This window comes from Hippopotamus amphibius, chromosome 15 (genome assembly GCF_030028045.1).
Source record: "Hippopotamus amphibius kiboko isolate mHipAmp2 chromosome 15, mHipAmp2.hap2, whole genome shotgun sequence".
Classification (NCBI taxonomy): Eukaryota; Metazoa; Chordata; class Mammalia; order Artiodactyla; family Hippopotamidae; genus Hippopotamus; species Hippopotamus amphibius.
The window spans coordinates 36,839,658-37,128,015 of record NC_080200.1 but is presented as its reverse complement, the minus strand read 5'-3'; the positions used below and the strand labels follow the sequence as shown (position 1 = coordinate 37,128,015).

The following is a 288,358-nucleotide window of genomic DNA, read 5'->3' as shown; positions in this document are numbered from 1 at the left end:
AAGTCTTGAGGCTTTAGGATACAGCAAGAGACCTTGTCTAGGTAGGTCAGTGTATAGGTAAGAATCAAAAGTCTAGTGGTAACTGTGCTCTGTAGTTTGCTGGTGACAGCAAGTGCTGTAGTGTACAGCCAGTAGCAGGCAGCAGCTCCAAAGAAAAGAGAGGAGGATTCCTGAGACAGAGATGCAACTCTGGAAACTGGTGCTGGGATCTTATGGTGACTCTGTATTTAGTGTTTGGAAGATTCCTGAGGGGCAGAATTCTCCTTATGGTCTTCCATTCTGACTTCCTATCCAATTGCCTTCCTTTCAGGAACCCTCTTTAATCTTTGTGTACCAGCCAGCCCATGGTTTCATCTGTCTCAATAAGCTCCGACACTGTAGAAGAAAGGAAGTCAGATGGCTGCTGAATTTCTCCTCCTCTACTGTTTTCAGTAAGGAATAGCTTAGATTTGCACAGCTGTCTGTTAACGGCATGAACAAAGTAATAAAGCAGTCAGTGGAAAGTAAACCAATAGCTGTGACCTCAGGTCTGGTCTTTTCCACATCTTTGTTTGGAGAAACATCACTATGACCTTCCTCAGCAGTTGGATATCATCTAAAACTCAGTGACATATAGTTAGAGATCAGCTCAGGCAGCTTCTTAAAGTCAGACAAGTTTTAGAACTATGTGGATAATGAAATGAATCTAATTTCTTCTGAATGAGGATTTCTCAGGCTGTGTTTCCTGATGTAACTTGCCATGCTTGGGTGACAGAGTCATATGGGTGGATCCAGCCTTTTGCTGGTAAATGTTTAACAACCAACTCTCTGAGAGGGGGGAAGAACTGATTTACTACAGCATTTGCCTTTTCTCTTGGTGTATATATTCCTACTATAGCTGATTTCAAGCTACCTATGTGATACCCCTGAACTCAAACTTGGGAAGAGATGCACAGTAGCAAATTATTAGTACTTTTTTGGTGGAAAAAATAATGGTTTATAATGTTTAGCAAGGACTGCCAGTAGGCTTTGATAGTTAAGTGTTGTGTCCTACAAATTTTTACACAGTATTTTTGAGATACAATAGATGTAAGTAACCTCAAGAGCATAGATAATAGTCAAATGTGGCAAAATAATTGAGAAGTGATACATTTTGAGTAATTATCATCTGTGCTTTTAATATCATTAATCATAAGGTTATATATTTAATATTTAATTATGGCTATATTTAATAATCAGCTTGCAAAAATCCTGAAAATTTAACAGTGGGTTTTTGCAAGCTGGAAGAGCTGGCTCTAGCACACCATTGGTGAACTTCACAGGTGATACCTTTTAAATGATAGTTTATGAAATGTACTCAGATCTGGCACTCATGGCAGAGTTGTTAATATTTTTCTTGATGTTTCTATCAAGGTCTCATTAGGCACAGGCCACACTGGACTAGGAGCCAGGAGCCAGGAGTTCTAATTCCTCTGTGTCATTTACTTGGTGCATCACTCTGAGAAAGTTTCTAACTTCAGTGATCTTAAACCTTCTATTAGTAAGACGAACATAAAATAAATTTCTCTTTCTGGGAAGGTTGTTATGGCTCTTGAGTAAAACAACATATGCAAGTACTTCAAAAACTCTAGGTATCACATAAGTATAAAGTGCTATCTAAGCCCGTATTTGCTCTGATGTGCTGAGCTTAACATTTGTTACTTGTAAAACTGTGTAGAAGGGATGCTTGCTGAGAATATAGGCAGTAGGGTTTTTTTTGAAAACTATTTTATTTTGAAAGTAAGCTTATGGATTGGTTGTTTAGGAGCTAGAAAGCATCCTGCAGCATATCAATATTATATGTAAATGTTTGGGTTTTTAGCTCCGTCTACAAAGCCTACCCAATACATCTTAAGAATAGAATACATCTTCCATCATTGACAGAATTTTCGATGTTACTTTTTGCTTTGGAAAAATGTCTCTTGCGAGTTCCTATTCAGCATACCAGCAAGAACTTTTCTACCGTCCTTGGTGGTGGTGGACTCTCTGGGGTTAGCATCTTCTGGATGTGTGGGGAGACAGTGAGGATTTTCTTTACCTGGTCAGTCACTTGTTACTCTCGTTACATCTACCTCCAGGCAGAGATGGGGCTCCGCAGGGTAAGTCTCCCCAAAAGTGTTTGGATTTGGCAGTTGGAACCCAAGGACATTTCCCTACACCCATTAATGTATATTAGATGGTTTTTAAATTGAGTTGGTCAAATTGGAAAATGCCTGTATTTATATGAATATAAAAGTTTTTTTTTTTAAAGAAAGGATTAAATGACTTTTTCTGAATGCATACCATCTGTAATGTGGTCTTCTAAGGCCACTTCGTTCGATTTTCTGAAATTCTCTCTAATATGTCAAATTTGTGTATGCATGAATGTAAACATTAAAGTCATGTCTTTCCTGTTTTTCTTATCATAAATTAAAAGAAACAAATTGTTTACTTTAGGGCAGCAAGTATGGAGTACTTATCACGTGTAAGGTACTGGGCTAGATTCTGAGAATATATAGTACGCTGCTCCTTACCACTTAGGAAAACAAACCGAAAACCAAACCATCTAAGAAAATGGGATGGAAGGTAGCAGAACTACCCCCATTATATTTAAATTCGTCTTAATTCTTTTTTTTTTTTTTGTTTTACAAGCCAGGCACTCTTTTATGTCTAAAATCTGTGGTTACCCAAGAGAACTAACTATGGTAGAAGAAAATGCTGAATAAACCAAGTCATTTATCTGAGTGGGGACGTGTTATAGCTATGTGTTCACGGGAGAAAGCATGGACTCTGGAATTTGGAAAAGATGTGCTTAAATCTCCAATCCACGGCTTACTAGCTGTTTACCTTTGAGCAGATTGACTTCCCTTATTTTCCATCTGTAAATTGATGATAATAAGTGACCTCACTGGGTTGTGGAAGGATTAGTAGGTGATTAAACGTGTTCATTACCTTTTTATTCTGTCCCTTCCTTCATGACTATTTTTTCATTGGGAACTTAGCTTATAAGCACCGTTGGCGTTTGGAGCACCTCCATGATAGACTGTCGTACCTCGAAGTTGACATTTTCTAGATTGGCAGGAAAACGGTATGGATTACTTGCTCTGCTGCTTTTGACAGTTTTACATATTCCTCCAGTGAAAGAGTTATCAAGGACTTCTCCTCTGGGCTCTCCTGCCAGAAAATGAAACCTACAAACAAAGTAATTTTTAAGAATTCAATAGATGTAGAGCAATCTTTAAAATTTACTGTATTTATATGAAAGAAATTCTTCTCTTAGACATTTTTGGCTTATGACAAATGGCTTGAAGGAAAGCCCCTTTTTTCTAATTTATGGTGAGGTTTCCAAAAAGGGCTGGAAGCCAAAACTCATCCCCTCTGGCTCTGTTAGGTTCTCCCTAGTCTACTTATTTAATTGTTCCAGGCTTTCATCATGAAATAAAATTTGGGTTTATAATTATTTCATGACTTACAAAACTAGTACAAACTTTGGAAACAGATTATGAAATAAATTATTACATAATTAATGACATTCTGGGTCCACTTCCTTCAGTATGATACAGTAAAAGAATTCTTTAGAGAGCTAATAATGAAATAGTAATAGCAATATTTTATTAGAATTATAATCATTATTGTTTTTGTTAATAACTATAATGATATTTAAAATTTGTTTAACAAATGTTTACATAATATTTACTGTGTCTAGTACTGTTTGATCTGTATTTAATATTAATATTATATTTACTTAATGTTTATGATAACCATGTGATAAAGATATAATTATCATACCCATTTTACAAATGAGGAAATTGAAGCACAGATAGATTAAATAGCTTAGTACAAATCAAGTATTTAAGAAATAGTTTTGTGGTAGATGAAAACTTCTCCAGAATGCTAATTGTTTTTCAAGTTCTTATAGATATTAATATGTATTCTGTGAAAAAAAGTTTTGTGTCAGAATTTGATAATACTGGATTGCATATGATGAGAATAGAAAATATATATACTGGTCTCTGCTCCCCATTTCCTGTCACAGAGCTCTCAAAACCCCTGTAATTTCCTGAATGATAAGAATACTAAGAGCACCTTTTGTGCTAATATTTTTTGACACAGGGCTTCTCAATTCCTTGGAATTTCTTGGGTGATAGCAGTTTCTTTTGTTCCAATGAGGTGACTCTTGGTAGCTTCCTGGATGGGGGCTGGTCACCAGAAAGATCATGCCATGATTCAATGCTTGGAAATTTTTGCCCTACCCTCCTTTCTCCAGAGAGGGGAAAGAGGCTAGAAACAGAGGTAATGATCAATCACACCTATGTAATGAAGCCTCCATAAAAATCCCAAAAGTATGGGGTTCAGAGAGCTTCCAGCTTGGTGAGCACATGGAGGTGCAAGAGAGTGGTACCTAACAAGGGCATGGAAGCTCATTCCCCTTCCCACATCCTTGTTCTACACATCTCTCCCAATAGGCTGTTCATCTGTATCTTTATCATATCCTTTTATAGTGCACTGGTAAATGTAAATAAATTATTTTACTGCATTCTGTGAGCAGCTCTTGCAAATTAATCAAACCCAAAACGGAGTTCGTGGGAATCTTCAACGTGTCAGAAGCACAGGTGGGAATCTGAACTTGCAATTGGCATCTGGCATTGTGGGGGGGATGGGGGCAGTCTTGCAGGACTCAGCTCTTAAGCTATGGGATCTGACACTATCTCCAGGGAGATCAGGTCAAAATTCACTTAAATTGTAGGGCTCCTGGCTGGTGTCATAGAGAACTGCTTGGTGGGGGGAACCCATCCCACATCCAGCATCAGAAGTGTCGTGAGTGTGGCAGTATTGTGAGAATGAATGAGGTACGCAGAAGGAGGATCCATATGTGAATCAGATCTCAATAAAGCTGTTTAAAAAAAAAAAGAGTGATTCCTGTGGGTTCTATAAGATGTATCTCATAGTCAAATTCTCAACCATATTTGAATTTGTATCAATGGGTATTTGAGGAAGGAAGTAAGAGGAGCAGGTCTAGAAAAAACTTTCCAAAGTACTTAAGTTAGCATGACATACACAGGTACTTAAGACTCTTTCATCTTCTGAGTTAAGAGGGGTCAATGAGGAAAAAAGAACGGTTGACTTTACACTGCCTTATATAACGTGCTTATAAGTGCATCACAAAGGGCTTGAGAAAAATGGTTCCCAGGTCATGAGGGATCTGTGAAGGTAGCAGCTGCTAGCAGAGAGCCTGAAGACAGGATTTTTGTGGAGGTGGCTGTCAGGGCACACCTGAGGAAACTTTTAGGAGTAAAGCCAACTAGGCAGCAATTTTCAGCTCTATTCTTTCTCTTCCTCTTTTGGTATTGAAGTGGACTTTAAATATTTTGGTGTTTCAAATACATCATGGCTTTTAATATTTAATATTTCTAAAGTGTTTCATTTAATTTGGCTGTAATGTTTTATTTTGTAACTTTTTGAATTTAATTAACACTTTTGTATATATACATACATAAATATGCATGTGTGTTCATGTATTTATACGTGTGTGTGTGTGTGCACGTGTGTGTGTTTGCATTTGTACCTTGGCTGAGCCTGAGAAAAAACAAACAGCAAACTGTTAGTGCCTGATTCTTGCTTCAGATTTCAGACCTGTGACTGATGTTGACAAAATGTCAATGTTGATATGTCTTATTAAATTCTTCCTTGGAGAGATGCCACATAAAAAGAGAGACAAGCCACCCAGGAAGCTTCTTTTTTTTGCAGTAGGAATGTGTTGGAGGGCGGCAGAGATTCTAAGGCCAGCAGATTAGAGAGATTCCAGTAAGCAGCTCTCAAAACTCTCAATCCCTGGGGAGGCGAGGAGAGGACTGGCTGTCCCCGCGCCAGCAGGTTTTGCTCATTTCTGAGAATCCTTGGGATCACAGCTCTGGTTGGCAGAGGCCCATACGGTCCTTCTGCCAAAGTACACATAACATGTGGTCCTCCCCATCTGTAACTGGAGAGTCTAGACCAACTGGACAAGAGGTGAGTTTGTAATGTCACCCCTAATCAATCAGAACATTAGAAAATGTGATTATCAGTGGGAGTTTTTGGCTGAGTTTTTCTTCCAAAGAAAGGAAAAAAAGAAACCATTTCTGTGCCTTGATAAGAAGATGCTGTTGAAACAGTCTCATTGAAATCAACTCTAATTAGGAGTTCTCAGGACAGAACCTCAAATCAGCTTGTAGTCATCCAACACACAGATGAGGAAACTATAGCCCAGAGATGTTCAATTACTTGGTCACGAGCGAATGAGTTAATGCAGAAGTAGGTCTAGAACATGGCTCCCCTTATTTCCAGACTAATGGCTGTTCCATTGTACTGCTGTCCTTGAGTTTAGTTCAATAGCTTCTAGTTTTTATTCTAATCAATGAGGTTGTGTTTGCAATTGCTGCTATTTGTCTTTGGTGCCTCAAGGTATCATTTTATGCAGGTCTGGCAGTACAAGTAAAGACTTAAAAGAAGCCCACTACAAAGCAACAAAAGTTTATAGAAAACTATTTACTTTCTGGCCAAAAATTGATGGAAGAATTCTTTACCATGAGAACAGGAGAGTACCAAGGGATTACTGGTTTTCCTTATGCTTCCAACTAAGGTTTAGCTCTTGTTTTCAATTTCTTTTCTGTTTCCTCAAGTTTTCTGAGACATTGTCTCAGTCTAATGAATTTAGTATCCCTCGCCAAACCTCCAATATCCTCATGACCTAAAAATAGGGACATTAGAATTTCTGAGCACTATTCAAAGATTGGGAGGAGGGTTGCATGGTCTACCAAGGTTTCTTCCACGATGTTCCCATCTCTGAGGCGGAATATTATCCCAAATCAGAATGAAATGGCAGAAATAACCCCGGTTTTGGAGTCTGGATTTGAATCCTGTTCCTCCTTAAACTTGGACAGGTTATTTAATCTTGCTGAGGGCTCATTTTCCTGGTTTGCAAGTTGGGCAAGTAGAACCAGATAGTAATGCAGGTCTGACCTTCTGCCTTTAAATGGTATTGACCTATCCATGCATCACATAATCCATGTAAAAGGAAGTTGTGGACCCCCTAGCCACGTTCACAACATCTCCCCTGCTTTTTCACACCGTTGTTTATCACCTTCTTTTTTCTTTGTTTGCCTGCCTCCTTTCCTTCTGGCTTTGTTTCCACCGTTGGCTCAAGGCTTGCCTCTCGTGCTTGAAGACTGGTTTTGCTTCTTCAGTGTTTTCACTTTCGATACACTCACAAGCATATACTGTTTGATACCCCTTTCCCCAGTGTCAGTATGAGTTTTTGGCTGAGGTTTTCTTCCAGGGAAGGGAAAAGAAGGAAACCATTTCTGTACATTGATAAGATAATGTTGAAGCACGCTCATTGAAATCAACTCTAAGTAGGACATTTTAAGGTGGAACCTCACATCAGTTTGTAGTTATCCAACATAGATGTGGAGGCTGCTCATTTCTGAGTGGGTCCTCACCCTTTCAAGACCTGGTCCCAGGAATCCACCCTGGTACCTCCCAGCTTAGCTGGCCTCCCACCAGTTTGCCCTGATCCCCTCCAGAGCTGTCAGAAGGCTATAAAAGAATTAAAACAAACTATGTTTATCAAGTACTCATAGCATTGTCTGCTACAAACCAAATATGAAAATGCTACATTCTTTTATTCCCTAGGAATGAGGATTATGGCCACGTGCGGCTTGAGCGTGGTAGCCGAGTGTCAGGGACAGGGCTGGTGGGAGGAGTAAGAGGTTAATGAAGAATGTGGATGATGGTGGGTCTCATTGCTTCATTGCTGCTTCCGACTCATCAGTTCTGAGGTGGTTCTACTTCCCAAATGACAAAAAGATGCTACATACCCAGTGCCCATCAGCTGCACACTAGGGATGGGATTATAGTTCCGTGAGCACACTGATTTCTTTCTCCCACAATTCCTTTCATCTGAATTGTCTCCACAATCATTTTCTCCATTGCATTCCAACTTGCTGGCAATGCAGCGACCTAGACAAGAAACAGCAACATTGACAACAAATGGTCATTTAAGAAAATATTTGTTGATTTGAAGCATGAGTACTTTAAATTTCAAGGGAAGGTTGAGGGGAAGTTTTCATTATCTTTGATAATTTAGGAAATATGGAAATGGAATGAAAAACTGATATTTGCCCTTATTTTTTCGGATTACAAGAGTCAGGGTAGGATTATTTAGTCAACTCTTGAGCTCATGGTCTTAAATAAGAGCGATAATTCTGGAAGCTCATTCCCATTGCAGTGAACTCGCTCAGAAATCATTGTTCTTTTGGAGAAAATTAACAACAGGCTCAGAATTTTCTTTTGATTCAGGATAACAGACTCAAGGTCACTGTTATTATTCAAAAAATCTATAATTTCACACACACACATCTATAGGTACACACAACAACTTGGCTGAATGTCTAACATTTTATGTTGAGTGAAATAAGCCTGAAACAGAAGAGTCATGCATGTGAGTTCTTTATCTGATGTTCAAGATCAAGGAGAGGGATTAACTGGAAAGAGGAAAGAAGGAACTTTCTGTGTTCACAAAAATTTTCTGTACCTTGATTGGGGGTTGTTTGCATGGGTGTACATGCACATTAAAATCAAATTGCACACTTACTACCTGTGTATTTTACTATATATAATTATTTTACCATATATAATTACTACGTATTTTATTGTAGATATTCACTGTTTATGATTACTGTTAATAATTGTTTCACTGCATATAATTTACTATAGCTAATTCTTGTTTGGACAAATTAAATGCCTAGGTACTACAGTATTAGGTAGCAGTTTGAATACATTTAGAAAATAGTACCAATTCCAAGTTCTCAGACAATTCCCCTCCTTTTTAAACTTGATGAATTTCACAAGGATTCTAGGAATCAGTGTGTGCCTGTATATTACCGAAGTTGAAATGCTTTATGTAAAATGAGAGATAGCCCTTGCCCTGATCCCTCAGCCTCTTGCTTACAATCAGGGATGCTGGCATCTGTACCACTGTGTACTACTCAGGATTATCTGGTTATATATTTTAAATTGTGATCAACTTCTCACTACAGCTATGCATGACTAATGTTTGGGGAAATTAGGTATTCTATTGAATTAAATTTTTTTTACTAATAGAGAGTTTCCCAGAAAGCGCTTAGTTTCAACTTTTTTGATGAATAATCTTCAGTAAGAAGGTAGAATGTAATAAGAGTAATTAAGTCCTCCTTTGATTATTCAGCATCTTGTACCGAGAGCGTTATGACAGCTACGAGCATCATCATACAAGACTGAAAATACAGAGGGAATTGAATTCCTGCCAATCCCAAGATATAAGCTGAAAGATGCTCTGTTTTTAAAACAGCACATCTCTAGTTTTTGCTTTTCTTAGGGCAGAGCAGAATGGGTAATTTAGCTCACAATAGAGATGCTTTCCCTAAAGAAAAAAAGGACAAATATTACAGTTTTTAAAAATTTTGAACCTAGCATTCACAAAAGCTAACTTTCGATGTGGTTACACTCAGAAATATCCCATTTTATCAGGTGGAGGTAGGGATACACACGTAAGGTAAGTTCTCATTAACCCAGATTGGTGAGTGGGGTACCAGATATGTTAGGAATTCTATTCATGTTGTACTTTCAAGGATATTAGAGAGGCTCTAGTAGCAAGGGTAGGGATGAAAGTAGGAGGACATCTTTTGAGTGATGTTTAGGAGTGAGTGGCAGGAGTGATATAGGTCTGATGGGACGCAGTTGAGAATGGTTCCAGGTCACGGAAATGCAATGCAATAGGAAGCACAAGGGAGAGAGATTGTAAGCCATAAATATAGCCTGTATACCAAAGAAGGAATGGGAAAGATGAAGGGAAGTTTGGATAGCACGGGATTTATAGAAGTCAGCATGCTTACGTAGCTTATACCTGGAGCTATGTAATCATTTTGAAATTGTACATGTTTTTCCAATTTACTTGAACTGTTTTGTGTTATTACAGTGGCAAATTATTTGTATAACCAGTTGCAAATTCTCATCTTTATGCTCAAAGTTAGGACTTTGAGAGAGGAGTTGGTGTAGTGTATAAGGATTAGCCTCATGAATACTTCTCAAAGATTCATGTATACATTAAAGTAATATATTCAGTCCTGGGGGAATCTGAACAGCAATTATGAGAGAAGAAAGGAATGATAGACATGTTTTTTTGTTAATTGAGCCAAACATTATCTTGAGTCAGACAAATAAGGGTCCATCCAACCTTTTATTCCTTTTGAGAGTGGCATTAGTGGATGTTTCTAGGAGAGTACAGGGATATATCACCTTCAGTGGACTATTTAACAACCTACAGACCACGGCATCACCCAATCAGCATGGATGCCAACCATATTTGTGCCAGGGATTAGCTAGTTAGTGGTTGAATGCTAGGAAGATCTAGGGATCCTGGGGAAGGGATCTGGACAGTGGGGCAGAGGTCTCTAAGAGAGCTCAGGGCAGCAGCTGCACACCAGCCGTTACAGATGCGTTTCAACAATTCAGTTTATATCACTAGCTATGGACACATTACTGATGAACGAGACATCAGCTGTGCCTGTACCAGTAGCTTTACTGAAATTGCTCATTATGAATTGGTAGCCCATGGATGTGTCTAAAGCCTTCTCGAACTTGTGGTTATTTTTGGCCTAGACAAAGCTCTTTTGTAATAAATTTCGTAGATTTATCACCCACTGAATAAAAGAGTCCTTTCTGGTAATCTATTCTAAAAACTACCCTTCAAGCGTCAAGTAGTTGTGCTTCAATTCTAAATTTTTTATCTTAATATTCTGGATATAGTGCTTAGGTCTGTATCCGCCTCAGCCATTGCTATCAAGGTTTTTCTCATACTCCCTCTTTTGTCAATATGTCACATTACCTTATTTATGTAGGCATACTGTCGATCTCCCTACCCATGTCCCACCCTCACATCTCAGGTTTGGGGGATGAGGCACAGAGGGAAAACCCTGGCACCAACGTTCCGGTCTGACGTTCAGAAAAGATTGGCAAAGCTGAAGGCAGGAAGCAAGGAGTAAGAGGAGAGAAACATGAGACCCAAATCTGGGGTCAATTTTCTATAGGAATTTGAAGTCTACTATTTAGTTCTAAATACTTCTCAGTGTATTCCAGAGTACATAAAAATGATGTGAATTTTATTCATCTGAACTCTAATTTTATTTTAGCTTTAAATTTGACTATATAAGAAATCAGTGAACTATGGCCCATGAATGAAAACTGACCTGCCACTTGCTCTTGTAAATAAAATTCTACTGGAACACAGCCAGCTCATTTGTTTATATACTGTCTACAGCAGCTTTGATGTTAAGATGCCAGAGTCGAATAGTTGCTACATAGACCGTATGGCCTGCAAAGCCTAAAATATTTACCATCTGGACCTTCCCTGAAAAAGTGTGCAGAAATCTCATCTAGATGGTTCAAAATACTGAGCTTTTGAGAGTTATTAATTAGCAAGAGAATACATAGATTAAGTAGTATATTCAAAATTTGATTACAATCTAATGATACTTAAGTATCAAAATTTATAAATCTGAATGAGAATTGGACTTGAAGGGAATGTTGCCATCATTTAAATCATTTTCTGTCTCCTCTTTTGCAGTTACCTTTGGAGTCATTCAACGGACCACACGAGAAAATTTGTCACATCATCTCTAGTCATCCCTTTGACAATATCTTGGCATTAATATACTTATTTTAATAAATTCTATTACAATTTTTAAATCTGTCACTCCTTTTCAATTGCTTATTCGGATTCTAGATTTGTGCTTATTAATAGCCGATTTTTAAAAGTATCTGTCTCCTCCTCCGTCTCCTCCTCCTGCCTGTTCTCTTCCTCCTGCTGTATAACAGCGTAGGAACCTGGGAACCGTACTTGATGAGGAAATGAATCAGGTAAGTGGTCAAGATGATTATAGCTTGAAAGCTATAATTTTACACATGAATAGCATGTAATTGGTAGCATAACACCCCTTTCTCCCCAGGCTTAAAATATGGTGGGACTTCTTTATCATGACTTTCACTGGGAGTCAACTGGAATAAATTTATTTAGTCATTTTTTAGTGAAGACTGAACATTTTCCATAAGTACATTACCACTGTCACAGCGGAATTTATTCTTGCAGTCAACCTCTTCAATTTTGCAAAGCTTAGTTGGGATGCATGGTTGAAAGGTTGTGAGGGGCTCAGTACACGGTTGTCCTCCAAACTGACTGGGGCGCAAGATGGACCTGACCTTAAACTGAAAGAAAAGGAGAGAAAGGCGAATAACTCTGAGGCTGGATCACAGCCAAAAAGTATCTAAAGAAACTGGGCTTCTTAATCACAGTAGTGATTTTTCCTATAGTGGCATTTCCTAAATTAAAGAATGACTTTTTCCAGTTCTGTGTGTCCTTAGAGAAGTCAATACTTTTCAGCTCTCATTTTTCCAGCCCGTAAAAATGAGGAACTGGGACAAAAGGTTTCTTGAGATTTCTAACTCTGAAATGATATGATTCTAAACTGAATAGAAATCAAATGCACAAATATTTACTGAGCATGTCCTGAGTGCAATAAATCTTCCAGGTAATAACAGTGGCCCTTTTATTCTTCAAAGATAGTGTGAAGTGATAAATGTGAAGGATTCGGGGGCTCTTTTGCCGAGGAAGTCACCATGGAGACCAGGACTGACACATTCTCCACACTTTAAAAGATTTTAAATGGGCAGTGGTAAAACAAAGAGTCAGGGGAGGATAGAAATAGGACAGAATTAACAAGTACTTGACTTTGAACTCAGAAAAATCCAGATTCAAAATGTAGCTTCTATTCATTGGTAGTGTATTCTTGGGCAAATTACTTAACCTCTAATGAGCTGTAACTTCCTCATCTGTAAAATGGGTAGAAATACAGTGTGACCTGAAGTTTGAATAAGGTGATATATGTAAAGGGCCTAGAACGGTTTCTCTCATAGAGTAGGTGCTCCAGCAATGAGTTCCTTTTCTCCCCCCTCAGATCTTTATTGGAGTACAATTGTTTTACAATGTTGTGCAGTTTCCACTGTGCAGCAAAGTGAGTCGGCTGTATTTACATATATATCCCCATATCCCCTCCCTCTTGAGCCTCCGTCCCCTCCTCCCTATCCCACCCCTTTAGGTCATTACCAGGCATCCAACTGATCTCCTTATGTTATGCAGCTGATTCCCACTAGCTAGCTATTTTACATTTGGTAGTGTATCTCTATCAATGCGACTCTCTCACTTCATCCTGGCTTCCCTTTCCTGCCCATGTCCTCAAGACCATTCTCTGTGTCTGCATCTTTATTCTTGCATGGGCCAGTGCCCTTACAGGAATGAGCTAGAGCTGGGTAAATACTGCAGCTGGGAACAGTAAACAAATTGAGGGACTTTCCCATGGGGAGTGGGAAATTAGAAGACAGGCAAGAAGTCATTTTAATTAATGCCCTCATTTCTGTCTGATTTTAAACCTTGAACTGAAATCCCCATTTGTCAGCACCTGTTTTTGCTTTGTGAGCTCTCAGAGCACACAGGCAGTGGAGCTTGTTGTGAGCTCTCAGAGCTGGGTGAGTCCAATACCAGTCCTGGGGGGCAGAACTTTTGTTTGGTGTTCCCATGACAATAAACCATGCAAAATGAAATCCCCTCCTCCTCCCCCCTCCCCCCCCCCCCCGTATTGCTAAATGGAATTTTCCCTCAATGGAAGTTGGGACAGTTTATTTCAGAAATTGAAGAATTTCAGCATTTCTGTGATTGTTGAATCTGTCAGGGAATTCAAGAATTTTACTGTGATTCCTATTTCCTGAATATACCCAGGTGTCACCTACCTGTTTTTCAACACAAGGGTCACAGTCTGACCACGGTCCATAATCTCCCAGGAGGCAATTGATAGGACAAGTTTGCCAGTTGCATTCTCTGGTCTCCTGCTTGGTGCAAAGCCGGTCACAAAAGTTTTCCAGATAGTACTGATTTACAACGATTTGTCTGTAATAGTGAGGAACAAGCTGCTTAGCATGAGCCTATTCACTGTGGCTCCAGCCCCGTAAGAAAAAGATCATGGACTCAATTACAGTGAATAAAAGGAAAGAAGGTTTTCACGGAAAATCGGGCAGTGTGACATAGGCGCGGTTCTCACCACTTAATGGAACTCAGGACTGGGTCTGTAATTTGTGGGCCCCTGTGCAGAATGAAAATGGGGGCCCTCACGTTCAAAAATTATTAAGAATTTCAAGAAAATGATGGCAGAGCACTAAGCCAAGCCACAGCCCTTCTCAGTGTGGGGTCCATGAAGCCGGCTCTGATGGAATTCCTGGAAGGGACTGAAAGGGAAAGAAATGAAAGAAGAGGTTCTGCAAATTGCTTAAAAGATGACAACACAGTGTGATAAATGCAATGATTGAGATAGAGCCAGAGCACCATGAGGCCAAAAATTAAAGGAGAAAGTGACGTGAAAGATACATTTTAAAAACTTCATGTGAGTTTTCCAAGCAACAAGTGGAAGGGTATTCAGAGGGAACAGCATGTGCAAAGATTAGAGGTTGAGGAGGCTGACATGGCCATGGAGGAGCTTGTGGGATGGATCTGAAAAGTGCAGAATTGAAGGGATGGGATATATTGTGGTCCTTTATTTGGTAGGCAGTAGAGAGCTACTGAGGGACCTCTCGAGTAGAGAAGTATTATAAACAAATCTGTTCTTACATCCTTAGTGGGTGGTTTATTGGGACAGTCAGTTGGTGATTTTAATGGGACTCACACTACATATGTAAAAATAGTTTTCTAAAATAGATCTCTAAAAAGTGCTACAACAGTTAAAACATGTTAAATATATGCCTTTCTCCTCCAAGTCATGTGAGCATCTTCATGGAACAGAAATATTTAACAGATTTAAAGAGATTGCGGGGGAGGAGCAGTCTGAATTGATGAAAAGACTGAATTATTAAATGTTATCAAGTAAACACAGTTTTCTTGCCTTCTTGTCCATGCCAACAATCGAGCTAATAGCTAGCAGTGCTGCTCAATTGAGGTCCTGTTAGACTCAGTTTAATGAGTAGAAAATTCCTTATAATTAACTCACCAACTGTAGGCAAGCCAAGTTATGTGCTGATTGAAAAAAAGCCTGAGTAGTGATTCTAAGTTAAATAGTCAACTGAAAATACTGCACAGATTCTTAATCAAATTTCCTTGAAAAGCCTCAATTTTATGGAGAGAACAAAAGTAGACTCCATTTTAACCTTAAGAGGAAAAGACCTCAAATTCCATCCAAATTCATGAATTCTTTTTAAAATATATTTTTTTAAATTTGCAGATTATACTCCGTGAAAATTATACTTTTAGACATACTTCTTTTCCCCATTGCTTAGTGTGCCACTTTTGATTTTGCTAACTCTATCCTTGAGGTTTCGCAGGGCACGAAGAAGAGCTACAAAGTCCACACCCACCTCTGTCTGGTCTGGGTTCCAGAATTGCAGGTTTTTGAGCAGCTGGACCATTGAGTCCATGGGTAATGGTCACAGACACAGGCTTGGCTCTTGTCAATCAGAGCACTCAGCAGGATGAAGTACAAGACAGAGTGTCTGGCCATGCCTGGAGAGCCTCCAGACCCTGAAAAGAAAGGATAAAATACATATCAAACATTCATGGGGTAAAACTTCACAAGTCATTCTCAGTTACAGCCTCAGATATGATCTTAGGAAACATCTTGCTTTCCTTAAGGCAAGTTAACACCTATAAATTCACATGCTTATGAGTATAAATCCTATTTCTAAAGAATTTTAGGGTGGACATTCCCACAGTACTAGTAAGTTTCTCTGAACTGTTAGTGATAGCCTACAAGACAAATATGTAGTATATATCTATATCTCATTTCATTCCAAATGGAAATTTTTATAAAATCTTATACTTTTCAAAGTAACTGCTTATTTTGTGTGGGCAGTGCCCTCAAGTACTACCTAGTACAACCTTTCCGTTTTTCAGCTTTTCTGGGGCTGGGGAAGGACTTTATAACCTTTCTTTTTGAAGCTCTGTTTAGTTTCCTGGCATCTTGGAAGTTTGCTAAAGAGAAGTTTCCCTGTCCAACTATCTCTACTTTTAGAGTCATAGAAGTTACAGCTGGAATGGATCTTTGAAACCTTCTGGTTAAACTCCCTCATCTCACGCATGATGAGACTGAGGCTTAAGCAGAGACTATAAAGTTGAGGCTACATGACAAATAACAGCCTAAGACTCTTCATTCTTGGATGAGATGTGTCCCTTCACTGAATTTCTAATAACACTAATTAGTGTTACCGGAGCATCTAAATGCTTGGAACTCCATCACCCAGAACACAAGGGGGTTTACTGAGACGTGGCTGAATGCCAGAGAAACTTGGACCAGTGGCTCCCCATGTGCTATGGAGCCTGGAGGATCTGCGAGTGATTGGATGGAATCTGCAAAACCATATCTGCCCTCCAATATTGCCATTTTGATTTTTGTATCTTTAACAAAACATGCAGTGTGATTAAACATATACAGAATATGCTGCTGTAATTAATATAGTAACTTCCATTTAAAGAAGTAGAATGCCATTCACCTAATTCCTCTGTATCTTAGTTTTATTATCCATAAATTAGGAATAATACTTTTACCTTGTTCATAAGACTTGTGTTAGGATTCAGTAAGAAGAAAATTCATGTGAAGTGCTTAGAACAATCCTTGGTATAGAATAATTACTCAATAAATATTAACTTTTCAAAATAGTAGTAACACTTGAGTGTTTAAAATTTAATAGCTGTTGGTCATGAATTTTTCAAACTTTGGGCACCTTAAATTACAGCAAGAATTATGTGAAAATTGAAAATATGTTTTTTTTTTAATTTACTTATTTATTTTTATTTTATTTATTGGCTGCTTTGGGTCTTTGTTGCTGTGCGCAGGCTTTCTCTCTAGTTGTGGCGAGCGGGGGCTACTCTTCGTTGCGGTCAGTAGCCTTCTCATTGCGGTGGCTTCTCTTGTTGAGGAGCACGGGCTCTGGGCATTCAGGCTTCAGGAGTTGTGGTACGTGGGCTCAGTAGTTGTGGCTCTCAGGCTCCAGAGCACAGGCTCAGTAGTTGTGGTGCATGAGCTTAGTTGCTCCATGGCATGTGGGATCTTCCTGGCATAGGGATTGAACCCATGTCCCCTGCATTGGCAGGTGGATTCTTAACCACTGCGCCACCAGGGAAGTCCCAAAATTATGTTTTGATGTTAAATAAGACTATTCATGTTCAAAATGATTTAGAGATACAGCTGCAGTTACTTTTCATCTTACAAGTAAAATCAGATCCCTGACCATCTTTTTTGAAACTGTGATTTTCCACTAGTGTTTCCTCTCCCCCTTCACTGCTTTATTTTTCTCTGTTACACATACCTTCCTAATATATAAACTACTATGCAATTTAAATAAATATCTCTTCCTCCCTTTCTCCACTAGAATATCAACACCATGGTTGATCTTTTTTGTCTGTTTTGTTTATTTCAGCATTTAGAAGAATGAAAGCAAGCATAGCATGTAATGAATAAATGTAGACCTGAGTCTAGGAAACAGTTTAGAAGTGGGTTTTGATGAAATCTGAATAATGTAATTTAAGTCCATAATTACAGACACTTCTTTAATATTATTCTCAAATTTTCTGCCAGATTAAGGATATTTTATAGACTAGAAATGAACTTGTCTGTTCAATTGTCATCCATTGTTTCAGCAAGAGTGATCGTTTGTAGCATAACTGGTTTATTTCTAGTTTGTTGTAATAGTTGATTGAAATAAAAAACCAGATCTCTTGAGATTCAAATTTATTTTTAGAACACTTGTAATATATTAAGTTAGCCTGCCTCATTCAGTTGGTGACATTTATTATATTATAAAATATATAGAAATGTATGAAGAAGAAAATTGTTTCATTATATAACCAATCAGAAAACTTCTGCTGACATTTACAAAATACAAATAATACATGCCTATATTTGAAAATTTTAAACATAACAAAAAGAAAAGTGTAAGGCCTGAGGTCTCTTCTACCTGGAGCCAGAACCTCTCCCTATACTTAATCAGTTTTTTCTTTTTATAGGTAGCAAATGGAGGGAAAATTCTTCCATACATCACCTTACACATATACATGTATGTATGTTCTTTAAATAGACACACAAAAAAGAGGATTATGATGTATATTACTCTGTACTTTTTTTTTCACCTTACAGTATACTTTAAAGATATTTCCATGTCAATAGATGTATATCTACGTCATTCTTTTTAATGACTGCATAGTTTTATACCATATGGATGTATTATACTGAATTTAACCATTATTCTAACTGTGGCCATTTAGTATACATACATATCACAATAAAGATCTTTATATTATATCTCAGCATACTTTTGTAGTATATCCATAAGGCCAACACATGTATTCCTAGCAGTAGAATGGCTCAAATGATATGAATTTTAAAATATTGATAGGTTTTGCCAAATTGCCCTATTGAAATATGGCTCCCTCAAATATCTCAGAGGGTGTTTTAAAATTATATTTTAACGTGGTTACTTTTTGTTTTTTATTTGGATGAAGGGATGCTTCAGTTAAAAAAATGAAGTTCATCATTTTATAAATCTTCATTCAAGGCAAAAGTTTGAGACCAGATATAAGAATTGTTTCTCCAATATGCTCAGAAATTAGAGCATTTCTTCATAATAAATCAGTAAGCATTTAAATTTAAAAAATTTTTTAATTGAAATATAGTTGAATTACAATGTTGTGTTAATTTCTGGTATACAGCAAAGTGATTCAGTTATGTATATATAACTGAATATATATATGTGTATGTATATGTACATATATATATTTATTCTTTTCAGATTCTTTTCCATTATGGTTTATTACAGGATATTGAGTATAGTTCATTGTGCTATACAGTAGGACCTTGTTTTTTATACATTCTATATATACCAGTTTGCAACTGCTAATCCCAAACTCCCAATCCACCCCTTCCCCAGCCACACCCCCCCACCTTGGCAACCACAAGTCTGTTCTTTATGTCTGTGAGTTTGTTTCTGTTTTGTAGATAAGTTCATTTGCGTCATATTTTAGATTCTACATATAAGTGATATCATAGGGTATTTGTCTTTCTCTTTCTGACTTACTTCACTTAGTATGTATGTCAGTAAGCATTTTTAAACTGTCCTACAAGCTCAGAGAAAAATGCTAGAATAAAAGCAACCAAATCCGCTGACATTTGGCTAAATATGTCCTTCGATTTAAAATGGAACCGACACACATTTGAGTATCCATTGAGCGAGATAAAAAGAAATAGAACCCATTATCACTGTCTGGGGAGGGTAGACAGAAACTGAAGATACTCCCCGTGACTTTCAACCGAGCTTTTTTATCCAACTCATAGATAAGCTGCTACAGCCCTGTGCTATCTCAATCATAAAAATGAGAATCTCCTTTAAAGACCACTGTACTTGTCTGCCAATTTTAGTTCACTGGTACATAACTGGTTTCCTTCAGCATCACAGACATTGACTTTGGGACAAGAGTGTCCAGAAATTAGGCTGTGATCAGATCAAATACATAGTATGAGTCCTATATGTCAGACCCAAGCTGAGACTGAGTGGTTTTTCCACTGGCTTCAGGGGCCTTGGGAGCTCCTGCTTAGGGAGGCTCCAAACAATGTGAAGTTTTCTTGTTAATCACTAGACAGCCCACCACCCCATCCCCCCACCCCCAAATTGGGATCTTCTCATACCAGAACCAATTCAGCAAGGAAACCTAAACAGGGGGCCTTTGTCGTTGTTTATTTATTTGTTTACTTCCTATGAAATTTTGAAGAGAGAGATATCTTCCAGAATAATTCAATTGTAAAGAAAACAAGTTCTTAAAGTATTTTGTGGCATCAGCATGTAAATGATCAGGAGAAGCTGAATTACAAGAGATTACTAGTTCTCAATTCTCAGCAGACACTATCTATTTTAACTTCCAAAAGCTTGAAAAGTATAGGTGGATTTTATTCCCCTTATTATCAAAAACTGCGAGAACAGAACCCATGTAAAATATTCTGATCTCTTCTTTGGCTATACTATTTTGAGACAATTTGGAAAATGCTACAAATGAAGATGGTAATACCAAAACTTCTTATTTGAGGAGATGCTAATAAAAGAGCTAATTGGTAGCTTCTCTTTTTATAACATTTATTGTTATAAGGAAAATTGTTTTATGTTAAACTGACAATTTTCATTCAAATAAAGATAATTATTTCTCTTATATGTTTATTATCATAGCCCAGCATCTAATATCAAATGGTTCCTTATTTATTAATTTTCCATGTCTCTAGACATTTTGGTGATATCTAAAATTTCATATGGGCATCATACCCATTATCATACAATTTTTGTACTAACGTGGAACACAGACTATTCAATGAATAGAGGAAGATAGTTATGAAGAACCGCCCATTGCAGTAACATAGTAGAAGAGCAGCAATGCTGCAGTTTTCTTATAACTGCCATCCCCTCTTGAACTCTAAAAATTAGTGATCCCAGTGAACCACTGAAGTCAGCTTTGTGAGATTTGGAGAATTCAAGCATAGAGTGAAATCCATTTTATTCTGACCTGTCACCTACCCCCGTCCTTGACTTGTATGAATGATTTGTCCCTAAGGTGGTTCAGCATATCTTACCTGACAGGTTCACAGGATGCTCTAGTGTGACCCCAGCTGCAGGTTCTTCCTTTTCATCTTCTTGTAAATGTCTTGAATCTCTTATTTTTTATTTTTTCCTTCTGCGCATGCCCCAGAAGCTCAAGAAATTATGTTTACAATTGCTAGGGCAGGCTGGGGAGCCCTGGCACACTGGCTAAAGGGTATGTTTGCTTTACTTGTAACTGTAGTTTAGCGCACATAAAAACTTGATTTCACCAAGGCAGCTCTCTGGAAGGACGCTTCTTTAAGAAACATAAACCTTTTGGTTCTTTTGAGGCTTAAGCAAAATAGTTATATCTTATTTTAAAAGAAAGACAAATGCCTGTGTTCTGTTATGTATTTTCATGCATGAAAGGGTAAGTTTGTTGGAAACATGATCCATGATTTTGAAATATTAAGGTTACAAAGGAAATTATTATGCTACTCACCTTAAACAAAGTTTGTGGTATCCAGTTTGTGGTATCCAGGGAACTAATCTGCAAATGGCTAAGGAAACAATAGGTACTCACAGTGAAAAGGATTTATAAGATAATCCAAACAAGTCTTTTTTCCCCATTGCTAGCTAACACAAGGTCGTGTCCCGGAGATCTAACACCACCTAGAGTGCTGTCAAAATAAACATTCCCTGGAAACTCTGGACTTTGCAAATGATTACTTCAATCAGCAGTAGCCTTGATGTAACGTGGGTGATATAACGCGGGTGATATAATGCGGGTTATATATTGAGAGTGAGATATTGCTTAGGGTCCTGATTTTTCAATGATTTTCCCATTCAAGGAATATTGTAATGGGTATCACTACTGAAAAGAAGTTTCTGACTCCATTTTGATAATCTTTTAGAGTAGATTGCTTAAAATTGCCTTCCCCTTAGGAATTTGCCCATTTAATTAAAAAATATATAGATTTTTTCTGATTATATAATATTTGTTGAGAAAGACTTAGAAAATGTGGAAAAGTATGAAGAGGAAAAATAAAATCATTTTTTATAAACAAACAAAACCACTATTAATATTTGGAGTAAATACTTCCAGTCATATAATATGTGTGTGTCTCTCTGTGTAAGCACACTCATACAAAGGAATGTGCATATATATATATATATATATATATAACATACATATATAATTTTGGGAGTGACAGCATGTATTTTAAACAGATTTAAATGCACGGAATTTATCACATTCCACAGTTTATAGAACCATATCGTCATTGGTCTGTGCAAGATCTTCTATTTTATTTCACTATCTTCCCCCATGATCTTGTTTCATTTCTTTCTCCAGATTAGTTGTGTGTTAGTGTATTTCATGTTTGTCCTTACATATGATTATTTAGATATATGTGTTTATACCCTAAAAATGCAAGGTCTCATTTTCCATGTGTATTTTTGTAATTTACACAAAAGGCATTTTGCTAAAAGTTTTATTTGATTTCTTACTTTCTTCATTCAACATTATGCATCTGAGCCTTATTCAGTGTAAATCTACTGGAGCGTAGACATTCATTGTATCAACTACATTTTTTTTATCCACTCTCTTAGCAGGCATTTTTGCTGCCTTCAACTCCCTGCAATTATAAACACAATGTTCTCTCTCCTTGTGAACCTGTAAGAAAATTCCTAAAGACTTATAGGTTGCTCTTCAGAAAAGCTATACACGTTTACATTCTTACCAGCAGCCTATGAGGACTTCTTACTAGCATTTTTTTGTTAGCCAACCTACTGATATTACCTCTGATGCGTGTAAAATGGTATCTCAGGGTTGTTTAAGTAGCATGTCTCTGATCAATAGTGAACTTCAGCATCCCATTCTCACCAGGCATTCTGGCTTTCTATCTGTGAATTAACAATTCACATTCTCTGATTATTTTCCTATTGTGCCTGTTTACTTCTGTTGCCTGATTTTCAGATATGCTCCATATGTTCTGGATATTAGTGTCTTGTAAGATTTTGGTTTTACAGATCTCTTTTCTCAGCCTGTCACCTATGTTTTAGTTTTATCTATAGTATCTTTGATTGATGAGAGAATCTTAATTTTAATGTAATCTAACTTGTCTATTTTCCCCTGGTAATTTTTGCTTTAGATAGTTTTTCTTTTGCTTAAGAAATCATTTTGAAGTCACAGATAGTCCTAAATTTTCTTCAGTTAATCCTATAGTTTATTTCAGAAATCCTCTTTGGTTCTCTACAGTTACACTGTATTTTTATAAATGGTATGAGGTAGAATAAAGTACATGAAACAAAACCCAAAAGACTTGTAGCTAATATCATAGTTAATGGAAAAATATTGAACCTTTTCTTCCTAAGGCCAGAAAAGAGACAAGATGCCCATTATCACCACTTTTATTCAATACTGTACTGAAGATCTTATCCAGTGCAATAAGGAAAGAAAAAAAAAGGCATTACACTGAAAAGAAATAAAGAAAATGGTATTACTTATAGACAGAATGATTGTGTATGTAGAAAATCCAAAAGGATGTACAGGTTACATGTTAGAATTAATAAATGAATTTAGTTAGTTTACTGCATAAAAGTTTATTATAGAAAAAATTATTTCTGTATCCCAGCAAAACCAAATAAAATATTTAATCTGGAAAGATTTAAAATAGCAATGGTCAAGTGGGCTCTTTCCATCTAATGACAATTATGATTCTATGAAATGTTTACAATAGAGCTTGAGATTGGCTAATATGGATATTATGCTAAGCTGAAGTGAAACACGAAAGTGCAATAGAAAGAAAAAAGGAAAAAAGAAAACTAGGGATTGAGAATGTGAAGACATATTTTACTCTTGATTCTGCAATAACCAACTAGTGACTTTCAACACGTCACTTTACTTCACTGAAACTGTTTCATCATTTGTAAAATAAATGTTTTTCAAACTTTTTTTTGGAAACAGTAGAAAGCTCCTTTAAAAATACTAATTATATCCTCAGTATGGAAAATGGCTAAAACAAATATTCTTCAGAAAACTTAATCTTTCACCAAGTGGTGGGGAGTGATAACCTCACTGGCTCTAAAGATTCTTAGAAGCACAGCAGGAAGCCAGTACTCCAAGAGCACCTGCTTTAATGCACCTGGTAGTAACCTATCCAGAACCAAAGCAAGTCAGACCCAGAATACAGGTCTGTTTTCTTTCTCCTGTACTATATTGAAAGATTGAAAGTTTAAGCTAAGAAGGAAAGAAGAGTGGTATCCTGCAGACCAGTGTTGAGGACACTTGGGGCTGGTGTAGCAATTTCACCCATGATTATCTGAGACAGTAAAAAAGAGAGGAAATATTTTATGACTGGGTAAGAAAATATATCCTTTAAGTGTGTGTACTTATTTTTCTAGTTGGTTCCTTAAGGCCTAAAATTAAATACATTTTCCATAAGGTCATGGTGTTTGGAACTAATAGTCAGACCTTGGAGAGGTCAGAGTCAGGAGTCAAGAGGATGAGGCTAAACAGGGTTGTTAATTAATGTGGGCTATGAGAAAGACAGAGAAGTGAAAAGGTTTTGTGTCATGGCACAGGAAAAACACAGGTGGAAAGAGTTGAAGGCAGTACAGAGGAATTCCTGAGAAAGAGTGAAAATGTCTGTGAACCAGAACTGACCTGGCATCAAAAGAGAATCTAGCATCTTTTCAATGATGTATTTGGATTCTCCATCTTGGGTCCTCATGAATGGTTAAATGACATACCCCACACAGGGTCCTTTCCTAGAGCAGGGATTGTCAAACTACAGCCAGTGAGGCACTTCTAGCCTGATGCCTGTTTTGGAAATAAAGCTTTATTGGAATAAAGTCACACAATTAGTCATTGTCTATGGCTGCTTTTGCACTACAACAGTAGCGTTGAGTAGTTCCAACAGAGACTATATGGCATGCAAAACCAAAAATATTTTCTATCTGGCCCTTTACAGAAAAGATTTTCTGAATCCTGCAACCCCAAAGGGAGCGATTTCTGGTCTGATCAGTACAATCACAGTGTCCAGTTGGCTTTGGGAAGTGGAAATAGTCTTACTTGGCTCTGACGAATGGATGATTGTTCCAGAGCTAGGAACTGAAGGCCTGTGTGCAATTATGTTCAGATCTGCCCCTTAGTGAGAATATGAGTGCTCTCTAAACCGTATTTAGATGCACGCTGTTGAGAAACAAAATATGCTCTGAAGTTTGCCAGAGCTGTTTAAGCAACTGCAGACTTTCTAAAGTGTTAGCTGGTGACATAGAATACCTTTTAGCACAAAATGCTCCATATGTTCTTAATGTAGAAATTTGCTAGCGAGCTTAAATGTAGACTGACCAGTAGAAAAGGCTTTAACTGTAAAGGAACAGAAGGGTGTGGGAAGAAATTAGAGCCAGGACGTGGAAAGTTAAGATGGAGCAATTATTATTTTTCCAGAAGGAGAATATGTATTCTGTTAAAAATCTTTATTCCTCTCCCAATGATGATAGATTCATAGCCAAATTGTATTTTCTGCCAAGAAAATAACCCCAAACGTAAGATAGTGAACAGTGGAAGCTGCTGACTCTCTGAAGGCTTTTTCATATGCTAAATAGTCACATGCCAACTTATCATTACAGCAAAAATACTATAATTTCTCATTAGAGCCAAGATGAATGACCTCGTCTATTTCACAAGCCCTTTAGAGTGTACTTTGTCAGTCAACGCGTGAGTCGATAAAGTGAAATTGCCAATTAAATTATTTCGCTTGGAGAATCAAAGATCAAAAATCTCAAATGGAGAAAATAGAGGTTCACTTTGGACCTCAGGCTACCATGATCTTTTTCTCTTTTCCTTTGCTCCCAAAATTATTAAAATATTCTAAATTCACTACATTTAATTTCTTACCATCTACTCCTTATTAACTTCACTATATTTGCAATCTGGGTTATAAATACAACCAGCCTCCAAGAATTATTCTCTTAATGACCATCAGTAACCTCCTAACTGAGAAACTGAATGACCACTTTTCAATCCTCTATTGGCTCCTAGACAGGGTACTATACATCTTTTTTTCCCAGGAAAGTCCTCTCTTTATGATTCTCTTCCTACTGCCATCTGGAATTCTATCCTCAACCCCTTTCCTTTTGTAAGGTGTTTTATCTATTTCCATGGTGTTACCTATCACTTTTGTGTTGATTGCTTCCTCATCCACCAATCTCTGTATCCAATTAATGGTATCCAAATAGAACATCCTTTCACAATAATGACATGCTCTCTTCCCCACTTCCTCTATTCTACTAGGTGCTAAATCCTGTAACTCTTACCTCTGAAGTGTCTCTTGTCTATGCACTTCTCATCTTTTCCACGTCTACACCATGTCTACATCTCCACTTTGAGCCACAACGAACTCACACCTTGAAGATTGCAGCATTGGCTTAACTGGTCTCTGAGCCTTCGGAGTCTTCCTGTAATTCCTTCTGAACTTCTCTGCCAGGTTAGTCATTCTACAGCTCACCTTCCAGGGGTACAACACTACTCAAAAATCTTAATGTTGCTCTGTTGAGTTAGGAGCAGAGTTCTAATACCTAATTTTTAATTAAAGCCCTGAACAATCTGATCCTACATTACCTCTGTAAACTTACTTTCTCTCCTTCCGTTCATATACTCCATCATCCAGCTATAGTGGATATTGCTGTTCCTCAAAATGGGCTACAATTTCTCCTGCCATTGTATTTCTTTCTTGAACACTTTTTCCCTCAGTTCAAAATTCGGAAATATTAGTGTGTTATGCATCAGTTCTTCTAAGGCCATTCCAAATATGTTTCCTTCTTAAACTTTTCTATATTTTATAGGCACTGTCTCCCTTAAGATCAGATACTACATGATTCCTTCATCCTTTTTTTTTTTTTTTACCTTTTATATGGAACTCATCTGATATTGCCAGGTATTATGATTATTTGCATATTGTATTATCTCCTAGTCTCTCTTACTCCATACAATTTATTCAAAGCTCTTTAATGACAGGGCCTGAATAATATACATCTTTATAACTGATTAACATAGAAGTTAATTGTTAATTCAATTAAGTTGTCTATACACAATGAGTTTGCAAGAAAATTGCTGAAGTTTACATTATGCCTTTACATACATGCCCTTAGCTAAAATTCATTGTGCGTGTTCTCACTCTTTTGGCATAAGAAGCAACAATCTTTCCTGCAGCAAAGTGCTCCAAGTGTTGTTTTTATTTACATGCTGAATTAGTGAGTGATGCCTAATGATGATATTAAATTGAATAAACCCTTTGGTGATTCTTTGGAATGCCAAAAAAAAAAAAAAAAAAAAAAAAGAAAGATGAAATGCTAGTTAGGCTCCTACTCTAAAATTGGTTTAACAGACTTGTGGTTGCCAAGGGAATGGGGGTTGGGGGTGGGTTGAGTTAGGAGTTTGGGATTACCAGATGCAAAGTATTATATATATACAATGGATAAACAACAAGGTCCTCTTGTATAATGCAGGGAACTATATTCTATACCCTGTAGTAAACTGTAATGGAAAAGAATATGAAAAAGAATAAAAAAAAACTGGTTTAACATGTAGACATCTATGTAATAGATATCTATTTTAAGATAAAAACTCAAACCTCTGCCAGTTTTTGCCCCTTCTAGGGTTATAGAGAAACCTGGATTAGATTTCAATACAGGGCCTCCTGGAAAGGGCAACAACAAAAAAGCTGATTGAGATCAAGCAGGTCTTGACAAAGCTCTTGGGTCAGCATCCTAGTTTTCTTCTTGACCTCTAGTTGCCCTGTGCATCTTCACCACTGTTACCAAGGTAATTTTCTGCCTTGTTCAGTTTGGGCTGCTGAAACAGAAATACCGTAGGTTGGGTGACTTATCAACAACAGAAATTTACTCCTCACAGTCCTGGCGGCTGGGAAGTCCAAATTCAAGGTGCCGGCAGATTGAGTGTCTGATGAGAGCCCACTTCCTGGTTCACAGGTCGCTGTCTTCACTCTATCACCTCACATAGTGGAAGGGGCAAGAGAACTCTCTGAGGTCTCTCATGAAGGCACTAGTCCCACTCATAAGGGCTCCATTCTAATGGCCTAGTCCCCTCCCAAAGGCTCCACCTCCAAATACCAGCACATTGGGGATTAGGTTTCAACATACAAATTTTGTGGGGACACAAATATTCAATCTATAGCATTTTCCTAAAGCTCCACCATGAGGAAGATAACAATCTAATATTTGAGTACCATTTTATGGCTTGCAAGATACTTTTCAAAGTACCATAAGAGTAATATTTTCTATTCACTTATTCTAGTCAACCTGTAAATATTCACTGGGCACCTGTTATACACCAGACCATACGCTGAGACTTAAAAAGATGAATAAGTTTGGTTAGTTCTTTCAAGAACTTTAGTTGAGGACTTCCCTGGTGGCGCAATGGTTAAGAATCCACCTGCCCATGTAAGGGACATGAGTTCAATCCCTGGTCCAGGAAGATCTCACATGCCGCTGAGCAACTAAGCCTGTGTGCCACAACTACTGACCCTGAGCTCTAGAGCCCGAGAGCCACAACTACTGAGCCCATGCACCACAACTACTGAAACCTGTGCGCCTAGGGCCCATGCTTCGCAACAACTCACCGCAATGAGAAGCCTGTGCACTGCAATAAAGAGCAGCCCTCGCTCACCACAACGAGAGAAAGCACATGCGCAGCAACAAAGACCCAATGCAGCCAAAAATAAATAAAAACTAAAAAAAACAAAACCAAAAAACTTTAGTTGAAAGAAAATGATAGTTATTTAGAAAAAAGGAATATGAGGAGTACTGAAGATTATAAGGAATCTGTCATGGAAATCATAAGCTCCCTTCTACATGCATTCATTTCTTCTCCTGTCTTTAGGTCATATATTTACCACTGTTAGTATTATCCAAAGCCTTTTATTCACTCGTTCAGCAAAAATTTACTGCAAAGCATTGTTCTACTCACTTGAACAGTGAACAAATCAGAAAAAAATATCCTGCCTTCACGAAATTTGCAATCTATTGCACAGAGGATAGAGAAAAAGCCAAAATATATATGCAAATTATATAGCTTTTTAGAAGCATTTATTTAACATTTATTACAATATTGTATCTTCAAAAAATGCAGATCATTCTCTCTGCCACTATTTTCTCCTGTGCCTGTGCTTACTTGGAGAAAATCTGTCCATTCTTATCCCAGAATATCACATCCTATGGGGCCTACTGAGTGGTATGTCTCAGGATTCTGCCTCTTGGACATGGCCGAGGGGCCAGCATTGGGCATGAGCCAATTGCATTTTATGTGCCAAGGCTGGGGATTGGGACTCAGAGACTCCAGTTAGGTATAATGGGAAGCTGACTTAAATCACATACGAAGAGAAGTAAGAATGCCTTTCTGCAGAGAGAAAGAAGAATGAAATGGGAACTTGAAGAAATGTGCCTGGGGAGTGTAAATGTTGTCCATCACGAAGCCCAGCTGCCCTTCCTTCCCTTGGATTCCGTAAAAGACTCTTCTTCCTTTCAATAAATTATGTATATTTTTGCTTATGAGACTTTGAATATATTTTTGTTACTTATGAACGAGTGATCCTTAACTAAGATAAATTTTGGGATTTTCAAACAATCGTAATTTCCAGCAATTTCAAAAAAGATATTTGAACAACTATATGACATGGCACTGCACACAAGCAGAATGAACCCTGTCCAGTTTATCCAAACCATGTATCGCACCTGATGTCAGCCCTGAGCCCTGTCCACAACTAAGTCAACGGTGCATGTTGCCTACTTTCTATGAGTTATGTACAACCACCAGCATTGTAGAAATTAATAAATCCGTTAAATATTTACTAAAAATGATTTACACTGTTTCCTAGGGTAGCATGGAAAGAAGAAGCTGGAAATTGGATACCTTTCCTCAGGTAGAGCCATCTAGGCTCAACTTATTAGATGGAAGGGAAGAAGCTAAGAGAGAAAGGGCATCCAATATTCATGTACGGCTGTTGGGAGAGCTAAGTGGGCTGTACTGAACGTTGTTTATCTTCTGGGTTGTGAGTAGCTAATGAGTGAGGCGCTAAGAGCAACGAAGAAAGATGTGAGGTCCCTGAGATAGTTCTGACAAAGCCCTTTCAGGGGATATTTTTATTCTGAATACTGATGCTGTGGAAAACTACCGAAAAGCTAATGGTAGCATCGATATGCTCCTCTGGGCATAGGGCAATAGTTGAAGCATGGAACAAAGAAAGAAATAAGTCCAAGTAAGAAATCATTGGGATCTTGGCTAGCTCTGAGGCTGCGAGGCAAAGGAAGAAATGTTGTATTGGGGCATGTAATCAGTTCCGATTTTTAACAACTGGCTAAGATAAAAGGCCATGAGAGATACAGCACATCCTCTCTCTGCGAATTGGATCACACAAATAAATATCAATTTTCTTCAACATCTTTAAGGAAGGAGTTGTTTTAGTCAAATGCTTGGAAGTCTAACAAGGCCATTCACAGGATATATTCAACGTTTTCACCCCAGCAGTGGAAGACAGCAGTTCCTGATTGCCCTTCTACGTATCACTAGGTCAGTGGCCAAAGTAGAGAAGAAAGGAAAGAAATGGAATGAACTGAAGTGGTTAGGGAGGCCTTGTGTGTCAGTCTGAGTCCATCAATTACCAATGCTGTAGCCGCAGCAGACTTCTGGTTCTTATTATGCTTGCAAGATGCCCTTCAGCAATAACCATCAGGAAACTTTGAAAAAATAAAGGTCTATTACTTACAGAAACTGGAAATTTCGCAGCACCACACCTGCAGTCGCACAGTGAGGTCTCGGGTAGGGAGGGAGCACGAGCACCTGGGGTTGGTTCTCCTTTTATTGGGGTCAAGGGTAGGGGCCTGAGGTTTCCCGGGCTCACTCTTTATTGGTGAGTTTAAAACAAGCACAGAAATTTAAAGCTCGGGGAGAGAAAAAATAGCGGCCCCAAACAAAGGTGCCTCAGAGGGGAAGGTGGCCTGGCTCTTTATCTAGTCATGTGACTGGCAGTGTGTTTATTTGAGATAGCTGCCTTTGAAGTGGGTGACTCTTTGCAGTGGGTGCCTGGGCAATCAAAGCTTAAGTCAGGCACCTGCATTACAAAACAAGCAAACAAAAAAAAACGAACATAAAACCCCCCACAACTGTCAGGGTTTGCACTACAGGAGGTCACTTTTTAAAATAACTAAACGTTTTTAAAAAAACTAAACTTTATTTTATAAATAATGACAAAAGTCAGTCTTACAGTGACCAGAAAAAACTCAACTTCTGTTGACATGGGGTAGTGTATGATACAAAGACAAAGAAGTTTCTTAAACACTTGAGAAAGTGAAACTGATTGTTTAGCTGTGTTTATTCTTTCTATGACTTGGTAAAAAGCCACTTTTTCTTGCCAATCTATCAAAATTTGATTTTAAGAGCGTTGATAATGAATTCAAGTTATTTCTAAAGCCCTCAATTTGGAAGTATTTAGTTTTCAGATTCATTTTGGAAATATTCCAGGAGTGCCTCCTATATATATTGGGGAATGGGTTCAACCCTGAATGTAATTGTGACTAAAACAGGTATTTCTCCCATGGGCTTACTTATATCAATAGTATACTAGGCAAAACTGATATTAAAAAAAAATAAACACACACACAAAGTATATAATAACAAAGTATATAATTTTTTAAAAGTATATAATAAAATATGAAAAGTGCCATAAAAATAATAGAAAGCTATGAGAAAGTTTAAAGGATGTGGAATTTAGATTTGGAGGTCAGAAAAGAATGAAAGATGAACATTTGAGCTAAGAAGTACCAGATGAATAAGGGTTTAGTAAGAAGAATGGAGGGAGACAGATAAAGAGTGAGAATTTCTTCAAGCCAGAAAGGATGTTGAAAGTTTCACTGTGACAGCCCTCTTTTTTTTCTCCAGCTTTATTTAAGTATAACTGACAAGTAAAACTGTAAGATATTTTAAGTGTACATCATGGGGATTTGATGATATAAGCACATATTGTAAAAGGATTCCCACCATACATGAACCCCAATGTTCATAGCAGCCCTATTTACAATAGCCAAGACATGAAAGCAACTCAAGTGCCCATCAACAGATAACTGGTTTAAGAAGATGTGAGATATATATCACATATATATATGATGGAATATTACTCAGCCATAAAAAAGAATAAAATATTGCCATTTACAGCAACATAGATAGACCTAGAGAATATCATACTACGTGAAGTAAGTCAGAGAAAGACAAGTATTATATGATATCACTTTTATGTGGAATCTAAAAAATAATACAAATGAACCTATACACAAAACAGAAACAGACTCGCAGACATAGAAAATAAACTCAGTTATCAAAGGGGAAAAGGGGGGAAGGATAAATTAGAAATATGGGATTAGCAGATACAAACTAATATACATAAAATAGATAAGCAACAAGGATTTACTATTTACATAACACAGGGAACTATATTCAACACCTTATACTAACCTATAATGGAAAAGAATCTGAAAACATATACATAGCTGAATCACTTTGCTGTACACCTGAAACTAACACAGTATTGTAAATCTACTATATTGCAATTAAAAAAAGAAAAGAGTCCAAAGGCCATTGCATTGGCTTCACTATCTCTGTGAATGGTCAACACTGACCTTAAACGATAAGGTAAAGTAATGATTTTCACCATTAACACATCCACCACCTCATGTATTTCTTTCTTTCTTTTTTGATAAGAGCATGTAAGTTCTACTCTCTTAGGAAATTTCAATTATAGTTATATAATACAGTGTCATCAATTATAGTCACCATGTTTTATACCACATTCTCAGACCTTATTCATCTTATAGCTGAACATTTGTACCCTTTTACTGACCTCTCCCTAATTCCACCCTACCCCGCCAGCTCCTAGCAACCAATTTTCTACTCTCTGTTTCTAAGAGTTTGACATTTTCTTTTCTGTTTTAATAGTCCATATATAAGGGTTACTATGCAGTATCTGTCTTTCTTTGTCTAGCTTATTTCATTTGCATAATGCCCTCCTTGAAGGCTCATCCATGTGTACAAATGACAAGATTTCTTTCTTTCTCATGGCTAAATAATATCCCATTATATACATAAACACCACGTCATCTTTGTCCATTCATCCATTGGTGGATACAGGTTGTTTCCATATCTTGGCTATTGCGAATAATGTGCGGTGAACCTGGGACTATAGGTATCTTCTCGATATCCTGTACTCATTTCCTTTGGATATAAACCCAGACATGGGATTGCTGGATTGGATAAGAAGTTCTATTTTTAATTTTTTGAGGAACCTCTATACTGTTTTCTGTGATGGCTGCACCAATTTACATTCCCACCAGCTGTGCACGAGGATTCTTTTTCTCCACATACTTGCCAACACATCTTTTTGATGATAAGTCATTCTGATCGGTGTGAGGTGATATCTCATTGTGGTTTTGATTTGTATTTTCCTTATGATTAGTGATGTTGAGCACTAGTTCATGTACATGTGAGCCATTTACACAGCCCTCATCTTTATGCAGGTAAAGTATTATTAATAAAGGAGAATCTAAGGCCCTGGGTGCTTTAGCAATTAGCCAAGTTAATGCAACAAATATATGGTGAAAAAGGAATTAGGAGTTGCCTGCTCTTTAGTGCAACTTGTCTTACTTTGTCCATTATTATCTTACAGTATTCCCATGGCCACACCAAATCATTCTGTTACGCTTCTTTTCTTTGAACAGACTTACTAATGTTTTGAGTGTAATTAGAACACAGTTCGTTTTATAAACTAGATTTTTTTAAAAAAAGACCAATGATCTAATAAGCATTCTTGAAAGTCCAGTTTTAACATTTTATTAAAATATCTTCTTTACTAAAGTGATCTATTTATATAGTTAAAAAAATAGAAAAGATTTAAGACAGCAAACCAAAGCCAGTACATCACCATTTCCCACTTTTTCAGTCTTCTCTCCAGTACCAGTTACTTTCAAATTAGAACTTGTAGGGCAGCAAAATTTGCCACCCCAAAATCTGTCTCTTTGGTATGAGAATTAATTTAGGTTGATTATTCTTAAGAAACCGAGGATTCAGGAATTTTTTTTTCTGTTACCTTCCTTTCACCACCTAAAAGAATCTAGATAGAGAAACTAGAAAGGTAGAGGAAGAGTTCTTCCTCTCTGACAGTTGGCATAGCTGGCAGGATTCAACTTTAGTGGCGGGACAAGACTCACCCTTAGGCTGCTGCAGTTAACTGATCCTGGGACAACTGAGAAAAGTTAGCAGAAGGTAAGAATTCTTACCATGTCAGGTCAGTCTTCTGGATCTCTGCCTTCAGGGTCTTTTGGAAATGAGCTTTTTCTCTTTTCTAAAATTAGATTAGCAGGAGAAAATATTTGGGGAATTAGTTCCTTGGACTTAGCGACTTTTGGTGATCCTTTTCTTCGCTTTGTCTCTCTTTATCCTGTGTCTACATACCTTGAACTCTCTTGTGGGGATGCCTCCTGCATCCATGGTTAAGTCATAAAAGACTAATTTTAGTCGATATTGAGATCCTACCCATCAATGGCCAGATGATGGGTCTTTTGAATTGGAAATATTTCTAAATTTGTAAATTTTTAGAGAGCTCTTATTTTAAATAGCTGTTTTATTGGTACCTATGGAAATACCAAGTTAAAATGTGGATACAAGGAAATATAATGGTAACCTTAAGAACTCCCTTAAAAAATGGTTTGAGAAGCCTTATCAAATTTGGTGTTTCAGCTTCCCTTCATGGGTCTTACAGACACGAATAAAAACACTAGGGTTATTAACAATGGAATGGGAAGAAGCCACGAGGAAAGTCAAGGGACTCTTCCCAACAAGGTAGAAAATTTTAAAGCCTTATTAAGAAATGAGGTAAATAAAGCAGATATTGAAAGAGGAACGAAGAGGAATCAGAAAGGTAAGAGTCATGGGACTTGTCCCAGCTGGGTGGAAATCTTCAGATGGTTATTAAGAAGTGGGATAAATAGGACAGACATGGATGGGGTTAAAACAAAGTTTTAGATTCAGCACTAACTAAGGTTGAGTGGGCCAAAGGACCCCCTCCTGTTCCCCCAGTATTAAAGGGCCCCCAACAAGTCCACTCTATTTCAGTTTGGAGAAATTTAAAAAGCCAGAAGGCAAAAATTACAATGAGAAATGTGATTGGTGATCACGTGGGGCAACAGTTAAGCCAATTAATCACATTAAAAACTGACAAAGAGACCAGGGTGCCTTGGCTCGACCCCTCACTGGGGACCCAAAGCATATTACATAGGAATGGACAAGATGACTGGGAGATGGAGAGAAGTTTCTGGGACTCCTTGATGTAAGAGCCCCATAAGCTGTGGTACCAAAACCCATTGGTAGAACCCTCACTTGGGCTACAGTTAGATTGAAAAAATGTAAAAGTGCAAGGGTTGACCGGAGTGTAGAAGTTGGAAAGTTTGAGCAATGTTATGTGAAGAGGTTATGTCAAAGTTGCCTAAGTGTTTTATGGGAATGGATGTTATATCCAGCCAGAAATGCTTCCCCTACCCAGAACTGTAAGACCAAGACTTGTTGATGGGGTCCTAGTGGAGGCTATGGTCAGAGGTATAAGAGTTGATGAAACAGAGGTAAAAGTTTGTAGGAAAATTGGTATATTTGAATGGGCTTTATGTAAAGTGGTTACGTTTTTTTTTGCCAGATTGTATTATGGGATAGACATTGTGTCTCACTGGGGAAACTTTCCTCTGTCTAGTGTTGTAAAATTTGGCATGTAAACCTGTTCTTTGGGCAATGGTAATTGAACATGCTAACAGGAGCCAATAGCCTGAGCCCACACAATGTGTAATGGAAGCTGTAGGCCAACATTCAAGGACTAGCAGAAACAATGTTTGTCTTACAAATCTCTACAAAATCAGAAATGTAAGCATAGCCCACAATCATCTGAGACCGAGCCCAGTTAATTGAATTGGTAGAAACTGAAAGCAAAGGAAAAAAATAAAAAAAGGAAAAGAGGCTTTTTAAAAGTACACACTTCTGGGAAGTCTCCCTCACCCAAAGTCTAATTCACAGACTCTTTAATTAAGATCGTTTGTCAAGGGCAAATACGAATCTTAGAAGTCTTCTCCACAAAGACATTGTAGATATGGTTTTTTTTCTTTCTTTTTTTCACTTTTGGATAGTATCATCAAAATTATTTGATAAAAAGAGCTCTATTTAATTGGCTAAAGCAGACAAGTTCTTATCTAAAAATTTTCAAAAATACAGTAGAAACTAATCCAAATATTTTTCAAGTTCAACTGATTTAGGATTAGTCTTAGTAAATAACTGCAAGTTTAAAGGTATTGGTTTAATTAAAACAGGCATGTCTTTAGAGTTGTCAGCACTAAATATAAAATTTTATTTTAAAAAAAGTCAAATAAGCTCATGTTATCTGTTACAAAATTTGTCAGCAAGAAAAATAGTTTGGGATGATGGCTGACTTTAATGTTTCATGAAGTTTTCATGAGTAATTTAAACATAATTGTTGAGAATAAGTGATTTAGATAGAGGTAAGTGAGATAAGACTTACAATCTTCTAATATCTTTTGGTAATTTAAAACTTTAGAGTTTTGCTAAATTAAGTTAAATGCTGGGAATTCATGAATGTCTAGATTATTTCCAAATAAGGTAATTATAGCTGAATAATAATTCTGAAATATTTATTGCTAAACCAATCTATATTTACCTACTTTTGTCTTCTTACAGAAAAACTAAAGATATTTGGGCCTTTTAGTAAATATGTTTTACCACATTGAAAAAAAATTGTGCTGTGAGGACATGTGTTTCTATAAATTATGAAGTCTAGTCATAAATTTGTCAATCAAAAAGTGCTTGTATAACAGTCACAATTGCTTACTTCTTAGTTTTCACTAGATATTAAGGTTTCTAAAGGTTAAGAATTATAATTATCATATGTAATTAAAACTACTAAAATTAGTAAGGAAAACATCTTTGTAGGCAAGAAAATTGTTTTTTAAGTATAAAGAATGAAACTGCATTTTGTTCAGGAAGAAGAATAATTTTTTCCTAAAGAGATGTTAGAGAGATAGAAAGGGGGGGAGAGAGAGAGAGAGAGAGAAAGCATAGAAGGAAATTTGAATGTGAAAAAGAAGGTTTATAGAAAAGGAATCCAGAGAAAAGAGTTTTGTGAGTGGTCAAGACTGTCTAAGATTAGATTGAATTTAATTGAGTAAATAAATTTTATTTATTTATTTATTAAGTGAATGAATTTTAATATCAAAAGTAAACTAGTATAAAACCAGAATTTGGTTTTCTCTGTCTGGTAAGAGGATGATTTTCTTGAACAATTTATCTGCTTTTGAGAATAGTTTGTAAAAGTTTCTTCATCTTTTAAGAAATTTGTTATAACTTTCTGTATTTGCTTTTGAAATCTTTTATTGTCACTTTAACTGGGTAACTAAGCATTGTCTCACAGTGACCTATGATCCTATTTAACTGTTTAAAAGCTTTTGATATCTTTGACAAACTTCTTCCAACAAATTCTAAGTGAAGTCCTTTTGACCTCTAGCTAACTTTGGGATTCTTCAGAGGGCCCCTGAAAAATCTCAGAGAGATATTAAACTAATTACACTTATTTGGCATGTAGAATTACATGGGAAGCACTGTCAAATAAATGATGATAAGCCTTCTTAAGTTATATTGTATGGGTAAATGCTATTAATATTAGTGCTCTAAAAATTATAGGAAATTCCTAAAAATTTTATGTGTCCTGGTAAAATTTTATCTGTTGTAATTTTAGTTATTGCCTTAAATGCTGTCACAGAAATAACCAAATTTCTTTGTTAGTTGCAATATAATGAACCAGATATTTAATCATACCATTTTAAGTCTTTTGTCATTTAAAGACAGTTATTGTTTTACTCTGATGCTTTTGTAAAAATATTTCATTTTCAAGAAGATTCACAGAAAGGTTTCTGATAATTTTCAGATCATACCACTAACCTGAGTAATAAATTATAAAAACCTAGTGGAAAATCTGATGGCTTCATAAAACTGCTAACAAAAGGTCAAAATTAACAAGAATTAATTACATAGGACTGAATGAACTGAGGAATATGATTATGATTTTTATGACTTTTTGTCTGAAATATTACTGGCATTTTAATATTTGTTCCACATATAAATAAACTTTTTCTCTCAAGCTAACCAAGATTTACAGCAATTTTGTAAATTATACCTTTGTAAGCAGAATGGAAGCATTTATCTTTTTACACCCATCTGATCCCACCAGAATTTGGAGACTCTTAGTAAGTATTCTTATTTTCATGGCAATATAGTTATTTATATAGGATCACTAAAAAATCTGTTCTCCTTGAAACACAGTTGGAAACATAAGTTATAGTACCAAGACTTTGACTGGAATGTCATTTTTGAGAATGTGCTTAGAATCAAACATAACCAGACACCTTTAGGGACTGAGAATGACTTTATGAAGCCATGAAACCCCTTAGAAAAGCAGCCTGGTCCTTTCTTACAGGGTTCCCGGAAGCCTCACCAGGTGAGTATGAAGGTCCCTTCCTGTCAGGCACAAGAACCTCAGGATATTTGGGAGCTCTTAAGCAGAGAAGAATTTGTAGGTATTACAGACTAAGACTGATAGCAAGTATTTGGCTTGGCCTCTTAGCCTTAAGAGGCTATTAAACATTCATTCTGGAGATTCCTTATAAAAAGTTCCAGAAAAACATATTAAAGAGAGCCTATATGGTCAATTGCTATTATTTATGGACTTAATATAAATAATAATGCCAAGTTTAATGAAACTAAACTTGTTTTTCAAACAAATCAGTCTTATTTTGGCTATTTTTGATAGAAATGTGGTGATTTTGGAGAGAAAAAAATGTGTTTCAATATAAACTATAACACACTCTTGTGGACCTTAGATTCTAGTTCTGTTACTTCTTTTTGAGGGTTTTTTTTTTCTTTCCCCACCTGTAAACTGGACTGGATCCTGAATTCTAGTTTCCTCAAATATTTGGCTACAACTCTCCAAACGTACATTTTCAATTGTTTTTTTTCCCCCTGATTTTGACTTTGAATCATTGAGAACTAAAGCTGCACTTTTCCTGAAGCCCTGCAGATGGAAGTTGAACAACTTGATACAACTTAAGAGGGCCCATCACAGTAGCCCATGTTTAGACAATCTTTGTACCTGCTGTATAAGCCACTCAGAAAATCTAGCTCAACAGTCAATGACATCCTCAGAGGCATTTCAAATGGCAAGAGATACTTCGACACTGATGTCTAGAAATGTTCTTGATTGCCTGCCCCCTATGCTAAGAAACTAGCTTATAATTTTCTCCAACCATTAACCTTTGTGGGTTTTTGTTGTTGTTTGTTTGTTTTTTTGGTCTCCATGTAAATGTCTCATTAAGTACCCGGTTGGGTTGCTTGCACCTTGTAGGCCTAACTGTGAGAGCCCACCTGCATCACTTCCTCCTGAAATGAATTTAACTGCACTAACCTATTGTCAGGACTAAGAAACTGATTCAATGAGAACGAGCAATCTACCAACTCAGCATCTGGACTGTGAAACATCTCTAAGAAGTCAGGACTGTAGGGGAGTAAAATTTGCCATCCAAAAATGTGTCTCTTGGCAAGATTAATTTAGGCTGATTATTTTTAAGAAAGAGAAGATTCAGGAAGTTTTCCTTGTTACCTTCCCTTTAATTGCCTAAAATACTTTAGATAAAGGACCTGCTCCCCAAATAGAGCTATCACTAAAGCTACCTGGAAAGAATACAGGTTATGTGTAGTGGACAGACTCCACAGGGCCTAGAGGTCAGGGTCTACTCAATGTGCCATTGTCTCTTTGTGACCCAGCAAACATTTTTTTAAGCAAACATTCACTTTTCCTTCTCCATGTAAATTGCTTTCCTCCCCTTTGAAGTCTCAAACCACTACTTCTAATATCCTCTTTTGTCTTTAGCTGAGGATGTGATTGAAAGTGAAGGTTTTGGTCATTTTGGTGAGTTACTCAGTTTTCCTGCAGCTCTCTTGTGTATACATGTCATTGAGTCTTTTTTTTAATTTCCTTCTATTAATATTTTGCATTGTCATTTTAACTCTTAGACCAGCCAGAATAACCTAGACGGATAGAGAAAAGTTTTGTTCTTCTCCAACAATCTGTTTTGTCTTTTTTATTTTGTTTTTTTAATTTCCATATTTCTTAAGACTAGTACCCATTTCTCCCAATACTAGTACTGCATTTATCCCAATCCCAGGCGTTTGTACTATAGTCTTCATGTAAACTCCTTAATACATTGCTAGAATTTTTGCTTTAAACTATGCATTCACTGCAGGGATGATACTTCCTCAAGAGGAAAGAAGCTGGTTGTTGATGAAAGTGGTGAAAAATTCTTGGCTATTACAATAGTCTATGGCACTTTAAAAATTTACCCAACTGAACCTTATTCCTAAGAAGTTAATTTCTCCTGTTGGGTTTCTTGGGTAGCATACCAGCAGTGCTAACATTGAGTTCAAGGAAGATACACAAAATGTTTACAAGATCAGCGCTAAGATACTGCGGTGAGTAGATGGTTTCTTTTCTTCAACTGCTTGCTTTATCTCAAGGCATATTGCAAGAAGTGATCTTCTTGTATCTATTGGCTGCCATTGGATAATTATTTGATCCCCAGTGCTTTTGTGTGTGACTTGGGCTCTGAGAATTAAATAAAAACTGTTTTATTTTATTTTATTCAATTCTATAAAAGCTATTTAACCCATCATGTCAAGGGCTATAAAGAAAAAAAAATCAACAATATTCAAATAAATATTTATCAGCTCTTTACTCTCATATTAAGTAAAAATTAAAAGTTGAGTTCACTAAAAATAATTTTGAAGAAATGTAATGTTTAAGTTATATTGCCTTTTTCAAAAACTCACAATTTCAAAAGCTCTTATTCATATGTATTATATGTTACTAATTTGCTAATATTTTATACATTACAACTTATAGAACTAAATAAATTACGTTAACATTTATTTAGTAATAATCATGCAGCTATAAAGTTAGGTTACATGCTAGTAGCTTTTTAATTTTTTAATGTAACTTTTAACTTAAAATTTAGTCATTCTGAACACTGCATTAAACAAAAAGAATAAACTTTAGATTTTCTTTTTATACATAAAACGCAGATATATATATATACACACATATATATACACACAGCATATACACAGGTATAAAATATATCTTAGGTATTAAAATTTTGTTGCAGGAGTCAGGGGGAATGATGAGGGGAAAAAAATGTCTAAATAGGCTCCTAAGAGGCAATAAGTAAAAAAGGTTGGAAAACTGATTTAAACTACCATATATATTTTAAAGAAATTAAGAGGAAAAAATATTTTATTTTTATGTATTTTTGATGTTCTTCATTCCATGTGTAAGATCTGTTTTTCCAAGCCTATTGTCTGCTGCTGGGGAGATGGGGAGGTGGCTTCTTATCTTGAGTGAGGTAACCTGGTGCCTTCAAGTCCTTTGCCTCCATAGGGTTCTGCAGAAAACTCTCTTCTCTTTAGTATTCCTCTCTGTGTGCCTTGTAGCATACAGCTTCTTCTGCTCTAAGTCAGGTACTATTCTTCCATCTGCCCTCTGTTTTCCAAAAGATGTTGAAATATTATGTCTACTGAGATCTCCTCTATTCTCCCTGTCCTTTTGGATTTACAACATTTTATTTCTTTTCTGTTATAAAGGGAAATTGATGAAGTAAGTCTATATGGCCAATTGCTATGTTCAGTAGAAATTCATGTAGCCTTTTAAATGGGAATACATTCAATCTCTTAACCATATTCATTTAATCCTTATCCTTTTCCCCCATCTTAAGAAACTTTAACATGCGTAAATCCTTTTGAATTTCTATTGAAAATTAAGCTTTTCAGTCTGTTTTGAACACACATATAAAGAATACAATTTATGAGAATGTAAGGGAAAGATTTGCATTCAGCCTGAAGCTGAACTTGCCTCGGGTACTATTGTAATAAGTAAATGCTTTGGGTTTTATGGTTTCTTCTATAGCTGACATTTAGGAATTAACAGGTATCGTTACTCCACTAGGTACCGGGGAGATATATGTCAGATGAGGCAGGAAAACAAAGAGAGCAGCAGAGAATTAGTTACAAAACTGTGATGATTTTATTATTTTATGATGACTAGATGGTCGAATGAAACTGTGCTTGAATAAAAGTGCTTTTCCTGCTCTTCTCTCCAGTGATATTAAAGGAAATCAGAGGGGGACAAAATCACACAACAGGCTGGGTGGTTGAACAATCGCAGGTGCCAGGTCACTAAGCAAAGCTTTCAAGATGACATGGACATGATACTCTCATAACCCTACCCTTCAGAAGAAGAGACCTCAAAATACCTTTTCTTGACACCATGGAATGCCTAATTGACTTTTTGTGTGATTGCATTTGCTCAGTCTTTTCTAATACGTAAACTGAAGTAGTCTATTTGAATAAAAACAGTGTTCTTCTAGGCTTAGATGTATAGAAGACAACAAAGATAAGTCCCATTGTAGGAACTTTACAATTTACTTAACCAGTTTACTCATTTTTTAAACCACTTTATTGAAGTGTGACTGACATACAAAAAGGTGTATGTATTTAATGTATACAACTTGATGTGTTTGGAGATAAATATACACCATTACCACAGTCTGGGCCATAAATATATCCATCATTTGCAAAAGTTTCTTTCCACCCTCTTTATTAATTATTATTAATAAAGATAAGAACAAAACATAAGATCTACCTACTTAACAAAATTTTAAATGTACTATACAGTATTGTTAACTACAAGCCCTATGCTATAGAGTAGATCTCTAGGGTTTATTCACCTGGCACACCTGGAACTTTGTACCCTTCGGCCAATAGCTCCCTATTACCCTTTTCCCTTAAACCCTGGCAACTGCCACTCTAGTCTCTGCTTCTATGAGTTCATATCCAGTCTACTGTTGATCTAAGTACATTTATCAAATTTAGAAAAGCTAGTAACTGATACACTACTTCTATCTAATATTGTTGATATTGTTTATGACATGAACAGTTTCCATTGTTCATATTTCAATATTGTTAATCGTTTCAATATTATCCTTTATTACTTTTTTTTCTCCAGTACAGAATTCAAACCAAAATCTCTTTTCATTTAGTTATCATTGTTTCTTTCAATACAAGAACAGATGCCTAAATTTTCATTGTCATTTTGTGGCATTAACAAATTTGAGGAATAAAGACCAGCTAATTTTAGAATATTCCTCACTTTGGATTTGTCTAAGAGTATAACATCTGGAGATAACATCAGTTGATTTCTGAATCTCAAGTCACCATTGCATTTTGAGACTAAGCATATTTTGGAAATATCTGAATTTGACTTGCTAATATATATTTAGGATTTTTGTCTCTATGTTCATGAGAAAGACTGGCCTATAATTTTTCTTTCTTGCAATGTATTTGTCAAATGTTAGTATTAAGATTATGTTGACTATATTAAAGTTTTTTTTATATTGTGAAAGAGTTTAAGATTGATGTTATTTAAAAGTATTTGCCAGTAAATACAATATGGACCTAAGTTTTTGAGAGGTAAATAATTTAATAAAATATAAAGTCTATTTAATCAAAATAGGACTACAGTATACAGATTACCTATTTCCTTCTATTTTGATGTTTTTGTTTTTCTAGGAATTTGTCTATTTCTCTCTTTTTTGTCTATTTTTTGGCATAAAGTTGTTCAAAATATGCTTGTATGATAATTTTAAATTCTGTAGGCTTTCTAATCATGTATTTCATTATTCTTAATATTAACATCTTTGTTATTAATAATTATTCTCTATCTCAGTATTGATTAAGTTTTCCCAATTGTATTAGTCTTTTCAAAGCTCTAATTTTTGGTCATTACTTTTCTCTTTGGCATGTTTGTTTTCTGTTTTATCAACTTCTGCTCTTTATCATTTTCTTTTCATTTTATTTGGGTTTAATTTTTTTAAGTTTTAATAAGCTTATATCATGTTTTCAGTCTTTTTCCCCTCAAGACATATATTTAAGGTTTTAAATTTACCTTTAAACATTGACTTAGCTTTATTCTACAAGATTTGATATATTGCATTTGTTTTTCAAATTAAAATATTTTTAATTTCCATTTTATTACATCTTTGATCCATAGATAATTTAGAAGTGTATCACTGAGTTTCCAAACATTTTAGAATACACATATATAAGTCCCACTGTTGTTTGAGAATATTTTTATATATTTCCATCGCTTTGTACTGTTGAGACTTGTGTTTTGACCCAATAAATGATTATTTACAAACATATGGTAAATGTTTTGCATATACTTGAAAAATGTATATGAAAAATTTTTGTAGTCTTTTATCTATTTTAATTAGGTCAAATTTATTAATGGTATCTTTCAAATCTTCTACATCTTTATTGAATTTTGGTTGCTTGTTTTATAAGTTCCTATTGAGCAGTGTATTAAAACCTTCTAACATTATCTCCTATCCCTTGAGTTCTGGCTATCTTAGAAGTCCTACTAGCTTTTGGCTTTCTAGGACTATGAGAGAGCAGAAAGCTCTGACCTTCTTTTTGTTAGGACTTTGGCCCATGTCATATATCAGACAATTCCTTAAACAGAAAAGTGACAGAGAATTTGTCCTACAACAATGGATTTTTCTTTTCTCAGGCTTCTTGATTGCTAAAGTAGTTTTTGCTTTGGTTATTCTCCCTCTTTTTAATTTTAGCTTTTAGAGTTGTTTTTTAAAGGGGTTTGGTTTGATGGGAAGTACTCTGCCAGAGAGACAATTAAAAGTCACACATGCATAGTTCCTAATTGGTAAAGTAACCCTCATGTTTTGTAGAAATTTAGAAAGTCAGAGAAGTTAAAAAGAAAGATTTAAAAATCATCCAACATTTTAACCTGGTTAATTTGTAGTCGCCTTTCTGCTTACAACATCAGTTAACTTCTTCAGAGTCTGATCAGCCCTTATGTATATTAAATTTGATACCATTCATAGCACTTTGTTTTTTTGTTAACACTTTTCACAATGTGTTTTTGTATTTATTTGATTATCATTTGTCTGTTTCATTAAATTATTAGTTCCATTGTGGTAAGGACCATGTCTGCTCCTCTCTGTAAACATAGTAGCTATCACAGCCTAGAATGTAGCACGTATTTGATATTTATAAAATGTGCTTTCCTATTGCATTATTTCTTTGTATGTATGTATTTTAAATTGATATTCTGTTATGCATACCATTTTATCTACATTTTTCTATTTTTTGTATTTTTAAAATTTATTTAACAATGTCATAAACATTTATCTATACAAAGATTTTCTTCTAGTGCCAACTTAGTCACCAATTATTTGACCTTGGAAATGTAAATTAGCATTTTTGGACTTAGTTTCCTCATCTTAAATAAGGAAATCATAATTGCTCTAACTACTCATTCTGATCGTTGTCAAAAGTAAATGAAACCACTGATCAGCAAGAAAATTGGGGCATAAAAGGTATTGGATAGGGAACAGTTAAACAATGACGCCTTAAACTGTTGCTACCATTGTTTCTTGATGAATAGTCCACAAAGAGTGTAACTGAGCTACCTGATGTGAGAGATCCACGCTCACCTCAGGTCTCTAAAGAAGATGTTAACTCTTTCTACTGACATCATAGATGAAGAAGCTCTTCACACAGAGAATATTCACATCATGGCAGAGGGATGAGTGTCATACAGCAATAATGTAAGAAAAGAGCATAGAACTAAAACAAGATGCAGCTATTCCTGTTACAGAAAAGCAGATGATTAACTTTTTGTAGTGCACTTTAGAGGGAGGCAAACACATCTGCAGAAATGTGATAAATCCTCAGTTGCTTCTAAGTAAGTGTGTGAGCAAAAATAGATCATTGCATTTATTAATAAAGCACGAGATGGGAAAAGATCTCTCCCATCTTAGAAGGTTTGAAAGAACATTGTGAAAAAAACAGCAATACCCAGGTGAGACCAGATCATTGTTTTCTAGCTCTGCTGAATTACCATCATCAGGTGATATGAGAACCTTACCTGTGTATACATTTACAGTTTAGTTAGTTTTTTCACTAAATTAATTTGTTGTTTTCTTTTGGTTATCGTATGTGTATGGTAGTAGTATCACTATTAAATATTGCTTCAGTAATTGCCACAAGTATTTCTGTTTTCTTGAGAAATCCCTGAGACTAAATTAAACCTTCAAGTATAGCTACGTATAATACTTGGATGGGTAGATTTTGCTTAACCATTAGAGTTAAGGTTTTGGTAGCCAGAATTTACAAAACTAGGTGAAGAGTGTGGGATGCTGTTCCATCCACAAGGATGATCCTTCCTGGGTGAGCTTCACATTATTATTATTATTTTTTTGGAGCACCTGATTGGTACCAAATAAATTAGACCAGACACAGTTATAAAAGTTTTCTTATAGGAATAAATGTTTAAATATAAAAAACACAGTACAAAGAATCAATTTGTTATACGGCAGAAAGTAACACAACATTGTAAATCAACTATACTTCAATTTTTTAAAAAAAGAAGAAAATACAGTAAATAATTTTTGACTCAAATTTTAGTCCAGAATGTTCTGAGTACGAGAAAAATTGCTTATGCATAGCAGTCATGCTAACTGGTTTTTAATGAACATTAATATTTACTGTCATTGGGGTATTATTGATTCTGACCTCTTTTTTAAATTTTTTTTTTTAGCTTTTTTGGGTTAGGATTAGGTTTTTAAAGGATAAAGTAGAAAGTGCTATATAATTGCAAGGTACTGATATTGCTATTCTCCAAAGTAACTAGATTCCTCACAGAGTCTCATTAACAGAAATTCCACTTTCCCATTGTGTTCAGGGAAAAATTCTAGCATTTTCCCATGAATGAAACTTTGTTATTCTGTTTCTTTGGCTTAGAAAATGTTGCATAACTCAGGGAACTGGGATCATTTCATCAGATAATTTGGCAATAAATATATTTCCCCAAAGCTTGTTCTTTTACATTCTCTCTGCCAAAGTGGCTATTTAATCAACAGAGTGAGAAAATAGAGATTCAGTAGAGAGCTTAATTGGACTAAGACTGAGTGTAGGAGCTGGAAGACTCTGAAACATTCATTAGTCTGTGGTTTCTCCAATTTTACAAATAATTATTAGTCACTAATGAAGCTATCTCATACCTTCTCCATTCTATTTCTGGAAACAGAGACACAGAAAAAAAAGATGCCAAGGGAACACAATGACTCATGTTCACGAATTGCTAGTTAAATCCAATCAGCTTGCTTAACGTAGGAAACTAAGAAAGTTATGGGGAACCAAGAATGCCAAGGTGGTAAAATGCAGAGGCACATTTGCAATTGTGAATTATTCAGAACTCAGATAGACAGTTTATTGCTACTTGTTGCTGTAATAAATCTTTCCTAATGGAACTCTATTAATTTGGAGTTTGGAATGATTTGGAGTCTTGGCTGAGATTTGTCCTTTTATTCATTATGAAGGTAGGGTTTGCAGAGCAAGTAGTCACGCAATGAAGATAATATGTTTGAAAGTCCAGGTCCTCTGCTGCTCTTCTTTTAAAATAATAATAAATGTCGTTATCGTATATTTTAACCCAGAAAAAGAGGAGAATACGAAGGCAGGCCTTTCACACATGGAGCAGAAGTAATAAAACCCTAAGCCCACTGGAAAGAAGAGGAGAAGAGATGAAGAATTCGAGGACGTAACGGGCAAGAGATGAGTCACTAATGGTGGTGTGTTGGTAAATGTTTACATAGCATTTACTAATTTCTATTGTGTAAATACTCACATTATGGACAATTTCAAGCTACCAATCTGATGTCATTGAATGGGGAGGTGGAAAGATACATTACACATAAATAACCTTAAGGACATGGACATTAGTGAAGTCTATTTTATTAGAAAAATACTAATAAAATTAGAAAAAATATATTAAAATTATTAGGACATGATGTGTTGGAGTATTTATTACTTGTCTTCTTAATATAATTAATTTAAATGTAAGTTCATATAATTTAATTAAAAATGATGTCTGTGTTTAACAGCTGGCTGGCAACATCCCTGAAAATATAACAGCTTTCATGAGCTCGTATAAGCTGACTCCAGTACACCACTGGAACTTGACTACACTCTCTCTCCCAAAATTGAGACCCTGGGGGACAGCAAAACATATCCAAATAAATCTTAGGGAATCCAAAAATATCGAATCTTGAACTCTGATTTCCTGGATTCTGAAGAGATTATACAAATCTTTCAGGGAAGCCCCGAGTTCAGAATGGTGTCATAAAAGCTGCGATGTTCTTGGAGGAAGTGAACCGGCTGGGGATAATTTTCTCAATTGTGTGAAGTCTATTTGTGGATAAGCTCTTGTGTGACCAGATAGTGTGACAAGAAAATATTGAGAAAAGTGATAGAACAGAAGAAGCCTTGACTAGATGCTATGACAGGAACATGTATTTCATAATGGTTTTTAATATAAAGCCTCAAAAGACCAGATGGAAAGACTGGTTCAAGATGAATACCTGTTGAGGATGCTTAGTAACTCGCTAGGACAAAGCGTATCACAGTGGCAGCCAGAATGATGGGAAATGGCAGTTCTGCATAAGTGGTACCACCCCCGGCCCCAACCTCTATGAGAATTTGGATGAATCTTGAAATGGAGAAGGTAGAATAGAAGCCCTATGGCAGAGCAAAAACAGTCTTGATAGCGCGTTTACATTTTGAGCTACTGCATATTTACCTCAAACAATAATATTAATAGGAAAGTTCAAGATATTTTTCTTTAGTCATTGAATTAGGGCAGAAAGGCAAGAAGAACTCACATAAAATAAAGTTACGTTTTTGAGGTATATCAGAGTTCTAGCAGGTAAATTTCAATTCCTCTAGAGTAAGTACCTGCTGGTAAGGAGAATGTTTCCATACTTAAGTCATTTCTCAAAAATCTCTATACAAATTATGTATTTAAAATAATAACCTGTAAGTTTTGTTTTATTCCCAAATAAATCTCTGGCCAAGATTTCCACTATGTTTCTGTCTCATGTTTATAAGAGCCTTAAAAATCCCACGTTTGTGCTTTCTGTCACTTCCACAGCAGCGTGTCTAAATCTGAACTTCTTGGCCACACCGTCCTCGGGCTGACCGTGGTATACGTTTTGAGGGCAACCGAGCCGCAGCCTGTGCACAGTGCACCGCCGCCTGTGGACGCTTGAGCCAGCTGTGTAGCTTTCTCCTTTTGTCTCAGAACTATGTCCACCAATGAGAATGCTAATTCACCAGCTGCCCGCCTTAACAGATTCAAGAACAAGGGGAAGGACAGCACAGAAATGAGGCGGTGCCGAATAGAAGTTAATGTGGAGCTGAGGAAAGCTAAGAAGGATGACCAGATGCTGAAAAGGAGAGATGTCAGCTCTTTTCCCGATGACAATGCTTCTCCACTGCAGGAAAACCGCAACAACCAGGGCACTGTAAATTGGTCTGTTGCTGACATTGTCAAAGGCATAAATAGCAACAGCTTGGAAAGCCTACTCAAGCTGCTAGGAAACTGCTTTCTAGGGAAAAACAGGCCCCCGTAGACAACATAATCCGGGCTGGTTTGATTCCAAAATTTGTGTCCTTCTTAGGCAGAACTGATTATAGTCCCATTCAGTTTGAATCTGCTTGGGCCCTCACTAACATTGCTTCTGGGACATCAGAACAGACCAAGGCTGTGGTAGATGGAGGTGCTGTCCCAGCATTCATTTCTCTGTTGGCATCTCCCCATGCTCACATCAGTGAACAAGCTGTATGGGCTCTAGGAAACATTGCAGGTGATGGTTCAGTTTTCCGAGACTTGGTTATCAAGTATGGTGCAGCTGACCCGCTGTTGGCACTTTTGGCGGTTCCTGATATGTCATCTTTAGCATGTGGTTACTTACGTAACCTTACATGCACACTTTCAAATCTTTGTCTCAATAAGAATCCTGCACCCCCCTTAGATGCTGTTGAGCAAATTCTTCCTACTTTAGTTCGTCTCCTGCATCACGATGATCTGGGAGTATTAGCTGATACCTGCTGGGCTATTTCCTACCTTACTGATGGTCCAAATGAACGGATTGAAATGGTTGTGAAAACTGGGGTTGTACCCCAACTTGTGAAGCTTTTAGGAGCTACTGAACTGCCAATCGTGACTCCTGCGCTAAGAGCCATGGGGAATATTGTCACTGGGACAGATGAACAGACTCAGGTTGTAATAGATGCAGGAGCACTTGCTGTCTTTCCCAGCCTGCTAACGAACTCCAAAACTAATATCCAGAAGGAAGCTACGTGGACAATGTCAAACATCACGGCTGGCCACCAGGACCAGACACAGCAAGTTGTGAATCATGGATTGGTCCCATTCCTTGTTGGCATTCTCTCTCAGGCAGACTTTAAGACACAAAAGGAAGCTGTATGGGCTGTGACCAACTATACAAGTGGCGGAACAGTTGAGCAGATCGTATACCTTGTTCATTGTGGCATAATAGAACAGTTGATGAACCTCCTAACTGCGAAAGATACCAAAATTATTCTGGTTATTTTGGATGCCATTTCAAATATCTTTCAGGTTGCTGAGAAACTAGGTGAAACTGAGAAACTTAGTATAATGATTGAAGAATGTGGAGGTTTGGACAAAATTGAAGCTCTACAAAACCATGAAAATGAGTCTGTGTACAAAGCTTCATTAAACTTGATTGAGAAATATTTCTCTGTGGAAGAAGAGGAAGATCAAAATGTTGTGCCAGAAACTACCTCTGAAGGCTATACATTCCAAGTTCAGGATGGCACTGCTGGGACCTTCAACTTTTAGATTATACATCTGAGGCATAAAGTTGTTTGTTGTGGACTATGTTTGATATGTTTGTCTTATTGTTTCTCTACTAAGAACTCTTTTTAAATGTGGTTTGTTACTGTAGCACTTTTTACAACTGAAACTGTACTTGAACAGTTCCAAACTGTACATACTATATGAAGCTTCTCCTCTCCATGGGTTTCTTATTTCTGTGTGGAATTTCATATCTTGCAGTGTCCTGTAAATAAAGATTAAATTCCACCCTTTTCTTCAAAAAAAAAAATCTGAACTTCTTGTTCTCCTTTTTCCCCACCATATAATTTCACAACTAATTCTTCCCTGTCTAACAGGGTGCCACAATCATTCTGGTTCTCCTGACTTACAGCTTTGATGTAACCATTTATTTCTTCCTTTGCCTAAATCCATATGTCCAGTCAGTCAACAGGCCCTTTCAATTCTGCCCTCACAATGACTCATATCTCTTTATTCCTTCAGATTCCTGCTCTCTTAACTGTAATGCAGGTCCCTTTCACCTCATGTTTAAATAACTACGGTAGCGTCCTAGCTGCTCTCTCTGCCTTCAGCCTGTTGCGTTCCTTCATCTTGCTAAAAATAACATTGGTGTTGTATTCCTAGTGACCTTTGTTCCTCACCCTGCTCTTAATGTGCAATAGCTCTAGATTAGCTCTTACATTAGCCTAAATGCTCAGCATGGCAGTCACCGTTTTCCACCAGCCAGTTTGTTGTTTTTAACAGAGCATTGTAATTCTTTCTTTTTTTTTTTTCATATTTCATCTTTTTTTTTAAGCTCTTTATTGGAATATAATTGCTTTACACTCTTGTACCAGTTTTTGCTGTACAACAAAGTGAATCAGCTGTGTTTATACGTATATCTCTGTATCCCCTCCCTCCCGCAACTCCTTCCCACCTTCCCTATCCCAGCCCTCTAAGTTATCACCCATCCTTGAGCTGATCTTCCTGTGCTATGCAGCAGCTTCCCACTAGCCATCTATTTTACATTTGGTAGTGTATATATGTCAGTGCTACTCTCTCACTTCATCCCAGCTTTCCCTTTGCTCCCACTCCATGGCCTCAAGTCCGTTCTCTACATCTGCATCTTTATTCTTGCCCTGTCACTGGGTTCTTCAGTACCATTTTTTTAGATTCCATACATATGAGTTAGCATACAGTATTTGTTTTTCTCTTTCTGACTTACTTCACTCTGTATGATGGACTCTAGGTCCATCCACCTCACTACAAATAACCCAATTTCATTCCTTTTTATGGCTGAGTAATATTCCATTGTATATATGTGTCACATCTTTTTTATCCATTCATCTGTTGATGGGCATTTAGGTTGCTTCCATGTCCTGGCTATGTAATTCTTTCTTATCACAAGCTGTTTTTATGGCAAGCAACTTGCCTTTCTGTTCTATTCATCAACTTCCTACCTGTCACTCATTTCTCTAGCCTTCCCTGTCCTTCTCCTAAAATTCCCTCATCTCTACTCATGAAAAGCCTATGTTCTCTCAGCTACAGTCACCTCCTCCTCTAAACTTTCCTGGCTTCTCCAGGCCTCAGAAAGAAGTTCCACTTGAAATATCTATAACATTATAATATGCATCATGCAAAATGTCACTTGATTAGAGATTTTCTTTTCTGTCCATTATTTGTCACATATGTCAAACTAAATTGTAAAGTACTTAAGAACAAAGTTTAGATCTTCTTATTTTATATTCTCCATAACACTCAGCATAATCTTGGGCATATGTATTGATATTTTCAAAATTATTGGAAAATCAAATTAGAATTAATTTATTAATAAACCAATAAATAAATATCCATTAAGCAAATCTTATTGACTTGGTTTATTGCAATATACATTTAAGTAATAAATTTTTATTTCTTTAAGGATATTCCAATTAATTTAACCTGTCCTTTAACCAATCTAAATTGAGATATTTACATGCAAATGAAAAATTTTACAAAGAAAATTCTAAAAACTTTATGTACTATAAATTACTACTGGTTGTGTGTGTGTGTGTGTGTGTGTGGTTCCATTTTGGTCAATATGCTTGATTTTTATCATAGGAAAATAAAACTCCTGACCCATCACCCATCTATTGACTATCCCTTGTGTTGTTTTACAACACAGGATTAGATATTGACTGCTTTGTTTATTCATTTATTCAGCAAATATAAATTAGACACCTGTTTGTGTCAAGCAAGGGTTTAGGACTTACCTATGTGGCAATGTAGATAAGATACCTTCTTTCACAAAGCTTAGAATCTTTCAAGAAGATAAATAGTAAACAATAATGGAAAAAAATACAAAATACTATGGAGGCAGAGGAGTATAGGTAGAAGAGCAAGTTCTGGAGCAATGCTACTTGGGTTTGATACTGGACTACTTCAAGGCTTTCTAACTGTGTGACACTGCAAGTTTTTAACCTTAGTGAACCTTACTTTCTTCATTTGAAAACTTGGAATAAATTTAGTCATCATGAAAATCAAACTTAAAAATTGTAAATTGCTAGAACTTAGAGGGCCATCTAAAGTACTGACAGTTAATTTGTGTAGATACAGTTGACATTTTAATAATAATCACTAACAGTGTAATGAAGGAGAATTACAGGGCGACAGTGCAGGGGCAGAGAGAACTAGGGCGGTTTTCCTTAGGAGGGGAGAAAAGGAGTGACTTAAAAATTAAGTGATGGGATTGGATGTTGAATTAATCCACAGAAGAAGATAGAATTTTACAAGAAGAACAAGAATTATGATCTGGAAGAAGAAGGGAGGGAGTCAAGAATTCAGGAGAGGGAGAAGAACAGTAACTTCTATTTCCTGACCTTCTGGGAAACTTGGTGAGTAGCAGCTACGGCCAGGGAAAGGTCAGGAGAGAGCCTGGTTTTTTTAAGGGCAGCATATAATGAAAGTGTTAAGGCTACAAGAGGGCTTGTTTAAAGTGGGACATGTGGGCTTCCTAGGTGGCGCAGTGGTTAAGAATCCGCCTGCCAATGCAGGGGACACAAGTTCGATCCCTGCTCCAGGAAGATCCCACATGCCACGGAGCAACTAAGCCCATGTGCCCAAAAAACAAACAAACAAACAAAATAAAGTGGGACATGTTTTACCTACAACATATGAAGGACTCATCTTTGAGTACAATGTGTCAGTGAGTGATGGAATAGGGAGTTACTCAGGCTTCAGGCAAACACTAGACTAGATGTCATTTTAAAAAAATATATGGCTGGAATGGCTTTTGATACATCTTACCATTTATGGGTACACCATTTATTCCTCCTGTTTTGTAGCATTACAGGCATTACAAATAACTGCTTACTTGGTGATCCATTATGTTAAAAAAAATTCTTGTCCTTGGCCCTTTTAAGCTTGTATAGTGCTTCATAATAATGCATTAGGCTTTTAAAGTAGAATTTCTTGAATTTACTTTCTTTATATATTTTTTAAAACTTCTTTGTGATTTATAAAGCTCTTTTGGGAACAACAGGACTGGTTACCATTAGGCCATTGTTATTAGACCATTATTATTTAGAATTAGGCCATTATTATTTAGTATATTTTCTATCTGGAGTGTGGGTGTAGCAATAGCTATGTGGCGGGGGGGAGGGCTGCCATACCCCCTTCGCTCAGCTCTGCGCACCAAATCCTGGTTCATGAAGTCTTTGCTACTTTCTGCCTGAGGGCTCTTTACTGACCCTGGGAAAACTCTTAGCCTACGCAGAAGGCAAGTCAGAGATGCCAGAAAGTTCATGCTGCTGGAGTAGCCTTCCACCTTGGACAGTTGGGGAGTTGGTGGATAGATAGTCTCACTTTCTTTGCTTTCAGCTGGAATAATTCTGAGATGTGTTCCACATTGTCTCCTAGAGATCCAAGGTGGAATTAAGTCACTTTTGTCCTCACTGCTAACCAGGGTGATAATCCACATGACATGGGCTTGATTCCTTTCCCCGTCTCATTCCCTGCCGCCTTACCGATGCTTCTTGGGATCACCCTCCAAGTAAATTACATGTGCTCAAGTCCTTGTCTCTGGATCTGCTTCTGAGAGAACACAATCTAAAATGGCGGGCAAGTAAAACCTGTAGAAAAGATACTTTTGAACTCAACATAGAAAAAATAAACAGAGTTTTATAATAAAGATGCAAAAACAAGGTTGTAAATATGAAAGTTCTAAACCAAAGAACTTGGTTTCAGGTCCTCTCCGTATTTTCCCTCTATTTTCTTTCTCTCAAAATAACAGCAGTAACAGCTAAAACTAAAATTTGGAGAATTGTTTAAATTATAAAATTATAAAGTTAGTACAATATATGTCAGGCCATTTTCTAAACATTTTATACATAAAATTTCCTTAATTCTCATAACATTCTTGTAGTGTACCATTAAGTAGATGTATCATAATGGTTGGTATACCAGCACTCTAATTTTAAAGAAGTAAAGTGAGAAGTTGAATTTCTTGCCCAGGGTCATAGTGCTAAAGAGTAGGTATAATTCCAACAGTGAGATCCCAAAGCGAGTGCTCATAAACACTATACTGTGAAGCCTCTGTGCAACTGTATCTGTAATTATCACTTTAATAACCTTCTGCCAGTCATGACTCCTACGTTAGCATTCTATTCATACCCATCTATAACCTCCATAACTATCAACCAACTGTCCCCTTGGAATCTCTTCTCAGATGTCCCCTAAATCAGAGCACTTCAAAGCAGATGCATTCAAAATCAAACAAATGATTTTTCCCTCCAAAGTTGATCCTCTTCTATATATTAAATTTTAGTTAGTATTGCCAACATTCGGCAAGTGCAAACACAAAAAGATTGAGGATATTAACTTCTATTCTTATTTTTCTAAGAGTTTTTATCATGAATTAATGTTGACTTGTTTTTAGATGCTTTTTCTGCATCTAATGCAATGATCGCGTGGTTCTCTTCTTTGTTCTGTTAAAATGGTGAATCACATTGACTGTTTTTTTTTTAATGCAGTATAGTTGATGTACAATGTAGTGTTAGTTTCAGGTGTACTACATAGTGATTTGATATTTGCGTACATTATGAAGTGTTCACCACAATGTCTAGCAACCATCCGTCCCCATGCAAGCTTATTACTATATTATTGACCATATTCCTTCTGCTGTATATTACATTCCCGTGGCTTATTTATTTATAACTGGAGGTTTGTACCTCTTAATCTCCTTAATCTATTTCAACTCATCTCCCACCCCTCTCCCTTCTGGCAACCACCTATTTGTTCTTTTTATTTACGATTCTCTTTTCATTTTGTTTTCTTTGTTTGTGTTGTTTGTGTTGCTTTTTAGATTCAACATATAAGTGATATCATACAATATTTGTCTTTCCCTGTCCGATTTATTTCACTTAGCATAATACCCTCTAGGTTTATTCATGGTGTTTCAAATGGCAAAATTTCTTTTTTTTTATGAGTGAATACTATTTCATATATATACATATCTATATATAGATATATGCACCGCATCTTCTTTATCCCTTCATCTATTGATGGACATTTAGGTTGCTTCCATGTCTTGGCTATTATAAATAGTACTGCTATGAACATGGGGTGCATATTTTTTCAAACGGTGTTTTTATTTTTTTGATCTGCACTTATTCAGCTACATGTGCAGAGCTGGTCTCTTTTTCATCTTGTGGCCAATGGCTTTTAACCAGGGGCTAAATATCCTTAGTTAATGGAAAACAGGGCCATTTAATACATGAATCTGGCTTTTTCAGCATTCTGCCCTATTTAACAGTACATTTCAGAATGGAAGATTTCCACTTCTGCTCACACCCCAGGCTTGGGGTGGAGAGGTGATCTGAAGTTATGCTCCCTGATAGAAAAACCTCCAGCAAAGGCATTAGGCTAGCTGAGAACTTGCATATATCACGTAACCTCATGGATCTCAGCTTTCCATTCCTTAAAATTAACTGGAAGGATTGGGTGACTTCTAAGAACTATTTTAGAACTGTTGTCTATCCATTAATGGCCCTGGGATTCATGGCTCCACTCAGCAAACAATCTTGAATCATTTAATTTGTGCCAATTTATATCCTAGACTCTGAGATAAATTAAAGATATTGTCTCTACCTGTTGGTAGCTGTGGTAGATTATATCACTATTCAGCAAATATCCACTTTCCTCTTCAACTACTTTGTGTAAGGAGGATACTTCCTCATCCATTCACGTTGGGCCTGGTCAGTTGTTAGAGGAGCTCATTGAGAGGGTGTGATCACTAGTTAACCCGTGAGCAGGATTCAGGCAATCAGAGGCTCCTGAACCCCCTCTTTTGTCCCTGGAATGTGTATTCTGCCCACCGTTCTCACAGTGGGAACCATTTTCAGGGATGCAGCTTTGAGAGAGTAATGTGTTGTTGAGACCACCTGGATGGTGTATGTGACTGAATGCAGTGAGAGACTTTATATAAACTCTTCAGATTTTGGTGGGCAGATGTGGAGATTGGCTCATCTTGCAGTCACCTATGACAAGCCTCCTATGTGAGTCCCCTTGCTTATTAAACCTGCCACTACTAATCTGGCGTGGCCTGCCTCTTTCTTTGGTTTCTCCTGTTCTCCAGGTACAGGGGCCAGTTTGTGTACCATCAGTGGAATGTGAACTGACCTCAAGTACACAGGCTTTAAATATCATTCGTTATTCAAAGAGAACCACTGCCCTCTAGCTGGACCCCAGAACAAGAGCACATGGAGCATTTCTGACCTTGAGCCAGATGACCCTGGTGAACCCAACCAAGCCATAGTCAATGCTCAGACCTAAAAGACAGCAATAAATATTTTCTTTGTAAGCCATGAGATTTTTGTGTTTGTTTCCAGCTGCAGCGGAAGCTGCCTAATACAGTAGTTTTATAACTAGCAGGGAGAAATATCATCTTCCCATAAATAATTTTAATGTAATGTGGAAACATTTCTCATATTTGAATCCTTTAAAGATCTTAATCTGGACTGGTTTACTGGTAGATTATTTTATTTAACTCCCTCAATCATACTATCATGCTTTACTTCTACTTTATATCCGAAGAACTTGAGACTCAAAGAAGATGCATTACTTGCCTCAGATTACCCAATTAGAGTGGGTAGAGCTTTGATTCAAATCTAGGACCTCTGAGTTTTGAATTTTAACTCTGGATTCATGTTATATATCATTCTCCTGTGTCTGGCATAAGTATTTTAGTTGTTATATCTTCAATCAAGTTTATACATGCAAGCTCTTAGAGTAACTAACAGTGGCTGATTTGGGTCAAAAGGAATTTATTTAAAAAAAAAGCTTGAGTAACTCAAATAAGCAATGAACAGCCTGAACAATCAGGCCCAGAGCAGCCTGGATCAGTACTCTGAATCACCCCCAGAACCATGTTTTTTCTATCAAGCACCAGATGCAGTAGGTTGGGCCAGTGGTGCCACTGGCACCAGACACAATGCTACAGCTGCTACTAGCTCTGCAGGCACGCTGCCCTTGAAAACTTGACCTTTCTGCAAACAGCCCTGCAGCCACAACCAACCAGAATTTTCCAGGATGTCTTTTTCTTTGTGGTCTTTGCTCCAGAAGCAAAATCTGGGACAGTGTTCAACTTTAGCTTGAGGACCTAGGTCCCAGGATTTTCAGCTTTATGGATACAATAGGAAATTTCTCCTGAGTAAGTAAGTATTTCTGATTATAGAGATCTAAAATAGTGACAGATAAATGCTAAGGTGAATACAAAGTAGAAGTATTTTTGCAAATGTTCTTATTGAAGCTGCAATGCAGCACAGACTACCCTGTGTGTGCCTTCCTTCCCTTCTAGGATATTAGGTGGCTTAAGGCTCTTACCTGGGCTGGAGTCGCTGGAGCAAGGCTGGATATGGGAGATGTAAGTTTTACCTGTGCTTACAAATACGGAGCAAAGGGTAAGTCTGTTCTAAGAGAGGAGAGCTTGGGAAACAAAGAGACTGTCTAAAAGCATCAGATTGAGGCAGAGAGGCTGGATGTTTAATCCCTACCCTAAATAAACCTTAAGACAAAACATGTTATAGTGTGCCAGCTTTTTCTAGATGTCTGGGCCACCCATGTGTGTGCAAAGACATTTGTGAAGGTGATATATAAATACAGTTACCTAAGATCATTTAAAGGTGGTTTTAAAATACCCTGTGTTGACTTTCAAACTCGGTCTTCTTTTCTCTGTTATAAATGGGCATCCTAAAGTATCGGAAAGCAAGAATATAAGATATTTAAAGAAGTGTGTTAACTTGCTTTGGCTGGCAGGGATTTTGGAATGGCAGAAAGGCACGGACATGGATAGAAATACAATTATATGCAGAGAATTAGATGTAATAATTTTAAGCAGGTGATTTTTTTTTTTAATTTAAATTTTTTTTTAATTTTTGATTTTTTACAATAAACTGCATATATATATATATTTTTTTTGGGGGGGTACATCAGGTTCAATCATCTGTTTTTATACACATATCCCCGTATTCCCTCCCTTCCTTGACTCCTCCCACCCTCGAGTCCCCCCCACCCTCCCTGCCCCAGTCCTCTAAGGCATCTTCAATCCTCAAGTTGGACTCCCTTTGTTATACAACAACTTCCCACTGACTATTTTACAGTTGGTAGTATATATATGTCTGTGCTACTCTCTCGCAGGTGATTTTAACACGCCTTGGTGTAGGGTTTTTTTCGTTATCTTGTGCTTGGGATTTTCGTCTCTGGTTCGTAGGAAAACACACACACCCAGCCTGTGCAAGGTCTGTGTGTTGTCCCTTCTAATCCTCTTAGTGGTTCTTTGCTTGGCCTCTGACAGTTCCCCAACACACGAGCCGATCGGTACTCAGCCGCAGACTAGAGGAGGGCCCTCTGCTGGTCACCCTTTCAGAGTTCGCGCCCTCTGTGCTGGGCTCTCCTCATCGATACAGGGCCCGGTGAACCCCAGCTGGCTGGCTTGACATCTCTGGACTCCTGACTCTGTTTCCTCAGTCCTGGGAGACTGCCACGCTTCACTTGAGTTTTCCTCTCCGTCCCAAGGCCAGAAATCTTTATGCTGGTTGTAAACTGGGCCCACCTCATTTATTTTCCCTCTCTCAGTAATCACTGTCCTACCCTGCCTGGGATCCAGTGTCTGAAGGGCTATTGTTTTATTTAGTTTGTCTGTTTTTTTTTTCAGTTGTTTCGCATAATCCCTGTTACTCCTTCTTGGCTCCAAACAGAATGTAATTGTAATTGTACAAATAATCTGTGTTATTATCTTTAACAACAGCAATGAAAAGTGTGAGTTTAAAAGATACATTACTGCTGTTCCTCCAAAGCTGTAATTACAGTGATGTGCTTCTTGATGGCGTTTTAGACTTGTGAAAGTACATTGCATGCAGCCATGGAAAAATATAATTGATGATTATGCCCAAAGGCAATGTGTGATTAAGGATTTTATAACATTTTTAGTTATCTAAGTATAGACCCCCACCCCCCAACATCACCACCCTTAAAGGTTGCAATATGGGCAAATTTCACACAGTTGGCTTTATTTAGCAAATGTTTCTACGGATGTTTGGTGTATGCAAGTAAGTCTCTGTGTATATTACATAAAATAGAAAGAATGGCCTTATGATTTTTGTCTTTCTCACAGCCAGTGAAATAGTTTCTGAAAAAGTACTTAAATTTACAGCCTCAATCTCTGTTTTTAAAATTTTTATTGAAACGTAGTTGATTTACAATGTTGTGTTAGTTTCAGGTGTACAGCAAAGTGATTCAGGTATTATATATATACATATACATACATATATATATTCTTTTTTATATTCTTTTCCATTATAGGTTATTACAAGATATTGAGTGGGGTTCTCTATGCTATATAGTAGGTCCTTGTTGATTATCTATTTTATATATAGTAGTGTGTATATTTTATTCTGGAACTCCTAATTTATCCCTCCCTCTTCTTCCCCTTTGGTAATCATAAGTTTGTTTTCTGTGTCTGTGAACCTATTTCTGCTTTTTAAATAAGTTCATTTTTATCTTTGTTTTTTAGATTCCACATATAAGCTATACCATGTGATATCATATGTCTGGCTTACTTAGTATGAGAATCTCTAGGTCCATCCGCGTTGCTGCAAAAGACCTTATTTCATTCTTTCTTATTAGCCTCAGTTTCTTAAGTTTAATTAAGATACTACTTATAGATTATATCTTCAGCCTCACTGTATCTACCAAGGGCAGACAACCTTGATTACTCCATTCACAGCACCTTTTGAATTATTTTGATCATTGTCTGATGGATCTGAGATTATCACTGCATATTTTAGCTCAGTATGAAGGTTAAGAACTTCCCTTTAGCAAGACAGTCATAACATAGTATTGGAATAGACTTTATTCAATTTAATGACGTTAAATTTTTAAGAATTTTTAACTGAATAACAGCTGCAGTAAAGAAAGTTATGTAGGGAGCAAACAGTGAGAAGTCCTGTCATGGGCTTATGTAATTTCTGCTACTCCAGGTCTCAGTGACAGCATCTTAGTCTCCTAGAACAATTACAACAGAGTCGATAGGTATAGAAAGATTGGGTCACTTAAAATTTTACAGAAAATTGGGGAACACCTAAAATTTCAATACACAGATGTTTGTCTTCTGGTTATCTATATCATTTTCCCAGAGAAGGGATGCCTTGAGGGGCTGATCAGAAATTACCCTTAACAAGGAATCAATGTCTTGAGATGGTAGCAAAGGATACACTTTCATTATTTCACACTCTTAGAAGAAGGGAAGTTGGACTCTTTGGGCTACAAGTAACAGAAACAATGGCTACTTAAAGGAAATTGTATATAATGGGACGAGACAATTGATTCTCATGGAATCAATGGCAGCCATGAGCCCAGGGCACATTTCCACTTCTCTTTGCCTACCACGTGCATTCTCATACCTCCACTGACTGGCTTCTCCTGCGTGTAGTCCATGAAGGAAAAGACAGCATTCCACCACTGAATTCATTCGCTACAAGTCACTCAAAGGGAAGGACGGATTGGCAGGCCCACTTCTTAATTCCCAGAGGAGAGAATGTGAGCAGCCAGCTTGGCCAGGAGTTCACTTCTGGTCCAGCGGGGGGATTACATCACTGTAAAGTGCCCATCCTTACCAATTATTATCTGCAGAGGGAGCAGTTCCCAGAGAAGGAAAAATCATTGAGAAAAAAAATGTCTAGGAGTGTAGGAATTGAAATGTGTTAATGGAAAGGGAGGAAGAGGGGTTAGATTATCAATTTGAAAAGTTCGTATCATGAGGATGCTGTGCAGTAAAAATAAACAATCTGTTAAACATGATCTGGGGCTAAGCATCTGAGAATTCTTCAAAGTCTTTCGACTGGACTGTATTATCCAGACTGCTGAGCTCCTCTCAACTCTCACCCCTTCAGTGACTGGAATCAGAGGGCCTCTCTGCTGAGGAAATGCTGTGGTTTGGCAGCAGCTAATCTGTGTATCATAGGCTGGGGTTTCTCAATCTTGGATTCAAATTGTCTGGCATTAAGCTTGTCTGGTTTTATGCTAAGATATCATGCCTCTAGTGACATTGCTAATCTTACCAACTGTAGCATACTCTGAACCAATCTTCTTTTTCCTTGAACTTCTGCACCTATGAGCTGTTATTAGAGCAGCTGCAGGCCAATCAATTCCTTAATAAAGTAGAACAGATTTGAGAAGTGGGTAAAGGAAGAGTTATCTCATGATGTAGTATCAGTGGGAGTTTCCTATACCCCTTCCCTCCCAGGCCGTCTTCACTTTTTTTTGGTTGTCTGAATGAGCTAGGCTTTCTGCAATTTAAATGAAAGCTTTCAGCCTTGTTACCCAACAAATACTACAGCAGGTAATACTTCAAACTTTTAGCGATATTTACACTCTCTTATAAAGTGTCTGAACTTCTTTAAGTGTAAGGCAGAGTAACCACTAAGAAAATATGTCACCAGCATTGAATGTCCACAAACAGCTACCACCTCCTCTACCTACCTATCTGCATCTGTGCACACACTCAGCCCTCCCTGCTTTGATGGTTTTAACAGTCTATTCTCCCAATTTAGGGCAACATATGTACCAGATTTCAACTGCTTTTGCTTAATCAGAAAAGTTCCTCTGATGTATCTCCTTTCTTTTTTGTTAATCATCAAATTCTCTCTCCCTGTTGGATGGTTCCTATCAACGCATAGGCATGCTCTCATTTTTCTCATCTTAAAACCAAAACAAAATAAAACAATCACTCTCATTTTAACCTCCAGCTACCCTCCTATTTCTCTGCTTAAGTTTTCATCAAGATTTGAAGTCACCTATTTTTATGTCAATTTTTCTCTTTTCATCGCTTAATCTCCTCTTTTTCTGTGACAGATACAACAACAAAAAACAAAACAAAAGAAGTTAATACTGTTAGCATAAAAACTTTTTAATCAAATTCAAAACTTCACATAGAAAAACTTTTCACATGAACACTAGCATTTTTTCTATAAAACACTGTTTCCACCAAATTATAAAACTTGAAAAGATTTTTTAAAAAATGAAGAAAAACACCAGAGAGATGGTGCTCAGAGGCAAAAATTTAAATTGCTTTAATTCCCCTAATCACTCTATGACATATTTATGGTATCATCCAAATCTTGATTAAAGTTCTTACTAATGCGTTATGATAAAAGCAAAGATAAAACAAATTTGAAAACCATTATTTTTTTGTATTGCCTTACAAAGCTTAAGTATCCAAAGGAGATTTGTAAAGTTGAATTTTATAAATTTGTTTGTTCCATGTGGAACAGAGAAGGATTTTGTCCCTTAATCAAATTTTTTAGGTTCAGGTCTCTGCATTGTAGCAGTTTCATAATTTTTTAATGCCTTTATTAGCTAAAATATGAAGCAATCACATTTAAATGAAAGTGGGAAGGTTATATACTATTACAAGAAGAGCTTCAAACTGGAAGGCAGATCTGTCCCTTTCCAAATGTTAGATCTTGGGACCCAGTCATTCAAGAGCTCCAGTGCTGTAGTTTGGAAATGATACCACTGACCTAGATGGTTGTTGGGGGGATTAAGATAATGCCAAAGAGTTTTCTGACACAAAACTAAAGCATATTTCAACTAACTGTAATGTAATAGCCAAAACGCGGTTTAAAGCCAAATAATTATTTTACTTTGCAGCATAACTCAAAAAATTGAGAACAGAGAAATATACAATGAAACCCAACCTCACCATAAAGGATTTACAAAAATATTTTCGAAAGTTCACAGGGATCTATTTATATTAAACAATTTTAGAAACGGTTGGATGGAAGTAGCAATATCTCAATATAAACAATGAGATTAACCAAAATGTTCATGAGTTTTAGTTCAGTAATAAAAAGCGGGATTCTGGGTCACTATCACAGATGAAAAATTACATCTTAAAAACTTAAAAAAAAGAATGTAATAAATTGATGCTGCCTTTAGGGGATTCTGCTCTAATGGACTTGAAGAGGTTAGTTACTTACTTGACTTGAAGAATCATTAAATCAAACATTTGATGAAATTTAAAAGATGTGAATCCAACCTTAGTTCTTCTTAATGGAGGAAACAAACAATAAAAATGTTTTTTTGGCCAAGACTGAACCAAATACGTGGTTTATTTTACCCTCTGTTCCTTGGTATATGTACAGAATTTTAGTCTCATGTTTATTCCATCATCAATGTAAACAATGATGTTTGGGCTCTTAATAGAGCGAATTTTAATTTTAAATCCAATTTTTCAGGTTCAACACTATTAAACCTCCACAGTTGCCCCAACTTTGAGCACTAGGAATCACGGAAAATCTTTGTTTACTGAGATATTTTCACAATTTTCCTATAATAAGATGAGCAGTTTCCAGCGCATTGCCACCTTACATAGAACCAGCAAACCCCTGGACACAACCCTTGAGAACTGAAACTACAATTGCTTACAGTGGGTGTTAACTATAATTTTAGGAAGAGACAGTTTCTGAAGTTTGTTTCCTAATTAGTTCATTTTATCTGCCTGAGGCTGCACTGCAAAAAAAAAAAAAAAAAAGTTATGCATTCTAATATCTAATATCTCCCATATGTGATATCTATGAAGAAGAGGGACACCATTGGCTCTCCACAGAGGTGCTGTTGGCTTTGTGAAGTGACAGTTCTTCATTAAGCCAGAATGCCTTGAGTGCATTGAGGATTATTCGGCATCTCTGGCCTGTACTCGCTAAATGCCTGGGGCTGTCCCCAGGCTTTATGACAATCAAAAACCTCCTCCACACATTTCCAAGTGTCCTCTAGGGAGCAAACCACCCCCAGATGGAAACTTAAACCTCAGAGGAACAAAAACTAATTTTTTAAATGTATGTTTATTATCCGCTTATGAATAATGATTTCTAGGTTATTCACAAGTTACAGCCAAAGTTTCCTGCAGTTTAATATGTTTTTTCAAAAGTAGCTCAGGCCAACAACTTGTTTTTATTCTCCTATGAGCTTAATATAAACTCTAAACTCAAGGTGGCTATCTTTTATCTTCTCAGTCTGGGCAGCTGCAGTGGTTACCAAGTAGTAAGCGGATCCAGCGCACACAAAACCCAGCTTTGTGCTCAGTTACATAACACTTCTCAAATGCTATGTTTCTGACAGGCTTTTGGAGTACACAAAAATTGAATTAAAAACATCCCATTGAATGAAATATGCTAAATGCTGGAAGAAGCAAGACATCTTCTTTTGGGAAAAGAAAAACTGCTACCAAAAAAAAAGTTCTGTCGGTATTTGCTAAGTGAGCAAGTAAATTCTTTCTCTTTTTTTCTTCCTCCTTTCCTCCTTCCCTCCCTCCTTCCTCCCTCCCTCCTTCTTTATTTCCTTCCTCCCTTCCTTCCTTCCCTCCTTCCTTCTCTCCCTCTTTTCTTTCTTCTTTTGTCCTTCCTTCCTTTCAAAATCTACTTTTCCTAAGGTATGTTTCACACAACTGGAATTGAAGAACTAAGGTGGGCAGGGAGGAGGAGGAAAGTACAATCAGAAAATAAAGAGGGGGCTTCCTAGGTGGCGCAGTGGTTAAGAATCCACCTGCCAATGCAGGGGACACGGGTTCGAGCCCTGCTCTAGGAAGATTCCACATTCCACGGAGCAACTAAGGCCGTGCACCACAGCTATTGAGCCTGTGCTATAGAGCCCGTGAGCCACAACTACTGAGCCTGTATGCCGCAACTACTGAAGCCCAAACGCCTAGAGCCTGTGCTCCGCAACAAGAGAAGCCACTACGAGGAGCCTGCGCACCACAACGAAGAGTAGACCCCACTCGCATCAACTAGAGAAAGTCCGTGTGCAGCAAAGAAGACCCAACGCAGCCAATAAATAAATAAATTTATATATAAAAAAAAGATGAATATGGAAGTTTCAAAAAAAAAATAAAGAGGGATAAAATTGTAGCAAACAAGACAATTTCTAAAGGCTAAAGTCATACTCAAGGTGGAAGAAGCTGCCTGAAGTAATTTAAACTGGAGCAGAAGCTCAGGTTTGTACTGTGGGTTATGAAGACCAGGGAGGAACCCACCCCCTGAAACCAGGTTGCCTTCTTATTTCACCTCTTGCTTCCTGCTGCGTCCTCCACAGGAGGGGCCTCTGTTCTCCTGCTTCACTCTCTTGGAGCACTTCCAGGCACTCACAGAGAGCAGGAAGTTTTCTGGGATAATTTAAAAGACCAATTTTAAGATGGTGTGTCTGTGGATAGTGCCTATATAACTTATTTTCCAATTTTGGGATGAAATTCAATCATTTTTTATGTTTCCTTTCTTAGTAATCACCAAAAACTTGGAAGGCATTCTTTGATTTAGGAAAATTGAGATTCTCAGAAATTTTACTCTTCTGTGTACTGCCACCCATTTCATGACTGAACTTCATATGTTACTACAATTTGGAGTCACTCTGAACCCAGGTATTAGGATATTATGAAGAGATTTAATTAAGTAGAAATATCAATATGCCTGAACGTCCAAGAGAAGGTATAAACACAAAACAAATTAGTTTTATCCACTCTTTGAAAAGCATTCCTTCAAACAGGGGCATTTTTCTAATGTACTTGATTCTTTATCCATGGATCAGGAGGTAAAATAACCAGTTTTATTTTGCAAAGGATTTTGGCCAAGATGTTGTCATCTTGGTCACAACCTTAGGAAGAAAGTTATTGCAATAAGAAATGCCGGAGTGTAAAGGTCAGGGTTGCTTTTGTTTTTGTTTTTGTGATTGGGGTTGGATTGAAGCATGAAGTCATTAACAGCTGTGTGAAGTGACCAATATAGAAAATTAGCAGTGGAGCAGAAGGCTATTTCGTGGAGGTGGTTCCCTAACACTGACCACGGGAAGCACTGATAGTTCTGGCCATGACCAATAGAACAAGTGACCATATACTGGTAATTTATAGGCCAATAGTCCTACTCACTGTTCCATTTGAAAAGGATGAATCCAAACTTCAGGTCAGTTGGCTGCAAGATGTTTGTTGTTTTAAGTTTATTTGACTTTTTTAAAAGTCGACATACAAATTTCAAGTAATATATCTGAACAAGATTTACTCTTCTTAAGGTCATTTGAATTCCTCAAAGTTTACACTCAAATCACAGGTGAGTTTCACTCAAGATTTGCCGGTGGCACTATTTTACTTTACCTGTCATCACTGTCATCTCTCCCAACTGTCTCTGTGGTTTCCCTCCTCCTGCACTTCTAGTTGTTTCTCTCTAAACTTCACCTAGGCACTTAGACCTTCAGTGACAGCCCCTGAAGTTATAGTGTCCGTACTTTACAACCTACAAGGATCTAACTTCTAACAAATCTTTTCTCTTTTATCAAAATATCTTGATGGCTCTCTCTTTATGGCTTTGGATGCAAGCTACCTAATCTTAACCAAACCTAATAAATTGCTCATTGGGGGTCAGTGGGTCAGGGTGTCTCCCTTCCAGGTAACATCCCTACGTTTTTGTTTTTTGTTTGTTTGTTTGTTTGCTTGCTGTTGGTTTTTAGATTTAATTTTATTTTTTACAGTAGTTATTAAATTCACAGCGTTCAAAAATAAAAATGGTATGAAAAGATATGCTCTGAGAAGGCTTCTTCCACACTTGTACCTATTCACCTGCTCCCCACTTCACCTGCCTCAATGAGTAACCAATATTATCAGTTTCTTGCAAATCCTTCAGGTGTTTCTTTAGGCAAATGTAAGTATATTCTTTTCTGCATATCATCTTTTTAATGCAAAAGATAGCTTAAGATTCACACTGTTCTGTGTCCCCCCTTTTTTTTTTAATTTTATTTATTTATTGATTATTTTTGGGGGGTACACCAAGTTCAATCATCTGTTTTCATCCCTACGTTTTAATAGAGGTCACTTAGAGCCGTAACACATAAACTCAAATAGAGATGGGACTTCCCTCCCTCAATATCACAGCACACATGCATACCATTGGTCACAACAAGGACCAACAGAGCGAATATACATGGTTCTATTATCCATCTCCATCACTGGAAAACAGGATGGAACACCTGCATTTTCTGTTGTATGGCCGTGAAGTCATGGGGAGGAGCTCAACAAATATATTCATACCCAAGAAAGGCAGACCATTCATTTTCCTTTCATAACATGAACCAGAATCAAGTCTTTGTAAGCCAATTTTGAATTTGAGGCAGATAATGTTTCCTGTATCCTGCTATTATTTTTCTCCCCAGCATGTGCTCAATGAAGATAAGTCTTGTGAATAATCATCTGACTGCATAAAACCATTAGGCCAGGTTCCAATGAGGTACCACAGCTGTGCTAGGGACCAGATAATAGAGAAAAAACAACACAGAGCTTTTCATATCAATTGTGGAGAGAAGACAGCACCCAAAGTGGAGTGTTCCCAGCTTCCCAGGGTAGGCTCTCAGACACCAGGGGCATGGGAACGAGCAAGTGAAGAGAGCCAAGAGACTGTTCTAGGCTATGTATCTCCCCAACCTGGAGCCTGGGATAGTTCTGTCTTTCAGTCTCTCCTAATGCAGAAGGGATGCAACCAAGCTGTTACAGTGAACCTCTCTCCTGTTAACATCTCTACAGTTGACTAGGTGGCACAGTGGTTAAGAATCTGCCTGCCAATGCAGGGGACACGGGTTTGATCCCTGCCCCAGGAAGATACCACATGCCGTGGAGCAACTAAGCCCGTGTGCCACAACTGTTGAGCCTGTGCTGTAGAGCCCGTGAGCCACAACTACTGAAGCCCATGAACCACAACTACTGAGCCCATGTGCTGCAACTACTGAAGCCCATGCACCTAAAGCCCAGGCTCCGCAGCAAGAGAAGTCACGGCAATGAGAAACCCACACACCACAATGAAGAATAGCCCCCCACTTGCTGCAACTAGAGAAAGCCCGTGTGCAGCAACAAAGACTCAACACAGCCAATTAAATAAATTAATTAATTAAAAAGATAACAAAAAACGAAAAACATCTCCACAGTTAACAGCCTCTAAGGTAAAGCCCAAATGCAGGATAAGCTTAATGATTCAGAAGCATATACTCTGAAGTTCTTTCTTTAGAAGTGATTGTGGAGGGTGAAACCAAACCAGGTCCTTGGAATATGTGTAATTCCTTCCTAGAAAAAGCTAGGAGTTGGCTAACTCTGCCTATATTGCCTCCTCCAATCAAACTGTGATGTTTTGTTTATTCAATTAATGGCTTTCTTTCTCATTAGGCTTGCTGCCACAACCAAATGGAGATTTCTCAGTCTGCTAAAAAGATGAGTCTGACTTCTGTTTGCCTATGTCCTTGAGCCTAGCTTTTTGCTTTCTCTGATGTTTTTTAAAGCTGTCTTAAATACGTGACTTCAGGCTACATTAGAACCAAAGGAAAATATCAGCAAATCCCATTGAGAAGAGTAAAGTGAATAGCCTCTAGGGTTTGCATCCCAAAGGTCAGATTGAATCCAATAGCATTTCTGTCTGGGAGTCAGAATCAGGATATTTTTGAAAGATCTAGGTATTTTCTTCATAATTAGATCAGAAGAGATGAACCTACTCACTGGGAGCCTATTCTTAAACTAAATTCTCCCAGCTCAGAATACAGGTAGAGTCAGGAGAGGTCTATATAACATCAATACATAGAGAATGAAAGTGAACTATTGATTTTTTTTCTCTCAGATGATTTTTTTTTTGCATATTTCATCTGTATATTTTTTAAGCTCTTTATTGGAATCAGCTGTATTTATACATATATCCCCATATCCCCTCCCTCCCGTGACTCCTTCCCACCCTCCCTATCCTGGCCCTCTAAGCCATCATCCACCATCAAGTTTATCTCCCTGTGTTATGCAGCAACTTTCCACTAACTATCTATTTTACATTTGGTAGTGTGTATATATCAACGCTACTGTCTCACTTTGTCCCAGCTTCCCCTTCGCCCCACCCCCAACCCTGTCCCAATTTCCCCTTCACCCACCCCAACCCCGTGAGTGTAAAGCAATTATATTCTGCATCTTTATTCTTGCCCTGTCACTGGGTTCATCAGTACCATTTTTTTAGATTCCATATATATGTTAGCATATGCTATTTGTTTTTCGCTTTCTGGCTTACTTTGCTCTGTATGACAGACTCTAGGTCCATCCACCTCACTACAAATAACAATTTCATCCCTTTTCATGGCTGACTAATATTCCATTGTCTATATGTGCCATGTCTTCTTCATCTATTCATCAGATGATTGGTTTACGTGATACAAACACTTGTGGTGCCCGAACGTTGTCCTGTCTTAGATTTATGCTGATACCTGAAAAAAGGAAAACGTGAGAAAGATCACAGTAAGATAAGGAGTATAAGTTTAGTTGGAAGAGTGAACAGGAGTTAAAGGAAACTTACATGGGAAGATTTGGTGGTCTTTGGGGGCTAAATGAAGAGAAAAAGCGAAGAGCCCAATATGCCACCACTAGGCACGAATGTTCTCACCACTGTGGTGAGGCCTGGCTGTCTCCTGATAGTTTCTGCTCAGGTTTATAGTGTGTCCACACTCATCTTGGCTGAAGCTGAAGGAAGACCTAATTTGCATAAATATTTATCTTTATAATGTCAACAATTTCTTAATTGGGAAAAATTTGAGGAACCCATCTGTTGGCAGAAAACAATGGCTCAAGGAATTTCCATAGCAAAACATTTTGGTATCAACAAAACATTATTGAGGCAAATGTGAAAGTCTCTTCCCTTTTGTCTTGCTTGCATTGAGACAAATTGATGTTTACCTATCACCCAAGGCATATCTATATAGACCGACTGAACCACTTGAGAAGAAAATGTCCTTGTAAATGAGAGGGCAGGAGACGTTTCAAAAGCTTTTCTCTGTTGTATAGCAAGCATTAGCATTTCTTTTCAGAGGAGAATAGCTTTACTTGCATTTTTTGCTTTCATCCAAAATTACGATATAATTTTCTGATGATACATCAGTAAAGTTCCTTCATTTAGACACAGGCACTGCTTGGGAATCAGAAAGCTGGACTCTAAACTCTGATGACTCTATGGGACCTAGAAAAGGCTGCAAAGCCCTGGTCTCAGCTTTTATATCTGGAAAACGTGGAGATTAACTTAGAGGTATTCTAAGATTGAGTCTAGTGCCACAGTAGTCTGAAAATCTATGTTTCTCCCTGACAGCTCAGAGAAAGAGGCCCAGAAAAGCCGTGTCTCTGGTATATGTCTTATTGATTATGAGTGATAAAAAAGTAATCTAATACTATGGTTTGGGTAATGAAGGAAAATTTTCACTTTCGTGAACAGCTGTATTTTCTAAGCTCATCCCAGTTAGGAATTACAGTGCAAGTGAAAGTAGAATTGGAAACCATACGTCTTAGCGTGTACATAGTTGGGGACCTCTCCCATGGCCAAAGAAGTGTCAACATATCACCATAAGAATTCCAAAAGTTGTGACATTGAGAGATTCTCTTCATCCAAACAGTACAAGAATTCTGGAGAAGGTAAACAAGATGCAATGAAACTGGCAGGGCTCTGGAATTCAGCATCTCAGTGAGCAAAGAGATAATGGACTAAAATGTCTTTAAAGGCAAGCAGGTTTGTGAAGCACAGGACACATTGGCCTGGCCTCTTTTGCCAGTAACAAGCCATGTGATGTACGACAAGTTCCTTAACCTCTCTGTATCTCAGTTTTTTTTGTCTCTAGAAGAAGAGTTTGGAGTGAATGCATTCCCAACCACTTTCAGTTCTAGAGTCTTATGACTCTGTAAGAAGAGATTAAAATGCAGTCAATTACAAATTAATAATGTAAACAAATTGTACAGATGCATATTTTAAATCCTTAAGAGAATAATTTCTTCAAAGATACTCATTTACATGTAAATTATGTATAAGTTGATTAAAACTCATAGAGTCACACGACTTTAAACATGAAAGAGACCTTAGCAATCAGTACTAACTGTCGTAAAGCTGCGCATTATACTCACATAGGAATGTGCCCCTTTCCTTGTGAGCTCTTTGAGGCATAAATATTTCTATGTTTCTTTGTATCATTAGCACTTAGACCAGAACAGATATAGAGTAGATACTAAGACTAGCTAAATAAATGTTGCAGTTAAAGAAACAGAAACTCTGAAAAGTTCTGCGAAGTTGCCCCAAATCACACAGGTAGCTAGAATGAGACTTTGCCTCTTCTGAGACTCAACCCAGAGAGGGCTTGGTTGTTTTCAAGGCCAAATTGAGATGGTTTTTCCAAAAAGCATCATCAGCAGTAAACACCTATTTCATGAAAAGAGGCCTCCAAAGGGCTTTAAGGCAGGCCAAATAAAACTGAGCAGACAGTAAGGCCCACAATACATATTCAATAATTATTCATTGACTGATTTAAACCTGAATCTAGTTACCTATCTTCTTGAAGGAAATAAAGTTTTACTTCTGTGGTTAGCTGTCCCCAGGATGGCCACCTTTATTTCTTCTCTGCCTGTATCACAAGGTACTCCTCCAAAAGATGAAGTCTATTTCTTCACGCCCTTGAGTTTAGCCCAGCCTGTCACCACTTTGACCAATAGAGTTGAGTCAGAGTGACCCTACATAAGTTCTTGTCCTCATCTTTAGGAGGATAGCAGCTTTTGCCTTGGCCTCTTGGAGGCTGGAGCTGTCATTTATAAAGTTCAGCTTCACTGCTGAAGAGGTCCTGAGACTACATGGAGACGAGGAGGAGCCCAGCTGAGTCCAATCTCCCAGCCACAACCCCTCACCCAGGCACCAGGCATGTGAGAAAGCCATCTTGAACTGTCTACCACAGCTCCGTTTGTAGCTAAATATCACAAAGTGACCACAGCGGATGACTCATGGAGCAGAGGATGCAGTTGAATCCTAGTTGATTTCGTGGCAGACAAAATAAAAGATGGTTGTTTCAGGTCATTTAGTTTGGGGATAGCTTATTTGCAGCCATAAATGACTGAAACAATTCCTTCTTTTAAAAATGTATAATTCTACATTTTCCATAAATGGAACTATTTTCTTATCCACTATTCTTATCATGGATTAACACATTAGAAAGATTTAACAGTGCTGACCAATTTCAAGTTTTGCTATGTTAAAAATTTGCCCAGAATGTCAACATTAAAAAAAGCTACTATTTATTTTATAGAAAGGGAGTTTATTTTAATAGTATTCATGGTAGATAAGCTATAATATCAATTTCTGGCCCCCCTAAATGTAGCCTTACCTTTCATAAAGAAGTCTATTGATGCAGTAAAAATTTGCCTTGCACACGTGTGTTTGGCAAAAAATATTTTGAGAGGATGACTGTCATTTATAGACTGAGTACTATCATTTATTTTTCTTCCTCTTTTACTAATCCCTGATTTACTATTTCTGTTTCCACTTTAAATACTTCATTCACTTATACAGGGATTCTTTCAGAAAACCTTTATTGCCTCCCAACTGCATTCCTGACATAGTCCCAAGCACTGGTTAAGAAGCCGTGATGACTGAGAGATAGACGTGTCCCTCCAGGGGCTCGCATTCTATTAGGGGAGACAAGTTAATAAACAGGGTCTACGGGGTATAGTAACTACTAAAATGTACTAAAATGGAATGGATACAAAGGAGAATGGGAACTTAGAGATTACAACGGTGCCTACAAAAGTAGGGAAGTTATTCCAGGAAAGGTACATTTGGAGCTTAAAAGATAAATTTTGCAGACTAAGAAATGATAGAGGACATTTTAAGCAGAGAGACTGACATTTGCAAAAGCTTGAAAAAGTAAGGCAAAAATGGCAAAACTTCCACTGCGGATGTAGCAAAATGGGGGCGGGCAGGGGAATGACAAGAGATACACAGTGGATTATGGTAGAGATGGGCTGGGGGCACAGAGTGAAGAACTCCTGTGCCATAAACTTACAGTCAGCTGGCCTTTGCCCAGTGCTCCCTACAGGGCTCACTGAATGGGTAGCACGCTTGCCACCATCACAGTTGATTCGACCAGAATGTATACCTGGCTCAAAGTCAGTACATCCTTTGGCTTGGTTGTGACCAAGCAGATTCGCTATCTCAGACAATTGCCTTAAGAGATACGGCTGATGACACTGCCTGACCATACAGTATTATACACTGGACCAAATGGTCATGGAGACATGGGGTCAGCTCTGATCTCATGGCAAACCAAAGCCTCAAGTAAGTTAATCCTACAGGGTGGCAGAAATGCTGCAGACCTTGCAAAGTCTGTGGATAAGAAAATGGAGCTGTGATGCTAAGAGGGAGAAATGAAGGAGCATACAGTCAGAGTGAAAGTGAGAATGAGAGAGACATTGATGGAGACCCACAAAGAGAACCATGGAGAAGATCATTTCTGACAGGAGGGTGTGGGATTGGACAATTAGGTCAAATCTAGTACAAACATCAGCCAAACGGGGACTTGGTTTCATTCATTGGCTTTGACAATTATTACTGACCTCAGAAAGAAGGCAGTTTCAGGGGACATGTGGCCAGAATTCCAAACTCTACTGTTAGGAGCTCTGAGTCTACATGGAGGGTCTGTGAAATAGGGCAGAAGCAGCATGATGGGTGCCGATGACTTATTCTATCAACTGGTGAGGCCGTGGGAAATGGCTGCAAGGATGAGCGGATTCCAAACACGCTCAGAAAGGCCACCCCTCTCTGACTCTATGACCGTGGCATGATCTTCCCTTTCCTCCACTCAATGTCGCCCAACTCGAGGAGGACTAGAGCTCCGCATTCTCCTGAGATCTGTTGCCTTCTCTTTTGTTCACGGTCACAATGAAGGCGGGTAAGTTTCCATCAACTTCATCTATGTAAAACTCAGCAAGTGCCCCCTTTAGTCTGACTACTCTTCATATTTTGAAAGATTAGATGCAGGACCTCAGAAAACTTCATCTTTCAAAGACACGTGTGTAGCCTGGGGCTGCGGAGAGATGGCGTGATGTGAGCTAGGTTCTGCATCGTGATGTTTCTACCGCTGGGATCCTTAGAGTGTGGCTACGTTCCCTCTGGGCTGAGGCCACATATCTACTAGAACAAATGCCAAAAACATAAGGAAACTTATTTTCTTGCTGCTGCCATAGCTGTTGATGCCGCATCCGCAGCAGCTCTTGGTTCCTCTTTCCTCTGGTGATATTCTTCCCCAACAAAAGCAGGAGAAGTGGGTGTGACAAGTAATCTGTAGGAGTGCCAGTTATCTTGAAGAGGGTCCATGAGCCATTTGAGAACTGCTGTTTGTTATAATATCACATTCCCATTAGTTCCCATCAAAGAATCTAGGAGCTAAACTCTTTCCAGAAAACAGCTCTTGCTTTTACCACAACAGTAGAAATCTTCCTGTCTTCCACCTCAGTTTTGAAGGAGAAATGAGAAAAGAAACAAAAACAAAAACAAAAAACAAGCAAGGAGTGGTGATCAAAGGAATGGAAAACAGCAACAACAAAAGAATGTCCTCCGAGGAAGCTTGGAGTTGAGTTTTATTTGTTTGTTTACTACCGGCTGAGATATAAAGGAAGTTAAAGGAATACAGCTGCCTTCTTTGGTTAATATATTAACCAAATATAGCAAATATGACCATCCTTTGCTAACCACCAGGGTGCACCAATGCACACACTATTCCAAACTTCTAACAAGATCAGCGGTGGTCAGCCCTTAATAATTGGGCTCAAGTCACTTCTGAGAAGGATATGGGGCAGGGGTTGGAGCTTTGAGGCACCGGTTATCACAGTACAATGCTCAACTCCTTTGGATTTTTTAAATCACATCTACATTCTGTTCTGCTGCAGCACATATTTTAAAATGCAAATCAACTCATGTACAACTGGTAATTAGAGGAATGATGTCAGCATAACAAAGAAAACAAATTGAACCAAACATGAGTTTTCCTAGTGTGCTCATCATTGGAAATGATCAAGTTTCAGCTTTTTCACAGTTCAATAAAATACAAACTTTAATGGTATTTGAAGTGATTTGAAAAAGAAAAAGCTGAACATCTCCAAATGTTTTCCTTTAGTGCAAGCAGTGTCTGGTTCAATGGCATGAAGACCTGCTTTACTGTCCATGACAGAAAACTGTAAACGTGGATTAAGAACCTATGCACTTTCCTGTGTTAAAATGGAAATAACAACAAAAAAGAACAACCTTCTGAATCATATTTTTATTTTGGATGTAACTTTAACTTTTTATAAAGGGGCCGTTCTTTTTTAAAGACCTTCTCCAAAGGGAAACTTGAGCTCCAGGGTTTGAGACATCAAAGGGTGGACTGACTCAGTTTGTGGGGGCAAAGGCCAGTGGAGATTTAACTCTGCTACTATCTTCCGGAATCTTAATGTCTTTGTTAGTGTCCTGGTTAAAAAGTGCCAGGTTTTGCGGTATCTGTTCCTGACCCTATTTTTCCCATGAAAAATACGTTATGTTTAGTGTGTGATTTTGCAAAAAGTGAAGAATGGATACATATGGTGGTATGGCGGAAACACCTGTGCCTAGTATGTTTCTTGAACAACATTTATATAAGACTTACAAAATGCCAGACATTTTCCTAAAGATTTTACATACATTATCTCATTTAATTCTCATAACTGATGGTTCTATTACTATCCCATATTTACAAATGAGGAAACTGAAATCCAGAGAGAATAAATGGAAAGCAGAAGAATGAGTGTTTTAAATGGACATGCACCTGGATGGGGTGGGAAGGGGAGGCCCTATTCTTGAAGTTATAAAGAATTGGAGTGGGAGGGCTGTCTTAAAAGGTGAGTTTGCTGGGGAATAAGATTCTATTAGAATGAGGTTATCATGTAAAAGGTAGCATATAACCTTGCTTGATGAAAACTGGCTTTCAAGTTTTGCCACATGTTTATATGCATAATCAATTTCCCTTTTAACTCAGCTTTTCAAGCTTTCATTCAAGTTGTCAGTAGATATTCCATATGAAACAATGCTGTATGTAATGACAATAGCTGTTGTACAGGCTTGTGTCACTAAAATTGGTTATTCTGGTCCACCAGAGTTGCTCAACTGCAATCTCTCATTTCTTCCTTCCTCCTCTCCTCTCTCCCTCCCTCCCTCCCCCGCTTCTGTCCTCCATTCTTTCCTTTTTCCAAATTAGTTGGATTAGCTACTGAGATTACCTCAGCACAGAATCAGGCCAGGCATGGAACATGGAGTCCCCATATACCTCTTGCATACAAGCTTCTGAAAAGCTCAGTTGCTTACTTTTCCACATATGAAATTGCTGCCAATACAGAAGTTCTTTGAGGAATCGATTTAATGGCAATAAATGAAATTTTAATGTTAAACAGGCATTGTGCGAGCTACTTAAGGCACAGGCTTCAAGCACTAGCAGAATGTAGTATGTGATATTATCTTCCACTGCCTTTCTGTGAGTCTGAAGATTGAACACATTATTAAAACCATTCTTGTATTCTGGGGCTCCTAAAGGAGACAGTGTCATCATTGAATTCACATTTTATTTGAATTTCACAATGAGGAGAGAATGTATAAAAATGGAGTAAATAATGCCTATAAATTTATAAGGAAAGAAAAATGTGACATTGCTTTTTCTAATTCCCCCTTTCATTGCTTTATAGCAAATATTCTTTTCTGATTTTTTTTTTTTTAATTTTGTTTCTGGTGCCAACTACTCAAGCTTAGTTATTTGAGAACAAATTTGGATTTTGAAACATTCCAGTAGATGCAGATCAGTGTTTAGCAAAGTGTGGGCTGAGGACCACGCCTATCAGAATCACCTGAAGCACTTGTCAAAAAAAACATGAATTCTTGGACCCCAGACCTATTTTCTGAATTAGAATATTTGGATGTGGGGTTTTGGGCCTTTACATTTTGAACTTGGTCTTCATGGCTTTTACACACACTAAGTTTTACTGTGTGTAAAATTTAGGTTTAAATCACTGATTTAACAAATTCAAAGAATTCACAGTAGGTGTAATTATTTCAACCACGCAAAACAGCCATTGATTGATTGATTGATTGATTGATTAATTACTATAGATCCCAAGTTTTTCTCCAACACGTTGAACAGGCTTTGTTTTTTCATCCAAATTGAGTCAGAGTTAAATAATCTACTTGGTCGGTGAAAATTGAGGACCAAGTCAATAAATCAAAAACCAATCATGTAACCAATCTCAGAAGTCTTATTTGACTGAAAAATGACATTGAAAACATCCCCCACACAAAGTTTGTCAAAACAATCAAATTGTTTTACGAGTGCAGAAACAACCTCAAAGCGAGGTCCTCAATACATTTAGGTTTATTCTAAAATCCTCAGTTGCAAATACTGATACAAGCAGGTCACTCAGGACCTATTTGTTGCTAAATATGAGAGTCTCTTTCAAATATTTGTTTTATTTTATTTTACTTTTTTTTCTGTAGTTTCTGTTTTTTTTTTTAAGAACTTTTATTGAGATATAATTCACATACAATAAGCTGCATCTATTTGATATTTTTTCTTATTAGTAATGTATATATGGCAATCCCAATCTCCCAGTTCATTCCACCCCAACCCCCCCCCCCCCCAGCTTTCTCCCCTTGGTGTCAATATGTTTGTTCTCTACATCTGTATCTCTATTTCTGCCTTGCAAACCAGTTGATCTGTACCATTTTTCTATATTCCACATATATGTGTTAATATATGATATTTGTTTTTCTCTTTCTGACTTACTTCACTCTGTATGACAGCCTCTAGGTCCATCCATGCCTCTACAAATGTCCCAATTTTATTCGTTTTTTTAATGGCTGAATAATATTCCATTGTATATATGTACCATATCTTCTTTATCCATTCATCTGTTGATGGACATTTAGATTGTTTCCATGACCTTTCCAGTATTTAACTTGCTTGATTTCTCAGCAGTCAGTTGACATTGTTGAATGCGCCCTCCTTTTTGAAATAACCTCTTCCCTTGGCTTTTATGATTCCACACTGTGGGAGTGAAGGCAGTGCTTCCGCTGCAGTAGGTACAACCTTAAATCTTGGTGCCTTAACAGAAAAGAAGTTTATTTCTCACTCTGTAAAGTCCAGCAGTGTTTTCCCTCAGGGGACGAGGAGGGTTTTGGCTCCTCTGGGTGGTAACATTGAGGCGCTGGAAGGAGAAGAGAGAGGTTGTTATGGGAGAGTTTTATGCATCAGTCTTGGAAGTGGCCTTCAACACTTTTTCTCCCATTCCATTTATTACAGCGTAATCATATGGCAAGACGGAACTTCCCGGGAGGCTGGGAAAAACAGTCTAGAAAGAAGAGCAAGCAGATTGGGGCTCGAATGACAATCTCTCCCAAACTCTTCTTGTTTTCTTCCTAGACTTTGCATGCTCTTTTCTTAGATGCATTTGTGACTTTGTTCGCTGCCCAGTCTTTGAACATTGATTTTCCTCCTGGCTCTGTTCTAAGTCTGCTACCCTTTTTGGACTCCAAACTTTCCCTGGTCAATATCATTCTGTCTCATGGCTTTAATGTACATGTCTAGCCCAGGGAGGCCCCAAAGCAAAGTCAAATTGCTACTGAAACTCTGCTCCTTGGTATCTCAAAGGGACCTCAACCTCAAATGTGCCAAAGTGAATTTGTCAGCTCCATTCTGAATCTTCTCTTCTCCGGCCTTACCTGACATAGTAAATAGCACTATCCTCCACCAAACTGTCCACATCAGAGACTTGGAGGTGCTCCCTGATTCCCCCACTCTTTCCCTGCCACCTGTCAGTCATTAAGTGCTCCTGATTCTAGTTGCCAAATATCTCTTACATCTAATCATGTCTCTCCAGCTCCAGCTTCAGTATCAGAGTAAAATCCACCATCCTCATTTTTCTCCTTCTTGGTTTCTGCCCCTAGTTCTGCTCTTTCCAATCTACTCTCCCCACCGCCACCAAAACCATTTTTATAAAATTATCTTCTGTTCATATCTTTTCTGCTTTAAATCTTTTACTGGCTTCCCTATGCTGTCACGATAAAGTCCAAGCTGGTTAACGTGGCCTATAGTGTCCTTCATTATTTAGTCCCTCTCTCCCCCTTGACCTGTGACTCCTCCTCTTTATTTCCTTAGAACATACACTGTTCCTTTGGTTATTTCCTAAAGTATACCATTCTCTCTTTTTCCTCCGAACCTTTTCATACACTGTTCCCTTTCCTCAGAACACTTTCCTTAACCTCTTTGAGAGTCTAAATCCAACTTATTTTTCAGGTCTCAGGTTAAAAGTCACTTCCTTTTGGAGAAGTAAGGGGATGCTTTAGTTTAGATTAGAAGCTCTGTTTATGCTATTGTGACACCTGGAACTTCATTGCATTTTCTAGCTGAAAACATTTACTTACCCCACTATTCTGCAGGCTCCATGAGGGAAAAAGCTGTATCCTCTATACTCACTACTGTACCTCCAAGGTTCTTCGTGGGCCCTCAGAAATGTGTTGGTGAATGAATACGTGGAGAAACTCAACCAGCTAATATCACATTTCTGCATAGCCTAGAATACAAATGGTTGCTTGTGTATCATAATTAAATGCTCTATGAAACAATCCTCCAAAACTTCTGATGGCTATGCTACTCTCTCACTTGGTCTCAGCTTCCCCTTCACCCCCCACCCCCCCAAACCTCGAGTTCTCCAGTCCATTCTCTGCATCTGCGTCCTTGTTCTTGTCTTGTCACTGAGTTCATCAGTACCATTTTTGGATTCCGTGTATATGAGTTAGCATATAATATTTGTCTTTCTCTTTCTGATTTACTTCGCTCTGTATGACAGACTCTAGGTCTATCCACCTCATTACATATAGCTCCATCTCATTCCTTTTTATAGCTGAGTAATATACTACCAACGGTAAAATAGATAGCCAGTGGGAAGTTGCTGTATAACAAAGGGAGTTCAACTCGAGGATGGATGATGCCTTGGAGGACTGGGACGGGGAGGGTGGGGTGGAGTCGAGGGAGGGAGGGAATACGGGGATATGTGTATAAATACAGATGATTGAACTTGGTGTACCTCAAAAAAAATAATAAATAAATTTAAAAAATGAAAAAAAAAAAAAAACCTGATGGCATCCTGACTTAGCACCTCCGATCTCCTCCTCTGGTGGGAAGAACAGAACTGCTCTTTGTCCTTGTGGGCTTGTTCATTTCCATTATGATCAACCCCTCAACGAACTCTGGCAAAGCCAAGGAGTGATTTCCATAACACCTCCCGGAGGAACACAATAAAGGAAATCAGAGAGACATCTGGGCATTGTTTATACCTCCATTAGCCTTTCTTGAGTTGTAAATTACTTAGCAACAGCTGGGCAAGGGAGAAGGGCAAGCTATTCTATTTGAAAAAGGAGGTATGAACATAGCAACCAATTCAGTGCTTCAAGTTTTATTATCCACAAAGTTATTTTTATTACTTAGGATTGGTAATTATAATACTACTCAGGAGACATCAGTATATTGTGTACATGCACCAAGCAAGTAAAGAAAACTCTAAAAATATCAGTCGACTTTTTGGAAAACTTAAATGGAGGAAATGTGTACCCTTGTGTGGATGCTGGTTTGTGTCCCTCTGATCCCCCTCCAGGATGAAAGATGTATTCCCCAGCTGGGCAGAGCTGTCTGGCTCTTTGGGGATTGTCAAACTGAAGAGAGCCAACCTTGCCCAAGGTCACAACCTTTTCCCAGGGCAGTTTGCTTCACTGATCGGTTGACTTGGGGAAGTAACAGCCTGGGCCCATTGACACAACTTGAAACAACTCTTAAGGACTTCCAGCTAAATTTGGAGCTTCCAGTGGGGTTGGCTGAGGCCTTGATTTGAATGCAGCAAAGCCCCAGTGTTCCCTCTATCCAATACTGATTCCTTTTCTCTCCCCACCGTTAATCCCAGGAATACTCCCTAACAAACTTCCTACCTGTTAATCTTCCTTTCAGATTCTGCAACACAAGTGTTCTATTATTAGGCTGGAAATTTAGTCTTAGATACGAATTTGTTTCATTCTTATCCAGTGAGTTCTGGAAGGTATACTTGGGAGATTAAATATGATTTGTTTTATGAGATTGGCAAGGGGGTAAGATTGGTTTGAGGATGGGGTGGGAACTGGAGCACGAGGCAGCAGACATACTGACTCCAATAAACGTTTAGCTTCCTAAGTGGCCTGTAGGTTTGCTATTAGAAGAAACCATCTCCTATAAGATCCCCTGACCTATGAGAAGCTTCATGGCAATTCCTATAACTTCCCTTTATGTTTTATCTATACTTTGTATACTGACATGTCTGAGCATAACAATCCCCATTTAATGTAAAACTGATCCCAGTTTTGAGAATTTTTTATGTTCCAGGTCTCGGCAAAATGATCTATGTGTAATCTTGGCATACTTTCTGGATCTTGAAAAAAATATTTGCACAATGTGTTTTTTCTATTTATTATATTTTGTTGTATTTAAATTCTTTGGAAATTGTCTGTCCATTTAAGGACTAATTAGACTATTCTTTCTTCATTAGAATAATTGATTAATAACAAAACTCATGCCTTACACTCGTCACATAACAGGATGTCAAGTGCATCGTGGAGTCAGTGTTTAGGCTCAAGTGCTCAGTGATGAGACCAGGTCTCATGGAAGCGAGCCATCTATGCCAGTCTGCTGAATCTTCTTTGACATTCTAATTAGCATGCCCTAGTGTCACTGCAGTTGCAACTACTTCTGGTTTATCAATAGAGGAGAGAGTTTGTTCCCCACTCATAAAGGGAGGGGAGAAGTCAAAAGACCAAGAACCACATCAAGCTACGAAAGAATAACGTAATTAAACAAACACGAATGGCTTGGAGAAGAGAATGTAGAGGGGATTGCACATCTTCAAATAAAAGAACAGATTCAGTGTGGGTATGAGCAGATCTCTCTGTAAAGACCAGGGAATTGGCAAGAGGGACTTAAATTACAAGGCACTTTGGCATTTGTCGAGTCACCACTGTATGGATTCTGGCACCGTGCTTTCATCCCTGTCCTAGAAGAGTCGACAGTGGGGACTAATGGATACAGACACAGCATCACTATCCTAAGGCAAGTATTGACTGAGGGGTGAATAGAGGGGGTCGATACAGTTCTGGAAAGTAGAACCTATGTCCAGGAGCAGTTAAGCCAATTCTCTCTCTGGGCTTTTAAAAGATTATTCCAGGATATTTCTTAGAGGAAAATATACCCTTACATTGATCTATTGAGTTATGGTTTCCAAATAATTTGCTTAGGAAAATCTTTGTATTTAAGTAGGAGATTGCTGGGAGGAAACATAACGTTCTTCTCCTGTTGACAGCAGGTTTACCAAAATCATCTACTGCAAGCACAACTTTATCAACCACAAAAGAGATTCCAGTCAGAACTATGTCCCAATAAAAATAAGGCTTCTATTTTCTGCACTTATTTAGATAATGTGGTGAAAGTCACCTCACACGTCTCTCCATTGTATTTTACCTGTAGCAAGTCCCTGAGATCTGAGAAGTTTCCATCACATCTTGGCCAAAGCAGGAGAACAGGCAGGAGGTGTGTTGACATAAAGTCACTGATTTCAAGATGCCCGCACCTCAGAGAGGAAGCAAAGGTGCAACCGTGGGATTTGTGTAGCCTTATTTTCTGTTGTCTGTTCTTCTAACTAAAAAAAAAAAAAATCGTTGGAGAGGGGAAGAGATGATGGCTTTTAGCAGATAAGCATTTTTTTGAGACTGTGGCTCATAAAGAATAATTTTCCACAGGTAGGAGTCAGTATTGACAGAGAGCAGAGGCCTGAGATGCACACAGGTTTAGGTCCTGTCTCTGCCACTTACCAGCTGTTACCATAAAACTTCACACCCAACACCAATTAATTTAGTACCTGTAAGCAGCCCTGTGTTGGGTTCCCGAGTTCTATGTGTGCAAAGGAAGCAATGGCTAAAGAACTATATTAATTTATCATCTGAATTATTTTTGTGAATATATATTTAGTAAATATATAGAGAGAGACACAGAGAGACTGCTGCACAGCACAGAGAGATCAGCTCAGTGCTTCGTGATGACCTAGGGGGTGGGATGGGGAGGGTGAGAAGGAGGCACAAGAGGGAGGGCATATAGGTATGCAAACGGCTGATTCACTTTGTTGTAGAGCACTCCAATAAAGATGTAAAAAAATAAAAAAAATAATTTTTATTTGGCTTTGATTTGTTTCAGTTAAGAAAGACTAAGTAGTTTTAGGATTTAAATATCAATGATTTAAGTCACATTTGCCCTTTCCCATATTACTCCTTTTTAAAATCCATTGTCACCTAATCAGCAGACTATACTAAATCCTGTGACTATGGTTTTTTGTTTGTTTGTTTTTTGTTTTTGAAGATGGTGGAGCCAGGAGCAGAGGCCAGTTCCTTTATTTTATATTTTTTAATAGACTTTATTATTTATTTTTATTTTTGGCTGCTTTGGGTCTTCGTTGCTGTGCACAGGCTTTCTCTCGTTGCAGTGAGAGAGCGCTGCTTTTCGGTGTGGTGCATGGGCTTCACATTGCGGTGGCTTCTCTTGTTGTGGAGCATGGGCTCTAGGCACAGGGGCTTCGGTAGTTGTGGCTCACAGGCTCTAGAGTGCAGGCTCAGTAGCTGTGGCCCACGGGCTTAGTTGCTCTGCAGCATGTGGGATCTTCCCAGACCAGGGATCGAACCTGTGTTCCCTGCATTGGCAGGCAGATTCTTAACCACTGCACCACCAGGGAAGTCCCTATGACTATGTTTTTTTAAAAACACTTCTCAAGAAGTTTGTAGAGATATGCAACTGGACTATTTGAATGGAGGTAAACTACCAGAGATGTGGGAATGAGTCAGGCTAGGGGTGGAGGGGAAGGATGGCAATCATTATACCAGCAGCCTAGGGCTATGGTCATTACTGCAAACAACCACTAAATCCATCTCTGCTTATCGTGGTAGACCAGGCCAAAAAAAGCAAAGGCAGTGAGATAGGAAGTAAACCTGTTAGGGAAGAAGTAGTCTTTCTTGGCAATAACACTACAAGAAACGTGTAATACATATCCTTATAAAAGAGGCAGGTGGTTAGATTTGCTGCACAAAACAGGAAAAACTCAAATAAAAATGATTTAAACAAATTAGCATCTATTTCTCTCTTATGTAAAGTAAGATTAGACATAGTGAATCCCAAGCTTCTTTGGAGAATCCTCATGGTGTCACCAAGGACTCAGCCTCCTTTTTTTCTGATCCATCATCCTCAAGGTGTGTGGTTTCCATCTTTTGGTCCAAGATGGCTGCTGGAGCACCAACCATCACATCTGAGTTTCAGGATGTCAGCAAGAAGGAGTAAGCCGCCAAAGTCCTTCATCCCTTTCCATTTACAAAAGCTTTCTGGAAGTCACATGCCACATCACATGGGAAGGAAGGGTTAGCTGGGAAATGTAGTCTTCTTCTGGGTAATAATGAATGCCACTAAAAACATCTCATAAGTAACTGGTCATCTCTGCCACAGACAGGGAATAACAAAATGCACAATGTCCTCGATGACCATGTCACAGACAATTCAATTAAGGGTTTTATAGAAATGTGTCATCAGATACAAGGGAACAAAGTCCTTTTACTACAAAATATTGATGCATGTACACCCCCTTAGCCCAGGTCTCTGGGAGTTCAGGAGAAATGAATGCTGAAGCTCCAGAGGAATAATTACATTTATAACATGTTGCTCTAGTTCAAGTGATCAGTTCTCTAGGGACCAACCTACTTTAAAAAAAGTGAAGTTCTTATAGGGAAAACAGAAATCTAGTTTTTATTCAGGAGATGTAATCAGTCCATAGCCTTATAACAGGCAATAGACACACAGAATTTTGCCTGTGATCTCTGGAATAACTTAATTATAGGGAAAGTGCTTTGTTCAAAGCAAATATTTATGTAGTCTGTGTATCTGGAGTTCTTCCTATCCTTTCCAATCTAAAGAGGATTGATTTGAGCCCCATTCCCTGGACTGTGGGTGACCAGAGCCCTTTCTAAGATTGCCATGCACTCCAGAGGGACTTTGTGTTCTCATGGTCACCTCTGGCTTTGGGTACGTGCTTCCGCCCATTGGCTCTGATCTCATGAATCAGCTTGCTCTTTTGCTCACGTTGTTCCTCTCCCACTGTGTCGACTATGAGGTAGGACATGCGTGTTTTCCTTATTTTCCACATACACAGAAAATGCACCCCTCCTTCACAAAATGAACTAACAAAAATAAGCGGACTCCCATACAAGGTAATTTTGTATAGAAGACTTTCCTGAATTATATCAGAGTATACATCACATACAACGAATAAGTTCAAATTAAACTGTAGACATCTTTGGGATGAAAGTCCTTAAGCCGCCACACCACTGGGGACAGTTTCTTGGCAGCCTTATTCTCATTTCTACTTCATCTAATCCCTTCTCAGCCCCATACAACTTTGCTGGCTTCTCAGCTCTCAAATACAGAGAGATGAGGCTCTCTTTGGTCCTTATTCCCAAAGTTATCCTTGCATATTCAAGGTCAACTTGCATATTCAAGTTTCATTGAAAGGCACAGCTGGATGGCTGTTGTGATTGTATGTAGCCGGTTTTATAGGCATCATACCTGCATTGGGCTGCCTTTGGTCTGTGGCCTGTTTTTTGGGCCATAGAAGTGAAAATGAGATGATGAATGTGAAAGGCGAATCACAACATCTATAAGTGAATACATGGTAGTCATTTAATAAGGGTTAGGTGTTATTATTATTGGAGTAAGTGTTTTCGACTGATACTGATTTTCTCATTGAGAAAAATGGTGTCTTTCTATTCTTCTCATGCAAAACAGTTTTAATTCGAACTAGAAGCCTCCAGAATCTGGATTTGGGGAAGGAGGCTGTCAGGGGTCATGGCCAGCTAGTTCTCCGGATAGGTTGATTCTTGGGGTGATTTCATAGGAACGCCGGCTGTGTTTCTCTGTTACCATATTTCAGTGGTGGAATGCAGCAGCTAACCATGCGACAGTCAAGCACGTGAGCACTGAACAGCAGTCAGAGAACTAATTCATCACTAAGGAAATGTAATAACTCTCATTTAAAGTGTCAAGTAGCTGGGCTTCCTAGGTGGCGCAGTGGTTAAGAGTCCGCCTGCCAATGCAGAGGTCACGGGTTCGATCCTAGCTCTAGGAAGATCCCACATGCCGTGGAGCAACTAAGCCCGTGTGCCAAAAATAAATAAATAAATAAATAAAGTATCAAAATCTGTAACTTAAAAAAAAAAAAAAAAAAATAGTGTCAAGTAGCTGACCAAGCTGATTAATAATAACTTACTCTGAGCTTCGCAACCCAAATAAACAATAAAAATGTACAACCGGCCAATATCTTGGAGATCACCCCTCTGAATCTTCACTCTGTCCTGCACATTTTTGCCTCTTACTCCCTTCATTGCTTTCCTCCCTTAATCTGTCCTGCTCTTTTCCCCCTTATTTCTCCTTTTTAAAAAAATTCTTCTGCCTCCTTAGATCCCTTGCTTTAATTGATTATGAGTTGAGAACTACAGTAGTTTACTTTTCCTTTGAACAAATTACACATATTTAATAAATAACCATTTCCACTTTTCAAAGCAGAGAGAATATTTTCCTCTGTAAATAAAGCAAAAAAAAAAAAAAACTTCTTAAGTTATTTTTTACAGTCAATTGATTTTCCTTTTGAGGATACTAATCCTTAAGAAGATGGTTTATTCATACTGGCCCAAATGTTTCTCCTCCAGGCTATATCTTGCTCCCTCCCATGATTTCTTGACTCTAGTTTCTCAAGTTATTTATTATTCAATCATTTCTTGAAGACTTGTTATCTGTCAGACACTGAGACGAATGGTGTGGATTAAATAAGATTTGGCTCCCTTTCTGAAGAAGCATGTAGCATATTTGGAGAGACAAGATATAAAAATGCACAGTACATATTTTAAGTAAGAGTCCAAGACATTCTGTATAAACATCCTACGGTATGTCTTGTTAAGAGGTTTAACAGTTAAATACACCAGACACAGTTTAGTGATACAATTATATTGTCCTTAATTTCCTAGCAACAGACTAAATTCTAACAAAAGACACCAACCAATCTCTTTTCAAGGGAAGCATCAAGTATATTGGTTATCTTCTAGAATGAGATCTGAAAAGGTGACACAGTCATGAGTTCTATAAGTTGCACTATTTTCTCTTTTTTTGATGATTATTATAACAGACTTACTCCATATTCTAGATTTGCTATCTCTGGCACTCACTCAAAATAGAGTATCCCTTAAAAGAAAGGCACTTCTTGAAATATATGACTAATATTTCATTTAAAATGTCATTTTAGATGTAATAGTTAAGTGCTTGCCCTCAATCAGACAAAGATAGCAGTATTCTCTACAAAAGGAACTTCAGGAAGAAAACAGTAGGTACTTTTTTTTTTAATGTAGGAAGGAAAAAATACTTTCTTAGATTACTCACTGGTTGTTGGAAATGGGGAATGCATTAGGTGGCCTCAAAAAGTCCTTAACCAGGAAGAACAGAGCATTTTTCCTTCCTAAAATCTTAGGGATGAGTGAGCGAGGCTGACCTCGCTTCTCAAGACAATGTATGTTTCTATATCACCTTTGCACCTGGAAGGCTCACAGATCTGTGACCTCCCTGAGATCACAGGTCATTGTGGAGAGAGTCAGACAAGAACTGACAAAGTTTCATATATTTTTCATATATCTACCTGAATTTTGACTTATTTTGTAAGGAAAATATATTTCTAGATGGAGAGCAGGGGCAGGAATACAGGGTAGGAGAAATCAGTGTTCGTATATCCTCCGCAGGTCCTCAGAAATATTGTTCCCCTGACTTAGTTAACAAAGGCACCTTCCCAGAGACTTTGAACTACCTTGGGCATGAGGAGAGAAGGGGTAGAGGTAGAGGTGGGTGGCAAATGGAAAGCTGAAAGCTGTAGGCATTTAAGATGCTGAAATAGATGATGCAGAAAAGGAAAAGGGAATGAGAAACAGAATGCTGGCTTGACCGGGGAAAGGAAATCACAGAATTTCAGGACCTCTGGCTTAGAGAAGAGCTAGATCAATGAAGGGTCTTGAAACTAAGTGAGAATATTCTGTTTAGTGGGCCTGAGAAGTTCCTAATCTCTAGCATTTCTGCATGTGTGTTGTGTATGTGTGTTTAAATATGTAATACATGCACATTTCAAATGTGTGAAAGGTTCACAAGACAACAGTGAAAATGTTCCTACAATCACTGCCTCTGAGCCATCCAGGTCCCAATCCTGAGGCAATTGATGTTACCAGTTTCTCGTGTATATTTCTAGAGGTGTTTGATGTATATATAGTATGACTATATTTATTCTCTTCCGTTGCGAATATGGAGGAAAGGTTTTTGAGTCTACGATTTTGGTTATCAGTTAAGCCATCTGAAAGTTACGTGCTCCCTCTGCAGTAAAAAGCAAGCTCAGGATGATTAGAATTGACTAGAATCCCAACTTGTTTTCCTGAGAGATAAAACAGAAAATGGAGAATTAATTTGCTGAGAATGGAGCAATACGTGCAATTATTTTTTCATGAGGGTCACTGTTAGGAATCTATTTGTCTGTATTATGGAAAATATAAGGGCACTGTGCCTTGTCTCATGTTATAGGGAAGGCATCATTGAATACAAGGATAAAAGTGGAAAGGTAATGTGAGCTAAGCAAAGAGAAAATATCCTCCAGAGCTATGTTAGATTATAGTTTAGGTAAATTATTCAAGAATTATTGTATAACATTCATTTTCAGAAATTCAGGAATTTAATTGCAAAGTCATGTCCAGAAAGAAGAAATGAGTGCCTTGGACCTACTGAGCTCTTGCTGTCAATGACTATGGTGTAGCCTATTTCCATCTTAAATTCCACTCTTCAAAGCTAAAAATTGTGTTTTATTTATCCTTGTATTTCTTACCTAGCCTAGTGCTTATAACCTGGTAGCTACTCTCTAAATATGTGTTGAATGAATGGACAAGTAAATTTATAAATAAATCAATCACCCATCAAACAATCTATGGTTTAATTTCTGCACTTTTCAACAATGAGTATTTCTGTTTAAGCTTTGATGAAAATAGAAAAAAAAGGCGTAACAGTTCAGTTTTTAATACTTCTTTATAACAACATTCCATGAAGTATAAGGTACAATTCTTATGTCGGTTTTCCTAAATTAAGATGTTAATGAAGAAAAATTCATGAGCCTTGAAATTCTTTTTTTAGCTGCCCTACCTTCACTTTCCAAAAGGACAAATGAACATCTGTGTGTCTGGAACAAGAGACAAATTAAAAATAAGAGATTAATTAAGGATTGAATCGACATTTTTAACACAAATTTTAGTCCCATAGAAGTGGGGGAAATCAATCATTTCAAATGTGTTGAATTGAGGGGGTTTGGATTTAATGATTAGTTTACTTAAAACCAACTCCGTCTGAACAATTAGAATATCAGGCAATGAACACAGGCTTTTACATATGAAACAAGCTTTGGAAGGATTGCCCATTAAATACTATGATTGCTGCAAAAAAAAATAATAGCGTGCTTTGCACAGCTTTGTTATCAGGAATCTTTACATTTGACATTTTGGAAGCAAGGAAAGTGAATGACTTGAAAAGTCGAAAAGCCAATTCATCATGATGCCTGACATTTGGGAGCTGATATTATCGTCTGCAATTTGAAATTCAGAATTTATCAAGTGCCGTCATAGAATACAGCTCAGCAAACAAAGGGTCTTGCTGAAATGTCTGTACTTACCTGGGAAAGCAAAAACAAATCACAAAAAGTTGATGGTTTTGAATTTAAATATTTATTCTTCCCCTCTTTACCCCCCAACTTTAGAAAATAATGAGCTTCTACCTTCTGCAACCAACAAAATTCTATGTACAAGAAACTGATTTTATATAGGGAAATTTAAACATCTACTCCAGGGTCTCTGTTATTCTGGTTAAGAGACTTTTCTTGAATATGCATCATGTGTTGTTTGTTGATCACTGTTTGCCTTATTTCTGCTCAAAATATGAAAGCACATGAAACTATGTTCAAAGCTACTCTGGGAATTCTGCTTAGAATACCAATGGCAGTCGTGCTGCTGCTGTGTGCTTTTATGTAAGGTTTCCTAGTCCAGAGATTACTGTCTGGTAACATCAGAAGGTATTTTCAGTAATGTCTGCATCAGAGCACATCCAGTTGGATGTATTCAGATCAGCTTTGGGAACCATAGTCTCAAAGTCACAGAAGGTGCCCCTCAGAGTTCTTGGTCCTGAACCTGATCATCAATTTTCCTTTTCATCAAGGGAAACAGCATTAGGATCACAAGAAGGACTTGAACCATTTTATGCTCACTCCTTTCCTTGTCTGGCATTGACAGTTGCTGCTCTCTCTCCCAAAGATGGGTTTGCTCTGTGTACTGTGTTCAGCTTTCTTGTAGTTACTCTTACATCAACAGAGCAAAAATATTCCCCTTCTTCTTTTCTTACAAGAAAGAAGAAGCACCCGGTGATTTGTACAATTGACAACTGCAACCATTGCTCCAGGGCAGATTGAGAAAAACTCATGTTCTCTCTAACATAACCCAGAAGTGCCTGTTCATCTACCTTACAGCAGAGGCATGTGTTTCATTACTGCTCTGTGATCTAATTCAGAGGAGAGATAGCTGCTGCATTTTCAATTGATGTATAAAAATAGCTGGTTGCACTAGACATCATCTGACGTCAGTGGAATCATTAAAGAGCAGTGACCAGTCTGCAGAACATCTCCGAGGAAGCCATTGCAGCTCTATCTGCAGATACTTAAGCCACATCATTTTTTTTTTCGACAGTCATCTTCTATTGTAAGGTAATTTTCATCAATCACTTAGCTAAACATGTGGTCAAAGCTCAAGTTCTTTCCACTACACCATGGCACGTAATCCTGTGTTAAAGTTCAGCCACATTTGAGAAGAGTTCATATCCTGTGGAGATTGTGAGAAGGGATAGTGAGAACCTCAGGAAATTTCTTTGTAGACTCCTAAATAAACTTGAGTCCTCAGCTTAGCTCTTTTTGTATTGGTTTCCAACCACAGGCTTTTGTGCTAAAACTTAAAGGTGACTGATGCAGGAGGCCACTAGACAATAGCCAATATGGTGCTGAAGCCCATTTGCAAATTCTTTCCAAGAGCTGGAGCTCATAGCAGGGACCAGATATGAATATCAAAATGCCAGATGGGGTCAGGCTTGGGAGTCTGCCAAATCTGCTTTTCTGGAAAAAGTTCTGCTGCCTTTCCCTCCAACATGGAGTCCCTTCCCCATTCTTCACTATCAGGCTAGATTCTACTCATCCTGCAAGTGATCTTGAAGTCTGAGCAACCACCCTGGCATCATGTTATCTTCTTCCTGATCAAACTCCTCCAGCTCGTGGCCATGGCCCTAGCTCAGACCTTCATCGAACTCTCTCTCTTTCATTGTCGCAAAAGAATATTTTGCTGACCCCTGTTTACTATATCTCTACTCCATCTTTCATCATACTGCTGTGCAAGCCTTCTAAAATACCTTCTGATTATGCTAGCCCCTTGCTCAACAACCCTCCATGTCTCCCTATGTGAGAGCTCCTCCATTGAGATTCCTTTTAACCAAGCCAACTCATCCATGTCCTAGCCAGAGGCCAATTAAATGAATCATTGGTTCTCCAGGCCTTGGGACCCTTGATTTTACCCTAACCTTGCTTTTTGTTATTCACCTGTTTCTGCGACCACTTGACTTACGACACTCTTGACTTCATTTAGAGTACTTACCCCTTACACTTGACAGATTTGCCTTTGTTAATATTGAGCAGTTATGTTCTCTTTTGAACATAATTTGTTATCGTCCTGTGACTACTCAGGTAACGTTCTGTTCAACCAGTATCCAGACCTAGGTCTCCTGATGGAATACGGCTCACCTTCCTCTTGAGACAAGGTCATATTCTTCCTCTTTACCTGCAGGATAAACCCCATGGCACAGTACACAAAACTGCCATCCATCATCCCAGATCCTTCTTCTACCAATTTCCACCATATACCTGTATATCAGTCACTGAACCCACCACAGTCTCTCATTCTTCTATTCCTCCATTCTTTTGTCATGCTATGTCAAACCCTTCTACCATTTTCCATTTGGCACATTCATCTTTTAATACCAACCTCAAACAATATCGCTTCACCCACCAATTTAATTGCTTCTATCTGCATGTTCCCAGGGTAATGCATATTTATCATGCTTGTAATTATTTGATGTTCATCTCTTTCCCCCCAAATTTGACTTTCCATAATGAAATTAATGTTTTTTCATCTTTGTATCCTCAGATACAGATACGATACAGTGTCTGGTTCCTCAGCAAGTGTTTGCTGATTGAACAAATAGTCTGCACCATATTTTTGAGCATATGTTGAGTTTTTAATTTGTACCATTTGATACTTAAATATTTTTCACTTATGTATCATTACCTTTGATTAATCATAAATATGATATACAGCAAGCATTTTAAAAATACCCTACATATTGCTAGGTCGGTGTTGAAAATTTATACTTGATGAACTATGTTCTCTTTCTTGATATTAGTCTCTGATTTCTGTTTAATCTATATTGTGAAATTTTCATCTACGAATATACTTTTTCATACTTAAAATTTTAACCTTTACCCTTTCTTAGGGGAATAAAATTCTTGACAATGTTGCTTTCACTTCTTCACTCCCATTTGTTGATGGCTCAGATCCTATCCCAATAGAACAGAAACCCAAGGAAGCCACTTACATGATGGTGGATTAAGGTTAGTTAGGAAAGTTAGCTTGTGGTCCCAACCAGGAAGAGAATATTTGTCACAAAGGATATCCATTAATGATATCTCCTTTGCTCATGTCAGTATGCTGCTGTCATCACAGCCTTAGTAATTGAGAGGGAGCCTTGTTTCAATCCTGTTTCTGTTCCTAAATACATTTAGAGAAGTTCACCTTGTTCTTCAATTTGTGTCTTCAGCCAGTGCACCCAGCTGCCTACTCAAGAATTACCCACCCTGGACTTCCCTGGTGGTGCAGTGGTTAAGAATCTGCCTGCCAATGCAGGGGACATGGGTTCCATGCCTGGGCCAGGAAGATCCCACATGCTGCGGAGCAGCTAAGCCCATGAGCCACAACTACTGAGCCTGCACCCTAGAGCTGAAAGCCACAACTATTGAGCCTGCAAGCCACAACTATTGAGCCCGCGTGCTGCAACTACTGAAGCCTGCGTGCCTAGAGCCCGTGTTCCACAAGAGAAGCCACTGCACTGAGAAGCCCATGCACCGCAATGAAGAGTAGCCCCTGCTAATCATAACTAGAGAAAGCCTGTGGGCAGCAACGAAGACTCAACACAGCCAACAAATAAATAAATAAATAAATTTGTTAAAAAAAAACATTACCCACTATATCACACAGTATCTTAAATTCATTATGCCCAAAGTTTGAATCAATAATCCATCTTTCCAAATGTGTGCATCTTGGAATCTCTTCCATTTTCATAATTAGCACAATGATTTCTTGATTTTCTCAAGTTAGAGACATGGGAGTTATCTTAGACCCTTTCTTCTTGACTCTCATATTGAGTGAAAGATTAAATTCTGTGTTTCAAACCCACCTCCTTTTCTCCACCTCCACTGCCTTTATTCTAGTCCAAACCATCATCATCTGTTTCCTGAATTCTTGCAAAATATTTTTATTTGGTTCTTCCAACCACTTCTCCATACAACATCCAGGGAACTCTTTTAACAAACAAGTATTATTACTTGCCTCTCATGCTTAAAATCCTTTAATGGCATGAAACTGCCTTTAAAATACAGTCTGATATGCTTCTCACAGTCCACAAGACCTTGTATAACCTCTTTAGCTCCATCTCAACCTCCTCCCTCCTCAGTCTCCATGAACCTCACTGGAATTCTTTCTGATACCCAAGCATTCCATGCTTCCACTTAATGCTGCTCCCCAATGCTGCTCTCTCTCTCTGAACCTTCCTCCCTCTTTACCTAGCCAGCATCTACTTACCCTTTAGAACTCAATTAAAGCATCACTTCTTCTAGGAGCCTGCTATGATGCCCAGATTAAGTCAGGTAATTCTTTTGCATGTACATTCACTTAAAATCATGACTTTCATTTCATATATTGTATCACATTTGTGATTATGTAACTATTTGTGTGATAAGCAGTTTTAGTTTTCCTTGTTATAATGTGTTTTGTTTTCTGGGAGGACAAGCATGTTTATATCTGGTTCACCTCTATATCTATAGGTTATAGGGGAGTACCTGGAAAAGAGCGGTGTTCAATTAAAAGATTAATTCAATGAATGCATGACTGCCTCTTCTCTTTGAGAGTCTGGCTATTTATTGAGATTCTGAATTTTTAATTTAGGCTTCGGTGTATAATTGACATCTCTATGGCTAAACTGATGAAAACAGGTGAAACATTGGACTACACGTTATTCTTTTTGGCAAAATTGCCTTCCTTTTAACTGCCTTGGTGAGAAGCTCTTCACACTTGAAAACAGCATGTATGGGAAGACAGCAGGCTCTACTGGGAGTTTCTCAAGACAAGAAGAGGTCTTGTGATTCTGAACTTGTGTTCATTAATTGTGTAGGTTGGCACATCCCTGGTGAGGCAGATCTTGTCCTTTTGTTTGAGTGCTTCACTAAATATGTGTTTATAACTTGTTGAGCAGACACAGGTTGTAGCTAATCACAGAGCCAACACTAAGATTCTGCCAATGGAAAATGTATGGCAATCAAATCAATTCAATAAGGATGGCTAAGAGTAATTGCATGAAGAAGGGACATAGTTAGACTTCATATTGTCTGGCCTGTTTCAGGGCATGTGGAATGTGTTTTTTAACACATACGTTCATTGAAACCATGTTGTTATTAGTAAGTATTTCAGGGCTCTTGGGAATAGAATAAACGTCTTTCTCTCTTACACCTTCTATTTTAGAGCAAAGAACATCAACTTTGGTGTCAGGCAGTTCCGGGTTGAAATCCTGTCCACAAATCTTGCAATGCTTTGAACATCACTTTCCTTTGAAAGGTCCTGATTCTCCAATTTCACAGCTTCCAAGGTTGAAATAAATAACAGGTATAAAAAGCCTGGCAGATAATAGAAGCTGGATAAATGTTAATTTTCTCTTTCCACACACCATCCCTGTTTCTCCCTTTCTTTTTCTTTACTTCAGTTCCTTTGTCTTGGTCTTCTTGGTCTGTTAGGCTCTGGGTGACTGTGTTTAATTCCCAGGATGTTGGCTGCTGGCTAGAATATTGACTTGCAGTTTCTCCAGAATTATATACCTTAGGAAAATTTAAGCCTTCCTTAAGCATGTTAGTAACTAGTGAAAAATTCTCCTTCTCTTTTTTTTTTACTGATGAAGGGTCTATTTCCATTGACTGAAGAGTTTGGGATCTTTCTTCTGTATGCTACATGTTTGCAGTGAAACAATTTAAAATTTCCTGGGGCATAAACATTCTAATTCATACTTCTCTGGTAGATGTCCTGGAGGGAAGAAAGAAAACTTAGGATTCATCTTGCATCATCAAAATATCCAGAATCCTCTGAATGTCTGCCAGAGAAAGATCGGCTCATCTTTTTCTCAGACAGACATTTCAAGCAAGGAGAAAAGGTCTGCCAGACCCCTAACCCACAGAACTGTTCTGATGTCTATTGGTCCACTGGAATTGGACATGAAGATGGACAAATTGTTGCTAAAGACATTTCAAGCGATAGAAACAGAACCCACTCTTAGCCCCATCCCAGTGGCCCATAAAAAATAGAGGAATTGATTGGGCAGAGCTGTTTACCTCACCAGGTTCTGCTCTCTTTGATACCCCTCCCTGAATTCTTCTCCTCTGGTTTATTCTGGTTACCATTCAGCATTGATGACTGGGGTAGGTGAGGTGGGACACTGTCTTAGAATAAAAGCAATCTAGACATTTAAACAGAAAGGATGATCATTGATTATTTCATGCCCTCTCCTTTCTCTTTACCTTCAACACCTCCCCACTCATCCTTACTCTAAGCTGATGATTTGCTTTCAGATTCAGTGAGTATACTGTGGCAATCATAGAAGGTCCACAAGTTCCCACACTGCATCTATCCGCTGACCAGCACCTGTACCCTTATTATAGTCTGTCTTTCCTCTTGCTATTATAGATGAACCTCTTCAATTGTCCATCAGATTCCATTCTCCTCACATTCTCAGGGATATTGCCTCAGGAATACCCTCTCCTACATCATCAATTTTCCTAATTTTCCTTCCCAGCAGATTATTCCCATTATCTACTTATAAGCTATTATTTTATAATCTTAAATAAACTTTCTTTATCTCACTTTTCTCTCTAGTAATCCCTCCACTTTTTTGCTCTCCTTTACAGAAACCACCCCCCTACACCCTGCCAAAGTGTGGTCTGTACTCACTACCTCTAGTTCCTCTTCTCCTATTCTCTCCTTTATTTTTTTAAATTAATTAATTTATTTATTGGCTGTTTTGTGTCTTCGTTGCTGCACAGGGGCTTTCTCTAGTTGCGACAAGCCGGTGCTACTTTTCTTTGTGGTGACTTCTCTTGTTGCGGAGCACGGGCTCTAGGCACACAGGCTTCAGTAGTTGTGGCACACAGGCTCAATAGTTGTGGCTCACGGGCTTAGTTGCTCTGTGGCATGTGGGATCTTCCTGGAGCAGGATCGAACTCATGTCCCCTGCATTGGCAGGTAGATTCTTAACCACTGCACCACCAGGGAAGTCCCTCCCATTCTCTCATAAACCCACTCAAGTCATGCTTTTGTCTCGATTATTCTAATAAAAGTATTGTTTTCTGCAGTAAGCTCCAGTTCCTAAATCCAAAGTTCAATTCTAAGTACTCCTCCTACTTGTCCTTTCAGCATTTATGGCACATACATCAAATGCTTCTTCTCTTTCATTTTATTGTCTTTTCCTTTTGAAGTGCTTTCTTTACTGGATTTCCGGGATACCATTCTCTCTCGGTTGCCATCATCCTTACCAACCACATCTCAGGCTTTGTTGCTGATTCCTCTGTCTCCTTCACTTTAATGGTGAAGTGCCCTGAGTCTCAGTACTGCACCTCTTCTTTTCTCCAGTTACACTTATTTCTTTGATAATCTCATTCAGTCTCATAGATTTAAATCCTAACAACACTTCAATGAGTACCATCCTGGAACTTTCCCTAGAAATCCGGACACAGATATGCCGCTGCTTCCTTGACATCTGCACTGGGAGTTTATGGGTTTATTGAAATAATTGTGTCCAAAAATGAATCCTTGAACTTCCCCCCCATACCTACTCTTTCCTTGGTTTCCTCCCTTCAACTCATATCAAATCAAATTTTCCTTGGAGTCATCCTTGTTTCTTCTTTGCTTCTTACTCCATAAAGTCCTGATCTATATATCATCAAAATATAATCAGAATCCCACACGTCTCTTTCATCTCTGCTGCTACTGGCCAAAACCATCATCATCTCTTACCAGAATTGTGACAGAAAACTCCTAACTGGGTTTCCACTTTCACCTTCACTCCTCTTCAGTCTCCTGTTAACAGTGTGCCCACAGGAGTCTTGTTAAATCATAAGTCAGCATGTCAATGACTTCCTAGCTCAATCGGAACAGAAGCCTAAGTCCATCTGTGCATAAGGCCTTACGTGCTTGAAACTTCATTACCACTCTGACTTAATTTCCTTTTATTCTTCCCATTGTTCCATCTGGTCTTACCCCAATGGCCTTCTCGCTGTTTCTCATCTTGCCAACTGGATTTCTATCTCAGGCTTTTGTACTTCTTTTCCCATTTGGGTCTTAGTTTCAGCTATGCAGAAATAGAGGCATAGAATTTGTGTGATAATCAGGGAGTCCAGTTCCAGGGACAAGAAGAGACATGGGGAAAAGTGGGGAGAACCAAAGCAAGGACACATTGAGCTGGCTTCCACTTAGTGCTATTAATTGTTCAGTTTGCAGGACTACACTTTGAACAGCCATGTTCCTGGGGAACCTAAAGAGAGAAGAGCTTATCCACAGAATTCTCGTTCGCATTTGTTGAAGTTTATCCCCTTGAGTATCAATACCCCAGCACTTCCAACGGGCACATGAGAGGGTTTAGGTGCCCCCGGGTCTGCAGCAGTAAAAACAGGAAGCCATGGGGTGGAAGGAAAGAAACGAAATCAGTCAGAGTCCCCACAGAACTGGAACAAGATACAAATGGGGCCAAGAGCATCTCAGGGATACATAAGAGATGTCTGATAAACTGCCTGGAGTGTTCTCTTCTCCAGATGTTGGCCTGGCTTGCCCTACCTTTGAGGAAAAGTGGTCTTTGCTCAAACACCGTCTTCTCAGTGAGACTTTTCTCAATTTCCCATTTAAAATGACAACCACCTACATATTCCAAATCCTCCTTCCTTGATTTATTTGTGTATTTATCTGTTATTTTCATGAATATACCATAACTTTATTTTGTTTATTGTCAGTCTCCTTACTAGACTTTAAGCTCTAGGACAGCTGTGCTTTTTGTCTGTTTTGTTTACTGTTGCATTGCCAGCCTGGAACACAGTACATATTCAATAAGTATTTGGTGAATTAATTATTTATAAAAATTCTTGGAATTGGATTTGTGAGCTTTCATGATACACTTGAATGAAATATATACAACATTCTAATCAAAGCATAGGTCATGTGTTTATGTTGTCAAATAATCAAATAGTCTAAGCATTAAAAGATAGAAAGGGGTCCCAAAGTGGGTCCTGAAGTCAATTACTGAATTACAGACAAGAGTCATTACTGTCCACTGATCAACAGGATATTTATTTGCACAGCTTCTTTATTCCTCCAAGTTGCCTTTTAATAATTTCCTTTATTGATCTGCTCCATTAAATCTCTATGGAAATAATGTCAAGGATTAGCGACAAGCTCATTAATTGTTCTGCCCTCTCCCGCATGTTAACAGGATCCCTGTGAGTCAAACAGTGATAGGAGAAGAAGACTTACGAACACCAGGTTCTGAACAAAACAGAGTGTGGAAACAGGAAGGTGAAGTGGAAAAAATAGTGGAGTGATAGATAATCTATGCCAGTTAGTCCTATAAGCATACATGATAGACATTGTAAGTTATGGTGTATGCCATTAAACAATAACAATCATTGATCTACTTTCTCTAGTCTAACTCTGCAAGAAGCACTAATGTTCTCTGCCATTACTGTTGTAGGGGAGCTAAATAGTCAGTAGCAATGGCACAACTATTACACACACACACACGCACACCATTTTTTGACATGATCTCTTTGGTTTTCAATACACTTTATCCATTTGTCAACAAGCTTTCATATTCCCTCATTAAAAAATGCTTTAGAAAGGAAAGTAAGCAGTGTTTTATATCTATAGTTTTATATCTATAGTAGTGTTTTATATCTATTTAGAGAAAGACTGCTAATAGGTATGGGGCTTCTTTTGGGGGTGATGAAAATGTTCTGGAATAAGATAGTGGTAATAGTTGAACAATTTTGTGAACATATTAAAAATCACTGACTTGCATACTTAAAAAAAATGTTTTAGGCTGAGCTGGGAGCCACGAATGTACTGCTATCTTCACTTCATCAAAAGTGAATCTTCATCTTTATAGGGCTGTTTTCAGGGGACAAAACAGGTGAAAGCCCAATGGAGCAAGATCAGGACTATAGGGAGGATGCTTTAACACCTCAAAATGAAGTTTTTGCAGAGTGTGGACAGTGTGGGCAGAAGTGTGCGGACATGCATTATCATGCAAGATCACAATGCCCTTGGATAGCAGTCCTCTGTGTTTAATCCGAAGTTAGGCTTCAGCTCTTCAATAAGCATCTCACTGTAACAAGCACTGTTGATTTTTGAACATTTTTCCTGATAACATTCCAATACTGGCCCTTGAAAATCCCAGAAAACTGTAAGCATCAATTTTCTAGTTGATGGTTGACTTTTGAACTTTTACTTGGTCAGCGATTGAGGATGTTTCCATTCCATACTCTGCTATTTACTCTCAGGCTCGTAGTGATGAGTCCATGTCTCATCACCAGTAATGATTCTCTTTAAGAAACTTTCACCTTCCTTGGAGTATTAGTCCAAATTTTGTTTGTAGGTATCCAAAGGCTTCTGTTTATGCTCTTCCATGAGTTTTTCGGTACCCATCTTGTACAAAATTTTTGAAACCTAAATCTGTCTTGGATTACTTCATTTTTAGGTGTTAAAGCATGCTCCCTATAGTCCTGATCTTGCTCCATTGGACTTTCACCTGTTTGGACCCCTGAAAGCAGCCCTATGAGGAGAAGTTTCAGTTTTGATGAAGAAGTGAAGACAGCAGTGCATTTGTGGCTCCCAGCTCAGCCTAAAACATTTTTTAATGAGGGAATACAAAAGCTTGTTAACAGATGGACAAAGTGTATTGAAAAGCAAGGAGATTATGTCGAAAAATGATGTATTTGTCTTTTCTAAAAGTTAATTAAAACAAATTCTACAGCTAGAGTGAAGATAATTTTTGACTCACCCTCATATATATATAAACTTTTTATTTTACATTGGAGTATAGTTGATTAGCAATGTTGTGTTAGTTTCAGGTGTAAAGCAAAGTGATTCAGTTATACATATACATGCATCTATTCTTTTTCAAATTCTTTTCCCATTTAGGTTGTAACATAATATTGAGCCAAGTTCCCTGTGCTATGCAGTAGGTCCTTGTTGGTTATCCATTTTGACTATAGCAATGTGTATGTGTCAATACCAAACTCCCTAACTGTCTGTACCCCCCACTCTTCCCCCTGGTAACCATAAGTGTGTTCTCTAAGTCTTTGTGTCTGTTTCTGTTTTGTAAATAAGTTCATTTGTATCACTTTTTTTTTAGATCCTGCGTATAAGCGGGATCATACAATATTTGTCTTTGACTTACTTCACTCAGTAGGACAATCTCTAGGTCCATCCACGTTGTGCTGCAAATGACATTCTTTCATTCTTTTTAATGGCTGTATATGTACCATGTTGTATATGTACCACGTCTTCTTTATCCATTCCTCTGTCGATGGACATGTAGGTTGTTTCTATGTCTTGGCCATTGTAAACAGTACTGCAAAGAACATTGTGGTGCGTGTATCTTTTTAGACCACGTTTTTCTCCAGATATATGCCCAGGAGTGGGATTACAGGACCACAGGGCAGCTTTATTTTTAGGTTTTTAAGGAATGTCCATACTGTTCTCCATAGTGGCTACACCAGTTTATATTGAGTATGATGGTTGTTGAGTATGATGTTAGCTGTAGATTTGTCCTATATGGCCTTTATTCTGTTGAGGTATATATTTTTATCATTAGTATTATCTTCCTCAGGGGGCTTTATGGGGGCCCGATGAATCATTGATCCAGAAATGCCTGCATCTGCATTCTGTTCCAACCATCTATTAGCTTATGTGAACCTGGGCAAGTTATTATACTTGAAGTCTTGGTTTCTTTAAATAAAGAAAATAGAGACAATCATACTTAAACTCCAAGGTAGATATCTGACAATTACATAAGATGATAAAAAGAAAGTATGAGTACATAAATTTTTTTTAATATGGGCTAGATCCTGCTAGTGTTAATATTTATCAAGAAACAAGAATGTAGTCATAAAGATCAAAAGAAGCATGAGGTGAGAAAAAATAAAGTAGATATAATGCCAATTAGACACTTCAATTAAAAATAATAATTTTATATATTGATGATTTCAATTTTACTCATATGAAAAATAAAAGGTATTACAATAGCCTAAGCACTGCAGTTCAGTATGTTGAAGTGTTACACAAATAACACACAATAGACAAGAACTTTTTGGTGTCCGGTGTTATGGGGTCCCCTTAGCACTTGTATAGTTTAGGGAATCCTTCTCTTCTCTCTGAAGGTTAGTTTGCAGCTAGAATATCTCATTAAGAAATGAGAGTCTGATAAAACTTGTTAGTCTAGAACATTTCATTAAGCAATAGAGAGATTCCGTTTGCAAGGTAAGAAATTGATGTCCAGCTGTGCCAGTTATCAATTTGCAGTTCCAATTCCATATTTCATTGCCTGTCTTGTGGAAATATAGCTGGGCTTTTTAAATAGATTTTCTTCATCAGCTGGCAGGATGTGAAGCTTTAGGAGTGAAGAACATGGGGGTGGGGACAGGACTGGAGCAAGAAAGTGTTATTTTCTTCCTGGGTCCTGTTTGTTCTTCTTGCCAGGCTCCTGCAGCATGGTTGCTCTAGTGCTGGGTCCCTGCAGTACCCTTCTTCTTCAGTGCGTGGTGCCCCAAAACACCCATGGATCAGTAGCTTCCCCTAGGAACCCCTGGGATTGCTATACAACAGAGATTTTCTGGAGGAGCACACCCCTGCCCATGGTTTCCCCCACACCCACTTGTGTGACATGTGATGAGTTCTGAGGCTTGACACCTCCCTCTGGCTGGCTTTCTCCAGAGGGCAGACTGTCATCAAATTCCAGTGGCACTGCACCTCAGCAACTCCCCAGGGAGATATAGACCTCACCCGGGGAGGACCTCTTTTTTGTATGTTCTATCTCAGCTGTCGATTAAAAAAATGCACAATGTGAGAGTTGCGAGTCAAGTTTTGTTTGGGGCAAAATGAGGACAGCAGCCCAGGAGACAGCATCCCAGATAGCTCTGAGAAATGGTTCCAAAGAGGTAGGGGGGAAGGTCAGTATGTAGGTGATGTTGGTGAAGGGGGAGTCCATGCAATCGAGCACATATATTTTTGCAGAAGGTTTCTGCTAGTCACAAAGAACAGTCGTTACCGTGAAGGATTTTAGTGTTTTTCTAGATATGAGAAGATACAAGAATTGGGCTCATAAAATCGGCTCCTGAAAATATCTATCTGAAGACCTGTTCTGCCAGTTTTTTCCAGAGCACAGAGGGCCACATGTCAGCTCTACACACTGAACTCCTTTAGGGGCTGGGGGGAGGGGAGGCTGTTGAACCTCAGCAGCTGCAGCGGCACATGATTAAATCCTGTAGAGGTAGATGGCACGTGCCAATGGTGGCTGCCAGTCTGTAGCTGACACAGCCTTAGGGGTAGAGACTGCTCTTGACTTCTGCTCTTCCTATATTCTTTAGAGTTCTAGTTCTCCTTACCTCATGCTAGCCAGTACTCCATTACTTCAGTCCCCTGTCTTAGTTAACTATTTACATTAACCTTTCCCTGTTCAAATTATTGTGTGGTTTCTGTCCCCTTGTTTGATTCTGATAGATACACCAGAGCTTATTATTATCTATAAGGGACCATGATACAGTAAACCTGTTCTATTTGGATGTCATTTTATAAATATTTTAATACAGGGCTCATTCTTTTATATTTCTTGAAGTGAAACATTTCAAAAAATGGCAGATAAAAAAGGATAACAGGATTATTGATCATGTAATCATTCTACTTGAGACGAAGTCTACAGAGAAATGTAATGGGGGAGTTCTAGGAAAAAGACACACTAGTTGAGCACAGTATACTAGGACATTTTTCTAATTACATAACAATGTAAAAAAGATCATTTTTGGTGTCCAGGTCTTATAGTTCTTTGTTATATTGTCAGTATATAAGAAAAAAGATGTTCAAAATGGGTTTTTACATATTAGTAATTTGAATTTTATTTTACACGGATTTGATATAAATTATATTCACTGAACAACTAAGCCACTGAATTATAGGGGAATCTTTTAAAAGACGGATGATATGCTGATGTTATTTTTTAAACACACAGTGGCTATTCAGCATTGCTTTAAGATATGTACTGATTGGTGGTGGGTTGAATAGTGTCTGCTAGAATCTCAGAACGTGAGCTAGTTTGGAAATATGGTCTTTGCTCTTGTAATTAGTTAAGATGAAGTCATACTAGATTAAGGTGGGCCCTATATCCAATGATTGGTGCCCTTACAGGTAAGAAGAGGAGAGGACACAGAGATAAACATAGAGAAGGCAATGTGAACTAGGAAGCAGAAATTGGAATGATTTGCCCATTAGCCAAGGAATGACAGAGAATTTACTACAGCTACCAGGATCTAGGAGAGAAGCATGAAAGGTTTTTTCCTCTGAGCCTCCACGAATTAACCAACTCTGCCGACACCTTCATTTCAGACTTATAGCCTCTGGCAGAACTGTGAGAGAATAAACTTCTGTTGTTTTAAGCCATTCTGTTTCTAACAGCAGATGTTGGTAATTCACTGGTAAATAAGACAAAAATCACTTTTGTCCCCATGGGCTGCTAATTATTTTTGATATTTTCAGTGTTAGCTTAAAAACTTATTTTTACATGATATTGTCAACTCGGAAGGTCTTTTTCTTCTTATAGCATCAGAAGAAATTGCACCTGCTGAAATGGCAGCTAAAATTTGGAAATTATGGCCTTATTATGAATGATCTTATTACATGTGGGCATCTAATAAATTTTCTACTCAATTATTAATAAAAGTTTTTAGGATGATATTCTGCAGAAAATCCTATGGAACTCCTAAACATTAACACACACACACACACACACACACCCCACTTTACTTTATCTACTTCCTTAATTCAGAAATGCTTTATCTCAAGAATCAGGTAGATTTGGTTTAGCCAGTGGTTTTACCTATGACCCCTGAAGACTGGGTTAATGACTTCTGGATCTCCTGTGATTAGCATTGATTAGGGAGAAATGATTCGGTACTACCAAGGCTACACATTTCCCCCAATATTGAATTAATTTGATTATGTTGCCACCTTCTTCTGGAAATAGTCTCTTTCAAAAGAATTGCCTGTCACTTACCCCACAGTAAGAATTCCTCATCTTAGCTAGACTAAACAGCATACCTAACATCCTCCCATATATTATACACCTTAGAGATGTACAATTTATACATTTTTACATTTTTCCTTTCTCCTCCTTTTATATGAGCCATTAGCTTTATTTTTATATTCTCTGTGGTGCTTTGGAATACTGTGCATTTTGAGTGAAGACCTAGTTTATTATGTGAATGTCTTCAAGGATAGAGAGTCTTAAAGTTTTCAGTTATGACGTCTTAACTGCTTCTAGAATATGAATAATACTGCAAAACACTGTTTCATAGAACACTGAAAAATATTAATCAATAAATGACTCCAAGGAAAGTATCCATGGAAGTTTTCCCCAGTATTTTTGCAACTTTTCTGTAAGTTTGAAATTATTTACAATAAAAGTTTTTTTAAAAAGACCTGAAAACAGACTCCCTCTTACAAGAGCACTGGAATTACAACTAACTGCTTAACAATCATCGACAGAAAGACACTGGAACTCACCAAAAAAGACACCTCACATCCAGAGACAAAGGAGAAGCTGCAATGAGATGGTAGGAGGGACGCAATCGTGTTACAGTCAAATCCCATAAATGCTGGGTGGGTGACTCACAAGCTGGAGAACAGTTATATTGCAGAAGTCCACCCACTAAAGTGAGGGTTCTAAGCCCCACATGAGGCTTCCCAACCTGGGAGTCCAACAACGGGAGGAGAAATCCCCAGAGAATCAGACTTGGAAAGCCAGCGGGATTTGATTGCAGGACCTCCACAGGACTGGGGGAAACAGAGACTCCACTCTTGGAGGGCACACAAAAAAATGTGCTCAGCAGGACCCAGGGGGAAGGAGCAGTGACCCCATAGGAGACAGAACCAGACCTACTTGCTGTTGTTGGGGGGTTGCCTGCAGAGGTGGGGGGCAGCTGTGGCTCACCGAGGAGACGGGGCACTGGCAGCAAGGGTTCTGGGATGTGCTCATTGGTGTGAGCCCTCCCAGAGTCTGCCATTAGCCCCACCAAAGAGCCTGTAGGCTCCAGCACTAGGTAGCCTCAGGTCAAACAACCAACAAGGTGTGAACACAGCCCCACCCATTAGCAGACAAGCCAATTAAAGTTTTACTGAGATCCACCCACCAATTAGGATTAAAGTCTTACTGAGCTCCGCCCACCCAGCCCTACCCACCATCAGTCCCTCCCATCAGGAAGCATGCATGAGCCTCCTAGATAGCTTCCTCCACAAGAGGGCAGACAGCAGTATCAAGCAGGATCAGCAGTATTTCGTCTTGTGGAACTGAAAACCACAGCCACAGAAAGAGAGAGAAAATGAAAAAGCAGAGCACTTTGTACCAGAGGAAGGGACAGGACAAAACCCCAGAAAAACAACTAAATGAAGAGGAGATAGGCACCCTTCCAGAAAAAGAATTCAGAATATTGACGGTGAAGATGATCCAGGACTTTGAAAAAAGACTGGATACAAAGATCGAAAAGTTTACCAAAGACCTAGAAGAATTAAAGAGCAAACAAACAGAGGTATGCAACACAATAACTGAAATGAAAAAATACACTAGAAGGAACCAACAGCAGATTAACTGAGGCAGAAGGGCGAATAAGTGACCTGGAAGACAGAATGGTAATAATCACTGTTGCGGAAAAGAATAGGGAAAAAAGAATGAAAAGAACTGAAGACAGCCTAGGATACCTCTGGGACAATGTTAAATGTGCCAACATTCACATTATAGGGGTCCCAGAAGGAGAAGAGAGAGAGAAAGGACTCAAGAAAATATTGGAAGAGATTATAGTTGAAAAGTTCCCTACCATGGGAAAGGAAATAGCTACCCAAGTCCAGGAAGCACAGAGAGTCCCAGGAAGGATAAACCCAAGGAGAAATATGCCAAGACATATAGTAGTCAAATGGACAAAAATTAAAGACAGAGAAATGTTATTAAAAGCAACAAGGGAAAAACGACACATAACATACAAGGGAACTCCCATTAGGGTAACAGCTGATTTCTCAGCAGAAACTCTGCAAGCCAGAAGGGAGTGGCATGATATATTTCAAGTGATGAAAGGGAAGAACCTACAACCAAGAATACTCTACCCAGCAAGGATCTCATTCAGATTCGATGGAGAAATCAAAAGCTTTACAGACAGCAACAGCCAAGAGAATTCAGCACCACCAAAGCAGCCCTACAACAAATGCTAAAGGAACTTCTCTAAGCAGGAAACATAAGAGAAGAAAAGGACCTACAAAACCAAAAACAAAACAATTAAGAAAATGGTAATAGGAACATACATATTGATAATTACCTTGAATATAAATGGATTAAATGCACCAACCAAAAGACACAGACTAGCTGAATGGATACAAAAACAAGACCCATATATATGCTGTCTACAAGAGACCCACTTCAGACCTAGGCACACATACAGACTGAAAGTGAGGGGATGGAAAAAGATATTCCATGCAAATGGAAATCAAAAGAAAGCTGGAGTAGCCATACTCATATCAGATAAAATAGACTTTAAAATAAAAAATGTTACAAGAGAAAAGAAAGGACATTACATAAAGATTGAGGGATCAATCCAAGAAGAGGAGATAACAATTACAAATATATATGCACCCCATATAGGAGCACCTCAATACATAAGGCAAATGCTAACAACTATGAAAGAGGAAATGCAAGGCAGAAATAGAGACACAGATGTGGAGAACAAATATATGGACACCAAGTGAGGAAACTGGGGAGGGCTGGGGGGGAATGAATTGGGTGATTGGGATACCAAATTGTACACTCTAAATATATGCTGTTTATTGTCTGTTAACTGTATCTCAATAAAAGATCTTAAAAAAAAAAAAAAAAAACACCCGAAAACATAAAAGTTAAAAATCTACTTAGCATTAATTTTTACTTTCTCATCTCTGGAATTCAGAACTGAAGTCAAAGCAATCAAGGCCAACCTTTGGAGTAAAAGAAAGCAGTGCCCCCTACAGGACATGATTTCAGGGTGTTTGGAAAGTCTATGAAGGACATCTGTATTTGTACTCAGTTTTTCTTGTAAGCCACCATTTCCCAATTTTCCATCCATTCTCATGACTGGGAAATTGACTTCAGGCCCAACTCAGACTAATGAGACAAATTTGTTGTTGTTTTTGAAGTTATTGGGGAAAAGAAATACTCTTTGGTCATCTTGCTTGTGTGAAAAAACCCTACTTAAATATAGTCAATGCAAAGGCAAGTAAAACTGAGAGACGGAGAAAAATCAAGCCCTAATAATATTGTGTGAGAGCACAGAGCTAGTTTCCCCAAAGCTACTTCTTTTCCAGTTTCAATTAGCCTGAAAAGTACACTCCTCTTTTTGTTTTCTTTTCTTTTTTCTTTTTTTGACTTAAATTGATTTGAGTTGGATTTCTATCACTTACAAAATGAGAAAGTAAAAAAATAGCTTTGACTAAGAAAGTAAAATCTATCTGGCCATTCATCAGGCTGGAATAACAGGCATAGACAAAGTCAGCTCTGCAAAGTTAACAAGAAATACTTCTCCCAAAGACACACTGGAGCTCTAAAGTGTCATCATAACCCCCTTCTTGAGCGACAATGGCTATTTGAAATTCTATCAGTAAGAATGAAACATCCCACTCTTGCATGCAGGATCTAAGTCACTTTGACACAGGAAAGCAGCCTCAATTCACAACCTGGGAGCAGAAATTCAGATCCAGGGTTTCTGCACCCAACCTTCCTCAGCTATCTTAACTTTGAAGGACCAAAGGAAATAAGACATTGGGCTCATTTTGCAGCCCAGACACTTTACACAGCCTGACCATGCTTTGAGCCTATCACAACAGGCTTAAATTTGTGTTCAAATCTCATCTAAACTCCACCCCTGCACAGAACTCTGTAACAACTCTGTTTTCCTTAGTTTGGTGAGATAATCCATGTTTCATGTTCCACGTGGCCTCTCTCATTGCGATGGGTAAATAAACCTGACTTCATCAGACCACAAGTAGTTACTGGTGGCTTTAGGTTGACTAGCCTTGGTTTTCTTCTTTCCTATAATAATTCCTCCACCCAAACTGTTTCTTTTATAACTAAAGATTTGGTCATTTACTCTTGCCCCCAAGTAAATCTCATGGAAAAGTCAAGACTTAGCAGTTGTTTTAAAGTTGGGCTCCAGAGCCCAGCTGCTCAAAGTGGGATGCCTGCCACTCCAGAATCAGCATCATTTGGGAGCTTGCTGGAAAGTCAGAATCTGGGGCCCCATCCTTGTCTTCCTGAATCAGAATCCGCATTTTATTAAGATTCTGGTAGTTGTGTGCACAATAAAGTGTGAGAAGTGCAGCTCAGGGGAGTCCTCAGAATTCCTGTCGGAATCCCCAGGAGAACTCATAGAAGGGGGACACAGAGCCATCGGCCTTTCCCTTGTGAAAGCCACCTGTCATATACTGTCCTGTGAGTTTCGCTTTTCTGTAAATGCGTCTTTAAAGTAAAAAAAGTTTGCCAACCACTATTTTAAGCCCTATTAATACTTCATTGTGAATAAGTTCATCAATTGTTTGTGAGGAAATAAGTTTTCTTTGAGGTGTACAGGTGAAGGGAGGATCCCAGTAAGGAGAAGCTAGATACCTGTATACAAAGTCCCCTGCCCAGGTTGCTCATTTGCCCATCTTATGGAGATGGCTACGGGCAGGAGCTGCTGGTCCTTTCAGGCCACACGCATCTGGCATCCTAGAATGAATCTGAATAACAGAATTGGGAGGGTGGGTCTATCAGAGGCATATTTGTATAAGAACTAAGGAAATCCCTTGGATAACTTCTTGAGAGAAGGAAAAATCAGGAAGATAAATTTGACCAGGAAAAAAGCCTTGGTCCTCAGAGGGGAGTCGTGATTTTGAGAACGGCATGGTGGCTGTCCCTGGAATTAACTTCTGTCCAAAGCCCATTGCGGGGGGAGGGGAGAGAGTTGAATAAGCTCTTTGCCTCTGATCTTGGGTAACTAATTATTGGGACATGAGAATATAACATAAAGAGAGAAGCATTTCCTCACCTCTCTTCACCTGGCAGCAGACAACTCACCCCTTTGGCACCTGAGGCCTTTACCTCTGTGGTCATGCTCAGCTGGGGGTGAGCAGTGCCAACTGGGCAGGTTGCTGGTTCTGGCAGAGAAAGGGCGATGATTGGAGATGGCAGGGGACATTGAGATGAGAGTGTAGCAGCAGTCGGTAGCCAGGGGCCATGGCGTTTTAGTGAGCACACAGGAAACATTTTCTGGGGATGCAGGAAAGTGTGGGGAAGGGGAGAGTCTTCCCAAAGGGTGTGTGAGCAGAGCTCTCGTGTGGAAACAGGAGCCTGTGGAATTTTAGTTAATGTATTCATGCAACCCCACTTGTATCTGCAAGCACATGAGGGATGGGAAAGTTTAACAAGAGATTTGTTGAAGCTCAAAATGTAATCCCCTCTTGTACCCTTTCTCAGCTCCTGTTAAATAGATGCATCATAACACCAGTTCCCCTGGGTGCGTATTCGTCACAAAGATTTAGAGTTTACTTTGCAGCTAAGAGAAGAGGTCTTAGTGTTTGAAGAGAATGCCACGCAGTGTATTTCCCCCGAATACTTGCGATATTGTCAATATTTTTCCAAGGAACACACGAGGTGGAGGATACTGCCTGGTAGTTTTGAAACCTCCTCACCATCTGACAGTGCTGCACACGGGCACCGCCTTGTTCAAGCACTTGTCTACTGCTCCATTGGGTCACAACCCGTCACAATTTCATTTCATTGCTTCCAAACATGTTTTAATAACTGCCATGCCCTGGGAATACAAAGACAGCGAAGATGTGCCTCTTACTTTCTAAGCTTAAATCAAAGATTCATAACCTTTTAGTCCAATGAGAAAAGAATTATTAGTTCGAAATTGATATTTTCTGCCTTTTCCCCACGCCAAAATAAAAACCAGTCTGCAGGCACAATTTTGTTTTTCCGTAATGAAAGGGTACACTTTAATAATAACCGAGCAGCTGTGTTGAGGCAAGAGATCTTTTTTTTCTTCCTTATTTCTCAGTAACACCCCAGGGGGTCAAGCGTACACGTTCCTCTGAGGAGAAAGTGTGAGTGGAGGATAAGTGTTTTGCCAAGGAAAGCTTGGAGCTGCTGGCTCTGGGGTTCTCCACTGCCCTTCTCTGCTTCTCACTCAGGGCACTAAATCCCACTTTCTAGATGGGTTTAATGTGGTTTTTAATGTGGTTTACCGTTGCCTAAAGCTCCACATGCGTCAGGAAAATTTCTATCTACAGGACTGAAAGATGAACATGGTAGAAGATGCCTGGCTACATTTAGGTTCACATCTTGACACTTAATTCCAGCCCGGCCATAATTACAGCTTATTATGACGGACAAATACTGAATCACATGTTGAGAGCCAGTGTTGAAAAGTTCCATCCTGCCATGATAGTACTTTCCACTAAGACAGAAATATTTCTTCAATGCCAGATGACCCGTGTACTCCTTTGATCTAGGAAGTATCACCATCTTTACCCTGTGGGAGAGAGACACGTCTTTACTTTATGGGGTCTACTTTACTTTAGGAGGTCAGCCTCTGCCGTCCAGAAAAAGCAGTTTCACCTGAAGCTCTGGAAGTGAGGGGAGCAAAGAGAAGGGATGGAGCCTCTGTGTTTGCTGTTTTGGAGCCAGGGACAGAATACGGCACCCACACTGGTATACAGCGTCCTATGCACAGTGACCAGGATGGTGGCAGGGGGACGGGGAATCCACTCTTGGGATATGACCAACCTCTCTCCCTTTATACTTACTGTAGAAATGGTTGCTTTCTTCTCAGGCTTTCAGGAAAAACTGTGTTCAAACAGTTTTGCTCTCTGGGGACATGACTTTGAAAAGGTCATTGAGAATGAATTTATGTTTGTTTGTTTAGAGGACAAAATGATGCCACCTGTTATTTCTGATGATAAACTACCTGAGATGTACTCCTCCGTTGTCCTGAAGAACGCTTGACAAATACTTCGTAGTGCTTAGCAGGGGGCCTGCTGTACAGGAGGCATTTGCCAAATATTTGCTGAATGACTGAATAAATAAATAATCGCTGTGATAAAACGATAGAACTGTTATGTTAAGATCAAAGATATACTTACATGGAGTGTTATTTGCAGATATATATTATTTCATAAATGTAGACGTCATTACAGCATTATAAATAGACATCTTCTAATGTCACGGACCTGCTAGTATATATAGCAACAAACAGAGCCTTTTGAGGGATTTATGTCCAAGTTCAACCTCAAAAATAATCTTGGACCACATTTTTTTGCTGGATTTTTTATAATACTATTACAATGCTTAAGTTTTGTTTTAAGACTGACTTGAACCCAGCATGTAGGGTTTATTTGGTGAAATACAGTTTCACTTCTGACATGATGCTTCATGTAGTGGACATAATGGAGGTTCAACAAAAGTAGATTTCAGCTTAAGCTTTTAACCTCAAGATGGATTTTTATAGTATTAATATACTGTATTAACATAGTATTGCTATACTGATATTGGCCTTTGGGGCAATATCAGAAGCTGAAAGCATCAGACTTCAGAGATGCTTAACTTTGATGTAATGGAAGCACTCGTGGCATTGCCTTTATTGGTGGAGAATACTATATTCTTTCACAGAGGAAATCCTAATATGGTGAATTATGTTTTTAAAAAAGAATGATATTTTCTGTTGCTCTGAGTCATGTCCTATTTAAGAGATCCACTTTGAGGCTATAATGAAGCACTGATGAATATGAAATAAAAAAATTAAGACAACCGGTATCAGGACTTTATTAAGCTTTTCACTGGATACAAAGAAACTTTTTTTTTAACATTAAGAACACAATCTTATCAAAAAAATTTTTACATTTGCTAAACAGAACTGTAGGCATGTATTTTCTTTATACCACATTTGTTAAAGTATTAATGACCAGATCCTAAAGAGAGAAGGCACCGATCTGTCTCCCTCTGGTGAATTTCTGGTGTCTAATGAAGGATATGTCACCAGCTCTGCAAATTCCCATCCTATAGACATGAAGCAAATCAACACAAATGTGCGAAACCAGGGGCCATGAGATGGAAATATTACATTCAGGGATTTGGATTTTCCTATCACTTATGCAAATTTCAAGAGAGGAAGTAGCTACCCAAATGTTCTGAAACTCCATCCACATTCAGACTCTGCCAAGGATTCACCGCTGGATACAACAGTAGTTGAAAACTCTATTTTAGGAATTCCAACATGTTCTAGAAACTGGCCTTAGATCTCACTGTTCTAATTCTGGGATGTGTTGGGCTTCCTCAGAAAAAGTGCTGGTTGTTATAATCTGCTTTGGCAAGTCTCTCCGTCAGGTGCTGGCTTCATCGTCAGGAACTATATTCTGTCTCCCACCTGCTGCCAACTTCCACCCAATCTCCCGAGCAGGCACAGACAGAGCTGTGTCCATACCTTAGACTCTCTTCTCTTCCTCTGGCAGTCAGAGAGTTCCTTTCTATGTCAAATTTTCTACAATCCCATAGATGACCAGTTCTAATCTGATAAAAATAATTTGTGGTAAGGTGTTAACGAGAAGAATAACAGATTAGTTTGTAACCTCTCTAAAAGAAAAAGATAATAAATTTTAAAAGAGGTCTTTGTGTGAGTTAGAAGATGTAACTACTTACTGGGGCATTTTTAATGTATGAGTGTGTTTCTGGTTGTCCCAGTTACTGGGGAATGTTACTTAAGGGCTTAATTGTGGGGGAAAGAGACTTGGATCTCACAGCAGGCAAGTCAATATGGCATTCACCTTATAAAAGTTCTTGTCTGATTTTTCATCCTATATTTGAGTCGGCTCTTCATGATGCATTTCTGGGACTTGGCATGGGCCAATATTTTCCTTCATGGAGGGTATTAGGACTATAGATTTTCATGAGGTATCTTAACACAGGAGTGTGGAAAGAGGTAGGATTTTACCCCCTACTGAAAAAGGTAGAGAGTAAGAATGGATAGGAATGACAGATTAGAAAAAAAAATAGACACACCCAGTTAAATGTGAATTTCAGATAAACAATGAATAATTTTTCAGTATAAGTACATGTCATGAACTATTGGGAAAATACTTATGCTAAAAATATTCATATGTATCTGAAATTTGAATTTCACTGGGTGTCCTGTATTCTATCTAGCGATCTTAAATATGGGACAAAAATAATTGAGGATGGAGAAAGAGAGGAAAGAAGATTGATTAACATTCCAGACCAAGATCCCAGACCTAAAGATTACAGAGTTTTGCTTTGAACATGACCACCTGTGCAGATCCTCAAATTAGTACTTCATTTTTTATTGCTAGACTGGGCATGGGCAGATAGCAAAAATTTAGTTTTGCATCCTGTTTTTTTGCAAAGGGAACCATATTGGTACCATCCAATGTTGATGGAGCTTTAATGACTCTCGCAGAGACAAGGCAGTTCATCTTACTTGAGAAGATGCATTTTTTTTTAAGTAATGATTTGGGGAAACAATTTTTTATGGAAAACTTATCCTTAGCAAAATGAGCTCCATGTTTGGAAGAACAGCTTTAGAAAAGCTCTGATTCTATCATTGATGGAAATGAATCTGAATTGAGCTTCTTTGCATATTCATGAAGTTAATAAGTTAATCGATGTTTGAAACTTAAAGAGCATTGGATGTTCCACAAGTTGGACTATCTGCTTATGGGAACTCAAATAAGTACTAAAGCGCATTCCTCACATGATTTTAAGAGGGCCATTTTTAACAAAAACAAAATTTCTTTTTAAATTTTAATCCCAAATTGCAACAATAACAAAAATGTCAATGAATTAAGGCTGGTCAAAATGTGCCCTTTTTCTTTAGGATAAATTTGATTTTGTATAAGATACAGTATACTTACACACACCACATACAAGTACATACTTCTGACTCATACAGATACATATTTAGATCTAATACCTACAAAAGAGTATCACAAATGAAATAAAAATTGCACAATTTTCAACAGACAACACGTTTTACAAATTCTACAGAACATTTTATCACTGTCATTGGGAAAACAAACAATTTAGAGCATTATTTAAAACTGTATGTAACACAGGAGCCACCAATAAGTTATGGCAAATACAGCATTTACACCATTGTGTCACTGAAATCTAGTTGAAAAGGTGAAAGTGCTATAAAATAAAATGCTTTTAAAACCCTTGTTTAGCATATCCTGAGGGACACTATGCGTTGTTTTCTATTAGCAATTCAAAAAGCAAGCACTCTACCTGTGGAGCTCTCATTTGGACGAGCAACCAAAGGTCAGAAGATTGTGTCATTGGATCATTAAAATTGTAGAACTGAAAAACTCACGAAAACATACGTTTCCTGAGACTTCCAACTTCCCACTTTGGAATCCTAACAGGGGAGATTCTGAATGGGTAACCTTGGCTAAAACATATTAGAACCTCAAATAACTTAAAACAACATTAAGCAAAGATGCGTGTTTGTTTGTTTGTGATTTATGTTTAAGTTCATCTTTGATTCTCCAGCTTGAGCTGTAATTGACAATGTAGTTAGACTATTACTGCTAGGCATTTCTTATTTATGACAGTCTCATTTTTCATTGGTTTTCTAGTGATTTTTCTTCCCTTAAATATTTAAATATTTGAATTATGTCTGTGCCTACTTACGTAGGAGATATTGATTTTAAGAGTCAAAATGGCAATAGAATCGGGTTGAGTGATTGGAGAGCAGTTTCAGCGAGCATAATGTGTGAGATGTGCATGCTGTGCGTGTGTGTGTTTACGTGTATACACACACAGGTGCATATGTACCAAACACTTTAATACATTCACTGTTAGGTGGCCCTCCATGAAAAGTGAGTTTTCCCAGTATGGCTGAAAGTGAATATTGAGGTCATCATATAGAATATCCTAAGGCTTTTAAAAGATGTTTCCTCATTCTCTGCATTCATATGATTGTGTAGAAATAAGGGAGACATAAAGGATGATGGCAGGAGTACTCACTGTATTGGTCCTTCCAAATTACAGACAGGAAAGCAAACCAAAAAATGATGGTCTTTGCATATTTTCCCTCATCTCACACACTCACTCCTTTGATTTCCTGCTATAGATTGAATAAAAGTTGGATTTTGTTTCTAGGTTTTTTGTTTGTTTGTTTTTGTTTTGTTTTGTTTTGTTTTGCCTTGCAGGACTTGTGATGAAAAAGTTTTAAGAAATAAGCAAAACAAAAAGTGCACCAAGATGTATCTCCTATCATTTGGGGGTCTGTTTGTAGGCCTTGTGCTCTAACAATCTGGAAACACGATGCCCAGCTAATAAGACAAAGGAGCTTAGGCTGATGGTAAGTTCTGATTGCATACCACTAGTCCTCATCCCCACCTCTCTATTTCAGGCCTACAGCCTGCCCCCTAAGTGTGTTCCAGAGCAGGGCCAGTGGAGAGAAGACAGCCAAAGGGATCTTCTCTCCATTCCCCTTGCAAAGGAATCCCTCCTAGTGAACTCTTCCCCTAGCGGGAGGACCCACAGTTCACTTATACCTGTTCCCTCCTTTAGAAATTAAGGCAAGTCTATTTACTCCTAGTGCCTGCTACATAGATACGGTGTATCCACATGGAAACCAAACATTGGTTTGGAAGTATCTTTTGTCAAACAAAGTCTCTATGTGCATATCATTAATAGCAATTAAAAGCTTTCTCCAACTGAGAAACTACACGATTAGTCTAATGCTTCAGCATGTTTGTTTTTTTCCGCACCTAAATGACAAATACGACAAAGCTGATTCTAGGCGAACATTATAAGAAAGCATTTAAGTTCAAGAAAATACAACATAGTTACCTCTATATTTATTCAGTTTTCATTAATATCGAATATATTGAAAGATCTGTTTTCTCATACATTTATAAGTTAAATCCTTGTGTCATTGCAAGTGTGCTTGGCTAAAGAGCCTCCTGAGGGATGAATAATGAATAGTGGAGAAAACCTGCCCCAAAAAACAACTTCAGAGGACACAAATTTCAATAAGCTATAGTTCTTTTAAAAAGGATTCATATTGAATTGCACATGAAGAGCAGGTGAAAAAGATAGAAAGACAATAAAACTGCAAGGGATAGGAAAGCAGAAAGAAAACTATATTTGTAGATAATTAATGGTATCTATTTTTACAAAAATATTTGAAGATGATCAGCTACTCTACTTTCAAAGATCTCATCAACTCTTCTTCATACATTGTTAAGGGTTTTGGTCTTAACATTAAATTATTTAATATTATCAAAGTTTTCACTTAAAAGGAGAACTGTCACTGTGTCTGTCCGTCACTGTGTGTGTTTGTGTGTATTTGTATCTGTCTGCCTGCACAGGAGTGGGTATATATTGGTGTATTTTGCCTATTGAGACATATACACACAATTGGAATGGAGATCATATCTGCTGTGTGTAATGCATGCTACTTGGTCAACCACACACACCTGCGCACTTTTCATAAACATTCTCTTCAGTATAAACAATTTCCTTCCCTACAGTTGCTAATAGACACTATTTTCTGATAGTAAGTATTTATAATCTCTTAATCAACTCTTATTATTTATAATTTTGACGTACATAACCTTGGAAGCAAATACCTTACCCAAGACTCAGAGATTAAACCACATGTCATACATCTAAGTGAACTGAGAGCAAACTTTTATTTCTCTATGGCCTCACTTTACATGGGCTGTGTTTTCCCAAGAAACTATTGAGGTGTGATTACTTCTAACCATGAAGATAAAATAATTCAGAATTGTACGAATTTCAGCATATTTTATAGATTTTTATAAATGCCTTATGGTACTCCTGTGAGGCATATAGGTAAGGGTTGTAGTGCTCTTTTTAAGATTATTTAAAGCTGTCAAATATCCCAAAGACACCAAGGAGGAAGTCGTGCTCAAAGGTGCATTACCATTTTTCTTCCTCATACACCTGGACTATCAAATGGTGGATGGCAGAAATTTTCTGTGAAACTTTGACCTCTGCCTCAAACTTGACCCTGGGGTGGGACACAGAAGTGATTTTCAATAAGTCTTCCCAAATCACATGCATTTAAGAATCCCCTAAAAAGGTTTCACGGATCCTTGAGAGTTCATGGTCATAGTTTCGAAAACATTGCTTTAATTCATTCTGCCACCCTTCCTTTTTCCTCAACTTCAAGTAAAAAAATTCAGATTGAAGACTCTCAGAATTTATTTCTCAAAATCTGGGATTTCGAATGACATATTTGGAAATCCCAATTTGTTAGGAAAGCTTGCTCAATCTTTCATTTCCTCTTTTTATTTTTTCAGTCAAGATAATTGTTAGAAGAACCTTTGTAAGAGTTCTTTGCAGAGTTTTTTGATTTTTAACCCACTTGTCATAATTTTTCATTTACTGGGCATTTGTGGGACAATATTATTTAAGAGATTTCTGAATTAAAATGACATCCGTCTCTTCCCCCATCCCACTTTTCACTATGGAGTTGGCACTCATAGTTCTTACACAAAAGTTTTTACTCTATATTTATAGCTGCCTTAAATAGAAATACTGTGAAACACTATTGTTTTTATATGACACAGAAATTACTGATTATGGCTGACAATATTACTGATGCAGGGAAACTGATTCAATGCTTATTGTCTATGACCAAAAGTTAGCAAGATTGCAGACTACAGAATATTATACCAAGTCCCACAAAACAAGTAAGTTTCAGTACAACAATGTATCGATAATACACTTATGTTGGGCATTCAATTATTTTTAAGTCCCACACAGCATCTGATTAAAAAGAGCAAGCAAGAGAGGGAGCAGGAAGGTTCATTTAGAGGATACAGACAGTGTAGGAGCCCTAGGTTGAAATCAGAAACACAATCAAGTAAACACTCATAAATTACAAAGACTAATTCTGGAAAACGAAATTTACTAGTCTTTTTTTATTCCTAACACTAGAAGAAGGTTTTGCTCATCAAATGGGAGATGAAATATTTATAGTAATGAAGAGTATAACAATCACTGAAGAAATGGTTTCCCCCTTTTCCCACCCACTTTCAGCCCTTATCCCCTCAGAGACTCAGTGGAATAGGAAGGTCAGAGTGTTAGATAATATGCCTAATACAGTGAGTCTTCTCTATCTTATTCACTGACACGCCCAATGGTGCTATCAAGTGTTGGCTTCTCCTTCATCAAAGACATAGTTGAGCTTTATGACAGTGCTGATGAAATCACCAAGTTCTACAAAATCGGCAGTGACAATATTGATGCCACTCTCTCCTGGCTTCTGCGTGCGGACCCATTGCATCATGGCAGGAAGAGCTCTGAGAAAGGAAAGAAAAAAGAGAAGTCACAGAAGGAAAGACACTATTTTTCAAGCTCACGCTTCAATTCCTAGGACTTCTTTTAGTTTCCTCACTTAATAAAATAAATGCCCCAAATACAGATACAGAAGGGAGAAAAAAGCCAATGGACAATGGTAAATCCCTAACCTCTGAAGTGACTCTGCGGGAGAAATACAGCCGTCCCTGGCATCCATGAGAGATTAGTTCCAGGAACCCCTACAGATACCAAAGTCTGCAGGTGCTTAAGTGTCTTATAGAAGATGAAGTAGTAATGTCAGCCCTTCTCATCTGCAGTTTCTGCATCCGTGAATTCAACCAACCTGGGATCGATCTTATGGATACGGAATCTGAGAGTATGGAGGGAGGACTGCACTCAGTACATTGGTCCATATTGGACCCCCATCTTTGGAGATCTCAGAAGCCATGAGAATTTGTAGAGAAGCTTCTTCACTAAAAAACAATATTCTTGCACTCATATTCTAATTTAGTATGGTGTGGTTGCAAACCCTGCAAAGCTATGGGGTAGTGATGTGGGAGATGAATACGTGCGCTTAGCAAACATTTATTATGAATCCACTGTTTTCAGGAAATGTGCTGGATACTATAAATAGACAAAAGCAAAACTCTCTGCATTTTTAAAGAGTGCATGGTTTGGTGGTGGGCAGGTACACAAGGAAGAAAATTTTAATACTGTGTAGTACAATCAAGGCTCATCCTTTAAACATATGTACTGATCACCTCTTCTATTCCAGACACCGTCGAAGACTCTTGAAAAACTTGTGTGAACAAAGCAGATAAAAATATCCACCTGTGTGGCGCTTACAGTCTAATAAGGAAAGAAGATGAATAATAGTCATAAGTTAATTATATCGTTTTAGAGGAGGGAATAAGCACTCTTAAATTGTAGCAAAAAGGGAGGATTTGGAGTGTAGATAGAGGGGTGTGGGGCAGATTGCAACTTAAAATAGGGTGCTTACGCAGGCCCATTGACAAACGGACATTTTTGCAAGGGTTTGAAGGATACAAGGGAGTTAGTCAGGTAGATACCTAGGGAAAGCATTTCAATTCCTGTCATGGCCCTGAAGGGGTAGTATGCCTCAATTTGGCAAAAGAAAGAAGACAGTATTAAAAGATGGAGTTAGAGGAATAATAAGGAAAGGGGGGCAGATGCTGTAGGGCACTGTGGGCTATTATATGGGGTTTCAGGTTTACTCTGAGTGAAATGGGGAGTCTTTGGAAGATCTTGAGCAGAAAAGTGTTGTGATCTGACTTAATTATAAAAGATGATTCATTACCACGACAGCATAGTGGAGAGCCACCTAGCCTCGCTTGCAAAGCCAGGAAAAACTTTTCAGAGGAGTGCTCCGTGAATGTTGAGGGATTTGGAAGATTTAGCCTTGTAAAGGTGGGAATGGGGCAATGCAGTGTATTTTCAGACAGAGGAAATAGCATTTCTTCATTCATTGATGGGAGTAGGGCATGCAGACAGACAGATCCAGATGTTAATAAAGATGCAATATCCTACAGCAGCACATTGAGGAGAAACCACTGTGACTTAGGGGGCAGGAAGGGAGGCTGACATGAGAAAGGGATAGATGAACTGAGGTCTCAGAGATGATAGCGCAATAACAATGGAAGAGTGAGGAAATACATGTGGACATTAAATTCCTGGATGAGATGGAGGGAGAGAGAGAAAAGAGTGAGTGGAGAGGGAATGATGAAATTAAGAATCTCAAAGAAGTTACACAATATAAGGAAGTCTTAAAAAGGTTGGAGAAATAAGAAGGAACCAGATGATGGAGGGCTTTCAGAAATGCAGACCAACTGAAAGCTGTTAACCAGGGAAATAATAGGCTTAGACTTGTGATTCAGAGAGAGTGGTTTGCCTTCCATGCGAACAAATGAATGGAAGAAAGCAAGACTAGGATCAGGGCTAACAGCTAGGGAGCTGTGGAAGGAATCCAGATCAGAGATAGTGGTAGCTTACACTGCAGTGGCCACAGTGCATATACTTGAAAGGAACTGAGGAGATAAAATGACAATATTTGACTGGTGTGGATTGAATGTGGATGGAGAGGGAGGAAGAGGCCATGAATGATGCCAAGATTTTTAGCTGTATTCTGGCAGGTGAGCATCATTCATTAATCTTGGGAAGATAGGACTGAAGGCCTTCCAGTGGATGTGCTAAGATCAGTCTGAGACATGTTGACTTTGAGGTGACTTTGGAACACGTGACTTGAGATCTCAAATGATAGTTAAGTACAGGTCTGATATTCAGGACATAGAGCTGGTCAAGAGCCATCACATAGAAAGAATAGCTAGAGCTACAAGAGTGGATAACATTACCTGGGAAGATTGTATAGAGGAGGATGAGGAGAGAAAATCTGAATATCAACAACATGGGCAAAAAAGGTGATTCAATTAAAAAAAGAGAGAAGTAGGCAGAAGTAGGATGAAAATCAGGAGCATATAGTGTCATGAAAATCAAGGAGAAAAGAAAGCCTTGCTCTTTTCGGTTTGTGAAGTTGAAGCACAGAATGTAATATTTGTGTCTTTCTCCAGATCTCAGAAAGTGTATCTAGTCAAACTTGACCCATCTTGGCAAAACTGAATCAACTGCCTTGGACTACATTAATCCTGTGGGTAATGCCTTAAAAAATCGGATCCACATTTTTCAGCATATATATTTGTTTGTTAGATACAGATTGAGGAGCACCCAGTTGCTTCTAAAAGAGCATAATGTGGATCTAAAAGGCCCATTGCCTTCAGAAAATAGACTGGCAGGTGGAGAAATTTGGTCTTCACAGAAACAGTTTCAGAAGAGAATTCTATCCTGATACGAAAAATCTGGATCCCTAGAGCACAGATACAAGTGTATTCAAGTTCATTAGAAAGACAGATGTCTTGGCAGTGTGTGTGCAGCCACTTGGGTTTGAATTCCATCACTCTCTCTTCTGGACTTGCTAGGGCAGATGGTGTATCTCTGTTGTGAATACAGTATCACCTTGGAATTTTAGAAAAAGCAGACACTCTTTGGAAAAAGTATCAGAATCAGTGCATTTCCTGGGAAGAATTATTGTTTAGCAGATATACCACCTTGAGAGGTGAGAGGTGGGGTGAAGAAGAGCGATGCTGAGGCTGCAGTTGATTCTGTATTAAGTTTAACCAAGCAGCTGGTTTACCAGATCCCTAGGATACTAGGTTTGAGGAGGCTCCCAAGAGACAGAATTCTCATCTTAGAACCATGACCATCATGGAAAGAGCCACTCAGGTGCCTCTGAGACTGAAATTCCTGGGCGTGAATTTAGAACAACTAACTAACTGTTATCCCCGTGGAGAGATGTTAGGAGAATATAAGAGTGCTCTTCTCTTTCTCTATAAAAGAGATTGCTTTGAGGATTGATGAAATATCATTTTGAAATAGCTTGTAGTCCTTGGGTGAAATATGAGTTTTTACATTTAAAATGCCACTTCTCTGAGTCATGGGACTATTTCTCTTTTTCTGTTCAGATATACTTTTGTAAAGTCAATGTGATACCGAAGACAAAACAAGCAATAACGCCAAGTTGAATCTCAAATGCTCAGACAGACTTAAGTAGAATTATGTTAAACGAAACTAGCAAATGCTACTGAAATTACAATAATTATTTAGAGTGGCATTTCTTAAACTTTTATTTTCCCCCACGGAGCCCTTTACAATATTTTTCCCTCCTCACCTTCCTTCTCAATAAAATTTTAATACCACAAATAAACTCTAAATATGTTTATATATTGTTTGTATATACCTGTGCTTTTTACATAAAAAGAGTAAATGTTTTATCTGCCCTCCTGAGAATCAATTTTTATATTAGGTGGTTACAGTAAGTTGAAAAGCCTACTCTGGTGGTAATAAAATATTGTCTTGATGTAATAATTTTCATGGTATAAGACAAACTGGTTAACAAAGACCTGTATAGCACAGGGAGCTCTATTGAATACTCTGTAATGACCTATATGTGAAAACAATCTAAAAAAGAGTGGATATATGTGTATGTATGACTGAATCACTTTGCTGTACAGCAGAAACTAACGCAACATTGTTAATCACCTATACTCCAATATAAAATTGTTTTAAAGTTTTTTTTAATTAAAAAAAAGACGATGGTAAAACTTTAATTTTTAAAAATCACCCATTCATTCATTCATTCATTCATTTAACAAAGATATACTGTACCTGTGGAAGACAGAGATCTAGGTGTAGCTCCCTAGAGCCATTTTGGGGTTCAGACCTTCCTCACTTCTCTCCGAGAAATGCTGCCACAGCCCTGCCCCTACACGGTTTTTCGTGCCTTTTCTACACTACAGTCACAGCAATCTTTCTCTCAACCGAGTGCACTATTCTTCTATATGAACACCACAAAGTCTTCTCTCACCTGCAAGATACACCCAGCTCTGGATCAGTATATGTAAGTTCCTCCATCCTCCCTCACACATCCACCACACACACCTCTCTTCAGCCTCATTTGTTGCTACTTCCTACATGCTAATTTGTTCTCCAGCAATACTGAAATGCTTGTGCGTTCTCCCAAACACACCCTGTGGTTTCATGCCTCAATTTTTTTTTTCAAGGACTTCTCTCTATATAAAATACCATTCCTTCTTTCAGTACCCTTCTTGGTCTAATTTTTGCTTGCCATTCAAGACATGGCCCAGGCAGTATCTCTATCCCTCCAGTCCAAATCTGGGTGAAGAGCTCTTTTCTTGATGCGTTCTTCTCCTTAAGAACAATTTTGTAACTACACATCGCACACGGCATTCAGAGTTTCCACTTCTGTGCCTATTTCTATCAGTGCCTGAACACTTTTCAAAAAACAAAAATTATATTATAATCATCAAAATATCCCCTGTACCTACCACCATCCTTGGAACGCAAAAGGAAAATAGCACATTTATTGAACTCAGATGTTGACTGGAAAAGCTGGTCTCAGCTGTCTCAAAGTCTAACAAGCAAAATGGATGTGAACCAACCATGACAATACAATATGGTGCAATGGACATGGGCATAGGATTCTATGGGAGTATGTAGGTAAAATAATTTATTTCACTTGGGAGAAATTATGGAGAAATTTAAGGAGCACATCACAAAATATGTGACATATGAGCTTGGTCAGGACTTTTTAGATAAAGAAGGAGAAAGCATTTCAGGAAAAGGGAACAGCACATCCAGTAGAATATGGGCTGTATAGTAGATCTCCAGAACTTAGCTTGCATAACTGAAACTTTGTACACTTTAATCATCACCTCCTCATTTCTCCCTCTCTCCAGCCCCTGTGAACAGCATTCTATTCTCTGATTCTATGAGTTAGACTATTTTTGATTCCACATGTAACTGAGATCATATAGTATTTGTCTTTCTGTGTCTGGCTTATTTCATTTAGCAAAATGCCCTTTTAACAAAACTGTACTGTATACTAAGATTTGCTAAGAGGGTAGATCCTATGTTAAGTGCTTTTACCACACACACACACATAAAAAAATAATAAAAATATTAAAGGGGGCAGGAGGAAACTTTGGGAGGTGATAGCTATGTTTATAGCCTTGATAGTGATGGTTTCGTTGGGAATATCCTTATCTCCAAACTCATCGAGTTGTATATTTTAAATATGTACAGCATTTTATATGTCAATCAGACCTCAATAAAGTGGTTTTTTTCAAAAAAAAAAAAATAGCATATGGGCATGAACGAGAGGACATGATTAGGAAGGAAAAGGTGACCAGAGAGTAGGCGCCATGGAGGTGTGGGGACACTAGGGGGACTGACTGGAGTAGGGGAGGAACAGGAAGGTGTTTGGGCCAGATTGTTAAGGGCCTCCTTTGACAATCTGTGCAGTCAGAGCTTCCCTTTATATGCACTTAGGTTTTGCTCTTGATTTCGTCCGAAGAAGAGTTCTTTGATTTTCCCAAGCAATGAAGAATCTAGTATTGATTCCATACAAAGTCTACCATCTAATGACACTGAAACTTGTATTCTTTTCACATATAAATAAAGAACTTAGGAAGTTCCCTTTGGAAGTTCTCAGATTGCTATGAGATCCTAAAAAGCCCTCATTCATTCATTCATTTTTTCATATTAGTTCCACTTTTATAACCGAAAAGTTGCTAGCAGAAATTTGAATAGTGTTCACTAATATTATGAAGGTAATATTTATTACTGAAATTATGTAGTCTGAAGAGATTACCAAATTCTCTTTGAATTTGTATATTAATATTTTAGTACCTATTTATGGAGTAGTCTCCTTTAGTCTCCAATATTCACATAGAAAGGTATGACTACAGAGATACTGCAATGTTACCTTTTAAATGCCCTTCTTTTTCTTAATCTCTCATTTTCATTAGGTGCTGGATTTACAGTATGGATTTAGACTGTTTACTCACAAGACCTCACTGACTACCAGGAGAATCATTTCAAGATAAATAAAAATTTAAATACAATCATAACACTAGTGTCAATCTGGAGGCAGACTGTTTCTGCACAAGCCTCAGCACCAGCATTAATTATGAGCAAGTTAGTTAACACTCTAAGCCTCAATTTTACCATCTATCACATGGGCATATTAATGAGGATTAAAGTCATTAGTGCCTGTAAAGTGCGTAGATGAGTGCCTACCTCTCTGTATTGAATATCCACTGAGTGGCAGCCCAGGCAATGGCTCCAGAGTCTCAAAGAAGGAAGGCAGCAGGGAATTCTGAGGGCAACACCCATCCGTAATACAGTTGTGATGTAAAAATGAGTCTGCGGGATTTCTTTCCAACTTTCACAATTTCCAATCAATGATAGAAAGTGGGTGGGGAGATGTCCTGACGTATAAGGGCAAGCCTGGTAATGAGGCTTTAGAGAAGTATCCTTGGAAGGGCTTTCTTTGGGGGCACATAATTGTGGCAAACGAAAAATATGCTTTTCCCATCATAGGTTCTAACTTAAGTGAGCAAAAGAGCAGGTCCAGAACCAAAATTTGGTACATGAAACCTCAAAGCCCTTCTCCAGAATATGGAGCGCTCCTGAGGAAAGGCATCTTCAGATTGCAGGCTTCTTAGAGGTGAAACAGACAAGTCTACAGGAATCAGAAAACCTTCCTCTGAGGAAGCAACAGGAGGGCAGCGATGTGGGAGCCAGAGGTCTTCTGATGTGCTAGTTTTGAGAACTGATTTTGAAAAGTTTTAAAGGAAAAGATTTAGGAATTGGAAGTGCTGAGTTCAGTAACCCTCAATGTGCTGACCTTGACTTATTAATTCCTGTCAGCCTCCTGCTTAGGATGCTTCAATCACCCCTCACTGCTTTTAGCATGAAGATAAAAATTCTTAACTGGCTTACAGGCTCTGAACCAACAGCCCCTAGCTGCTCCTCCAGTTTCATCTCCGGTCACTCTCCCATTCACTGAAGTCTAGCCACGTCCCCAGTCTTGCTTATCTTGACCAGACTAATTTTCCTCAGGGAACACCGTGAGTGCTCTTTATTTGTTGTTTGTTTGCTGGTGTGTTTTTTTTTTTTCTCACCAAGAATACCTCATCTTCCCTGATCCTTCACTCCTTGACCAACTCACTCACTTCTCTTTCAGAGGATAGTTTAAATGCCACTTCTTCAAAACACTAGTCAGAATTGTATGAGTAATTATATTTATATATTTGATCAGTACCTGTTTCCCCAACTAGACAGCAGTGGCTTTGAGGACAAAGACTGCCTGTTTTCTCACTGTTGTAGCCCAAGGGCTCAGCACAGCATGGACATAGACTAAGTACTCAATAAATATGTATTGAATAAATAGGTTTTATTTTTAGAAACAAAAGGTTGGTTTTTTAGAATAAAAGTATGTGCAGTAACATAATTCATGACAAGACTGCTCAGTTTTCCTCACTGTGGCTATTGCCACAGGTTTCAGTCTGTGAATTCACTGCTCTTTTGCTTAACAAAGGTGTTTTTAAAATTAACTTGAAGGATTTTAACTTTTCTGTACTTGGCAGGTCTTACCTGCAAATTTCCAAACTGACCAACCAATGTGCAAGATAACTTTTCCTGCATTAAATGTAAAGTTCCCTGAGGGTCTGGGTTAATAAGGACAGTAGTAATCATTATCTGTCTAAGAATAAAGTCTGTTAGAAGTAAACTTAATCAGATTTCTTTATTTACTATCAATTTATTATTAAATTATTAATTATAATTACTTTAGAGTTAAATTTATTAGGAATCTATGTCAAATTCATATTTGTGTGTGTGTGTCCATAATGCTTTCACAACAAATCCACTTTCTATATGCTACTTCTCTAAATTCTCTAAACCATTGTATTTTGTGGTTATGAATGGACAATTGTGAATAATAAAACACTTGCATCTTTCAGTGAATGTTATTTGAATATATTTAATTCTCAATGAAATGTTTCTTTTGTTGAATGAGATAGACTCTCTAAATCAAATTCATTAATTTTTACAGAGCCCTCTGATGCCCTTGGAAATAAAGATTACAGTGAAAATGTCAGAGCCTTGTTACTGCTTGTCCCAAACTCAGCCTCTCCTGAGAAATGGAGGCTTAGCTGATCTGCAAAATTTAAAATAATGATCACGGGTCTTTCTTCCCCTGGGCAACGGAGTCACCCAGGACCAACTAATTAAAATCAAGTCTGACATATTTTAAAATGTGATTTCCTGTCAATCTGGCCATTTCTGAAAGCTTAGAAATTTCACTTGAAAATGTAAAGGAGAGAAAGATGAAACAAAAAGAAACTCTTTCCCAAAAGGTTGGCATTTTGTGCACTAAATCATACAGTGATAAAAGGCAGGGCCTTTGCATCTGCAGGTTTAAACCCCGTAAAGGGCTTCAAAATAACCTCAGGTAGACAGATGGGTGTATCTCAGAGACCGTAACTTGTGTGAAGACAAGGCTTATCATTTTTTGCTAAACCTGTTTCTTTTTCTTAGAAAAGAGCGTATGTGATTTATGCCTGATAAAAGTAGCTCACTTTTTGAAACAAAACAAAACAAAACAAAAAAACAACAACAAAAAACTTTTCCCCCTAAAATTGCACTCAGTGAAAGAATGAAATCATATGAATTATCTGTAAAACAGATGCCCTAAAAAGCAACTCTAGGGATTTTAGAGGACTTGGGCTTTCTTGAATAAGAGATTAAAGTCCTCCCAAGTCTTCCTATGACCTGCACTATGTACTTTCAGAACTAAACTGCCGCAACTCTTTAGGTGTAAAACAAAAAATAATGAAAGTTACAACTGAATATATAGCTGATCTGAATTTTTCCCTCTGTGGTCACAAAAGGAAGAAATCCCTCTCTCCTTAACCTTCCCGGCTTCTCTGTTCAAATCAAGTTAAAATCCATCCGTAGCTCTATAAAGACATCTGTTCAATGCATATTTATAAAGCACCTCTTATGTGCTACTTATTTTTCTTTGTGCTGAGGACACCAGAGTGCTCAGAAACAGACCCAGCCCTTGCTCTCCTGGTCCATACCTTCTAGTTGGGGAGAGAGAGATTAATTAAAGGCAAACCGCAAACAAAAAAAAACTATCCCATCAACTGCATTGGTGCTGAGAGAAATTTCAGTTCTGATTCTGGCTATAGCCATGTCTTTTATTGTGTTTTATAATCCTACATAAATTACATTAACTCTGTGAGTCCCAGTTTTTCCTAACTGGAAAATTAGGTGTGACAACACTTGGGGTAGACACTCCCACACAAGGCGATGATCTTTATGAGGGTACTATTCAGATGTAAGGTCAGGGTTGTTCATAACAACTGGGCCACAGCCGTGAGGGCTGACACGTTCCGGGGGCCGCAGGATAAGGACACAAGAGCCACTGTCACGCCAGGAATATCGGGGGACTGACTGACCCTTGCCTTCACCCTAACTATCCAAGCCGCCTTCAGTTTTCCAAGGGACAGATGCCAAGTCCCCAAGAAGACAAGGGAACAATCTCACCTCCCTCTCATGCCTGGAAGTTTGTTAGCTTAGTTTAGCTTTGTGTTTGTTTAACGAAAAGTAATGCAGTCAAATCAAAGAAAAAGACGCCATCCGTTTCCTTTGATGACGGCAACAGTAGCCCTTTTTATTGTGTCAAGGAAGAAAACCATCAAAAATTCATTTTCCGTTAAAATAAGATCATATAAACTGCAAGAAGAATGGTGTTTAGAGTTCGTGAAATGTGCTGTGTCCTCAGGCGCATCATTTGCTCCGGCCCCTGTTTCAGAATAAGCCATAAACCCTGCAGGAGACAGAACGTGAGCTTGGTCAGCCCTGAATGGGGCCTCCTGCTGCGTGGGGACTGTTCTGTCTGATCTTCTAAGCGGGAGAAGGAAGAAAGAAAGCTTTGTGCATTCTAAACAAAGAGACCCTTCAGTGTATTAATAAGATTTAGATTGCCAGGAGGCAGACAGTGGGTTTTCTTTCAAGGGTAGAGTCTCAATATAATGAACACGTCTGTGCAGGATCAAGTGTTCTCACCCCACAGTCTCTTCCTTGGTACCAAAGACCCCCTCACTCAGCACAAATGCTGGGAGAATATGGGGACTCAAAGCTCAGAAGCAATTTACTTTACTCAAAGCTACAGTTTCTATCTGCTGGCACCTGCCTGTCCTTTCTCCTCTTTGGAAAGATTTCCATTTGCAAAGAAAGAGCTGTTGCTGAACCTGTGCAGAAGGGGAGTTTAAACATTTCTGGTTTTGCCTGGAACAAGCATGTCAAGGGTGATCTAGGTTTATCCCTTTACTCTCAATGGTTTCCGACTTGGGGGTCCCGGATCTTGGGCTAGCAGAGGTAGTAGCGTTGAAAGTCACAAAAGAAATCAGTCACCTGTGAACTGTGGTCACACAAGTTAACTGAAATGTGGCTCTTATTTACCCTGGGCAGAATCATTTTATTGGTTCAGGGTTAGTATTGACTCTCTGTTGCTTCTCGGAAGTTCTAGTGGAATTCTGTATGCTTTTCATTTTAACAATGGAGAGAGAAGTTATTACTTATAAAATATACATGTATTAAGAGAAGATGGTCTCTGTGAGGGAAAATGGTGTAAGAGACTCTTTTTTAAAGCTGAAGTATAGATTCTGTAGGATAGTATATAAGCTACAGGTGTACAATATAGTGATTCACAGTTTTTAAAGGTTATACTATATTTATGGTTATTATAAAATATTGGCTACATTCCCTGTGCTGTACTATATATCCGTGCAGCTTATTTCATCCATAGTAGTTTGTACCTCTTATTCCCCTACTCCTATAGTTCCCCTCTCCCCTTACCTCTCCCCACTGGTAACCAATAGTTGTTCTCTTTATCTGTGAGTATGTTCCTCTATTGTTATATTTACTAGTTTGTTTTATTTTTTTAGGTTCCACATATAAGTGAAATCATACAGTATTTGTCTTTCTCTGTCTGACTTATCTCACTTAGCACAAGTCCATCCATATTGTTGCAAATGGCAAAAATTTCATTCTTTTTTATGGCTTAGTAGTATTCCATTGTATATATGCCACATCTTCTTTATCCATCCATCGGTAGAGATTCTTGATGGTGAAATCCTGGGAACTATTGGTCCCCATCATGTTCATATATTCCCTCTCACTTTCAACATATTTTATTGAGTACCGATCATGTGGCAATTGTCGGGGTGGGTACAGGGTTGAATCAGACATGGTTTTTGCTTTAATTATGGGACTAATTCCGGAAATACCTGATTTGTTACAAATAGAAATTGCTTAATGGCTCTGAATAGAGCTGCATGAAAACACTGGACAATGATGCCTATGAAGCCTCTTTTGGCCTCATGAACTAGCTGCTGGCCTCTTTCTTGGCACACATTCCAATTCCAAATGGAAATATTCCATGGACTCTTATAAATTTATGAGGCTAAATAAAGACTCATAAGTTAAGTATTTATTGAGTTTTAATGGACTGCCTACAATTGATACAGGGGCAGTAGAAAGAACAACAGCTTTAGAATTAGACAGAGTCCTATGTGAGTTACTAATGACGTGTAACTTTGGGGAAGGTTGTTCTTCACTGTAAAATGGGGATAATAATGGTATGTAAATCCTAGGGGTTTTGCAAGAATAAAATAAAACAATACAAGATGGATAAATGGTATAACATAGAGGTTAAAAAAGAGGTCTTTGCAACAGACTGAGTTCAAATCCTGGCACTGTGACTTATACTTGTGTAACTTTAGGCAAGTCACTTAAATTTTTTTAGCTTCAGTTTCCTCACTTGTGAGAGAGAATAAAAAGAGTGAAGTAATGTAGAAATTAAATGGAATAAAGCATAAAAATTTAATGTAATACTTGAGGGGTGAGAGCTCAGTAAATGATAGCTGCTACTCCCTTCTTAGTGTTCATATTTGAAGTGCCTAGTACATAGTAAACAGTAAATAAATGTTAGTTACCTTCCATTTTCCTACTTTTAGGTTACTTGAAGGTAAGTGACTCTATGAAAAATTTATTCTCTATATTGCTGTGTGGTGCCTGCTGTGAAGAGCCGCCCAGATTTTCCCTTCCAGATTGAGAGCACTCAACTCAATGAGTGCTAGGAATGTTGTTGGCTGTCAGCTCTCAGCTGAGTTTCTGCCTGAGAATTGACCTCAGCTAGAGTTAGTCTCACCACTCAAGGTCACACATCCTCTCTGGGGACAACCTGTATCCAATGACTGACTTTTGGGAAGGAGTGTATAAGATACAGGCACTTGCCTCAAGGTGGCAATTGGAAGGCTCATCCCAGCTCCAGAGCTTCCTGTAGGCTTGGCTAAGACCTTTGTTGTGACTGCATCACAGCTAACTCCTCCCTCTACTCAATCCTGTTCCCATCACTCGCCCATAGGCGTGGATTCTAAGGGAACTCTGGAATAAAACTGCACACAAATCTCAGAGTCTTAGAGTCTATTTCTTGGGAAACCCAACCTACTAGTCTTCAATTTAGATGGCAAGAAATTCTGTGATCAGTAGACTTTCACCCAAGTAGGAATCAAGGGTAGCCTTTGGTAAACTTAATGAGACAGAGAAATTAAAACTACATTTCCATTTCTTAAATGCAAACAGGGTAGTTTCTAGGGTGGTTCGAGGGGGTTTGTTAGAGGGAGAGTGGGAGACGATTACCTGAGAAAAACTTCCTTTATGCTTAGTGCCGTGCACTATGCAGAATCATGTGGGTACCTCCAGGTACTCTGGCAAAGCAGAAAGGCCATCAAGTCTAGACTACTTAGAAATAGTGATCACGTAGTCTTACATTAGTCATCTGTTAGGATTTCCCTCTGGATACCATTATGCTATGAATAATGTATCAGAAGCTCAGAAAACCTAAACCTACTTCTAAAGAAAACAACTGTCATGGTCACTCTATTGGGAGATTTTTCCAGGCCAAATTGCCCAGCGGAACCTGGGGGTGGGGTGGTGGCAGCAAGGCAGTATTTACTACATCATCACAGCCTTTTGCGTATATTAGTTTGTGCAACTCCATGTCCCTGACGTGTTCTTTCAAAGATAAATGTTGTTATAGCATCCAAATCAGATGTTCAATTTTTTTTGAAAAAGTCAAACTGAGAAATTTCTCATTCCTTAGAGAAAATGCTAACATGCAGAATGAACACAAACCGAATTTAATTTGATGATAATATCCCAGGAGCTAACATGTCTGTGTGCCTGCGTAATCATGCGTAATTATCAGGGGGTGGTTTCTTTGGCCTTTTCCCCTTTAATCAGCAACAACTGCAAGTGCAAAGGGTAGAGGAATATGTCATTTGTTCTGCAAGAGAATAAGATCCATTGTGCCGTTAATTCTATAATTTCCTCCTGACAGCAGTCTTACAAAGTCAGAGTCTTTTAATAGTACCAAAAGAGTGCAAAATTTTAAGTCAAGTAGTGTGAGAAGAGTGTTTTTCATTGTGTTATCTGTTGGTTATATGTTTGGGAAATCGTGTTACCTGACACTTTAAAAATATTCCACTTTAGCATTCTTTGACAACACGGAAAATTCCTAGGAACTTAATAACATACAATAAATATTGCCAAACCATATTGGTGCCATGTGCTGTCTTACTTGTTAATGCATCCTCCCTCTTCATTGTATATTTCCTCCTTGCCACATTTAGAAAAGCACCAGAGGATATCAGATTTGAAAATGTCTCTAAGATGTCTCTGAGTTCCATGGTACAATGGTTCATAAACTATTGAAAGATATTCCTAAAACAAATAAATATTCCTTTGGTTGAATAAATTTAGGTACTATTGAAGCCTCTTGGATGTTTACAATACACATAATATCATATGAAGCAATATCATCATGTTAAGGACATTGAGATAAGTCAAGAACTTATCCCCCCGTTCTCAAACTGAGGTTTTCCAAACTTATTCGACCCAAGAATAGTGCCAATACTATTAACACACAGGCATGCACACATAAATACACCTTTTAAATTTCTTCCTACAACAACAAACAGCCATCTAGTGGACCTAATATTCTACAGAACACTGTTCTGGAATTATGATCGGAAAGCATCCTTTTCAAAGACTCAACTTTGCCATACATTTCAAGGACTGAAAATCTCAGTCCTTGGAGAGCCTCCCGAGTCAGACCCTCCCATCTTTGGACTGCTCCCACTATTAGAGGGTTCTTAGGTTCACCCAGAACATGTTTACTCCTCTTCGACTTGATATTCCTTTAAATATTTGAAAATGACTGGGTTCTCCTACCCCACCATCTGTATCTGCCCTTCTTCGTCTTAAACATCCCATTTTCTTTCCTTGTCACTCCTTTCCGATCACTCCACTTTGTGTATATTCCCTACAAAAGAGGTACCTCTGGAAAATCATGCAATCTTCTAACTTGGGTGTAGAGTATAACAGAGTTTCTCCACCCTCATTCTGGGTACTATGGTTCTCTTATCATGGCCAAAGATTCTTTTGACTCTTTCTCTAGTCATGTTTCCCAGTCATTCCATCATCATCTTTTCCCTGGAATTCTTTAACAGCTTCTTCTGAAGGAAGCAGGAAGGTATTAAGTGGTACCAGTGGAGGGGAAGCAGCTCTACTTCTAGAAGAGTCAACACTAGCTTGCTACCTTACACATTCTTCTTCTTCTTGAGTTCAGGGAATCTCCTCTCTGTCACCAAAAAAGATATCAAGCGTGCAGGAGGCAAAGTCCCACCAGAAATTTAAGAAAAGGCTTCAAGAGTGATCTGAGGCTGGGCAGTTGCTAGAGACTAAGGAGCAGCAGCAGATGAGAAATATGGAAGTTTGGATCCTCTAGGAGGCAGCCCCAGCTGGCAGTAGCAACAGTATTGTCAGGGGGTGTTAGACATCCAGGTGAGTTTCCTCTGGGTTGTTTTAGAGTAAAGATAGCAAGAAATACAGAGAAATCTAATCTTTTTTAAATCTTGGAATCATACACGCATGTGAACAGCTGGCCATGTAAATTCTCTGCCTGCCTGCTTCTGTACTCAGTGACTACAGAAGCAGAGTTTGGCAAAGTGACATGATGACAGCCATGCTGCCCTTCCTCAGGGCTGGTGCTCACTGTAGTTTTAATTAAGTCATTAATTAACTAGCTATTGATTCTAAGAGTCATTGAGCATAGAATGTGCCGTATGAAGGGGGAGTATTATTTGCAACTGTGTCTGGTTACGTTTTAGGGCAGAGTTTGAAAGTGTGGTCCTAAAAGGACACTTGCTACCTTTTTCTTTCTTAATTAAAATCTCCCTCACCTTCATCCAGAATGCGATAAAAATGATTCCTAGAAAGTTGAAATAAAATGCTCCCTCGTGGCAGACTACATCTAGGATTATCTCAGGGGAGGCTAACAAGGGTAGGTCTTTAAAAGCTGTTATAGGATTGATTCTGATTGGAATAGAAGAAAAACCACTGGCCATAAAGAAGTCCAGAGGAGCCTTCAGGTGGGCACATGAAGACCTGTTGAAAATTCAGAAAAGAGGCTCTGTGGGGGGGGGAGGCTGTCTGTGTGTGTGTGTGTTTTCTGGAATCTCAATTAACTTCCAAAATTCTATACAGTCACACCTACAATTGCATTAACTGCATGTTTTTATATAGATGCTGCTCTCCTTAGTCCTTCTGTCAGCAGTGCCTCTGAGATACTGAGAAGCAGTCTCATTCAGGAACTGCGATGGCCAGCACGCACCACAGTCAGCCTTACATCAGGGTATTTGCCTACAACCGAGTTTTGAAATGGACTGCACACAGTGTCCTGAAAACAGATAGCACGATCTTATAAAATAACTTAATTAAATAACTAATATACTGAAATATCAAAATTACCCTTGAAGCAACAGAACATATGATATATAATTGACATTACATATCAATTACCTGAAAGTTGTAAAATAATGTGAATGCTAAGTGTTCTCAGTTTCTCTGTTCTAGACTGAAAGTACAATGATATAAGAAATCCCATGTATTCTTTTTCACTCTAGACTGGAAACTTCTCTTTCAAACAACTCGAGTCCAAATTTGAAAAGGAACCCACAAAGGGAAGTTGGTGGGGAATAGATGGCAGCCTCTGGGATGGGCACTGTCTCTGATGGCTGTGGGGGTCACCTTCTCTTCAGCTCCACGAGCTCAGCCCCTGGGGAGAGGCAAGGACAGAGTAGAATCTTCTCCCAAGATGTAAAAGTCCCTCTGATAAGGAGTTGTTTCAGAGGGCCAGAGCTATTTTCAAGAGAAAAAAAATAATGACTACTTTTCAACTAAAAGTTGAAATCAACAGGAAAGAACCTAAAGCATGTTGCTTCTAATTTTATTAGGAACTCATGTCCCACTGGAAGTTATTAAGTAGAAATCGGTTGAAAATATCTTTCAATGTGTGGCTTTCGTAACTACTAATAATAGAATATATTTTATAACAGGTTTTATTCCTGGTATTAAGTTGCACTTTAGGGGATGAAAAGGGTTTGATATTTAAAAACAAACAGAAATGTTTGATAATATCCTATCGAAGTAAGGCATTTCACATAAACGTAAAAGATGCTGCTGCTAAAATAGTTTCCATTTTTGAATGACACTCATTGCTATTTCCATAATGGTCCATAATGATGATTTACTTTTCTCAGCTACATTATACTATTACATCTAGTAGAATTGAATGGGAAAGAAAATCAGTAAGCTTGACTTGAGAATTGTGAATCTTTGATGCTAAACCTGGCTCTACTGCTAAAGGCTACCCATGGAAGACAACAGCATCAACTTCACATCTCTAGACGGCTACATAGATGTTCAGATGGACATCATTCTTCCTGACTATGAAAAAGTCATTCTTGAAACCAAGACTACAACCCTACTTAAACTATGTGTGCAAGTCACTGACCCTCTTCTGTGCCATATGCAGAGTGGAAATATATCACTCCACCTCAGGGTTATTGGGAAGCTCGGATATAATCGTGACTGGGAACCCCCTTGAAAATTGCAAAGTGCCCTACAAATTTAAGTTGTTCCAATTAAATGAATGATTTGGAATTATGTAAAATGGAAATCCTCCTGCCCTCAGCTGAACTTTTCACTTGTAAATGGGTTGGATTGCCATTGGGTTTTCCATGTCTATTCACCCAACCTGCCTTGGCTAGGCATCATTCTTTTTACCTTATTAAAGGCCATTAAGAGGGGTGGAAAATAGTCAAAGTCATGGCAGAAATGTCAGTTTCTATTACTCAATATGTTTATGTTTCTTGGAGTCTTCCCCTTGGTGCTAATCTTAAGTGACTTGAATCTAAAATGAAGTTGGAGTCATCTAGTACTATGTACTTATAGGTTATAAACTGAAATTCCAACTTGCTGCTTTGGGACCAAGCAACTCAACTGCGTGGCAAAGGAGCACATTTCTTAGTCATGTTTTCTTGCTCAAGATAGTCCGCAGTCCCTCTCAGTTGAAGTTTCTAAGTAGAAGAGTTTCCTCCAATTGTAATAAATGAGACTTGATTATGGGGCTGAGGTCCCCCGTTTTCTCATCTATCTACTCAAGAGTAACTCTAGGTAGCCTGGAAGGGATCTGTACAGTTTGGAAATGAGCACAGCAGCATGCAGATGTGATTTTGAGAGCACCACCCCTTACACGGTAATCCATACATCCTCCAGTTGATCAAGCCATGGTCACACCAGCTCAAGCAGAGTATTCACTTTGGGATCATTCTGGCTAATGATGCCATAGTTTTCATTTGCTCGTGTTAAACGAAATGCTACTGCATGTCAGGCACTGTGCTAGGCAATGGAGGCACTGCTCCAAGTATTGAAGAGCGAGCTCAGAAGAGTATGTGAAGATGAGACCTTAAAGTTTCTAGTCTAAACCAAATATTGAAACATAAACTTAGGAAATGGCCCTAGTTTCACCATCTGTGCAGTAGTTAGATGTTATTACCTCTGTCCACCAAACTTTCTAATGATGGTACAAATGTTTTGTACCAAAGAGCTTGAGCCAAGAGGCAGCTTAATAATTTAAGATAAAGGTTCACAAACTATGTTTTATTGAACATACAAAATAAGATGTCCAGAATGCTTTGTAAATTTAATGTTAATATTCTATTATCAGCTTCAGCATCTCATTCTTTTCTCTGTTTAATATATCAATAATCACCAGCAACTGTGGTAGGAAAAATTTCAAAACCGAAGCAAAACACCCTAGTGCAGCAAAAATGTAAATCAATAGGAAAGAAGGAGCTGATTCATTCCAAAATTCACATATATAAGATTTTGTAATGTACTTAGTTATTTCAGTAAGCTGATATCCTTGTTTCACATATAGAAAAACATGAGCAATGGTGTTCCCCATTTTTGTTTTTTGGGTTTTTTTTTTTTTTGCATTGTATCTAAGAAGGATAGCATCTGGAGAAAACTAAGAATTGTGGTGGATGACTGGGTGGGTCCTAGAAGTCTTCACGTCCTTAGAACTGGAAATTTGACAGCTTCAAAGATCTCTACTTACCTGAATGTGAGTATAGGGTGAAAATGGATAGTCTTTTCATTAGCAGCATGTAAAAGTTTAATGATAATGCCTTACCATCAACACACCTGTGCTATCAAAGCTACTTCAACGTCACACAAGCTGTAGGATCCTTAGAGTTAAACCCAGGTAGCTCTTTTTCTTCCCTGGGTCCTTCACTTACTGAGCTTCTAAGGATATGGTATGTGGAGACTACTTAATACATCACAGTGATGCGGGGAAATTGGACTAAAGATGATATTAAAAACATGCTTTTTTCCCTTTGAACAGAGGGACTATCTTTTACTATGCAATCTGAAGATTTTATGTTTATTTGAAATCTATTGTTTGGCTTCAGAAATCTTTTATATAAACAGAAAAAATCCAAAGCCAAAACAAAATATCTCCAAGTATCCAATGAATATTTTGAAAATGAATTATCGTTAGGCAAAAGAAAACTAACTTTGTTTATATACAAAGTGCCTTCCTTTTGGCTGAAATAAATGGTCAATTCAGTTCCAATGTCAAAATTTCTAACCCCAGTAGGTGGTTCTATGTCAGACTACCACAAAAATCACTAAATTCAGTGTGTATCTACAGCCTGAGCATTGGATTGAAATAATTTAAAACCACAACACATGTCTAGACTGAGTATATTTTTAGTCACAGTGAAAATCCAATACACTTAAACCTGGAGAAGATAAAAAACGGCATCAGTTAATAGCGTATTCTGACATTTTTCTGATCTTAATGAAAATGTTTTTCAATGTCAAGTCACAGTCATATTAAAACATTTTCCCCTGAAGCGCAAGCTCATATTTGCTGGACACAAGGCAAACATTTTCATGAATTGTGTTATTTACTTGCTTAAGCTGAACTGGAGGATACGTTTGTTTGAAAAAATTCTTCTTTACATCTCAGGCATCTATTTGAATTTCAGATAAGTAACAAAAAACTGTATTGCTTTTTAACTATCTTGTATTTGTTCTAAGCTTTAAATAGCACCTATGGCTCTCCATTTGCCATAGAACATTATCTTGGAGTGAAGAAATAATCTTTCTAAATTGATATTTTGAATTAATGGGTATGTTGAAAAGGAATGATTTCAGATGGCCTTCTAAAACATGAATAATAAATTGGTCATAAAGGCAAGGATTAAACTGGCATTTAGAATCATCTCCATGAACACAGGATAGAAGAAGGCAAAAGGTAGTCTGTCCAATAGTTTATTGACATATTTGATCAAAAGAATAAGTGCCAAGTCAACCATCCAGAAGTGCAACTTATTTTTAGGAAGGGTAGACGAAGTAATTAAAAATCTAAGATTTTTGATTTCTTCAGCTCTTATTCAAGTAAAAGTAGGACTTTTTATATTTCTCCATTTCTTTTTCCACAGCAAAATGAAAATATAAACTCCAAAATGACCAAATCATCAATTGAAAAAATATTTGAATCTAAAATGAAAAATCTATTTTCATTTTGTTGCTCAAGAAAATAGTTATTTTTGTTTTAAGTTTTATACTCAGCAATACCCTCATTAATTTTCTCTTATGACTTAATTTTAATTCATCAGTTTGCCTAGAAATTTTTTTAGATGAAAAAATACAAATATAACTGATGCCTGTGACTCACATCGATTAACAGCCGATCATTAATGTAAAAGAAGTTACTATTGATTCCTAAAAATTAAAATTCCTAAGTTCCTCTTGGAAAATTTTCAGCTCAAGATTGCAACCTATGTTAGAAACCATTTAGGAAAAGCTTCGTAATTCGTGTGTTAAAAATCATAATTTTTTTTTACTTCACATCCCTGAAAATATTTGTGTCGCATTAAACTAATATATTCATTCATTCATTCATGTACTTCCATATGTATTGCCCACCTACTCTGGGCTCCAGGGGCTGGGGGATTAATAGTGAATAAAATAAGTCCATTCCTTACTCTCACATAGCTCACAGTTTAGTGGTGGGTGTGTGTGTAGGTATCAACAAGGTGACCATGAAAATAAGGATGTAATTACAAACTGTGGTAAGAGATATATAAGGAAGTTAAATGGTTCTATAAGAGCATATAACAGGGCGACTTTGACCCAGTCAGGGTAGTCAGGATACTGACTTGGGTATTTTCTTTTTCAAAGTTCAAATAGTAATTGATGAAGTAAGTCAACATTTGATTTGTCTCAAAATGAAATTATCTCAGCAGATACGGCTTTTCTATGAGATTTTCCAAATTATGTCTTGGCTAAATTTAACCACACAAGACAAAGAACTTGACAGCAAAAATGGAGTTCAGAGAGCATGTGGTCCAGCCCTCTTATTGGATATATGTGGAAACTATGCCTGAGGAAGAGTGAGTAGCTTCCTCGCATTGTTTCCACTCAGTGGTAGAGATGAAATTAAAACCCCATTATGCTAAAATCCTGTCCAGAGTGCATCCCTCTCATTCACACCACTCTGTGTCTGGTTTATCTAATGTTATCTGATGCACTAAGGCAATAACTGGAATAGCAATGTGGTAAGGAAGCCTAGAAAGTGAGAATATTCATGAAGGAGCAATTGCTTTCTGAACACAACCTGTCACTCAGCCCAAACCACTGCTGAAAGAAAAGTATAGCTCTGCATGCAAACAGATATCTTGTAAGTTTCCAATTACTTATCATGTTTAATCCTTTTCCATAAATTGTGTGTGTGTGTGTGTGTGTATGTGTGTGTGTGTGTTCATGCATGTATATTTTCAGGTTTAAAGCCACTAACTTTTATAGATTTTTTACTCTGTTGCTCAAATCAAAACTGAAAGTAACTCATGGCCAATCTTATATTTCATTTTTCCTGTACACTTATTTGACTTTATCCAAATAGACTTTTTTAAATTTATTTATTTATTTTATTTATTTATTGGCTGCGTTGGGTCTTTGTTGCTGCACACGGGCTTTCTCTAGTTGCTGTGAGCAGGGGCTACTCTTCATTGTGGTGCGCAGGCTCCTCATTGTAGTGGCTTCTCTTGTGGAGCGCGGGCCCTAGGTGCGTGGGCTTCAATAGTTGTGGCACATGGGCTCAGTAGTTGTGGCTCACGGGCTGTAGAGCACAGGCTCAATAGTTGTGGCGCACGGGCTTAGTTGCTCCGTGGCATGTGGAATCTTCCCAGGGCAGGGCTCGAACCCGTGTCTCCTGCATTGGCAGGCGGATTGTTTACCACTGCACCACCTAGGAAGTCCAAAATAGATATTTTTAATAGACCTTAGTTTTTATAAATTTATTTATTTATTTTTTTGGCTGTGTTGGGTCTTTTTTGCTGTGCACGGGCTTTCTTTTAGTTGCGGTGAGTGGGGGCTACTCTTCATTGTGGTGCGCAGGCTCATCATTGCTGTAGTTTGTCTTGTTGTGGAGCACGGGCTCTAGGCACATGGGCTTCAGTAGCTGCAGCACATAGGCTCAATAGTTGTGGCTCATGGGCTCTAAAGAGCAGGCTCAATAGTTGTGGCACACGGGCTTTGTTGCTCCGCGGCATGTGGGATCTTCCTGGAGCAGGGCTCGAACCCGTGTCCCCTGCACTGGCAGGTGGATCCTTAACCACTGCGCCACCTAGGAAGCCCTAGACCCTAGTTTTTAGAGAAGTTTTAAATTTACAGAAAATACTGACAGTTTCCATATGTACCCTCTCTCCACATACATACGTACACAGTTTCTCCTATTATTAACATTTTCCATGAGTATGGTACATTTGTTACAATCAATGAACCAATACTGATACTATTAACTGAAATCCATAGTTTACATTAAAATTCATTCTTTATGCTGTCAGTTCTACAGGTTTTGGCAAATGGATAATGTCCTAAAGCCACCATTCCAGTGTCATACAGAATAGTTTCACTGCCCTAAAAATTCTCTGTGGTCCACCTCTTCAACCTATCCTCTAGTCTCCTGAACCCTTGACAACCACTGATCTTTTACTGTCCATTCAGTTGTGTGTGTGTGTGAGGTAAAATATTTATCACATAAGTTTACAGTTTTAACTATTTTTTAGTGTACAGTTCAGAGGGCATTAAGTACATTCACATTGTGCAACCATCACCACTATCCAACTCTCTCTATAGGTTTTTCCTTTCCCAAAATGTCATGTGGTTAGAATTGGACAACATGTAGCCTTTCCAGACTGGCTTCTTTCACTTATCAATATGCATTTAAGCTTCCTCCATGCCTTTTGTGGCTCCTTTCCTTTCATATTGAATATTATTCCCTTGTATGCATGTATCACAGTTTGTTTATTCATTCAGCTATTGTAGGACATCTTGGTTGCTGCCAAGTTTTAGCAATCATGAATAAAGCTTCTGTAAACACCCATGTGCAGGTTTTGGTGCAGACATATTTTCAACTCATTTTGATAGATACTAGGAATGAGATTGCTGGATCATACAATAAGACTGGGTTCAGCTTTGTAAGAAACTGCCAACTGTCTTCCAAGAGAGCTGTTCCATTTTGTATTCCCACCTGGAAAAAATGAGAGTTCCTGTTGCTCCACATTTGGTGAAGCATTTGGTGTTGTCAGCATTTTGGATCTTAGCCATTCTAATAGATATGTAGTGATATCTCACTGTTTTAATAAATGGACATTTTAGAACTTTCCAAATTACAATGCTAAAGATAGTCCTCAGCACAGTAAAAGAAAATGCTTCACCTATTTAAATGATCTCTGGTCCATTATTGGCAAAGTTTGCCATTGTAGAGTTGGTCTGCTCCAGATATTTACTAGATTAGTTTCTAGGTCTTTAGCAACCTTTCACTCCAAGACAAATGATTGATCTCTTTTCTCAGCTCTTACAGCACATCGTTCATACTTCTATTACTTGCTTATCACACTGCACTGTAACAGTCTGCTGCAATGCCAGACGTTCTCACTGGACTCTGACGTACTAAAGGCAGAAAGCTTGGTGTATATAAGACTGCAGCCCTGTGCTGAGCTCAAAGTTTATATGTGATGGTCATCAGCTTAGAGTTGTTTCCGACTATGACAGATATTAGTAGAGGACACATGAGCCCAACTCCAATTCATCCTGGCCTCAGTCTCACTAACTTCTAACAATTTTGCCCTGAGTTGCAGTTTTGGCTTTTTTCTGTTCTAAAACTAGATCAAGTCGAGGCACTGTTACTCAAAAAATCAACAAGAAGGTGCAAGAAAGAAAAGACTGAGAGAGAAAAAACAAAATAGTCTCCAAAGGGGTAACTAGTCTATTAACAATGAAAGTTGATGGCTTTATCACTCTTTCCCTTTGCTTCCCCACCTCTCCAAGTGCAATGTCAGTATCTACTACTCTAGCTTAAATCGTTAATTAACAAGACAAAATATCTTTTGCAAATGTAATGACAAAAGGTCTTCCAACTTTGAAACACATTTTTTTTTGCAGAAATGTCGTAACCATCATATAAAATGATGACTGGCAAATAGAGTAAATTACTGGGTTTCGGTTTGGTTTGGTTAGATCCCAAAGCCATTGGGCCAGAGATGATGTTGACTACAGTAGGTGAAGGGCAGTCTCTACAACACAAGCTGAGTAAGTAGAAAGGCAGCGGGATTAAGACCTGCAATTGATCCATGAGTACTTGGTAAGGAAGAAGAGAGATATTTTTTTAGTGTTCTTGTTGAAATCTTTACTCAAAATTACACTTACAAAATGACAAATTACAAGATTCTTTCAGAGTTTTGTGTGATTCTTTTGTAATTATAAATTGTGTAACAAATTATTAATTTGCTGTTTGACCACATGATTCCCAAGCACTTTTGGACTCCTTTCTCCAAGGATCTGAGTGGTTCTTTTTTAAACATTTTTTTTTTATTGGAGTATAGTTGATTTACAATGTTGTGTTAGTTTCAAATGTACAGCAAAGTGAATCACTTATACATATACATATATTCACTCGTTTTTAAGATTATTTTCCCATATAGGTCATTATAGAGTATTGAGTAGAGTTCCCTGTGCTCTACAGTGGGTCCTTATTAGTTATCTATTTTATATATAGTAGTGTGTATTTGTCAATCCCAAGCTCCCAATTTATCCCTCCATCTCTTTCCCTCTGGTAACCATAAGCTTGTTTCTTACATCTGTAATTCTATTTCTGTTTTGTAAATAAGTTCATTTGTACCATTTTTTTAGGGTTACAAAAATGGTACAGAAGAGACACTTTAAACTTCCTGAGATAGAGAAGAAGCCTTCACTTTTAGAGAAAATGTAAAAACACTGAGCTCTGAAAAGTCTGCCAAGGGTAGTGAAAAATGGTAGGATTTAACAAGGTCAAATAGTAACCACACATCCATGTACTTGCTCCAATTATCCAGTAACTGGATCTAAAACATATAATTCAAAATCCCTAGATGACTGTAATGTGATTTGCTAATCTTTCCTATGATTTATTGATAATATTCATCAACAGATAGTGACTATTAATTCAAATGTATTAGACAAATTCTAGATACTTATATTTTACCAGGTCTGCATCTGTAAGAAGACTTCTAATTCTATCCACTAGTTGTTTAAGTGGCCAGTGTTTCCCAAGCAAGCTTTATTTTTCAAAAGGACAGCTGGCCTCATTAGAGGCTGTTAGAACACTAAATATGACTTTAGGGAAAAAAGGAGCAATCAGGAGTTCAAAGTGTTATGTCTAGATGAAAAAATGTCATTTTGAGAGTCAGCTCCTAAGGAGGGCTGTCATTCTCAGGGAAATAACTTTTCCCACATTCCCACATGTCCTCTTGTTAGGAAAAGTGTATGGCATTCCTCACCATTTTGTTGTACCAAATTCTGCCACACAGTGTGATAAAAGGACATTATCCTGGAGAAATCAATATCCCTTAAGCAGCAGCAACCAGGGCACATCCCACTCCATGGCAGGTGTGGAGTTGGAGGTGAAGGGTTGTCGAAAACATCCCACACTTTTCTTACAAGAAATGGTCCAAGGGTTTAAAACAATAGTTATTGTGCTTTGGAGATTTAGATGACATTTTAAAATGCTAGAATTTTTTTTGCTGCACACTGAAGAGATTAAAAGACTCAAAAAAGCAATACGCAGGTGAGTAATTACTACAACACAATCACATGTATCATAGTGCCTGTAAGTCACCTAGGTTTACGCAGCACTCGTCCCTTGGTGGTCCTTTAGTACTGTTCTTATTCTTGTTACTGCCCTGACTGTACCCATGAACTCCCAAAGCAAAGTTGGAGAGTCATTGTGAACACACAGGTTTTATTTTTTTCTTACTGCCCTGCACCATCTTGTTGCAGAGAACTGTATGCAGCTCTGCCCTGTAGAGCTGCCCAAGCTGTGCAGCTGAGCTAATACCTGTCTTCAGATGACTCCACAATGGTTGAGGTTGATGAAGACCCCACTCGCCTCCCATGCCAGGAGTGTCCACTGTCCCCTGTGTCACAAGGTACCATAATCCTCGCACATTTCCTGTTTGCTTGAGTTTTTAAGTAATTCTGTATAGAACATTTTTAACTTCAAGGTACCGAGGAGCTTGGAAAGCCACATCGTTCTCCTCTGTGTTAAGTACCTGTTAAATCTTTTCTTCTTCATGTGCTAAACATCAGGAGCCATCTGTGGTCTGTTTTATTTTCACAACAAAGTCTAAATAAATTCTACACATTCATCAAAATTTGACAGCTCAGCGTGCAGTTTTGCAACATGCTGCTTGAGTACCCTTGCTCTAAAATACTCAAGGTCATTTCCACAGTAAGAATCCTAGAAATGACTGAGTTTGAAACACCTTACGTCTGGCTTCGCCTCTCCTCTCCTCTCCTCTCCTCTCCTCTCCTCTCCTCTCCTCTCCTCTCCTCTCCTCTCCTCTCTTTAAGAGCCCAATTCTCTTATTCTTGTTTCTCCTCTCTGTTTACTCCTTGAAGATGAATGAGACATATTTGATTTCAGACAATGCTACAGCAGACTCCATAATGCGGGACCTGGGAGAGCTCTGTTTGCTGCAGTTCTCACCACCTGATGCCACATCTAATGTACACCCCAGCTCTTTTTAAGACTTTCCTCATGTGCTCTTTTCCTCCATTTTTTTCCTTTATCTCCACCTGAAGCTTAAGTAGGGGAATTAGGATAATAGGTCCTATCTCCATTATGCAGAGAACACTATGAATTCTCATGGGATTCTGTCTTTTTTCTTAGGGTTTAGATACATTCTATTAGAAAGACTGTTGAGGTAATGGAGACTTGGGTAACTAAATACAAACTTTATCTTTCTTGAATCATGCTTAAAGGAACACAATAAGAGTGATCTGAGCATATAACATTGTATCAGAAAAATCAGGTGCAATCCTGTCCAAAGAGGAAGTCAATAAAATTTTTCTGAGTAGCCATTCTAGAAAACTCAGTATGGAAAAGTCCCAGAGATCTGTGAAGCAGGGCAATTATAGACAATATTATTTTTCCCAGAAAATTGCCTCTTAGTGTATGATAAAAAAAAAACATTACACAAACAAATAAAAATCTCTTGCAATTTGAAATCCTTTTTAGATCTTGTCTTTTTTTTAATTTTGGAATTTGGGACTAGTATCTAGTTTTGACAACTTTATTTACGCCTTTACCACCATCTTGAAATGAAAAGCTCTGTAAAGAACTGATTCCTTCTCTTACAGTGGGCAAAATTCACCAAACCATACTTGATAATATTGTTTGTGGCAAGGATTGGAAAAACTTTCAATTAGGTGATGTATGTTTCATAAATTATCAAAGAAATCCCAAGAAATCAGAGCAGATACATTTCTTGAAGCAAACTTGTTCTAACCTTTGGATTGCTTGGATTTCTAAGAAAACGACAACAAAAACAACAAAATCAGGGTCAATAATCTGACTCACTAGGTCTCTCTGACAAGTGCTTTCATTGGGCCATACATCTTTCCACGTAGCACCGCCACATAGCACCCCTTGCTGATTGCCATTTCACATCAATGTGACTTCATTAGTACCACACTAATATCTATTCCTGTTGAAGGTTAGTAGGGACCCTGTTTTCTTTTTGCAGCATTGTATCCCCAGACCCTGGCAGGAGGTCTGAGCACAAGTAGGCTTCAATGAGTACAAGGCAAGTGGGGAACACCCCCCACTTCCTAGTTGCACTTCTTGCAGAACAGAGGCAGTTCAAACATTATCTCAGGGATGAGAGGAGACATATGGTGGAAAGAAGCCATTGGACCAGGAGTCCAAAGCTCTGAATTTTAGGACCCCTTCTGCTGAATTTCTCTTTAATTTGTGGTCATCAGTTTTCATATATTTAAAATGAAGTTGCTATAAGGAGAACGGTTAAGATGCCTTCCAGTTTTCAAATTCCAGGGTTCTTTCTGCTCCCAGTGTAGTAAGTTGTTTCTTCATTCATTCAATGAATAAGCAATGTTAATGACATTACCACTGCCCAGCACACTCTAAGGACCAAACACATCTTGGTCTCAAGATGTTGAGTCTATATTATTTTTCAGTTAAATCGTATCACTCAACTTCCATGCATCGTTTGGCTGCTTTGAAACATGTGAGAAATATGCCATTTATTGATTTATTTATTTTTGAGGAGACATTTGGGAAAAAGAGCCAAATAATTGCAGTGTTCTGGCATGGTGAATATTAAATTTCATGGTGACGATTAGATTTCAGAACTAGGGCATTTTTACCTCATTTATTTTCTGCAACATTAAGTTATATGGGCTTAATGAGGCCAGAAATGGCCTGTTCCCCAAAATGGCCAGATACTGAGAATTTTAATCCATGGACTTGACCGATGAGCAAACTGGTCACAGTATGGACTACTGTAGCCACAGATACATTCCCCCTATGCATTTATGTATTTAAATTATAAAATACAGAACCGTGTCTTCTCCTCAATTAAAAGGCTCGGCACACAAGGGAACCACCCCATCGTCTGACCTCTTTTAAACTTCTGGTTACTTCATCTGGCCCCTCCCACATGAACTTAGGTTCAAGACACATTAAATACCTGTGTGTCTTGAATATGAACCTTCCTGCATATTTCACACCTCCTACAATTTGTGTGGAGTAGTCCTTCTGCCTTAAAAGTTCTTTTTCCTGAGATTAAAAGTTCTTTTTCCTGAGATTCACGTGGGAAGTTCTCAGATCAAGAATCACTTTCTCTATGAAGTTTTCCTGAAAACCTCTGGGTTCATGAAGGCAGAGACAGTGTCTTATTTAACTTTAAATGGACAACATCGAGCAAATTCTGGAAAAGCAGGTGCTTGAGATATGAATGAATGGTAATTAGCCCAGTTTTAAATATCTGCCCATTTTTCTTAATTTTCTTAATGTACTTGATTGGAATAAAGATGTTAATCCATTATACACGGCACCTTTTTTTTATTCAGAATTCTGTACTAGTAAGTCTGAAATTGTTAAGACCCAGCTGTCTTTGAGTTATACAAGCAAATACCAAACATACACCTGAACAATTCCTGACAGCTGAAAACATGGTTTGTTTAGAGAGCTTAAAATGAGACAATTTTTTGTAACAAGTCACCCTTTTGGAGCTGTGGAACTTTTTTTTTTTAAGTTTCAGGTAATTTTCTAGGAGAGTTCTACATGAGTGGAATTAATTTGAAAAAAGACCTGTAGCATCATCACTGGCTACCAAATACTTGCCAGAGTTGGACCCATCTGAATGAGAATCTTCTTCATGAAATTGTTAAAGAGCCAGATAATATGAAGATTTTCCCATGTGATTTAAAGACACTGCACATCATGCTAAGAAGTTTTACTAGAAGCACTGACTAATCCTCCTGACACAGTGAACTCTTGCTTAACTAAAGTCAGTGTACCGGAAACTTCAGTCAAAACCAATATTTTGAGTATTCAGTTTTCAAGAGAAGAAACCAAACACAAGGAAATGAACTCATCTTAGAAGTTTTATATAAGCAGGCTTTCCTGGATATAGTCCAAGGTCAGTACACAACCTGTCCAGATGTATGACTGACATTTTATTCATTCGACAAAAGTTTTTGGAGCATCTGCTATATGCCAGGCACCATGCTGGGCACTGGGGACACAAATGTGATCAAAAGAGGCAAAAATCCATACCTTTGTGGAGTTTCCATTTTATCAAAGGGAGACAGATAATATACAAACTATCAGGTAAAATACAGAGCTATGCTGTGCTACGAAACCACTCCTTAAGTAAGCAATTGCTCAGGATTCTTCTACCCCTGAGTTTTAGTTGGAAACTTAGGAGTAGAGGGGTTGCTAGAGGCACTTTTCCTCTGGGCTCCAGCAATACTTTACTTCTCTACTGTGAGTGTTGGTGGCTCCGTGCTATCCACTTGTCTCCCATCTCATCAGAACTTGAACTTCTCCATGGATGAACCACGTTTCTTTTACCTTTATATCTTCAGTGCAAAACATATAGACCCCTTCAAGAAATCTTCTCCTTTGCCTTCTAGGAAGCCATACTCCTTGAGGTAATTTCTTTGGCCCTTTCTTTGTTTTTCTGTAACCACTTTTCTTCTGCCCCAAACTAGAATGTTGGTGATTGTCAGAGTTCTGTCTACTTCTTTCGGATTTTCATTCTCTCTCTCAACAATCTCATGGTTCCCACAGTTTAATTCCCATCTGCATGATGGTAACCTTTCCAGATACTTTTGCAGCCCAGACCTCTCTCCAGAGCTCTAGACCTTTCTATTCAGGTTGCCTTATGCTCCTCAAGATATGGATGTCCTACAAACCATTCAACATCCACATAGCTGAAGCAAAGTATCATCTTCACTCCCTCAACCTGCTCTACATCCAATGTTTCCGACCTCAGTGAATGGCATCATGAGTGATCCAAGCCAGAAAACTGTTCTAATTTTGACTCCACCAAATCTCCCCCTCTTCCTATAACAAGTCAGTTGTTCAACTCCTATAGATTCTGCCTCATAACATCTTTAGAATCTCTGTCCACCTCCCTTCTTTCAGTCCCTACTGCCATCACATTAGCTTAGTCCATTGTCATATGATATCTAAATTACTATCACAGACTCATTCAACAACGAATATTTATTGACTAGCTATTATATACCTAGATCCTGAAGAGCAAAAACAGACAAAGTTTCTGCTTCATTGGGGATTTTGGTCTGGTAATTTCTTCTTATCTCCAGGGCTATAGTATAGTCCCACTCAAATTCATTCCCTCCACTAAATTCAAATCTGATAATATTTCTTCCCTGCATAAAACACTTCAATTAGTTCTCAGAAGAACCCTCAAATTTCTTAGCATGAAATAAAAGGAAAGCCCTTCATAAGGTGCACTTATCTCTTACTTTAATCCCAAATGCTATAATACAGCACACAGAACCCCTTGAGATTTCCTTAATGCACTGTGTGCTTTCTCTTACCTCCAGATACATTGCAGGGCTATTTATCTAAACAAAAAACTCCCAGCAAAATACAGACAGATACACACCAAGCTTCTGATACTGCAGCAGTTTCCATGCTTACTCCAAGACAGACCTGACTGTACCACCATCTCGTCCCTCCCCTAACACTGGCCTGACTCCAGGATCAGTCTACTAAGAGTATAGAAGCAGGCAGTCTCTTAGACCTATGACAGACAGAAAATACCCTTGGAGTTCTAGATATCATAACTCCTAACCCAACATTTGATTATTTGATGTAAATGATTCTTCTGTCTTTGGAGATTGTATTTTAAAATACACAGAGACATGGATGGACCTAGAGACTGTCATATAGAGTGAAGTGAGTCAGAAAGAGAAAAACAAATATCATATATTAACATGTACATGAGGAATATAGAAAAATGATACAAATCAACTGGTTTGCAAGGCAGAAATAGAGACACAGATGTAGACAACAAACATATGGACACCAAGTGGGGAAAGTGGGGAGGATTGAGGGGGGGGGAATGAACTGGGAGATTGGGATACCAAATTGTACACTCTAAATATATGCAGTTTATTGTATGTTAACTGTATCTCAATAAAAGTTCTTTAAAAAATAATAAAATAAAATAAACTAAAATAAAATAAAATACACAGAGCTACAAAGAGCCACACAGCACCTGGAGCAACATCTTTCCAACCAGAACAGGGATAGTGTACTCGAGAACACTTTCCAGCTTGCATAAGTATCTTTCTAGGCAATGAGACACTTATCTGAAATAATAACATCACAACCCAATCTACTGCAACCTCCATGCTCCCGCTTCAGCCTGAAGCTCCAACTTTTTTTGAACTCTTAAGAGAATCATGCCATGGACTGTCAGTGTTCATCGTCCAAACTCTCCTTGCCATGCCTGGAGAGGCTGTCAGAGTCAGCTAGGGGAGCTGGAAGACTGCCTAGGGATTTTTCTTGAATTCCTTTGACACACTGAAAGGAAATGAGTATCTTTGCATTGTTTTTATTCACCAAATGATGTCTTTCTTCCCATCTATGCTGCCCTACTCACAAGAGCGGGCTGCATCTAAGACATGGAGAGTGGACATGGGAGAGTGTTGGTCAGGCTTAAGCTTGGGTTGGGACAGGTGAGGATATCAGGAGAAGAAGATAACTTCTGCTCACCCTACCTCAGGGCTTATGTATTTTCCAGCTAATGTATCTTTCTCCTTTGGACATAAAATGCTTTCCTTTGGCTTCAATTTTTAACTTATATGAAATGATTGTTAGCAAAACTGCACCATTTATCTTTACTACCCAATCACTTCTCCTCCAAAAAACATGAGCATCTTGATGTCCTTGACAGATTTACTGCAATAATGGGCATTACTACCATAGGAAGGTCTTGTGTAGTGGGGAGAAAACTGGGCATGATTATAGAAGATTTTGATCTAGGCAAAAATTAGTAAGTGACTTTGGGTAAGTCTTTTCATGTGTGTGGATCTAAAAGCATAGCATCAGCAATTATTGAAATACTATTAACTGACTTTGGGGTCACTCCTTCTAACTGTCCTTTCATTAGCATAAGTGTTAAGCTTCTTATTACTGGGTATATCAACAATTGCCAAATTATGTGGATCCCTGTTTTTAAGAATGCAAATGGCATCTCACTTTAACCCAGTTTACTTGTAACCCAGTCTACAGAGTATCATAACTGGACAAAGCTTTCTGCTATTAATGTATTTTGAAACACATGCTTTATCAAACCTCTTAGGGACAACCTCCCATGATAGGAGGAATCTTCCCCTGTCTCATCTTTCTGCTGATGCGTCCAAAATGGGAAAGGCTCCGTAGGCCATGCCATCTGGAGGGGTTGCACGGTGTTAGTGCAAGCTCCACGGCAAACAGGGAGAGCTGTATGGGAGTGTGGAAAATTCATATGTCCCAGGGGCCCACATTCACTCCTAGAATTAGCTGCGCAATTACCCCAATCACACCAAGTTGTCACCAAGGGTGACAGAGATCCTAGAATCAACTTAATGAACCATTTTCGGTTTTACTCTAACAACACTGTGTATGCAGACACGCTTGACCTGACCTCGAGATGGACATATGCTTACTTGCAACAAAATCTGCTGGGTTGGTTTATGTATTTAAATAATGAAAGTGTGATTAATGACAGCAACACATCTTCCTCAGAACAGTGCTTTTTCAACATTACCCAGCCAGCCCAACCTGTCAACAGATCCCTGAAGAACAGGTATTTAAACTATTTATTCATTGTGGTTAGTCTTTGCTGCTTGTATAAACCGATATATCAATAGATGGCAGAAAAATGCTAGAGACTGATTTTAGAAAGCAATGTTGTCAATTAAAAAATTGTTATTGTCGTAATTTAAGGTACTGTGGGCCAATTATGAATTTGTCAGGAATGAATTCATTTCTTAAAACATGAAAACTGTGCTTTTGCTCAGGATATGTTATTCAGTTTCTCTTTTATTACCTTTTATTGTATCTGACTGCCAAAACTACTCACAAAATACATAATAGTTATTTTATGCCATTTTAGGGGTACAAAACTGAAGAGGTGGTGGTCCATTTCTTCAAGGACACGTGTAGATCGTAAAGTCCTGTTGGTAATTCTGATGCACCAAATCATTGTAACACACTTCAGCTTAGTTCTCAAAATGATTACAGCAAAATAAAAATAATGATAAATAGAACAGAACTCTATAATATTAGTGTTAGAAAAAAAACCCCAAGATATCTGTCCCAAGATGGCCACAAAACATCTGACAACTAGTGTATGGAATTGTTATGTGTGCCCGTCTCTATTCAAAAGTTCAAATCATCATGACAAACACTACTACTACAAAGTTCTATTTAAGGTAAACTTAATTAGTCTCAATAACAAAATCTCTTGCCAGGAGATTAGATTCTCAGAGTGGAGTATTTACTCTTTTAATTTAGCAGAGTACCATTGAGTATCCTTACAAAGCTCTTGCTGTTAATAATAATATTGAAAGCCAACATTTGTTGATCACTCGCTGTGTGCCAGGCACCGAGGTAAACACCTTGGGTGACTGTCTCATGTACTCTTCACAATAGCCCTGTGAGACAGGTGTATTTTTCTTCCATTCTATGGGGAAGTAACTGAGGCTCAGAGAGTGTATGGCATTTGCCAAAGGTCACACAACAGCCGAGTGGCAGAGTCAGGACAAGCCCCGCACTGTGTGCAGAGTGCGTGCTCTGAGCTACTTCCTCTCTACTGGAAACATGAACGAGAGGCCTAATGAGACTGCGTCACTCGCTCCCAGGAGGGAGGGCAAACAAAGGAATGAAGAAATGAATGGACAGGTGCTTTGTTCTCTGCTGGAAGTCATATCTCAGGGCTACCAGTTAATCTCTAGCCCTGCAAGTCTCTACAGTTTTACATATTACAATATGACCCAAAGGTAATATAGTTAAAATGGATATTTTACTTAATCGATTATTTTAATCTCGAACTAATTATCACAATTGTAACGTATACAAGACTCTCACAGAAGAAAGTTAAAAGTTAGAGACAGAGGTGGCTGCTCTTTGGGCAAGCCACCAAACAGAACAGCACACATTTTCATGTTAGCATGTCTGGTAGTACACTGACCAGAGGGATGACCTGAAGATTGGATCGCCTTTTCCCCTCTCCCAGAAGTATTGGGAATTTAAAATATTCTGGATAAGAATTAATGATACTCCTTGGAAGCTGTTTTCACATTTTGGGGAAAGCTGCTCTCCTGACAGGACTTTTCATTTGTTGGTCATTTAAAATTCCTGAATTTGGAAGTAGATATAAACCTCTTTTATTTTGCCATTTTTAGTAAATATGGGCTGTTTTCATACTTTCACTTTGGGTTATTTGTGAAAAGAATTATTTAATTTCAGAGCTTAATCAGAGACAACTCCAAAGGTGGAGGAATGTATAGGAGGTAAAAAAACAAAAAAAGAAACACAGACCCTGAACTCAGTCATAGGTCTGACTCCCAGCTCTGACATAGACACTATATAAGGCTAGTTGAGTTGGTTTACTTTGCTGAGCCTGTTTTTCCCCACATATAAAATAGAAGTGAAACTATCACATCATTCAATTGCTAAGAGGTCTAAGATGAGAACATGTATGATGTGTCTATTGTAGTCACTTAGAATATATTATTTCTCATCCCAATCCCTTCATCTTATAATTGAGAATGGAGAATTCTGTTGAGGTCAGAAACTGACATCCTGAAAGTCATACCAACTTGAACCTGGTTGATGGATGTAACCTATTTTTTTTCCAATAATACATTAATTTAACAAAGAATTTGTGAATTGTTTTAAATATAGACATTTTACTTCACTTGTCACTTCTTGCCATTTTCCTAGGATACAGCCACTCTGGTCCACCAAGGCTACATATAGCTCATTATAACCCTGCCCAGTCCAGGAAGAAGAAAGGAAAGATAACTCATTTGGTTTATAATCATCTTTAATGCTGAACTATCAGAACAGGTCCCATCACTCAACAGTTGGTGTTCGTGAATGTCTAACGGGGCATTTCTTCCTGTTTTGGTAATGATTCAAATAGAACTAATGGATAGTATTTAGATCATGTATGATTAGATTTTCTTTAAAAACACTGTAATACATATGAACTTGGGAGTTGTCACTGTTGCCATAGGCTCGGAATATTGATGCTAAAAGAGAGGATAAATATTAGCTGTGTTTTCTCTGTACAAGATCAGGAAAGTGAAGGCAAGTAAAGTTAAGTGACTTCCTCCAACATAGTCAGTAAGTGCCAGTGCTGGGTTGAGAAACCAGGTGAATACCTACTTCTGATTTATCTTAGCACTTACTACACTCTGTTGAAATAAACTGTTCACAAATATGTCGCCCCACTAGAAAGTAACCACCTTGAGAACGAGGGTATGTGTCACAGGCAATTTGAAGTGCAGGCATTTGGCACAGACTCGGTAAAAGTTCTGTAAATATCTATTGTTTGATCTGAGTAATACAAATCATAAATATATTTAAGGAAAGACTTTTTTTTCAGAAACCAAAAACATTTCCTCTTAATCTTATTCTATAAAGTATGACTCTAACGTAGTGGGATTTTCTTTTTATCACAAACACCCCCAAACTTACAAGCTGAAAGTGAGCCATCATTCCGAATTGTTACCTGTGGAGATGATGGTTCACTGAACCCATCAGTGGTAGGATGACTCAAACCCTTCTTATGACTCCTCTATTGAAATTGCCTTCCCAGTGTGTTCACGCGGCACAGAAGAAAAATCAGTCTCATTATTGTTCCGCCTGGATTTTGTCTCCAAACAGCATCCATTGGCTTTGCTCACCCATCTTATTTACTTGGCTCTGAACGCGCTTAGGCTGTTTCAAAAACCAATTCACCTCGAAAGGATCAAGACTTACCCCTAGCCAAAACTATTCTTAAAATTGCTTCTGTATCACCTGCATGGATGAACAAATTCCCAGGGTGACTAATCTGAAGGCAGCAGACACTGAAAATGGATGAAATTTGGCATATTCATTTACACAGAAAACAAGCCATATAACTAAATATTTTATATTTCCTTAATCCCTGGGCAGTCGGTATCATCTATCTAACAAGTAAACAAATTGAACTCCAGGAAAAGTGATTACCGCAAGACCTTTCATGTCGTGGCTACCCTAGGCCAGTGGTTTCTCAACCAGGGAGATTTTGTTTTTTTTTTTCATACACACAACCCTGAAGGGTGAATATTTGGCAATGTCTGGAGACATTTTTGACTGTCATGACTTGGCGGGGGGAGAGCTACTGGAAGCTAGCAGGTGAGGCCAGGGACACTGCTGAACACCCTACAGTGCACAGAACAGCTCCCCACAACAAAGAACTCACCTGCCCCAAGTGGTCATGCTGAGGCTGAGAAGCCCTGTTCTAGCTGAGAATTCTGACTCCCAGGCTCTCTGGTAGCCTTCGCTACTATCAGTGTTAATATGAAGTAGATTCGCAGAGGTAGAAAACAAACCTATGGTACCAGGGGGTAAGGGGGGCAGGGATAAACTGGGAGATTGGGATTGACATATACACACTACTATATATAAAATAGATTAATAAGAACCTACTGTAGAGCACAGGGAACTCTACTCAACACTCTGTAAATGGCCTATATGGGAAAAGAATCTGAAAAAGAGTGAATATATGTATATGCATAACTGATTCACTTTGCTGTACACCTGAAACTAACACAACATTGTAAATCAATTGTACTCCAATAAAAATTTTTAAAAAATCCCCATGTCCCCGTGTTTCTCTAAGTAAAAGCATGCACAGGAATTTTTCCTTGGTAATGAAAGAGTAAATTTTTTCCACGCTTTTTTGCCACTTGAAAATTTCCCTCTGCCTTAGGCTCCTTTACCAAAGAGTACTAAATTGTCACAGAGGTTGCCTGGAGATGCATTTGGCATCCTAAAAGTCTAATTGGCAGGAAAATTAAAGCAACTTAAAATGTGTGTGCTCTTTAGAGAGATGTGCTATTCCCACTCTATATTATTAGATCTCAGAGACAGCTGGGGCAAGAACAGCTGGGACTTCCTGCTCTGCTGTTTTGTCAAGTTGCTATAAAATTGTCCCTTCTCACTGCAAAACTGAGAAGGAAGAGAGGAGAAAACAGGGCAAAGACCAACCACACGTCAAAAGGTTGCTTCTCAGCTGTCTTTCAGGAGTCCCGAAGGTGGCTCCCCTGTTGTCAATTCAATAAGTGAAAGAATGTACTTGGTTTGATATGTCCTTTTGAAAATAAAGAAATATATCCTGGCACATACATTTTATAGGACAGAATGTCAAGCCTAAAAGCATTTTTTCCCACCTCAGGTTTGTAGATTAAAACACGTAACATGTAGTTATCAAAGTTTCTCAGAGGATTTGCTGAATTTTGTGGTCAGAGGGGAACCCTTTCACATCATGGTTTTGCTTTCCCTGCCTCTCTCATAAACAGTTGTCACTAATACCAATGAGGACACAAAGTGTTGAATGTCTGTGGCTGGGTCTTTCAAACCTCCGTGAAACGCTCACTTGTTGACCTATTCTGAATCTTCTTGTCTGGAAAGAGTCCCCAAACCAAGCCTAATTTTCTACCTTAGGATGCATTTTACTGGTCAATGATTGGACAAACACAAAAGCAGATCACATTTAAGTAGAGAAAATAGACATGCTCTTGATATTTGAGCAAAACATTACAATGGTTTGAGGAAAGGTAAAGGGCAGAAAAGGTCAGGGTATTATTGTCTTGCGATATTAGAGAAGTCACTTTTGTCATCTTTCCTTTCTTTGATCCCCTACGGCATATGAAATCTACAGGCCAAAATGTTAGTATTCAGTTGCACTCTGTCTTATACCATTCTGTAACTGCGTCTCATATAAATCTCACATTCCAAGGAGATTGCCCTGCAAACCAAGGGCAAAATCAGGAGGCAAAAATGTTATGACTCTACACTGTGCCTCTCCTGTCCCCACTCCCAGCCCACTGCATGGTCTTATTATGTTGTTGAGGAACTAGATAACCCAATAAATGGATGGATTCTTATGCTGCGACCCTGGAGAAAATGCTTTGGTTCATTCTGAAAAAGAGAAATTAAAATTTTTTAAAATCATAGAATAAATAACATCCTAGTCACCAATTGGTTATATTACTTTCTTTCCCTTCTCCACTTCACCATATCTAAGTGCTGTCTGAATTTTTAGCAAGGATTAGAGAAGGAAAACCCCCCAAATATCGCAGAGAGAAGTCATGCACTGTGAGGAAAGAAAAAAAGTTTTCTCAAGTACAACCACAGAATAAATCCCACAAGAAAAATACTAAAGAAGATATGAGGTCTAGGGCAAGCTTAAAGATTGGAAATGCTCATTCCAAGACAACCATGAAGCTAGGTGAGAACGTTCCACGTTGGGTATTTGTGCATTTTTTCCTCTACCCTCAATTGGAAGACAAGGAAACACTGGATGTAAAACTCTTCCTTCCTGAGATGTGGTACATATATACAACTACTATTATTACTAGTAGTAGTAGGACTACTACTCAGCCTAAAAAAAAAAAAGAAAGAATGCCATTTGCAGCAACATGGGTGGAACTAGAGATTATCATACCAAGTGAAGTAAGAAAGAGAAAGACAAATACCCTATTTTGTCACTTATATGTAGAATCTAAACTATGACACAAATGAACTTATCTACAAAACAGAAACAGACTCACAGACATAAAGAACAGACTTGTGGTTGCTGGCAGCAGCCGGGGGGTGGCTGGGGAAGGGGTGGATTGGGAGTGTGGGATTAGCAGTTGCAAACTGGTATATATAGAATGGATAAAAAACAAGATCCTACTGTATAGCACAGGGAACTTTATTCAATATCCTCTGATAAACCATAATGGAAAAGAATATTAAAAAGAATATATATATATATATATATATGTATAACTGAATTACTTTGCTGTACAGCAGAAAATTAATACAACCTTGTAAAGCAACTATACTTCAATAAAAAAAACTTCTTCCATTGTGCATGAGCAGGGGTAAAGCAATGTACTCTCACAGATGCTGAGAGAAGGCTAGATTTCTACTTATTTTAATTACTACTCACCCTTTTCAACACATGTGCGAGCGCACACACACACACTTTTAGTCTAAAGCTGCCTACCTCATGCTAGTTGGAGCAGAAAATGGTGGCTCATTGAAAGTGTCTTTGTATGCACAGCCCATGTCGTGGAAACAGCAATATAACCCTGCTCACTGTTCACGGCTTTAAGGAGCCTTTCTTTATCAGATACAAGAGTTATTGGCCACATCTGTTTGGAAGCTGCTTAGACACACGGGTGAAGTGCAGACACACAGTGGCAATGAGTTGTGTGTGCCTGAAAGGTGTGAAATTCTCCTGTGTCATGTAGAAGCAAGTAAATATGCACGTGGCAGCCTGCTCTGCTTGTGAATAGCAGTGAGTTAAATTCATTTAAAAAAAAAAACCTTAACTGCTAACCAATAAATTTAAAACTGAGGAGGGAATAAAACTAATTTTTCTGGCTACTTTTTAGCAACGGATCTATCATGTCTTCCCTGAATCCACATATGGTCTCTATTAACAGATTCAGCTTAGACTCAACCATGTTCTTAACCAAGTTTCCCTACAATCTATTCATGACAAGCTACTTATTACAAGTATTTTATTTGGAGAAACAGGCAGAATAAATTAAAACCTTCAAAAATGAAGCCCACAAATCTGAAAGATGTATTTTCATGAATAACTTTTTATAGCATTATGGTGCTATTTATTTTTACAACTGGTTCATTTTTGAACCTGAGCCGAATCATGTGGGCAACAGCTTTTCTGTTTAGTATTCTAGGTAAGCACCAGCTACATGGTGAATTCGCTCAGTTTTACATTGGCCGAATCTCACATACATTTCCAAAGGGCAGTCTGTGCTTTTAGCATTCACTAATGAAATCACACATTACAATCTTACTGCCACATACTGCTCCCTCAAGATAGGATGTCACAGCTCCAGAAACAACTTGTAAGCTTCTTTTCCTTTAACAGCTGAGGCCACAGGGAAATAAGTGATGAGCGGGTGGAAGGAAGGAATATTTTAAAGCCAAGATTCAAGCTAAACTTGTGATTTCTGAAAAAAAGTCAATTATGACAAGCAAGTCTCTAGGTATTCTTGTCTAATTATTTTTAGTACTTTGAAATAAGTTAATTAGCAATAGGCTATAATCCCAGACATACAGAGCAAGAGCCAGAAGATTTGTGCTTCATATAATAAAGCCAAATATTAGTGACTGCAGTTGCTACATGTAATATTTTCTTCCAAAGTCCTCCAAGGCCAGATATTCTGAGAAAATTTCATACATCCAGCTTTTTTTTTAATTGTTGTTTTTATACTGAAAAGATTATGGAAGAAAACATTTTATCAGCTGAATGTGATAAGTTAAAAGCTGAAGTGTCATTGCCTAGAAGGGTGTTAGTAAGTTATCAGAGATTTATGTAACAATTGTGTTAGGTGGGCCACACTTTTGGCAGAGAAACTTTAGCTTATATCACCTCACTTAAATAAGCACCTATACCTGTCAGAATCACCCTCGGGAATTAATAGATCAGTCACCCAAAACTGTGTCTTCCAAGTACACCCAAAGCAAAGAAGCTTTCAGGGCCACTCATTCAAACAAGGCCAAGAAAAATATGCCTCCCCCTGCCACAAAGGGCAAGAAAAAAATTCGGTTGAAAAGATGGCCTTTGGCCATCTCACCTCCTGCTTCTTTCTGCCTGCACTAAGTTGTGAAAACTTGGGAAGGAAGTTGGAATGTTCACCAATATTAAAGAATCAGCAATTTTCTTTACAAGATGCTGTGTTTTCACATTTCATTCCCAGTTTCAACTCTTTCAGGCTCCACTACCCAGGATTCCTGATACTTGTCAATCAATTCCAACCCTTGCCTGATGCCACAGGCAGAAACTTAAGACCACGGGGAAGCTGATTGTCAATATGACTCAATTTGAAGAGTTTGCATTTCAACAGACAAACCCTGGGCTAGGTTTTCCCCAACTCTTTGATTCGCCTCATTGTCAAAATGGTCTGGGCTTCTGCATAGATACAGCCCCAATTGTTTTAATGAGAAAAAGAACAACAAAGAAAAAGCACATATAAAGCCTAATTCACATCAGAGGCTTTCAAACCAAATGGAAATAAATGCACTGAAAAGGGGTAAATAGAAAGAAATTTAAAGGCAAGTCCTGGCATCTGGAAGCTGGCCTGACTCTCACAACTAGGCCATGTTCTTCTCCTGGTGGACATAATCTCCCAGAATACCAATCTCAGACAAGATTACTCAAGATCATGAGAAAATGGGATTAAAAAAAAGGATACTGTGTAATTTTGTCTGAGCACAGAAACAATATCACCCACAAAATATGAAACGTTGACCTCTCTAGACTAAAATGAATGACTGTGACTTCTTTACCAATTATAGTTTATCCTTTTCCTAGTCCTACAGAGAAAACATATTGAGCTACCCTATTATAGACTTGCTCTGACAGCATCCAATCTAAAGAGGACCTCTGCTTCCTTAAAGCTTCCCCGAGGTCACCAAACTAAACACTGGTTCTATGAAAAGTCCTTTCTACCTTCTCTCACTGGGATGCCTTATGGTTCCCAAGGTGTGTGTCCTCCTGAAGGCCTCCTCCTCACAGCCTCAGAATGCGGTCTGAGTTATCCAGATCTGGTCTATTTTACTTCTCGAATCGGAAACCTCTTACTTGCTCATCTAGTTGACAGTTTGTGTAACAGTTCTTTCCAAATCCCAAACAAGCCTCCCATCCCCTCAGTTGCCTGCTGAAGTCCCCACACTGTGGTGCCAGGACCTGGTTGACTGAATCTCCCTGCTGCCTGGACACTCCATCTTTATTCCCTCTACCCCCATCAACCTACCTGCTTCCAGCTTTCTGTGACTGCTGGCTACATTCTAGGTTAGTTCCTCTTCCGATATTAAACTCCAGCAACTCCATATAAGAAAACTGAGATTCACTAAACCTTTAGAGAGGTTCACTAAAGTGGGTAAACCTCCATCCTAAGCCATGCTTCTTAGAAAAGTATATGTATTCTGTGTGTGTGTGTGTGTGTGTCTCTCTCTCTCTGTCTCTGTCTCTGTCTCTCTCTCTCTCACACACACACACACTCACCAGGCACTGAATGGGTATCTGACCTCTCAATAGCTTGGCAATTCTCCCCAGTCTCTGACTTTCCTGCTACAGATAATGAAAGGCACCTATCTACATTTGCCTGTACTTTAATCTTACAACATCAGCAGAATGAAGGAGAGCAAGAGCTTTTATGTGCACTCTGGCTTCAAAAACTCTTGGTTCCAAAGTTAAGAGAGAGTTACAGACAGCCCTCCCTCCTTCCATACCCCAGCATGACCCAAGCTAAAATCACTCTTCTGTCACATAGCCTCATGGTTGGAAGCTATTACAGAATCTTTTTTTTTTTTTTTTTTTTTTTTTACTATTTGAAATCAGGGTTGGGGAGGCCATTGGATTGCAAAGAGCTGTGATGTTAGTTGGTGCTGAAATGTTAATTGGATTTGGTGGAAGACACTGAGTCTGGAAGTTACTAAGGCTTCTTCCATGGGGTGTGCTTTAGAGCCCAGGGAAACAAACAATCCCTCCCAGGAGCCTTTGCCTGGCTTCTGAAGCACAATAATCCAAGGATCCAGCTATGTGATGTGGAGAAGAAGATACATGCGAGAGAATAGCAGAGGACCATTATTTGGAAATCAATGATGGGAAGCTCCACCTTAGCGATAGGACAAGCAAATTTGAACTTAAGTCTGGCAGAGCTTGTGGGTAGAGGTTCCATAGCTTAGATTTAAAGAAGAACTACCTGAACCTGGGGTAGAGAGAGAACTGATAAATCTTGGGGTTGACTCTCCAGATTTCTTAAAACCAAGTGCATCTGTTGATGGGGGCAGATGAAGTACAGCTTGCTGGCAGACAAGAGTAGAGCTACTCAAAGTGAGGCTCACCCGGGGTCTGTTACAAATGAAACTCTTTGAGCATCAGACTCATGAATCATAACCTCTGAGGGTGACATAAGCACTGCCCAGTTTGCCAAGCTCTGCGCTAGGAAGAAGATTGCTTTTTCCAGCTCCTAGCTGGAGCTTCCTTCTGATTTACAAGCAGGACTCCTTGTTCTAGTGGTTCAAACGACCTAGATTCTTTTTTTTTCTAAATGAAGTATAGTTGACTTAGAATATTGTGTTAGCTTCAGGTGTGCAGGAAAGTGATTCAGTTATATATATACATTTTTTTCAGATTATTTTCCATTATAGGTTCTTATAAGATATTGAATATAGTTTCCTGTGCTATACAATAAACCCTGGTTGCTTATCTATTTTATATACAGTAGTTTGTATCTACTAGTCCCATACTCCCAATTTATCCCTCCCTCCCTCCTTTTCTCCTTTGGTAATGATAAGTTTGTTTTCTATGTCTGTGAGTCTGTTTCTGTTTTGTATACAGATTCATTTGTATTATTTTTTAGGTTCCACATATAAGTAATACTATACAATATTTGTCTTTCCCTGTCAGACTTTCTTCAGTTAGTATGATAATCTCTAAGTCCATCCATGTTGCTACAAATGGTGATATCAACATTTCATTCTTTTTTATGGTTGAATAATATTCCATTGTGTGTGTGTGTGTGTGTGTGTGTGTGTGTGTGTGTCTGTGTGTCTGTGTGTGTATCATATCTTCTTAAACCAATCATCTATTGATGGGCACTTGGGTTGTTTCCATGTCTTGACTATTGTAAATAGTCCTGCTATGAACAGGTATGTATCTTTTCTAATTATAGTTTTTGCAAAAGTCCTAGATTCTGGTTTGATCCCAGCACTGACTCACACCACCACCTGAACAAATTATCTAACCTTTTTGACCTTTGGTTTTCTAAATTGCAAATTGGGAATAACATCTGTTGAACAAATGAAGCCTCTAATAAATATATGTGGAAAAAATGAACCTTACAATGAAAGCATCTTATAAACAATGATTATTCTACTGCTGGTTATCCATAATGTCCTTGATAGTCTTTCTGCTTAGGCACATGTAGCCCAAGGAGACAGCTTTCCCTTTAACTGAGTAGACTGATAATAGACCAGCTCTATTCCTGTGCTGACATATTTGGGGGCGTGGTCTGGGGGCAGAGCCAGAAAGCTGTCCTTCATGAAGATTGATGTCACCTGTAGCTGCCTTTGAACCATTGTGAGTCTCAGTCCCTCAGTGAGGTGTTTCTTGGCTTCCCAAAGCTATTAAGATGACTGATGCTGCAGGGGAACAACTTCCCAGAGACCAGCCCCACACCTGCTGGGTCAATGCACCAGCAGGGTAAATCAGGCAGCAGAAGTGTTGTTTGGGGAGTTGTAATCTGGGATGTATCCCCATTGAATGGAAAGAATAGTCTGTTGTGCTTATGAAGTAGAAAGAGATGGGGCCCAGGAGAGGTTGGCCCTGAACAAAATCCATGGTCCATCCCCAGGCCCAACCTCTGATCCCTCTATTCAAGGTTCCAGAGCACCATGTTATGTTGTGCACAGTGCAGACTGGGAGCTGGTTCACACTTCCACAATGTTGCCTGCAGCCTGCTGTCCTCTGCCCCCTCCCCCGGTCTTCCTGTCCATTTTCTCTCCCCATCCCTCCCTAAGCATGGAGGGCAGAATTCTGCCTGCAAGCTGAGAGAGATGCATTATGATTCCATCTTTGCTCCCAGTTAGCTCTGTGACCTTGGGCGCTATTTTAGCAGTCCTCTGGCCTCAATTTCCTTATTAAATGGAAAGTAGTCAAATGTGCAATAGGCACAAGGTAAGGAGGATTGAGCCAGGTCACCTCTAAGTTCCCTTCCTTTTTATTATTCAACAGCAATGCTTCCCAGGGGGACCCCTGCTGCATGCTCTCTTGAGGCAAAGCCTCAAAGCCTTCAGATCTGCTCTTTCATAGCCTTGCCCATCCCACCTCCAGTATACTTTACCTTCCCACCCCCTAGACCTGACAATGCCCGCCAAGATGACATAATGTATTATATGCACCCACTGCTAAGAAATGTGACTTTCACTTAATTTGCAGGAGAAAGCATGGGTCTTGGAGTCAGATCCAAATAATAAGCCTGCCTTTGAGAAACTAATATGGTACTTATATGGTAAACTAGTATGGGAACAAGGTCCTAGACATTTCTCAGATTCCTTTTCCCATCTCTAATGGATGTAATACCTACTCTGCAAGGCTGCAGGGAGGATTAAATGGATGCAATTCACAGAAAGCACTTAGCACAGTGCCTGACACAGAAAGTGGACTCAACAAATGTAGTTGCCTTCCTTTCCCCAGGTGGATAAAACCAGTGCTTATTAAAAACCAACCGCATCCTTCTTCCTTACATTCAAGCAATGACTGTAATCATGAGAATAAATGGGCAGGGCAGTTAGCATAGTGTTAGGCAGATAGAGAGCACGTAATAAATCATCCCTACTTTTACTGTCATCACCATCATCATGATCTAAACTGATGACCTATATAAACATCGTCTAAATTAATTCAGCATCAGTTTACTTACAAAGATGCGCTGCTCCTTAAATATTCTGACAGGTGGCCTAACTGAATTTTTTTAACCAAAAAAACCCCCTACAATTTAATAAACTTCCACAAATTAGGGAAGGACTTGACTCAAGTTACACACCTTCTTTTTAAGAATGTGTGAATTCCGTGGGGGTGAGGTGTAAAAGCTGGTATTTGAAAATTAAATTAAAAATAGGTCTTTAAGAAATTAAAATCTGTGTCTTTTGGCATTGCTAAAATGTAGAGAACGCATCTGCAATATTTGGAACAGGTGGCCAGATTGAAAGTTACGGTACCTAATTCCAGGCTGGATTTAGTTTCCCTGAAAGCCACCCACATTTTCACATACTGTTTTCTAAATTCATGTGCTCAGAGTTTTGTTAACCCAAATATTAGACATAATGAAAAATTATAGACAAACTAGTCAAATGCAGGATTGTAGGATTTTAGAACTGGAAGGGATCTTGGAGATAATTGAATTCAAACTCCAAATTTTGCAGGTGAAAATTACTAAAGGCCCAGAGAAATCTTAACGTTGCCTAGGGACTTGTCCTTTGGTGGCTCAATGAGCAGTTTTGGCACAATAGCAAAAGGAAAGGGGCAGAAAAAAAGCCCTTTTTTGTGGGCTTTATCACTTGGTGAGAAGAGAAAGAAAATGTATTTGGGGGGAGTCGAGTGTTCTTTCACTAACTGTATCAGGAGTAATAAGTTACCTTTGCAAGGCATTAGCCAAGGATTGACAACGACTTTTCCCTACAGGCCTCACCCAGAAAGCTGAAATATGTCTAAACCAAACCAAACCAAACCAAACCTCTGGATTTCACATTAACACCATACACAGAATACAGGTTTTGCAATTGGTTTAAAAGGAGGTCTTCTAGTACTGAGACAAACTCTATTGAGAATGCTTATAGCACAAGTATCATGGCCAGGTTCAGATATATTTGCAAATCATTTACAAGTCATTTACATAATCCTAGAGGGAAAAAAGTTGACTCTACCTATAGGGTCCTCATTTCTACTTTTTAAATTTTTTTCCCACTCTCTCTTTTCACTGATACAGCTCTACCACTCCAGATGTATAAGCCAGAGGCAAGTGAGAAGCTTTGAATTGGAGCAGATGGTTGAGGACATTTTGTCAAAATTAATTCCATGGGTTGTTAATACGTGCTATCTGAAAAAAAGAATTAAGTGCTTGGAAAACATTGTATAAGTTAAATTTAAATAGGATTCTTCGCTTAAATACTTGTTAGTGTCTTTTATATGCTAATGCGCTTTGTGAATCTTTTGGGAGAGTTGTGTGGATATATATTATCATTTTCAACACTCTCCTAAATTATCTGATCTTTATTCTATAAATCCTACTTTGGTAATGCTGTACTAGAGCATAAGTTACCAAAAAGGTATTCAACTTACAACTTGTAAAGTCCTATACTGCATGAAATGCTGTAAGAGAGAAAAGTGGAAGTCGTTTATTCCTTGGGTAGGTTTTCCTTCTTGACTTCCTAAAGGCTATTGCCTACACAGGTATGGAGTCAGGATATGGTTCTTGGCCAAATGCAAAGTGGGCAAATTGCATGGAAAAGTGTTTTCCTATTCATAGGACAACACAACAGAAGGTAAAGCTGAAAGGGAAGACTCCTTTCATGCCCAATATGTAAATGCTAGAAGTGAAGCTTTTTAAATTAAAGGTGTAGTAAGAATGAAGAGAATTAGAGTTAGGCAATCCTCCCGCCCCTCCTACCCCTTTCCCACCTCTAGTGGGGATTCCTCAAAATCTGGAGGCTCTGTGGGGTAACTTTGAAACCAACACATTCTTACGTGTATGTAACTCCCTCGTTTTTAAGTATGTAAGGTAAATGGTAAGTTGTTATTTACGAGAACAATTAATTTTTATAGAAGGTGGTTCTATTAAAGACAAAGTCTTCTTGTTCTGATGAATATGTTGATGGGACTAACTGTTTGTAGGCTTCGGGCCAGGGAGAGAGGTGAATAGTGTGGTGCAATAATATAGAGGAGAGTGTAGCATTTCCACCACATTGTGGGGTTGAGGGAAGAAAACAGATGAGAAAAGAACAAGTAGAAGGGGGCGGAGGAGAGGAATCAGTTAGAGGACTTAAGTCTAGGGTGAAAAGTGGTACAGATGTCATCAGTAGATATTCCAGGTCAGGAGATTTGTAATTCTGGATGAGTCTAAAATTCAACTTTAGCTATGTTATTATGATGATAAAACCTCCCCTGTCTGCTCAGATCTTCAGTAACGTCTATATAAACCATTATATAGAAATTGAGCTAGAAGCAAGTTTCCTGTCTCAGGTTATAGAAGGTGGGGCATGGGCAGCCCACGTGGCACAATGCATGAAATGATGTAATCCAGAGCAGCGCGGGCTCATTCCGTAAGAACGTAAGAGATCTAGACACCAGCAGAAATCTTAGAGGAGGCTTTACACTTGCACATGGTGTCCAGTGAAGGCTTGGGGATCTTATTCGAATTGAAAGAACAGGGAGATCCCAGAAAATATCTGAATAACAGAAGGAAGCTATAATTTTGTGTGGAGGAATACTTCCTCTCCAAGGACTTGTGACTTTTATGCCAAAAAATGCAATATCCCCAAATGAGTTAACCTGCATTCCTAGTGATCAACTGGCCACATCTACCTGGATGCCTTTCCAGCAACTTTAAATTTAGCACAATCCTGATTGTATCTTCCCCACGTCCTCCCCAAGTCCCTGTGTCTTTTTTTCTTGCCTCTGTGAATGCATCCATCACTCATTCTACTTCTCAAGAAGAAACTTTATTCTTACCTCTTTTCTCTCATTCACACCACATGAATAAATAGTCATCCTAACTTTTGCCGTGGCATACTGTCCCCTTCTACCTTTTCTCACTTCCTCAGTTTAGTTTGCATATCCTTATAAAACAGTTCTCAGCACCTCCTAACTGCTTACTCTCTCCACCCCATCTTTCCTCCATGCCTCACAAATTATCTACCTAAAATGCAGATCTGGTCAAGTCACCCCACTGCTAAATATCATTTTCTACCTCCCATTGCTCATAGGATGACATTCCCTGGAGTCTGGCTAAAAGCCTTCTTGCAAATTGCCCTATTACAAATTTCATATGCCATTTTCCACCATACAGCATTTTCACCTCTGAATCTTTTCTCCTCATTTTCTTGTGCAAAACATTCATGCTCTGCCTTCTTATCATAATTCAAAATATCAAATAAAGTTAAATATAAAAGTGGGATAGGAGTTGTGTTTCCTCTTCAATGTTTGCTTTGTTTAGTATTTTAACAAATAATTTAATTTGTTAAATAAATTATTTTAATAAATAATAATTTAACAAATATTCAAAAGAATAAATAATATGTACAATACTACATCTTGTATCAGGGGAATGAGTTACAGAGATCTTTGGTGATCGCTAATTACACCTCACAGGTGTATGTCTGGGCTTGACCAATGGAATGCCTACGCTCTGGAGACTGAGTCTTGCTTATAGTACAGTGTAAAGACATAGAATACAGCTTGATAAAAATGGGGTTTGAGTCTTTGCTTCATCTTTCATTGTCCAAGTGGCTTTAGGCCAAACATTTCACTTCTCTGAACTTTAATTTTTATCTCTAATACAGGATCTACTTCCCAGGATTGTTATGCAGATCAAATGGAATCAGGTATGCGAAAAGACTCCGAAAACAGTAGGCAAAGGGCTTTGTAATCTATAAAATGCTATGCAAATGTGAAAAGGAGTGCTATGAAAAGATAACCGAACATGGAGTCAAAATGCATAGTGTGGGAATTCCTTGGATTATCCAGTGTTTAGGACTCTGCGCTTCCACTGCTGGGGACCCGGGTTTGATCCCTGGTTGGGGAGCTAAGATCCTGCAAGCTGTGTGGTGTGGCAAAAACAAAAACAACAAAGCAAACAAAAAAAACAAAATAAAAAAAAAAAAAACATGGTGCTGTGGGTTGATCTATGTCCTACAAAATGACATATTGAAGTCCTAATCCCCAGTACCTGGAAGTGTGACCTTATTTGAAAATAGGGCATTTGCAGATGTAATTAAGTTAAGATGAGATCACTAGGGTGGGCCCTAATCCAATATGACTAGTGTCCTTACGAGGAGAGAAGACAGAGAAACAGGGAAGAATGCCCTGTAAAGATGGAGGCAGAGATTGGAGTGATGCATCTCTAAGCTGAGGACCACAATGGATGCCAACCATCACCAGAAGTTAGGGGAGAGGCATGGAAAAGATTCTCCCTCAAAGCCCTCAGGAGGAGCCAGCCCTGCTGACACCTTGATTTCAGACTTCTAGTCTCTGGAACTGAGGGATGGTAAATTTCTTTTGTTTTACACCCAGTATGTGGTACGTTGTTGTGGCAGCCCTGGGAAACTAACACACGTGGGTATGAACTAGCTCCATGACGTATTAGCTCTTTGAATTTGGGTTAAGTTACCTAAAAACTTTCCCATGATAACTTAAGGACACTTACCTTTCTGTGATCGTTTCTCTGAGGCCACTGGCCACCCCTTTGACCACGGTGCTAGCTTTGGGGGTCAGCACCACCTGAGATATAAAAAACGATCCCTTCTTCCTTCTCTCAGTGATGGATGCCTGAAGAAACTGGATCAGTTTTTCTGGGTCTGTGGTGTTGGCCCAGGGTGCTGGCATCATCTGGCCAGGCCAGAGGAAGGGCACTTCCAGAGCCACTGGACTGTGGTAGAAGACCAGCACTTGGTAGTCCTTCTCCCACAGGTACTTTAGACTCACTTCCTGGGCAAAAATCGCTGGGCACATTTTATTTCCATAGATGTCTTTCAGCATTTGGACCAGTTTTTCATGGTGATATTTCTGCATCCCATAAAAGTGGTTGAAGTCCAAGAATACTACCTCCTTATGGTGATCTGTGAGGAACGCATTGATCTCCTCAAGGCCTTCATTGACTTTGGCACTGAACAGACCATGAGCGAAGTAGAGTTCATTGTCGGGGTCTCTGGGCTTGGTGGAAATTCGAAGATCAAAATAACGGATCCCAGCTCCTAGCTGACCGGAAAAATTCATGGTTTGGGTGGCTAGCCATTTCCGCATCAGCTTTTTGGCCACAGTTCCAAACACAGAGACGAAATTCTGGACAGTTTCTGGCTGTTCAGGCCCCACTGGAGAGGCTTCATCAATGTAGAAGCTGAAGGAATCATGAGATCCTAGGAGAATAACAAGGTACAATGTGGTTACGTTTCAGTCCTTTGTCCTTTGTCCTTCCCGACTTCTTTCCCTCTTGCCAGGTCCATATCTCTCCCTCAAATGAGCCAAAGGAAATACTAAGGAATATTTTCCTAGTTCATTCGAATGTCTTAGAAGTGTCCTTTTTTTTTTTATAACCTAGTGCAGTACACAGAAGTCTTGAACAGACCAAACGGTTTGTAAAATGATATCAAAAAAATCCCATCTAATCGATATTTTAAAATTCAAAAGATCATCTTCTACTTCTGTAAATCAAGAATGTAATGTATTTATTAGGATTGATTTTCCATGTAGGTGTCATAGGTGACCATAAAGTAGAATTTATAGGGATTCACCTGTTCCCAAATACTTTGTCTACAATCTTGCCCTTTCCCTCTATTTTGGGTGGATTTTAAACCCAGTGGGCTTGTTTCAATGAATAAAGAAGCCCTTTTCACATGTAGATGATTAGTGTTACCTCCTACACTTTGGAAAGCACAAGAGGTCACAGGAATAGAGCAAGAGAGAAATAAGGCAAGAGCACAGCGCAGTGCTGATATTTTAACATCATTCTTGACCCTGCATTTGGGCAATTGTGGATGCAGATGAAGTCAGATACTTTTTACATATTGAATAAACAATTATTTTTTCTTACAAGTTAACACAACTGACAGTATTTAAAAGTTAACTAATAGACTATTTTCTTCACAGATACTTCCTCTCAGCAGAGAAAGCTCTCTTTGGAGTTGCTTCCAAATTTAGCAGAATTTCTTCCTAGGAAGAACCTATTTAATTATTTATTTTTAGCAGTTACAAATATCAAACCTCCAGAAATGTAGAAATGAACTTGTGTATGAGTTACCTGTAAGTACAGAGTGCCATTTACAGTATTACTGGACCCAATAAAAGTTATTTGAAGTTCTAATTTTATTTTTCATAGCCTCGTTTAATTCTTGACCATGACTGACTAAATAGGTAAAATTTAATTAATGTATTCTGGATTTTTCACACATTAGAAAAGGCAGATGTCATTATTCCCCATCTGCTACTCAGGCTTCCTCACACCTTGTTGCTCACTCCTGATCTACATCCATTGAGACATAGCTTTTTCTAGATTTTTTACTCTTCCAACACAACACGTGCGCGCTCACTTGCACACACACACACAGACACACACACAGACACAAACACACACAGACACACACACAGGCACACACACACACACACCTCTAAGTTTATTCTCATCACCTCAGGGCCTTTGACTGATAAGCTATTTGAAGCAAATTTTTCAGTGATGCAATTTTATCTTTGTCTGTATTCCATATCTATGTCAATCCTCATCTACGTGCCTCTATGCATCTATATATCTGTCTAGCATTAAACAGCCCACAAGAATCACAAGAGTATGGATATCAGACACTGTGATGGATTGTTAGAATATTTTGAAAAATACTTTGATACTTTGCAAACCATAACCTTTAAGATTTGGAGGAGATAACTCCTCAGAATTATTGGAACTTTTCAAATGGTGAAAGGTAACTCAACAATATAGAAATTCCACATTTAATTTCATCTGGCACTATCTGATCTATTTATCTTTAGTAGACGGTATGGGAAGAAAATGTCAGCACTTTCTGGATAAGGAAAACTGTCAGTTTGGATCTGGCACTGGCAAATTTTAATAGGGATTGAAATTGCTGCATGTTGATTTGTTAGTTGCTATTTAGTCAATGGCTAATATAAATGAAGAAACCAAATTTACTATGATTTAGTATACAGCAAGAATGTATTTAAAGAAAGAAATTAAAAAACGAACTTGGGCTTCTCTGGTGGCGCAATGGTTAAGAATCCACCTGCTAATGCAGCGGATAGGAGTTCGATCCCTGGGCCGGGAAGATCCCACATGCCTCAGAGCAACTAAATCCATGTGCCACAACTACTGAGCCTGTGCTCTAGAGCCCTTAAGCCACAACTACTGAGCCCATGTGCCTCAACTACTGAAGCCCAAGCACCTAGAGCCTGTGCTCTGCAACAAGAGAAACCACTGCAATGAGAAACCTGAGCACCACAACGAAGAGTAGCCCCTGCTTGCCACAACTAGAAAAAGCCCATGCACAGCAACAAAGACCCAATGCAGCCAAAAATTAAATAAATAAATAAATACATAATAAAATAAATCCATAAAAAAAAAGAAGAGGAGAATTAAATTATCAATCAATATAAAACACACTCTATGCATTTTGGGAGAAAATACATAATCTAATATTGGCCAAGAAAGAGTATTTTGAGGACTTTTAATTTCATTTGGAATAGTAGTTCCTCCCCAATTTCAACATTTCTTCTAAATCATTAAGTTTTCAATTTGTTTGAACATAAAACAAAACAAAAAATAATACAGTAATACTACCTTATGACTTTCAACAACAGAGAAATTTTCTGGCCCAGTCCTGCGTCTTTAAAACCAGGGAGCCTGCCCATGAGCAAAACACGCCTAAGCACTATTTCTTTGTTAATGTCTAAATCTGCAACCTGTCTGCCTTATTTGGCCTAATATTTTGCTTCTACTCTGGCTCAGTATTCCAGTCCTCTTGTCCTCTTATTCCTTTATTATCTATAGCCCCAAACTCGTACCTTGGACCTGATACTTAATGTTGCTCTTCTGATTCTGAACTTAGCCTCTCAATTTTGGGTCTGATTTGCCCACTTTACTCAGGCAAGAGCTGGCCACTCCCATTACAAACCCAGCCCAGTCAAGTTCCTTCGCTCTGACTCTGAATATGTGAATGGAATGGAAGAGGTTATTTTCTTTCATTTCTTAGAAACAGCACTTTTACCAGTTTCTCCTCAGTCAGCTACATCATTCCCTCATTCAGGCAGTAGGCATACTTGTAAGACAGACCCTCACGTTCCCTGACCTCCTGTCATTCACATCTCTCCCTTGAGTGTGGGCCCAATCTAGTGACTTATTTCTAGTGAATTAAGTAACACAAACATGATGGGATGCCACTTCTGAGGTTATGTTGCAAAAGATTGTGACTTCCATCATGCTACTTTCTGGTTTTGATGAAGCAGACTGCCATGTTGGATAGGCCCATATGACAAAGATTTGGGAATGGCCTCCAGTCAACAGTAAGTTAGGAACAGAGCCCTTCAGTCCAACAGTCCTCAAGGGTCTGAATCCTTCAATAGCCACTGAGATTGGAAGTACATCCTGCCTCAGTGGGATATTGACTGCAGCCTTGTGAGAGACCTTGAAGCAGCTGATCCTGTTAATATTTGCCTGGGTTCCTGACCACAGAAACTGTGTGTTGTTTTGAGTGACTAAGTTTTGGGATAATTTGTTACACAGCAATACTTAACTAATGCAAGCTATAACAACTTTGTAGGGTTAATGAGGGGATTTGAGGTCTATAGACCCAATTGCATAATATAAGAACTTGAAATTTTAATGAAGAGAAATTAATGCCAATCAGCAGATGAATGGATAAAGAAGATGTGGCACATATATACAATGGAATATTACTCAGCCATAAAAAGGAATGAAATTGAGTTATTTGTAGTGAGGTGGATGGACCTAGAATTTGTCATACAGAGTGAAGTAAGTCAGAAAGAGAAAAACCAATATGTATGCTAACTCATATATATGAAATCTAAAAACATGGTACTGATGAACCCAGTGACAGGGCAAGAATAAAGATGCAGATGTAGGGAACAGACTTGAGGACATGGGGTGGGTGGGGGGGACAAAGGGGAAGCTGGGATGAAGTGAGAGAGTAGCACTGACATATATACACCACCAAATGTAAAATAGATAGCTAGTGGGAAGCTGCTGTGTAACACAGGGAGATCAACTCGATGATGGGTGATGACTTAGAGGGCTGGGATAGGGAGGGTGGGAAGGAGCCACGGGAGGGAGGGGATATGGGGATATATGTATAAATACAGCTGATTCACTTTGTTGTACAGCAGAAACTGGCACAACAGTGTAAAGCAATTATACTCCAATAAAGAGCTTAAAGCTCTTTAGAATAAAAATTATAAAAATAATTAATAATTATTTATTATAATTATTATAATTATAAATAATAAACAATTTTATAAAAATAAACTTTATTATAATAAAAAATTTTTAAAGAAAAAAATTAAAATGTTCCTATGCATCTCTCTATGCTTGAATACTACGTATCAGCTAGGATAACAAGTGAAAGAAATAAAGTTGGTTTAAAAAGTTGTCTCGAATGTATAGGTGGAGTTCCTCCATTCTGCATTCTGCTATGGATGATCTTAGATGTCATCTAGTCTACTCAGCTCGCATGCAGCATCCGTTTTATTAACTCAGCAGCACAAGGGATCTGTGTGATCATCTCATTTTTATGGTCTCTTATAGCACTGTACTTAACTTCTCATCCTCTCGTTTGGTATGGTAGGAAGAATTCTAGGATGGCCCCCAAACTTCCACCCCCTGTTACAGATGTCCTGTATAATCCCCTCCCCTTGAATGTGGTAAATATGATGGGACATAACTCTGATGATTATGTTCCAGCATATGGAGATTTTTTTTGCAGATGTAATTAAGATCACTAATCAGTTGGCTTTGAATTAATGAGAGATTATCCTGAGTGGACCTAACCTAAGCAGGTAAGCTTATCAAATAGAGACAACAAGCAGCAGCAAGTGCTCTGTTGGTCTTAAGAAACAAAATGCAATGTGGTAGAGAGGACCATGTGGCCATTGAAGGGATTAGCAGCCCACCAAAGTGGTATGAAAAAGTACTTTGAGCTGAATATATCTGAATCAGCAGCCACAGAAAGAAACATTATCTAAACTTAAACAGAGTCTCTGAAAACATAGTTACCATTGACTTCCCTCCCAGGGAGTTACTTGATTGGGAAAAAAACAAACAATCACAATGTTTAGCACCAGAAGTGTGAATTCAGCTGCTCATTAAAACTAAAAAAAAAAAAAAAAGACAGAATCTTCCATACTCTCTTACTGAAGCCCTATCTACCCCTCTTTTGTTAAGTTTAGTATGTAAGCCTCTTCTTTCTGGTTATTCAGTGAGTTACTAGTCTCTGAGTTCTTCTGCATGTACACAGTGCATGCATATATAAACATCCTCTTTTCTCCTGTTAATCTATCTATTGTTAATTAATTTGCAGACCACCAATCACTGGACCCAAGTTGGAAGAGGAAAAGTTTTCCTCCTTATAAAGTGAAGAGTGGGCAGCTTCTAGGAGCTGAGGGCCACAGTCCTACAACTTAAGGAACTAGATTCTTCCAACAATCAGCAAGCTTGCAAGAGGGTCCTCAGCCTCAAAAGAGATTACAGCCTTGGCCAATACTTTAATTTCATCTTGGTGCAGCCTGGTCTTCATATTAAAGTAAATTAAGCAATGGAGAACATTGAAAACAGCACTGAATGTGTTGGGAGACTAAGCTCAAATTCAAGCTCAGTCACTAACTCACAGTTTAACACTGGAGAGTCATCATATTGTTAACTCTTCTGGCTTTGAATTTTCCAATTTGCTTAATTAGGATACTCTCCACACCTATTGCATAGGATTCTTACAAGGAAGAAATGAAATCATGTTCATGAAGTTTCCGTAAAATAACTATAAAACTGAAATTACAATTATTTTCTTATGGTGGTATACCTAGTCACAAAACATCTACTCACTTGTGGCTAAGAAAAACATTACCCAGACAGACACACATTGGGATGGCTGTGAAAGCACATATGGAGGGAGGGCAGGAAGGGAAATTATTTAAGTTGCAGGATTTAGATTTGTAAATATTTTTTGAAAATAAGGTTCTTATCCATCACTTGTCTAAGATTTAGCAAGTGTAGAACAATCAAAATTACCCTCATTTCTTGTTGCTTTGAACAGCAACTAAATATTTACATTCTGCGATGTTTAAAAAAATGATCTGTTATGTATATTAAGTACTACCTCTCTTCCATTCAACATCTTTCCAGCATTATTTATAAAAGCTCTTTGAGATGAAGTTCTAGTTGGTCTCTCAGTTTGGGCACAGCTCCATTTCAAATTCTACAAAATTATGGGTTTCATAAACATCAAAGAAAATGTATCAAGTCCATTTCATCTATGAACCTTCAGAACAAAAAGGCCCAATGAGCTAAGATTTGACATGCCCATGAAGGTGCAATTCCAATATCTATATCCTGACCTTAGAATTCAGGCTCTGACTCCATATGTATACGACCTGCTCCCCACCTGGCCTCTGCAGGCTGCAAAATGTTATGCATGGCATTCTGTATTTCCCTTTCCTTATCTTTTCCATTCCTGTTTTATTTAGCATAGTGCTAAGGGTTTTAAGACTCCTGTTTTCTTGGAACAGGTTTCCTGCCTATTTGATATCTTGCTATCTTTTGTCATTATAAGGCCCACACCACAGGAGTAGGGAAGCATATGTATGTGAAATCTGTGAACCAAAAGGAGACTGCTGGATGAGGGAGTGAAAGAGTAATTTAGTTTTTGAGGCCCTTTTCTAGGGTAGCAGATAGGCAGGTGGCAGTATCTTCACTTTCCATGGGAAGAGGCAGAGTTCTTGAGTGACTTTGACCCTCTTGTCTTCCCTTCATGGAGGTCTTACTCCTAGTCTTCTTTTGCTACTTACATGTATTCCTTTCTCTGTGGCAAACCTTTAGTTCACTCGTGGTGGTCTTCCCTTCCCCTGAATTCACAGTTCATCTAGTCTGTAGCACCCTCTCATCAACCAGTAATTGTTATTAGATGTTGTAACTAATATTCATTGTGTTCCCTGAATTTTTATTCAATCTTTATATCTTGCTCTCCACTTGCGATCCCTTCCCAGAAATACACATTGATTTTAATCTAGATTTTAAACTTATCCCAAAGTAAATAACTACGCCTTATAATCTCCTGTGCCCACTACTGTATCCAGCTTTATTAATAGAAAAACATTTGATTCAAGTCAATGGGTCAAAACTGTTCACATGGAATATGCTATTAAAGTAAAATCACTACTTCGACTAAAAATCATTTTTACAGATTAGGCCATTATTGACCCCCTTTTTCTTTACCATTTCCTTTTAGATTTCTCATAAAATTAGTCTGCACAGCCTGGCTCTCTCTGCCTAACTTTGGTTCCATCTTTAACTGCTGTAATCAGACTATTGTGATTGTAAGTCATATAAAACCTCTGTGAAATATCCTCAATGGCTACTAAAGAAACTCAGCAGCCTTCTGTGATCTCATTCCTACATCTGAGTACAGAGCTTAGCGGGCATTTAGTTAATATTGTTGAGTAAATGAATGAGTGAATCCTGTTTAGCCTTTCTGGAACATTCGATACTGCTATACTTCCTTCTTACAATATTTTCCTCCTTTAGCTTTTAGACATGACTCTTTCCTAGTTTTTCTACTTTCTTGTAATTGTCCCTTCTCAGTCTCCTTTGCTGTCTCTTGCTCTCCTCCAACTGCTACAAGAGAGTGTTATCCAAAGTTGTATTCAAGACTTCAGCTTGCTCCAATCTTCTTCCTTGGATGATCTCATCCATTTCTTTGGCCTCAAGCCTTATAATAGATGCATAATAAATTGATACCATCTCATCTGACCTGTCTGCCTACCAGGTACCTAAATTTCATTGTTCCATGGGAACCTTAAACTATGTCTTAGATGAATCATAGTATCTTCCTCTTCAAACCTGCTCCTTTATGTGTGTACTTATCACACATAATTATCTCATATTCCTTCCATCTCATCCTTGGATTCATCTTAAATTCTTACCTGCCCCTCAAACCTCACATTCAATCAGTCTTAAAGGCCCACTGTACTGACCTCCAAATCCTCTCTCTATTATGGCCTCTTCTTTTCCATTCCATTGCCAATGGCCTGGTTTCCTGTTGGGACCACTGACATAGCTTCCCATTAATATTCCCTTTATCCCAGCTACTACCAGTCAACCCTCCCCTACAGGCATTACCCTGCCTCAGCCTCTAGAATGGATTTAATCTTAGAAAAAAAGATATAGAATTGATTTCAGCCAATAGAGTGGCATGTCTCAACAAATTTCTCTTGCTTTCTGTCTCACTTTCATTAATGGGAATTTTGCCTTGATAACTTATCTAGTATTCAAGTCTTGGAAGGGAATTATTTGCTCTTTTGACCTCCTCCCACACAGGATACTGAAATGTCACCACTAAATGTTAGACCACTAAATATAAAAGTATCAACAGAACCTGGTTATGTGTTGAGTCTGTCTGCCTGTTGGTATTCCCTCAATATCGTTGACTCCAGAGTACTAATTAGCCAGCTCCATTCCCTGTTCCCTGTACTAAATCCCTAAACACAACTCTTTGTGTGGACTCTGGCCTTGAGATGGTACAAACCTGATTGATGGCTTATAGGACTCTGACCTCAGAACATGATAATCTCTGCAGGGAGATCTGTACTGCCCCATTCCTGGTAGGACTTAATAAATAAAACCTACTTTTGGTTTCTGACTGTAATGGAAGAGGGAAAATACACAGATTATGAAAATAATATTAATTCTCGAATCACTTTTACTTGATTTGGAAGTCAGTCAATTCTCTCCAATTGTAACTACACAGTAGTCAATCAGACAGAAAAAAAATGTCAAAATTAATTACTTGGTTCTTATTTGACAACCTGTAATTAATCTCAAATTTTTTTACCCCGTTAATTAAAGTGATCAGTTATTTGGATTTTTCAGAGACAAAAGCCAAACCTTGAAGAATAAGGATCACTCCTTACTCCTGGCACGCAATCTTGCCTCAGTCCTCCAGCACACGATCGGGGTTTGTAGACAATACAAGATTTTGTATCATCAGAGATAATGCACAATATGTATCACAAACAAAAACGCTTCTAAAATTGAACAGATAATTTAAAACTACACACTTGAAATTTAATATTTGTACTTCACTTGACATAAATGTATGGGAAATACAATTTTAATATTAGATTAAACCCGACATATCTTGCAGAACACTGAGATTAATCTTTTTGTGAAAGAAAAACCAAAATGATCATGCTGTGTTTTCCCCTTGGGTAAATCTGTATCTTTCATATTGTGCAAAACCTTCTCCTACAGCGCATCTCAGAGACAGTGAGCTGAAGTAACGGAGGTTGCTTTCTTTACTTAGGTCTTTTGATCCAGGATCCCAGATGCTAAATTTAAGAACCGTATTACATTAATGCCTCCCAGTAGAGAAGCTCAATATTCATCACAATTTCTTTAAACTTGCTGGGTTGTTTCTTTAAACCAAATAGAATAGATGAGCTGACAGTGAGTAGTTTAGAGCAGCAGTGTTTCAGTCAAGGGGCAGAAAAGAAAGCCTGCTCCAACTGCCACCCTTGGTGAAACTATTAAACCTCTTTTTCATATGGATTTCCTTTTAAGGACTGTCAATAGGGCTGTCTGAAAAATAATTAAAAGGGACACCAAGAAATAAAGAAGTCCTAAATTACTGTCTAATTTCCCATAAACCAGCTCAGCTATGTATTTTTCCTCTCCACTACAGCATCTGTCTGGACCCTTCTCAGCAGAGACTCAAATGGAATCATTCCCTGAGGTTTTGCTGTGTACAGGAGCTGCTAAGCCAAGGATAACAGTATCCTAAACTTCTAAATCTGCCAACACAGCATTGGTGAGGGCAGCTTCCTCAATGGAAAGGTCCTAGGACCAGAAAGAATCTATGTATGAAATATAAAGATTTAAGAGGAAAATCAATAGAGCAGCGGTATTGGTAGGTAATCAGAAAGACCAATAGACCCATCTGTTTCCCCAGAGAAGTGATACTTAACCAGGCTTAATTTTGATCCAGGAGATATTTGACAACACCTGGAGATGCTTTGTGTTGTTACAGGTGAGGGGGGCAGTGCTACTGGCATCTAATGCCTAGAGGGCCAGGGAGGCAGCTGCCCATCCTACAATGCACTGGAGAGCTCTCACAACAAAGAATCAACCAGCCCAAAATGTCTGTACAGTAGTCCCCCTTATCTGCAGGGAATATGTTCCAAGACACCCAGTGGATGCCTGAAACCATGAATATACCAAATCCTATATATACTATGTTTTTCTCCTATACTCACAAACCTATGATAAAGTTTAACTTATAAGTTAGGCACAGCAAGAGAATATCTGAATTGCCAGCCTCACCATTTTTGTACTTTGGAGCCATTCCTAAGTAAAATAAGGTTTACTTGAACACAGGCACTGCAATACCATAACAGCCTATCTGATAACCAAGATGGCTAAGTGACCAATGGGCAGGATATCCTGCTCAAAGGGATGATTCACTACCAAGGTGGGATAGAGTAGTCGGCATGAGATTTCATCACAACACTCAGGACACTGAGCAACTTAACACTTCGGAATTGTTCATTTCTGGAATTTTCCATTTAACATTTGGGGACCAGAGTTGACCCCAGATAACTGAAACCTGGAAAAGTGAAACCTCGGATAAGGGGGGGTTATGACAGTAACAAGATTGAGAAAGCCTGCTCTAGTGGAAACTGTACAGGCAGATAAAGTAATTTCCAAAAACAGAAACTAGACAGCGAATTGCCTCCCTCCACCTGCACACACATTTTCTCACAACAAAACTCATCTCTCACGTGCTTCCCATTGTACCATTCTACTTTGAAGCTCTTCCGAATACTTAGAGCAACTGAAACTATCACACATGAAGTATTGCTTTTGAGTTTGTTTGAAACCCACAAGCATATGTGGCTTGGGCACTTATTTCTACCAATCTCTTGATTTTTTTCTTCAAAATTTCTTTCAATTGTTCTGACATTTCTCGAGATAATCAATAAATCTTTCAGGCTAAAATTAAACCATGCAGATAAGTACTTTTTATTCATTGATCTCCATCTCCACTCCAGAAAGTTGTGTGTGGCACGAGTTTTGTAGGGACTGGATTCATTTAGTTCTTATTTAACTTATTTAATAAATCAAGTACCTGTTGTGTGCAAGACACCATGGTGATAGGAGTTCTGTGTGTGGTGAAGAGGCGGGCTGTTGGGAGATTAAAATAACAGCATTTATCAAGTAAGGGAAGGAAAGGTGGGTTCCTTCTGTTAAGTATTCCTTATGCATCATGTCCTGCTCTATAGCATCGAGCATTTGGTAAATATTTATTGAGAATCTATTACATACCATGCATTGGGTCAGGGACATGGAAGTAAAAGAGTACACAGTTGATCCTTGAACAACACAGGGGCTAGGGGTGCCGACTCTCTGGGCAGCTGAAAATCTACGTATAACTTATAGATGGCTCTCTGTGTACTTGTTTCCTCTATATTCTCGGTTCTGCATCTGCCGACTCAATCTTGAATCATGCTATGTTGCAGCATTTACTATTGAAAAAAATTCACATATAAGTGGACCCAAATGTCCCATGCTATTCATCCTTGTGGAGTTCATATCACAGTGGGGTGAATTAGGCAAGAAAATCACCATTATTATAAAGCATGTTAAATGCTGTAATAAACTATCTGTGGTTGATAAAATAGCAGTTCAGTCCTGAGCTGGACATGATCTTCTAGAGATCATTAACAACCAAAGATAAAGGATGAGAATAATACTCCAAGCGTATGCAATCCTTAAGGCTATATTTTTGCAATATTAATGTACACATGGATCACTTGAGGATCTTGTAAATATCTGAGGTGCGGCATGAGATTCTGCATTTCCAATAAGCTCCCAGGTATTATCAATGCTGCTGTTTGAAGGACCACACTTTGAATAGTGAGAAATTAAGGTAATGTTGGCACCTCTTGCTCATCAACTACATACCCATTACACCATCTCCTTTCCTCAGTTTCCTGTGCTTCCTCACTCCCAGTTCCCACTTCTTTATACACACACACACACACAGACACACATACACACGTATACGCACATACATGTTGATGTACACACTTCTGCTTGTGTGATTTCCAAGTTTGGGGAGATGTCACACACACCTGTGTTGTGGGTTGTTGGTTGAAGTCTTTGCTGCGTCACTCAGAAGAAAGTCTGAACTGATCTTTCTTTTTACTTATTAATAAAACATTTATTAATAATATTTATAATAAAACATTTATTTTGATAAGTTTTTGAGGTCACTTACATATGAACTACAAAAATCAATCTGCTCATCTTAATGAATAAGCCAAACACAAGTCCTTGGCCGCAAGAAAAAGGCAGTAGCAGATCTGAGCAAAAGAAAGCCTCATTTTCCTTATCCTTGAAGCCAAAGAGCTGTTCCCCTTCAAATGTCTATATTTCCAGATTGATAATGGCCACTCAACCAGATGCAGTGAGTCAGGGAGAAGATGACTCAAGAAGGACTAAACAAGAAAGATGGGAGGTAGTATTCATGAAAGCAATGTGGCAAAGATTAGAGAGAAAAAATGGCATATTTTGTTGACAATGTTGGATCCTAGAGAAGAACTCCAAAGGGATCTCTGTCCGCTGGTAAATAATGTAGGAAAGAATTAGAAGAAAACCACACTTTTTCTGGTATTCTGCTGTGCTTCAACTCCCAAGTGGCCTGTACAGTCCAAGAAGAACAAGACAATCTGTACCTAAGAGAGAGATGTGATCTACCTAAGAGGAAACATAAGAAGATTTGTTTTACACAGCAGACTGTGATTCTTCCTCATTCACTGCCCTCAAAGATGTTCCATGAAGTCGAAAGAAATCAGACTCCCAGGAGCCTTGAGTAACATGTAGCTCAGGGTCCTAAGACCACTCCAGATGCAACTCCCTTTGCTTGTTGCATTCCAGCCTCACCAGGCTTCTTTCTGCTATTCAAATACACTAATCTCATTCCAATTTGGCCCTTGTGTACACTATTCCCTCTGCTCTGCCCCTAGTTGTTTGCATAGCCGGCACCTTTTCATTAAATTCTCAGCTAAAATGTCAACTTCTTAAGTAAACCTTCCTATATCTAAAGTATCTAACTCAACCCACTCTGCCTTGCTGCCTGTCAGTCTCTATCACACAATTAAATTTTATTTTCTTCATAGTATTTATTACCAGCTTCAAGTTTTCATTTTATTTAATTGCTTATTTTTTTATTGTCTATCTCCCCATCCCCATTAGAATTTAAATTCCATGAGAATAAGAATCTAGTCTGTCTTGCTCACTATTGTATCTCTAGCATGGCAATAGGCCCATAAAAGATACTCAAATATTTGTTGTTGGAAATCTCTTTCCATCTCTGTAAACCTCAATATCCCTAATCTATAAATGGACAGATGATGCCATCTGCAAATAAAAGTATAAAATAAAATAAATGATAAGCATTAGACATGGATTACAGAAAATACTTCACAAATATTAGATTTTATTATCACTATTAATTGTTACTTCCAGATTATTAATTCTGAGCACTAAGTGCCTGGCACGTAGTAGGTTCTCATCAGATATTGGCTGAATAAATGAATGAATGAGAATTGCACCCAAAAGGTACAAACACTATGGCTGCCATAAATTTTTAGAACTACTCAATGGAAATATTGTCACAGCATCCATGAGTGTCTTAGATAGATAAATGTGTTTTAAAGTCCTCTCCCTGAGGGTGTGGAGAAAAGGGAACTCTCCTACACTGTTGATGGGAATGTAAATTGGTACAGCCACTATGGAGAACAGTATGGAGGTTCCTTAAAAAACTAAAAATAGAGCTACCATATGACCCAGCAATACCACTCCTAGGCATATACCCGGAGAAAATTGTAATTCAAAAGAATGTATGCATCCCGATGTTCATTGCAGCACTATTTACAATAGCCAGGACATGGAAGCAACCTAAATGTCCATCAACAGGAGAATGGATAAAGAAGATGTGGTACATGTATACAATGGAATATTACTCAGCCATAAAAAGGAACAAAATAGTGCCATTTGCAGAGACATGGATGGACCTAGAGATTGTCATACAGAGTGCAGTAAATCAGACAAAGAAAAATAAATATCATATAATAACGCTTATATGTGGAATCTAGAAAAATGTTACACATGAACTTAGTGGCAAAGCAGAAATAGAGTCACAAATGTAGAGAATAAACTCATAGTTACCAAGGGGGGAAGGAGGAGTGGGATGAATTGGGAGATTGGGATTGACATATATACATTACTATGTATAAAATAGATAACTAATAAGAACCTACTATTTAGCACAGGGAACCCTACTCAATGATCTGTGGTGACCTAAATGGGAAGGAAATCTAAAAACGAGTGGATATATGTATATGCATAACTGATTCATTTTGCTATACAGCAGAAACTAACACAACATTGTAAAGCAACTGCACGCCAATAAAAATTAATTTAAAAAGAGAGAGAGAAAAAAAAGAAAATCCTCTCCCTTATTGATTCCCTGGGCCATAAGTTCCCTTTCCTGTACCAGATGTAGCAATGCCAAGACTCACCATCTCTGGAAGGCTCTGTTCCTTCCACATGTGCTATTCCAGATTCTTACAAATGTAGGTTCTCCTTCTGAAATCAAGAACCAGAACCAACAGGTATCCCTCAACCCAGATCACCTGTAGGGGACTCAAGTGTAGGGTAGCTTACTCCATGACCATCTCTTCTCTTGGGAGAGATACCTAAATCTAAGCGTGCACAGCAGGCATTGAAGGTGACACAAAGAAGATTCAGTCTTATTCAGGGAATATACATCATAAGGGAAAGGAAAAAATTTGGGAAGAGAGATGTGGTTGCCACGCAGTTAGCCCTGTCTTCCCACTCCTCTTTAGGAGGTGATTGTTTAAGACACTGATGTCTTTTTAATGCCACCTCCTTCCCTAAATTCTCCACTAAAATCTCCCTGTAGTGGCAGACTCCAGAATTTGGAGCAGCTTTGAATATCTGTAAGCAAAGAAGCAGCTCTAGCTACCTGAACAGACAGAGGAAATGGACCAGGGAAAGAGAGGGAGATTAGATAAAATCAAATCCCTAATGACAGGGCAAGAATAAGGATGCAGACGCAGAGAATGGACTGGAGGATACAGGGTGGGGGGGGGGTGCGAAGGGGAAGCTGGGAAGAAGTGAGAGAGTAGCATAGACATATATACACTACCAATTGTGAAATAGATAGCTGGTGGGAAGTTGCTGTATAATAAAGAGAGATCAACTCGATGATGGGTGATGCCTTAGAGGGCCAGGACAGGGAGGGTGGGAGGGAGTCACGGGAGGGAGGGGATATGGGGATATATGTATAAATACAGCTCATTCACTTTGGTGTACCTCAAAAGCTGATACAAAAGTGTAAAGCAATTATATTCCAATAAAGAGCTTAAAAAAAAAAAAAACAGTAAATCAAGTGGAAAAAAAAAATCAAATCCCTATCACTAAAACCAACTATTCTGAATGAACAATCTCTACTGTGTTTTTCCCTCTAAGAAGAAAACAAATATGAAACATGGCAAATAAATAGTCTAATTATTACATTCTCTTAGATTTAAGAGCCAGAAGGCCTCTGAAGCCTATTTAGCTTTGTTCTTGTGTGTCTGGCACTATTGGTTTTCCTTTTATGAAATGAAAATCTGAAATAACATAACATTACCCTTAATCATGTTTGTGCTACAGAAAGAACATCTCCTTGAAATATAAGCCTTTGATTCTATGATGCCCTCACAAAACACCACTTGCCAACAGCTGGATCTTTTTTTAATCAAAGAAGTGTTTGAGGCATGGAGAGTATTTATTCTTCTGGTTTTCCTTCCAATCTCCTTTTCTCTTCCTTCGGCCTTGAGATTTGAGATCTTGATGTATAGAAAGCAACATACCTCCTTCTACTTTCCAAACTCATGGCAAAGTTAAAAGAATAAGCAACGTCTGTAGATGTGGTATACATACACACTGGTTTATAAAAACTAGAAAATAGGTACCATTATTGGACCTAAGAAGATTCTAAATAGCATCACCTTAATGCTACATGATATTTTGTTCCATTACTCCAAGAAGATACATACATAAATTATACTAACATTACCAAAACACTTACCCCATAGTTGTTATAAAGCATTATTTCTTGCAATGGTGTTGGTTATATAGAGTTTTAATCATGAACATATAGTATTATCTAACTTTCATATGAAAAATCCATGACTCTCCCTTGTATCTAAAATGGGTAATGGATGTTGCTATTTGTGAAATGAAAAAATTATGCAGTGACACTCAAATGTATTAACTGAAAACTAGTAAATATTTCACAAGCACCTAGTATGTGTTCTGCACCAGGCTAGTAGTAGATGTAAAAGCGGACAACCATTCTCTGCCTTTCAAGATCTTTCTTAGTCTCTCATGGTAAAAATAAGACCACAAAGGAAATGGGAACCATGACACAAACAGACTTATCCAGGGGCTGGTGGTCCTGCTCTCCACCAGCCTCACCCCACTCCCTCCTCCATAGCCCCACATACACATGTTGATTTTATTGGCTGCAAAGCAAATGTGATCACATGAAGGCATAGATTAAAACATAAAAAAGATATACAATTTTCCTACCCTAAGAGAGCTACCCTAGAGAAAACTATCCATGTACCCATATATCCTTTTAGTCTGGATTCACATGCATGGATATTTTATGTAGTACTTTGATTTGTGTGTAGCAAGTGCATTGGATTATATCATCAACATTTTTCCAAGATGTTACATAGTCTTCCATATATGCATCTATCATATTCCACATGCTAATACACACTTTAAAAATTCCTCCTTTAGTATTCATTTCTGAGTTTGCCCTCATATAAATCCAACAAAGGAAATTTCTTCCCATTTTTTTTTACAAAAAATTTTCAGAAACTCAGCAGTCCCATTTTTGGGGTGATTTAACAGTCTTTGTTCCTTCTCTACTTTATCACTTCTTCCTGATCCCTCTCAGAGTGGTGTAACTACCTTAAGAGAAGTAAAAGACACTAAAGCTGGCTGTAGGAGTCATGGCCGCTGTGGGTGGGGAGAAGGACCGTGGCGATGAGCTCCTTTCCCTCTCCCTCCTGATAATGACCCTCTTCTAATCCCGTAGGTTTCTCAGTCAGCCGCCCCCCAGGCATTTCGTGTTACAGTTTTGATGCCTGACATCTTTATTTCCTCATGTATATTCTTTTTTACCAGTCCTTACTTAAAGTGTCTAGACACACAAGATCTTAACTCAAAGATCCCTCCCCACCCCCATGCCCCAAAGCCTTGATATTATCTGGGCTTGCATGCCCACTGTTTGGAGCACACACAGAAACAAACACATCTAAAACAGCTGTCATAACCCTTAAGGAATTCTTTTGTTTGAAACATCTTTTTTACTGTGCCAGACTATTTGTATTGGCTTCTAGTAGGAACTATTCAGATTGGATTTAAATTGTCATCATATATGTACTCCATGTCCTCACTAGCTTTTGGTGAATGAAAGTTGGAATGATTTCCCATGGTAACCAGTCATTTTCAACTAGTGATCCCCGATTGATATAAAAACCAAGCCAAACCAAACAAAAAGTAACCACAATAAACCCTGCTATTTATTGTATTAGACTTGTTAGAGTTTAAATTTACTTAGGGAGCTAATATTCGATCACACAAGATTGCAAATAATTAAAAGAACTCCCTAGTTAGAAGTTATTTATTTTATACAAGCCAAGCAAATACTTTGCAAGTGAATAAGCCCCAGATTAGATCATAAAAGTCACAAATTCCATGCAGCATAAGGAAGGGATTGCTGTGAGTTGGCTCAATTTCTGTGTCAGAACAGGCAGAACAAGACGAAATAATAGGCCATTTTGTTTCTGCATTGGACTTGGAAGAGTCAGTTCAAATGAAATCAGCAAATACATTTGAACACCTGCAATGTGAAAGGAACATGTTAAACACCATGAGAGATGTAAAAAATAAATAAGGCAAGTTCTAGCTGCAATAAACTCAAATGAATGCTTTTAAAAGGATGGTTCTTACCTTTAAGGAACTTTAAATTAAAAATTTTATAGACTACTGCCAAGAAGGCTATTATTTTACTTTCCACTATTCATGTCTCACTGTCCATGTACTTGAATTGCAGCAGCTTTGAATTAGCTGAATAAGCTTCTTGGCTATGAAAGTTTTTCTGTTTTTATAATTAGTTTAGGGAGAAGGGTTTTCAAACTTCCACTATGAGTAGTCTTTGAATCTAAGTAGAGTGCCTTATTTCTGCATTTTAAAATATGGTAAACTAGATTTTTTTTAAAGTCTCCTACCACAAGAGAAATATGTGAAAATATATTTTAAAAATATTTTATTTAAAAGATGCACAACTGATCTAATAAGGAAAATTAAGAAAATCTTTAATGGCTAAAACCAAACCAAAGCATAGATAAAATCCAGTAGGTTAAGGCAACCTGGGTTGTGATGAGGTTGATGTCATAAGGACATTTACGGATACATAAAACCCAGGGCTTTGGGGTTTTACAGATAAGCAGGAAAAAGGCCTGGACCTGAGCAAACAGTATTCACATAAAGCTAAAATCCTCTGAGGCTATACTATAGCCTTATACTTTCAATGAAAGTGAGGCTACTCTACAAAAAGGGAGTTGGCCAAGCAATTTGTCTGTCTTGGTCTTGGCCCTTGATTGGGGTGGGTGGGGGAAGACAGAGAGTAGAGATTATCTTTGGTGGGAATAAAGTACTATCCAAATAGGAAAGGATAGGCTATGGACTTCAACTGTATTGGCAATGTTTTATTTTTTAACTTGTACACTGGATATGAAGGTGAGTATTATTCTTATATCAGTGTGTATGTCTTTAATATCCTTGAATCAAAGAAAAGAAAAGGAGCCTATACCAAATTAAAAATAGCATTGTTTTCAGATTAAAACACATTTAAGATACAGCTAATTAATGACAATTAATTGAAATGACACATGCACCCCAATGTTCATTGCAGCACTATTTACAATAGCCAGACACGGAAGCAACCTAAATGTCTATCAACAGAGGACTGGATGAAGAAGATGTGGTATATATATGCAATAGAATATTACTCAGCCATAAAAAAGAACAAAATTATGCCATTTGCAGCAACATGGATGGACCTAGAGATTGTCATATTGAGTGATGTAAGTCAGAGAAAGACAAATATCATATGATATCACTTATATGTGGAATCTAAAAAATAAAAAATAAAAGAGTACAAATGAACTTATTTACAAAACAGAAATAGAGTCACAGATGTAAAAAACAAACTTATGGTTACCGGGGGGAAACGGGGAAGGGATAAATTGGGAGATTGGAATTGACATATACACACTACTATATCTATAACAGATAACTAATAAGGGCCTATCAAATAGCACAGGAAACGCTTCTCAATACTCTGTAATGACCTATATGGGAAAAAAAATCTAAAACAGAGTGGATATATGTATATGTATAACTGATCCACTTTGCTGTATACCTGAAACTAACACAACATTGTAAATCAACTATACTCCAATAAAAATTAAAAAAAAAATTAAACCTGCAGTCTTTTCAACTCCTCATCCCCTGATCTCCCTATATTTTTAAAAAAGAATGTTTCAATTCAAGAAATCCTAAGAGTTTCATATTTTATTGTGGGATGTGACTGAGTCCAGTTTCAGGAATAAATCATCTCCAGGAGGCCTCATCTAAAATTTACCAATAGTCAGCCCTCTGCATCTGTGAGTTCTGCATCCACTCATGGTTGATTGAATCCACGTGGAACTCGCTGATACTGAGGGTGGGAGGGCTGACTGCCCGTCACCATTTTGTGTAAGGGACTTGAGCATCTGAGGATTTTGGTACGGGAAGGGGCCCTGGAACCAATCCCCCATGGACACCGAGGGCTGACTGCTCTGTGTGGGCTCTTTGGGATAGCTTTATAACAGGCTTTCTGCCTTGGACAGCCTTGAATACAATATCCATGGTGGATCTAGGTTAGAAAATCCACCAACAAATGGTTCTTTGCTGGCACAGACTTTATTGGCAGATGCATGTTTCCTTTGACCACTCAGTTTACACCGACCCTGCCCTTTTCTGAATTCTTAGTGCACTTACTGTGCATTGTCTTTGCTTGGATACTTAGTCCTGTTCTGCATTTCACAGCTATACACATTATCTCTTCAATGAGACCTGAAGGTCCAGAAGAAGAGATTTATTTTGCAATGCCTACATTGCCAAGCTGGAGGGGATATTATCTGCTTGAAGCCCCTCATATCACATTTGAGGCAACTAGTCTTATGAAGTGACTTGCCTAAAATCACACAGTGTATCTGTGAGAATATCTATAGAAAACAGATGGAAAAACCCAATTAGGATAATTCAAGGAGAGTTTATTTATAAAGGGATCATGCAGATGGGGTAATGTAGTGTCTCAAGTCTAGTAACAGCTGAAGAACTGTTACCACTTCTAGGCTGCAAAGAATAAGAATGGGTGTTACCAGAAACTGGTAGAAGAGGGCTGTAATGAAGTCTGTCTTGAGAGGGACAAGGACCTTCAGTGAAGGGACTCGCCTGTCCCAAAGCAAGCTCAGAGAGGGATACAGAGCAATAAATGTCCCAACATCACTTTCCTATAGCCACTTGAGGTACTTCCACTAGTTAAATCCAACTGTAAGCTTGAGAACACAGAAAGCCATTAATTAATTTCATAGTAGGGAGCCTTCTGGAGCCAAGGGCAAGGTGAAGGATGATAGAGAGATCTGGAGGGAAAAATAAATACTACCTGGGACATATAGCTTTAGTTGTAATAGGGTTCTCCTAACTCTAAGTGCACTATCAACTAGAACATAATTCTCATATTATTCATGACGCTTAATGAATTGGGTTGAGTTACTGAATTGAATGATAACTTCCCAACAAGAAGGAAGCACTGGGCATGCAATGTTGAGTCAGGGCCCAGTGAGGGTGTGTTTTAGACCATCTCCTACTCTCAGAATTGGAATTAGATCCAAGAGCTGTACTCAGAAGCAGATGGGAAGCCGGTGTAATGCCCAGGGCCAAGTGAGTAGAATGTTCCAAACAACTAGAGCCATTCAGCATCCTTTTTTGCTAAACAGTGACACCACCTAGCATATGGCAGGCCGGACACTGTGTGAAGCGTGGGACCATAGCCAAAGACAGAGCTGCTCTGGCTTAAAAGAGAAAGGCTAGTTTTCAGAACTTGAGAGTTAACTCTGTGAAGTATATTTCTATATAAGGAGAGATCTGACAGGGTGAAAAAGTTCAAGAACCATTGGTCCTTTGTACACACCTAAGACCCCTACTCCAGTCAGAGGTGGAACTGAACTCCAGAAGACAGGAGTAGATGCATATCTCTCTATGGGTTTAAAGGCAGCTCTCCTAGAAAAGGGAACCCTCCTACACTGTTGGTGGGAATGTAAGTTGGTGCAGCCACTGTGGAAAACAGTATGGAGGGTCTTCAGAAAACTACAAATAGAACTACCATATGATCCAGAGATTCCACTCCTAAGCATACATCCAGACAAAAATATAATTCAAAAAGATACATGCACTTCTATGTTCATAGCAACACTATTCACAATAGCAAAGACATGGGAACAACATAAATGTTCATTGACAGGTGAATGGATAAAGAAGATGTGGAACACATATACATTGGAATACTACTCAACCATAAAAATGAATGAAATATGCCATTTGCAGCAACTTGGATGCAGCTAGAGATTATCATACTAAGTGAAGTAAGTCAGACAGAGAAAGACAAATACTATATGATATCACTTATTTGTGGAATCTAAACTGACACAAATTAACTTATCTATGAAACAGAAACAGAATCAAGGACATAAGGAATAGACCGGTGGTTGCCAAGGGGGAGGGAGGAGGGAGAGTGTTCGATTGGGAGTTTGGGATTAGCAGATGCAAATTGGTATATATAGAATGAATAAACAACAAGGTCCTACTGTATAGCACAGGGAACTATATTCAATATCCTGTGATAAACCATAATGGAAAAAATATGAAAAAGAATATATATATATGTATATCTGAGTCACTTTGCCCTATAGCAGTAATTAACATAACGTAATTCAACTATACTTCAATTAAAAAAACAAAACAAAACAGGCAGCTCTCCTAAACCTCCACTACAGCAGAAATAACAATTAATCTTATCTGAACAAAAGACACTTCCCAGACCAGTCATCTCGGAACACTGACATGCACGGGCATGACAAGAACAGTGGTGGGGCCATTTTAGGATGATGTACTAGATACCTCACTAGATCTCTCTCTTTCCTTCTCAAATCTGTATTTAATAATAATGGTGCCCATTATTCCTTTGCACACATATCTCATTGGGCTATTATAATAATTAAGTGAAAGAGTGAAATAGCACTTTGTAAATTATAGGGCTTTCCACATATGACAATTGCTACTATTACCCATTGTAGGCTATCTAAGGGTCCCAGGAAAAATACCTATTTCTGCTCACTTACGATGGCTATTATTCTGAAAGATGGTTCCATTGCTGATACCTGCATTACAAAGAGAGTTTTCCCATTGTGGTTGGGTGGATATGGTGATGAAATCTGTCTTTTCAGGGGCCCCAGCTGAATTCCTGGGTCAGCTTCCTCCTTCCCACCCCAGGAACTAGTAGTTAGAAGCTGATGGTAACTCTTAGCTCAATACAATGAGAGGGGCTCACGGTGCTGTTTGATCAGACCATGATAAAGTACTCCATTGCTTCTTGTTCTAGCTATCAAGGCAAAAAGACAGCTGGTGACTGAAAAATCAACAGGAGAAGGGGGAAACCAGGCCTCTGAGAAATCCTTGGAGAAATCCCAAGGGAAGAAAAAAAATCCTGCAACAGAATAACACGTTAATATTAACTACTCCCTGATTAGCAGTTAATTGTTGCAAATGAGTTTACCAACCTTTTCCCTAACAATTAGGAGAGTGCTGCCATCACACAGCTGTCAAGCTATGGCACAGATCTGTACTGTACAAACCTGTGGTGACTGGGCTTTTGTGAGGAAGCCACAGATATTCGGGCAACGTGACTAGGTACCAGGGGACGGTGGCCAGGTAAATTTGCCTACAGTGGAGCCTGACCTGGTGCACATCCGACTGGTTGAACAGGCTGAGCAGGTTTTTGGAGATTAGGATACATGAGATAGAGAAAAGAAAATAGCCTCATGTGTTGTTTCATCTCACTACTTACTAACAGCTTGGAATTATCTATGCATTGCTTTTCAGAATTCAAATGGCACATTAAGATATCCAAACTTAAGCCCTATCAAACAATCAGACAACAAATGTAATTGCCTCTTCATTGTTAGGGGGGAAAATTTGTCCAGGATGGCTCGAAATAGTCTTTTCAAACTGTAATATAGGTACACGGCAGCGTAGTGCTCTAGAAGCCAATGCATAAGCCAATGCATAGCATTTATTTCTAGAACATCAATTTTACCTGATATTTGAAGAAGGAATGGATTATTTTCATCTCTCTCTCTCTCACACACACACACACACATACACATTAAGGGGAAGAGGACTTTCTTCTTTATGGCAATCTACTCTGAACAACATACAGACCCACACACCCCTATCAGAAGGTTGCTGTTCATATACAGCCATTAGAAGTACTTGGATTGAAAATTCCAAGGAATTCTAGTGACATAAAGCCCTGCGTGATAGCAGAGGGACGGGCAGTAGAAAAAGCCCTTAAAGTCTTTTATAAACCTAGAAGTTGAAGACAAATGTATATGTTATGTTAAATTTTTGGTAAACAATATTTAACACGTGCCTGATGATATCCTAGGCAATATCCTAAAGTCCTCCAGTTTATGAATTAAACTAGATCAAGGGTTCCTAAAGTGGATGTAATACTTCTTGTTCCCTCTCTTCTTCCTGTCACACCTGCTCCCCACATCTTCCACCCCAACTTCCAGCTGAAAACACATTCACTCATAAACTATCTGAACCATTTGTTATTCTGACAGTGACACTGAATCATTCATCGTTTTTTTGGAAGAACATGACCCTCAAATATTTTGTCATTTCGTATGATTCACAGTGAAATGATGAACCATTACACCACAAAAGGTTATACTGTTCATCATAAAAGTCACCTTGTGTGTGGAAAGCAGTAGAGTCAGAGAGGGGCCAAGACTGAGCTGCAGGCAACAGAGGGTTCTGGGTGGAGTAACTGAGGCCACAGCCCTTGATTGATGGACACTGGGTCTTACTTTATGTCATAATTAGTTCCCTCTTCTCCTTCTGTGTAGATTAGAAACATGAAAGTTGGAAGTCTGGAAGGATAGGAGTTGGGAGGAAGCATTTTGAAAGAAAATGCCCTCTGATGGGGTTTCCAGTGAGAAGAAAATTGGAAAATGCAGCCAGTAGCAAGAGTCCCTCCCTTCCCAGTTCTGCTCAAGACTTTACAGCTACAAGTCTCTCCCAAATCAGATAAAATCCTCTACTCTCAGGTTTCATGATAATAAAGACAGCCTCAAAAAAATGAGGGTCTATGCCTTATACAATGCATTCATTATTTAGAATAATTTCCCAGAATATGAGAATCAGAGCTAGGGGAAGATTTATCAGATTTCCTAGGATATGATATTTTCTTTCCAATAGACAACAACATATATGGCAAGTCACACAAATCTCCATGATGCCAAAACATAGTTGGAGTTTTGGGAAAATGGTAGATAGCATTTTGCTCTATGTTCACCATGAACAAATTTTAAAAACTCAGACTGAACCCCCAAAGGTCCAGGACAAAATCTTATTATTTCTTTTAATAGTATAATCTTATCATCCAGTAAATCATTCTACATCAATGGACATACTAGAGAGAAGCACATGGATTGTAAAATTAAATTGCCTAGTTCCACTTCTTCTTAGCTACCTGACTACAGGTTAGATGATGTAATCTCATTGTGCTATAGTTTCCTTAGCTGTGAAATGGAGAAAATACCACAGACTAACCTCACTCAGTGGGCTGTTATAAGAATCAAGCGAGGTAATGCATGTAAAGCATTTAGCACAGTGCTCAAATGGCAAAGAATTAACTATTATGATTATGATTACTGTCAGAAAATTATTTCTCTGAGCTTCCTTCACAAGCACCTTTAGTAGCTAGATCATTTCATGTTAGAGGTGCATGGTACTTCCTTTTTTCTCTTTCTCTTAATTACTAACTGCCTTTATTTTTATTTTAATTACTCTGTGTCAGATGTGTTATTGCTATAATATGCTCAAATATTTCAAAAAGTATGTGGGGTATAAATTATAAATAAAAAATGAAGACCATACTAGACAAATATGCCACAAAAAAAGAAAACTACAGGGCATTATCACTGATAAACATAGATGCAAAAATCCTAAACAAAATACTAGCAACCCGCATCCAACACCACATTAAAAGGATCACACACCATGATCAAGTGGGATTTATCCCAGGGATGCAAGGATTTTTCAATATCTGTAAACTAATCAATGTGGTATACCACATTAACAAATTGAAGAATAAAAACCATATGATCCTCTCAAGAGATGTAAAAAAGCTTTTGATAAAGTTCAACACCTATTTATGATAGAAAAAAAAAACTCTCCAGAAAGTGGGCGTAAAGGGAACCTACCTCAACATAATAAAAGCCATATATGACACACCCACAGATAACATCATGCTCAATGGTGAAAAGCTGAAAGCATTTCTTCTAAGCTCAGGAACAAGACAAGGATGTCCACTCTCACCATTTTTGTTCAACATAGTTTTGGAAGCCCTAGCCATGGCAATCAGAGAAGAAAAAGAAATAAAAGGAATCCAAATTGGAAAAGAAGAGGTAAAACTGTCACTGTTTGCAGATGAAAGGATACTATACATAGAAAATCCTAGAGATGCTACAATACCAGAAAACTACCAGAAGTCATCAATGAATTTGGTAAAGTTGCAGGATACAAACTTAATACACAGAAATCTGTTTCATTTCTATACACTAAAAACAAAAGATTAGAAAGAGAAATTAGGGAAACTCTCCCATTTACCATCACATCCAAAAGAATAAAATACCTAGGAAAAAACCTCCCTAAGGAGGCAAAAGACCTGTACTCTGAAAACTATAAGACAGTGATGAAAGAAATTAAAGATGACATAAACAAATGGAGAGATATACCATGTTCTTGGACTGGAAGAATCAACATTGTCAAAATGACTATACTACCCAAAGCAGTCTAGAGATTCAATTCAATTCCCATCAAATCACCAATGGCATTTTTCACAGAATTAGAACAAAAAATTAAAATCTGCATGGAAACACAAAAGACCCCAGATAGCCAAAGCAATATTGAGAAAGAAAAACGGAGCTGAAGGAATCAGGATCCCTGACTTCAGGCTATACTATAAAGCTACTGTAATCAAAACAGTATGGTACTGGCACAAAAACAGACACATAGATCAATGGAACAGGATAGAAAGCCCACAAATAAACCCACACACCTACAGCCAATTAATCTTTGACAAAGGAAGTAAGAATATATAATGGAGAAAAGACAGTCTCTTCAATAAGTGGTGCTGGGAAAAATGGACATCTGCTTGTAAAAGGTTGAAATTAGAACACTCCCTAACACCATACACAAAGATAAACTCAAAATGGATTAAAGAACTAAATGTAAGACCAGATACTAAAAACTCTTAGAGGAAAACATAGGCAGAACACTCTTTCACATAAATCACAGCAAGATCTTTTGGATCCACTTCCTAGAAGAATGAAAATAAAAACAAAAATAAACAAATGAGACCTAGTTAAACTCAAAAGCTTTTGCACAGCAAAGGAAACCATAAACAAAACAAAAATAGGACCCACAGAATGGGAGAAAATATTTGCAAATGAAGCAACCAATAAGGGATTAATCTACAAAATATATCAATACAAAGAGCTCATGCAGCTAAATATCAAAAAGCAAACAACCCAATCAAAAAATGGCAGAAGATCTAAATAGACATTTCTGCAAAGAAGACATACAGATGACATGAAAAAATGCTTAACATTGCTAATTATTAGAGAAATGCAAATCAAAACTACAATGAGCTATCACCTCACTCCAGTCAGAATGGCCATCATAAAGTGTCTACAAACAATAAATGCTGGAGAGGGTGTGGAGAAAAGGGAACTCTTCCACACTGTTAGTGGGAATGTAAATTGATACAGCCACTGTGGAGAACAGCATGGAGTTTCCTTAAAAAACTAAATATAGAGCTACCATGTGATCTAGCAATTCCATCCTGGACATATATCCAGAATAAACCAAACTTTGAAAAGATACATGAACCTCAAGAATTTCCTGGTGGTCCAGTGATTAAAACTCACTCTGCACTTCCAATGCAGGGGGTGCTGGTTTGATCCCTGGTCAGGGAACTAACATCGCACATGATGCACGGCCAAAAAAAAAAAAAAAAAAAACTACTGGGGAAAAAAGTTAAAAAAAAAAAAAAGAAAGATACATGAATCCCAATGTTTACTGCAGCACTGTTTATACAACCAAGATATGGAAGCAACCTAAATGTCCATCAACAGATGAATGAATAAAGAAGATGCAATACATATATACAGTGGAATATTACTCAGCCATTAAAAAAGAATTAAGTAATGCCTTTTGCAGCAACATGGATGGACCTGGAGATTAGCATACTAAGTGAAGTCAGTCAGTGAAATACAAATATTTTATACCATTTATATGTGGAATCTAAAAAAATGATACAAATGAACTTATTTACAAAACAGAAACACTCACAGACTTAAAAAACAAATTTATGGTTACCAAAAGGGAGGGGTGGGGGGAGGGGTAAATTAGGAGGTTGGGATTAACATATACACATTACTATATATAAAGTAGACAATCAACAAGGATCTACTGTAGAGTATAGAAAACACTACTCGGTACTCTGTAATAGCCTATATGGGAGAAGAATCTGAAGAAGAATAGATATATGTATACATATATCTAAATCACTTTGCTATACACCTGAAACTGATACAATGTTGTAAGTAAACTATACCACAATATAAAATTTAAAAAAAAAAGACCATGATATACCTATATAAGTATCTCATTTATGATTTCTTAAATGGACTTCTGTTTATATCTAATTCTTTCTAAAACAAGAAGGAATTTCTGGGTGTATGCTAATTAGAGGATATAACAAAAGGAATAGACAAAAAAACCATATGTGTGTCACTAAGTGTGACATATTGGAGAATGAATCTATTATGTCTGACTTTTCCTTAGCCCAGAAGTACACATCTTTTAGGTAATAGTGTGGTTATTATGGAAATATATAGCTCAAACTATATAACAACCCAAATATCTACTGACACAAATTTAATGTTCCTCATCCTATGAAACACCCAACTTCAGATACTTCATGAAACAAGATTATGATAATTATTTTTGTTGCTGTTGTTATCTAAGTATGAACTCCTTTTATTTACTTAATATAAACCAGATTAAATGACAGTTGGGGGTGCTGATGAGCAGTCATGAGTGAGTGCTATGCTCTGCTGTGCTGTAGATGTGGTAAATAACATTTACAGTTCTTCCAGTTTTAAAACATCCTTGCATTCTTGGTGTAAATCCTATCTGACTTCGACATGTAATTTAAATGTTTTTTCTCTTCTCCAGAACAATTTATATGAAATAGGGGGTTTATCTTCTTTGATGGTTCAGAAGATTATGCTTGGAACATATTCTGGTCCAAATGTTGTATTTGTCAGTTAGGATAGATTTTTTTAAAGTTTTATTTTATGCTTAATTATTATAGGCTTTTTAATTTTCTATTTTTAGTTATTTTTAGTAAGTTCTGCTTTCTAAAACATTAACTTTTTCAAATGTATTGGCATAAAGTGGACATCTCTTAAAGTTCTAGTCACCAACGGTTATGACTTCATTTCTTGCATTATTTATTGATTTGTTTATTTATTTATTTATTTTAAGAACTTTTATTGAGATACAGTTAACAGACAATAAACAGCATATATTTAGAGTGTACAATTTGGTATCCCAATCTCCCAATTCATCCCCCCCCAACCCTCTCCGCTTTCCCTACTTGGTGTCCATGTGTTTGTTCTCTACATCTATGTCTCTATTTCTGCCTTGCATTTCCTCTTTCATAGTTGTTAGCATTTGCCTTATGTATTGAGGTGCTCCTATATTGGGTGCATATATATTTATAATTGTTATCTCTTCTTCTTGGATGGATCCCTTGATCCTTATGTAATGTCCTTTCTTGTCTCTTGTAATATTTTTTATTTTAAAGTCTATTTTATCTGATGTGACTACTGCTACTCCAGCTTTCTTTTGATTTTCATTTGCATGGAATATCTTTTTCCATCCCCTCACTTGCTGTCTGTATGTGTCCCTAGGTCTGAAATGGGTCTCTTGGAGACAGCATATGTATGGGTCTTTTTTTTGTATCCATTCAGCCAGTCTGTGGCTTTTGGTTGGTGCATTTAGTCCATTTACATTCAAGGTAATTATCGATATGTATGTTCCTATTACCATTTTCTTAATTGTTTTGTTTTTGTTTTTGTAGGTCCTTTTCTTCTCTTATGTTTCCTGCTCAGAGAAATTCCTTTAGCATTTGTTGTAGGGCTGGTTTGGTGGTGCTGAATTCTCTTAGCTGTTGCTCCTCTGGAAAGCTTTTGATTTCTCCATCGAATCTGAGTGAGATCCTTGCTGGGCAGAGTATTCTTGGTTGTAGGTTCTTCCCTTTCATCACTTTAAACATATTATGCCACTCCCTCCTGGCTTGCAGAGTTTCTGCTGAGAAATCAGCTGTTACCCTTATGGGGGTTCCCTTGTATGTTATGTGTCGTTTTTCCCTTGTTGCTTTTAATAACATTTCTCTGTCTTTAATTTTTGTCCATTTGACTACTATATGTCTTGGCATGTTTCTCCTTGGATTTATCCTGCCTGGGACTCTCTGAGCTTCCTGGACTTGGGTAGCTATTTCCTTTCCCATGTTAGGGAAGTTTTCAACTATAATCTCTTCCAATATTTTCTTGGGTCCTTTCTCTCTCTCTTCTCCATCTGGGACCCCTATAATGCGAATGTTGGCACATTTAACATTGTCCCAGAGGTCTCTTAGGCTGTCTTCAGTTCTTTTCATTCTTTTTTCCTTATTCTTTTCTGCATCAGTGATTATCACCATTCTGTCTTCCAGGTCACTTATTCGCCCTTCTGCCTCAGTTAATCTGCTGTTGGTTCCTTCTAGTGTATTTTTTCATTTCAGTTATTGTGTTGCATATCTCTGTTTGTTTGCTCTTTAATTCTTCTAGGTCTTTGGTAAACTTTTCGATCTTTGTATCCAGTCTTTTTTCAAAGTCCTGGATCATCTTCACCATCAATATTCTGAATTCTTTTTCTGGAAGGGTGCCTATCTCCTCCTCATTTAGTTGTTTTTCTGGGGTTTTGTCCTGTCCCTTCCTCTGGTACAAAGTGCTCTGCTTTTTCATTTTCTATATCTTTCTGTGGCTGTGGTTTTCAGTTCCACAGGACAGAGTACTGCTAGTACTGCTTGATACTGCTGTCTGCCCTCTTGTGGAGGAAGCTATCTAGGAGGCTGGTGTGTGCTTCCTGATGGGAGGGACTGATGGTGGGTAGGGCTGGGTGGGCAGAGCTCAGTAAGACTTTAATCCAATTTGGTGAGCAGAGCTCAGTAAAACTTTAATCTACTTGTCTGCTAATGGGTGGGGCTGTGTTCACACTTTGTTGGTTGTTTGGCCTGAGGCTACTTAGCACTGGAGCTTACAGGCTCTTTGGAGGGGCTAATGGTGGACTCTGGGAGGTTTCACGCCAATGAACACTTCCCAGAACCCCTACTGCTAGTACCCCTGTCTCCTCGGTGAGCCACAGCTGCTCCCCACCTCTGCAGGCAACCCTCCAACACCAGCAGGTAGGTCTGGTTCAGTCTCCTATGGGGTCACTGTTCCTTCCCCCTGGGTCCTGCTGAGCACATTTTTTTGTGTGCCCTCCAAGAGTGGAGTCTCTGTTTTCCCCAGTCCTGTGGAGGTCCTGCAATCAAATCCCGCTGGCTTTCCAAGTCTGATTCTCTAGGGGTTCCTCCTCCCGTTGCTGGACTCCCAGGTCAGTAAGCCTGACATGGGGCTCAGAACCCTCACTTTAGTGGGTGGACTTCTGCAGTATAACTGTTCTCCAGTTTGTGAGACACCCACCCAGCATTTATGGGATTTGATTTTAACGCGATTGCGCCCCTCCTACCATCTCATTGTGGCTTCTCCTTTGTCTCTGGATGTGGTGTGTCTTTTTTGGTGAGTTCCAGTGTCTTTCTGTCGATGATTGTTCAGCATTTAGTTGTAATTCCAGTGTTCTTGCAAGAGGGAGTGAGTGCAGGTCCTCCTACTCTGCCATCTTAATCCTATCTTGCATTATTTATTTTTATGTTGCATTTTTTTCTTCATAAATTTTTCTTGAGGTTAGTCTAGTTCATTAGAGAAATATATTTTTATATTGTTGCCTCTATATTTTCTGATTTATATTTAATCAGTGTCTGTACCCTCCTTTATTTGGGTTTAATGTCTTTTATTTTTTTAACCTCTTGAGTTAGATTATTAGCTTATTCACACTTTTTTCCTTTCTAATGTATACATAAAAGGCTCTACGGACCAGGTTAGCTTTATTTTACAAATTTTAATATCTACTTTTACTGTCCCTTACTTTTATTCAACCTAGAAAATATTTCAATTTTTAAATTTCCTAATGCTTCTTTAAATTATTTTTTCTATGTTTTTATTTATTTCCATTTTTTGCATTATAAATAACTTGGTGTGTATAAACTTGATATTTAAAATTGGTATTTGTTGAGATCAGCCTATGTGACCTACTATGTGGTTAATATTTAAATATATTCCAAATGTGCTTAAAAATTAGTATTCTTTAATTTGAAGGAAGCATGACTCTATATATCCATTATATCAAGTTTGTTTATTTTCTTGTCAACTCATACATAATTTTACTAATTTTTTAACTGCACAGTCTAGCACACAATATGAGAACATTCATCAGCTAAAATTGTGGATTTAGTTACAAAGTGCAATAAGCTTTTACTTTGTATATTTTGAGGCTATTTTGTGAGGTGCAAGCAGCTTTAGGGCTAGTCAAGCTTCTTGGTGAGCTGTCCTTTTAACCATTGTAGTAACCATCTTTCCTTCATAATAATGCTTTCTGCCTTTTGGTCTAATTTGTGTGATATTAACATAGCTACATCAACTTCTTTCATTAATATTTACTTCATATATATTTTCCATTCTTTTACATTCAACTTTTCTGTGTCCTTATGTCTTGGTGTCTCAGGTGTCCTTATGTCTCAGGTATCTTTACTTCTTTTGTGAAGATTATAAAAACAGAGCTCTTTGAAATTTTCTCCTGTCTTTTTTAAGATAGATCTTAATTTTTAGAGATGTTTTAGGTTCACAGCAAAATTGAGTGGAAGGTGCATCGATTTCCCATATATCTCCTACATTTACACACATGCAGAGCCTCCCTCATTATCAATATACCCCAGCCAGAGTGGTACAATCAATGAGCAAACATTGATACATCATTATCACCCCAAGTCCATAGATAACATTAGAGTTTACTCTTGGTGTACATTCTACAGCAGATTCATGTCTGTGTATAATTATCAAACAAAATGTTTCCACTGCCTTAAGCATCCTCTGTGTTCTACCTATTGATTCTTCCTCCTTCCAAACTCTAGCAGCCACTGATCATTTTACTGTCTCCATAGTTTTGCCTTTTCCAGAATGCCACATAGTTGGAATCACACAGTATGTAGCCTTTTCAGATTGACTTTGTTCAGTAGTATGCATCTAAGTTTCCTACATGTCTCTTTATGGCTTGATAACTCATTTCTTTACAGTGCTGAAAAAATATCCCACTGTCTGGATGTAACAGAATTTATTCAACTGAAAGTAACATTTTGGTTGCCTCCAAGTTTGGGCAATTATACATAAAGCTGCTATAAACATCCATGTGCATATTTTTGTATGGACATAAGTTTTAAATTCCTTTGGGTAAATACCAAAGAGCACAATTACTGGCTCACATGGTAAGAACATATTTAGTTTTATAAGAAACTGCCAAACTGTTTTCCAAAGTGGATGTGCCATTTTGCATTCCCACCACCAATGAATGAGAATTCCTGTTGCCCACATCCTCACCAACATTCAGGATTTTGGCCGTCCTAACAGATATCTCATTGTTGTTTTAATTGCATTTCCCTAGTGACACTTGATGTGGAGCATCTTTTCATATGCTTACTTGTTACCTATATATCTTTGGTGAGGTTTCTGTTAAGGTCTTTGATGTACTTTTTAATAGAGTTCTTTCCTTTCTTTTGTTTCTATTTGTTGTATCCATGAATTCGGATTTGCTTTTGCCATCTTATTTGCGCCTTTGATTTGCTGAACTTTTTCTTTCTGCCTTATTTTATTGTTTTCTGTCTTCTTTTGTATTAATCAAGTTTGCTTTATTTTCCTCTTTTTCTTCTACTGGTTTGGAAGTTATGAATTCTATTTCTATTTTATTCCTTATGCTTAAAGTTTTAACAAACACACTTACTCTGCAGTCTAGCATCAATGTTTCTATCCTTCTCTCGAAAAGCATAATAATATTAGAAAACTGAGTATTCCTTCCCACCTTATATGTCATTATTGTCAAAAATTTTATTTCTACCTTGATTTTAATCCTCTGCCCAAATTAATAATCATTGCTGTTATTAAGTTTTGCATTTAATGTTCATTTAGATTTACTTCTGGCATCCTTGTCTTTAACGTTTCTTTCTTTTCAAGGTAGTTCACTTGATGAGGGTCTTTGAGTAATCAGGCATGGGTGGGAGGGGGCTAGTGAGCCACGGGGGACAATGAGCTGGGCAGCTTGGTGCTGCAGCCACTTTTAGGTGGGTGCCTTGGCAACTCCACCTGCAAGGAGAGGGTAGGATGCCAGAGCCAGGTGTCCCAGTGCTCTAGGGCCACTCACAGCCAGAAGTCCCTGAACTGGTTCTCGCCTTGACACTGGGCTACCTGGAGCCTTTGGTGGGACATGATTTGTGAGAGAACTGAGAGAACTCTCAGTTTTTGCTTTTCTGAAAATGTCTTTAATTTTGTTCTCATTTAAATAATTTATCTGAATAGAGAATTCTAGAATGACTAGTTGGGTGTCAGTATTTTGAAGGTATTATTTCACTCTTTTCTGATCACTAATGATTTTATTGAGAATTCTGCTAATTGATTTTATTCTTTGTAACATATGAATCTTTCCTCTCTTGTTGGTATTAAGACCTTTCTCTTTGTCATTGTTGTTTTGCAATTATACTACAGTATGCTTACATGAAGATTTATTTTTTTGTTTTCTTATTCAGGACCTATGGGTTTTTTAAATAGGAGATTTCATGTTGCTAATCAGATCTGGAAAATTCTTAGCCCTGATTTCTTTGAGTGTGGCCCATTCTCTACTCTCTTTATTTCTTTCAGAATTTCTATAAGCTTTACTTTGTATTTTTTTCTTCCTTTAAACAGCTTTAGTGAGATATACTTAATGCCATACAATTCAGCCAATTTAAAGTGTACAATTCAATGCTGTTTAGTGTATCCACAAAATTGTGCAGCCATCACTACACTATTAAAGCAAGGGCATCCCTCCTTAAAAGAAACACCATAGTCATTAGCTGTCACCCATCACTCTCTCCCACGTTCCTTCTTCCCCTCGCTTCAGCTCTAAGCAGCTACTGATCTCTTTTCTGTCTCTATGGATTTTCCTCTTCTGGATATTTCATATAAATGCAGTCCTGCACTGTGTGATCTTTTGTAACTGGCTTCTTTCAGTTAGCATAATGTTTTCAAGGTTTATCCATGTTGTAGCTTGCATCAGCACTTCATTAATTGTCAGATAATATTTCATTACATGAATAAATTTACCAATTTTTTGTACAAGTTTTTGTGTGGACATATGTTTCATTTCTATTGAATATACCTAGGAGTGGAATTTTTGGTTTATAGCAAACTTTATGTTTAGCTTTTTGAGGAACTACCAAACTATTTTCCAAGGCAGCTGCACCTTTCTCCTTATCAACCCTTGTTATTTTCCGTCTTTGGGTTTTCTTGTTCTATCCTCTATGACTCTTACCTTAGCATTCATATTTCCATTTCTTTCCCTTGGTGTTGTCATCTTATTAATTTTCTCAGCTCTTGTTTTCTAGATCATCAGATTTCTTCAGCTGCATGTAATCTGCTATTACGAAACATATATTGTGCTTTAAAGTCAGTGAAGAGTCTTCTATACATAGAAGTTTTATTTGTTATATTTTTCATAATTCTCTTATTCTTATAAATGACACCATACTCTTGCCTTTTGGCTTCCAAATCTTATTTTAATCTCTTTAATCATTTTAGCTACACTTACATGAATGTCTCTTTCAAATGATTTGTCTATTATCTAAAGTTTTGTGGTTGCTAATCCTCCAGCCCACCTTACAAATTAATTATCTGCTGCCTCATTTTTATGGTAGATAATTTCCAGGTGTGTTTAGGAACTTTGTATCGGGAGGTCATTTTAAGTACGTATCCTTTTTCCTAAGGGAATCGTGACTCCCCTTCCTCCAGGAGTCTGGCTTTTTGGAGTGTTGCTACCAAACAGTTTGGCATGTTCTTCCTTCACTCATGTCATGAGTATAATTCACATGGAAACAACTTTTATGCCAATTTCCTCCACCTAGGGTTTGAAGTAACACTTCAGTAGGATAAATTTGGGCTCCAAAGCCCTTCAGGGAATATGGGAAACTCAAAACCAGAAAACAAACAAGTGTCTTGCATTTTTCCCAAGCACAGTAGTAAATGCATTTAACCCCCTTTTCTTGGGGTAGCAGTCCTTCAAGGTTTTCATGTTTCATCAGAATTCTCAGGATCTATTTTCCAGCTTCTATGGGATCTCTCTGGGTCAGATATGTTGTCTTCTATCTCTGGAAGGTGTTCAGACCTACACTTTATCCCTCCCCCCACACCTGTCATGGCTTAAATGGAAGATAGTTCCTCTAGCCTTGAGCCCCCTCTCTACCTCTGGTTCACAGGAGTTTCTGTATCTTTCTTCTAAGCTTAGACATATATTTTAAAAATTACATTTCAACCAGAATTGCTAAATGTTTGTTATAGACTGAATTGTGTCCCCCAGAAAATACATATGTTTAAGCTCTAACCCCTGAGCTCTAACCTCAGAATGTGACTATTTGGAGACAGAGCCTTTAAAGAGGTTATTGAGTTAAAATGAGGCCATTAGGGCCATTAATTCAATCTGACTGGTGTCCTTATAAAAAGAGGAAGTTTGGACACACAAAAAGAGATACCAGGGGTGTAAAAACATAGAGAAAAGATCATGTGAAAACACAACAACAAGGTAGCCATCTTCAAGCCAAGGATAGATGCCTCGGGAGAAACCAAATCTGATGATACCTTGATCTTGCACTCCCAGCTTTCAGAACTGTGAGAAAATAAATTTCTGTTTTTTAAGTCACTCAGTCTGAGGTATTTTGTTATGACAGCTAGCAAACTAATGTAGTGTTTTAGCACAAGAGTCTTCAGCCTAGTCTACTCTGATATTTTTTCAGAAATTGTTTAATTTTTAAAATCAATACCATCATCTTCCCTGCTTCAGCTCCATAACAGAGAATTTTTCTACACAAAGAAAATGCTTTATAGAAGCTTCATATGTTATTTAAAAACAAATAGTTGGTAAGGAAACATAGTTTTAAAAAAGTGATATCACAGTAAGATAAATGGGATGGGGTAAAGCTAATGATGGTTTTATACACACAATATTTCAAAGGCTCTCTGAGTTCAGGCTACTTCCAGAAACTGGAATAGTCAGATTGTGGACAGACTTGGGAGAGCTAGAAGAGAGTGTTTCTTCCTTGGAGAAGTATAGAATTATCCCAGCTTCCTAGAAAGTCTATGTACATCTATATTACTCAGACTACCCAAGCAGCCCAAACTTTGGGATTTCATTCAAAAGGGAAATTACTCTTTCTATCTATCATGCTAGGCATACTGTCAAACACGAAAACAAATATGCAATATGACCTAATGAAAACTTTCACCACTCAGAGAAGCCAATGGACTCATGATCTGTTTTCTACCAAGGCTTGCTTAGGAAAGACCAAGTGATCCTCTGATGGAGTTAGGAATGGACAAGACTGAAAACTAAATGAAATGTGACAAAGAAGACACCGGGATGGACACATTTCATATCTGGAGATAATCCACTGCCGGGGTTTGTGGGGAAGCATGGGAGGGCTGGAGGCAGGAAAGGAGGAAGGGAGAAGAGAGAGAACACTGATGATGTTATTTCTTGTTACCTTAGCAACCATCTGGTCAAACTGAATAGCAAAGATTGATTAAACAGGAGTATATGCCAAATGATTTAAGGAAAATTTTGTGGATTTGTGTCTTATAGGATTGGGATTTCTAATGTCACTGAATTTGAGCTCCCATTCATCTTGAACATGAATGTGTTAATGTGATTTCAAATAATAAAAAAAGGCACAGTCAAGTTTATTGGAAATGGATGCTGTGAATATGTGGGTGCTTTGGGAAACAAATGCGCATGAAAAAAGAGAAACAAGGAAATACAATAAGGAAGGAAGATAAGAAAAAAAAAAACAAAAAAGAATGAGGAAGGAAGTCAGATCTGAGACTTTTCTGTAAGAGTTAACATCTATTCACATCCAAATTGATAGTCATTTGAGGGGTCAGATAAGTTAAAGTTTTAATTTATGTTTAACATTTTTATTTAGCACCAAATTAAGTACAAGTATCATAATGCTAGAAAAAATATTCATCTTCTCATCAACCTTGATGCCTGTATCAGAGGAAAGCAAATGTCAAAGATGGGGCCAATGCCAAGTTGGTAAGGCATCTCTCAGTGATCTAACTCAAGAAAGACGATTCCAGAGCAAGACTGTCTGAGTTTGAATCCTAGTTTGCCACTGTGTAGCCTTGAGCAAATTACTTAACGTCTCTGTGCCTTAATTGCCCCACTTGTATCATATGAATAATAATAGTATTTACCTCATAAGGTTGTTATAAATTAAATGAGTTAATCTTTGTAAACCACTTTAACATTTCCTGGAATATAGCAAACACTGTAGAAATGTTTGTCAATAAAGTAAATATACACATTTAATTAATTTGCTTTCCAGGAGATAGCAATGAAACCAAAAAAGTTTTGCTAAATTGAAATGAATCAAATAGTTGCTTAGAACTCTGATAGTATTAAAGAACCAAAATAGTGAACTCATGATGAATTGGCCTGTCTATAGTTTTCCAAATTTAAATATGGAAATGGCATGAATTCAATTGGTTGAAAATGCTGTCTCTTGAAGCAGCAAAAATTTCTACATCTTCCTTCAATAACGGGGTTTCATGAGGCAGGAAGATATAGGAAAGACACAGCATGTTTCACAAGCATGGCTGGGTTTTCACTTGCCTCTCTGCTCAGCCTTTACCTGTCCAAAATTAACTCGGCAAGCGTGCAAGAGCATTTTCTGACCTGGCTGGTATGTGCTGTGTGCTGAGGGAAAGTACTCACTTGTGTGTTCAGTGACCTTCCCTAGTTTCTCTCCAGGACACCTTCAAGGGGTCCAGAGTGGTCCTTGGGGCTCACATAATTTGAAGATATAAATTACCATAAATCTTTGGGAGGAGGAATGAAATACTTAAACTATAAAACCATCCTTAGAAACGTATATCAAGTGTAAAGAAAATAGAAATGTTACCACGAGGGACAGAGGAAAATTTGGCACATCCGAGCTCTGTCCCCCAAGCCCATCGCGTTTCCATCTGCTGCTTACCCAAGCTGACTCTAAGAACAACTATTTTCCCCCAGCTTTGGCTGACCAATTGGTTGTCCTCTAATGGGTATTTGACCAAATTGCCTTCACTTGGAAATATGCAAGAGAGGAATTCTCTACTGAGGAGCTCATTATACCATGGGCAAGAGTCACGGAACAGAAGCACAAAACATCAGAATTAGAGGACATTCATGCCAGTAGATCATCAATCTATTTCCACGTGGGATTTAGTCTCTGAGTGATGATGTCCTGAATTCCAAGCACTAGATTTCAGGTTATTACCCCAAATTTTATTTAATTAAAGAATGGTCATAGATAGAACTTCTGGCTTACTCTCTGCTTTGAATAGGAATGAGAAAAATAGTTACTTAAGTATATTCTTCTCAGTTTACAAGGGACGGTGCTAAGAGTTTGTAAAGGTAAAAAAGCACACCAAGTATATAAAATATACTTCTTCTATGTGATCTTTCTTTTTAAAACCAGTTTACTGAGGTATGATTGGCATGCAAAAAGCTGTACATATTTAATGTTTACATGTTGGTGAGTTTAGAGATTAGTATACATCTGTGAAACTATCACCACAATCTATGTCATAAATGTATCTATAAAATTCTTGATATTTAGACTTACAAATTCTTGCACAATTACTTGGTGGTGATGTTGTTATTATGCTATAGATTTATTCATGTAACATAACCACTTTAGTAATAAATGTATCCAAATTTTCTTGTCAATGTAGATAATTCTGTAGAGATGTTCTAGAAATTATACAACATGAATTGCGAGGGAAATACTCACTACATTTTACATTAAAGGGCTGGTTGCCTGTCCGTGTATTTCACTTTTCTGTTCTTCACTTAAAAAGAAAACTAGCAGAACAAAATCCAATCATCTTTTTTGTTTGATTGTTTTCTGACAAAATGGAAGTATTTTACATCAAAACCCACAGAGGGACGTCTCATTGACCTGGTTGTCTTGCTGAGCCATTATTCACAGATCTCTAATAGAAACAAGATTTTTGAAGGTAAGAAGCAGACAAGTTCAGATAACACTTGCTTTTACAAATTTAGGAGGGGAATAGTAATGTGATTACCTTCAATTTCAAGTCACTGTCTTATAAATGGTCCATGATGGGTGCCAGGCTCATGAGGCTTCTTTTATGCCAAGATCCCAGGGCGGCCACATGGGACCTCAAGCAAAAGAGAGAAGACAGAAAGATGGAGCAAGAAAGATGAAGTGGAGCTGAGAGATCCCTCTGTCTGGAACATGAGAGGGACTTCCAACTACTCAGTGTCCACCTACAAAAGACACAGCTTTCCCTGGTTTCCTGACCTTGGATGCTGTGGCATTGTTTCAAGTGACTTTATAATCCACAGCAGATATGAATACCTGCTGAATATAATCCAGACTGAATATTACAAGGCCCCCTTGCCTTACTCTGTAATTTAAAATAAAAACAATTTTAACAATTTAATGCAGAAAGTGCAATTCTCATACTGGTTATAAAAGTAGAGGCATTTCTTTCTAAATGTTTCAATTGTAAAGTTTGGTTAAGTTTATCAAAGCTGAAAAACTCTCATTTCTTTGGCTACCACTGCTTTTCTGGTGGCCAGTGTGAGTTAATTCAAAAAGTAAAGTAAGGGACTTCCCTGGTGGCACAGTGGTTAAGAATCCGCCTGCCAATGCAGGGGACATGGGTTTGAGCCCTGCTCTGGGAATAATCCACATGCCACGGAGCAACTAAGCCTGTGTGCCACAACTACTGAGCCTGTGCTCTAGAGCCCGTGAGCCACAACTATTGAGCCCATGTGCAGCAACTACTGAAGCCCACGTGCCTAGAGTCTGTGCTCTGTAACAAGAGAAGCCACTACAATGAGGAGCCCACACACCACAATGAAGAGTTGCCCCTGCTCTCAGCAACTAGAGAAAGCCCGTGTGCAGCAATGAAAACCCAATGCAGCCAATAAGTAAATAAAATAAATAAATTTAAAAAAGAAAACAAACAAACAAAAAAAAATAAAGTAAGAAAGGAAGTGAAGGAAAGGAATGAAGGAAAGAGGAGGGAGAAGATGTACCAAAATTACATCATTAATTCCTTATTTACCTGATAAGGTCTTTAAATTTTCGTGTCATTTTTTCAATGTCTACTCTGCCAGGAATTACTTTAAAATTATCCTTTCCAAAGTACAACTTGCCAGACAAAAGCAAGTGAGAGAACCAAGTTCCAAGAGGAAAGAGATGCTGTCAGTGATGCCTGAGCACCCAGCACAATCTGCCACAGTCAGCACATGAAGGGTATTTGTTGAGCAAATAAATGGGAGCAAGAAGATGCTGCTTATTTTAACATAATAACGCAACTAACGGATGAAAGGAAAAAAATGCAATCAACCAGTTGTTGTGTCTCAAATAAATAGCCATGCTCTGGTGGTTCTCTTGACATTTTTGTTGAAGTGACCTGCTTACAGGTTGAATTGACTGCTGCATCTTTTCTTTTCCTGTGAAAGGACAAAAAGGGCTACCTACTCTGTCCACATCTCACCCTGTAGTTTTCTTTTGGTCCAGAACCATTTTGTTATGTCACAAGGAACTTGACCTTATTTTCAAGGTCTTGGAGCAGCAAGCTGGTGCTGATGGTGAGGGCAGAATATTCCACTCCTGAAGCTCTGTGCAATCAGCCTTGCACAGCGCAGCCTGCTCTATTCAATCAGCCTGAGAGCAGTGCTCTCACCATTGCATGAAAGAGGAACTCGGAGGTAACCTGCACAACACCAGCCTGCTCTGTGCCTTTGTGGCTGCTCCTCTGCTGGAGTCAGACCAGGATGAGAATTTAGACTCTGCTACTTACCAACCAGGTAACCTTGGGGAAACCTTTGCTTCTCTGAGCCTCAGAATCCAAACCCTAAGTGAAAATAATCAAACCAATCTCATTGCCCTTTTGGAAGATTACATGATAGTAAATCCCTAATGCTCATAACCTGAAATATGCCCAGAGTTCATTAAGTGATACTTAACTCTTTCCTTTTTGCCCCCTTCCCCACCTCTTATGTACCTGTGATGCTAACGAGAAAGTCAGAAAAATTGCCTGAGGTTGACTCCCCCAAACCTCCCTATTGTAAAAAATCCCGCTCAATCATTGCCAAAACACCTTTCCTCAGTCTCAAGATGGAGATGGCTGGATTAATGTCTCAGTAACCTCTGAGGCCAGTTTTATAGATTTTTCCATATTTGCTCAGGCACAAGAGAAATGAGACCTGAGCTCTTGGAGCCAAAGTGTTTCTTCTATTACTGACTCAGAAAGATGACCGCAAAAATCAGCAAATAAAATGCTCATCCTAAGAATGATTAAAGTGGTGTGAATGCAGCCTTGCTCAGCTCAGTTGATCTAATCAGCACCCTCACAGTCGGGAGAGAAAATTGCTGCAATATTAAGTAATACATTAAAACTCTGTGAATCAATTCTTAATGCACAGAAACAAAAACATAAAATGACTCCTCTCCCTTGAGGTGATATGATTTCCCCCCCCTGCCCCCCCCCCCCCCCCCCCCCCCCCCCGCTCTAATCTCCTTCCATCAAAAGCCTGGAGGTGGGAAGGGAAAATGACTTGATCACTTGAGTAGCTGCGATGTGATATGATCTGATTGGAGCCAGTGGGATGCAGCGTTTCAGCAGGGGTGACGCAGGCACGCGTGGCAAACACATTCAGCAGCAGCGCCGGAGCCCTTCACTCCTCTCCTTCTGCACAGGGAAACAGCAGGAGATGCTCGCACAGCCGCTGTAGAAAACTCCAGGGGTGGTTGCCCAAAGCTATGAATCCTGTGGTTCTTGCAGGTGTCTTTTCTTACCTCCATTTACCCCGGTGGCTGCTACCCACATTGCTATAGTACGAAGCACGCCGGTTTGATTTCTGTGTGTGATTTTGGCCAAGTCACTTGACCTTTCATTCATTCATCAATTCATCCGATGAATATTTATCGAGTACCTTCTGTGTGCCAGACACTGTGTAGGGGCTGGAGGTACAATGGTGAGAAAAAGCAGATCCGGACCCTCTCCTCATTGGCTAATGAAGAGATGGGCGTGGACAATGTATGATTATCCATACGCAGCAGGGACAGTGACTAATAACAGAAGGATGTGACCTAGTTAAGGCGGTCAGGGAACCCAGCTTGGTGACCAGATTGCAGCCTGGATTTTACTCTCCTTTCAGTCCCCCCACAGTTGCATGCCTTTATGCAGGGCACAGTGAGCACAGAGGTCCTGTGTCCAGTCCCGCGATAGTAAGTCTTGTAAAAGCAGAATAAGAACAACCAATAGGGTGATTTCAAAGGCATCGAGAGCCTGAGTTATCCAGGATGTATCTTGGAATGAATGGGCCTTGAAAGATGGATAGAATTTTGGTGGATGGAGGTAATACGTGAAAAGAGAAGAGGTGGCATTGTGTTGAAAAATAAGAAAGTGATTATCAATGACCTGGGTGAAAGTGAGGCTGGTGAGAGTGGGGCCAAGAGGAACTGTCCCTCGAGAGCCCCTGGGGTTGTGCCTATAGCTGGTGTTACAGGTATTTTGGAGGACTAGGAGAAAGTAGGTAGGGTTAGAATTGGTAAACAGGGGGAAAAGGTGTCTAATGTTTTGTTTTTCTAAAAGAACATAGCTTCATAGCTTTTTCCTCTGTATTTTAATGGTAGCACACAAGCCTTATAAAACATTTCCAGCAGTATAAAAAGTATTGTATGTGAAGAAAACAGAAATTACATATAATGCCACCATTCAAAGAACTGTCTATTAGTATTTTGGCAAATAGGATTTTAGATGTTTTTCTTTACATTCAGACATGCGTCCACACGCACAAAGGCACATATGGTTCTAAATGACGTCATACTGAGAATATTACTTTGTAAGCTGCCCTTATCACTTTTTGATGTTCCCCGGGCATTTCCCCAATTTGTCAAGTGTACAACTTTGTCATCATTTTCATAAAAATAGTAGATGCCACTATCTGGTTGCTCCACAACTTATATAACTAGTCCCATGGTGATGGCGATTATTTTCCAAGTTTGGACTATTGTAAGTCACCTTCTGATAGACATCCTTTGAGAAACCAGAGTATGTAACAAAATGTCAGCCTGCCTTTGAAACCCAAGATTACTGTCTCGGTTTACTTGGCTTTATCATCCGATAGAGAGGAGTGTCATGGAAAATGCATTGGGCTAGATGGTAAAGATGTAAAAAACTTAATGTCTCAGCTCTTGCCTGAGAATCTTAGAAAAGTCACCTGGTCTCTCTGAATCTGAATTTCCTCATATGTAAATGAGGCAGGGGGCAGTTGGGGTGGGGGCCAGGGGTTGGGTGTGTACAGGAGGCAAGGTCACTTCAGACCACATAGCACTTCCCAAAACACTAATTCTGAGCAAAATTAATAGCTGTTCTTTGGTAAACACAATAGTTCTGCTGCAAAATACATTTCAAAACACTGGATAAAGTGTTGTTTAAGAGAATGGGATCTGTTCAGAGATGATGGCCCTGAGGGGTGGTGGGCGGGTGTGTGGATTGGAGGAAGGCTGTCAAAACCTTGTAACAAACTTCCAGTTATCAGATAAATAAGTACCAGGTATAGAATGTACAACATGATAAATATAATTAACACTGCTGTATGTTATATACAAAAGTCGTTACGAGAGTAAATCCTGAGTGCTCCTCACAAGGAAAAGTTTTTTTCTATTTCTTTAATTTTGTATCTATATGCAATGATAGATGTTCACTAAATTTGTGATAATCACATCATGATATATGTGAAATATGCTGTATACCTTAAACTTATATAGTGCTATGTGTCAACTGTGTCTCAATAAAACTAGAAGAAAAAAACAAAGATTATGCCATTTTCTTCCTCCATTTACCACCAAACACTTTTTTTTTTTACTTTCAGTAAGAATGAGCTTCTTCATCCTCAAAAAAAAAAAAAAAAAGAAAAGAAAAAGAATGGGATCTGTTACATTACTAAGTTGGGTTCAACTCCTGGGCTTTATCTCTTACCAGCTGTATACCATTTGCAAGTTACTTAAAGTCTCTAAGCTTTGGTTGACTCAGCTCCAACCAGAGACTTGATTCAGTAGTTAAATTACACACACAAGTACAGAGTTTCCTACTTAGTATGTTCAATAAATGTTACCTATTGCTATTGCTGAATTATTTGAAAATTTATTAGGTATCTCTTTGTAACAGCATCAGCAGGCATTCTTTTTTAAAAGTATTACCATGTTTATGCAGAGAATGGACTGGAGGACACGAGGTTGGGGGGGGCTGGGGGCAAAGGGGAAGCTTCGACGAAGTGAGAGAGTAGCATAGACATATGTATACTACCAACTGTAAAATAGCCAGTGGGAAGTTGCTGTATAACAAAGGGAGATCAACTCGATGATGGGTGATGTCTTAGAGGGCCGGGACAGGGAGGGTGGGGGGGAGTCATGGAAGGGAGGGTATATGGGGATATGTGTATAAATACAGCTGATTGACTTTGCTGTACCTCAAAAACTGGTACAAGAGTGTAAAGCAATTACATTCCAATAAAGAGCCAAAAAAAAAGTATTACCATGTTTGAAAATCTAGACATGGTTTAGATTTTGAGTAACAGACCATTTTAGATTCTCCCTTGTTGCTGTCCATTAAAGAATATTATGCAGATCAGCAAAGGGGTCCAGAGTCCTATTATACAATCAGATTGAAATTTTAATTATCCCCTGGAAAGAAATCATTCCATCCTATGGAAAGAAAATAATTACTATTAGAAAGAGCAAACTTTTCATATTCTAAAATAATAATGAACTTCTTTTCTAAATCCATATGTAATAATGAATAAACAACTCAGGTGTTGACAGACAGGTAAGTGAGTGCACAAAGTAGGCATGCTGTATGACTTTGCTGACAATATTCTACACTCTTCCAAGTTCACCGGACAGTTTCCAGTACCAAAGAGATTCTTTAATATGTTCTGGTATGATGGTGCATCCCAACCTTTTACATATCATGGCACACATTAAACTAATGATAAATATATATGAGGACAAGACTACTTCCATCTTGCCTAAATCACCATATTTCTGTCACAATTTTCTCACCTATAAAGTGAAAGAGAAATAGAAGTCACCATTATGAGGATTAAATGAGATCATGAATGTGTTAAACCATACATATCATGGAGGTATTTATGGTTTGCCTGAGCACAGAGTCACATTAAGTAGCACTTTTCCAACATCCAAACACAATTAAACTAAGCAAGCTTAAAAAAAATTGTGCTGCAGTGGCAAAACAATACCAAAGGAGAGTTCCACACACCACACAGGAGAAACTTCACAGTCTGCTTTCTCCATCTCATGAGCTGCCCCTCATCTGCCTTCCCTCACACAAATACCTCAGATCAAACCTGATTGGATGACTCTGGTCTTTCTTGTCTCTTCTCCTCTCACCTTCTCTATCTGTATCTTCCAATGTAACTCAGTCAACTTGTCCTGATCTGTTTTAGTCCTTCCCTTCATCCTCACTCCAACTTCACTTCCCTTCATCCTTCACATCCTTCACTCAGTGGCCTTAATTTGAAGTGAACATCCTTCACTCCACGAGTCACAAAAATGAAGACAAAAAAGTCAGAATTCTCCATATTGTGAGGAGGAAGAGAAGGAGTAGACCAGGGATCCCCACACATTAATATTTGTGTGGTAGAAAGATGATACATAGATAAATAGGTCGCCAGATGAAATCCATCATTCCAGGACCTCGGGGTTAGCAAACATCCCATATATTGTTGTGGTGATGATGGTGGTGGTGGTGGTGTTGATGATGGTGTTGTTGACAGCGGTGGTGAAAGGTGCAGCCCAGAGCATGGAAGAACAGGGCCGATCGTTTGCAAGAATGCTGAGAAGGCTAGCAGTCTCAGGGAAGAAATCTAAACTGAGTCTCCCCTTTAGAAAACTTGGGATGTGTTGTTAAAACAAAATGATTACCTTTTTTTGACAAGCATTCCAGGGCAGGCTGGGTGAGGTACAGACAGACCAGACTTAAGTATAAATGCTAGGACAGCCTGTGAGTTGCTAAACAATAACAAATTCATCTGGGAATCCATGTATACTTAGTTCGCACCTTTTGGGGTTTTTTAACCTTGTTCTGTCTTGAACAGAACAGAGCTTTTTGTCGGTAAGAAGTTGGAATCTGCTTTTTTTTCCAGTTAAATTATTGTAGTCATTCTTTTAAATAAGAAGATTAGTGAAGTGCCAAGCAGTCTGCAGATCTGTTTTCTTCTCAGGTTTCATTATTCATCTCTAGGCCAGTATCTTTGTTTTGCCCTATAATCCGTGGCCTTAATTTGAAGTGAACAGTGATGACAACCAAATTACTCTTATAACAGGTCATTTGGTTATTTGTCTGGTATTTTAAATATTATATCCCCAAGTCTACCCATGGGTATCACCCTCAGGTTAGGGTTTCTTCATACATGTCCCCAAGGTTCCTCAAACTTTTTTAGGAGAATTGATATTGTAACCATTCTGCCTGAGGATGGCAAAGTTAGAGTCAAAAGGAAGAAATGCTAAGGATAGCAAGCACTTCGGGTACCAGGAGAACAGATGGAGTCACAATTTTGGTTGCGGGTAGAGGAGCTCATTCAGAGCTTCTTAGGGAGCATCGGCCAATATCTTCCCCCAAGGAGTAGTATCAACTTTGTCTGCCAAGAATAGCCTGTTTGTCTATAATTGAACTAAATTCCTCCTGCTGGAATATAAGCCCAATCCCTGTTTTGTCCTAATTACTTAAACAAATGACTCAGGTCCTATAATATCAGTTAAGCTGCAATATATGCTGGAAGGTTAATAATACATGAATTAATAAAAGACACATTTTAAGCAGCAATTTCATAGCTGCAGATAGTATTAATAAAAATGAATAATCAAATGGCCAGTTCCATTTTAAATAGGTATCATAGGTTGAAGCCCATTAACTGTGCATCAAAGCAAACAGACACAAGCAAATTACTCATAGCAAAGCTGTGCCAAAGTTGTGTTGTTAGCACCTGGTAGGCTTTTGGATTATGGTAGCATACAGTAAGCTTTATGTAAGGGTGTGCTATTAGTATGGGTATTAATTTTGGCATTAATTAAGTAATAGAGTTAGTAGAGTGCTTTGGGGTATTATATTTTTAAAAAGAAAAAAGGGAGGGAGGGAAGTAAAAATTGGTTCATGTTCTTGTAGTGAAAGGAAGAGAAAGAGCTTGTCCCATAAGCTTTTGTCACATAGACAGCTCATAACAACATGTAAATATGTAATATGCTCTCCCTGGACATCGCTCCAGAAATAATTCTCCATTGATGAGACTCTAAGTCCATGGCCCTGAAGAGAAACCTGTTGCTTTAATGTGCTGAGCACAGTTGACAAGGGGAAAGGTCAATTTCAATTTGTGACTTTGAGGCTCCTGCCAACTGAATTCATAACAAGGCTAGTTTATTGCATTGTGGGGAGTAATTCCTGGTGACAGACTGTTTTCAAGTACCAATTTATTTACACCCAGTGTGGAGGGTCTCTCATCAAGGAAGGGCACACCGTGGCTCCCAACCTAAGACTTATGCTGATGGGGACGTCCTTACTATGCCACCTTTTACCCAGTGAGTCAAAGGTAAACTAATATCACACCTTAGGTGCATGATAGAATTTCAACAAGCAAGTCATTCAGAAGGGAAGGATTATTAAAGTCTTCAAGTCTCCTCCTATGGGCATATGGCAATGATGCCGCCAATTCTCACTAGGAAACGAGGCTTCAGTTCAGGGAGGAAAGACTTCCTTGAATTCCTCTCTGAAACTGATTAGCAGATTCCTCTTATCTAAGGAAAAGATCAATGAAATCATTTCTCCAAAAGGTTAAATGCAAGATAAAGTCTGTTTTGGGGGAGAGGGGGGAAGGTGAAATTATTTTTCAGAACAGTCGGAGAAAAGTGTATGGCATGGAGGGCAGTGCCATTGTTTGGTTCCTTCCTACCCGTGAATTAGCACCCACAGGCTATTTTAAGGTCTCCTTGGCTTTGGCGACGGGATTAGCCAATCACATTCATACCAAAGCAATTAACCAGTAATGGAAAGTATGGCTTCTCTCCAACTGGCTGTTCATTCTAAAACTGATTGGACTGTGACCTGACTCAACTAGTCAATTCTGAAAAATAGCTTCACATGGGTGTTTCATACTGGCAAATAGAGTCTGTGTAAAAATCCCCATGGAATGAATAAGTGCTAGTTTCAACTGAACAAGCTTTTTAATTTGAAAGCCAGTCTTCCAAATAAATGCTAAATTAACTGTATAATTACTTTATTCTGAACTTAGCTGGGGCTACATGTAGGGATGCTCCAATAATTGCTCAATAGTTGAAAAAAGCTATTAATGTTCATAAATAACTTCCACCTACATGCTACCCATGCCAAAAGCTTTTATACAATGGCTGTATGTATGGGGGTGGAGGTCAGAAAACCTCATGAAGGTTGGTTTGGAAAGTGGGCTGGAGAATGGTTCTATTAACCTCTAGTGCTTGTAAAACTCTTACCCGGTTCATGGTTCATGACTGATTATGAATCAATTCCGTTGTGTTAAAAGAGCTGTTGCCCTTTTCTTCTCATTGCTAAGCATTAATAAGTTACCAGAAAGGCAGACTGGAAAAGAGGTGGTTGTTAGCCAGGGTTAAAGATTCAGTGGTAATTGGAGTGAATGGAGAAAAAGAATTTGAGAGCAAAAGGACAAGGCCAAAATATTTGAAAAGCTAAAGCATTGTGTTAATTTCTCTTTCTTTGGGAAGTTTAGGTTTTCATGTCATATTATTTCCAAGATCTTAAATCCTGCTGGATTAAAAGAGAGAGGGAAGGAGGGAGCAAAGAGGACAGGAAGGAGAGAGAGAGAGAGAGCCAGCACACTTGCAGACCCTGTTTGATAACAGCATATCAGTATGAAGATGCAACTCCATGGATTATGTGACCTGAATAGCCTCTTCATCTAAGCCACACGGGTGAGCACCAGGGGATGTTGCATTTAATTGCCAAGAATACAGGAGGAGAAAACTTGAAATGGCCCAAAGAACATAGCAGCAGGAGGGGGTCATAACATCTGTCTTTCTCTGCAAATGGACCTGACAATATGTCAGCATAAAGCTACAATTTTTTTTTCTATCCACTTAGGTAAGACTGACAAATAAATCTGGCATAAACCTCCAAAGCTGGGCGACAAACAGTTATCTCATTAAGGCAAAGCCCATTAACTTGCCATCATCACCCGGCTGCACACTGTGCTGGGAATAAGTTAAACACGGATTCAGAAGCATTCTGGCTGTTGTTGGTTGACATGCAATATAACAGTATGAACACCCCCTATCATTCACATACCAAAATGACGGGGCAGAAAGGAGGAGGAAAGGAAAAAAGCTATCCTCAGACACTCAGACACTGGTGCAGCTGTAACCGAAAGCCTCATAAATAGTTCTTAAAATGCCATAAAGAGTTGGAACATCACCTCTATAGATCATATTTCTCCGACCTCCAGGACCAAAACAGACATCAAAGGCTTCGTGAAATCAATGCATCTGACAAGGTGCTCTTGACTGGCACCTGGAGCCCATTTCTCCCATCACTCCTGGAGCCTGCAGAGCTGGTCCAAGCCAGGAACCCTTTTGATGTCTATGAGCCAAGAAGGATGAAAAGGCCACCTGCCCTTGAATAGAGGCGGTCTGGGGCCCAGCTTGGGGTGCATTTACCAACTGGGCTGCAGTCTTCTTACTTCTCACATCCCAAACTGGCCATGAGTCAATACAATAATCCTTTGAAAAATGCCTTGAAAATTGGTAGCAATTAGGTTTTCCAAAAGTAACTGAGAAAATGATTAGAATCAGCAAGATAAAATTTGTAAAATGTCTTACACTGTGAAACCATTCAGGGCTGGTATATAGGTTCCATGTGGGCTGCCTTAAATTTTTCTGGAAAAGTTAGTGAATAACTGAACAAATACATAATTTGTCTAAAACCAAACTCAATTCTCCCTTAATTTTCCTAAATTTTTAATCATCAAATTTCTGAGTTATCTTCTTCTTTTTTTGGCTTCTTTTCACCAGGTAACAAAACCCAGTGTATACCTTTACGCAGTGTCAACCTTTAAATAGAGCAGAATCTCAGTATGTGTTTAATGAAAGAGATGAATGAGAGAATGAATGAATGCTAGTACCTTGTTCAAAAACAAAAACAAAAAAAGTAAGAAAAAAAAAGAAAAATTATATTTACCTTCCAAACTTCTTAGCCTGACATTCAGATTCTTCTTAACTTAGGGACAACGTAACCTCATATTTTTAACTTTAATGCTTCCCTAAAAGAAGCTTCCATTTCAGCCAGACCTAGAATGCCACACATATACACTTTATTCTCTCTGTTCCTGTAAAAGTCCTCTAGTGCGTCAGGGATACTGTTCCATGAGAATTTCCAGGACTCTTTCCATAAACATGACTTTGTCTCTGGACTCCTCCAATACGTACAGTCTCTGTTTTCGTGTTATGTTTTGACATTTACTCGTTGGCATCCTGAGTATTATTTTATCTATTATCTTTTAACTTTTTGCGTTTTCCCCTATTCTCTTCAAATGTACTAATATTCTCATAAATAGAAAAAGATAGTACATTTACTGATATCCTCATAGCAATTTGCATTCATGCCTTTCATATCAGAGCTCAGAAATTTTTTTTTTAATGAGTAACTAGACAAGATTGTGCTGAGATTATAAAGCAGAAATCTTAGAGCATAGGCACTGGTCTAATTTCAAAGTAACTTTCTAATTTTTTAAACTACGTGCAGATTTTCCTATTATTATCAGTGACACCATAGAGTTTCATGTTCAAAGAATAAAACCTATTATTTCTGTTTGTGATTTAGTGTGGCTTTTGTCCAAAACCAGATGATGAGCCTAAAATTTTAATGCAAGTGGTTTATTTGAGAGGTGAGCCCTGAAGCACCAGCAGGATGGTGGGGAAGCGACACACAAAAGGGCAAGAAGCTTGTGCAAGGCTTAATGAGCAGGACAGGATATCATTGTAAGACTTGGGGCTCTATCCCACTGAGAACGTCTAGGGTATAGTATTGAATATGCCTCAGAGCTGTTTCACCAGGGATTTAGGAGGCTGGGGTATTTATCTACCAGCTTCCTTTTTGTTACTGGTTAAGCCTCTGCCTGCACGTCACTCTTCAATCGACCTTTTATCTAAAAGCCTTGCATTTAGAAGCCATTGGTGGGTGCAGGAATGGGGAATGTCAAGGATACCACCAGCGTCTGCTCTACCATATATCTCAAAGCATAATTATAAGCCTTACCAGAGAAATGGTATTGACAGCAAATATTTTTATAATTTTAATCCTAAAGGAGATGCCAATGGCGTTCTTTGGAGAAGTATGCAAGAGGGCAGTGATATAGTGAGTATGTCTGCATACAGAAATGGTACCCTGAAAGCAAACTGAAAGTCCTATGGCATCCCATCCTTTCTTCCAACTTCAAATCATCCCTTGGTGTTAGCTTGATATCCCCAGGATCAAGATGTTGAGGAGCTTGGTGAAAACAGGGACAAAGGACAGCCTGGGAAGATATCATATTAAAAAAAAAAAAATGATGCAAGGAGAGCAGAAAATCTGCTGATTTTCTTTGCAAGTTGCAATTGATAGGAAATTAAAATTTATAGCATTTTAGGCATAAAAGCTTCAAGCCAGGTGGTAGTTATGTTATCTCTAGACAAGCTTCTATACTTCATTTTTCAAAGGTCTCTAAGATAAAAGAACATGGAATTTTAATTAGCAAGTTTCAATTGACAAATAATTAAAATTTAACCTTCTATTCATCAATAGTTTACAGATGAAATTCCTTTGGGCAGTACTTAGGAAAGATGGCTGTCAGGAGAGGGACTGGTAGTTTACGCATACCTCACAAGACTGACAACACTGATTGAAGCAGGATGCAAGGTTCCTGCAAAGACATACCTGACTTTAGGTCTCTCCAGCAGCACACAGGCTAATTTACTGTTTTCCCATTTAACTCTCATCTTCCCAACAATGCTTTACTTGATAAGACTGTCTATAGACATTCCTTATTAGTGACACATTTTCTAAATGCAAGTCTCGTGAATGCTTGGGCTGCCTCTGATGCCTACACACAGATCCTCCTCCATGAGAAATGCAGACGGGCGGCAGAAACTGATTCTCTCCTCTTGGTTCAAGGGATTCCCAGATGGAGATGAACAGAGAGAAGAAGGGCAGTAGCAAGAAGGTAAAGGAGATGGGTTACAGCACAGATAGTGGGGAGGATGGAAGCAGAAAAATGGAGGAATAGGAAGTCAATAGGCAAAGCTGGAGCTGGAGTTTCCCGCTGCCTCAATGCCAAATTCATGAGACCCTGGAGTCAACGCTGTGTCGGCATCTCTGGTCTGGAAGAGGCCTCCACATGAGGAGCAGGTTCTCCAGGTGCACACTTCTGTTGAAATAGGCGGAATCTGGAAAAACACCATTCTTTTGGTACATTTTGAACAAAGAGTCTTAAGCTAGGGGAGACTTCATAAGATACTGAAGGCTCAAGGATTCCAAACACCTTAAGGTAAACTGAGACATCTCTACTAAAAGCAGAAATGTAAATCTAAATTTGTTTTTGGCTCCTGAGATACACATGAAAGGTATTTTGATAGCTAGTGAATTCCTTGGTAGAAGAAACATACGTATAGAATATTTGTCATATGATGATCTTTAGGGAATGTTATAAAGATCTCTGCTTGAGGGGGGAAATGGTGGGATTGTATTTATAACTCAATTTGACAGACATCCATGTGCCTATTATTGCAAAAGTGAGCACAAAACCATCACTGATGCTGACAAGGTCGGAGTCTGGCAGAAAAGATGACCATAGACCACTGAGATGGTAAAGGTGACACGGCCCAAAAGCTTATGCAGGGAGGAAAAAGAGCTGTTTTGCCAAAGACATTTGAGAGAAACACCTCAAAAGAGAAAAGGTGATTCTTTTGCCCAGCAGACCTGGGCTCTGCTTATTTTCCATTGGGTGTCAACCCCAAATCCTTGTTATCAGCAAAGGACCAGATGAACTCACCTAACGAAAGACATTGGAGGGAGTCTGTGCCCTAAGGACTGGCTCTCCATGGGGGTTCTTCCTTTTTTCACATTTGCCACGTTATTCTAGAGCCTTCAGATAGCAATTTTCTTTAAACAATATAATCAACGGATTCACTGAACAGTAACATAAAATATCATCTTGTTGGCTTGGAGGCTTCCCAACGCCTGCCTGACACTTGGACACTTGGAGTATGATATTTACCCAACTTTCCAATGAAGAAAATTTTGTGGTTATCTTGAGCAACAGTGATATCTTGATTGCCACACTGTCAGCCAAGTCTTGCTTTCCTCTCAGGGGGATTATGTCCCTTATTGAAATATAACAATACCCCAGGTACTGGTGCCTGAAGGAGGAGTTTGATGGGAAAATCAGACTGAGCTGCTCTGATTTTGTCTCCCAAGTTTGTCCTTCCCTTGGTGTTCCCTTATTCCTCATTTCACAGATGCAGTCTCCCATAAATTGTTTGTCCGAGTTTGGACACGACCACCTTCCTTTGGTTCTCTTTGGCGCTGTACCATCAGCATTTCAAAAGTATAAAATTTTACTAAATACTAAGGAAGAGCAAAGGGGAAATGATTTAAGAAAAAAATCTATATACATAAAATGTAGCTGGTTAGATTTTCACCAAATTTAGAAGGCATGCTTACAATGCTCTAAACTTTATAAATAGAAGCGATAAGGCTCTCATCCAGGCAGCACCTAAAATAAGTAGGCAATAATGTCCCAGAGCAGGTGAAACCAAGCTCAAGAGTCCTGTGTAACTGCTGATAAGGAGACATGCCATAGATTACAGAGCAAACAGAACAAACAACAGCAAAAATAGTGTCAAATACGACCTCCAAATGAAAACTCTCGAGAGTAGACATGCAAGGCAGTGATGTACCCTCAAGCTGCTCCCCACACACAGCATTTCTATATGGTCTACTTTAAGGTCAGTGTGGGCAGAGACATATTTGTTTAAACAATGGTTAATGATTTGCTTGAACAATGCTGGTCAGCCCAGCTAGTACCAGAAATTTAAAAGCATTTGCACTTAAAAGAATGCATTTCTCAGGCTCACATAGCCAACTCCAGTCTCAAAACCCCTGTGCCATTCCATTTTTTTTCTTTTTTGCTAGAGAGTCTATATCAATATTCTCATGCCAAAGAACTAATACAAGTGTCACAGACTCTTGGCTGGATGTTTTGCTACTATGCTCGCTGTTTTCTATTTTCTTTTCTCTACCACATGGGAACTATTCTCCTAGGTACCTTTATTCTTTCATGAGTATGTCCCCTCATCCAGCTGCTCACCTGGAATTTGCCCATTTGGTTTTGCTTCTGTTGCACACAAATGTGGGTTGAAGTTCTGGCTCAGTGACTCATTAGGACAATTTATCTTGGGCAGATTTTTTAACTTTCTTAATATCTTTGCCTTATCTGTAAAATGGGGCTAATGAGTATCTTACACCACTGTTTTTAAAAATAAATGAGTTACTTATGTTTAATAGAGAACCCATCATAGCACCCAGCATGTGGTAGGTGCTAAATATATTTCTTCAGTGGAACACAGATGCTTTCTCTGCACAGAATTGTATAACCCCAGCCTCTAAGGACAGGAGAATAAGTTCATCGGTAGAAAAATCTTTTTCTCAGTCACTTTTCCTCCAAGAGGCATGTCCACTGAACTGCCCAGAGTCATTCAGCTGGTCTCTGGTTTCTAGAGACCAGCATCGCATGTTCTGACTCACTCTACGTGCTGATGTTGACAATGAGAAAATTCAGCTATAACATGCAGGGCTTGGTCTGATTGTGTCCTTCTTAGATTTTATCCAAAACAACAATCATGACTTTTAAGCTTCCATGTTTCCATATTGCAAATACCTAACTCTGCACAAGTTATCTCCACTGACAAGAGAAAAATATCTTTATTGGCATGGGTTTAGATGTCCCAGGCATCTGCTCAAGCGCATGTAAGAACACCTTATAATACCAGCACGCCTTTGAAAGCTAGAAACAGATCACAAGGTATACTGGGTTAGATAATGTACTCCCCAGAATTCATGTCTATGCTGAACCTCAGAATGTGACCTTGTTTGAAAAGAGGGTGTTTGCAGATGTAAGTCATTAAATCAAGAAGACATCACACTGGATTAGGGTGAGCCTAAAACCATGACTGGTATCCTTATAAGAAGACCATGTGAAGACACAGAGACACACACAAAGGGAAGAAGTTTATGCGATGATGTACTCAGAGATTCGAGTGATGTGTCTACAAGCCAAAGAACCCCAAGGATTTTCAACAACCACCAGAATATAAGAGAAAGATATGGACCAGATTCTCTCTCAGAACCTCCAGAAGGAACCAATCCTGCACACACCTTGATTTCAGACTTCTAGCCTCTAGAACTGGAAAGAATAAAGTTCTGTTGTTTTAAGCCACCCAGTTTGTGGTAACTTGTTACAGCGGCCCCAGGAATTTAATGTATGAAGTCTCGTTTTTCTTTATTTTTCTATTGACTTGACTGTCTCTTTCCCAATATCAACAGCCTAAACCATCATTTTCTCAGTTTGAATATGATTGAAAACTGCAAGGGACATCAAATAAGCATGCCCAGTCCAGCTGTCCCAGGACAATGAGATCAGATGTCAGGTAAGAGTAAAGGGGAAAGCCTTAACCACAAAGGCAACGGCTGAACGGCACTGGAGAATCCAAAAACAAAAGAGAAAAAAAAACAGAACTCTGATGGCAAGAGGAACTTGGAAGGAGAAAAGTTAGGTGTAGAGCTGTGTGCATTGAAGTGGAAGAAAACAGACTCCAGAAAATAAAACTAAATGCAAAAGGGCATAATCCTGCCATATGAGGGTTCGTGCATTCTGGAAAGATGCAATGCCTGTCTTAAAATATCTGCTCATATTTTTAGAGTGTTTGTTTTTAGCAGATTCTCAAAAACCTTTTGAATCATTATCAATCTTGTAATGAGCTCACAAGGGGAATTTCAGGAACTATATTGCCTCAATCACATTTTCAAGTATGACAACGCAGGTCCTGAGAGAAAGAGAAACACATTAAGTTCCATATCATCATTTTAAACCTAACACGTTTGCGACTTCCTTGGTGGCGCAGCGGTTAAGAATCCACCTGCCAGTGCAGGGGACACAGGTTCGAGCCCTGGTCCAGGAAGATCCCACCTGCCGTGGAGCAACTAAGCCTGTGTGCCACAACTACTGAAGCCTGCGAAACTAGAGCCTGTGCTCTGCAACAAGAGAAGCCACTGCAATGAAGAGTAGCCTCTGCTTACTGCAACAAAGACTCAATTCAGCCAATAAATAAATAAGTAAATAAATAAAGTAAATAAATACATTTATTTAAAAAAACTAATACATGTGAAAATTTGTTGCAAACTACAAAAAGATTTAAAATATAAGCTATTACTACTGCTACTGCCCCATCCTTTATGCCTAGGTAACTAGGCAGCATGGTATGTGGTACGTGGAGTTTGGCATCAGAGAAATAGAGATTCTAATCCTACTGTGCACTTATTAAACCATGCAGAGTGGCATAAATGGAATTGGTAAGTGCTGAATGAGAATTAAGCAATTTTATATGGGATGGTCAGGGTAGGCCTCATAATGAAAGTAATATTTGAGCAGAGATCTGAAGCAAGTATTGGATTTATCCCTGTAGCTAGATAATAGGCAGTTGTTTATTATCCTTAGTGAGTCTAGAATTCTCCTGGCATCCTATGTTCTGTCTAGTTTTGTGAATGCTGTCTGCATCCTGTTTATGGTCTTTGTACATAGCTACATGACAAACAAAAACATAAATATCCATTAAAACCTATTGTTGCAAAACATTCTTTGGGTTTCTAAGCAAGAAATACAGTGTATTTGCAATAGCTGATTTTTTTTTTCTAAAAGAGATAAGTTCAGGATGGAAAGATCCTTACAAGGATAAATGAAAAATAAAGTGGCCATTCATGTTGAAAAAAGAAGTTCTCAAACTCTGCAGTTACCCATTTTATTAAAGAAGATCACTTTTCTATTGTCTTCTTACACTTTTTAGAGTGGATGCTGTATTATGAGAACACATTAGTGCTAATGAGAAAATGAATGTACCCAGACCATACAAATCAATAGGACACAAGAACTTTCTGCAAAAATACACTTGGGGAATGCTTTTGCCATTTCGGAAGCATGAAGGTAAGTCAAGCCAATACAAATTCTTGACATATATAATTCAATTTCATCGGATAACCGACTTAAGGGCCTACTGACACCTCTAAAGCCTGTATCCACCCTCGTCTGCTCAACAGACAGCCATTAGAAAGTGAATGGCATGAAACCCTGTCTGAGAACACTAGGCTTTTTTTTAATGATAAGAAAATTAAATGTAACTATGACAGTAGCCTACTAGTGATAGAGGGAGACATTTATACATTTAAGTGACTATGCTGGAGGTAGCCGGCTATCTACATGAAGCTCACGCACCTGGGAGATGGCATGTCACTCGGAGAAACAGACACCGGGCTTACTCTTGGTCAAGGGAGTGCCCAGTCTCCTCTCAGATGACTGGAACCCAGGAGTGCACTTTCTCCAGTATAGCCTATTCCTAGGGAAGTTGTATTTGTTCCTGCGTATAATACAGGCAGGACATTGATAATTCAAGCTATGTTCAAGTAACCTTTGCTCCCAGAAAAGTATGACTATATTCAAAATGGTGCCCTTTAGAGTAATTCACATAAACTCCTTTTGCTTATTTTTGTTTCGGAACACTCTCATGGGACTTGGGCCCTTAGGAGGCACATGAAAGGTGATAATATAACAGGTTACCCCTTGGGACGGGACAATGGAGAGAAAGGAAACGCAAGAAGACTGGGTCTTCCCCATCCTCTGTAGACCATTGTGTTTTGGCTCCCTCTCCCCGCCCCCCATGATGTTCTGTAGTTCTAAGAAAGAAAACACTTCATAAACCACAGAAATATAGAGCTCCTTGTATATGGATACAAAGAAAAACTGTGTAGCTATATGAGTGAAAAGAACCAATAGAAGCAGCAAATTGAACTTAGGAAAGAATCAACTATCATTATACACAATGTGTTTGAGACACAACAACGATTTTAAAAGGGAGAGAACAAATGTGAATTGTCACTGGAATGATGTCTAACCAGCGCGCGTCACTGGAATGATGTCTAACCAGCGCGCATAAATTGTTTTTCCGCCTGCCTCTCCCCATTCTACATAAGGTCCATGGTGGTAGAGATGAGCTTGGTCAGAAGTGAGTGGGTAGAGGGTGGTCAGTGTCATATTTTTTAAAACAGATTCAGATGTGACCCAAGTATATGAAGCTTTAGGGATTTAATCTTTAAAGAAGTGAATATAGAAGGACAAAAGACACAGTGAACAGCCTGCAAATTATAGGTTAGAAACTGAAACTATAAAGTTGAAAATAAAATCAAAAGTAATGAAACTATAATTCTAGGTAGTAAGAGAGAAGGAGAACTGTGACCAAGATGAATAAGAAATATAAACAGCCATTTACCTTGAAGAGCAAGATTTCTCAGTGACAACAAAAGTTGGAGCAAATATAAGAGGGTCAATAATTTTCATTTAATGAATATTAATTGAATGCCAGTCCTGTGCCAGGCACTGAGCTAACTGCTGGAAATAAGTGGTGGACCAAACAGTGGCTTTAAAGCAAATGGCCAGGGCCGAGGGTCGGGTCATTTCAGGGTAATGCGGAACTCTCCTAGCGATCGGAATGCTTTTCTTTGTACTGTGAGGCCAGAGAAAGCTAAAGCTGGAAGAATGGACTGAAGTGAAAAACCAGGGCTCTGAGGAAGAACATTCAAAGGCATCTACATCAATTGCCTTTATTTCAGGAGCTATACACACGTTTAACAGGGAAAGTACCCTATCAGACCCCGTAAGATAATTTACACAGAAGCATTGGGTGGTATTATGCAGACATATGCAACCTACAACACATCTTAGCTGTTCACAAAGAAAGGTATATTTGTATTTTTTTCAGAATGTTTGTCCTACAACTTATTTCCTTATGAAAAGCATCTTTTGTTTAGATGTTTCCACAGAGTAATGCCTGATGTTTTTCTTTCTTTCTTATCTATTTTTTCCAAAGAAAAATAATTCCCTTAAATGCCAAGTACTTTTTCAAGTGATTAAATAAAAGAATAGTAAAGTTATTGATTAAATGTTCTCTTCTCTTTCTGAGTCTCCTCACTTAGGTTCAAGGTTATAGAGAAAATATGACTTAAGAAGACAAATGACAAAAATACATTTGCAGCTGCTTCATGTTTGAACAGGTTAGAAGGATTTTGTGTCTCGATTCTTCCAAATGTGAGTGGCATTCAAACTAGACAAAAGGAAAAAAATTGTCTCCAGGATTTCAGAAATGCTATAAAAAATCACCCACATCAATGTGGCACAGTAGCTTGCTTAAAAGCCCTTCAATTAGATTCCATTTTTATAAATGGAGGTGAGAAATCAATTAACACAGCCTGCAATCAGAAAATAATGCCACGATGAATGAAAGCTATATAAGTTCAGCTTGATCCTGATAATTTTGAAAGAATGGTAAATTCATTTAAATGAATGGAGCACGTCCATTCACATGACTCAAGTCCTTTGAGCACACGAACATCAAGTTAATATTCCTAAAATACCGTATTTGTAAGATCAATAACAAAATTTCATAGCCTTGGCTTCAAGACTGCCAACTGGTTAGATGGCCTTATCTCACTGCTTCCTGACACATCCCACTGCATTCCATCAGAGAATCTCCACTACAATTTCTCAGTCTACCACTGTGTTCTTTCTCTGCCAACATCTTCAGTCAGCGTTCTCAATCTACCTGTCGGATCCTGACCTCTTCCTAGCAACTTTTTCTTGCCCAGCTTAAGGCTTACCTCCAAGTATATAATCAAGCAAGTGACAAGCATGGGCTGAGCCTCTATTCTGTGCCTGTCATTGGGCTAAAGTGTCATGGAGGAGAAAGGAAGGAGGAATGATCAGATACATAAACATGAATCTTTGTAAGGTGCTAATGCTGAGGGGCAAGATATAGCTAAGAAATAATTCCGGGTCAAGGTCATATGTAACAAAGAGCTTAACTGTGCAGTGCAGTTAATATCTCAGTATCTCAATACTTCAGCTGAATTTTAGTATATTTCACCTTTGTGCCTGCTGAACTGTACTTAAAACATTGAAAATGTGGGCAAATAGAAGTGCTCGGGTGCACAGGTAATACACATGCGCCTTTCATCTTCTGTTAGTATACATGATATATACTATATAGAATGCTTGTTTCCCCCATCCCCCCCAAAAAATGTGTGTGTTGAAAGCCAATCCCCAGTGTGATTGGAGGTGGAGTTTTAGGGGCTGATGAGATCCTGAGGACAAAGCCCTCATGAATGGAATTAGTGCCCATATAAAGGAGGCCCCAGGGAGTTCCCTTCCCCTTCTGCCATATGATGACACAGTGAAAAGACAGCCATCACGTGAGACCCAGGAAGCGGGTTCTCACCAGACATCAAATCCACACCTTGATCTTGGACTTCTCAGCCTCCAGAATTGTGAGAAATAATTTCTATTGTTTCAAGCTACCCAGCCTACAATATTTTGTTATAGCATCCCTAGTAGAATAAGGTAAATGCACGATTAGATTTACTTTTTTTTTTAACTTGATGAAACTTTGGAGTGAGGGCTATGAAATCCCAGCATGGAAATTCCAGGGTTTATTCCACCTCATCAACATTTAGAACAAAGTGCCTCCTGGCACATTTAAGACCAAGCAGTTTATGTATGCTTCTACCTTAATGCCTTCATACTCTGAAATTAAATGTGTTTCCACACTAGTAATTCTACCTAGTGAGTCCTCATTACTCTGAGAAAATTGAAAGATTCATTGCTATATTTATGGAAAATTTATAAAATAAAATTTTTGTAATGTATTTATAAAATTTTATGTATTTATATATTTATAAAAATACGTATTTTATGTATTTAAAAACTAAAATTTCATTTGAAATCTTTGATAATTAGATTTTATATATTATCATTAACAAGTGGCTTAGAGTCTGCATTCTGTAATTTGTAATTCTTGCTTATGAACATGTTAAGTTATTTAGATTATTCTTTGATTATTAGAAATTGTCATTTTTTCCTGTTGCTGTTGTCATTGCCTAAATATTTTGTCTTTGATCAAAAGGATTATAACAAGTTCTGGCTTCCATTTTCAGTATATGATTAATTTTTTTATATTTTATCAGCAAACTCATTCAAAATATTCTCAGTAGTGTCAAATCTTTGCCCTCAAACAATGAGTTTGTTATTTTCTGAAAGGGCCAAAAGTTATCGGGACTACATCTACACTAGCCATTTGAAATGGATGATCAAATTATATAATACAGTTTGGTATTGTATTGGTTTATTGGTAAATAAACTAAGCAAATTTTTCCTTCCAGATACTGGAACAGATTTTGCTTTATAATCCATAAATTGACTCAACAGACAAAACCAGAAACGATACGTTCGTGTGTTGTGCATTGAGAATGAAGAGATTAGGATTCTTTTACAGAAGCCTGGAGGAACAGTGTAACACATGACTGAAATAATTTCCTTTTCTTCCTGTATCCTACAAAAGATCAGGAAATTATCACTCCTACCTCAAAACACTGCAAAGGAGGAGGAGGAATAATGTGATTTTTTAAAAGTAATAACTCTCCACTAAATCACTGCAATCTGTTTCACATACACTTGAGGATTTAGTTTTCTCTCCTCCATAAAATGAGCGGCAAAACATGATGTTTTCTTTCTTTCTGAGACACTGGGTTACAGAGCATTTTTCATCACTGCCTCGCTTGTTAACCTACACTGATATTTCTTTTTATCCTTAATTTTACAGTATTTCAGAGGTGTCTGATCATCTTTCAAATGATTAAATAAGGCAATGGAGAGAGAAAGGGATGGTGACACCAGTCACAGAGGTTGCTTGAATGTGGGAGAAGGAAGCAGCTTCTTCTGCTCCCAAATCATAGCAGCAGACCAATTCAATGTCAGAACCCAAATAGGTTCACACTATAATCCAATTAGGTTCACACCAACATGTCAGCGTCCCACTCCCATCACAGGGACAACTCTTTAGAAGTTGAGTTGTGATAGTCTCCCATATATCTGTTTTCCATTAGCTGAATCAATTTTAATTTAGGTGTCAAATCCACTGAATAAGTAGGTACCTTGTATTTGATAACTTTGTTTTATCCACAGCCCTGAGAAACTCCCAGGAACCCAAGAGAGCCTCGGGATCACACATGGTGACTCCAGGCAGTAGGTGTCACACCCCTGCAGGAGACATGTCCAGTTACAAGAGTCACCATATTCAGGAAAGCCCAAAGCTTTGATGCCCACATCAGGTAGGTAGTGTTGCCCTTAGCAAGATCCAGTTTAGAAATACAGGGTCATTTTACAGTAAGCAATGCTCCCTAAAAACATGGTTGACGTCTTACCCTGATCAGGTTTGCAGGGGGAAAAAGCTAGCAAGTTAACCAAAGGTCAGATCTGGACATAGCAGGGGAAATGGGGTAAGAGCGGAAGTGCAGCTTTCGACACACCTGCAATACCTGTGAGACAATACAGTGGTGATGGCATATTGGCGGTGGGATACTCCTGGAACTCAGATGAAAGATCTTCACTAGAAATATACATCTGGGAGTTATTTGCATATAGGTGGTGTTCAATAATCTCATCTAGAGTGAGAAGAGAAAGGGTCCAGGACAAAGCCTAAAGCATATATTTAGAAATTAGAGAGTAGAGGAGGACTGAGGAGGAATGGCTCAAGAGGTAGGAGGAAAATCCATCATAGTGCCACGTAGCAGAAACCTGTAGAATAAAGCGTCTTCTTAAAGAAAGATCATATGCTCAACTTGGTGAAATGATGCTGAGATGCTGATTTTAAACGTTATTGGTGAATGAGAAGGAGCATTTTTAGTAGAATGGTGAGGGCAGCAGCCAGATTGATTTGAGTAGGAAAAAGAATAGAAAGTGAGAAACTGGAAACAGCATGCAGAGAACTCTGAGCACATTTGTCTTTGAGGAAAGTTTATATACTGTGCATCTTATACCCATTGTATAAAACAACTGTGGTCTCCCCTAAACACCAATCCCATCTCAAGAAATTTTCTTGCATTGTACTTGCCTCTGCTGCTATAAAATTCACATTTCTGGTCTTTGTCCTAGCGTTAGCTTTCTATCTCTAATACATCTTTGCAACTTCTTAGGGATCTTTCCAGAGCTTGCTATCTGGATGCAAAGGCTCCATGCTTTCCCCAGAATTAAATGACCATAACACAAGGCTTATATTCCTGCCATGGCAGGTGTCCCTATACTGCTGCTGCACTATTAGCTCTAAGCTTCTCTGATTGTGCCTTGGCATTAACCACTATAAGGTTTTGTTTTCCTTGGGCTTCCTTCTTTTCCACTCATTCACTTTCAGAGCTACCTTCCTCTTTGGATACTTGTCCTGTCAAAGAGACATAGGCTTCCTAAATCCTTGGGAACTCAGCAAAATCAATGACAACACTTTTTAATGTAAATGTTTTATTAGCAATTATGCTACAGGCATTGCTCTAGACACATGCTAAAAATAGAGGTAAGATGATGAAATAAAATAAGTATGGGTAAAAATTATATTTGCTTCTAGTCTCCACTTTCAAAAATTTCTCCTTTAGCATCTACTGGTCATTGTTTTTCTAGCTCAGTACCCAGAAGGCATTCCCAGTCTTAGATTTATGTCTTATGTTTGGGGAAATTCTCAACCATAATCTTTTTAAACACTGTTTCTCTTCCATTCTCTATATTTCCTCCTTTCTGAATTTGTAGCATGTTGGACTTTCTGCATCTTCTCTGTCTCCTAACTCTTCTTTCACATTTTTCTTTTCTATATCTTTCAGCTATGTTCTTCTGGATCATTAGTCTCTCCTCAACTGTTTCCATTCTTCTATTCAATGCACGTAATTGTGTTTCTTTTTATTTCAATAACTACTAAGTTCTAAGAATCTTAACGGTAATTTTCAATATATCTGTGTTTTGTTTCATTATCTCTTATTCTTGTTTTACTATCCCCTGTACTTTTCTGGTGTTCCCATTCAATTCTTTATCTTTTAAAAGATACTAAAAGTGTTTAATTTTTTTCAGATTGGTCAATGATTCCAGCGTAGATTCTTAAGCCCGCTAAACTTATTGCATGTTTTTCATCACATTGACCATCTCAGGAACCCAGGGAGATAGATCATCTTTTGTGTAAATCTAAAGTAGTTTCATGGAGGCCCTGGCATTGGTGGTGTGGTGCCCAGCATTCAGGCCCTGTTAAACTCAGACCATTTGATGTTCCTGAATTTCAGTTCCTACTTATTCCCATGGCATTCTCTCTTTTTTAACAAAGCATTTCTACTTGTGAAATCCAGAGATTTCCCTTTCCCAGAGTTTGTAATATTTATGTGTTTTCTAAATTTTTATAAGTATTTATCCCATATTTTTTAAATGAGTTTGGACCAGATGGGAGAGGATTTGACATGTGCTCAATTCTCAATTCACCCTCTTGAATCAGAAAACTTGTCCTTGGTCTTTGCCTCAGCTTTGCTTTCAATCCAGTAATCAACTAGGGGAATAAAAAAAAAATTGAGGTTGAGTAGGGAAGTGACTCACAGTCTCTTTAGAGGTATTCAACCACTGCATATTCTAAAATGATGCTCTAAGCAGGCGTGGGGACCAGGGAGCATATGTCTGTGGTCTGAAAACTTGGACTGGACTGGCCATTACGAACCTCTATTCTTAGCTCTGCTCTTGACTTTTGAAATAGCCTGGGGTAAAACCTGCTGCCTCAGCTCTCCTTTGATGCTTCTTACTAACCTCAAAAGACCTCTCCCCTCGATACAATTTGAAAATATATCTCTGCTATGAAGTTGGCTAAGTTTTTAAGCCCCAAATTTTCCTATCCCACACAAACAAGATCTTGAATTAAAAAAAAACAAAACTACCCAATTAAGTTTTTCCTTCCTTTTCTCCCCTTATCACAAAAGGAAACCCATTTCTTTCATCTTTCTTCTTCAATCTCATTAACCGACACTTAAAACAAGTACTGCTCTCTTCCACGCCCTCTTTTTCTAATCTTCTAAAGTTGTTGTAGTCTACAAATAGGATGAAAATTCTAACAAGAATTTGATTTAAAATACTATGAATAGAATTTAAGAAAATTGATTTTAAAAATTTCACAGAAAAGTATTTTCAAATGTGTAAGAAATTTGAGATTGAACTTGGTGTACCCCCAAAAAAATAATTAATAAATAAATAAAATTTAAAAAAAAAAAGAAATTTGAGTACTGGACAGAAAAAGCACATCTAAAAAATGCTTACAAAGTTCATCATTGAATCTAGCAATGTGGGAAGAAAAATCATAGGTACTAGAAAAATTTTATTACAGTTTCATTTTTATAAAACTGCAATAATTGCTTTTTAAAAGAAACTTACCATCGATGAGATAACAAATGAGAAGAAATTAGGGTGTATTTTCATCTGTGCCATACTAATATCATTTTGGCAGGAAAATGTTCTTTCTGTATCAGAACATATGCTGTTCTCATTACTTTTCTTGGTGACATGAGTCATAAATTTACCTACCATATTCTTTTATTCAATTGAAAACTCTTAGGCGCCAACAGAGTTTATCCATGGTTTCTATCTTCTTGCACAGCTTGCTTTTCTTAGGTGAGATGAAGAATGAGAATGGTGGGACCAAAAGTGATAATGGGCTGATAAGAGCTAGTTTGGAAAGAGCCCAACAATGGCCTCTTTGGTGTGATCAAGACCAGCAGCTCTGTCCAATAATATTGCTAGCCAATTCATCATTTAAAAATACATGATGTGGAATGAATTTATATTAAATATGTTTATCTCTACCCCCATTCCAAACAAACAAAAAAGGTTTAAAAATTATAAGAACAATGAGAATATGAAAGGAAACAGAGATATCAACAAGTATCTGGAAGATTAAAAGTAAAGGGATGAATTAATTATAAATAACTTAGAAGAGCCAAAGGAGCTGAAACCAAGGGCCTGAAGAGAGGATACTGATGAAATGAAAGACAATCATCCCCCTGAACCTCGAAAAAGCATAGCATTTGGAAGCACAAGTATCTTAGAGGATGCAATGAGGAGACAAGCTAGAAATGAAGGGAATACTAGTCAAAAGTCTATGAATCAGAGTAGCTAGGTCTCTTCCTCCCTCTCATACAACTGGGCAAGGATTCTTCCTCTCAGTGGAGGAGGAACAAAGACTGTGCTCTGGAGAAACTGATCCAGGATGGGGCATGTGTATGGTGGAAATCAAGGGTGGGTAAAATTACTGGCCTAGTTCCTCTAATACTAGAAGCCTAAACAGACAAAAGACTAGAATATTCTCTTCTGGATAACTTGCAGAGCTTTGTAAAAAAAAAAAGATTCTTCCATAAAACAACCAGGAGAGGCGTTTACCTCAGTGAACAGACATGCTACCATCTGATCACCTTGGACTGAATCCTAAGCGTTGATGAACTTCATCCCTAAGCCCCCTCCAACACACATCACCATCATCATCATTGTCGTCAAACTTACAATAAATCTCTACCTGCTCTTTCATTCTTAAATGTGAGTGGATATCCAAGATCACCAGAAATTTGAGTGAAACCTTGAGCATAAAAGAGAGGGACTCAAAACCAAAGAGAAAGGGATCTCTAAGGACACAGATTAATAACACTTTATACCATAAAGAAACAGATAAACAAAAAGAACAGGAAGGAAACTAGTAAAAAAATCAATAAAGGGAAATTTTGGAGACCTAAAAACATAAAGTTTATAGATCAAAAGGGCCACCAATTACCCAGCAAAATGAATGAATAAAAGAAAATCATCATCAGAGTTTAAAACTCTGGAGATAAACAGGAGTTCCTAAGAGGTTACAGAGGTTATTTACAAACAGGTCATATACAAGTAGTCAAATAGCATTTTATTTCTTAAAAGTAGCATTGATGCTAAAAGATAATGCTTCTAAAATTCTGAGTTAAAACAAAATTCCATACCTAGCTAATATATCAATCAATCATGAGCATAATATAATGACATTTTCTGACATGCAAGGATTCAAAGTTTTACCCTCTAAATACTCTTTAATATGTAATGAAGACATATCTTGAGAACAAGAGGCAGTGTATTAAAATGAATAAGGCACAGATCCTGGAAACAGAATCCCACATTTGAATATGGACTCTTCAGCTTCCTAGCTGTGTGCCATTAAGAAAACTATTTCACTGCTATGTACCGCAATTTCCTCATCTATAAAATGGAGATCATAATAATACCTAACTCAAGAGCATTCAGTGAGTTCATGTATGTAGACAGTGCCTGGCACAACATAAACGATACTTAGGATCATTATTATCTTTATAATATCATGAAAGATATGGACTTAGTATCCAGGATATAAGAAATTCTACACAGGGTCAGAAAAGGTACAGATAACAGCTGCACAACAACTCTAGAGAGGAATCCACACTAGGGCAGGACACGGGCGGGCTCAGGAGTGAGATGTCCAGGGAAAAATGGACCTGACGCACTATTCGAAACTGTGAGCATTTAGAGAAATTATTATAAACAAGTGACAATCTTTGTAAGCATTTGGAACATAATAGCTATAAGCATAAAGAAAACACCTTTTAAACATGCAACGTTTTAACTTTAGTGAAAAAAACTATATGAAATATAATCATATCCTTATTTGGTTTATTTATTATTTTTTTATTATTATTTTTTTATTTTTTTTGGGGGGGGGTACACCAAGTTCAATCATCTGTTTTTATACACATATCCCCGTATTCCCTCCCTCCCTCGACTCTTTATTTGGTTTAGTACTTAAAAAAAGTAGTTAACCTAGTGAGAAATGGAATATTTCCTGCCAAATCAGTAAACAAAGGATGCCATAGTCATCGGCAATTGCAGCCCTCCAATGGGACCTGGTGAGCCCTGAGGGAACTCAGGAAGGAGAAGAATACCCACCATCTAGCAGCCCTCAGACTGCAGCCACTCCCAGTGGCCCCAGAGAGCTGAGGTGCATATCAGAGGAATGACTTCAGTGAGCCCAGACTCTTGCATCTCCTCATACATAGAAAAGCGCTAAATTCCTTAACTTGGGATATCTGGTTTTCTTTAATTAACAATAATCTTTTGATGTTCCCAGCTACCTACCCTTTGTTGCAAAACTTCTGTATAACCTGGCTCCCTCCCCCACCCACCCAGGATTACTTGAGATGTTGCCTCCTGGGCTTGAAGTCCTAAAACTTCCCATGGAATAAAACAACTCTCAACTTTTTGGTTGTGGATATTTTTAAGTCCACACTAGTCATAGGAATGTAATTAGCAACAAATCAATTTAACCAAAAATGGTAACATAATTATGACAGAATAAGGGGGAGAGATGGGAGTCAGTAGGAGTCAGTGAGTAAGTAATCCTCAAGTAGTACACCAGGAAGTCAACAGATGGTGACTAAAAGTGACAAGTCAGTAAACATCAATATGAAGTTATTACTTAGAGATATGATGGTAAATACCAGAAGCTGCGGCTAAAAGGAAGCCAGGAGTGGTTTTCTCTACAAAAATGGGACAGGATGGGGACAGGAGACTGCTGCATTTCAGTGTAAGCTTCTGTACTATATAACTTTTAGCTAGTATTCGTTTACAAAATTATCATCAGACAATAAAGTAAAATTTAGAAACAGTAACTAAAGAAAATCATGGCATATAAAAATGCATACATTCATTGAAACATTATTGGACCCCTACCACATGCCAGACATGTTAGATCCTGAATGTGTTAAAATGCATAAAACAATCCTAGACTTAAGAAGCTCACACACTAGCAAGGAGATTCAACAGAAAATCCTTAACAGGAAACAGTTTGATAAATGTGATGATAGGGATATGAATAAAGTGTTCTGGAGAACATGTGACAAGTCCCTTTTCTCTTCACAGGCAGGCGAATTTTTTAAAACAATGTTTTGAATAGATAATACACACACATTACAAAAGTCAAAAGATCTAAAATTTTATGGTAAAATTTAAATCTCCCTTTCATCCCTGGTCTCCAACAATTTTTCACTTCCCAAGGGCTAATTGTTACCACTTACTGTGTATTTTTCCAAAGATAACTATGCATTCTAAGCATAAATATAAATATATATTCATACATAAGCATTAAAAATATACTTGAACACAAATGGCTGCACATAATACAGATTTCTGCGTGATAGTTTTCATTTAAAAAACTGTGAAGATCATCCCATATTGGATATAAGGAGCTGTTTTAGTATTTTTTTTAATGGTGGCAGAGTATTTCATTGTACCATAAACTATTTTTTTATATACATTTATTTATTTATTTATTGGTTGCATTGGTTCTCTGTTGCTGCAAACATGCTTTCTGTAGTTGCGGGGGCGGGGGCTACCCTTCATTGTGGTGCACGGGCTTCTCACTGCGGTGGCTTCTCTTGTTGTGGAGCACTGGCTCTAGGCACGTGGGCTTCAGTAGTTGCGGCACATGGGCTCAATAGTTGTAGCTCACGGGCTTAGTTGCTCCGCAGCATGTGGGATCTTCCTGGAGCAGGGATCAAACCTGTCCCTTGCATTGGCAGGTGGATTCTTAACCACTGCACCACCTAGGAAGTCCCTGTACCATAAAGTGTTTAAACAGACCCTTCCTGATAGATATCTAGGTCGTTTCCAGTGTTTTACTACTGCAAACAATGCTGAAACATCTTAGTACACATGTCACTTTGCAAATGTACAAGCATATCAGTAGGATACATTCCTAGAAGTGGACTTTCTAGGTAAAAGCAAGTCTCAAAGTGTGTTCATACTGAGAGTGACAGTTAACCTAATGTCAAACTTTAATTGGATTACTTAAGTGAACATCTACAGTAAACGTACATGGACTTTAATAAAATGAGTTTGTTCTTGAATCTAGTGGAATCAATAAGGTAGGAACATTTCACTAAGCACACTTTTGAAGATAAATGAAACCCCTCTCTACTTCACTAACCAAGGTTTGGATATTGAGATAGACCTTCAACTTGCCCACGGGATTTAATCTCTCAGTTACAAGCCAGGTTAAATACCAATATAATTGTTTGTCAGGCCTAAACATGGTCTTTGCTATTACTACATATAGAAATATTTGTCAGCAAAACCAAAATGTAGTTTATTTGCTTACACTTCCCTTTCACTTTGAACAATTATCATATCTTCTTCACCACCCCCTTGACAACCAAGACTCCAAGCCCCCGGAACAATCTCAGAACAATGTCACAAAATTATAACCTGGATCTACTTCCCACTTAAAACGTAATTTGCTAAATGTAATGAGTTCACAACTGAAAGTTTCAAATCAAATTATATACTTAAGCAGGCCTCTGCATAAAGGATGCCCTATCTGGCTACAAAAGATTGACCATTGAAGCAGTTTGTTTCTTAATTTTTCAAACTGCAATGCTTCTGTCATTCTGTACATTTCAGGGGTAGGCAGTTAATTCTATAAGCATCACTGGCTGCATCCAAGCTGCCCTCACTGGTTTCTGAACCATCTGATAAGTAAAATATGATCTAAGAACTGGGCAAATCATTTATTCTCTTCATTGTCTAATCAAATACCATTTTGATCATGACTTAAGATTTCTTTGCCTGCAAAACTCAGTAAGACATTTAAGATGATGAAGAAGTATATAAACTATATTCAATTGTACATGATAGAATTGGAAATGGCCACATTATTGAGTTTTCACCCAAGTGGATTTCTTTGAAGTCCTTAAATAATTAAAGCAGGTTCTTAAAAAGAAAATAATTAAACACTGTAGACCATAATTGCTATATAGTAAAATAACATGAACTCTCATCCCAGGATAGGCAGGCCATGTCACTCTCATTCTGAGAGGTGACACTGCAGTGGCTTAAAGCTCTGCCCTCTAAGAAGCAGTGAAGATTTGGAGGTTATAATTTTGTCAGAAAAGCGCTGGATTATTAGAGAGTTGATGATATTTAGTTTGGTACCAATTTCTCAATACTCAGGAGATTCTTTGGCTCACTAAAGAAGGAAAAACTGTTCATGCAGATATTAATGTAGTCTTAAGTTACACCTCTATTATTAAAGGATAATTGGTTTATTAAGTGTAAAGATAGAATAATTTTTTTTGTTTTCCTTTAAGAATGCATTTACTTTTAGAAAAAACTCATAATTGAATCAAATATCAGCATCAAGATTGTGGCTAATCCCCAAAAATAAATAAAACTATAAGCCTCTTCTCTCTCCTTAACGATTTGTATGGTATTTTATGCCGAAGATTTATTTTTAAATGTTTTACTTTCTAAAGCATTTTCTATTGTCTAAAAAAAATCTGCACATGAAGGAAAATATTCTGGGTGGCTGGAGAAATTCTGCCTGGTATTAAAAATCAGCATCTAAAGTAGAAAATGCATTGGTGGGTAACTGAGGATTAACAATATTGCAACAGAATAAAAGAGGAACTTTGGCATCTTGGGCCTTTCATGAATCAATTTAGAATCACTGGCATTTCTACAGCACAAAAAAAAGTAATGGCTTACTCCCTCATACAAAGCACAATAAATGTGTGATCGCACATTTATCATATTTTTTTGGTGCCAGTTGTGAGGAATGCAATGACTGAACCAGAGTAGAACCATTCTGTATTCAGCCTTCCTTAGTAGAGAGAGAGAAAGGCACATAATGAAACAGACCACAGAAGTAAATTTGTCAGTTACTATTGTACAATGATTTGCATGTCCCCTTCAGCAGAAACTTACAGCAAAAGGTCCCTACTTCTTTGTTAATTTCAAACAAATCTGCAACTTTAGAAGTCCATGAACATGTGTACCTTCTATGACCATGGAAATTCTGTGCATCAGGATGACATTGTCTCTTGTGTGTGGACCTGTCTAAGTATCTATTTGGCCAATAAGGCATAACACCGAGGAGATTCCTGGGGAGGTCATATTCTTAATTGCAATGCTTAATTGCAGCTTGGCAGGTGGAATTAATGACATTTTCCCATGTGGTTATATGGGTATGTAATGATTTGTAACACACAAATACATCCACAAAAGATCATGCCACATCTGCAATCCCATGAAACTTTCTCTTTATCCCTCCTCGCCTCTTGGTTAATCTGCTGAGAGTAAAATATGACGTTTTGTGGACTCTTTCTCTGCCAAGCATTGTGTAAGCATAACACATTGTCTCATTTAATCCTCACTACTTCCGGAGAGTGTGGAGAAAAGAGTTAACTAGACAGCTTGACTGTTATTCTTTGAAAGGCGGTACCTACAAGTTTCAGCCTTCACTGGCATCTAGGTATTTGGATTCCAGGAGGGTTTCCACCATTTCCAGAATTAATAAGAGTAGCTCACTGTGCCTAAGTTGTCTGTGTAAACAATACAGTTTATGTTGAGCACCTGCTTTCCTTCTGGGTGTCTGGAGCTTGATACATGCCAGGCAAAGGACACCTACGTGATTAGCCTCTGATTGAAACCCTAGGTAGTGAGTCTCTTATTCACTCCCACAATTGGCAACATCTCACAAGTACTGTTATAACTCATTGCTGAGAGAATTAAGCACGTCCTGTGTGACTCCACTAGGAGAGGACTAACCAAAGCTTGTGCCTGGTTTTCCTAGACTTCGCCCCATGTGCTTTTTCCCTTTATGATTTTTAGTTTGTATTCTTCCACCACAGTAAATCATTGCTGTGAGCACAACCATATCCTGAGTCCTGTGATTTTTCCTAGTGAATCATTGAATATGGGATTAGTTTCAGGGAACTTGACACAGAGAGTAAGTATTCTTATTGTCCACATTATACAGAAAGATTAAGGAAATCTCAAAGTTCTCAACAAGGCTTTTAGTAAAGGTCAAAAATTATTCTGCAGCGCATAACAGTGCATAATATCCCAATCCTCCCCTGATTTTGACAGTGGATACAAAATGTAGTTTCCATAGATTTCCCTGTTTAACCAGTATTCGGTGACAATGTTCTTTCCAGTTCCTGCTACAAAAATTTGATTAATTCATTAATTAAATATATGCATATGTCTACAAATGTACTGCTAGACACTAGACCAAGAGTCAGTAAACTACAAACCACAAGACAAATTTAGCCTTTTTTTGTGTATCCTGAATCCTAAAAATGACTTTATATTTTTAAAAAGTTTTATAAAGGCAAAATAATAATATTTTATGATCTTAAAATTTTGAGAAATTAAAATTTGGGTGTCCATATACGATGTTTTACTACAACACATTCATGTCCATTAGATTACATATTTTTGTGGCTGCTTTCATGCTACATGGCAGAGTTGAGTAGTTGCATCAGAGATCATATGGTCTTCAAAGCCCTTTACAGAAAAAGTTTGAGACCCCTCCTCTAGATCCTTCACATTCAAGGCCTTCCTTTCCTAGCTGACCTTATGCCACTTATTCTGTTCTCATCTACCATATAATTTTTCTAACCCTGTTATCCTGAGAAAACTCCCTTTTCTAAAAGCCAGAGCCCATGTTTTATATTTCTGGTCCAGCGAACTTGGAGAAAAATCACTCTTTTTCTCTGGGCTTCAATTTCCTCATCTGAAAAATGGGAAAAGCATTATTATCCTCACAGTAAAATTATGAAAATTAAATGAAATAATATAGATTAAAAAACCATTTAGTTCAAAGTAAGAACTCAAGAAATGGTACTTGCTACTAGTAATAGTTATAGTTTCTATAATACTTAATCATCCTTTTATCTCAGCACAGTGCAGAGCTTGTTACAGCTGATCAATGAAAGAACAACATACTTTATTAGCATGGCATTTTAGAAAGTAACTAGGATATTACTGATTGGTAGAGAGAATTTGGGCCAATTTCTTCTCTTCTCTGAGTTTTAGCATTCTTGTTGCTAAATACACCTGTGACATTATTCTTTTTGCAGGGCATTTCAAAGAATTGGGTACATCTTTTCTGAGATCCTTGGTCTGAAATGGTACTCAAAATGGAAATGTCTTTTCTATGATCTGTAATGTCCAGCCTCCTTGTACCACAGCAACTTCCAAACTCTAGATTTCTCAGCATTGTTGCTTGCTCAAAAAAAACTCACGTAGGTATTAGAGGTCATTTCGAAGAGGCTGTCCTATATCTCAGTGCAATTTCCTAATTATCCACTACAGACTACCCTTTGCTTTTATCAGATTGTAACTAACCTAATTTGTAAAGACGCCAGTGAAAAGAGTCTCATTAAAAGCCTTCATCTCTTTAGCAGCCTCTCTTTTCTCCCCCAAATGATCTAGGTCAGAATGGCCCTATACAACCAGCTGGGAAAATTACAAAATCACTGGAGAACCTTGTGAAGGGAGCTTGCAAGGAGTGGGGTCTCTAAGGACTGGTGACAGACATGTACTGGCTAGGAGCGGTGTTGGATGTGGTTACAGGGGTAACAGTACTTTAATAAATGTCTGCCAAAATATAGCACTACCCACTACTCATCCACCTTCCCTTACGAAAAAGTTTAAGAATCCCCAGCCACTGCACTTTGGATTGATAATACCTGTGATTCAGAAGACATTTTATCTTGACCCTTGTGCTTCATGCAAAACAGGTACAATAAAACAATTTTCCATAACAGCATCATTCAGTCAAAATTTACCAGGTCTACAATGTGCAAAACATTGCAACCACGGAGGCTGAATCTGTTAGGTATTCCCGTAATAATACTGCATAACAAACAACTTCAAAATCTCAGCGTCACACAACCATAAGCATTTACTTCTTGTTCACAAGTTTCAAGTGGCTGAGAAGGCTTGACTTCCAACAGCAATGGCTTGTGTGGTTCTGTTCCACATATCTCTCAGCTTCGTCTTGGGACTGGCAGGCTACACAGAGAAAGCTACTGTCACAACAATGGCAGAAATAAAAGAGGGAGGCCTCTTTAAGACTCAGAACTGGCATCCTGTACCTTCTGCCTCTATTCTCAGCAAGTCCCACGGCCAATTCTGAAATCAAGGCACAGGGCAGTATCCTCTGCTCGTAATGAAGCTACACCAAGTGAATACAGGAGGGGTGAAGATATTTCAATATTTCAAGTACTAGAGTCACAGGATTAAATAATTTCCTGGGAACCACCTAGTCCAACCCTGAAACGTCCAAGACAAGAACTCTGAGTATCAGAAAAGTTAATAACAGCTAGCCTGAGGTAAGCATTTTTTGGTACCATGATGAATCGTACGTGCCATGATCTGCCCTCTAAAGGACTCAGAGCTTAGAAAGATTGATTGAAACCACCTATCATAAACAATACTTGGCTGTTAGGCTCTGTCGACAGGTTATGAAGCTGAAACAAACCCAGAAGGCAACTGGGGGAATTTTACGTAGAAAACAAGAGAAGAAAGCTGAGATGGGGGCAGCATCCTGGCATCTAACTGGATTGCAGGATGGATCATGGCAACTATGATTCAAGGCATAATAACTTCAGTCCTCTGGAGGATCATGGAGAAAGATAAAGCTCAAGTCCTATAGACACTTGAGAAGAGAGTATTGGAGGGGAGAGAACTTCCTCCCTCACTTCTGATGTTCCTGGCCTATCTCTACATACTTCTGCTGTCCTTCTCACGAAGGGTGCAGGAAGGACTATCACATTCAGCTTCCCCATCTCTCAGTAGACACCCTGCCCTACCAGAGAATGTGTTAGGCTTCCCTCTCTGCCAGGTGGTAGCAATTAGAGTCCCCAAGGGCAAGTCAGTTTAATTCTGGGATTCTGTGTTAAGAAGCCTTGTATAAAAAGTTGGAGCGAGACCACCAATTGGATTGAGAAGCTAATTCAAAGTCACTCTTACATGGAAAAATTAGTACCCAAGAAAATGAAGCTAAATTAATATTAAGTAACTAAGCCATTGCTCAGAGTCAGCCTTGGATGAAGTACCTGGAGCTGGGGACCCTATAAAGGGAAACCTGAGAGGTCTGGGTTCCAAAGATCAATGAATGCAGTGATATGGGATTCCTCAGACCTACTGCTACTCTAATATGAAGCCTTACTTGGCAGTTCTTCTCACCAGGGGATATTTTACATATTACCTTAGCATTGTTCGCTAGGCATAGGTGCAAAGATGCTTCTTTCTCAGCTCCAGCTGAAGCTCTCATTCTCCTCGAGCTCTTATTCGCTGCTCTGTCTCATCTCCAAATATGTTGCTCCGTCAAACAATTAATGATTCCTTGACTGTGGCATAGTACTTGACAGGGTGATGTTTTTTTGCATGTGTTGACCATTGTGCCTGGAATTGCCCAAAACTTGCTTTTCTGCTAAGAAAAGGACTCAATTTCAGCATTACCTCTTATGGCAAACCTTCCCTGTCTACTCGCCTCACTACTTACACATTCTGGAGAAGCCAGGCACATCTCTACTTTGGTTTTGTTCATCCTGTATTATCATTATTTTAAATATTTGTGCTTTCTTCAGGAAACTATAAAGTACTTAAGGATAGAGGCTATCTTATTTCTTGTGGGCAGAGAACCTGGCAGTGTCTAATAAGTTCTATAAGGTAAATGGTCATTGAATGAGTAAAGGGAGGGAGGACCTACTGATTTTCTATGACTAATCCTCAAAAAAGTAGCTTCTACATTTCAGGAGAAGGAAGTCTTTTCCATTTCGGTTCTGCTTTCTATGAAGTTTCTAATAAGATAATTCTTCGTATTTTACTTTGCAGAGATCTATTTTTCTCTCTGTCATCACGTAGGAGAGGCAAGTGGAAATGGGAGATGGAGCCAAATGGGTTAGAATCCAAGTAGACTTTGGGCGGAAATGTGGACCCAGAGCACAGGTAGGAGTGAAGGAAAGTAACCAGGAGCCAAAAGAAATGTCCTGATCCGAGTTGGAGTGTGAGGGACCTAGTATTGGCTGGGTGGTTTGGCTTGTCTAGAAAAGGGAAGGATTCAGGGAAGATAATTTGCTGAAATGTTGCAATAGTTAGTAATGGTAATCCTTCAAAAATCTAGGATAGAGATCACACCATTGGGACATTATCTTAGGATGACTTGCATATATCATGGTTAAAGACAATATTTAATAATCATGACAAACTGATTATTACATCCCCTCTCCATGTCATTTATTGCTATTTATTTTGAATGAAATCACTGGCTATTATAAGTCCATTTGTACCATCAGTAAATTATGTTTTGCTTTGGTTTTTTTGGCAGGTGCACAGACTTATATTTGCATTTTATACTCGACATCTAAACTCACTCAATATTTCCACACGCTAATCTAGACCTGTGCTTAGGGGCTGACACAGATAGATAATCAGCATCTATAACTAATAATAATTCATGAATTTCCAAAAAAAGTTCTGCTATGAATATCAACCAATGTTTGGTCCATAAAGAGAACATATAATCACATACAGTTAATATCTAGATTCAGAAATCTTAATTCAAATAACTGTAATATCTTACTTATCTAGAAGTCACCACTCCTGTGATCTTAATTATCTAAACTGCCATCAATAACATGTTCAATTATACACCCTGAAAGTACACAAAATAAAAGAACCATCCAGTGATAAAACAGATATGATAAAATATATATACTAAAGCTGATGAACTTTACTTAATTAAATGTCCCTCAGAGTCTATTCACAACTGTAAATCAGCTTAGCTAAATCCCTCTTCACCTAAGAGAAAATAAACACCAAAGTAGAAAGGGGTGTAACTAGGCAGCGAAAGTTTCTTGAAAATAGGCACAATGAAAAGGCAGCAAGAGAGATCAGAACTACAAGAATAAGACTCCTCAAAAATTAAACACAGAACTAAGCATATAAACTAGCAATTCCACTTCTGTGAATATACTCAAAAGAAGTAAAAGCAGGGACATGAACAGATGTTTGTGCAACAATCTTCACAGCAACATTACTCACAGTGGTGAAACGGTGGAAGCAACACAGGCATCCATCAACAAATGAATGGATAGACAAAATGCAGTATATGCAGCCAATGCAATATGATTCAGTCTTGAAAAGGAAAGAAACTCTGACACGTTCTGCAACATGAATGAATCGTAAAAACACGATGCTAAGTGAAATAAGCCATTCAAAAGAGGACAAATATTATACGAGTTCACCTATATGAAATACCTAAAATAGTCAAATTCATAGAGACAGTAAGGTAAATGGTGGTTGCCAGGGAATGGGAGGAAGGAGAAAGGGAGAATTAGTGTTTAATGGGTTTCAGTCAAGGAAGATGAAAAAGTTCTGGAGATGAATGTTGGTGATAGTTTGCAGAACAATATGAATGTACTTAATGCTACAGACTATACACTTAAAAACAGTTAAAGTGGTAAATTTTACGTTGTGTGTATTTTACCACATTAAAAAAAAAAAAACTAATGACCAAACACAAGAACGTAAAAACATAGATGTCTGGTCCAGCAAGTATATGCACAAACAGCTCTGCACCTACCAATGGCTTCCTCCAAATATCTCTGTGTGTGTATATATATATATATATATATATATATATATAGTTTAATAACTGATGCTAATAATAATTATAATCCTGTATCATAAAATGGTTAAATTACATTGGTTCTTAGTACTCTGCTAAAAGAGAGAGAGAGAGATAAGGGGGGAGACAGAAAGAGAGAGAGAGGGAGATAGAGAGAGGAAGAGGGAGACTGAGAGAAAGAAAATATGGTCCTTAAAAAAGTTATCCAAAAACTTGAAATTAATCATGGTATTATCTTTAAAGGGGCAATTGCATAACTTAAAAAAGTGAACCCATGAGTGCATTATGTATAAATGTTAGCCAATATTTGCCAAAGTGTCTAACACACTTCCTAGAATTATAGAAAACAATCATTAAATGTTGTTCCCACATGCTACTTTTTTTCATGAAGAAAAAAAATCAAGTAAGATGTATTTATTTCATTTAACTTCTATTAAAATATTGTCTTAAAGTTTGGAAGAGTACATTCGTTATGGCTGTGAGCAAATGTCATGATGAAATCAAATCATTTTGGAGACACAGGAGCCAAAGATTTGTCATATTCTATTCTGAATTCTGGTAGAAAAGAGGTCTTTCAACAGGAATAAAAATGATTATTGCCCAGATATTAGCCAAGAAAAATCCCTTGAAAACAATATTCTGGGAATGGTTCTAAACTTTCCATAGAAAAGCAACCAAAATCAAAATGCCATATCCCAGGATCAAGGACCAATGTGTCACCCATTGGGAGGCTCTCAGCAGTGTCCTTTTGAATATAACATTGGGATTCAAAGTCCCACTTAGGCCATCGTGAGGCTGATGTAGCTGCACCAAACAATTTTTTCATTTATAACATTTGCTTTTTTCTCATCCAAGAAAATGGTGTGATGACATTTTGCAGGGGTAGGGTGTGAAGTGAAAATACAACTTGGGGTTTAAGGCATAAAGCAAACTTTTAATCTCAGTCTTGCTGAATTTAATTCCATTAGTTTGGGTGTTTTACTTGTTTAAGTATTTAAGAAAATATCTGAGCACATTTTTAAAGTTATAGCATAATGGAAAAGTAGGTTAAAACATTAAAATATACAAATACAGATTGTTTTTGAAAGGGCCCAAATAAATATGCACTTAAATCAAAACAACACAGAATAAGATCATTTATAATTGTCAATGAAGAAAATCCTGGAAAAATAGTGAAGACTGTTACTCAGGACCAAGGAGTTTCATTCTGGATATAAGACCTAATTTCTTTAAAAAAATCTTATACTTTGAAACTTGACAGCTCTCTGTCTTTATCACCTAGTACCTCTTTGAGTGCAAGGATTCAATCTCTCTGTTTGCACATCTGTGAAATGGGAATAGTATTGACTGCACAGGGTTATTATAAGGGTTAGAGTTAATATGTGTAAGGTATTGTCAGAAGACAAGCCCGTGGTAAATGGTAGTTACTACCATGATCTTTTTCTATGATATCACTGCAACAATACTTTTAACTAGAGCTCCTGAAACTGTACTTCTGCCTGTAGGAGAGATTTCCAGGCCACTGAAAATGAATCAGATTATACTTTCGGAATCACACTTAAGAAACAAAACCAACAGCTGTCTTTTACCTCTGAAACAACTTCCTTCAGACTCCTAGGATGCAGGGTGACCCTAAAACTCATCAAATGCTCTCCAACTAGAACAACAGCTTCCAAAAGGACCAGGCAAAACAAGAGATGGTACTTTGTTATTACCTTGGTCGGCGCCTGAAATTGAGGATGTAGGTAAATAAAGAGCGTAATTCGATCCAAGCACCTGTCAGGAGGCCTGGAAGGAGGCTGTTAAAGAAACTGAGGCTGTGCATGTGGGACAAGATTAAAGGAAGAGAGAAAGTCTTCTAGGATGAGCGCTTCAAACATGGCCTGCCCTTCTCCTACCAGGAGAAGGTGATGAACCCACAAAAACATCCCTATGAAAGGTGGAAAGGTCAGGCCTTCATCTGGATATTGGCACTATCTAAAATAAAGCCTGAAATGTCCACTATTTAATTGGCTATTCAGGGCCCAAGCCATGGGAACAGTAACCTAAGAGTAATGATGGGGCATATGACGGGTCCCAACCATCGTGCTCATCTTCCAAATGTTAATGTGAAAACAAAAAGTGAAGTCCTCCAAGAGAACTTGTTGGGACCTGGAGCTCAGATATTTCAACAAAAATCAACATGATTCCTCTGGTTTAGGCGAATTCTTCCAAAGGGTCGTTTTCTCTATAGTTGCTTGCAGTCTCCTTCCTCCTACTAGAATGAAATTGCCTAATCTAGCTTGTCTACCTCCATTTCCAGCCCCTAGAACAGCCTGGAACACACTCACTATTTAGTATGTGATCTCTGAATGAATGAATCCTGATCTTGTCCAAGTTATAACATGGTCCACCGGCTCCATCCAAGAAGAGAAATGGTCCTTAGGACGTAACTCTGGGTGATGTGAATCCTAAATGTTCACAAACCCAGGAAGATGTTTCCAATATAAGAAATGAGAATGCATCCATGTATTATTTCATTAACCCTCACCAGCAGGGTACTTAAGAGGACAAAGTACATTAGTCTGATATCACACTAAAGAAACAGAGGCCTAATATGGTAATGTGATTTGGCCATCTTCAATCAGTGAAATTGTGAATGAAATAAGAGGAGGGAAAATTATTAGCCTCATAGCTAGGAGCAGTGCTGAAGAAGAGGCCTCTTCTTGGTGTCAGAGCCTCAAAGAATTACAAACACTGCAGAAAACTGTATGGCAAGCCTCCAGGCGCTTATGTCAAAAACTATAAAACTTGATCTGACTCAGCAATTTTTTTTCCCAATTGCGGTTAAAAAAACCAAAACACTATAATGTAAAAATTACCATCTTAACCACTTTTAAGTGTACATTTCAATAGCGTTAAGCATATTCATGTTGTTGTACAAGAGATCTCCAGAACGTTTTCATCTTGCAAAACAGAAACTCTGTTCACACTAAACAACTCTCCGGTCTCCCCTCCTCTCCACCAGCTTCTGGCAACCATCGTTCTACTCTTTGGCATTTATTGTTGCCAAATTCTAGAGTGCACCCCATTAAATTGTTGAAATCATCCTTAGATAAATTGTCCATTAACATAATGAAATGTCTAGAGAGTAAGCTGGCTTTAAGGAGAAAAACATTCTTCAGAATATTTTGAACTCAAAGTTGTTGCTTTCTTCTTTAAGAACTTTGCTTGAAGCCAGGTCCTCACAGTCATTCTGGCATCTTGATTTCAGGAAAGGCCCAGGGGATCCCAATGTGTGTCTGGGTAACGGAATGATTGCAGCTGGGAGTCTGCGTATCTTCTATGACAGGAGGTCAGACTCAATAATTACACTGACACAAGAGAAACATACATTCTATCTACTGATACACCAAAATATTATTATTAACCTAATAGCCTTGGAAATAATATTCAGGTCTTAAATTAAAATGGGCTTTGTTCCTGCTGTATTCAATTTTCAGTTCATATCTTGCCTGCTAGAAGACATTGCTAAATTCTTCTAGGCAATTAAACAATAAGTACAACTTTATAAAAATGAAGGGAAAAGACCAAAAACACGCTACAGATCGAGGACAGGTTAAGGTAGAAAAAGTGATCGGTGAGGAGGTTTGATTTATACAACAATCATATGAAGATGGGTACTATTCCTACCCCCATTTTCATATAAGAAACTGATGTTATAAGCGCCTAAGTAACATACCCCAAATCACAGTGTCGTAGAACCAGAAAAAGCCTTAGAGGTCATCTGGATCAAACGCTGTATAAATGCAGATGTTTGGAAGATGACAATTCAGCCTCTCTGTACACACTTCTACTACAGAGGGTAAGTTCACGACTTAAAAATCACATTGATAAAAGGTTCTTCCTTGCCTTTCAGCTGGCCAAAAGCTTCATCCCTTTAAATTCTGTTTCTTGGTTGCTTCCATTTAGAACTTCACAGACCTCTCCTTCATGTGTCTGAAGAGAGGTGGCTATATTCCCATGCAAGTTGGCTTCCAGAAACTTCCGAGTCAATGGTTTGGTTAAGCCCTCCCCACCATTCCCAATCCCTTGTTCCCCCATCACTCTGCAGCTTTCCAAAGTCCCGTGAAGTTTGAAGCCCAGAACAGAGCACCATGCTGCAGATGGCTTTGCCCAGCACAGGGTCAGCCAGGCTATCACACCCCTTGCTCTGCTAACTATATCTGGCGCTGCAGCCCAAGTGTGTACACACATTATTGCTGCCATGTCACCCTCCTGACTTACAGTCAGATCCCTGTTGGCTATGTGCCTGAGGTCTTTTTCTCACAAAGCACAGTTAAGTCAAGTTTCTGTTCACCTGCTTTTACATATTTATATTTCTTTTTTTTTTTTTTAGTTTGACTCTTGCTAAAGCTTGTCAAAATAGCTCCGATTAATCTTCAAGTTTATAAATCATTTTAAAATTTAGGCTCTGTTACCTAATGTATCAACTTGTAACAACCAGGAGTTTTCTCATAAAGCACAGCAAAAGAGAGCTCAATCAGGCACAAAGTATTCTGGGACCAGGAGGGACTGGAAAGAATCACATAGAACTTTTCTTATCCTAGGAGATGGGTATAGCCTGGGGCTGAAGAACTTAGAGAGAAAAGTCTAATCATCTAAGGTGGTATCCAAAGCTCAGACTTGGACAGGTAAGCTTCACATGAGGAAGTTCAACCTGGCTGAAGTTTCCCTGTGTTTCTGGGAACGTTGCTTATAGGTTTCATATCTCTGTCCATATACTGGACCCTGTTCCCTGTGCTGGGCCAGAAGCATTGCTGGACCCTGTCCTCTCTGGATATAGATATTCTCCCAATCACTTGCCCCTGGGTCTACCTGGCCAACATTTTCTCCACCAATGGGAAGTTCCATTCCCCTCTCTGGGCTACTCATGTGTAGCCCTCCCACAACAGTTCATTTTTCTGTACCCAGCTGCCTCAGAAGCTGAGTGCTAGATGCAGTAAGGAAACCAGTGAAGTGGCCCTCTTCACATTTCCTTGTTTATGGTTGGACTGGTTCTGGAGCCTAAGGCAGGGCTGAGCCTGCAAAGGGAAAAGAGAAAAGTCAACAGGCCTTGACTGAGGGGAGACCAGGGAAAAGCAGCTAATAAAGACAAAGAAGCGCGGAGGCCTTGCCAGGGACCCTGTTAGCAAAGTAAATGAGGTTAATTAGACTTGATGGAATGATAAAAAGAGCTACATTTATTGACCATTTATTCTGTGACAGGTATAGTACATATATTATTTTACTGAATCCTTACAACAGAGGATGTGAGGTTGGTACCGGCATTATCTTCATTTTGGAACTAAGGAAATTGTAACTCAGAGGGTGTTCAGTGGCTCCCCTGAGTCAGCTGGTAAAGAGCAGAGCCATGGTTTGAAGCAAGTCTGCCCACATATTAACTGCTAAGCAGCTTTACAGATGTAACACCACAGACCCAGTAGAGTTAAGTGACTCGCCCCCAACACTTGGTTGCAGATGCAGGACTACAATCAAGGTCCCATGTCTCCCAAATGATTCACTTCTTACCATACAAGGTGATCCCTTATCATCACTGCCCTTTTTAGTCACTTACAAATCATTCAGTTATTACCATACGAAGTCGCTGGGGTCTGTTTTTTCCTCTTTTGGACATTGTGACATTTGCGTATCTTTATACCCCAGTTTTCATAATCTCTAGAAATGATTTCTCAGTTGTGTAATATTTCATCATTTTTCCCCTTAGTACCTGGAGATATACATTGCCTTGGCACAAAAGCTTGAACACATTTGAAAACATTTTTTCTTACAATCTTCTCACTTTTCTTGTGAAGATTATTCATCTTGATTGAAAATCACAAGTGAAACAAGAGTAGGTAACATCATGTACACCAGGCCTTCTTAGGCACTTTACACGTAGCCTCATTAAATCCTTACAACAACCTAAGAAGTACTATACCTATGAAGTACTCATACCAGCCTACGAAGTACTTATTATTAACCTCACTCTTTAGTTGAGAAAACTGAAGCACAGAGCTAATAAATGACAAAGCCAGGCTTCAAACCCTGGTTATTCGAAACCAGAGCCTGCATTTTTAAACTGTATCTTCTCTGCCTGAATTACACAGACCTTATTTCTTTTTATCATTTGTTTATTTCACACCATCTGCCCCAAGCAATGTTCTAGTCATCCCTTGTACTACTTCCAGCTCCAAGCAGAGGAACAGAGATCTTAGTATTGTCTTCATTGTTTCGATCTCAACCCTTTCTTGACTTCACCCATGGTGACACGTTTCTGCAATTAAGAATGAGCTCTTACGTCTTTTTCACATGGCATTTTAAACCCATTACATTGGTTTTGTAGACGGAGCCTCTTTTTTTGCCTTCTGGCTTTCATGTACACTTTTGTTGTATTTTAATAGAATTCCTCATATTCCTTTACAGAAGCTAATAAAAGCATTATTCAATTGTGGCTAATAATTGTGGAGTTGAGTATTGTAACTATATTTTGGTTCAATAAGTCACTATATAGATCATACTTGAATTACTAACTTACAGATAATTAGAATACAAAACTTTAACACCAAAGCAGTATTAAAGATAACAAAGCTTTTTTTCCTTGAAGGCGTGAGGATAAACTGATATTTCTTCAAAATCTTTACTATGATAATTATTAAGTACATTAACATATAAATTATAAGAAATTGGTTGAACGTGCAGTGCCATAATGGCTAAAAACTTCTGTATAAAACAAATTCCTATTTCATTTTGTTCAATTGTCATGTGTCTCATTCAAAAAACACTGAACCCAGCTTTTAGTCTTTATTAAAGTTCACTGAGATCATCCCTTTACTAAAATTAACGCATTTTTTTCATTTTTTTTTCTTCAGATCTTTATTGGAGTATAATTGCTTTACAATGTTGAGCCAGTTTCCATTGTACAACAAGGTGAATCAGCTTTATTTAAACATATATCCCCATATGCTCCCCCTCTTGAGCTTCCCTCCCAGCCTCCCTATCCCACCCCTCTAGGTCATCACCAGTCATCGAGCTGATCTCCCTGTGCTATGCAGCGGCTTCCCATTAGCTATCTATTTTACATTTGGTAGTGTATATATGTCAATGCTACCCTCTCACTTCGTCCTAGCTTCCTCTGCGTGTTTATTCCTGCCCTACCATTAGGTTCATCAGTACCATTTTTTTGTTGTTGTTGTTTTCGCTTTGTTTATTAGATTACATATATATATATATATATATTAGCATACAGTATTTGTTTTTCTCTTTCTGACTTACTTCACTCTCTATGACAGACTTTAGGCCCATCCACCTCACTACAAATAACTCAGTTTCGTTCCTTTTTATGGCTGAGTAATATTCCATTGTACATATGTGCCACATCTTCCTTATCCATTCATCTGTTGATGGAAATTTAGGTTGCTTCCATGTCCTGGCTATTGTAAATAGTGCTGCAAGGAACATTGTGGTACATGTATCTTTTTGAATTATGGTTTTCTCAGGGTATATACCCAGTCGTGGGATTGCTGGGTCATGGTCCTTCTATTTTTAGTATTTTAAGGAACCTCCATACAGTTCTCCATAGTGGCTGTATCAATTTACATTCCCACCAAAAGTGCAGGAGGGAATTAACCGATTTTTGATGAGGACTCGTTAAAAAACTTGAATAATGGAGCTGACTTGAATAATTTCTTTGGGTTGGCTTGTGCTCAGATCAACGGAACAGAATCTTTTGTGCAAGATCAGACTCCCTCTATACTGGCTTTGTCATTTGTTAGTCAACATACATATATTGCACAACCACAGGCCAAACATATTCTGGGCACTAGAAAAGATTCAAACAAATTCCTACCGTCAAGGTACTTATATTCCACTTAGTTGACAGATAATAAGATATAAATAAAGTAATTAATTACTGTTACTCAAGCACTTATCTTCTTACATAAGCCAAACAATTGTTAGAAAAAATGATGAGGGTGGAGGTGAACTGCCTTGACTAACACAGCCAGAGAATATCTCCTGAGGAGGCAGCATCACACTTGAGGCCAGAAGGAGAATAGGCAGGCTGTTGATAATCTGGAGGAAGATTCCAAGCAAATCTCTAAGACAGGAAGAAATCTGGAGAGTATGAGGGCCAGAAACAACACCTGGGATTTAGTGAGTAAGGAAAGGACAGAAGAAGTCAAGGTCAGAGAGATAGGGACCACTAATTTTAGCAATTAAATGCAGAGGGTTTTAAACAAGTGAATGATGTACCTGATTTACACTTTTGAAAGCTGCTCTGTGTAGAAAGGCAAAAAGAGGTCAGGGAACCTGGCTGGGAGGCCTTCAGAGAAATTCATGTGGTAGATGACAGTAACCAGATGACTAGTAACTAATAATGATTAGTGATTTTATGCTTCTTTTAGTTAACCTATCAATTATTTGTATGTTTGCTTTGGAAAATGTCTATTCAGGTCCTCTGCCAGTTTTTAATCAGATTATTTGTTTTTTGCTATTGAGTTGTAGGAATTCCACATAGATTATGAAAATTAACCCCTTATTAAATATACAATTTCCAAATATTTCTTACCATCCTTTAGGATGCCTCTTCATTTTGTCGATTATTTCTTCTGCTGTGCAGAAGCTTTTTAGTTTGATGTAGTCCTACCTATTTGTTTTCATTTTTGTTGCTTGTGCTGTTTGTGTCATATCCAAAAAATCATTGTCAAGACCAATGTCACGGAGGTTTTTCCTATGTTTTCTTCTGAGAGTTTTATAGTTTCGGGTCTTATATTTAAGTCTTTAATCCATTTTGAGCTAATTTTTGTGTATGGTAGGAGAAAAGGGCCCAATTTCATTCTTTTGCATGTGAATATCCAATTTTCCCAACATTGTTTATTGAAAAGACTATCTTCTCCCCTACATTGAATAGGAGTGGTGAGAGTGGGCATCCCTGTCTTGTTCCTGTTTTTAGAAGAAAATCTTTCAGCTTTTTACTTTTCAGTATGATGTTAGCTGTGTGTTTGTCTTACATGGCCTTTATTACATTGAGATATATTTCTTCTATACTTGATTTTTTTTAAAGATTTTATTATGAAATAGCATTGAATTTTGTCAAATGTTTTCTCTGCATCTATTGAGAAGATCCTATGATTTTTATTTTTTATTCTATTAATGTTGTGTATCACATTTATTGATTTGCATGTTGAACAGTCTTTGCATCCCAAGGATAAAACCCACTTGATCATGGTTCATAATCTTTTTCATGTGCTGTTGAAACATAAGGCTCACTTCAAATTTGACACACATAGGCTGAGAATGAAAGGATGGAAAAAGACATTCCATGCAAATGGAACCTAAAAGAAAGTAGAAGCAGCTATACTTATATCAGACACAATAGACTTGAGGTCAAAAAACTGTCACAAGAGTCAAAAACTGTCACAAAAGGGTCACATAACAATGAAGATATATAAATTATAAATAAATATACGCACTCAATATCAGAGTTTCTAAATATATAACACAAACTGACAAAACTGAAGTGATAAATAGTAACACAGTAATATAGGAGACTTCAGTACTCCACTTTTCATAATGGATAGAACATTCAAACAGAAGGTCAAGGAAATAGAGGACTTGAACAAAATCATAGACCAAATACACAGCACATATATACAGAACATTCCATCCAACAGCAGCAGAATATACATTCTTATCAAGCACACACAGAACTTTCTTCAGGATAGGTCACATGTTAGGTCACAAAACAAGTCTCGATAAATTTAAGAGGTTAAAATCATACCAAGTGTCTTTTCTGACAACAATAAAATTGAACTCGAAATTAACAGAAGAATAAAACTGAAAATTTCTTCAGTATATGGATATTAAACAATATACTCTTTAATATCAAATAGGTCAAATAAGAAATCAAAAGGGAAATTAGAAAATATCATGAGACAAAGAAAATGAAAACATACCATACCAAAATTTATGGGATGCCTCAAATGCATAGTAAGAATAAAGTGTATAACAATAAACATCTTCATTAAAAAAGAAGAAAGATCTCTTTTTCAAGGAGAAAATTTTCAAATAAGAAGTATGTCTTTTCTGATTTAAAACATTTAAAAAATTTCAAGTGAACAATTTAACTCTACACCTCAAGAAATTAGAAAAAGAAGAACAAATTAAGCCCAAAATTAGTAGAAGAAAGGAAATAATAAAGATTAGAGAGGAAATAAATAAAATTGAGAATAGAAAAATAATTTTTAAAAAATCAACAAAACTAAGAGTTGGTATTTTGAAAAGATAAACACAATTGACAAACCTTTAGTAGACTAAGAAAAAAAGAGAAGATTTAAATGAAATCAGAAATGGAAAAGGAGCCATTACAACTGAACCATCATAAAAAAAAAGATTAATAGACACTACTATGAAAAATTTTATGCCAGCAAACTGTATAACCTGGAATAAATGGATAAATTTCTTGAAATGCACAATCTACTAAGACTGAATCATGAAGAAATAGAAAATCTGAACAGATCTATAACTAATAAGGCAATTGAATCAATAATTAAAAACCCCTAAGCAAAGAAAAGCCCAGGACCAGACAGCTTTACTGCTGAATTCTAGCAAATATTTAAAGGATTAATGCCTATCTTTCTTAAACTCTTCCAAAATATTAAAGAGGAGGGAACACTTCCAAGCTCATTTTTTTGAGTCCAGCATTAAGCTCCTACCAAAACTAGACAAAGACACTACAAGAAAACTATAGCCCAGCTACTCTCCTGGATGAGTATATAGGCAAAATTCCTCAACAAAATACTAGCAAACCAAATTCAATAGCACATTAAAAGGATCATACACTATGACAAAGTGGGATTTAACCCAAGAGTGTGAGGATGGTTCAACATATGAAAATCAGTCAATGTGATACATCATTAACAGAATGAAAAATAAAAATCACATGATCATCTTTATAGATGCAGAAAAAGTGCTTAACAAAATTCAGCTCCCTTTTATGATAAAAAATACTCAACAAACTGGGAATAGAAGGATATTTACCTTAACATAAAAAAGGTCATGTCTGAAATGCCCACAGCTAACATCATAGTCAAAGCTGGAAATGATTCCTCTAAGATCAGGACAAAGCAAGTATACCCACTGTTACCACTTCTGTTCAACATAGTACTGGAAATCTAGCCAGAGCAATTAAGCAAGAAAAAGATATAAAAGATATCCAAATAGGAAAGAAAAAACTAATATTATCTCTGTTCATAGACAACATGATTCTTTATGTAGAAAACTGCTAAGATTATACACATACATATACCACTACCACCAACAACAACCTGTTATAATAAATGTATTTAGTAAAGTTGCAGGATCAAAAGCAACATACAAAAATCAGTTTTATTTTTATATACTAAAAATCAACAATCCAAAAAGGAAATCGAGAAAACAATCTTTTATATGACAGCATAAAAAAGAGTAAAATATTTAAGAATAACTTGACCAAAGATGTGAAAGGCTTGTACTCAGAAAACTACAAAGCATTTATGAAAGAAATTAAAGAAGACTCAAATAAAAGGAAAATACACACCATGTGGGTGGATGGAAGACTCAGTATTGTTAAAATGCCCAAGCCACTTAAAGTAATTAACAGATTTAAAGCAATCCCCAACAAAATCTCAATGGCATTTTTTTTTGCAGAAGTAGAAAAAAACAATGCTAAAATTCAATAAACAAAACAATCTTGAGACAGAAGAACAAAGCTGGAGGCATCACACTTTGTGTTTCAAAACATATTGTAAAACTAAAGTAATTCAAGCACTATGGTACTAGCACAAAGACAAACACATAGACCAATGGAACAAATTGTAGAACCCAGAAATAAACTCACACATATACAGTCAACTGATCTTTGACAAGAGTGTCAAGAATATACAATGATAAATGGTTAGTCTCTTCAACAAATGTGTTGGGAAAAATGAATAGCTACATGCAGAAGAATTAAACTGGATCATACACCATACAACAATAAGCTCAAAATGAGCTAAATATCTAAATGTAAGACCTAAAATGTAAAACTTCTAGAAGAAAACATGAGGGAAAAGCTTCTGGACACTGATCTTGGCAATGATTTTTTTGGATATGTCATGAAAAGTACAGACAACAAAAGAAAAAATAGACAAGCAGGACAGTACAAAACTAAAGAACATCTAGATAGCAAAGGAAGCAATCAGTAGAGTGAAAAGCAACCTACGAAACAGGAGAAAATATTTACATATCATATATCTGTAAGGAATTAAATTCCAAAATATATCATTAAATCCTACAACCAAATAGCAAAACACAAAATAACCCAATTTAAAAAAATCAAAAGTCTTGAATAGACATTTCTCCTAAAAAGACACACAAATGGCCAACAGGTACATGAACAGATGTTCAATATCACTAATCATCAGGGAGGTTAAAATCAACACCACCATGAGATATAAACCCATACCTGTTATGATAGCAATTACAAAAAAAGAAAAAAAGAAAAAACAGAAATAACAAGTGTTGATGAAGATATGGAGAAATTGGAACCCTTGTCCACTGTTGGTAGGAATGTAAAATGATGCTGCTGCTACAGAAAACAGCATGGCAGTTTCTCAAAAAGTTAAAAATAGAACTGTTATATGACCCAGCAATCCCACTTCTGGGTATTTATCCAAGAGAATTGAAAAAGGCTATTAAAGAGAAATTAGCATCCCCATTTTCATTGCACCATTATTCAGAATAGTCAAGATACAGAAACAACCTAAATGTCCACTGACAGATGAACAGATAAACAGAATTGGTATATACATGCAATGGAATATTACTAAGCTGTGAAGAAAGAAGGAAATCCTGCTATATGTTACAATATGAATGAATCTTGAGTACATTATGCTAAGGGAAATAATCTAGTCACAAAAGGATAAATACTACTTTATTCTACTTATATGAGGTAGGTATCTACTTCATCAAAGTAGAAAGTATCGATAGCTGGTGGGAAGGGTAAATGATGAGCTGCTATTTAATGGATATAAAGTTTCAGTCACACAAAATGAAAAAGATACAGAGATATTCTATACATCTTTGGGCTTATAACTAAGACTACTGAACATTTAAAAACTTGTTAAGAGGGTGAATCTTATGTCATGTGTTTTTTAACCCCACCTCTATGCGCACACACAAAAAAGTGTCTTAAGAAGCCAAAGGAAGAGGAGTGTGGTCGGTCACATCAAATGACATGGAAAAGCCAAATAAGATGATAGAGAATTACCCATTAGCTTTAGCACACACACACACACAAAAATACATCATTGGCAATCTTGATAAAAACATCTTTAGTGCAGTGGTAGGAAAATAATGAAATTAGTGTGGGGTAGGCAGAGGAAAGGAAATAACAACCTGAAGACAGAGGGGACAGTTCTACAAATATCAGAGAAATAGTGCAATGGGTAGAGATACAGGTGTGGAATCAAGGGGGATTTTTATTTCTTTAAGAGGGGTAAGAGTGATGTTTGTTTGTATAGTGACTGGAATGACCCAGTAGTGGTAGAGAAAACTAATTATGCAGGAAGGAGAGGGGATAAATTTGGGATCAAACTTGGAGATCTGAGTGAATGGGATCCAGACCACAAGTGGAGAAGTTGGATTTAGGTAGGATCAGGTCCATGACTTCTTCTTACCTAAAGAAAATGCAGAATATGCAGAAATAGATGCAGGTGGGTTGATGAGTTAATGGTGGGAAACTGAGAAAGTTCATGTCTGTTTGCATCTATTTTTTTTCCTGTAAAATAAGAGGTAATGTCATAAGTTTAGAAGGAGGTGGGAAGAAGGTATTGATTTGAGAAGCAAGAAGAGATATGAAGTTATTATTTCAGAGAACAGGAAAATGAATTTACTAAGGATATGTAGTAGGATTATTAGGGATGTGCAGTAAGATTCATGATCAAAAATGTCTAGTTCGTGTAGCCATCCAGGCTGTGTACTCTTGTCTTCAATAGTATTTAGCCATTGAAGTTTTCTGGGATTGGAATAGGTAGAAAAATGAGTTAAACTGAGTTGGAGTTTTTTCCAAGTAAGCAAAACAGGAATGAGTAAGACAAGGGAATTAAAGACATTTTCAAGAGTGAAACTCTAATGCTGGACCCAAAGAATTTGAACTGATGCAAAGAGAAATGAGGACATGAGGGGTGACACTTCTACAGCCTTCCCTTCTAGCAACTTTCAAGGCAGTATCTTTACATCCCCTTGACCATTTTTTTTTCTGAGAAAAACCCAGGACAGGTCATGGTAAGAGTATGGTTAGGGCTAACTCTGTGCTAAGACAGCCCTGGTCCTCCTTCTCCTCATCTTCCTCCTCCTCGTTTACACGGCAACAGAGGAGTATAGTCAGAGATGTGCATTGAGATACGTTCCCATTTGCCCATGAGGATTCTTCACCAGCCAACAAGCCAGAGGGAACCTCCAGGAAAGCCTACCAGGAAACTAAGACTCTCATTCATTCATCAGAGTGCACTTACCTTCATGAAATAAAAATGTTCCAGGTGAATCAAGGAACACAACCATCACTTATAATGTTGACCAAGGATAAACATGGTTGCTTCATAGAAATTAATTCATAAGAAAAATTCCTGTATGTGAAACATCATATTAGCTGACATTTAAGATAGAGCAGTGTAAGAGCTGTCCAATTCCAGGAGCTGTAATGAAATATGGGAACATAACAAGAGAACATCTAACAAATCAATGGGCCATCTGTTTCAGTACCTGATCTCCGGAGGTGACTAATCCTGGCGGCTTCTCAAGAATGTTTAACCATCTCCTCCTGCCCCTCTTCCTGACCCATCTTCCTCTCTCAGTAGAGCATAATAAAAGCATATGGTGCTGTAGAAAGCTTCTGGTTACTGAATTTTGTCCAAACCATAGTAAATTTTCTCTCTTTTCCCTGCCTTCTAGAATATATGATTTATATACTTTTCTGGTCTCCAATCTTCTGAGACTGATCCTAACCATAAAAAGAGAAAGAGAGCTAAGAGAATCTATAAGTTTCTTGAGGATAACAAATTCCATGGTTGTACCTAGAAGTTCCTTGAGTGCCCATGGGTAATGGTTATGGCTAAGCCTCATTGGTGGTGATAGGTAAAATTTCCAGATTAACAGAGCTGATCCCTTTAACCAACAATAATTAAAAAAATGTGTGCATATGTGTTTATGAGATTTAACCTTCTCTTGAAGGCTCAGAGCACATCAGTTACTTTATTAATGTGCTTAAAGCAATGGAGGTGTTAGGAATTACTTTAGGTCTATCAGATTACCTGACTTTATTTACATCATCCCAGGCTGCTCGCTGGGAACAGTATGGAAACCAGCTATGTGCCTACACTGTGTGGACCTGTCTGGAGGAATGATTCATTAGGTAGTACCAAAGGTCTACTTACAGGAAATATCAAGAAGCTTCTTGGAAAGGAAGTCACCGCGAGAGAAAGTCGATACACCTATGGGCTTGCACATACACACAGATGAACATGCATATGTGCACACCTGCATGCAGAGAGTGAATTAACACTGAATGATGCAGAACACAGAATAAAATCTATCCTACATATTGTTCTCTGCCCAACCCTCATAAACTCATACCTGAGTCCTAGGGCAAGGTGGCAACACCAAAAGAATCAACAGAAATTCAAAGAGCTCTTTTGCTGGCATCCATACAGAGCAAAAGGATTGAAAGCATCAGGCCGTGTTGGTGCTCATGGCTTCAGCAGTGACGGCAGACAGGGTCAGCAGTAGACATTGGCATCCGCACTTCCCACAATGGGGGACCCAGCTCTGGGAGCTTTTGACCACAGTGGAATCCAAGGCCCTTGTTACGCATTAACATACTCAGTGTTGGGCCTCTGCAGACACAGCACAGGCCCATATGGGGCTGCCAGCAGCAGTGGTGTTTTGGGTATAAAGCCAGGGAAGTACACGTCCTCTACATGTCAAAGCAGAAAAAATAACACCGCATAGCTTCCCCAAAACAGAAAAGAAGAAAAATTGCAGATACTGTGTGTGTGATAGCCCAGAAAATTGGTATATAAAACATATTTAAGAATTTATCCAGGACTTCCTAGGTGGCGCAGTGGCTAAGAATCCACCTTCCCATGCAGGGGACATGGATCCGATCCCTTCTTCAAGAAGATCCCACGTGCCATGGAGCAACTAAGCCCATGAGCCACAACTATTGAGCCCATGTGCCACAACTACTGAAGCCCACACACCTAGAGCCCATGTTCTGCAACAAGAGAAGCCACCACAATGAAGAGTAGCCCCTGCTCCCCACAACTAGAGAAAGCCTGTGTGCAGCAATGAAGACCCAACACAGCCAATAAAATAAATAAATAAATAAATAAATAAATAAATAAATAATTTTTTTTAAAAAAAGAATTTATCCAGAGATTTCTAGAACTATTTGGAAGTCCATGAAGGAGGTACTTGAGAGGGCTCAAAACTGACAATTAACATGATTCTGCTTTTACTTAGGGGCTAATAGAGTTGAGGGAACATTACCTTTTGTGTCCCCGTATCTTCACTTATTAGTCTTCCCTCATAAATACTCCCTATTTTTATTGCTGATGTATGTCCCTCAATAGTTTCACTCCTCTTTGTAACTTACTCTATGTTGATTAGATAGGGTTGGAATTAAATGGAGAAAATAAACTCTAAGTAACAATATGAGAAATCATCATCTGTGTAAAGTGTGTGAGCCTTAACATATAAACATACCTATTTCAGAAACTTGAAGGTTCTTTTTTCAGTTTTAGCTCTTTCAGAGCACTGCTTATGCTAAATAATTAAAATTCAAGCAAGTGAGTTATAACCACAGTTATGCACATTTCTATGCCATGTAAACTGTGATTTAAATAAATGAGGTATGGTTTGCAAATACAAAGATTGATGATCTTCTTTGCATTTACTGTTTACCTTTGTGTTTGATGGCTTTCTGATGCTGATTATTACTACATTTTGTATTTATGATGCCGCTATTAGAGCAATACTCAAAAGTTTTAGCTTATAGATAAGGTGAACGAATCTGTGACCTATAAATATAACAAAAGGAGCTGGTCCTGTAACGCAACAAAAAATGAGATTAAATGGACAAAGAACCAATACGAAGTGTCTCCTAAATCGTCGTTAGTGACCACTTGCTTCGCCAGATGGGCTGATTTTAAGTGCTGTTGATGGCTGGTATCAATGAGCATCAGGACTTCAAGGAAATGAGGGGGAAGGTTTTACATTTATCACAGTGACCTAATTTGAACACAAGTAGCAATTAAATCACTTTTATTGTTCAAGGTGCTTGATGAACGTAATGTCAGTTATCAGAAATGTTCCCAACCTGGGCCATTAGCCTTGAGTCAGATTTGGTGCTCTGGCTCTAAGCCTGATTATAAATTTGAACACTCACAGATAGACTGCATGGTCCATTAGAAAGAACTTAGTCAAAGATGTGTATTTAAATTTGACTCTGCCACTTACATAAAGGTTCCCCTTAGAGACAGCCTAAGCAGTGTTTCTCAAACTTTAAATGGGTATATAAAGTACCTGGGGATTTGTTAAAATGCATATTGTAATTAAATCGGTTTGAGGGCTGGGGTCTGAGATGCTGCATTTCTACCAAGCACCCAGATATGCTGATGCTACTGGTCCCTGGATCAACTTTGAGTAGCAAGGCCTGAGGAGATTATTGATAGAACATGTGAAAAGCAGGTGTGTTCATGAGAAAAAACTTTTTAAACTGTAAAATGACATAAGTATCACTTTATATTGTTTAGTAATAGTCGCTGATTCAGTTCAACTCATCAAGAAAGAGCCCCAGTAGGATACGTTATTTTCCAGACATTCAAGCTTTTTCCTTTTTAGCAAAATCAAACACAAAACTGGGAATTGGAAAGGCAACACAAGAAAGATAGTCATTCTAAACAATTTTGTTGCTTTTTGATTGCTTTGAAAGATTAACTTCCATATCACTATCAGGACTAAAATGATGAAAAAAAATGCCCTGCTTTTTAAAAGAAACTTGTACAATTAAGACGCAGTCCCAGATTTGCTCTGCAGATTGTCTCATCCCAGGCAAAACAGAAATAGTCAATTGCACAGAAAAGGAAAACAGTTGGCTCCAGGAACAACGAGAAGAGATCACTGTGAGTGAAGAAATTAAAAACTAATAAAAGCCAACGCAAGAACACAGAAATTAGAGCTATATAAATATCTAGTGTCCCTAAGTAAGACTGTTCTTTTTCATTGGTGTTAGCGTTTTCTGGAAGAGTGTACGAAATCTACAAGAACAATGATTGATTTCTAAAGCATTTCTGTGTTCCTTATCTAAAGTACAGTCAACAATTCCTGTTTAAGTTTTGGTTTGAAAACAGGCAAGGAGAGAGGAAAGAAAGGCTGATCACTTCCAGATTGGTAGGTGGCAAGTTTAATAATCAGGGAACTTACATAGGAAGCTTATTTTAGGGCAGCTGCAAGATGAGTAGATCTCTGCACCTACCTGCCAGAATCTTAAAAGTTTATATAGAGGCCTCAACAAGGTTCAGTCACTTACACTGTCCAGATGGTCTCAACAACACATTGCTCTTTCAAGGCTGCATCCTTGAAGAGGGCTCCCACTGTGGGAACAGTGGGCAGAAAGTACATTCCAAGGACAGGGGAGGGGTAGGCAGACTGATTGCCCGGGTGCAGCTTGCAAGCCAACTGGTTGTCAACTCAGTAATCAACTCTGACACCAAGGAAACACACACTCCTTTTGAGGTTCTAGTCCCACACATTTTAGTCAATCTTTCATTGCTACATGGTCAATTTACTATATTATGTGAAGAAGACTTTCATCACATATCAGAAAATGCATAACAGACCCTTCCCATGGAATAAAACCCCTTCCTGATCTTTTAGATTTTGGACAGAATGACTCCCTGTCATAGATCCAGATCACCAACAACTTACCCAGATCAAGCAACAGCTTGCTTGCTCCCATGAGGGATCATTTTTCTCTTTTTTATTGGAGTATAATTGCTTTACAGTGTTGTATTAGTTTCTGCTGTACAACAAAGTATATCAGCTATATGTATACATATACCGTCTCCCTCTTGAGCCTCCCTCCCACCACTCTAGGTAATCACAGAGCACGGGGCTGAGCTCCACTGCGCTGCACAGCAGCTTCCCACTAGCTATGACGAATCTTTTTACAATGGTTTTGGTGGCACCACGATTACAGAGTTAGAACTAGGCTTTAAAGATGCCAGAAATCCATCAGACTGACCAGAAATTTATCAGACTCACCTTCACCTGAATTTGATACTTTGTCTCCCGCTTCCATCCCTGTTTATCCTCTCTCACCTGTTTGTGGTGAAAGGATGCATCATTCATAATCCAAAATGCCAGGATATTGTTAGGCAGACATGAATGAAAACTTAGCTTGGTGTCATCAGAGATAGGAAGAAAAGACAAATGAGACTGAAATCTGAGTAACTGTTTGTGTGTTCCCACGGTACCATTCCTTTGAAAAGTAAAATGAAAGTAAAACTACTAATACCAATTACTAACTTAATTCCTTAGGCCAGTCAATACCAAATCACGAGGCCATCTAAGTGAAAAACAGCCCCTGGGAGATTTGGTTACGAACGCATTCAAGACGCCAGAACCGCGCACCTGGTGGGGGATGTCACACACCTGCAGATTGTTCTTTGCACGAGCTCTGGGTAGCCCAGGTCAGCTGCCCCAAGGGGAAGGCTCCATCATTAGACAGCTCTTCACTCTCCAGCTGCTTCACCTAAGAAGACCCGAAGCTCTGAGGATGACCCAGCAGCCGTTCCCTTCTACAGAAAAACACTTGTGTGGTACATCAGGAGTGGTTTTAAATGGTGGAGATAATTACTTAATTCAAACTGTAGCAACTGGCCAAGTAAACATGTAGCAGCCAGGAAGCTATTAGCATGATTTTAAGGCAATTATTCCATTAGTGTTTAATAGTCTCCAATTAGTCTTCTCTGACTATCGAAGTTTGAATGTCTTTTTTCCTCCAAAAATTCTCACAGTTGAGTAATGCAGAAAGGTACCAAACCCAGTTTTAAACCTGCATTTATATGTGAGCATCTGCCAAACCTGCATTACAGAATCGTGGGGAATTCAGGAGTGTAGACAGGTGAAACAGGGTTTTTTTCTTGGAAGCATTGAGGGTAAGAATGGAAGGCTTTGCAGGGATCCACTTTGAGTATAAAACTAAGAGGCATTGGGAAAGCACTGGAAATTTTCACGGCGTCCGGTGCCATCGTCATTGTGTCTCTACTGTAGAACCATCAGAATACCAAAGCCTCTGACCTCAGGTTTTCACTCTGTCCCATGGAAAGAAAAGAAAATTCATCCTGTTCCTCCTAGTGCCTGTTTCTTTGTCTTCCCACCTTGGTTAGTACTTGTTGCTGCTGAATCATCCAGATACTAGCCCCAAAGCATTTCCCTCCAAGGTTCCTGTGAGATTTTTCCTAAGGACCATTTTAAGGGTTATATCACCGAACTGATAGTCGGTCATTTCCCTTCACTGAGGTGCAATTTTCACATCTGTGAAATGGAGTTAATACTTAGCATCCCCTGATTCACAAGGTGTGGGGAAGGATTGTGTGATCTGGGTTACATACTAGGGCTTCGAAAAGTGAAGTATTATAAAAACGTAGGTTAGATTTAGACCTGGTATCATACCATCCCTCAGAACTTGCAGTGTGAACTTGGGCTTTTAACCTCCCTGTGTCTCAGGAGAATCACCTACCAGGAGGCCGGCATCAGAGTCCTTGCCCTTCTTACCTTTTATGTATGCATAAATACTCAGGGGAGACCATGTGAAAGTAACCGCCTAAAACCAAAAATTAAAAGGAAGGAAGAAAAGAGGATAGGAATGCCTGTGGAAGTGAGAGTGGAATTTTGCCAACAAAGTTCTGTACTTTCCACTGTCTCCTTCAAAAGAGCAATCCCCAGGTTCACCCAGGGAGCAGGGTAAGAGCAGAGGGCAGACGCTGGCTTGTTCTTTTCCCTGGAGACACCCAAGCTCTTGGGACGCTACCTCTTGAAGAAGGAAAAGAGAAGACAAATCCTTCCCTTCCGGGACTGGCACTGGGAGTGTGGCCTACGCCTATGGTAATCACCAAACATACACTTGACTAACGACCATTGATTTGAGTTACTGATCAGTCCCAGCACTACTGGTTAGAGACTCCTGATTTTCGAGAAAACCCATCTTTTCCTTCATTTCTCTTTTTTTTTTAAAGTATGATTTCCCCCGGTGGCTGAGAGGGGGCGCCGGATGGGGTAGAGCTAGGGAAGGTAGACCAGAAGGTTAAACTTGATAACACGTCACAGCCTGGGGCGGGGGATTACCTGTGGGTATTTTGCCCTCTAGCCCAATCCTGGAAGGGTCAGGCATCTGCACCCTCAGCCCGAGAGAAAAGTCAACGAACGATGGCTGTGTCCCCAGCTGTCACCAGGGTACACCGTCCTGAAACGACCCTCCCTCCTGCACACCTGACTAGGGTCTGCGGCGCTCCCACCCCAGAAACCTGCCCAGTGCTCTGGTCCAAGTCATGCGCGCCATGCTGAAGCCTCTGCATCCCTCCAGTTTCTTCCTCACTTTGCACAGGCTTCCGTCCTTCTAGCCTGTCTGGACAGCGGCGCAATCATCTTTTCACCGAAGCTTTGCCTGTTAAGCCCACCCCTCCGCCGCAGCTCACGCAGGTTCCCTGCCCAGCTTCTGCCCCAAGCAGCAAATGCAAGGTCCGCAAGGGTTTGCTTTCCTGACCCGCGCGCTCTACGCTGCTAACAGCCCTTCGACCAGAATCCAGACGGTGGTCACCCGGCCAGGCCCTCTAGGTCCACGCAGATCAGGAAACGGCTCCCTCCGCTCCTCTCTCCCTTCGGCTCCCCGCCAAGGGCAGCGATCAAGCCGCCGCCGGTCCCTGAACTTTCATCCCTCTTCGGGAAGCGTGTTGTCTCTTTAAAGGAGACTAGGGACGAATATTAATGACTCGAGTAGGTTCTAACCGAGAAATCCGCCAAATCCGCTTGATTCCGTGACAGGGATGGAGTCGGAGGTCCACCGGCCGGAGCCGAGCCCTTAGGACAGCAGCTCGCGCTCACTGATCATAACACCCTACAGCCCCAGAAATCTCCCCCAGCCCCAAGTCTTCGGGAAAAACCGTGGCAGGCGGGCACTAGGGGCCATCCTAGAGCCAAGCCCTCCCAGACAACCCGCTTCAAAAACCCATGGAGAAGCAGTCACCTTGACTCCCCGTGCCACGGTCCCCAGAGGTCTGGCAAACGCCGGGAGGCCAGAGGCTCCCCAGCACGCACTTGCTTGGCCCGAGACCCACCCCTGGAGACGACTTTCCCTCCTGCGGGCATCGTGGCAAGTTCCCACTTAGCGGCAGATAAAGCAGGGCGGGGTAGGTGGAGCGGACGCCGAGCGCCCCGTCGGCAGCCTCCGCGCGCCTACCTGGGATGGCTAAATTGGTGAGGGGGATGCTGTGGATGCTCTCCGGCAGAGTTGCCATCCAGTCGGCGAATTTCAGCTCGTTCTTCCCTTGAGACGAGGCCATCGTGCGGTCGGTGTGCCGCGCGCTGGTCCTCACACTCCTCCGGCAGGCTGGCAGGCTGCTGCCGCTAATCCAATGTTTGCTCCGGCCCCGCTAGAGTTTACACTCCGCGGTGCGCCACACCCACAGGATGGCGCAGACACATGCTAATTTTAATAATTATTCAAAACACCCCTTGCTCCCTTAGTGCCTCCGCCAGACACCGCTGGAGCTTTTGTTCCTGACGTCCGCGCTCAGCTTTCTCCTTTCTCCCCTCCCTCCCCGACTCCCTCCTCCCGTCTTATCCCTCCTCTGCGTCTCTGTCTTTTCTCGCCATTTCTGCAGCGTTCCTTGGCTTCTTCTTCTTATCTTTTTTTTTTTTTTTTTTTTTAACTTGGTTCACACAGCTGCTTTGCTTATGATCTTGCTCGGCCCTTTGATGTGACTTCCTGGTCCTGTTTGTATAAAAGACAATCTTGTGGTTGAACCTAAAATCGTAGGAGACTTTGGGATGCTATCACCTCCTGGGGAGCCGACTCTCATATGGGCTTTCAGGACTTTCCGTACCTACCGAAGAGCTTTTCTTTTTGTAAGCTACAACAGGTTCTTTCTTTCCTCAGTCGGGGCCCAGAACCCTACTTATAACAAAATGGTGGTCTTTCTTCACCACTTTGCCTAATTTTTGGAGTAGTTGACAAGTGTGCTGTCAGCAAAGAGCAGTAAGTTCTAGGGGGTTCATACATAATCCCTGGCATCCTGTTCCAGACATTACAAGGTAAAGAAGCACATCAACCCCTTCATTTCCCTGATTATGAGAACTGTATGCTACATCCATGGAGAAAGCTGTTTATGACTTCTCTGTGTCACTTTTGTGGCACTCAGGACAAGACTGAAGCCTGATGCTAGAAGAAAATCATCATATTTCCCTGTGACATGTTGTAATCACTGCCAGTAGCATTTGGTGGAATTTATTTGGCGCCTTTCAAATTGATCTATGTGATTGTCTGAATTTTCATTCCTTGGCAGACTAGAGAGATGTGCCTCTCTCAAGAGAAATCACTTGTCGAGCCTCCAAAGAAGTGTCTTGGTCCACCTGCTCTCAGATAAGAAAGAGGAGAGAAATCAAGTCTTACAAATGTGATGAGTCCAGGGATGGCCCAAGTAGGAACGATAAAAATGGACTGAAAATGTGCAGGGTCTTAGTAGCCCAGTGAATATAGATGAAATAAAGGTGCCTCTGTTCCTTGATCCAGTGATGTAAAATCCTTTTCCTAAAGTAAATGCTGTTAAGTTGGGAAGATGAAAACCAAGCTAGGCGAGAGGGCTGTAAAACATGGGAATAATTTTTTCAAGTCAGTAAACCATATAGCATTAAAAAAAAAAAAAAACCCACAACTAGAGCCTGCGTATTGTACAAGGATGCAGAATTCAAAGAATATTTACTCCAAATAGGGAGCACTGTGGGAAAGGTGGAGAGAGGAGGGAGTATGCCTTATCCTTGTGATCAAATTTCCTATTCTCCCATAGAGTCAATTCATAGTTGCAAAAGGATATGGTAGCATTATTTTTAAGAATGAGAAAGAGATGTACTGGGATTTTTTTTCCCAAGGTAAATCTTAATATTCCTGTTAGCACAGTAGAACTCACATATCCTTTTCATTAAGGTGAGAATTCAGCTCACTATAGGATTCTTGGCCAAGAGACCTACAAACACTACCCTTCTAGCTAATGCTGGTGCTCCGTGGGCATCATTTCAGGGCAATGAGGAGAGCTCAGATCTGGGAATCAGCTGCTCTGTCTCTGAGTCATTTAGGCAAGTCCTCTAGACTCTGTCAGCCCTGCTTATCTCCATCATAAAATGGTGATAGTAATTCAGAGATCTGTAGTGAAGCTTCCAGAAAAGAGTGTTTATGAAAGAGCTTTGTTATCAGCAAAGCATCATACAACATGCGATCTATGTCTATTAAGATAACAACATGTATATTTCCCCCTCTTTGCCATTTCTATCTTTATAAACTATTCTTTTTCATGAGGATGAAATAATTATTGAATCTTGGGAATTTTTTTTAGTAAGATGCACTTTAAAAATGTGCTCTGTTCAATTGTGTTGAACTTATGTGTCCCTGAAAGTTTACAAAGCACTTTAAAAAAATGACACCACCTTCAATGTCGAGGAAAGTTGTCTCTCTAACGAATGGTACACTTTATCTTTTGGTAAAGCAAACAAACAGTTCCTCCTATGTTTTATCTGCTTTGAACTTCAGATTTTTTTTTAATGTATTCGTGTTTCATGAAACTTTACATTTCTCTGCATGCAATCCACTAGAAAGGACAGTGCTGGAAATGGATAGTTTATGAATTTTTCCCAGACTTATATTCAATATTTTAGGCAATTTTATGACCCAGTTTCCCCATCTTTCTATTATAGCTCTGTCACTATTTACTAAATGATATTAGGAAAATCATGTAATATCTCTGGGCTTTAGTTTGCCCACTTGTATTAGTCAGGGTTTCCCAGAGACACAGAAATGTGGATATAAATATAGATATATACATATAGAGAGATTTATTTTAAGGAATTGGCTCACATCATTATGAGAGCTGGCAAATCTGAAAAGCAGGCCAGCAGGCTGGGAACCCAGGTAGGATTTCTATGTTGCAGCCTTGAAACAGAATTCTTCTTCGGGAAACCTCAGTCTCTGCTCTTAAGACCTTCAACTGATTGGAGGAGGCCCACCCACATTGTAGAAAGTAATCTGCTTTATTCAAAGTCAGATAATTGCATATGCTAATCATATCTACAAATACCTTCATAGTAACATCTAGACTGGTCTTTGACAAATTATTGGGCATCATAGCCTAGCCAAGTTGACACATAAAATTAACCATCACACCCAGTGGCAAACTAAACTAGAAGTTGTTACGAATCTTCCCTTTTGACTTTATTATTCTATCTTTCTATTTCCTTTATGATTATTTCTCATGCATATAGCTGCTGGCAATAGCAAGAGGAGGAGTGAAAATATTTTGTATTTTTACTCTATCCAGACAATTCAAGGTTGGGATCAACATTTTTATCATTCCACAGAGATGAAAAAATACTGATGATTTTTAATTGTGATGTTGAAAGTAGCCAACCTTAAAAAATTTTTAAGCATAAATGGAAAGAGAAGAATGACTTACTGCAGTGGTTCCCTGCTTCTATTAAAACTTATTCATGTAATCCTCAGCTGTCCATCAAAACCATACTGCGCACAGTTTATAAACTTGCTACTCATTTGGAACATTTCCTTACTTCATATCCTCCTCCAATCTTAACATACATGGCTCTTTACTATGTATTTTCTTTCATTAGTTCATAATATTTCTCAATTGTTGGAGATATATATATTTTTTCAATTAAATTGATGTTGAATTATGTTCCAAAAAGCAAGGATTCTTATAGCTCAGAAAACCTTAGAACACATTTCAGCTGAATAATATTTTAAAAGAGGAGTTTTGCTTAAAACAACTGAGCCAAATCATTAAAAAAAAAAGGTGTTCAGAAATATGTATTTAGAGAGTCAAACTTAAAGAAAACACATACAAAAGGGAAATAAGAATCTTTATAAAAACTAACTACTAATAATCAATGCTTTTTGATCATTCTCTACAACCTCTACCCAGATATTCCACCAAAAGAGCTTTACTGTATTTTAAGCACATAAAAATGCTATTTACACTTAAATTCAAAGTAGAAAAAAAAGTGAGTTTCCACTTCTCTCCACCATTTTAACCCTGCAGAGTTTTCAGTTGTATCCCTTCTCTCTTTCCCTACATCTACATGTTATATGCCAGCCAAAATAAACTAATTAATACTCACTGAATACAATCTAGTGGTTGGAATCACAGTAAGGGATCTGAAGACCTGGATTCAAATTCAGGTTTCCCCAGTTAATTACTATGTGTTTGTTGATTTTCTTAACCCAAGCATGAAGAATGATTATTCCCTCCTGGAGGGTGGGAAAATGGAAGGTGCTATGAAGCTTAAGTCAAGTGAAGGATTTAAAGTTTATTGAGCAGAATGGAAGCTCAATAAACTGTAGTTCATCCTTGTGCTTCTTGCAACCACCATGCCTTTGCTCGTGGTATTAACTCCACATGGAATACACTTTCATGCTTTCACCTGTAAAAATCTTTTCCATTCTAATTCACCTTTGCAACTTCTGTCACTATTCATAAGTAGGAGTAATTTTTCCTTTTTCTGCACACCAATTACAGTTTGTTTATAGCTATCTTGTAGTGTTTCTAATTCTCTAGCTAGCCTTAAAGCATTATGTAGACAGGGATGGTGGTATTTGATACCTATGATGCCTCTCACAGTGCCTAAGACATAATATGGACTCATTATAATCATTCATTTACTTACTTATTTCATAAGTATTTGTTGAGTGTCTATTATGTGCTCTGTCCTAGAGAGAGAAGATAGAGCACAAGTCCCTGAACCCACTGAGTTTATGTTTCAGGCAGGAAGTGGCAAATGATAGCTTAATGGTTGAATAAATAAATGACTTGGCAATATCTCTCACCTCAAAGTCAAAAGCCCTCCTTTAGCATGCCTATTTTTCAGTACTTCACTAGGTAGCAAACAATTTATAACTTAGTTTTGAAAATATATTTTGAAAGAAAAATTGTTCCAGAGTTGTTTTGCCTCTCTATACTGTCTCCTCTAATTCTTTCCATCCTTATTGCTAGCTTGGTAAAGTCTGTGATCACACCTGGCAATAACATGATGTACACTTATAGACTTCCAGGGCTCATCACTAGCAAAATGTTTGATTTCCCAGAGCATGGGGATTGCTGGGGTTGGAGGTTAGCCCAGGAAGGATGGAGAATGCTTTAGTTTTATATGTAGAATCAGAAAAATCCTGGACATTCTACTTCTCATTGCTAAAAAAATTATGACCATAATTATACCAGTGCTCATAGAAGTATTATTCACAATTGTGAAAAGATGGAAACAACCAAATATCCATCAACAGATGAATGGATAAATATAATGTGGTATAATCATACACTAGAATATTATTCAGCCTTAAAAAGGAAGGAAATTCTGATACCTGCTACAACATGGATGAACTCTGAAAATTTTATGCTAAGTGAAATAAGCCAGACATAAAAGGACACATATTCTATGATTTCACTTATGTAAAGTACCTAAAATAATCAAATTCATAGAGACAGAAAGTAGAAGAGTGTTATGAAGGTCTGGAAGAGTGGAGAATGAGGACTGTTTGAGGCAGAGTTTCAGTTTAGGATCATAAAAAGTTCTGCAGATGGACAGATAGTGGTGGTAGCTATACGATAATGTAAGTGTACTTAATGCCACTGAACTGTACACGTAAAAATAATTAAGATGGCAAATTTTATGTTATGTGTATTTTGTCACAATTTTAAAAACTAATAACCAATGACTCTGTTGGACAGAAGAACCATAGTTGTTTTATCAATTATAAGGCTCTCATTGTAACTCTTTAGTAATAGTTTATCTTCCAGCCCATGATTGCCAGGAATACAACTGAAATTACCCAAATTGGATTTATTACATTTTGTAGCAAGGGAGAATGCACATCATGGGAACCCTGGGCCATATCACTAAGAGGGTGTTAGAAAGAACTTATTATGGGATTTGCTCTTGGTGGTTTGGGGAGGATTTAAGGAAGTGGGGCTTTGCTCTGATTTGGATACTGTCAAGAAGTGGTGCAGAGGGTAATTCAATATCTTCATAAATCTTATCTAGAAGGAGGAGAGACTAGGCTAAGGCTAGAGCTATAAGAAGTAAAGCAGGAGTCACTCATTAGAGTGGGGTGTATCAGATCATTTTTGTGGCAATGACAATACTAAAGTTTAGTCTATTTTCAGATATGATTATAGAGGTTTCATGGGTTTTTTGTTGTTGTTGCTCAAGGTCATGGAATGGCCTTGCCTAATGTTGATCTTCCATGAATGTAATTATGTTCAATAGGTGAACACCAAGGCCTGGCTGATAATACCAGAAATCCTAGATGTCAGGGACTGTTTTTCTCTTTCCCGTCAATAAGTAGGACACAGTCCAATGTAATTTGTCTGGAGTTCCAAGAGTCCTAGTCTAGTAGACCTTTGCAAATGATAAATGTCTTTGGCAACTTTCATATGTACTCCCCATAAATAAGATTTTTCACTTACATTTTATGGCATGAACAGATTGATGAAATAAAGCAAATTATATGCCTGCACGTGTAAGCTCATGAGTGTTTCAGGTAAGCCCTGAAAATCCTTTTGTATCCTCCTGCCATTCTAGAATCGTTCCCAAGGTACACAGAAGCAATGATAATCCTTGCTGCAGTATAACTCACTCAATTTGCATTTCTTTCCAGTCTCTTCTTGCAAACCCCAAAGGCAATCATCTATATCTAGGGCTGTCTAACAGGCAAAGGTAATGCTGTGGGACACCAATAACACCTTAGAGAAGATATTCTGAGAAGAAAAGTCAGATAATGAGCTCTCAGTCTAGCCCTAGCCCTAGAACTGCAGATCAGCTATAGAAGATAGTGTCAGAAATCTGGACACTGTGTAAGAGACAGGTCAAGTATCTGGCTGTTCAGGGAGCCATGATCAGCACAAAAAAATAAAAAAGAATTAGATACAATGACTATTTGTGCTTATTCATCTTTCGGACTACCATTCTAGCATCATTTAAGACTACACCTTTGCTCAAATCCTGCATTTGTCTTAGTAAATGCATAACTAAGGGGATCCTGCATCTAAGCCATGAACTACTTCTGCTTGGAGTAGCTGTCCACAGCTCTAGTGCTGAACACAGCTAGATTCATAATTTGCTCTGAGTATAAGTTTATGGTGGCCAGCTATTGTAAACCTGTGGCTATACTGTTCTGGTGGTAAATAACAAACATTTTTGTCAGTTTACAGCCACAGCTATCTTCTTACTTGGTGTCTTTTAAAACATTTCATCATGAGAAATTTCACACACTTGCAAAAGTGGAGAACAGTTAATAAACCTTCACATACTTATCACTCAGACTCAATAATTATCAGCTCATGGATGACTTTTATATTTTACACACTTGTCTTTCAAACTGAATGATTTTTAAGTAAATTCCATATATGATAATATTTAATCTATAGTATTTTGATATATTAAGTTAATTATCTAATACAATCAGTTTTTAAAAATCACCAATGAATGAATGAACTAATTGAGATTTTTCTCAACTCACTGATTATTAACCCAGATACAATATAAATGGGATGCTTTAAACTGTGTTATTTAACTCAAATTGTATGTAACTCAATTGTATGTAAATATATGTGTATTTGTTTATACTACACACACACACACACACACACACACACACACATATACACACAACTTGGAGATGTTATGTCTCCCTACATAAAACTTGTATCTCAGGGAAATTATAAAAAGTAAAATTAAAACTTTACAAACAGACTGCCCTAAGTTAAAAGTAACCACACCCTCTGGTTGTGTAATTAGTATGTGAATACACTGTTGAGAATTCATTTCCCTGAATATATATGTGTTGTAATCATTGCATTTACTCTCTATAATCTAAAGACCTTACTTTTGAAATGATTGATGTTTGTGTATTTTTTATCAAACATTAGTCTTTTTTTAAAAAAAAAAAGCAAAAGAAAATGCATATATCTCTAATAAGAAAGTCAAGCCTAAGACTTAGGCCTCATTTTATCCACTACACACAAAGTAACCTAGATGACTATTAAATTATTTTATTATGTACCACATTTATATGATTTTTTTTACTTTTCCATATAGGCAATAATATAATTTTATTCAATTACCATATATAGTTTGAAAATACCATTTGACAAAAATACCAAGAACATTTTCAGATGTCTCTGCAAATACATAAAAAGACTTTTTCACAGTTACTGTAGAGAAATAATCCTAAGACATAAGAATGCATTCTATTTAACAATTATCTAATATTTGAACTGAGTGCTAAATGGCTATATATGGAGTCAGAGTATCTTTGAAAGCTTGTATAAAGAGCTTGTAAACAAACTTGTCTTTACATGCGCTTCAGAAAGTGTTACAAAATTTATATTATGTCAAATAAGGACAAATTATCATTAATACAAAATGGCTAAGGAGCTGCTTTCCTGGCCCAGCAAAGACAATTGTGGACCTAGAAGAGATGAATGCCAAAATCTGAAATAAGTCACAGAGCAACTGACAAAAAGTTTCAAGAGGAGACTGAAAAATGCCTAGATGCCCTTTATTTCCCAAGCTGAGTGATTCTAATTTGTGAAGCCCATGGAAGGGAATAAGAGCTAAGAAAATATAATCCAAAAGGACACTGACACATAAATATCACTGGGGGATGAGGAAATTATGGATCTATCTTCCTAAAACAGAAAAATTAGTAAGCAAGCAACCTCCAAATTAATGGGTTTGGCAGAAAACCCATGCTGTCAGGGAACTGAAAAATGGCACAGTTCTTAAAGTGTGTTTGCAGACACAAAGAGCCACAAAACTAATCTTGATTTTGCATGGAAATTCAAAAATTCAATATTTAAAGTTAAGGCTCCATTGTTTAATCTTGCCTCCTTGTCAAAGATCAATTGACTGGAGGTGTGTGGATTTATTTCTAGGCTCTCTATTCTGTTCCATTGATAGATACAAAATCTCTCTCCTTCGAGCCGGAATCGAACCAGCGACCTAAGGATGGCCACAGACAAACATCTACAGTCCTCCGCTCTACCAGCTGAGCTACCGAAGGGAACACACAGATGGCTGAATATATAATGAATATACAATGGAGAAAAGGCAGTCTCTTCAGCAAGTTGTGTTGGGAAAGCTTGACAGCCATACGTAAATCAATGAAGTTAGAACACTCCCACACACCATACACAAAAATAAACTTAAAATGGCCTTAAAGACTTAAATAGAAGGCATGGCACCATAAAACTCCTAGAAGAGAACATAGGCAAAACATTCTCTGAAATCATAGCAATGTCTTCTTAGGTCAGTCTTTCAAGGCAATAGAAATAAAAGCAAAAATAAACAAATGGGACCTAATCAAACTTCTAAGCTTTTGCACAGCAAAGGAAATCATAAATGAAATGAAAAGACAATCTACAGACTGGGAGAAAATATTTGCAAACAATATGACTGACAGGGATTACTTTCCAAAATAAACAAACAGCTTATACAACTCAATAACAAAATAAATAAACAAATAAATAATTAAATAACCCAATAAAAAAATGGGCAGAAGACCTAAATAGACATTTCTCCAAAGAAGACATACAGATGGCCAAAAGGCACATGAAAAGATGTTTAACATTAATAATTATTAGAGAAATGCAAATCAAATCTACAATGAGGTATCACCTCACACTGGTCAAACTGGCCATCATCAGAAAGTTTAGTTGATCTCCCTGTGTTATGCAGCAGCTTCCCACTACCTATCTATTTTACATTTGGTAGTGTATACATGTCAATGTTACTCTCTCACTTCGTCCCAGCTTCCCCTTCGCCCCTGCCTTCCCATGTCTTTGCAGGAGGGAGGGGATATGGGAATATATGTATAAATACAGCTGATTCACTTTGTTGTACAGCAGAAACTGGCACAACAGTGTAAAGCAATTATACTCCAATAAAGAGCTTTAAAAAAAAGTCTACAAATAATAAATGCCGTAGAGGGTGTGGAGAAAAGGCAACTCTCCTAAACTGTTGGAGGGAATGTAAATTGGTGCAGCCACCATGGAAAACAGTATGAAAGTTTCTTTAAAAACTGAAAATAGAGTTACCATATGACCCAGCAACCCCACTTCTAGGCATATATCTGGAAAAAACTCTAATTAAAAAAGACACATGCACCCCAATGTTCATAGCAGCACTATTTACAATAGCCAAGACATAGAAGCAACCTAAATGTCCATCAACATATGAATGGATAAAGATGTGGTACTTATATACAATGGAATATCACTCATTCATAAAAAAGAAAGAATGCCATTTGCTGCAGCATGGATGGACCTAGAGAGTATCATACTAAGTGAACTAAGTCAGACAAAGATAAATATCATACAATATCACTTATAGGTGGAATCTAAAAAATGATACAAATGAACTTAATTACAAAATGGAAACAGACTCATAGAAAACAAACTTATAGTTGCCAAAGGGGAAAGATGAGGGGAAGGATAAATTAGTTTAGGATTAGCAGATATAAACTACCATATATAAAATAAATAAGCAACAAGGTCTTACTGTATAGCACAGAGAACTATATTCAATATCTTGTAATAAAATATAATGGAAAAAAGCACAAAAAATTCTTTAAGTGAATCACTTTGCTGTATACCAGAAAGTAGCACATTATAAATCAACTATACTTCAATAAATAAATAAATAAATAAATAAAGTTATGGCTAAGTAATGTGACCACCTGCAGGCTGTTAAGGAAGAATGTCCCAGTATGCACTGGCTAATAAAAGGGAAATGTTATTTTCTATTTAAAATAATTTATAACAAGGAAATTATAACCCAGCACTATCATATACTCTGCATAGTTGTAAAACTTAAATTCTTCATACATGACAACTGTTGGTATAATTTTCCACAAGATATTACTCATTTCTCATTATTAAATTTGATTAGTGACATTAAAAAGAATACATCTATTATGATCATGCATGCCATTCTTATTTTGTTTCACCAATATTTAAAAAAAAAAACTGAGATGTGGCTCCTGGCTTATACCTAAGAGACACAGAGTTTGGAAAATTCAGCATTTGAAAAAAATGGTTTTGAATTGACTGCAGTTTATTACAGTGGCTGTAAAGGAGATTGGGAGGCCTTCACCTAGTTAAAAATGATTTGAAAATAAACTATACAAAATAGCTGTTGGAAACAATAGTAAGGCAATGTAAAATAAGCACATTTCCACCTGCAATGCATTTAGTGGTTTGATTTGATAGTAGGACATTTGCTGAAGTTAATAGTTATAGGAGCAATTGAAATATATTATAAACAATTAAGAAATTATGCAGACAGATTTCACGTGAAGCAAATATTGGCAGGTCAGCTAATTAGTAACATGGCACAATGGTTTCAGGCTAACAAAGGGTAAATATCTGTCACTGATAAGTGTTAACCATTTGACAATTAAGCTACAGACAAGTCTATATAATCTCTTCTGCAAGCAATGAACAGAGAAGAAGAAGAAAAGCAGAAACCATCACGGGCTGAAAGTTGGGAAAACTAAGAAGAGAAACAAAAACAAAAGTTAGATGAAATTTGGAAATTATCCAGCTAATATAATTACTGTAGAAAATTTGGCTGATGAATTTGGATGAAGATACCAAATTTGGCACTTCTAGACTCTTGTTTATTTGACAACACTAATTAGCTTGTTCCTCTTCACGTCACTTTCTACTGTGTAGTTGTGCCTAAAGCTACCATCTAATACGACACCTAGATGAAAACGGGGTGATTCATTCAATTATTTACATGTTTTGCCTATATCAGTAAGGTCTGACTTTTTCCTTTCTTCATTTAGATATTTTGGCAGTATACATCATTTCAACAGAAATTACATCCAAGTGGTAAATTTTTGTTTAATCCCCAGGGACATATGCCAGGCCAAAAGAGAATGGAAAATAGCATTTAAAAAATAATTTTATTGGGAGATTGGGATACCAAATTGTACGCTCTAAATATATGCAGTTTATTGTATGTTAACTGTAACTCAATAAAAGTTCTAAAAAAAAATAATTTTAAATATTTTTTTAAATAGTGTTGGAAAATGCACCTTCATCTGACAACAGTTAAAAGAGAAATTCATCAGCCACATTTCACTCAGTGATTCAGACTCCCCACCATCTATTCTCTGAAAATCACTCCCAGAGAAGAGGGCAGGCTCACTAATAATAGTAGGTACAGTCGCTGAGTCCTTAGTACACACTGGAGGCCCTGGAATAAGCAATACATTATGTATATGATTCTATTAGATCCTCACATGAGGATTAAGCTGCATTAACCCATTAGTGCCCAAGGTCCCCTTTTTAGGCGTGAACTTTCAGTTGAGTCATCAGAGAAATGCAAAGGTTCCAATGAATAAACATGTATCCATTCAAATTGATTTGCCATTTGCCCCCTGTAGCCATATTCCACATCTTTCTTTTGCTAATGTGCTAAGTATCCTCAAATCTTCTCTCTACAACCATAGCCTTTTTATACCCCTTCATATATGTTATTCCAACAATTTCACTTTCCCATGCTCACTGTCCTGTGACATTAAGGTGAAGAGCGTACAGTAGGAATCTGGGCCCAGCACCAAGGTTGCCAGTTAGACCTTTATCCATACTTTTGAATCTTGAATCTGGTTTATAAACTTAAAATTAAATTGTAATGGGTTTTGCTCTTCTGTCATTTGATTCATCCTTTTAATCCGGATATCTTTAAGTTTGATATTATTCCTCCAGAATTTAAACTCTAAGGACAGTCCTTGTTCTTACTTCTATATTTTCAAGTTACAATTAATATTTTTTCATAGAACTCCTCCTTTCTTTTCTAACTAGCACACATTATGAATCTCTTATATTTCACAGCAAATCAGACAGTTAGTCATTTCTTTGGTGGGTCAACATGTAGGCAATGGCTAACTAATCTTATCATAAGAGCCCATTAACTTCTTATAGCTTCTCTTAGGGTAAGGAAAGCTCTTTGTTAGCCCTGAGGCTGTGCTTTAAGGAGGAGGGTACAGCAGAAAGATGGGCAATGACTCAGGCAGCAGCCAGCGGGAGCACCTGAACCTCTATTACGGTTGCTGGGTTTCTTACTACCAGCACTAGACCTCAGATTGGAATGCAAGAATATTATCTACCTTCTACTCTACACACACACACTCACAGAATCCACTTCAGGTTTTCCTCCTGGGAAATATTTTTCCCTTTAAACTCCATTGTTCATGCAACCCATCTTTAGATATATGGTAACCTTCAGTGTGACTCGCTCTAGATTCCAAACTCCTTCCACCCAACCCCCAAGGTGTTGTCTTTTTATTGCATGTGCACTTGATTGTTTTGACTTCTGGTAGGTTGATATCACATCACCTCCTCCCAGTGTCTCAATGACCTTAAAGAGCTATACAGGCCATTGAGGTTGAGCAGGGAGTGGGGGAGAAGGAGGGTGCGGTCAGGATCTGGAATTTAAAAAATAATTCTGTTAAGCCCATTAAGAGAAGTGCACTCCTAAACAAACATCGTTCCTATCTGATGAATAACCTCTTCAAAGACTGGGTGTGGAGGTTTAGAAGGGACTCTGGGTTGCTAATTAATGTCAGAGTACCAAAAAAAGCAGATTTAAACAGGATTAAGATCACATTTCCATGATTGAAACATTACTATTTTATGTCAAATTCATTTATCTCTGGCAAGAGTGTAATCTAAAGGGTATTCAAACATGTAATAAATGAGGTCATAAATTGTGAGTGTGGTTTCACTATAGCACACATCTAGAAATTCAAATGGATTGTTTCTTTTGGCAGCTTATTTGAAAACTGTAAGATTATATAACTTATCACTCTCTCTCTCTCTCTCTCCCTATCTCTCTCTCTCATACATGTGTGTACACACACGTCTGTGCCTATGAAATTTTATTAAGCTCTTTACTGAGATGAACTATTAAACTCCTGGTGTTAAAAACTACATAAGTATTGAATTAAATATGGCCAAACTAAACCACTTTTTGCGTGTTTTTATCTTTAAGATGGATTAAGATTTTCTAGTAATCCTGTATTGTATTTCTTTAAATGATTTTTCTATTTCAAAAGAAATCAAAACCACTTTGAATGTCTTTTGGATTTTGGTTGCTTCACATTAAGAAGAAAATTTTAACCTTATAATCCTGTGAAATGGTTCTGTTGGGAAGATAGACTTTTCTTTCCACACCATAATGTTTCCTACAAAACAACCAGCATCAGATAGGCTTGAGATCGTTTGTCTTGTCTCGCAGCTATTCCTATAATTTCTTCTAAGGCTATTATCACTCTTTAATTTCATACCAATTTGTTAGGAGATTTGAAAAACTGATCATAGTGCAAATGCATCAGTGAACCAAA

General features: G+C 38.2%; 3 protein-coding genes and 1 non-coding gene across 6 annotated transcripts in view; 1 reads left to right on the top strand and 3 right to left on the bottom strand.

Annotated features, from left to right (window-relative positions):
* Window positions 1-30,511, bottom strand: part of C6 (complement C6) — a 72,679-nt gene extending 42,168 nt beyond the window's left edge. Inside the window, exons 1-7 of one of the 3 annotated variants that reach the window (XM_057710491.1) lie at window positions 30,450-30,511; window positions 21,164-21,221; window positions 15,466-15,628; window positions 13,855-14,011; window positions 12,132-12,276; window positions 7,854-7,995; window positions 3,050-3,188 (exon numbers count right to left, since the gene is read on the bottom strand). In XM_057710491.1, the coding sequence (XP_057566474.1) occupies window positions 3,050-3,188; window positions 7,854-7,995; window positions 12,132-12,276; window positions 13,855-14,011; window positions 15,466-15,608 (726 nt within the window). In that variant the 5' untranslated portion in view covers window positions 15,609-15,628; window positions 21,164-21,221; window positions 30,450-30,511. Of the gene's footprint in view, window positions 1-3,049; window positions 3,189-7,853; window positions 7,996-12,131; window positions 12,277-13,854; window positions 14,012-15,465; window positions 15,629-20,714; window positions 20,843-21,163; window positions 21,222-30,449 lie in introns of those variants that run through there. The other 2 variants (XM_057710492.1, XM_057710490.1) reach the window with 2 other exon arrangements.
* An 18,536-nt stretch (window positions 30,512-49,047) lies between these two features.
* On the top strand, window positions 49,048-50,658 carry LOC130837239 (importin subunit alpha-1-like). Its single transcript, XM_057710055.1, is given in 2 exon segments — window positions 49,048-49,321; window positions 49,324-50,658. Coding segments are annotated over 2 exon segments (1,578 nt in total). The 3' UTR covers window positions 50,628-50,658.
* A 68,594-nt stretch (window positions 50,659-119,252) lies between these two features.
* Window positions 119,253-274,283, bottom strand: PLCXD3 (phosphatidylinositol specific phospholipase C X domain containing 3). The gene is made up of 3 exons (XM_057710137.1): window positions 274,130-274,283; window positions 171,207-171,915; window positions 119,253-120,214 (listed from the first exon to the last, which is right to left on the bottom strand). Exons 1-3 carry the CDS (start codon window positions 274,230-274,232, stop codon window positions 120,061-120,063), a joined length of 966 nt encoding a protein of 321 aa, XP_057566120.1. The 5' UTR covers window positions 274,233-274,283; the 3' UTR covers window positions 119,253-120,060.
* Window positions 274,284-282,920: 8,637 nt separating this feature from the next.
* Window positions 282,921-283,009, bottom strand: TRNAY-GUA (transfer RNA tyrosine (anticodon GUA)). The gene is given in 2 exon segments: window positions 282,921-282,956; window positions 282,973-283,009. It is a non-coding gene; the product is annotated as a tRNA-Tyr (tRNA).
* Window positions 283,010-288,358: the final 5,349 nt, after the last annotated feature.

Bases quoted from the DNA above. Each gene is read 5' to 3' on its own strand.
- PLCXD3 (XM_057710137.1), bottom strand. From the start codon at position 274,232: ATGGCCTCGTCTCAAGGGAAGAACGAGCTGAAATTCGCCGACTGGATG. The intron at 171,916-274,129 runs GTAGGCGCGCGG...TTATTCTCCTAG, and splicing joins CACCAATTTAGCCATCCCAG to GATCTCATGATTCCTTCAGC. The intron at 120,215-171,206 runs GTAAGTGTCCTT...TTCCTTTCTCAG, and splicing joins AGAGAAACGATCACAGAAAG to AGCTCTTCCTGCCATGATGC.